Genomic DNA, 288,358 nt, shown 5'->3' with positions numbered 1-288,358 from the left:
TTTTTTGATAATGTGCAAGGATGTTAGCTTTATTCTTCTTCTGTACCTTCAGTCTAGAGCAGTAACTTCCATTTATGTCTCTTTTTTTTTCATTTGCATAAATGAAGTGAGCCACTTATTCCAAAGACGGCTTTTATATCATATGAGATTTTTAATGTTTGAAATCTTTCTTTTGTAAATCATATTTTCTATTTTTTCTTTCTTTAGAAAGTGTTTATTTGTTTCTTTCTTCTTCAGAAGAAGTAAACTTCTTTAACTTATTTTAGTGGACCAGCTTCCCTTGTACTCCACTTGTAAACTGCCTATTCCAGGAGCAAATGTCTCTGTTATATTTGTGTGTTCCAACTATTCAGTGTTAAACATAATCATATTCAAACAGTAATTTTTGTGATGATGATGAGAAGATGATGAGATGATGATGATGATTTACAACCAGTACTTTCCTCCAAGAGTTTAAGCTGGCTTTCAGAGGAATCACCCTTCATTTTTTTTCTCTGCATCTCCAATTCCAACAGGTAGCCTAGAATGGCTTGTCCAAAGTCATCTAGTGAATTTTTATGGGTAAGGATGAGCTTGAACCTTCTGATTGTAGTCCAAAGTCTTAATCAATACTACATGCACTGCCTCTTACTATTAAGCCTTCTTAAACTGTTTATAGAGAAATGCTGACATTCACTTATAAATACTTTATGCTTTAGAAGGCAACAAATAGGAGCTGCTTCAAAAAATTACAATTCTGGTTAAAGTTCCAGCCAGCTGTGTCCTTTTCTAGAACACCCACTCACAGTGTGCTACTTTCCCCAAAACAATATCTACATATGCTTAACCTTCTCTTTCCACATTGCAATATTGTTTTATTTGAAAAAAAAAAATCCCCCTTAGGTTCCTTTCCTCCAGAGGCTTTTTTTTTTCTGTTAGCAAACTAATCATATGTGGATGGCATTGTTTTTTTTTTTAACAATAATTAATAGGTAGGGATGGAATTCACTGTGAATATAGAATGAAGGCCAACTGAGGACAGACTGCAGCAAGTGGAAAAGAGCCTTCGGCATACATGTTTGGAGAATGATCCTCGCACAATCCTTCTTGAGAAAATAGCACCAATGGCACTGGAGAGGGAAGGAGTGCCATGAGACAAGAGAACCAATTGATGCTAACTGGTAAAGTAGTGAATGAACAGGCTCTCCCATTTTCCTTTCCTGCATTTCCACGTCCTTTCTTTTGCCATCTGTTTTCTATTCTTTACTCTGCTGAGCTTTCCTGCTCACTATCCAATAATCAAGCGGCAAGAAATACCCCAATCAAAGAACTACCAAACAAACAATTAAATAGCAAACAACAGTCTAATCAAGGAACCACCAAGAACATGTCCACCAATACTGACAGACAAGCCACTTGCCTATAAACAGAGAGAAAACCCCACTCCCTTCCAGCACTGACAATATTAGGATAGGATAGGATAGGATAGGATAGGATAGGATAGGATAGGATAGGATAGGATAGAATAGACTAGACTAGACTAGACTAGACTAGACTAGACTAGACTAGACTAGAATCGAATCGAATCGAATCGAATCGAATCGAATCGAATCGAATAGAATAGAATAGAATAGAATAGAATTTTTATTGGCCAAGTGTGATTGGACACACAAGGAATTTGTCTTGGTGCATATGCTCTTAGTGTACATAAAATAAAAGATATATTCATCAAAAATCATAAGGTACAACACTTAATGATAGTCATAGGTTACAAATAACAATCAGGAAACAATATCAATATAAATTGTAAGGATACCAGCAACAAGGTATTTCTTAGTTGGGTAACAAAACATCTGAAAGAAAACAACCAAGCTCAGAGAATGCCAAGGTCCCCAACCCTGAGCTTACAAATATTTTCTTCTATTTGTATTACTAAGAATGCTTAGTTCTAAGCTTCCTAAGGGATGGCATGTGAAGAATTATATGGCATGTGAGGCTGTCTAGGATGACCCTGTATCATTGAGCAGTATAGCAGAGTCAACTCAAACAACAGATCACGTGTCTGTGAAAGGCAGCTGGGCCAAACATTATGCTGATCTCACTGCAATGGGCTTGTGGGTGCTACATACTGAACTTAATCCAGGAGAGGGAGGAAAACCCAACCATAAGCTAACATTTCTTCTGATATCTAGTTAATAAGCTGCTCCCCTGATACATCTACATACTTGGACCTTAGTGACAGCAAAACCAAAACATCAGCTTGAATGTGCTGGATTAGTTAGGAAGAATGATTGAATCAGCTTCTCTGCAAACACACATTTTTGTACATCTTTCAAAGCCACACAAGATCCATCCGTTTATTTTATCTCCCCATTGAGTTTACTCTTCTTTTTCTATAACGAATTCCACTCCCCCTCCCCACTGCTAAACTGTGGTTCAATTATTGTGATTTTTTTTTTAACCTCCAAAATCAGAGCCTATATTTTTAAAATAAAAATACAAATCTGGGTTTGGTTAAACTTCCTCTGCCACTTCTGGCACTTGTCGTCAAAAAATAAAAGAATGGAATAGAGGGGTGGAAATGCTAATTAGCCCCTGTCAGAATTCCTGCTGCTGATGAAAGAATTCACAGTATGCAAATCAGGCTGAAGCTACCCTGAGTGTGTCAGGCCTTACTTCTACTGATAGAAATTGACAATCTCTGGGTTAAAAGGTAAAAGATGATCTCTCCCCTTTCTTTTCCACAATGCTGTTGTCTTTTTACTCGGACTAGCCTAAGGTGTATGAGTTAATAAAAGAAATTAGAAAATCCAGACAGATCTTTTTTATATTAATCAGACACACTTTGCTTGGCAGGCATTTCTTTTATTCAGGCTAAAATGAGGATTAGTGGTTTCAAAACAGATCTGGGTTTTACACAGGGCAAATGTCTGTTGAGATGCATGTTAAGGGAAGAAAGAAAGGTTGTTTATTCAAAACAATCTTACAGGCTTTGATAACTTTAAAACAAGAGATTGGGAAGATGAATGACTCATTCAGGAATTATTTGAATCAGTGGAATAGAATTTACAAAGAAGGAAAAAATCATGTAGTAACACTACTGCTGCTAACAGCAGCAGCAGAAACAACAACAGCAAGGTATATGATATTTACATGCTATATTAAGCCACAGAGATAAATAATTCCTCAGCTGGATAGCTGAGAAGCCAACAGAGAAAATGAAGGTGAAAATATTCATAGCATTTCTTCCATTCTATCTCAGGGTTCATTATAAGCGCTCATATAAGGGAGGTCAGTATTTCAGATGGAATGCGGATCATATACTGTCTTGTATTTGAATGTCTGTTAAGATCAAGTCTAGCTTAAAAATAAACATCTCTAAGAAGGAAGATCACCATCATTCTGAGCAGCTACCTCAGGTCATCTGGTCACTTTCTTCTCTTCTATGGCAATATATTTCTTTTTGAATGACAATAAGCTGTATGTTTCTGTATGTGCATCGGTAAATATAATTTAGAATAGCAATGGAAACTGACCTGAAGCTCCTTTTATAGAATTGTTTGGCTGTGCCTTTCCTTCAGTTAGGAGGGGGCACATTAATACTGTAATGTATGAAGTACTCCTCACTTGCAGAGCTGCCTTCAGTGAAGTTGACAGGATAACAACTGTGGCAACTTGATCAAAACCACATCCCTTTTGTATGTATGTGCACATGATGTTGGTATGTACAAAAGGGATGCAGCTTTAAACACAGTACCATAATTGCCCTCTCCCTGCTGATGTAATTACTTGCTGATGATGTAAAGAAGTAGTGTGGAAATTAGAGAAAAGAAATTTAGATGTTATCCAAACTTGAAAGGAGGAATTGCACTGCATTTGAGAGCTAGCACATATTTGTTGCATGCTGAAAACCCCAGCTTTAATCCCTGTTATCACCAGTTAAAACAATCAACTGTCAGGTAATATGGAAAATGCTTGTTTTCCTAGAAGTCAAGAGAACTGTGGCCATTCAAGAATGGGATGGTAGACAAGACAGCATGGAAAATTTGACCTGATATAAATCAGCTGCCTACGTGTCCATATCAAGGGCATTGTGCATTATGCTTCCTATTCTGTAATTCTGAATTGGCCATCAAAATGGGATAACAATAGCCCCTTGGAGACAATATTCACTCCCTAGCTTCTACTATCAGAAACATCTGGAATTGCTTGTTGCTGATGTGACTGTATTACAAATTACATGTTGAATATTTATTTGGGGAGCCTGACTTGTCTAAGTCCATTTGTAGCTGACCACCTACCTTCTTGCTCCCCCTACTGGATTCTTTTTCATGGGTTAAGACTAATCGGAAGAGTTAAAAATATGTATGGAAAATATGTTATAATAATTACTACAGACAAGCTATAAGAGGCACAAAGTGTTCATAAAAGATCAAGACAGATGAATTTTCTTAATAAGTGGCTAAAACATCATTGGAATTTCCGGAGCTATTTTGCTGCTCAAGGGTTTTCAATGCAACACTCTGATGATAGAAGAACCACTTCTATCAAATATTAAGCTACTGTAAATTTACTATAATTGAATAATTTGCCTCTTAGCTTTGGTTCACTGTAGCAAGATTCTCATCACTAAGTGATCGTTCTGCAGTCTATTTCAATATATATCATGTCAGACAAGCCTCATATATAGTACCATTTAAGATTTAGCAATTCCAAAGCCAGGAGACCTTGTAAAAGATCTGGATGATTGACCATAAAGTATGCACATATTTAGTCGTATTAAATTATGATTAGGGCTGTGTGCTTTAGATTTAAATACAAAATTGATAAATCTTTGCTACTTTAGAAAAGTACAGTCTTTTTCAACTCAAATCAAAGATGAGACAAGATGCAAAGTTAAGAGCAAATGACTTGTTGTTTATTTAGAATAGATGAATGCATCTACTTAAGTTTGGATAGAATCCGGAAAAAGCAGAGCTGTAAAATATTTATCCCTTGGATCTGAGCAAGGCAAACCAGCCAGTCATGAAATTAACAAATGAGAGGCAATACCTACCTTGATTTGATCAGGAATTTCTTTCTGGAATACTTCAAAAGAAACCTCATTGCAGCAGGTGAACAATCAGTGAACAATCAGAGCTACCTATTATGTGGTCTTACTATAAATTACATTTGATGTTCTTTGAAAGCATGAAATAATAATGTTTCCATTATTTTGGTGGCTTTGGGTCAATACATAAACCAGGGTCTTAGATTTACGTATTTTGTTAGATCACATGTAGGATTTGACCTAAGGAGTTTGCAGAGAAAATTGTCCCTAATACCAATAAAGTTATTTATGCAGATATATATCCAATCAGGCTACTTATCAGAATATATCCAGAACCATTCTTGCCTCTGGCCTTTTCTTAGATACTGTACTGTGTTCTGACCCGCTTTGAACTAAGCTTGGGTATAAAACTGTATAGAATTTTTTGGGAAGGGTTTGCACATCATTGAATCAAAGTTTGTCACTACACAGCTATTTCTTTTAACATAGGACATGAAAGAAATTTTCTTTTACATGATGGCTGACTTCTTAGAGTTCAAAAAAAAAGTTGGATTTTGTTTTGATTTGTAATGGCATCCATAACTTAGAACTTTGCTTTTGAAATAAGATTTGAACTTTTTAAAGTAGAAGTGAGATTTAATGAAGAGCCTGGACATCAAAAGAAAGAAAAAAAGTTTTGTGACAGAGGTCTTTTTGACTGGAAGGTGGAGAGTATAATGGAAGCCTGGATAAGGAAGCAATTGGGATGCTATTGAAAGGAGTTAGACAAATTATTAGATTTGGTTGACAGGAGGTTTGAAGTGACCAGAAAGATTGCAAACAGGGTCCAGGCAATAGGGATGGTGTGGACCAGGAGTGTCAAACTCAAGGCCGGGGCCCAAATCCGGCTTGTGGGATACTTAGATCTGGCCTGCAAGGCTGCCCTGGAAACAGCAAAGGACCAGCCCATGGTGCTTCTGCCAGTGAAAATGGAGCTCAGGTGGGCTGTGGCCCTCCCGAGGTCCCTTTCACTGGCAGAGGGTTGCAGGAAGCCATGGCAGTCGAAAATGGAACCCGTTTTTGCTGGCAGAACGCTCGGGCCACCACAGGTGCCCCTGACACAGGTGACGTCGAGCTGGCCATACCCACCTGACCATGTCCCCCCCCCAAGGTCAAACACAATCCTGATGCGACCCTCAATGAAATTGAGTTTGATACCCCTGGTGTAGAGAACCATTAGCCTATGAAAGTAAATAGCTGATTCCTAAAAAGGAAGAACAATAGAAGAGGCTAAAACAGTAAAGATCATGATGAGATTGCAGCTGAAACACAAGATGAAGGGACAATGGAAGACAGTGAGATGCAGATAGAATTTGGTTTGGTATGGAAATGTTAGGGGTGAAGGACGCAGAATGGAAGAAGAACATGAGTGATAATCATGACAGATGGAGTGGTATGAGGATAGGAAGAGATGAATGAAAGAAAGATTGGGAGCTTTATGAATGAAACTGAATGTGGAAACTAATACTATAGTATCTATAGTACTAGTAGGAGAGTTGGGATTAATAACAACAAATATCCAGTCTGGCTGTTGAGATATTCCTGGCAAAGAGATAACTAGCTATGAATGTCTGCTTGTGATGTTGCAATAGCAGGACAAATAACAATCAATCATGCATAGCATTTATTCTTCTTTATGGAGGTGGGGTTTTTTTAATCTCTCCTCTTGAAGTTTCATAGAGCTACTGGTGGATTACCACTAGCTGATGATGATAGGAGACTTCCACCTCCATATCTTGGATGAAGTTTCTAGGTTTGTGCAGAAATTCATGGCCACTTTGGCAACCAGATTTTTGCCCCAAGTGACACCCAGTCTAATGCACATAGTCAACAATACTTTATATCTGGTCTAAAGTTCTTATTAATTTGTTTGTTTGTTTGCTTGTTTCTAAAATTCTACACCACCCATCTCACCTGACTCTGGGAAGAGTATCAAGTACTTTGATGCTTGTGATTGATTATTAGCCTTTAGTTGGCAACTAGTCTTGGCACAGGACCAAGATGAAGCATCTGAATAAATTTCCTCCTCCTCCTCCTCCTCCTCCTCTTCCTCCTCCCCCTCCCCCTTCCCCTCATATGCAGTCCAAGCAGTTTAAATGAATATATAGGGTTTGTTTTTTTTGCAAACTTCAGCTCTTTATAAGCATTTCAATTACTAACGGTCAAAGCAAATTGGCAGTAGATAAGAGCCAATGGAATTCAAGGTGGGCTGGACTTAGTGAATAATGAATGAAACCATGATAATTAAACATAATTATGGATCTTATTCAAAGATGAAAAATTAACTAGTGTTGATGGATTTTGACAAACATTCTTAGGAGGCAGGGATTCTGTAATAGTTGATATTTTTGGCACAGAATTGAAAACAATTCTGGCTGTAGCATATCACCAAATAAAATGAGTAATTTTCATACTACTAAGTGCATACTATTTGGATAAGCAGTCATACTTCTGAAGAAAAAAGAAGTTGAAAACAGATATTCACACAAAAAAAGTGAAATAATGCAATAATACTTGTACATTTACAAAAATATTCTCCTTAACTTGATTCTTCATATCATATCAGATTTTGAGATTTTTTCTTCCTTGCTGGTCACCGTTGTCAGTTTTGGATGAATATTAAAATTTTACAATAAATCCGAGGGAATCAAGTTTTATTATTGTCATTTCAGCAGTATTCAAAACTTATTATCTTGAAGGATTTCTCTAAATTAGCAATATTTATAGGCTCAGAGAAGAAATGCAATTTCCACTCATCTATTTATATATTGATCATAATAATGAGTGCAATCAACAATTAGAGCTGTTGTGAAATATTACTGACATTACACACACCAACACACACCAACACACACACAAACATGCACATGCCCATTAAAAGGAATCACAATCATGGATGTGTTATGTGTGCAATATTCTGCTTTGACATTTTAATATTTTGCTTTGACACCCACTAGCATTTCTTTGGCCAACAATGTCAGATAGAAAGATGAAAATACATTTACATATGTGTTTGCAAAACCATCAGTCTTGAAGTGATGTATTTGAATCATTAAATGAAAAACTCATGAAATAGTCCCATATGTAAAATGGAAACGCATAAAATGTTTTTATTTAAACACAGAGATACCCAAAACTTTTAATAATAATAGCAATTTATTTATTTTTTTACTCTGTACATTTATTTAAGGGTATAAGGAAGTATTTATTTAAGGGTAGTAGAAATATATCAAGAGAGTGAAGAAGATTCTAGTCATTCTAGTCACACAGCTGGAATAGCGGATTGGGCTCAAACAGAATTGAAAGGCCTGGATAGGAAGATCAGAAAAAAATAGTAACAATGAATCATGCTTTTCATCCACACAGTGCTGTTGCAGACTTACCAAGGAGCATAAGTAGATGTAGAATGTTGCAACTATGCCAGAAAGTTGAAGAAGAAAAAAGGGTATTGGAAGAATATCTGAAGAAAGTTAAGAATATGCACTGCAATTAGTATACCATGAAGGCTTAGTGAGTATCAGACCAACAGAGAGAAATACATAGCCAGTACATAACATAATAGTAGGCAAAGCAGTTAACAAGACCTGGCAATGATTAAGAGCAGGAAAACTGAAGTAAAAGACAGAGGCACTGATTCTGGCTGCATAAGACCAAATGCTTGCAAAGAGAAGCAACAGATAGCAAATGCTGCCGCTGAAAAGAACTTGAAGAAACAGTGGCTCACCTATAGCAGTTACTGCTGCAAGAAGACCACACAAATTGACTACAGACAATAGTATAACAAGGTAGCATTGGAGTAGCTGCCAGAAACCCATCTGCTTACAAGAACCAGAATAGAATAGAATAGAATAGAATAGAATAGAATAGAATAGAATAGAATAGAATAGAATAGAATAGAATAGAATAGAATAGAATAGAATAGAATTCTTTATTGGCCAAGTGTGATTGGACACACAAGGAATTTGTCTTGGTGCAAATGCTCTCGGTGTACATAAAAGAAAAGATACATTCATCAAGAATCATAAGGTTTAATGATAGTCATAGGGAAACAGTCAATATAAATCTTAAGGATACCAGCAACAAGGTTACATTCATACAGTCATAAGTGGGAGGAGATGGGTGATAGGAACGATGAGAAGAAAATAGACAAAGTAATTGAAAATGAAGAAGCTAAAACACTCTGGGTCCTTAGAATTCAAGTAGACTACACTTGCCACATCATGTCACAGACTTAAAAATTGTTGATTGTGTCTGAATGTGGACTGGATAGTGGACATGGCAATACCTAAATGCAGCATGTAGGATACCAGATCTCCGTGCTTTTCACCGTGCCCTCAAAACTTTCCTATTTCATCAAGCTGGGCTGGCGTAACCCCCCCCCCCCTTAGATATTTTTAATTGTAAATGGATTTTAGTCGGGAGATTTTAAATTTTGGGCCAAAATTTGTTTAATTCTTTTAAAATTTTAAATTTTGTATTGGGATGTTTTTTATTCTAGGCTGTGCACCGTCCTGAGTCCAGCAGGAGAAGGGCGGTAGAAAAATTGAATAAAATAAATAAATAAATAAAATAGAAGAAAATCAAACAAATACACAGACCTGCAAATGGCAAAGAAAGCAAAGTTAGTACCAATAGTAACAGGCACCATATAGTAGGTGCAATCCCAAAACATCGGGAGCACCACTTGGACACCAGCCTCGTTGACAAATGCAGTGTCAGTCAATTGCAAAAAGCAGCTTGCATGCTGCAACAATACTTTTAACACCATCAAACATCTTCCTATCCCAGGTCTTGGGAAGGACTTGAGAGTTGGATGAAAATGCCAAATCCAAATCTGGCGGACCATGCAAGGAGTCATAACAATAATGAATGCAATAGTAGTTTTATTTTAAAAAATAAAGACAGTAATTACACACACACACACACACACACACACACACACACACACACACACACACACGATGTCTGGACCAATTTAAATAAGAACTCAGCACTGAAAAAATATCTAAATTGATGGCAGCTGATCTTTGAGGAAAATAACTAAGAAAGTTCTCTATTACCTGCTAATACTGTATTCAGATGTCGGAGAGACTTGGAGGATAAACTAGTTTTGAGAAAATCTTCTCTGAGGGCCATAAAAATTAGATTACTCTGAATGCTTGGAGGAGGAGGAATGTGGCTGATCCTAATGTTCCCGCTTCCTTTGACATTATCCACAATATCTGTTAGCATGCTTTGATTTGATGAAACATTAATTGAGTCACCCAACTTGGTGAATTGGAGCAGATTTACTTCATCACGGTGAACTTATCAAGTGAAAATGTTTTCAGTGACTTTTCTGTTGCTTCTGTTGCTGATGGTTATGGACAATATACAGTGCTGCAATTTCTCTGTCACATATGGAGAATGTGGAGGGTAGTTGAATGGTGTAATGGGCTCTGTGATGAGATGCTGTTAGTATTGCCTTTTCATGCAACTGTCAACTATCAGAGTTCATTAATTTCCTCAACTCTCCATTTCTTTACTGTGGTGAGCCACCAATCTTGATTTAGCTTCTCCTTGGTGCTTATAAACATTATAGGTCTGTGCAGGATCTGTAATCATGGGCAGGAGTTCAGTTCAACTGTCAGCGCTGTGAATATAAAGTGAAAATGGCAGGCATGATTTGGCACACATAACATACATATTAAAAATGGTGGGGCTTTATCTGCCATTGTGACATTATGAAGCGTCCTTGTGAACAGCCTTGCCATTCTACAGTTTAGACCAAATATTCCTTTTAAAATCTGCAGGAATGATGGCATGATCCCCTAATCAGGCCATGGCAGCAAATCACAAATCTCCTAACATGCCACAGTTTAGCTGGACTCATTGGCTAGATTTGGCTAAAAGTCACAGGCATGGCTATGCTCGATTAGAATCTTTACTATGTAATCCCCTTATGAAGCTGCGCCAATAATTGACTGTGCATTGCTGGTGAGAAGACATAAGTTACTTCTATAACTTGGGATCAGATTTAACAGATTAACAGAGTTGGAAGGGACCTTATAAGTCATCTAGTCCAACCCGCTGCCCAAGCAGGAAACCCTACACCATTTCTGACAAATAGCAGTCCAATCTCTTCTATAAAGTCTCAAGTGATGAAGCTCCCACAATTTCCGATGGCAAGCTATTCCACTGGTTGATTGTTCTCAGTGTCAAAAAATTTCTCCTTATTTCCAGGTTAAATTTCTCCTTGGTCAGTTTCCATCCATTATTCCTTGTCTGGCCTACAGGTTCTTTAGAAAATAGAACTCTCTGTGGCAGCCCCTCAAATATTGGAACACTGCTATCATGTCTCCCCTGGTCCTTCTCTTCACTAGACTAGCCATGCCCAGTTCCTGTAATCATTCTTTATATGTTTTAGTCTCCAGTCCCCTAATCATCCTGGTTGCTCTTCTCTGCACTTTTTCTAGAGTCTCAACATCTTTTTTAATAGTGTGGTGACCAAAACTGGATGCAGTACTCTAGATGTGGTCTTACTAAGGCTTTATAAAGTGATATTAGTACCTCCCTTGATCTTAACTGTTAATGCAGTTTAGGATTGCATTGGCTTTTTTGGCTGCCGCTGCACACTGCTGGGTCATATTTAGCTGGTTGTCCACTAAGGCTCTAAGATCCCTTTGACAATTACTGTTATTAAGCCTGGTTTAACCCAGTCTATATGTGTACTTCTGATTTTTCTTGCCTAAGCATAGGATTTTACTTTTCTCTACATTGAATTTCATTTTGTTAGATAGGGCCCAGTGTTCAAGTCTGTCAAGATCCATCTGGATCTTGAGCCTATCTTCTAGGGTGTTGGCTATTCCTGCCAGCTTAGTATCATCTGCAAATATGGTAAGTTCCCCTTCTAGGAGGGATCAAGTATCCACCTCCTGCTCCTGCTCCTGTTCCTCCCTTTATGAATTAATTGGTGTAACTGTTGATGGTTTTCTTTTTATATAAAGGTCATCTGCAACCTGGGAATCACTTATTCCCACCTCAGTCTTCACAGACTAATTCTTTCAATAAGAGTTAAATAGCTACCAAGATTCCTGTTCATTGATTTTTAAGAAGGGTAGTAGAGAGGCTACACGACTGAGTCTTCCACCCCCTCCCCTTCCTTCTCCTAACAGGTGCCTGAGACTATTTGGCTGCAGCACCTCCCCCAAACCCACCCACCCACTCCTGCAATTGATTGCACCATGGCTTCTGGCTGCCAGCATTGGCACATAGCTGACTGGTTGGCGGCTAACTGTCCCAGGTGGCAAAAAGCCCAGGACAAACCGTGTTTCAGTGAATGGGCCGTGCTGAAGCGTGTGGGACACAGGGGCCATGGCCCATTGGCCATGGTAAATGAAGGGAGTGAGCCAGCTGAGGAGAAAAGCTAGAGATTAATGCACGGAGGTGAGACCCTGGCGGAGAAGCAGGCACGACCAAGAGTAGGAGCCAAAAAGTCCCATTCCAACAAGTCTCTGTCTTAGCTTTTTCCCCCCTCTGATCTACCTAATTCTGAGAGGTTATATCTCCCAGTGCCAGCATACTTCTGTTGTCTCTGCACACAATGCCAGAAAACTATAACTCCGGCCCAATTGATTCAGCCTAGGGGAGACCAGGTTTTGCCAATTTTGCCAATGTTTTGCCTGGCTTCATCTAGCACCTATTAAAACCCTATTATTGAGATAATCTTTCCCAGAACTTGCCAATCAGTTATGTCAATTGTACTGACATCCCACAAGGCAGCTAGGCCACACCACTCCATGAGAGGAAGTCAGTGGACCTTCTTTATTAGCAGACACCTCAAATAAAGCCAGTGGAAGAAAGATGAGGAAAGCATTGCACAGCAGATTCCAACTTGTTTGGCAGACAGTATAAAAAGAAGTTGTGCTAAAGCAATGTAGAAAATACCATTGGAAATTAAAAATAATATATAAAATATCAAATGTTTTGCCTTGGTTTTTGTTCATTTGTTTGTTTTGTTTTAACAGATGTGAGCACTTTTTTGGAGAAATACTGTTAACTCCATTGATTTCTCTAATTTCCTAAGGAAAAAAGTATTTTCTATTTAATAAACCTTGTGAGGACCCAATTCTTTTGTGTCAAATACTATTTTCTTCCTGAGCTGGCTCATTATAATGACACACAACTGGACAAATGGGGAAAAACACCCATGGCACAATTTCTGCCAATGAATATTTCAGTAGGTGCCTCTTGGCTAAAAGTCTAGATGAAAGCCTTGCTCCAGGCAAATTAAGAATGGTAGAAAATACTTCTAAGTGCTGAAAGCTTATGAGAAAAGAAAAAGTAGCATGGACCCCTCAACATGATCTTTTCAACAAGAAAAACTAAGGGATCACAGTAGAAAGCAATTACATTGGTATCTCTTGTGTTTCTAGTCTGTGTTTTGCTGACGTTTACATCAGAGTATTTCAACTAGTAACTGCCCTCAGATGTATAAACAAAATAACTATTTTGCTGGTTATTTGTCATCATCAATCTTTAACTTTTTTCTCCTTGTTCTTCTACCCCCTAATCTAGTTGGGAACCTCCAGGTGAAGGTTCTATGCCAGGGGTGTCAAACTAGCATCCTCACATTGTCGCACATGACATATTGTGACTTTCCCCCCCTTTGCTAAAACGGGAGTGGGACTGGCCAGCATATGACATATCCAGCCCATGGGCCCCTGTTCTATGTCATAGAATTCAAAATAAGGGAGCATTTAAAAGTGAATTTTTACACATAGTTGGTCTTTCCATTCCTTAAGCCTCAAATATTCAGATATAAAAAGTAAAACAGCTAGATGAAGCAGAATGTTCAAGATAAATCCCTCTTCTTCCTCTCCCTCTCCCTCTTTTCTTTCTATAATGTGTAAATCAACCATCCACTCTAGTATTGAGGAATTTGTGGCAAACAGAAGTCAGATTAGAGCTATGACACATTTGTTTGCACTTCTCTTGCCCCACCCGTTGAAATTTGGTTATCCTCTCAGATTGTCACTACTTTGATCTTGTGATACACTTCCCAGTTTTAAAAAAAAATAAAGAATTCCTAAATTGAAGGAAGGTACTGTATATAGAACATGAAAATAGCTGAAGAATGCATAACAACAACAGTAACAGGTAATGTGGCCATAAGAGCCTTTGCTATATTAGTCTGGTATCTCAGTTAAACCCTTTCCTGGACTAAGACTCTCTCTTCACAATCAGTTATGGTTTAATCAGATCATGTTTAGACTATTATAATGCACTGTACATGGGGCTATCCTTGAAAAGCATTTAGAAGCTGCAGAAATGGTCTGTTAATCAGCTATGTAGAAAGGTCTGGTTTTGTCTTGGTATGCCTATATGACATTGGTTTTAAGTGGGCTTCTGAATGCAATCTGAGTTGCTGGTTGTAGCCTATGAAACCCTTCCTACATGGTTCCTCGTTAGATGATGGACTAACTTCCTCTCCTTGTTTTGCTCACCATGCAAGTTATGACAGAGTAGACATGTTCCAGGTCCCATCCTTGAAAGGGATTTGGAATGGTGGATTCCAGGACCCCAGGAATCAAGCCTTCTGTATTGTGGTACCTGCCCTCTGGTACCACATTCCTCCAGAGGTCCATAATGCACCAACCCTACTTGGAAGGAAATTAAAAAAAACAAAACTTGTCTGGCTTTTTTGTTTTAAAGATTTCTAATCCATTCCATATCAATGCCCCTATGATTTCACTGCAACTAGGGGAGTAGATACAGGAGTGAATGAATAATATATATGATTTTAAATAGCATAGAATAACAGAGTTGGAAGGGACCTTGGAGGTCTTCTAGTCCAACCCCCTGCTTAGGCAGGAAATCCTACACCACTTCAGACAAATGGTTATCCAACATCTTCTTAAAAGCTTCCAGTGTTGGAGCATTCACAACTTCTGGAGACAAGTTGTTCCACTGATCAATTGTTCTAACTTCAGGAAATTTCTCCTTAGTTCTAAGTTGCTTCTCTCCTTGATTAGTTTCCACCCATTGATTAATATTTTAATCTTGGAATATTATATTTAGGGATTTGGGATTACAGCTATATTACTTCATAATTAGGATTACAACCTAATATCCAGGAACCTGATATTATTTGAAGATTTTGCCTGCAGATTCTGAATAATATGGGCCCATAGTGGGCCACAAGAAGTACAAAATGTATCATCATTGGGTAAAAGAGAGTGGACAACAATGTCAAAATCATAGCTATATGATTTTTGACTCGACAAGCTGAAAATAATCATATTAGTTCTAAAGACTTTAGTATGGAGGCAGCATACATTTATATATCTACTATTAGGATCAAACCGCTGAAATGATAACCTTTTTATATCTTGCTTGCATGTTTCCTTCTTCATTGTGAGCTAGCTCTACTTTTGTTGTGATATGGCAAGTATGTTCTCTACTTATAGTGACCTATGAGATCTCCAAACCTGCTTTGGTGTAGCTGCCTGCCCAGGTTAACTGAAATAGAAACAGAATCTAAGAGCAACCACTCAAAGATTAGGGTTGTTAAGCAATGATGGAACATATGTTATAACTTAATGGGTTGCCAAGTGGTTCAGGGCTGAATTAAGTCCATTAAATCATAGACACTTTTGCTTCCTTTACATTCCTTTACAACCTAGTAAAAAAGCAAGACATCTAATTGCTACACTTAGCAGAGGCACCCTTACTGGCTGGATTCCCAGAATATACTAGACTAGACTAAAATGGGGATGAAAAGTTTCTGCTTCAGTGTGTTGTGGGAAATCCAGTTAATATCATAATAAGCAGGCCATAATAATAAGCCATAATAGACTTTTAATTGTTTGGGCATAACATGTTATGTTTTATTAACCTAAGCTTTATGTGAATGTATTTGGCATCAGAGAGTAAAGATTCCCTCAAGCTGAGCTCATCTCAAGCAAATCCATGTAGCTTTCTTAGCCACAATCCAGAAGGGGTTTGCCATTGCCTTCTTACAGGACATAAACGCTAGAACACAATATACTTTTAAATTTGTCCATTAATTATTCAATTTTATTTCATGCACCACTGTAAAAATCTGATTTCTTAACAATTAAATGTAGTTTCCTTTACAAGCCTGTCAGCTACTTTTATTTCCGTGATATGACTGATGGTTGTCCTTTGTCAGAAACCCTCATCCTCTTTAGGATGGTCCACATATTGCTTTTCTGCATTTATCTACGAGTAGTCTTCCCACGTATGCTAAATGAGTAACACTACGGACTTACTTTTTTCATTTATATGGTCTGGCTTTGCTTACAACTATTAAAATGATTGATTAATGTGCCTAAGGATCAAGAACTTTTTCAACTCCTGCTCACCACCATGCAATTTGCCACAATGATCTAAGCACCAAAAACAATTACCATTTGTACATGTGATACCATGTGACATAACTGAAGTAACATGAAATTTTATATAAAAAATGTTGGGAATGTATTGGCTGTTGGTTTGGGCTCTGAGCTTGGAAACTTGGTTGCAAACTTTTTGTCACCATTTGAGGAGACATTGTTAGTGAATTGTGCTCATCGGTCAAAATACAGGTCTCTAAATATCTTTTTATGAGATGCAAATTAGTCTTAATGTTGTTTGTTCGGGTATTTCTGAGTTATGGTCTGATTTTGGACTATTTGCTGTTGTTGCAGGGCTATAGTTTTTGGTTTTTAAGTACCATCTGTGTGATGCAGATTAGGACTAGAGTTGTTTATCTAGGTGCTTCTGGGTAATGGTCTACAGATCGAATCCTCAACTTCCACAGCAACCACCAAAATGCCATAATCAAAGCTGTATCAGAACACTGTTTGGGAAAGTGGAATCCCATTGTAACACCACAGAGGCCAGATCAGCAGAACAAAAACACCTATACAAAATCTTTGAGAGAAACCGATACCCATGAAACTTCATCCGGAAATGACTACATGCAAACAATAGAAACACTCAATGCAATACAACAATTATAACAGGAACAACAACGACCAGACAAATCATAATCCCCTACATACAGAATGTCTCAGACATGATAGCAAGACTACTGCAAGACAGCAAGACAACATGACCTCATAGTAGCCCACAAACCAACTTTAATTCTCAGATGGACCCTGTCAAAACTGAAAGGGCAGACAGAAACAAACCAAAGATCAGGCATCATATACCGAATCCTGCGCAGCAACTGCGACAAGAACAATGCTGGATGGACAGGAAGAAAGCCATCAACCAGACTGCACAAGCACTTCCTGGCTATCAAAAGACATGATCCACTATCCCTCATGTCAGTCCATGAAGATTCAGAAGGTCACAGATCTTATCTAACTGGGATCACAGTTGTAACCCGGGTGAAATCAAGGAGAGAAAGAGAATTCCTTGAAGCCTGGTTTTCCACCAATAAGTCAGTAAAGAGACACATTGACATCGACCCAGTCTACCAATAGTTGAGAATGAAAGAACCACATCAACCATGATCCCAAATGTAGCATTTAAAATGAACAAACAGGCACTCCACTATGCAGTAACAAAATTATAACCCATCGGCTCACAAGAAATAGGACCACAGCTCAGTAACAACATCCAGCAACTCAAACTATCAAAAAAGCCAAAACCCGACCATGACTCACTCCTCGAATGGTGACAAAATGTTTGCAACCAAATTTCCAAGCTTGGGGGTCAAACCAACAGCCTAACTACCAACCCGAGCTAGTAATATTCAAACATGTTGAGCATGTATGTTTATTGGGGAAGGCAGAAGTTTGAGGGTACTTATTGGTTGTGTTCCACTCCCTATGGGTCTCATATTGCTGATTCCTGCATCAATCCTAAATGAACTTCAGCCTGCTATTCATGGAAGCCTAAAGCCTTCCACAACACAACAAACCTGGTTGCTTTTACAAATAATTTAGCATGAAGTAAACAGACTGATTTTGAAAAGTAGATGCATGCAAAATGTTCTCATCCCAAAATGGTCATGTTTGAAGAGTTTTGCTTGGTGTTTGGAACAACAATCTACTTTGAACAAATCTTGGCTGTCTTAAGATGTACCGTTTTGAGTGTTCCAGGATCTTCCAAGTTGGATTTTTGCCATCCTATCCAATACACCTGCAGGTTTAATCTCTGGGGGTTTGGATGAGACTAAATGTTGGAATGTGGAGGGCGGGGTGCTTGGGCAAAGGTCCACTTAATTGAGCAAATAAACTCAGATGAAGAGTCATATGGAAATCTTTGGTGATGGATGAAAAGGGGCAGGATTGTTTTATTTGGCTAATCAATTGTTAAGGTTATTGAGGTTGTAAATTGCAGATATAAACACTACAAGTAAAAATAGTTCTTTTGTGCTCTGATGCTGAGTTTTACATCATTTGCTCTAAAACTGTTGCATTAACTGGCTTGGTAACTAAAATTGTAGCCATACTAATTGCTACCTGCCCCCCCAATTTACAGAATAATCTAAGAAAGGTACACACATTGAAAGAGAATATTAACAAAGAGCAATGGATGTTCATAATTATAATACAAAAGCCTTAAAATGATTCTCTTGGACAATTTTACAAAAATTAGATAGCAATTAGCAGCCACTATGAAGTGAAATTGCACCTACTGTGAAATGTGAAAAACAGAGGGCAACATGCTGGTTTCCCAGTGAATGTCAAAAAAAAGTGGATTTTAATAAACACAGAGCAGTGATCACTAGGATGCCACACTAGGAAAAACTAATAGGGAAAACAGCTCAGATTGGATGGGTTTTCTAAAATAAGGAACTAATGAAAGCATGGTTGCAAATATTTAACCCAGAGCTGTAGAACTAGCATCATGAGCAACTTCAGAATTGTAAGAATAATCATACTCAGAATAAAAGAATGAATATTTCAGGTGCTCAATGAAGAAGGAAAGTATTAAGAGATGACAAAGAAAAGACAGTGCAACCTAACTTCTCTTTTGTTTCAGTCTTCTTCAAAAAATATTCCAAACTAATGTTTCACTGTTTCCACCAGGTTATAAGCATGATCTGGAAATATCTCATTGCTATGAATGGACTTAAATATCTAGAATTAGATGAAGTGCATCCAACAGCACTGGTGAGCTTGCTGAATATACTGGTATGTATTGGTTTTGAGAAATCCTGCAGCAGTGCCAGTGACTAGAAGATAACAAATGCTACCTCTAGCTTAAAAAAAAAAAAAAAAGTGAAACACTCATAACTAGGAAGATTCTGAAGCAGATTATAAAGAGAATGATATGTAAGTACTCTGAAAATAATGTACTAATTACTAGAAGTCAGCATGGGCTTGACAAAGACAAATCTTGTCAGACTAATTTTATCTCCTTAAAAAAAAAAAACCCTGGATAACTGTCTCTATGAATTGTGGGAATGCAGTAAAGATAATCTACCCAAGTTTTAGCTAAACATTTGACAAAGTACCCACTGACATGCCAATTAGCAAGTTAGTTTAGTGTGGGTTTGATATCATGACACTTAATTGACATGACAAATACATAACTGATTGGAAAAAGAAAGTGTGCTCATCACTGATTACCCATCCGTTTGGAAAAAGGTGGTCCAAGTGGGATATTAAAAGCATCAGTCACAGGTTCTCTTCTCTTCAATGTTTTTATTAGTGACTTAGAAGATGAGATGGAAGGCAAGGTTTTCAGACTTGTAGCTAATTTCAAAATTGGGTGGTACTGTACATCTGGTAGTCTGATAAAAATAAAATTCAATGCCATCTTGATAAGTTGGGAAAACGTGCTTTAAGTAGAAATGAAATTCAGCACAGAATGCAAAGTTCTTCACTACAAAAACACAGGTCAAATCCACAGATTATAGTATGGGGAAGACATGAGCTGGTAATACTGTTTGTCAAAAAGATCTTGGAATAGTAATTGATCACAAGTTGAGTATGAGCCAGCAGTGTGGTGGCATAGCTCATGTTTAGTTTGCCTTCTGAGCTGTATCAATAGAAATACAGTTTCCAAATGATAGAATGTAAACATTTTGCTTTATTTTAAATTGATCAAATGATACCCAAGGCACTATACTTTGAGAAGGTTTAGACAAACTAAAATTGATTCAGAAAAAGAAAACAAAGATGATCCGAGGTCCAGTAACTAAGTACTGTTTGGAGGAACTGGATATGTTTGTTTTCCAAAATGATTCGAAGATTGGTGGACCCAAGAACATTCTTCAAATAATCAAAAAAAGGATGTCACATAAATTCTGAAGCAGATTATAAAAGTTGCTTTCTCTTATTCCACAGTGCAGGACTGAACGAATGATGAATGATGAATTTAAATTATAGGAAGCCTGATAAGAATAAGACCAGTTTTACAGTAGAACCAACAGCACAAAGAGGATGTAGTCATTGGATATGGTCAAGAAAAGGCTGAGCTCTCTGGAATTCTCAAGATCGATACCTGAAGTAAATAATGGATTTGACATGGCATAAATTATCTCTTCCAGCTCTAAGATTCTATTGCTTGTTTATTGTTCATTGTGTCAAAAAACGGCCAATTCGAAACATTTTACTGGAACTTTTAAATGCAATCAGGACATTTCCATTTTGTATACGAACCTGCTCTTTTAAGAACAATGTTACAAATGTTTAGATGTCAAGGAAAAACTTTTTTTTACTCATTTAAGGTCAGCATTTTGCTAAAGTACTGTATGTTTGCAAAAATATGCATATTATTAGTTTTGCTGTATTCTTTTTTTAATTATTTATTTATTTATAACACAACACAATATAACAAACACAAAGCACAAAACACATAACATATCTTCCCTTTTTACCACTGTTTCATAACAGTCATCTTCTAATATTTACATTTTCCCCCAATTCCCTATATACTATTCTTTTTCTTCTTGTCCCTTTTTCTCTTATTTACACTATAATTCCTAACAATCATAATATTAATTTTGTACATTTTATACCTTGTCCTATAAACATTTTACATTTATAATGTCTCCCCTGTCCTTATTGTTCACTATTCTAGTCTCCAGCCAGTTGTACCATTTGTTCCATATTACATAATATTCCGTATCTTCCTTTTCTTTAAGTTCTTTTGTTAATTTGTCCATCTTGGCACACTCTTAAGATTTTTTTTATCAATTCTTCCTCTGTTGGTATGTTTTTTCTTTTCCAATTTTGTGCGTATGATATTTGTGCGGCCGTTATAATAGGTAAAATCAAGTATTTTATTTCTTTGTATATTTTCTAGTGAATATTTGTAATAAAAATGTCTCTGGTTTCCCATCAATAGAGTGATCTGTTATTTTTCCAGCCATTTCTTGATTTTAGGCCAAAACTTTGTTGCGGCCTGATAAGTCCACTAAAGATGATAATATGGTCCCTAGATCTTGTTGCATTTCCAACAAATTGATGAGCTGTTCGGGAACATCTTAGCAAGTCTTGCCGATGGGAGGTGCCATCTGTAAAACATCTTCAACTGGTTCTCCTTGAATGGTTAATTTTGTATTCATTTGCCAAATTTTTTCCCATCTCTCCAGTTCTATATTACGTTTTGTTGTATTCTATTAATATTTTCCTTGATAAATTTTTTACTGATTTCTGGAGAACTTGGAGGAGAGGGAAATCAGATCACTAGACATACAACAAATGGCATTGGAGGTTTAGGGTTAGGAACCCTGTTATCTTTACTGTTTGTCAATCATAACATTAAAAAAAACAACTTTCCTCTAGTAACTAGTACTCTAGCTATTGCATGAAAAGCTGCAGCTGCTGAAATGTCTTTGGCACAAAGACATTTCTACTAAACGTGTAGGAACCATGCTCTGTTTGCATTTGGTCATCTTACTTAACACGCTACACAGTGAGGAGTTATTAGAAAAATCTTTGCAGAGTGTTAGTTATGTTACAGCTGGACAGATTTCCTTTATTAGATCATCTAATTATTCCCCAAACATTATTTAATTATCAGGTATGTGGATAAACTGACTTTTTAAATTTCTTTTTTTAATTGAAAATTAATTGAAAAAAAAAGCTTTTAAAGAAAGATAATTAAACAAATATGTGAAGAAACAAGGCCATGTGCAGTTTCATTTTATGTGTAAATTATATGTGGGCCCAAAGGAGATGCAGACGATACAGTTTACGTTCCCATTAGCATTTCAATGGAAAATAGGCTTTCTCCTGGATCAGTGCAAAATGCTGCCAGACTAAGCTGCCCTTACCAGGCTGTAATATAAAAAATGAGAGCAAAAAGTAGGAGAATGCCATAAAAACGAATCTGATTAGAATTCTAAATTATTTGAGGGCTATTGGAAGGACTGCCTTCCCCAAACACATCTTTCTGCACCATTAGGTCTGCAAAAGGGGCATGTCTGGTCTGCTAAGAAATGTCATCTGAGGAGATATAAAAGGAGAACATTTTCTGCCATAGCACCTGTCCTTCGGATTATCTTTCCCCCTGAGATTAGACCCCAAAAACATGGTTTTACTATTATGTTTGGAGATCTGGAATGGAGCCCCAGCCATGGTTACACTGTTGATAAGATGGATGCCACTCTCCTGCAGATTATGTTTTCAATACTACTATACCTTCTTTTCTTTTCTTTTCTTTTTTTGCTTTAATTTATATGCTGCCCTTCTCCGGAGACTCAGGGCGGCTTACAATGCGTTAAGCAAATAGCCTTCATACTTTTGTATATTTATAAAAAGTCAGCTTATAGCCCCCACAATCTGGGTCCTCATTTCACCTACCTTTGAAAGGATGGAAGGCTGAGTCAACCTTGAGCCTGGTGAGATTTGAACTTGCAGTAATTGCAAGCAGCAGTTGTTAATAACAGTGCTTTAGTCCACTGTACTACAGGCTCTTCTTATTTTTCTCTTTCTGAAAGAAAAACATATTTGGATGCTTTACATTTTTGCAATACAATCATAGAACTGGAAATAACTTTAGAGGTATCTAGTGCAAACTCTTATTCCTTTAAGGACCTACTGAAGCATTTTGGACTGGTCATTTGAAGACCTTCAATGAAAGGGATCATTTCTTTATGAGGCAACTTGGTTGATAGTTCTTATACACTATTTTTGTGGCAAAACCATGCATGCTAGTAAAATCTGTTACTACTGGTTCTGTGGGCGTGGCCTGGTGGTGGGGGTAATATGACTGGGTGGGCATGGCCAACTTTTTTAAAAAAAAAACTTTTCAAAGCATTTTTCTAATGCTTTGAAAAGCCTCTTTGCCGATCAGGGAACTCAGCTGGGATGTCAAAGAGGCATTTTAAAAAATACCTCTCTGCCGATCAGGCAACTCAGCTGGGAGTTGCCAGAGACTTTTCAAAGCATTTTTTTTACCACCTCTTCAGCCAAGATGTTGCAGAAAAAAATGCTTTGAAAAGCCTCTGATGATCCCAGCTGAGCCGTGTGATCATCAGAGGCTTTTTTTTTTTACTTTTAAAAGCATTTTTTCATCTGAAGAGGTTGTAGAAAAAATGCTTTTAAAAGTAAAAAAAAAAAGCCTCTGCGGCTCAGCTGGGCATGGTGGTGGTGGTGGGGGGGGCACAGGGATTTTTGCTACCGGTTCTCTGAACCACCAGCTGCCATTGCTACCGGATCGGGCGATCCGGTCCGAACTGGGAGCATTTCACCCCTGATGCTGCCTCTTGTTAATTGCTGCAATCGTATCCAAGTGCTCACAAATATGCTGTTTAATATTTGCTTTAGGACCTTGCCAAATATATTAATCAAGCTGACAGGTCTGTACTTTCCTGGTTCCTCCTTCCCTTTATTGAAGATACAAGCATCTGGTCTTCTACAACTTTGTCAATTCTCCAGGATTTTTCGAAGAGTTAGCAGTTCTACAATCTACAGTCACCTCTACTAGTACCTACACTCGTGTATAATTCATAGAAGAATAGGGATTGTTTCACTTCTGAGAAAAGACAGTTGAAACTATAAATTAAAACATTCTGTCTCCTTACTATCATCAAGTACTAGTTTACCATTTTTTTCTTCACAATATATTTACAACCTGTTTTTCTTCCTTTTTGTTTCTGACTTACTCTGATCTATTCTGACCTCTGAACATTTTTGTTGTTATTATTTTGAACATTGATTACAATCCTCAGCTTGCAATAGTGGTGAATATCTGTACCTTGGGTGTAGGATGAGGGTGAAGGTTCATTCTCTGAGCTTGGAGGTTGGTTTCTGAATGTTTTGTTACCAGGGTAGGTAACATCATCAGTGGATTTAGCCTCAGCTCATTCAAAGTTGGCCTAATCTTTATAATTTCTCAATTTTATTTTTCTTTGATAATATACCCATCCTTCTATTTTGTCTATGTTTGATTTTTATTAGTTTTAATTTGAGTATTTTAGAGTGCTCTGCATACGTCTACACTAATATCCTTATATATCTCCTATTTTCTAATCTGGTAGGCTTTGCTTGTATTCAGGTGTTCAATCTTTTGTTTAGCAGGATTTCTCATCCTTCTCAGATACTTTTCTCCTGCACCATTTTCAGTCCATTGGATCTGACATTCTTTCCTTCTGAATTCACAAACATCAGGAAAATCCAGTTTATGGTTCACTTTTTTTTTTTAATTTGATTTATATGCCGCCCTTCTCTGGAGACTCAGGGCGGCTTACAATGTGCTCAGCAATAGCCTTCATCCTTTTGTATATTTATACAAAGTCAGCTTATTGCCCCCACAACTGGGTCCTCAATTTACCTACCTTAGAAAGGATAGAAGGCTGAGTCAACCTTGAGCCTTGGCGAGATTCGAACCTGCAGTAATTGCAGGCAGCTGGTCTTAATAACCAGCTTAATAACAGGGTGCCTTAGACCACTGTACTACCAAGGCTCTTCTATCTTCATTCCTCAACCAATTATTCCTCATTGGTTGGAAAGTCAGTAGTAATTGATAGTAACAAGTTACTCATATAGAGTTGTGTGCTACATTTCTTAGATATTTTTTTTTAAACTACATGATGGTTTGGTGTTTGGGGATATAGAACTTTCCACAAGATATAATTTCTACAACTACACATGTTTTGCACATGAATCGGAAGAGATTTCAGAATGCAAAGGAATTCTTTGGAGCAATTGCTTTTTTTCCCCTCTGGTTATGGCCCAAATCCAAAAATGGATATTGCTGCTTTAAGGAGTCAACTCATTAAAAATTATGATTGATGACTGGCTCATTAAACCAGTCACTTTTTCAAGCTCATTTGAAAGCCAAAAATAATATGCAGCTGCTTGAGAAGGCTGTTGTGCTTGAGTTCCTACAGGTTCTGAGGTGCCTCTTTCAAGTAATTTTAAAAATCAACAGAGAAAGAAAATGGAATATAGAAAGAGAAGCCTATCAGGTGGTGCTGATAGTATTGGTGACATTCAAATGAAACTTCTAGTCTCACATCTTTCAGAAAATTACAGAAGACCCTACTTCTATCTCATAATCAGAAGAAACAAAATAGGTGAGAAAGTGTAGGAACCATCCATCTCTATCTGCCATCTATTTTTAATATTACTGATGCATTTGGATTATACATCTAGTATTTTATTTTCTATTTTATTATTGCTTACGACTTGAACACATTTGCAATGGACTATAAATATATCAAATGGATAAATGTTTAATGGTTACCTTAGATTGAAGGCAAGAAATTCATGAAGTTTTCATTTCAAAGTAGAAACATATAAAATCTGCTCATTTTATTGTTTCCCTCATATTGCACTGGATCACAGCAACTACAAAGTTACCCGTCTATCAGTACAGGCAAAATTTTGCAAAAACATTACTATTCACCTATTTTGTGAGGTATTAATGTTTATGTTCCAGTATTTAGATTATGCAGCTCTTACCACTCTCTTGCTTTTCATTTATGCTATTTTAAATACATACTCTCTCTCTCTCTCTCTCTCTCTCTCTCTCTCTCTCTCTCTCTCTCTCTCTCTCTCTCTCTCACACACACACACACACACACACACACACACACACACGACTTCCCAACACTGGCAACCTGGAGGTGACAATGCAGAATTGATTTAAATTTATTCACTGAGATTCCAATATCCTAAAAATGATAAAAATGAAACTAGAAAGTTCAGAAAATATATCATTGACATTCCTGGGTAGGCTGAAGATATTTGTTATTGCTCATGTTCTACACTTCTGAATGAAGATAGAGGCCTGTAACTATCTAAATGGAATATTATATTTTCGAGCCATTTCAAATCTCTAAATCTCTTCAAGAATCCAAATTATCTTAACATGATTATACTGTATATATATATATATATATTCTTACTTCTTCGTAGGATTTATATGTGTTTTTCCTTTAGCCAGGTTTTTCCTATGTAACCAAGGTTTTTCTGCAGCCCTAGCTCAGTAGAATCACATTCACTAGATTCTGGGCTTTTTTCCTTTTTTCCTGGCTGCCAGAAAGGAAAAAAGCCCAGAATCGAGTGGATGTGATTCTACTGAGCTGGGGCTGCAGAAAAACCTTGGTTGCGTAGGAAAAACCTGGCTAGAGGAAACACACACACACACACACACACACATACATATATATATATATATTTGATTTATATGCTGCCCTTCTCCGGAGACTCAGGGCGGCTTACAGTGTGTTAAGCAATAGCCTTCATACTTTTGTACATTTATACAAAGTCAGCTTATTGCCCCCACAATCTGGGTCCTCATTTTACCTACCTTAGAAAGGATGGAAGGCTGAGTCAACCTTGAGCCTGGTGAGATTTGAACTTGCAGTAATTGCAGGCAGCTGATGTTAATAACAGTTAATAACTGTGCTTTAGTCTGCTGTGCCACCAGGCTCTTATATGTTGCTTCATGGGGATACCTTAGTATGCCTAAACTTATAGTTTGTAGGATTTATGTAATCATATGAACTATGAACTATGAAGTGAGGTAATATATCATAATGTTCTTCAAAAAATATGGAGGGAAGTAACAATAACATTTGGCAGGATGATGATGATAACAGCCACACTAATACCAAAATGTTTCTTGTACTTATTACAAGCAGCATTAGACATCAGATCTGAAGGGAGAAGCTGTGGCTTGGCAAGTTGATTATACACTTGCAAAATATATTTTCAAATCCAAGAGAAAGACAACATACTTCCTCAGCAAGAATGTATTCCCTTGCATTGTTTACTGATTTTTTAAAGCATGTTTTTTGAAAAGATGTGTTTGAATGCAGTATGGCTAATCCCGCTTAACCTAGTGCCTCTTAGCTATTTTGAACTATAACTTTATGAATCTATGGCTAAAAATGATGGGAGACATAGCTCATAAGCTTTACCTATGCTAAAACTGACATTCCAGGGCCCAACAATGAATTAGAAAAAGGATTGGAGAATAGACATACCCAATTCCTGCAACTGTTCATCACCTAATCATCTTTGGTGCTCTTCTCTGTACTCCATACTCCTTACAGAGTACATAGTCTGTACTCCAATAGGCCATACTATTGATGCACTATATATATGCACTATACTTCATGATTTCCTATATCCCACAACTATGGTTGCATTTGACAGAATCACCTGACTCCCCTTAAAGTAGAAAAAAACTTCATGTTCTGCCTACTTTCATTTTTAAGGACTAATTTCTAAAAAAAATGAACCACTCCCACAGTGGTTTGGAGGAGGAATGAAATATTCTAAGGCTCCCAAGGATATTCTGATCCTGGAATGATAATTTTTGCAGAACACCTTTTTTTCCCTTAAACATATACCGGGCCTCTTGAATTAAATTATCTTCATTTTAATTTGTAATATTAATCTTAACAGATGTTATTGGATGGCTCACATCTGGCTTTTTTACTTTTATCTAGTTGCTGTGATGCTTTTGATGTCCTATTGCTAAAGTTAGATAGAAGATAGATAGATAGATAGATAGATAGATAGATAGATAGATAGATAGATAGATGATAGATGGATAGACGATAGATAGATGATAGAGTTGCTTTTGGTGAAATGTGGGGCTATATAATTTTGATAGCTAGATAGCAATAGCAATAGCAGTTAGACTTATATTCTGCTTCATAGTGCTTTACAGCATTCTCTACGCAGTTTACAATGTCAGGATATTGCCTCTCAACAATCTGGGTCCTCATTTTACAGACCTCAGAAGGATGGAAAGCTGAGGACAGAGTTCTGCATTCTAACTACTGTCCCACCATGGCTTTTTAGATAGAGACAGACAGACAGACAGACAGACAGACAGACAGACAGACAGACAGACAGGAAGAGTTAGCCATCTTGAGTATTGTGCTTAATGAGGGAAGGTATAAACTATTTCATCCCTATACTTCTTAGTGGCCCACCATCCTTGCTACTGCTCTTTCATCTAACCCTGCACATGCTCCGTGCAGAGTATTCTAATCCTGGTACATGAAATGCAAATATTCTAAATCCATATGCAAATAAATTGGATTTAGACTGTACAGCTTCTCAAACAGCGAGTGTTTTAGTAAAAAGACCTTCACTGCCTGTAATAAAGGTCATATGGTTACCCTAGATTGCCAGAAAAAGGACTTTTTAAAAATGCTTTTTGTTGCAAGAAGCATGATTTTGAATATGATCAATGTGTGAGAATGGGGTCAGAGGTTTGCATAAAGAAAAGAAAAAAAAAAGAAAAGAAAGGAAAAGAAAGGAATATTCAAACTACACATTTAGCATCCTGCATGATATATTGCGGTATCATAAAAAAAAGACCAATATTTCACAGAGATCTAAATCTCATAGTTTTCATGAATTAGTTCTGAATGACAAGAAAGTAACCTGATTTGAAGCTTGACCTATCAAATGTGCTTTTGATCCCTAGATCCAATTTAATTGGAGTTCATTGGCTCTGTAACTCTCTAATAGAATACATCTTAGTTTCATCTTATAGATTTTTTTTTAGAGGAAGGAACATTGTTTTTTAATTTCATGCCCTTTGAAAGAAGCATTAATTAAGGCAGCTTAGCCATTTGAGTGTTAGGACAGGCTAAATATTGATCTATGAAAATATGATTAGAACATCTTCTAAACGGAAGAAAGAAAGATGTGAAGAAATAGGTTAGGGGGTACAAAGCATCACCTGAACCTCAGCTTGTGAGATTGTCTAAGGACAAGATTTTGTAAAAGTATTTTGCTCTTTCCTAATTTGCATGAGTTTTCTTTTCACAGTTGAATTCTAAGTTACTAGAAGGGGAAGATGATATGTGTCCAGTTGCTTTTGGGATTACTTCTGGAAAAGCACTACAGGCTGCAAAGAGAAGGCCAAGTTTGTTTCTTTATTTACAAAAATTACTAGATTCTGGGCAGTTTCCAATAATAAAAATATGAAAAAGCAAAGATAAAGGTTTCTCCCGTCCAGTCATATCAAATTCCAGAGGTGCGGTGCTTATCTCCATTTCTTACCCGGGGGAGCCAGCATTGTCCAAAGACATTTTCTGTGTTGTATGGCCAGCATGATTATATGCCAAAGGTGCATGGATTGCTGTTTCCTTCCTACTGAAGTGATACCTATTTTATCTATTTGCATTTCCATGCTTTTGAATTGCTACATGAACAGGAGTTAGGGCAAGTAATGGGACCCCACTTTTTCCAGAGTAAGGGGCTGCTACTGAGAAAACCATCCTATAACCTAAACTTTTCAGAGGTAACTACTAATAACAGTTTCTCATAACTAAATGTGATGGTTGGGTAGATTCCATCTGAAGCAGATGGTCTTGAATGTATTGTAGCATGGACAATTTTTTTCCTATCTGGGCAATCATGTTTTGATAACCTGATTTTTGAGACCATTTTCCATGATCTATTTCACTATTGCATAAACATTGCTTTTAACAAGGCAGTAAAAAAGGAAATGGCATTGTTCAGTATTTTAGCAAAGTTATGGCATTGTCTAATAGAGATTTTTAAAAAAACTAAAGGGGGGGAAAAGGGAAAAAAATAATCCCCTCTTAATTTGTAATCTACTTTAATCACTAGTAGGTATGTAGTTAGCATTATCACTATTGTATTACTTTTTTGTTATTTTGTTAATTCTTTCAGACAAACATATACATACACATATAAACACCCAAACAGAGAGATATATAGATACTCATATACATGTGTCATGTGGAGGTGTCATCATTAGATTAGGATATGCTCATTTAACCCCTCATTATATGGGACTCTCATTAACAAATCCATTTAATTTCTGGAATCGTATGTTGAAAAAACTGCATATCACTCGGTTTTATAACAAATGCAGAAGATGACTGTATTTGGACATTAATGGAGTCCAAACAGGACCACTGAGGAGATTTTCTTAAGTAGCAAAAAAAAAACCATACTAAAATATGGAAAACTATGGATTTAGTCATGTCGGATTGTTCCAATTGCCCAATGTGCTTGGAGAAGAACTGAATTGAAATAAATTAATAAAATTATGAATAAATGAATTTCTCACCTGTCCTCATTTACATCTTAAGAAGGTAGAAAATAACCTGATATTCATTTGGTTGTGAACCAATTTCACCTGGCTAAGCAATTTCTCCTTCCATTGTTTCTTTAATTCTTCTTGCCCTCTTTCTTTCTTTTTTTTACTAAACAGCCATGAAAAGCACAACTTTGTGCCATTGCAGTTATTAACAACCCAGGATTCATCCTTATTAGTCCTAGAGGTAAAGGGTTAATGAGTTAAGTGCACCAATTCAATTAAGCCACCTCTTTCCTTTAGTGAACATAAATTTCAACCTGATCACTTCAACATCTCTTTTAAATACATTACCTTTGGCACTATTTAGTAATAGAATAAATTGGATCTCGAGGAAGGGGGAAAATTAATGCCTTCTCAGAGTTTAAGCACTTGTGTACTTCATTTGCCCCCCAGTAAAATAAATAAAAGGAGAGTTTAGGACAAGAAATATAATTGTGGAGGCACTTGGCTGGAGATCCTAACTCTTTCTGCAAGTAGCTACCTGGAATCACTGTTCTTATGCTAAACTAGATTCATCTCCTTTATAAAACATTAAGGACCGTGGTGTTGAGAAACATATTGCTTGTGACATCTCTTTGATGCTGAATTGGGAATTGGCAGTTTTTGTCTCAAGACCTAGCTATGTTGTAAGGCCTAGGGTTCCTTGGCAACTGGACACTTGCTCAGATGGCTCTGTTGTTTTATCCTCCCTTTTCTATGGTCTGCATTTCTCATTTTTTATAATATTTATTAATATGGATTTTTAAATTTTATATTTGTTTTTATTTTTCATTTTTAATCTGATTGTTATGTCTGTCCAGAGTTGCTTTTGGTGAAATGGGGTGGGGGGGGGCTATATAAATTTGATAGCTAGATAGCAATAGCAGTTAGCCTTATATACTGCTTCATAGTCTCCGCATCTGGCTTTTTTACTTTTATCTAGTTGCTTTGATGCTTTTGATGTCCTATTGCTAAAAGAGAGAGAGAGAGAGAGAGAGAGAGAGAGAGAGAGAGAGAGAGAGAGAGAGAGAGAGAGAGAAGATGATATAGTTGCTTTTGGTGAAATGGGGGGGGCTATATAAATTTGATAGCTAGATAGCAATAAGTCTAGCAGTTAGACTTATATTCTGCTTCTACCCTCTACGCAGTTTACAGTGTCAGGATATTGCCTCTCAACAATCTGGGTCCTCATTTTACAGACCTCAGAAGAATGGAAGGCTGAGGACAGAGTTAGCCTGAAGTTCTGAATTCTAACCACTGTGCCACCATGGCTTTTTAGAGATAGATAGATAGATAGATAGATAGATAGATAGATAGATAGATAGATAGATAGATAGATAGATAGATAGAGATAGCCAGGCAGGCAGGCAGACTGACTGATCGATGATAGATAGATACCATGCTTCCCTGAAAAGAAGACCCGTTTTATTTTATTTTGACCCCCGAAAAAATGGCTAGGGCTTCTTTTCAGGTGGGTCTAATTATTGACTCACCTCATTGCTGCGGCACTGACAGCCCCGCCCAGCAGGAGCCCGCTGCTGGCCCAGTTCTGCGGCCACTTGCCGCCGCTCACATGCATCACCCTCAGCCTCTGTGTCACCATCAGAGCCTTCCAGAAAGCCCTTTGCAGGCTCCATATTGATGCATGTGGCACCCCCCAGCTTCCATTTTGCCATCAGAGGCCTTCCGGAAAGCCCTCTGCAGCCAATAACATTGCTCCGGATTGATCCGGAGCTCTGTTATCAGTTGCAAAGGGCTTTCAGGAAGGCTCTGACAGTGAAATAGAGGCCAGGGCGAAGCACACATCAATCTGGAGCCCGTTTCTCAGCTGCAGAGGGCTTTCTGAAAGGCTCTGATGGTGAAACGGAGGCCAGGGGTTGATGTGTGCGAGCAGCGGCAAGCGGCCGCAGAAGAAGTGGTCTGCAGAAGAAACAGCCGCAGAAGAAGGTGAGGCAGGTGTCGGGGTGTGCTAGGCCTGGTAAGTAGGGCAGCTCCACCCCCCCCCCATCATCATCCTAGCTTAATTTTTATCTCACTCCATCCCCTGTACCCTGTGGTGGTGGTGGGTGTTAATTGGGGCTAATTTTGGGGGTAGGGCTTAATTTGAGCATGCGTTCAAAAACATGATAGGGCTTCTTTTCAGGGTGGGTCTTATTTTAGAGGAAATATGGTAGATGATAGATAGATGATAGATAGATAGACAGATATGGTAGAGTTACTATATTTTCTCCAATAGGGAGGAGGACGAGGAGGAGGAGAAGGAGGAGGAAGAGGAGGAGGACGACTTTAGTTGTGGATAATCATGGTCATTCTCTTCCTCATCAGCATGCCAGAGTGCACAGTTACTTTATATATTTTCTAAGATAGCAATTTCAAGCCTCTATCTACCAAGACTAGTATTTATAAGATAACAGTTTTGTGCCTGCATCTGTACAGAACCTTCACTTAAATAAATTCAGTCCCAAACTTTTATTTCTGCTGAGAATTCAGAGTATTGTCTTCTGAGTAGATTTCTGAAATGTGTTATAACTTGATAAATGAGAAAAGCCAATCAAAGCTGTGCCAATCATAAAACAGTACCTGTGTGTATTTTTGATTCAAGCATACTCATAAAGGATGATGAGAATGCAATGATTCATAAAGTGTTCATAATAATCCCTGATGCTGAGAGGAAAGGAGCAGCTTTGGAATATTACAGAATAGTGTGATGTCTACCAAGAACAGGAATATTAATAACTTGAGAAAATATTTCATGTATGGGAAATATTCAAGAAATCACACACACACACACACACACACACATATATATATATATATATATATTTATATTTATTTATATATATATATCCATCTCTGTGCACATACAAACATCACTTTAATAATCATAACTATTTTTATATTTCTAAATATTGCTAAATCTTTAGGCTTAATAAATGAATCATGCATGTACACAACTAAGGCCAAACTACATTTAGTTCCATTAAAAAAATAGGGGTTTTACGTTAATACACAGCATTATTTGTTTTTGTTTTTTTAAAAAATAGTCTTTATTCAATCTTTTTTAGTTTTAAAAATACATTTCCACTTTTACAGCTTTCAATTATCGTTAATTCAAATTTCATAATTCCAATTTGTGGCCTATTATTTTATACTTTATGTACACCTTTAAATATGTAATATATTTTACTACATTCTACATTTGTTCTTCATTAACATCAATTTAGTATATTCTTCATATATGTAGTATATATATATGTATTTACATATCCCTTTTACCCTTTAACAAGTTTTATCATATTCATGAATATATACAATTTTCAATTTAACATATTTTCTATATCATCTTTAGGCATTAATTTTACATCTCGTTTCTAGCCATTGATACCACATATTCCAACTTTTGTAATACTCTGTTTACTCTCTATCTTTTAACTCCATGGTTAATTTATCCATTTCTGCACAATCGGGCACCTTTTTTATTATCATCGCATTTGATGCCATGTTTTCCTGTTTCCAATTCTGGGCAACACAGCATTATTTGTTTAGTGCGTTCATATTCAAGGAAACCTCCAACAAAACTATTTATATTTTCAGAGTCTGGCATGTTAGAAAGACAGTCATCTGTGACCAGTGTCAGTAAGTGTGTTAATAGGGTGTTTGACGGCTCCTCTGGAAGATTTTCAGGGCAGCTGCATGATTGGTTCATGAAGCATTTCATCCAATATTATGAGTGACAAGGAATCTGGAAGCTGGACTAGAAAAATACTTCCAAACTATAAAGGCAGCATAGGTTTTGCCTTTTCCCAACACTAGGCTCTATTCAGGGTCATATATACTGGCATAGTTTTGTCACATGTGTTACTCTGCATTGCAGAACGATTTCAGATGGCACTCTTTATCTCTAAAACAATCTGACAACCTCTATAGCTGGCTTGGATGATTTTATAGCTTATCGAGGAGGAAGACATTAATAATGAGTCCAGGTGCCTCCATTTCTCAATCCTGCTCCATCTGTTATCTTATCAATCCTAGGAAGACTTGGGAATTGAACGAGACAAATAGCTACCATAATTGTACCACTTCAGTGTATGGATGAGGGTTGCAAGACAGAATATTTTTTTGTCTCCATGTTATAATAAATGCAGACCCACACACCTTAAAAAGCTTGATGTGCAGTAAAAGGGACCAGCCTACTTACTTCCTCCCCTTTTCTGTGAAAAAGAATATTTCCTATAGTTTCTGATGACTTCTAGATCCTGACAGTCCATTTCAATGCAACAAGCCAATCCCTCCAGAAGTTCTAGTCCTTGGGGCTGTTTTCTACATGATTGGGGCAGGGGTGGGTTCCACTTGCCTTTACTGGTTCGCAGCAGGATCGCACATGCACAGATCATCAATAATGACATTGTGCTGGGTGGGTGGAGCCTCTCACCTGTTTTACTACTGGTTCTATAGAACTGGACAGAACTGGGAGCAACCCACCATTGGTTTGGGGGCTCTGCAATATCCTTTCTGCATTGCAGGAAACACAGCTATACTTTGTAATCAAAATGTGGTCATTTGTCAGATGAATATTTTATTTTAAAAGGTCACTTAAGGGAGTTGACTGGAGGTTACCCAACAAGTTTCACAAATCATGTTTTAATCATCATTTTTTTAAAAAAAAGACTGTAGTCCTGTGCTCTAATCATTTGGGATGATTTATTTTGGTCTTCTTCCTATGGAAGTACTTTCTTTAATGAATACTCAACAGGCCATTTAAGTTCATTATGCCCTTGTCCATGCAAAGGAGTCTCAGGGACACATAATACAGGTTGAAAAAAGCACAAACCACTTAGCAAGGCCTCTTCAGCCCCCTGAGGGTCAGTAATGACTTCAAAGGGCATTACAGTTGCTCATTCTGTGGTCTACCTGGCCTGAGAAAGATTGTGATGGGATTAGCCTACCCTCAAATAAGGCTTGAAACCACCAGAGGAGATGAGGGAATATGCAATGTCCAGAGGCCTGGGAATAGACAGTGTCCAGAGGGGGCGGCTATGAAGGACTAGGCAAAAGACATGCTCATTTCATGCTTTAGCCAGTTAATGAGCATGAAACGGACCTAAGTGAGCAAACTGGATTTTATCTCCACAGGGTTTTCTCTGCTCAGGAGGACTATTAGAGGGCATATGGTGTTTGCAACCTACAGTATGTGATTCTGAGTCCAAGGGCAAGAGTGTCATGGGAACAATTTCTTAACCAACCTGGCAAATCTCGTAGTTCAGCTTTGGCAACTGCAGACTCAAATAGGAAGGTTGCTGCTTTGGGAAAACTTGCCTAAGCCTTTTGCCGAGCACCAAAACTGTCTCCCCAAATGCCATTCGTTTTTATCATAGGATGTCTAGTTCAATCACATTTCATTTGTTTGCTTTTGGCTTTGTGTGTTTCATGTGTTTACTTTCAGTTAGGCACACAAATTCTCATATGTGACTTGAATTTGGGTTTTTACCATTTTTTTTTAATTTTTTTTTTGTACTTTGCTACTTTGTACGCTGAATAGCTCCCATATTGTGCATTGGACTGTAATGGAAAGGAATTGTTAAACTTTTCCTTAGTACTGAAAGTAACTTATAACCAGAGAAGAACCATGGCTAATTGCTTTCAACATGATCATTCTGGCATATCCCCAGGCAGGTACTAGGGCCTCAGTATCTTGCCAGGTCCTACATATGGTAATACTTGGCGGGAGCTCCCACACTAAGTGGTAGGGTCCACAGCCTGTCACTTTAATTTTCCTGGACTGCCTGCAGCAATATTTAACATATTTAAAATGGCAGCTAGTAACTGTCTGCTGATGTCAGATAAATCCATGAACAGGAATCTAAAGTAGAGCTCCTTGTCAAACATACCTTGAAATCTAAAGTGAACTGTGTATAAAACAACAGCTAAGGGCACAAATGTCAAACTATTAAGAGGTAGGAAGGGAGGAAATTAGCTTCAGCCTCAACTTTCCCATCTGTAATATGGGAATAAAAAGATAGCTCCACTTAACAAGGACGTTGTACTGAGACAAAGTAGGGTAGTCTGTTAATATTCAAGGAAGCACAATGTAGATGTTAAGTGATATAAATTTGAATTAGGGCAAATGAAGTAAGAATAAAACAGTAGCTTTAAAAAAAAAGTTGAAATAATTCCTGCCTATCAGTTCATGCCACATATTTATGCTGCAAAGGCTTTGCAAATCACTCTGCAATGTGAAATAAAAGGCAGTATGAAAAGCCAATAACTTTTTAAGGGATAAAATGCTTGCTTTGACTTAGAGAACTCTCCCGCTTTCCAGGGGGAACAGTAACCTCAGCCACCTTCACTATCACTGTGGCATTTCAGAACATTTTTTAGGAAGAGAAATAGAATAAATACCAAAACTACTCAAGTTTTTTTTTTCTCCACTGCACATTAACTACATTACTCTTAATACAAATAAGCACAGCAAGGAAATAAGGTCTAAAACATAACCTTCTTTTGTATGTTAAAGGTCAATTCTCAGGGCACACATATTATCTATTTTATTTAAACGGATGTAATCTGCAGGTTCTGATGGTATTTATTTGCCTTCTCTTTCTCTCTCTTCTTTGTCACCTTCATTGTGGCTTCAGAAAAAAAAAAGAAAACCACCTGGAAAATAGGAAATGCCTGTTCACATGTGAACTTTTCTATGCTTTGCAAGAAGAATAAAAGTCCTGATGATCTTGAAGGTACCTTATTGTGCCCAGAATGCAGAAAATATGTCAAGATATCTCTACCATTATAAATTGAACCTGATTGTTTAGTGAAGTGTTTGGCTTCTCCCCAACCTCATTTCTTTCCCTCCTATTTATATATTTAAAATGCTTGCTTCTCTTGTAAAACATGAATGGAAAAGGACAAATTCATATGGCAACACAAAACAATTAAAATGACATTGCATTAAAATAGGAAAAGAGGAATTTAGTAGAGCTGCATAAAATGTTACTTGGGTTATATTTTAATGTGAACTTAATAGTACATATTTATTGAGCTAAATTTTCTGTTATAACATACAAAAACTATACATTATGGGAAATGAGGACAACTCAATGTTATATTGGAAAAAAACCCACATCAATGTGTATGTTAAGAAAAATATAATCTAAGACTCCTACACCTGGTGATTTTTTATTTAAACACAGGATAACATTAACATGTGGATTAATCAACAGTCCAAATTATATATATCAGCCATTTTAGATAGCTGTTAAATAGTACTAAATAAACTATCAACTTTCCGAAACACCCAAAAAGCATTCTCAGTGGACTAAAAGTGATTATCACACATGCCATCCTTGGCTTATTATAACTATTATATACTGTATACGGGGAGATAACAGTAGCAAGTTCTTCAGGTGCATTGAGTTCTTACTAAGAACCTAGGAAGTTGTAATGTATCAGTGTAGCATGTGTGTGGATCCAAGCATTGTGACTAGTTGACAGATTGAAATTTTATCAATGAGCACGTTTTCTAGGTACCATGCAAGATTTTTTGATATAGCACCCAGGGTGCCAATAACCACTGGGATCGCCACACCATGTTTACTCCAGAATCTTTCAATTTTGATTATCAGATCTTGATAGCTTGTGATCTTCTCCAGTTCTTTGACTTCTACTATCACCTGGTATTTGCAGATCAATTATCCACACCAACTTTTTTTCTACCACAGTTAAATCTGTGAGCCAAGACTTTTATCAGTTTGTATTTGAAAATCCAACAATATTTTAACCTGCTTGTGGTTTTTTTGCTACTGTTTACACTTTAATGACAAATGCTATAGTCTGAGGTGGCTCACTGACTAAGCGCTGAGCTTGTCGATCAGAAGGTCGACAGTTCAGTGGTTCGAATCCCTAGTGCCGCATGAGCTCCCGTTACTTGTCCCAGCGTCTGCCAACCTAGCAGTTTGAAAGCACATAAAAAATGCAAGTAGAAAAATAGGGACCACTTTGGTGGGAAGGTAACAGCACTCAGTGCTCTTTTAGAATCGAGTCATGCTGGTCACATGACCACGGAGACGTCTTCAGACAGCACTGGGTCTTCGACTTAGAAATGAAGATGAGCACTGTCCCCTAGAGCTGGAAATGACTAGCACATATGTGTAGGGGAACCTTTACCTTTTCCTTTATAGTCTCAAAAGTTTGAAAATGCCTTCTCTAGAAGAAATTCTGCAAAGTGAGTTTTTGCCCCATATCTTTAGAGTTGTGGAGCAGGCAGCTATGTAATTCCCACCTCATCTATATTCTTCCTTGCTCATTTCTGCATCTAGGGCACAATAATATCTTGCCTTATCCTATCCTTGTTCCTTCAGTTGTAACAAGGGACAGTTTTCCTCCTCTCACTCCTACTCCATGTACTGTTTGCTTTTTCTTCTACTTTGTTATCCTTTCTATGAAGAGAAATAATGTCCAGAAAAGAACAAAGAAGGGGAAAGAATAGCAGCTGGCTGCCATGTTGTGTTCTTCCAATGTCTAGCTGTCAGAACAACTGGCTGGGTTAAAGAAGAAAGATGAAGACATATGTATTGAGTGGGTGTTGTGATATTCTATGAAAATGCTCCTTGTATCTTGAAAAGCAAAGCCAAGTGGACACAAGGAAGGTGATTTAGGATTTGTATGCACTATCTAGAACAGGATAGCAACATTTTTAAGTGTAGAAGCATGATCTCAGCTTTTGTTCACTTCCCTTCCTTGGCAAATTCAATCTACAGATGCTTTTTCCTGGTGTGGCTTGAAAAATGTGTTTTCTACTTATGTTGCCTCAAGTACCCTTATCTCTTTCACTTACAGCACTTTACTTTCTTAAAGATTAAGCCCAACAGTTTATTGACTGCTTTACAGGGGAAAATATACCCCTTTAGATGAAACAACATTAACTGAGACCTCAAAGGGCTACTTCAGTATAGAACCCTTTGCAGAAAACCATTAACTCAACTCAACTCAACTCAACTCAACTCAATTCAACTCAACTGTACTCTACTCTACTCTACTCTACTCATAGCTTTTTCTTCCAGGAATAGACAACTGTACCTAACCACAATGACACCAAAGTAAAACAAATTAAAAAGTATGGTGAGGCTATAAGGCTATAAGACATGCTCATTCATTTATGTTACAGTGTACGTCCGAATGAAATTTGTTTTATTCTCGCAGAATTACATTTTGTCACTCCCTTTATTTGCTCCCTATCTTTCCAGGAAGCTTTAGGAAGAGAAATAATATACTAATGTAAGCAGTTCAGTTTTTTAAAAGTCTCTTTAGCCAATTCATTACCACCAATCTGATAATTTTTCTACTGATTTACTTTTTCATAGATCCTTAGGGGAAAACATTGCTATTCAAACAAAGGTTAGAATGAAATGTATTTTTGAAGTTCTGTGTGCCCCATGCTAAGCTTGAAGAACTTACTTTTTCCTGTTAAAGATAGCCTAAAGCTGACTTTTGAAAGTGTCTTTCAAATGTATTTGGTCATAAAACCTTACTGTATTTGATGAAGTCCTGATACTTTACTCATGGAGAACACATTTCATTAGTTTATTATACTACTGAAATGTGTATTTTTCTCTTCAACATCTATTTCTTCAAGGAAGGTTAGGCAAAATGTGGTCCATGAGCTACATCCAGAATGACTATCACATGATAAGTTGGCCTGGAGTTGCAGCTCTGAGTGTGAGAAAGAAGTTTAAAATGTTGAATGAAAGTGCCAATTGGGAAAAAAAAAACACCACATCATCTATTGTTATTGTTTCATTACTATGTGTGTTGTTGCCATGTATCCACTCCCCTCCTTTTAAGGCCAACTTCCAGCGTTTTATGGGCCTTGAGTAATAAGCCTTTAACAATGCCAATCTTTGTTGCCAATGGGGTTCAGAATCTGGAATGGCATCAGAGACTAATAGTATGCTGCTAATTTATTTTGCTATAGCATTGGGCTTTGTGAGTTATATTGAAGTCCACATCATCCTGACAAAAGAATCTGTAGCAGAACTCAAGCATATGGATGCCTTTGGGCCCCATAGCAGTGCCAGGGCCCTGGGGCATCTGCGCAAATTGCTTTGGTGAAGTTGCCAGCCTTGCCTTCTATGTTGCAATATATATTGCAGATTCCTTTAATTTATTTGGAATGAATAACAAGGAACGGGAGACAGGGTAATGTTTATTGATAAAGACTTCCTCTCCCAGAGGAAATGTCATGAATTTCTTCTCAGTTTCATAGGAAGAAAATGTTAGTTATTATATCTGGGAACAATGAAAGGGATATCTGTTTATAACAATTAGAATAAGTTTTTTTAAAAGTTAAAAGAAAATTCACTTTCACAATATGAAAGAAAGTCAAAAAGAAAATGACACTCCCCCCACTCCCCCCAAAAATGATCTCAGGCTAAAGAATTCATCAACTTCAGCTCTTAACTGATACTTGCTATTTCTTTAACAGTGTTAATCAATTGTTCCTCATCACATTGGAAAGACATATTAATTGGAATATCATATAATCCATCCTAGGAACTTGTACTCTTTAACATATTTATTCATGACTTGATCAAGACATGGAAGAAATTCTATTACATTTTCAGATAACGCAAAAGTGGGTTGTTAAAATTAAGTAATCAATTAAATTTAATGAAATAAATAAAAAAAATGAAATTTTCAAACAATTTTGTTTTGATAAGAAAACAACAGAATGGAATTTAAGAAAGGCAAATGCAGTTTAACAAATCCAGATTTCTTCACATAGGAAGCAAAAGTTAAATGCACAAGTTATGTGGGAGCAATTATTACATGAGTTGGCAATAATATTTTGGAAAAATATCTTGGAATACTAGCTGATTATAAACTGAATATGAATTAACTCAGGACATGGTAGTCAAAAAGACAAATGAAATTTCAGATTCAGGCAAAGTAGAATAGATTCAGAGAAGAGCAAACAAGATAATTAGGCTACTACCGGTAGAAACTACGTCACAGAGATTGAAGAAACTGCACATAATAGCCTTGTGACAGGAGGAGTAACATGGCCGGCATTCTACAAAGGTTGCCACCAAAAAGATCTGACTGTTCTTCATTGCTCCTGAGTAGGTGATAAATCAATGGATTTAAATTCCAGGAAAGCAGATTTCAATGGGGAGGAGGAGGAGACTTTTCCAACCATAAGAACTATCTGACAATGGAACCAATTACCAAGAGAGGTGATAGGATCCTCTCCCTGGGATGTGTTAAAACTGAGGCTAGACAGCCATCTGTTGGAGATGTTTTAATCTGGTTTTCTCTGTGATTAAGAAGTTGCTCTCTGAAACCTATATGTTATGAATCCATTTATATTTGCTACCAAAATACCTAATATTTTGAAAATCCACTTCAATTGTTTGAAATTACATTTTCAAACTGCCAGTTACTACATTCATACTATCTAGATTATATATATGTAGGTTTTTGGTTATTTGGGTGTTCTCCCACGTAAAATTGGAAGTGTCTTGGCGACGTTTCGACAAAGTCTCATTCATCATCTTCAGGCTGGTGTTTTCAGCTTCGTGCTTCTAGGAGCAATGTGTGATCGCAGTTGTTTCTTCCTTTTAACTGCCAGTGGGGGTGTGAACTGATTGGGTGGGAGCTTGGCTGTGCTCTGATTGGATGGGGGGTTGGCTGAGCACAACCCCCCCGAGCACAACCAAGCCTCCACCCAAACAGTACACACCCCCATCCAATCAGAGCACAGCCAACCCCCCATCCAATCAGAGCACAGCCAACCCCCCATCCAATCAGAGCACAGCCAAGCCCCCAACCAATCAGAACACACCTCCACCCAATCAGAACACAGCCAAGCTCCCACTCAATCAGTTCACACCCCTACTGGCAGTTAAAAGGAAGAAACAGCTGCGATCACACATTGCTCCTAGAAGCACGAAGCCAAAAACACCAGCCTGAAGATGACAAATGAGACTTCGTCGAAACGTCGTCAAGACACTTCCAATTTTACGCAGGAGAAAACCCGAATATTATATATATAATTTATATTTCACTGATAAAGAAATAAAGGGAGACTAGTATAGATCTATTTCAAGTTATTTAGCTCTCATCAGCTAGCCATATCCTTACATGGATTCGAACTTGGGCTGCCTGCATGTTAGGCAGTTGTATTAACCTCTGAGCCACAAGCTCTCCTCCCTTCATCAGCTTGAGCCAGGGGAGAGATTAAGTGTTTTTCTATCGAGACACCTGGTCTACTGCATACTGCATCCCTTTCGCCTTTCAGCTCCAATCCTGGAGCCCTCAAGCAGTCGCATTCACAACAAACCATTTTATACCAAATTTATATTTACTGACAAAGAAATAAGGAAATAAAGAGAGCAGTATGCTCCTTCCCACATTTGGGTAGACCAGGTTGCTTCGATAGAAAACCTATATGTGTGTGTGTGTGTGTGTGTGTGTGTGTGTGTATGGTAAAATCCAAATTGTTTTACTACCGGTTCTGTGGGTGTGGCTTGGTGGGTGTGGTGTGGCTTGGTGGGTATGGCTTGGTGGGCATGGCAGGGGAAGGATAGTGCAAAATCTCCATTCCCACCCCACTCTGGGGCCAGCCAGAGGTGGTATTTGCCGGTTACCTGAACTACTCAAAATTTCCGCTACTGGTTCTCCAGAACCTGCTGGATTTCACCCTTGATATTAATATAATATAATATAATATAATATAATATAATATAATATAATATAATATAATATAATATAATATAATATAATATAATATAATATAATATAATATAATATAATATAATGTGCTGTAATGTATTTGTAAAAAAGAGAAAAAACAAAAAACATCAGACTCACTTTTCCATTACCACGTGTATGCTATTTAAATTATTTTTATTCAGGTAAATGTAACAAAATATTGGGGTCAAGTTGATTTAAAAGGAAAAGAGAAAAAAAATCCAGCTCCGATTTCCTTAGATTACCAGGTTTCTAGATCTTGTAATGCTCTGACTCTTTCATTCTGTGCCCTAAACTGGGCAGTTTTCTATTTTATTTTATGTTTTATTTTAAGATTTTATAAATGGTATAATCTTTTTCCAAGAATGTGGCCTTACATATATGTGAACCATATTTCCCTAGCAATAATTAGACACTTACTGTGTCAAATGATGGTCAAGACATGAAATGTTACTCGCATATTTTTACCTGAGAGTGTTTCCTTCCAGGGAGAAATTAACCACATTAATATATTGTTTTCCTCTCAGTGAAATTAGCTCCTTCGTTCTGTGTACTTAATAATGAGAAACAGCCATGTACTAATTAGAAGCAGATTTTTATGGCTACCTGTTTCATTGAAGAAATGTCTGCTTGAAACAATGACTGCTTCCTGGACAAGAGTTTCACAAGAAGAAACTAGCTTTCAGAACTGCTGTGATAATTTTTAAGAGACTCTTATCAGCATTTTTTCTGGCTTTGGCTTCTTTTACTGCTTTTATGTTCTAAATGCCTGAAATATTTACCACAGTATTTCTGTATTGCAATTGTAGGCTCATAAGATATGAAGGATGAATTTAAGATAATATTTTTCAGGCCTGTTTTGACTGTGGTCCTACATTGTCGCTTTACTGTCCATAAATTTCTGCCTCTTGTTAAATCATCAAATAACCAAAGATTGATTTATACTACTATAGTATACAATAATATACTTTATTGATTAGTCAATTGACCAATGACCATATCAAAGTATGAGCATCAGCCACAGCAAGTTACAATAAAATAAGATAGGGCATAATATATCAATATGTGATAAAATAGACTATGGCAAGATAAAATAAACTAAAATATAGTAGATAAAATAAAGATAAAAGAGTATAAGGTAAAATGTAATGCAAAGATATATAATAGAACAAAGATTACAATTCAAAAACAGTATGTGATTAAATGAATTCATCATCTTTCCATAAGTCTCAATGTGTTCAATTAAACATGTTCCATACTGGACAGCCCTGATCATAAATTTAACAGTTCTAGTGACTCCATATATATTTGTGCTTATACAATGTAAGATATTTTTTTGTTAGAGTCCCAATATATGAATTTGTCAAGTAGTGTCTGTAAGTATTGAGCCTTTGCTGAGGCACATAGTTGGCAATTGAATTGGACATGTGCATTGTGTTCGATTTCTGTTGCTCCACAAACATACTTATTATCTCAAGATATGGAATCATCCAGATTTGATCGTAGAATATAGCTGCTCAAATCTATCACTGTGGTAATGAGTCAAAACCTGTTGTCAAATGTTTTTCTGTTTGGAAGGTCATTTTATTTTTGCCAGCCATTTCAACAATTTAAGCAATAACATCAAAAACTCTTATATTGCCTTGGCCTGACGACCAACTGAGGATAGGTTTTTTTTTTTTGAGAGGCCATGATGTCAGATGATTTGGAAAAGTTGATTGATCTGTGTGGTAGGTTAAAATGCGCCCATCAGGCACATTGATGGTAGACTGTCAAGTTCCATTGAGATTAGTAATTAAATACTTTGATTATTTTAGACTATACATGGAGTGGATGCCTGTTTCAGCTCTTACTGCTCTTGCAAGTATGCTCCTATCATTCCCTAGAACAGTTCTTAAAAAGTACACTTGATTCTGTTCAAATAAGGAGGTCTTTGACAGAACCCACAGATCAGGGGCGGGTTTCAAAACCCGTCACTACCGGTTCATTCATGGGTGCGCGCGCTCACGTGCACACACAATGCTTCTGCGCATGTGCAGAAGCATCTGGGTGGGTGGGCGGCGCTTCCCGCCACCACCACTACCAGTTTTCCTGATCCGGGGTGAACCAGTAGCAACCCACCACTGCCACAGATCTATGCCATATGTTCACATTGGTGCAATTTTTGCCTTGAGGAGCTTTAAGATGGGGAAGTAGAGTGATTGAGTGGTTATCTGAGAGAATTGTGGCTGTCCCAAAGCCATCCTTTCTTGATCAGAATTCCCTGCGCACAGTCACTCATGCCCTCATCACCTCTTGCCTGGACTACTGCAACGCTCTCTACATGGGGCTCCCCTTGAGGGGCACCCAGAGGCTCCAACTGGTCCAGAATGCGGCCGCGTGGGTAGTTACGGGAGCTGCATGGCGCTCCCATACAACACCTCTCCTGCGTGAGCTGCACTGGCTCCCAGTGGTCTTCCGGGTGTGCTTCAAGGTGTTGGTTATCACCTTTAAAGTGCTCCATGGCATAGGACCTAGATATCTTCAAGATCGCCTGCTGCTACCGACGGCCTCCCATCGACCTGTGCGCTCCCACAAAGAGGGCCTCTTCGGGGTGCCATCAGCCAAACAATGTAGGCTGGTGACCCCCAGGGGGAGGGCCTTCTCTGTGGGGGCACTCACCCTCTGGAACCAACTGCCCCCAGAGATAAGGAGAATCCAAGACCTCAGTGCCTTCCGCCATGCCCTTAAAACTTTCTTTTTTCAGCAAGCCGGGCTGGCTTAACACTTTTAAATGTTTTTAACTGGTTTGTCATTGTTTTTTAATTTCGGGGCCAAATTTATATATATCTTTTTAATAGTATTTTAATATTTGTAGTTTATGTTTTTATTTGGCTGTACACCGCCCTGAGTCCTCAGGAAGAAGGACGGTATATAAATTTGATATAAAATAAAATAAAAATAAAATCCAGTGAACTGCTCTGGCAGAGACTAGATGTGAACCAAGGACTCTTCTTATTTGGAATGCAAAGTTTGTCTTATTCCAACTCTCCTTAAGATATATTTATTTCTTAATTAACTCAGTGTCTTCTTTCAGCTCAGAAAAGACTACCAAATAATTCATAATTAAAACTTTACAAAAATCTATAAACTTTTAAGAACCCAATCTCTTTAATCTTATAATTAGCCTTAAAGCTTTATAATTCTTGAATTTGAAAACGCTAAACAATGGACCTGCTCACAGTAATGCCATCGATTGCATTGCTCCAGAAGCATAATGTTTTGTTGCTTGATCACACCACCTTTATTAGAAAAACAGATTATGTAAGATTACATGGCTACAATGCCTTCTGACTCCTAGGCCATTGTTTGAGGAAAGAATGAGTCCCCAAAGAATAGAAACTGACCCTCTGTATTTTAGGAAGAGCTGTAATAGTTCTAGAGATTATGAAAAAAAACTACACAGATAAAGGGAATTTTATTAGACTTGCTTCTCTTGGCAAAAGGGTATCAACTTTCAACTTCTCTGAGCTTTTTCTCCCCACAGAAAGAAAAGGTTTCCATAAAGTTTGAAACTTAGCATATCCCTAGGAAACAGAATAGCGATCAATAACAGCTATTGTCTGATATTTCCTCATTAGCATTCGTAATTTCTGGGCCTCCAGATGTTGGTTTAACATTATTTCACCAGTTTCACTGGATTAGGTGACCAGAGGTGGGTTTTCTTTCCAGATTATCTAAACTCATAATAGAAAATGGGTCCATGTTTAATTAATGCACTGAGATAGAAAAACATATGGATAAAAGAAAAGAAGCATCTAACATCCCAAATGGGCAGCATTTACTTGCTCTTTCAGAGTTAACTGGCAATATGTGGCTAGCTCTGTTCAGAATAAATGGGCAATGTAAAATATACATGATCAGTTAGTTTCTCTCGGCAGCAATTTCTTTGATGTTTGCCAGAGTGCCTATTTATAAAATTTGTGTTCGCAGGCAGGATTGCATGTGATCCTTTATTTTCCCCCAGCTTTTCAAGTATTGCATTTCCTTGTTGGATTTTCTTTAAAATTAGCGGGTGAGGATGTGGGGGGGGGGATGCAAGAAGAAAATTTCAGCCCGAAGCACCAAATACAAACCTCTTCTCTTTTTGTTGCAGGTTGATGATAAACCTACAGATGCTTTTTGTGCACAAGAACCTAATTCTAAGGGTGATATGAATTATTCTGTATATTAATTTCCATACAAACAATATCAAATGTTTACATTCTATATCTGATCCTATATCATGAGCTGCCCTGTGGGTCATTATTTGGTTGCTGACACACAAGAGATTGCAAGCAAGTGGATCTCATAGGAAATATTTTCTACACTTTATTGTTGACAGTGTCAGATCAGAACTGGAACAAGCAGAACTTTAAAGTTAGAAAACACAGCGCAAGAATTTATTTCTTTAAAAGATAGGGGTGTCTTCACCTTCTTTATAACACCTGCAACTGATGGATTCAATTTTTTATATACTTTGAAAGTCTTCCAGATGGCACTTTAGTGCCAAAACCAAATGGTAGGACATATTTCAAAATGCAGGAATGCCTGCAAAAGTGTACATAAAATTCCATAGATAGATGTGGTAATGATGGTGACTATTACTGATATTAGTAGTATGTACTAGGATATGTAGTCCTCGACTTACAACAACAGTTGAGCCCAACATTTCCATTGCTAAGCAAGACACACAAATTTTGCTCCATTCTATGACCTTTCTTGCCAGAGTTGTTAAGTGAATCACTGCAGTTGTTACGTTAGTAACACGGTTATTAAGTGAATCTGGAATTCCCCCTTGGCTTTACTTTCAGAAAGTTTCAAAAAGTGATCACATGACTCTGGGACACTGCAACTGTTCATAAAAACATACCAGTTGCCAAGCATCTGAATTTTGATCACATGACCATGGGGATGCTTGCAAATTACAGTCTATACCAGGGATGTCAAACTCATGGCCAGCGGGCCAGATGCATCATACGCTGGCCATACGCTGGGGGAAAAGTCATGATATGCCACGTGATGCCAACATGCCACTGCAAATTTGATACCCCTGGTCTATACCTATGCTACTTAAGTGTCTTGTCTTCATAAGTTATGATTTCTGAAAATGGTTGTTTGATATGGATGTTATGGAAGACTTTGCAAAGTAGTATCTGGTATTTTATGATCTCAAAATCAGTTGATGTTTGGGTTTCTGGGCACTGAACTAATGTTGGTATGGCCTTGTCATATGGTGCAACATTATTTTAGTATGTATATAACACACACATTTGCAAATACTATATTAAGGGACAACAAATATGTTCATGTATACATCATAGTACTCATGGAAAGATGTGGGCACTATCTTAACACATTCAGTTTTTTTTATTATAGACAGTAGAGCAGACTTTGTGAATTTTTTTCCCTTATTTTAAAAACTGGGATATATGGAAACAACAGCTCCCCAAAGGCTGCTGACTGAACTCCTGGTTGAGAAAATTTTCCCAAAATTATTGTTTTCCTCTACGGAAAACAAAATGTAATTTCTCCTTGAAAGATGCCTTGTTTCAAGGAATCTTCCTTTTCTCATTCCCTAGATTCTAGAAGTTGTATACCCAAGACTTCTGGAGGGCACCTCTTAAAAAAGCCTCTTCTAGATTGTTCTGAAGAAGAATTTCATGCAGAAATGGAACGTTCCATTATGTTCTTTCCTAGAAATATCCAGAATATAGAATGAAAAGATCAATGATTATCTTTTTTTAATTATAGAAATAATCTGTTTTTTTTTTAATCTGTACTACTACTTTTCTTAAACATGTTTTTTTCTAGATAGCTTTTCTTTCAAAACTATGTATTTTGAAAGTGATTTAATGATTTTTTTTTTTAAATGCTACAGTATAACTCTCAGGAAATGTAAACGTTTGTGAGTAAATTCAAACTAAAGTGTTAATTCAGGAAACACTGGTTACAACAGTCAGTAGAGATTCTCAATCATCCAGGTCATGGTTGTCCCTAAGGTGCTTTTTCAGGAGGCAACTGGACTTTCTTGGCTTTTTTTTCTTTGAAGATGTTTCGCTTCTCATCCAAGAAGCTTTTTCAGCTCTGACAGGATAGTAGGGAATGGAAGAATTTATATTCCTTGCAGACAGCTGGTAATCTGCATCCTTTTAGAGCAGTGTTTCTCAACCTTGGTAGCTTGAAGATGGGTGGACTTCAACTCCCAGAATCCCCCAGCCAGCAGCGCTGGCTGGGGGATTCTGGGAGTTGAAGTCCACCCATCTTCAAGCTACCAAGGTTGAGAAACACTGTTTTAGAGGGTCGTTGAAGTGCTTGGAGGTTTATCTCTGTCCTCAGGGTCACCTGAGTAGTGCTCCTGGTTCCTGTAGTCTACAATTTTTCTCTGGAAATCCATTCCTACTCCCACACCATTCAAAGGGTGTTCATCCCAATTACAACAATGCACATTGAGGTTCATAAACATTGTGCTGTTCAAGCATTGCTTCAGCTAACAAATGATGATGATGATGATGATGATGATGATGATGATGATGAATTATTGTTAATTTATTTGAGTTATATGGTTGTCAATCTTATCTAAGTGACTTTGGGTGGCTCACAAAAGATAAAACAATCCAGTAAAACAAGTTAAAAACCAATATATAGATATATAAAAACTGTTACAACAGAAAAGATAAAACCTTGTGATATAAAAATCACAGTCAGCATCAGAATTCATTCTACATCAGCTCCGTAGAGAGATTTTAAGAGCTCCCCAGCATTGCCGGACTCCCAGTACCACAGCAGAGCCACAAATTTATGATAACAACAGCAGCAACAATAACAATAACAGCAACACTGTTACATGAGTATCCTTCTATTCATGTCATGGAACTTCCCTGTGGTTTTCTTCCTCTCCATGTCTCTGTGGTAACTTTTCATATTCAGCTGATGGCTAAACATTTAACTAAATAATTATTGTTTCTTTTCACTATATTATTTTTTTCTCTTTGCTCGCTTTGGCTTTGGCTTCTCCTATGGGCCTTTTTCCACCACTCAGTTCATAACTGAAGAAGCATTTTGGATGTGAAGTGACATGTCTTCAAAGAAAAGCCAAGAAAGTCCAGTTGTCTTTTGAAGAAGCACTTTTGGGATAACCATGACCTGTATGACATGCACTCAATTCAAGTATTATTCTCTCATCCTTGAAACAGAAGGAAACTAAATTGATGCAAAATTCACTTTTTCCATAGCTAATCTTTACAGGGCCTTGACTGCCTCTGTTTCTAATCATTGCCAATCACCTGAATTCCCTCCAAGGTGACAAAATCTGGTAAATGAGACATACATACACAAATAGAACTTTCATAGGTTGGAAAAATGACAGCAGAAAGATATGCTTTATTTAAATCAATAATCATTTTTGGTTGTTTAGTGGTTAAATTAATAATAACTGTTTTCTTTGCTCCCATACATTTCTCACGGTCTTGGTGAATAGGAAAAATCTGGTCTGAATAAAACCATACCACACTCTCAAATTTTGTACATTGTCACTCCTTATATCCTTTCAATCAAATTGAAAATTGATGTTCTGTCAAATATCTTCTTAGGTACAGTTAAGGGAATGGTCTTCCAGTAGTTTCATAGTTGCTATTTGCATTTTGCTTTGTATAGGAGAAAAATAATAGTATTGTTCAAATTGTTATGCACATATGGAAGGTAAATCTATTCTAAAAACACATTTGATCAATACTTCAATGTTCCCTCAGTTATACATACCATCTATTCCACCTGCTTTATTTTGCAACAGCATGTATGGCCTTCCATCAATATTTTCTAACAATTATATCAGAATAACAGAATAACAGAGTTGGGAGGAATCCCAACTAGGTCTTCTAGTCCAACCCACTGATCAAGCAGGAGACTCTACAGCATTTCAGACAAATTGTTGCCCAATCTCTTCTTAAAAGCCTCCAGTGTTGGAGCACCCACAACTTCTGGAGGCAAGTCGTCCAACTGATTAATTGTTTTGTCAGAAAATTTCTCCTTAGTTCTAGGTTGGTTGTCTCCTTGATTCATTTCAATTCATTGCTTCTTGTCCTACCTTCAAGTGCTTTGGAAAATAGGTTACCCCTCTCTTCTTTGTATCAGCCCCTTAGATATTAGAGCCCTGCTATCATATCACTCAGTCCTTCTTTTCATTAAACTAGACATACCCAGTTCCTGTAAATGTTCTTCATAAAATGAAATCTTTAATTTTAATTCTATTTAAAACCATTACTATTCTCATAGAAATCTCTAAAATAGTCTTTCCAGCTTTTCTCACATGTTCATTCCAAATAATTTTATCAGTTCATCCCCAGCATTCCATTCATTATGCTGGAGGCATTGGTTCACCTACTTCCAAAAGATTTTTCGTTTTCTCTTTTAATCTTATTTGTTCTTTGCTCTCTTGACTCCATCCTCTGCAAATATCTTTTATCTCTAATTGATTATCTGCCATCAGATAATTTTCAATTCCTAATGATCACATAGAGTTTCTCCCATGTGATCTATCAGATCTTTCAGGATTTAAAAGGGTTCATTCATCACCACTGTAATTGAGTCTATCCACCTTGCTGCTAGTCATCCTATCTTTTTTCATTCCACCTTACACAGCATTACACCCTTCTCCAGAGAGCTAAGTCTTCTCATAATACATCCAAGTAGGATAATATGTGGTCATTTGTTTCTCCGAACTTATTTTTTGAATGATTTGCTTGTATTTTTGGCTATCCACCATAATCTCAGGAATCTTCTCCAACACCAAAGTTCAAATTTATCAATAATCTTCCCATGTTGTTTCCTCAAAGTCCAACTTTCACATCTATAGAAGTATCACAGATCATATCATTGCATTGTTTTGCAATGTTCATTGTTTTGATTTTTGTGGGTATAGACACATCATGGCATTTGAATATCTTTTCCATGACCTACCTATATGTTTTACCAAGTTTTTGTCTACAGCATATATCTTGACTGCTTGTTCTTTTACTGTTGAGGGTTGATCCTGTCCAATTTGATATCTTCATTGTCAATTCTAGTTTCATCTCTATATCCGTTACACAATATACTTATCTCATTTTTGCAACACTCATTATGTAACATAATTCTTATCATTCTGTTTTTAGCAGTTTATGCAACTTCTTTCCTTATGTTTGTTTTCCATTTATTCCAAAATAGAAGACTAATCTATGTCCTAATACTTTTTAATATAGGAGTGTTACTTTTTCTTTTATTGTCATTTTACTTTCTTGTTTCTTTCACCACTTTCTTTTCCTTCCATGTCCATTTTTCCTCCAGAACCACTTTTGACCTAATGTCTAACATTCAGAATCACTTATCTCCCTTGCATACTTCACAAATTATCTCACTTTTTATAAGAACATAAGACTAATCCAACCTCCTGCTCAAGGCAAAAGACTTTATACCACCCTGGTCAAATAGTTGTCCAACCTAGTTTTGAAAACCTCTAGTGATGGAGTATCCACAACTCCAGGAGGCAAGCTAGCGGTTATTCTACTGTTCTCACCATCAGAAAATTTATCCTTACCTCTATGTTGGAACTTTCTTTAACAAGCTTCCACCCATTGCTTCTTGTCCTGTCCTTTGGTGCTTTGGAGAATAAGTCAATCCCCTCTTCTCTGTGACAGCCTCTCACATGCTAGAAATCAGTTATCATGACACACCAATCCTTCTCTTTGACAGACTAGACATAGCCAGCTCCCCCAACTGTTCTTCATACGATTTATCCTTTTTGTTGCTCTTTGTTGCACTCTTTCTGAGGTCTCAGTGTTGTTGTTTTGTATTGTGGTGACCAGAACTCACTAGTGTTGCCTCACTAATGCACTATAAAGTGGCATTATTACTTTTTGTGATCTTGATCTTTTTCCTCTGTTGATATGCCCAGGATGCATTGGATTTTTTTGGCAGCTGCAGTACATTGCTGACTCATACTTAAGCGCGGTCCATGAGATTGCTCTCACAGTTACTACTGTTGAGCCATGTACCATCTATTCTGTACCTGTGCATTTGTTTTTTCCTACCTAAGTGTAAAACCTTATTTATCTCACCACTGAACTGCATCTTGTTGACTAGGACCCAATGCTCAAGTCTGTCAAGATCCTTCTGAATCTTGACTTTATCTTCCAAAGTGGTAGCAAGTCTCCCTCTCCCCAAGCTTGGTGTCATATGTAGATTTGATGAGTTCCCTTTAATCCCCTCATCTAAGTCATTTATAATAAAGAATTAAGTTATTGATGCTTTTATATTGATATTAAATTCTTTCCCATGTACATATATATAAGACTTATGCTTAAACATTATATTTAAAATAAAGAAATCTTTGTCTTAGTTGATATTTACCAATAGGTCAGCATTTTCATTTATTTCTAGGTCTCCAAATAGCTGAATCACTTTCCCCACATTTTCTATTTTGTTCTTGTCAATCAATTAATGTCATATTATGGCCAACCCATAATCATCTATATGGCACAGTTATCATCAGGAAAGCCCACAGACATTAACATCTGCTGCCCATTGTGTTTTTAAATAATCAAAGCTTCCAGATAATGCTTTTTAGTTAGATGTAATCTAAACTGTGGCACGTGCAGCAGTCTTAATCTACCTGTGGCACGTGCAGCAATTCCCATTAAGAATAAACAATAAGAATAATACTGGTCAGTTTTGATATCTTTGATGCTGCACATACAGAAGTTTCACCTCAAGCAGATTCATAAATTCTGTGTAAACATGGATCTCAATTCTAGAAACTATTTTGCAAACCATTATAATGTGGTCCACTTTTCACCTGTTAGGAGGTACAGTATATGCAATATATTGATATATACAAGATGCCTGAATATGATTGCTTACACCTAGGGGTTTTTAATTGATTGCTTACCTCAGTGTGTGTGAATTTTCCTTCTATCCCAATAAAATCCACCTTCAGTTAATTCCATGAATATTTATTCAGAAGTTAAGCCTTAGTGAGCCCAGTGGGGTTTATTCTCATTAGGAAAGCTGTAAATTTGCAAGGTTATTGTCATTGTTCTTATTGAGACTTATCAAATATATTTGGCAATCTTTGAAATTTCTAAGATATTCATTCTCAAATTTGCTTCAAAATTTGGGAGTATGAGGACGTTTTACGGTGGGGTTTTTTGACACTTTTTAAAAATTTCTTTGAAATATAACTGAGATCTTTTAATTTATTTAATTTCTTTATATTTTGCATTCCTAGACCATCCATCTCTTTCAAAGGGAAAACACCAAGGTATTCTTCTTTTCACAGTTCAGTTTGGACAAAGCTCATTGCACTTACAGTGAATTATCAGATAGAGAAAAAACACAAATTCAAATGTTACTTGTTTAGAAATTTCAGTAGCAGTGTTATAATTTACAACTAATATCTTGCCAAGGGAGGGAGGGAGGGAAAGAGGGAAGGAGGAAGGGAGGGAGGGTGGAGGAAGGGAGGGAGGGAGAGAGGGTATAAATACCAATTCTAAATGCAAAGAAAAATATTATTTCTTGCATTCTAAATGCAAAGAAAAATATTATTTCTTGCATTGGGTCAGATGGGAGAAAACAGGAAAGGGAATAAGAAGGATTAACAGCAATATCATGAATATCAGAATACTTAAACCTAGGATCTATCATTCTGCCAGAAATTGCATATAAGTCTTGGTGCTGATAATGCCCTCTCCTGGTGATGCTGTTGCAACTAAGTCTAAGTGTCAATTATTTCAAAGACGTACATACAGAGCATGTAGGATAAATGTACTAGAGTCACAGAGGCTGATCAGTACAAAATGTCATTGGCAATGCCTTTTCCCCCACCTTACTCTAGGTAAATTATTTTATAGAGGTAAGAGATACCACATGCTGTTTTCATTCATTCTTTTGTGTGTATGCGTGTGTGCATGTGCGCGCACACACACACTTGTGTGTTTTACCCCCTAAATAATGCTTTCCATGTCATCTGTATATTTATGATAGCTCAAAGACATGGGTGTGTGGATCTAATTAAAAATGTGAAAGGGTTTAGCAGCCTGCTGCTTTCCTGTGAGTCTCCTGTTGCCAACTCTTGGCAGCTCTGCTGTCAGTGAGCCAAATGTTTAGTCTTCAGCTGAACTACTGCCAGGGTGTTGCTCTGCATTCTGGGACAACAAAGCCTGGAGGTACTATATTAAAACTCTCTCTCAGAAGGAGAATGTACAGTGTGCAGGTCTTTACTCCCCCACAAGTAAAATCACAGAGAAAATCCACTTTTGCCTGTTGTACCGTAGGAACTTTCCAAGGAGGGGAAAAAAAAAAGAACCCCATAATTACTTGCTGAACTTTCACAAGCTGCAGTCCAGTGACTACACTCAGGGCATTAAGCTATTGTTCTTATGTGGGGGGGTGGGGTAGAGAAATATCATTTCTATCATTTGGAAACAGATCTTCTCTGTAAAATTTCAAACAGGATAATTGTTCATTGGTTTCAGAGAAGATAATTGTGGACTAAATTGCTTTGAAAGAAAACAAAAATGGAGATGTACAAATTTCCAGATAAATAAGGATTAGAGTTTTCAGAAACTCTACATGGCCGATGGAACGAATAACATCCAGAGAAAATTGGAGAAAGCAATACTTATTGCATGAATGCTATATATGAGGGTAGTACTAGTCCTAATAATTTATAATGGTATCCAAGTGGTCCAGTTGTGCAATCCAATTTTTTTTACTACCGGTTCTGTGGGTGTGGCTTGGTGGGCGTGGTGTGGCTTAGTGGGCATGGCAGATACTGTGAAGTCTCCATTCCCACCCCACTCCAGGGGAAGGATACTGCAAAATCCCCATTCCCACTCCATTCTGGGACCAACCAGAGGTTGTGTTTGCCGGTTCTCCGAACTATTCAAAATTTCCACTACCGGTTCTCCGAACTGCTCAAAATTTCCGTTACCGGTTCTCCAGAACCTGTCAGAACCTGCTGGATTTCACCCCTGAAATGGTCCCCTCCTGGTGGTGCAGTGGTTAGAATGCAGTTTGACTGGCAATTTGAAAGCTTTGCTTCTCATGAATTATTAGGGCATCTTTCGGAAACTTGATATTGACTCTGCCCACTCTGAATTCGAACCTGATGGACCTGAAGTTGACTCAGCCTTCTGAGATTGGTAAAATAAGGATCCAGATTGTTGGAGACAATATTGCTGATGTTGTAAACCATCCAGAGAGTGTTTGAAAGGACTATGGAGTAATATATAAGTCTAGCAGTAGCAATAGCACTTAGACGTATATTACACTTCACAGTGCTTTACAGCCCTCTCTAAGCAGTTTACAGCATATTGCCCCCCCCCCCCAATCTGAATGAAGGCTAAGTCAACCTCTATTGCTCCTGCTGAGAAAAAAAATATTCTTCAAAAGATTTCCATGACCTTAAATGTTTTTCATTGAATATACTCTTATATTTTGTGCACCACCTAAAATAAATATCTCTCTTGTTCAATGGCAAGTCTGCCTCAATAAGTCCTAAACTTCTCAGTAGTTTCCAGTTTTATATAAACATTGCCAGGAAAGGGAAGGAGATGTTTGCAATACAAGAGTGTAAAATATTCTGAGCACTGAACTAAACAACCATGCTGGATGAATGATATTGAGTTGCAGAATGTTCAATGTTCCAACTTGCAAGAAAAAAGTTGTTTATTTGTTTTGAATTCTTCCAAGTCAGGGAAACTTGAGGACAGTATTAGATTCCATCTGCCATTGGCTGTGGATAGTTAAGGGGAGGAGGAATAAGATTGGCAGAATGAGAGAGGCACTTTAATAGATACTTGCTCCCTGTCTAATAGGGAAATTTCCTGTTGTCTTTAAACTCTTTGATCTAAGAATATTTAAAATTATATGCAACACATGCTTTACAGTTAATGTTGCTTTGATATCGAGTTTACAGTTTATAAAATAGGGAAACTATCTTGATTGGTTTGTTGAGCTTAGCAGGCAGATTTTCAAATGCAAAAAGTATGCGTTAAGAAAAAAATATCAAGTCAGAGAAGTATGTTGTTGATGGTTTTTATCATTGTTTATGAGCTATGTTAAACACGTTGCTACTGCTTTTTTTGCTAGGCCCAGTTTTGCATCTGTGCAGGAGAAATTTCAGAGTGAAAACATAAATACTCTGAAGCCCTCAAGTTCAAGGTGGAGGATGCAGAGCTCAGTTTCCCAATCCTGAACTCTGACCTGCGAATTGCATGCAATACTATTGCAGGATAAAAGAACAAAGCTGAACAAAGAACATTTAGGAAAGCCTGTACCTTAGCAACTACCAGCTGCAATAAGGAAAGACCGTGTGCATGGGTTTTGAAATAACAGCAGTTGAATTCAAGGTATTTGGTTAGAAGCATTTGTTTCAAACTACTTTGCTTTCCTCAAGCTGGAATCCTAATGAGTCAACCTGATCTGCTGAACACTATGATTATCTCTACCCCATGTTGCTATCCTGAGCACTGGAACCTCGTATTCTAAGTTTTTTTTTTTTTAAGTCATTCAGTTGGCTGATTTTTCTGTAGTTTGGGTGGTAGATTGTACTCGGTAATTGTTATTGGTTACCTGGGATAAAAAGCAAGGGAAGAAGAGGCTTGTTATGAATCCACATTGAATCTTTGGTTGGGTTGGGTTGGGTTGGGTTCATTCTGTGAGAACATAAATATAAAGTGGAATGTTTCCAGTTGGTTGTTTTGTTGTAAGGCTAGAACAAAATGTGTAAATGTTGTGCTTTTATATGTATCCCTAGTTTGTAGTAAAAAGTAAAAAAAAAAAAAAAAGCATTTTCTGTCCATAACAACTGACCATAACAACACTGTTTTTTCTTTCTCCGTAGCAATAAATAAGAAGAAAATGGAGATGTGCATCATGAAACATGGAGCTAAACCTGTTCCTTGTGATTCTGACTACTGTTTGATAATACACTTACTGAATCCTCTCCCTCCCTCCTTAGCCCCCCCCCTCTCTCTCTCTCACACACACACACCTCTGCTTTCACAGAATTTGGAGAGAAGGAATTGCTTATGATGGAACTGCCACAAAAAATGGCCTGTTCCACATCCTACCTCATTCGATTCCCTTGGACCTTGGAGGTCTTTTAGTTCAAATCCCTGCTCAGGCAAGAGACCCTATATCACTTCAGACAAATGGTTGTCCAAATTCTTCTTAAAAACCTCCAGGGAAAAAGCGCCCACAACTTCTAAAGGCAAGCCATTCCACTGTCCGAGAATTTCTTCTAATTTCTAGATTGGTTCTCTCTTTGATTAGTTTTCATCATTACTTCTTGTTCTGCCTTCAGGTGCTTTGGAGCATAGGTTGACTCCCTCTTCTTGTGACCAGCTTCAAATCCATACTCAGCCATAGAAACTTGCTGGCTGACTTTGGGCCAGTTACTTTCAACAAGCACTTACCTTGGTGAGGTAGAGATGGGAGAAGAGAGATCTATGTATACCATCTTGTGTTTCTGAATGAAAATAACAATATGAAACTAAAAAAAAATGTTTCATTTTATCCATTCCAAGTATTTTTGTCTAGTTATTTGCCTACTTATCCACTTACCTGTAGATAGGAAAAATATTTTTTATGACCAAAACATCATTCTACTAGTCATATAAACTATACTTCCACTTAACACCAAAACAAAAATATGGCAATAATATTCTGATAATAGTGCAGAAGGACTTTAAATTCTATTTCACTATCCCTCTCAAGACAATAATCCAACTCAAAACTTTGTTCTGAGGAACAAAGGAACATTTCTTTGTGGGGTTAGTTTAAGCCATTTGCTTTTTAGTTCTTAGCAGAAATAAATTCATCATAATCTGCATGTTAGCAGGTCAGATTTAAGACTTGCAATAGTCTGGAAGACCTGGCCTGGAGATCAACAGAAGGTCTACTATTATGGATCTATGATTAATTTCAAAGATTCCAGTGTCAGTATCACATTGTGTAACACAGAGAAATAGTACCAAGGCAGCCAAGGTAGTATAATTTCTGTTCGGACCTAGTGTAGTTTGCCATTCATTATATTAAAATACAGGTACTTCAGGTATTTGAATCAGCTATTTCAGGACAGAGATCTTCCTGTTGCAAAAGCATCATAGTTGTCTTAAAGAAAATAGGGACCATGCCATCAGAGATCACTTCAGTTTATGGAAGGTACAGAACCTCAGCAAAAGTGGATATCGCAGCTGAACTTTGTCTTTAATCTTTCCTCTGGAGTCCTTTTTGTTTCCTTTGGCCTGCTGTGGTGGAAAGATAGGCCTCACAAGCCTTCTGGCATCTAGCCCAAACTTTATGGGCCACTGGAGAGATGCATGGCTTGGTGCAGAAGTGCCCTGCGGCAGGTGTTAAAATATTGTTCCTGGTTCCTTGGTGGTAATCACTGCAAAACAATCCTGTCTGCTCTCGTCGTATCAACAAGCAGCTTTTCCCTGACTGTTGCTAAGAGACAGGACAGTTGCTTACAAGTTGCTTGGTGCCTCTGACTTCCATAATTTATAATTTATTATCTCAGCATCAAAATTTCTGTCCTTTTTTTAAATTTAATTTTATTTTGCCACCGAGCTGATAATCGTTAAAAGGTTGTGTGTCTAACAGCCCCATGGCTGCTCTTATAATACGCTTGCTTTTGTAAGGTTCAGAGAGTTGGTGAGGTGGGGAGGGGAAAGAAAAATGCTATTATAAACTGCAGATGAATATCATTTTTGCCCATTAACTTTTTGCATTATATGACTGGCTAGGTCAATGGATTCCCTCAAGATTTCTTCCCTATTGAAAAACACGCTTCTGTCCAACGAAGAAGGAAATGAATTGAAATGATTTCAATTTAAACAAGAAACAAGTCGTCTCTCACAGCTCTACACTTCAGCACCTAATGGCTGAACTCATCAATCCTACTTTCATGAATTTCAGCACTACAGGCATTTAACTAATGCCAGAAATTACCCATGTGCATTAATCTATTTTTTGTGACTACACACAGCTTACTTTGCTAAAGTATCTTATACTTAACACCAGTTAAATGGGGGGTGGGAGACACAAGAGTGGAAATAAGAATAATTTGAAGAGTTACTAACTTGCAAAATAATTCTGACACAGTTCACTAGTTTAAAAGGAAACCTGGGGGTGAGGGTGGGGAGGTGATCAGTTTATTAAAAAAGTCCCTAGTGAAAATTAAGAATACTATCCTGGAATTGGGGTTTATTTGGCTGTTAAATGACATTTATTCCAATATGAAGCTGGCAAAGCTTATACTAACTGGCATAAACTTCAATAATTGCAAAGTATCACCATCAAAGCAGTTTTAAAACTTTCATATTGTATCTATTTCTTGTCATTGGCAACCATAGTATAACAACTGGTTTAATTATCAACCACTGGAAAATCGGTTACTAGTTTCATTAAGCCAAAAGGAACCAGCTTTAAGAATAACAGAACTTCCATGCTGGAACTGACAATTTTATAAAACTAGGTGTCGTTTATAAGTTGTAATATAACTTCTAGAGCAACATGGCTTGGACTAATAACAGATATACTCCAACACATTTGGAAAACCCTAAATTGCAGGATAATCTGATTAGAGCTATATGTAGAGCAACATATAGCTACTATTAGTGTCTACACTAATACATCTGAAAATTTACAGCTAGAGGATGAATGCAATAATTACTTTGTCTGTCTGTCTGTCTATCTATCTATCTATCTATCTATCTATCTATCTATCTATCTATCATCTATCAATCACATTTGTGAACTGCTTATCTCCTCAGGGAGGGGCTGAGTGGTGTACAATAAAATGTTAAAATATAAAAACAGCGTGTGTGTGTGTGTGTGTGTGTGTGTGTGTGTGTGTGTGTATAAATTAGAAAATTTAGAATTTAAAAGGAGGCTGGTTTTATTCAAAGTTAAAAAGGTGAAGGGGGGGCATCTCAGGGTTGTGTGTTCCTCCAAGCTCCCCATGCAATGCCAAAGAGCAGCATTTTAAATGCTTTGGGGAAGGCCAGGAGAATGGAGCCCGATCTCACCTCTAGGAGGAGAATATTCCACAGGGTGGGAGGAGTAGCAGAGAAGGCTCTTTTCCTAGAACCCGCCAGTCAGAATTTTTTAACATTTGCAACATCATCCAATGGTGGGTTTCTATTGGTTTGCCCCGCTTCTGGCGAACCAGTAGAAACCTGGTTTGTGGAGGCAGCAGGAGGCTCCACCCACCCACCCGGACATCGTCATGGATGCTCTGTGCATGCGCAGAAGGTTCTGTGCATGTGCAGAAGTGCCATGCATGAACGAAGTGAGCATGCACACACGCTCACAGTTCCAAACTAGTAGCAAAGGTAAGTGGAACCCACTACTGATATTATCCCTACCTGATTGGGTTCCTGGGATGGGCTGATATAATGGGACAAATTATCCCTAGTCACGGGACCAAATAAATGTTAATGGCTTCTGTCTTGTTCCAAGGTCCTTTTCCAATGCCATGTCCATTTCCAAGTTATACCATTCCATTCAGTTACTACCATCTTTCCCATAGGAAATCAGTAGGGGAGGGAGGGAGAACAAGAAATTCCTTATTGGTTCTTTCAAGAGTCTGATAGTAGCCTTTAAATCCAGATGTTTCCTCAAGAAGCAATCACCCAGCCTCCACCCAGTTAAAAATGTAAGACAATGCTAGGAATTTAAGAAAACACAACCACATTGATATTGTGGTTGCTTCAAAGACACATCAAAATTTCTTCACTGAGCATGAGGCCAGATTAATATTCAAGGTCCTTTCATCTCCTATAATTTTATAATACTGAATATTATTAAAAGCTAATGTTGTTTCTTTCTTTGCTCTTTTTTTCTAAACAATTATAGCTATTTGAGTTTCTGATTCTTGCGGTTCAAAACCAAAGAAATATTTATTTTGTCCCCTGTGCTTTAGGCAAATCCATTCCATCGAGTAAACTTAAGTTCTAGTATTCTAAAAGAGCATTTAAAAAAAAAAGTTACTTAAATGGTCAGACAGCTGTACAGCTTGGAGTGGCTACATTATTTGCACTGAGCACAAATAGTTGGTTAAAACAATCTCATAAAAATATTCCATGCTGCTTTACTCAATGCCAGGAGCGTAAATTAACCATTCCTAATATGAAGTATGGGAAGGCAGAAACTGGTCCAAATGGGGAGCAATTTCATCTCTATGCTAAAACAAAACAAAGCAAAATAATTGCTCCAGATATTGCCACAGGAATAGAATCAGATGTGTTTGCTTTGGGATAAAGAGAAACTAAATATATAATCAGGCATTTCTCCAGCCTGTTTAGAGGTGCAAGCAGAGAAAAGAAGCAGGGAAAGATATCTGAAGCTGTAGTTCAGAATGATTGGCAATGACAAGGGGAACCAGGCTTTGAAAAGAAGTTAAGCATACAACATACATCCTAAGAGTAAACTGGATTCATTTTCCAAGTGTAAATTCTTGTATTGCCAAAATATACATAATCTGCATACAAAAAAGAAAGTAATAGCAATCTGGATCCCTCAAGAAAGTATCATATTTTTAGAGGTCATAATCCCCTGAATTATAATGAGGGTTAGGTGCAATGAGGATTAAGCATGAGGAGTAGGTACAAAATTCTGAGTTCCTGTGGGAAAGATGGTAGCAGCTAAATGGCAATGTGTAACCTGGAAAAGGACATAAACAAGAGCATTCTACATTGCAACATATCTCTCTGATTGAAAAATATTAAGACCTCATCTGGACATAGATGATCAGTGAGACTTAGTGAGAGATAGTGTGAGAGATAGTGTACTGCACTTGTCTATGATTATAATATAGATTGACTTGATAAAATAGCATATATAGTATTTTTCCCTTCTTCAATTTTATCCTCTCCGCAACCTGTGCAATACATGGGATGAGAAACACTGACTTGTCTCAAAATCACCAGTGGACTTGCATAGCTCAGATTAGATATGCACCTGGGTCTTCCTAGTCCTAGTAACCACCCCAACAACTCTGAGATATGTGCTTTATCTAAAATGTCTAAATACAAATAGCACAGATTGCTAGGAAGTTGGACATTGAATTAATTAATTAATTAATAGGTATCATATCAATGTATTGGTCAGCCAACCTCCAACAATTATACGTAATCTACAATGAAAAGGATTCCTTAAGACAGACAAAAAGGAGTCCCCGAGCAGCACAAAAACAGATAACACATCCCATCTCAACTCCCAATCCAACAGGGGTTCAACTTTTATCCTGTTCCAAAGCCTGGGAAAAAAGTCAGATTTTTAATATCTTCCTAAATATCATCAGGGTGGGACCCATCTGAGGAATATCTTGATATTCTCAGGAGAGGGGTATCATTTCAAAGGGTGGTGCCTCAGCAAAAAAAGGTTACTTTAATATTTGAAAGACACTGGATTACTATGCTTGTCATTGCAATACTTTGTCTTAAGCTGGGTGACACATTCATTGTCTCTGATTTAGTGCTGCCTTCTTTAGGAAAGATTTAGTATTTGCTTGGGATATTAGCTGGAGACAGTATCTGAGACCTTCTGTCTGAGAAACAGGTGCTTGACCATTGAACAATAGTGCTGTTCTTCAAACAACAATGGATATATTATAGTAAAATAAAGGCCACTGGGATGTAGTAGTTCTCAAGAAAAAAAGTAATTGTTACTAACCCAATATTGCCTTCTCTTGAAGGTTTTCTTATCCTTGTTTCATATTCCAGTTCTTCTACCTAATGTTTTTTTTCCCTAAGATTGAGTCTCGAACTTGCTACATTCCAATAATGTAGTTCATTGCATGATGTCTTCCTTTGAACCACATCTTTTGGTGATGTTTCATCTTATTTCACTGTGACACAAGAAAAACTTTCTAAGGTCTTGGAAATGAAGGCATTATTTTGTAGAAAGTAAGGGTTAGCAGGAAGTTTATTTCCATCTCCTTATTTATTTTCAATTGCAGATTTGTCAATTGTTCTGCTGTCCTTTTTGTTTTCTTATTTTTATTACTGACAAAACTAAAAGACATATTTTTATATTTTTAGTTTCTTTCCACAAAAGTTCCTTCAGTGCTTTAGCCTGGCCAATTCTCTAATTTATTATGAAGAAATCTGTATATTTCCCACTCACCTGAACTGGCAACATAACCGCAATGCAGTTCAATGTCAATATCACTTTGGAGAAAAACCAGCCTAATTTCAAACATATGTTGTGATAATTGATCAGTAAGGCATCTTAGCTGGCACACCACGTAGTGATAGTTAGTCAACACCTATAGCCCCATTTTCAATTTAATAATAATAATTATTTTCAGTTACTTAGAGCATATGTAGGTTACTTATAAAGAAATATTGACAGACATTAAATAAAATACTGCAGTATGGATTACAAATAATTGTGTATCATTTTCTACAATTAGTATAGAAATTATTCAAAATTTATAAGGATTTTCCTTTGGATTATGAATTCAATAAATTTATTGAATATCAGTACCAAAATAAACAAAATAGGTTTTTGAGCATTGAACAGTGATTGTATAGTAAAATTCATATATGGTCACATAGGTGAGATAAACTGTATAGAAATATGATTAATAAATAAAAATAAAATATATTCACATGTTGATAAATTGGGACCATTTGTGGAAGAATTCATTTGATTAAGAGTATAAGGTAGCACATACTGTAGCTCACTATATAGTCTTGACTTAATCCACCATGTAAAGTTGTGAGTACGGTATTATGAGTGTATATTAGAAAAGTAAAAGAAATGAGTGAAAAAGAGACAATAATTCCTTGATGCAAGCAGGAATTGCAAGGTATATTGTTAATTTCAAGATACACATATCTTGAAATTAACACGTTTTTACTACTGTATAATTATGTCCAGCTATACCGTACTATAATTCTTCATGCTTGGATTCCTTGTTTAGGAAAACTTCACACCTGAGTAAGTAGGCATCATTTTTATTGTATTAGCAAAGATTGTGTCCCTTTAAAAAAAAACAAAAAAACCTGTAGATGACCTTTTTTAAACAAGATATCTAGGGGAAAGACTCTCCCACCTCCGCTCAACAGAATGGTCCCAATCTAGATGTACAGGAAAAAAAACCAGAAAGACAATGCTTAAATTGTCCAGAATTTGAACAGTACAGTTAGATACAGAGCAAAGAGAGAAAGAAGCAAGGACATGGGATAACACAAAGAAGGTGGTAATATAAAACTCAAAGTTAAATGCAGGCTGCATTTATTTGGATTCTGCCTTCTCTTTTGATCAGGATTAAGAATTGATGATTTAATCCAATAATTTTATATGGAACTAGTGATTTTACTGCAACAGTTTAAAAGCTGCTGTTTTATTTTCCTTTAAGCTTAACTAAACAATTATTCTGGTTCTTTTTCACTAGCCTTTTAGAATTCCAAATCTTGCATGTGAGCACACTCTGGCTGAGCCAGAAGGGAAAAAGAATCTGAGGTGAGCTCCCATTACTAATTTAGCTAAAATCCACCTGTGAAAACATACAAAAGTATCCAGGGGGCTGTCTTCAGTTGCACACTCAGGTGTGTCCACAGTCTAATCGGCTGCTTTGTCTCTGGGCCTTTGCCAAAAATCTAATGAGTTCTTCTACCATGAAAAATCAATGTCTGCTGAACAAGCTAAATCTGGGGCTAGGGGAAAAAAATTTAGTTAAAGCTGGTGCAACATTATCTGTATACCATTGCACAATTCAAATGTGACTTCAAAAATACATTTCCCATAACTCATGAGTGCATTCCCTATAATCAAATAGCTAACATTTGCAAAGGGACCAGGAAGATTCAACAAACATAAGGAGCAACTCATGCTTGTTTTGAACCTCAGCATAGGCAAGGAAAGGCAATAATGTTTCTTTGGACCGTGACACTGAGGCATCCCTACCCACCAACTTGTAAATAAAGGATGAACAATTGTTTCATATGTTCCAACATGCTCTTCTATCTTTAACTGTAAACATTAGTTGCCAGACTATAATTATAATCAATCTTGCTCCTCTTTTTTTTTTCTCAGTTAGCTGGGATTAAGTTGCCAGATCAAAATGCTGCAGATCAACTAAATTTATCCTTGCTTTATGTCCCTAAAGTAAATGAAGTTAATGCTGGACCGAAGTAGACAACAGTCGACAGTGAATCAGGCTGAGACAAACATATTCTGCTCAAACTCCCCTTCCCCCACTCTTCACAATTGCTCAGCAATGCTGCAGTCTATCTTTTGACAACATTTATAAGACTGCTTTCTCTGAAGGAGCAGTAAATTTGTCATTCAGAATGCCCAGCTTTGCAATTTGACCGATCTGTGTCACTTGATACCTTGATACTCATGTCAAGAGAAGATGCCACCAGCTTTGGCTGTGGCAGATACTATATAGAAACTTGTTGGGTCAAGGTGTGCTTGCCTTTGTCTCATCTCACTGAGAATATTGTAACATTATAAAGCCCTCTATACAAAGGAATACACTTGAAGACCTGATGGAATCTATAGTTCCTCAAAAATATGTCAGTTGATGTTCTGAGAAGTGTTAAGACATCAAAACTGCTCTAGTTGCATTGGTGCCACTTGGCTGTCAGTTACCACAAAGTCTTAAAGCACTGGGCGTCAAGGGAGGGAGGGAGGGAGGGAAAGAGGGAGGGAAGGAAGGAAGGAAAGAAGGAAGGAAGGAAGGAAGGAAGGAAGGAAGGAAGGAAGGAAGGAAGGAAGGAAGGAAGGAAGGAAGGAAGGAAGGATTAAATCCAAAATGTTTGGTTAAGACCACATTACCTGAACATTTGTCTGCTTCTGTATAGGCTGTAGGAATGTTTTCATTCGAGTTTCCCTTCCTATGAAGCTGGAATAGGATTTATACCAGGGATGAAATCCAACAGGTTCTGACAGGTTCTGGAGAACTGGTAGCGGAAATTTTGAGTAGTTCAGAGAACTGGCAAATACCACCTCTGGCTGGCCCCAGAGTGGGGTAGGAATGGAGATTTTGCACTATCCTTCCCCTGGAGTTGGGGGAGAATGGAGATTTTGCAGTATCCTTCCCTTGCCATGCCCACCAAGCTATACCACGCCACCAAGCCACACCCACAGAACCAGTAGTAAAAAAAAATTGGATTTCACCACTGATTTATACCACACTGGGCTTTCTCAGACACTGTTGTGTGTAACTGCCTTAGGCTCATCTGGACTAGTTTTCATTTATAAAGTGAAGATTTGGCACTATTTTCGGCCTTTGCTGCTTTAGTCAGTTCATGTTGTTGGTTTTCTAATTGATACTGACTCTTCTAAATCAGTTCTTTTTCATCTGGGTTTTCAAATCATTTTGTCATTTTATTACCATATTTCAGAAATCTCCTTTCTACCTATTATTGTGAGACACTTTGTGGTAAGTATTCTCTATTTGTGATAGAACTTTTTTTTTTTTTTACTTATTGAAAATTGGGATAAGAAGACCGCAAATTCAAAGCAGGAAAGTGACAGTTGGCAAAATTATATCCCAGTTGGGAAATTAGGGAGATAATGTGCCAGTCTTTGTCTCACACTAGCCTGAAGGGAGATGGCATTGAATAAAGCAGGGATTGAAAGATGTTAAAATGGCCATGGTGGGATGAAATCTCTATTCATCGCTTTCAGGCCTGACAGACATTTTATGGGTGTGTCTGGCTGAAGAGGTCCAAGAAGGCCGAAATAGTGCTATCCCAGTCTCCCATAAGTCTCAGAAGAAACAACATAAAATGTCTGTCAGGCCTGAAAGCGATGAATAGAGATTTCATCCCACCATGGCCATTTTAACATCTTTCAACATAGAAAAAACCCTGATTGCAAAAATATCGCACATTTATACCTATGAATTAAAAGAAATAAATATTTGACCTCTACAGGGAGGAGTCATAAAATATGGGTGTGTCTGGCTGAAGAGGTCCAAGAAGGCCGAAATAGTGCTATCCCAGTCTCCCATAAGTCTCAGAAGAAACAACTTAAAATGTCTGTCAGGCCTGAAAGCGATGAATAGAGATTTCATCCCACCATGGCCATTTTAACATCTTTCAACATAGGAAAAAACCCTGATTGCAAAAATATCGCATATATATATATATATATATATATATATATATATATATATATATATTAGTAATAATTGAGCTGAAAAAGCAAATAGAAGTTATAAATAAATTATAAACAAAACTGTGTAAATTAGGGAAACAAATCAAAATACATGTAGGTTTCTAAAATTATCTTTGGAATGGGTAGGTGATTTTAAAAATACTCCTATGCTAAAAGAAATTGACAAATCAGAATAATGCAAGCATCTGCAGAAATAATATGTATTAGATATATAGAAATAGTGCTTTCTTCTCAGTCATTCTATTTTAGCTTCACCCCAATATCAGTTTAAAAAAATAATCATCAGATATTTCCTTATTAGTGATTTTTAAATACATTCAAGAAATGTGCCAAAACAATAGTAATGAGGATTGCCTTCAAGAATGACTATTTGATGTTATGATGCTATGAAGACAAAGAAAGCCAGATACTATGTGGGGAAATCATGACAGAATGGCTAATGATTTTAGTTTCATTGGGTAAAACAGACTTACATGGATATGAAGTTCAGAGAATATCTCAAGATGGTCTCAACTCCATCACATTTATTTATTCATCATATTTATGGTGAACAACAGAGTGCCTCTAGATGAGATGGGCGCCACACAAATCAAATCACAGTGCTGTGTTTTGCATTGGAAGATGAATATTTGGTCACTTTGAGAATCCTTTATGAGAGTATTTTATTGAGAGCTAATATAATACAGTGCTTATATAGTGGGGAGAGTCACAGTGGATTATTGAAATGCGCTTTACATGGGACTGCCTGGAAGACCATTTGGCAGCTACAACTGGTACAGAAGACATGCACAGTATTGACTGTTCCTAGGTTTGCCCACATGAAACCTTTTTCATGTGAGCTGCACTGGCTCCCAGTTTCCTTCTGGATGTAATTCATGGTGCTGATTATCACTTTTAAAATCCTGTATGATAGTGGTCTCCAACCTTTCTGGCTCCATGGACTAGCAGTAGCAGCAGCGGTGGTAACGGAGGTGATGGTTTTATGTGTGCAACCTACCTCCCACACATGCACAAATGAAGCCTTGTGCACTCATCCCCCTCTTGCACATTCCAGTTCCTAATAGGCTGTGGACCAGTATCAGTCCATGGTCCAGGGTTTGCTCTTTTTTATATCTTAAAATTGAAAGAAATACAAAAAAATAACAATGTCTTTCCTCAAGAAGATTTTGAACAAGAGTACATGGGAACCAAGAACCTTATAATAGAAGAATAGAAGAAGAATAGAAAAGACTGCTAGTCTCTTTTAATTATCATGCTGGTCCCCTGATCCATTCTCCCATTAGAAGACACAGTTACAAACGCTTACCATTTAATTTATTATCTCCCAAATCAGTGCAGAAGTTCTTTAGGGACAGTTCAAAATACTGTTTTTTTTTTTTTATGTTGCTTCCTGACAGAGAATCATGTTCTTTGTTGGCTGCTGAAGAGCCAAGCGTGTTTTGGCAATATGTACAGTAGGCCTGGATGGAAGCCATGTAAGCAACTCTTCTAGATTTGCAAGGGCCCAAAGGATTAGAGATCAATGGATTTAGTTATCTGGTCAATTCCCTCTGCTTCTCTGGGCTGTTAATGGGCTTTTACAATTGTTAAAGACACCTGAAGTTCTCTCTCTTTAATTCTAATTTGAATAAAGGAAGGCTTACATTTGCATTATACACTCTCAGGAAGAATTCCAGTCTTTCCTAAAAACTTTTCACATTGTGATCCTAGTGTTAAAAATCAGTGCAGATGGAAGAATTGTGAGTTGTTTTCTGACTGCTGACCCACTCCTTGGCTACTGAAAGCAGAATATTTTATAAGCTACCCCACCACTATTTTTCCATCTCAAATTAAAATCTGAGACATAGAATAATTGCTGACATTCAGTTCTTGGCTGCCAAAGCAGTTAGTCCACCCTGGAGCCAAAGGGAGAAAAATTAAGGAGGGCCCAATTTCTCTGGTGTTTTCAAATCTTTTACTATTCTTTACATAATTTTATGGTGGTAGTTGACTACAATGTATTACATAGAAATAAAGAAGAAAAATAGTGCAACAGGAAAAAATATGAGAATAAAGGAAATCTGGCAGAGATCAATAGGCTTTTTAGTTCAAAAGCATCACTAGTTTCAGTGAAGAACTTCCATGGTAATTTTATTTGAGACCTTGGACCAATTCAGAAAAATTCGGTTGAAATGCTTGGAAAAGTAACAACAGTATTAAAGAAGATAAGCAAAGAGGCATGGCTGATAAAACTATTGAATTTCCTCTGGAGTAGAAAACTTCATTGCAAATGGGGGGGGGAATGCCTTGTTCATGTTAAGTGGGAAAGGTTTCAAAAGCTTACTTTGTACAAAAAGAAGTGAACAATAAGAAAAACAGTAATCCTCTCCTTCCCAAACCAACAGCATTATATAGCATTGAATGAGGAACTTTCCTTAAATACACTTATTCTACTGTAAGTACAGCATTATGGCTTCCTGAAAATTCCTTGTTCAATGAAGAAAAAACTAAAAGCAGCTTCTGTTACTATTTTTTATTACCTAGCCCCGATTCCTCTAAAAACTGTAATGTTTACCATGTTTTTGGTTAGGGGATAGTGCTATGAAAATGGAAGGACATTCCACTCACAGCATTTTTACAAAATAAAAAGTCTCTCTGGAGATGGATGTAATATTTAAGCTTTGGTTCCATTTTTTTTAAAAGTTGTTCTAACACACCTGTACTAGTATCTGCAGCAGTTCAAATACAATTTTGATTAGTATTCAGGCTCTCTTCTCTAGACTAGCTTTAGCTGTCACAAAATAGACACTGCCAGTCCTCACAGTAGATACTTCTTTATACTAACATAAAACCATGACACTGCCTCTAACATTTCTTGATTTTTTTCTGGGCCTCTGAAGAAATCTAACAACTCACCTTAATCATTGGTTATACAGAAAAGAGTCCCAAGTGAGTCAGCAGGGAATCTTGACCTGTACCCAAGTGCAAAACTGAGAATATAAAAAGGCCAAACTACTGTATGTGTACAGAACAGCATCATAATTCAGAAGTCACCCCCCCAAAAAAATCACAGGCGATTAAGAGAAGCTGATTAAATCACAGGTAATTAAGAAAAGAACTTAAACTTCTATTTTTTGCAATCCTTGAGCAGCTTCAGATAGTGAAGAGGGATCTGTCCAAGGAAGTGATGAGAAAAATAAAAACTGAAATGAAATTGTTATGACTGGCGATGGATATGTAATCATTTAACTGATTTTAGGTTTGTATTTAATAGTTCTCCCTCTCAGGTTTAAGAAAGTGGTAACTGAGAGAAGATTAGCGTTTCCAGGCAGCAAACAGCCTGGTCAGCTTCAGTACATTACCGCAGCCTGATTTAGCAAGAGCAGCTGATTGGTGGTTGGATCGGTCTCCCGGAATACCACTGATCAGCTGTTCCAGGCTGTGGGGATTGCCACCATCTATTGCTGCCTCTGCGCCTCCCATTTTTGGCCTTTGCATGTCCCATTTTTGGCCTTCACATGCCCTGTTTTTGGCCTCCGGGTGTCCCATTTTCAGCCCATTCCAGGTGGCAGGGATTGCCGCTGCCTATCGCTGATTGCCAGTGGTGGCAATCCCCACCACCTGGAAAGGGCCGAAAATGGGGTGCACAGAGGCCAAAAAGAGGACGTGCGGAAGCCAAAAATGGGACACATGGAGGCCAAAAAATGGGGCACACGGAGACCAAAAATGGCCAAAGGGTAGGGGGTCAGCATATGGGCAGGGCTTTGGCAACATTCACTCTATATGACTCACAGACATTTCCACCCACTTTTTTTGGGGGGGAGGGAAGTGGATCTTTAATTATTTAATGACTAATAGTTCTGCAAGTGGGGCAAAAAAAAATTAGGAATCCAGATGTCCCAATTTACTTCCATATTTTTAACCTGTTATAATTTTGATGAAAAGTGAAAGATAAATTCAAGTGATATTTTTACCTTTTTAATGCATCTTAGAAAATAAATGTAAAGACGGGCATATTATTGGTTTCCTGTTACTTTTCTCAAAAAAAGAAGGAAAGAAATCAAGAAATCCCCATGTGCTTAGTCTTATCTATCATGGGTTGATTGAAAACATCTGCAGTACCCTTTGTTTGTTTTATTCCTACCCCATGTAAGCATAAACTCTCCATTCCATATGGCAAGCATGATTAAATGGTTGGTTTTAGTATTTACTGACTTCACACACACACACAGAACACACACCTCATTCTGCATGTCATTGAATATTTAATCCAGTTGCTGCTAAGGAAAGAGATGAAAACAAGGAATTCTCAGGAATTTGTGATCAGGTATGGCTCAGCATAGAAATATGAGGCTATATCAGTTCTCTTACAAGCAATACAATTTATATAAATATATATATATTTTAAACACAATTTCTTTATTAAAGATTAAGTTGATCTGGGCCAGCCTTGCCATATATGAATCCCACAAAATTTGGCTTGCCTCATAATAGTTATGGTCTCACCTCAAGATTTTACAGACAGAATAGAATACAGAATGACAGAATTGGAAGGGACCTTGGAGGGCTTCCCCTCCCTCCATGGGAGGGAGTCCCATGCCATGCTCAAGCAGGAGACCCAATACCAGGAGTGTCAAACTCACAGCCCACAGGCTGGATGCATCACACCTGGCCACACCCACACCCGGTTTAGCAAAGGGAAAAAAGGTCACGATACATCATGTGATGCCGCCATGACAACACGAGTTTGACATCCTTGCCTATGCCATTACAGACAAATGCTTGTACAATCTCTTCTTAAAAACCTTCACTGATGGAGCATCCACAACATCTAAAGGCAAACCATTAATTATTCTGTCAGGAAATTTCACTTAGTTCCAGTTTGTATCTTATCAAGATGCCCTAAGGGATAAGATGCCCTAAGATGTTTTGAAGACTAGGTTGACCCCTTTTCTCTGAGACATCTCCTCAAATATTGGAAGACTGCTATCATACCACCTCCAGTCCTTCTCTTTATTAGACTAGACATACCCAGTTCCTGCAACCATTCATCATGTTTTAGCCTCCAGCTCCCTAATCATCTTTGTTGCTCTTCTCTGTACTCTTTCTAGAGTTTCAACATCTTTTTATATTGTGGTGACCAGAACAGGATGCAGTATTCTAAGTGTGGTTTTACCAAAATATTATAAAGCTTTACTAATGCTTCACATGACCTTGATACTACCCTTCCCTAGGGTAGGACTGCATTGGGTTTATTGGCATCTGATCTTGAAATCATTTCCTAAGCAAAAGGGGTTGAAACATTTTTCAATCCAGAACTGAAAGTGAATGCAGTCTAGAACAATGAGATAACATGCAGAAGCAGGTAAGATAGATGCCTCCTTAACTCAGTGAAGTTTAAGAAAGAGTATAGCATAATTGGACTCATGGGATTCTGTTATTACAGCTAATCTCAATAAAAGTACTTTCAGCCTTCCTGTGATGTTGATTTTCTGGTCTACCTAGTGGGATGGACAATCATGAACATGGCTATCAGTGATGAAACCTTAGGTAGGGCTATCAAGCTGAGCTTCAGAACAAAAGATATAGTTGGTTGCCATATATGATCATCCAGATTTTTGCAAGTAGTATCCCTGACAAAGGTGAGTTTTGCAATCTATATGACAAAGTCTATGCCTCTCAAAATACAGCAATGTCTATGTATTTGGTGACTCTGTTGCCAGGCGCTCTGCTCCTATTGTTAGATGTCTGAAAGAAGTCTATCTACAGAATAAAGATCCAATTCCATTTTAGACCTAGTAGACAGATGGTTTGGAGTATTGTCTATAATAGGAATGATCCCCAAAATATTGTGTGTGTGTGTGGGTGGGTGGGGGAAGGGTCCAAGTATCCTGCACCATAGTTTAGCATTATCTGAAAGGGAAAATATAATCCGTAATGAATTGCATGGCTAAGAATAGATCAAATGTGATACAGCTGCAGCTGATTAAATGTGAAAAGCTTCTTGTTTGATGCACTAATAAATTACAGCAACTTTTCTGGGCATGTTTTTCTTTCCTGACTCTCTGTAATATGCAGAGTATTTAATTCTGAATATTTGTCAACAGCTCACTCAAACAGCAAATATAGAAAAGCTCTGTCCATACCTGTTTCTAGTATGGCTCTGTTTCATTGCTTCTATTATTCAAAGGCACAAGTTAATGCAGGCATATGTGGCTCTTTCCCTTCATTTGAAAGCATGTTTTCCTCCACTATTCTTTCTCATAGCACTCCCCAAAGGATTGTCCACAGTGACTGATTTACACACTATATAGACTTGGGAAGCATAGAGATGCATCATGCATAATACTGCTTTGGCACAGAATAGGGATGTGCACAAATTAATTCCCATGATATTTATGGGAGACTTCACTTACACATAGAAAAGATAGATCAGTGTTTCTCAATGTAAGCAACTTTAAGGTGGGTGAACTTCAATTCCCAGTATTCCCCAGCCAGCCATTGTTGGCTGGGGAATTCTGGGAGTTGAAGTCCACCCACCTTAAAGTTGTTAATGTTGAGTAACACTCAGATAGATAGCCAGACAACCAGACAAATAGACAGATATTGACATTAATCTCAGTCTCTGCTGGCATAATGACTGGCTTTAAAAAATGTGTGAGGAGTTTAAAAATTCAGGCCACAATTCCTATGCCAAGTCCTCAATTTAATCCTTTGCTTTAAAGGTGCCAGGCGAACCTCTGGCTGCGCATGACTCAGTCAGACCTCCCACAGCCAAGCCATTCTAGAAAATTCTGCCCTTGGATTCTTGGTTTAGCTTCACTTTCTCTCCTGGTTCTTATTAACTCTGTGGCTTTTCTGGCTTTCCAGGCAGTCCTCTGACTGAAAATCACTGCTGTCCAAGGTGGCCTGATTTGCCTAGGCTGGATTTGTACAAAACAGTGGGGAGGGGATTCTTTCTTAGTCATTTTAGTTGTGGGGGTAGCATGAAAGATAGCTTTGCTTCACTTTTCACAAAATGTGCAATTATGTCACTGAAATAATATACAAGTATTCATTCTTCTCCCCTGCAAGATGCTAGAAGAAAAGAGGCTAAATGATTGAATGCCACATGACTTTCCCTACACACATCTAAAGAAATCAAGGAATTCCACTAAGGCAACACACATTACTTGAGGGAGTAAGATGCTTGTCATGTTTTGTTTTATGAGAATTAAACTGATACTTAAAACTAAGCTCCCAACCCACAATTTCTATCCTCCACCAGTTGTCTCAATGATAGAAAACAATGAAGGAAGAGTTTGCTGCAAGAGGGGAGAGCCTTAGAGAGAAGTTTCTGCTGAGTTTGGTTTTTTAAAAAAAAATAATAATTCATTTGAAGATGTGTCCACTGCCAATTTCCCATGTGTGGGTGGCACATTTTAGTACCTGCTGCTCATTGTCATCACCAACTTCAATCAAGTTGCATCGACAAATTAACCCTGAGGAAGATTACCTCAGAAATTAAGATGTCCTTTTCTTTCTCCAAAAACCACACCCGTCGCTCACTCCCTGACTGATTTCACAACAGTTTGGGCAGCCACTTCAATAAAAGGAAGGTAAATGTATTTATCTAGGACAGCAGTGCAGACTGCCAAATGCCGACATACGTGGGAGCCAGCTTATCTGTCAGGAGGGCAGTTCTTAAAGCACCTACAAGGCTTTTTACTTTTCTGCTAATAGAAAAAAATGTAGTTTCATCATGCTGTGAGATACTGCATGTTCAGTTCATAAAGGTGTGAATCCATTGTCCCAAGATTCAGACTGATGGTGAAATAATGAATTTGGAGTCATTTGACCAAGGCCCAGCAGTCTTATTAAGCACAGTGAAGCAGTCACCTCAGCTGGCTCTTACTGAAAGGCAGAGGGAACAATGGTGAAATGAGGAAATAGAGGCATGTGTACTTTATTGGTGTTCCCAGATCAGAGGTGGGTTTCAGCAGGTTCTGACCAGTTCTGGAGAACCGGTAGTGGAAATTTTGAGTAGTTCAGAGAACTGGTAGTAAAAATTCTGACTGGCCCACCCCCATCTATTCTCTGCCGCCCAAGTCCCAGCTGATCGGGAGGAAATGGGGATTTTGCAGTAACCTTCCCCTGGATTGGGGAGGGAATGGAGATTTTACAGTATCCTGTCCCTGCCATGCCCACCAAGCCAGAACCAGTAGTAAAAAATTTTGAAACCCACCACTGTCCCAGATATAATGGATATTGAGGAAAAACATCATGTGATCTTTCTTCTTGGGCAGGAAAAGTCTATTTGGTCAATCCTTGAGGCAGCACCTATGGGGATTATTCTGCTATGTATCACAATAGCCTTTTTAAAAATTATATTCCTAGCAATATTAAATCACACACATGCTGACAAACAAACGTATTGAGAGAGAAGGGAAAATAGATTTATAAAAGTAAAGTTCTTTCCATCATTATTTAATCAAAGCCATATTCCAGGATATGACAAAAGTATCTATTTACCTGTGACATTTTCTTCTGAATAACTTTTCTCCTTTATGTGAATTTACTCAGTAATTTCTGTCATGTTTCAATATATTACCAACCATCCCATTAGTTTGATTGGGAGGGAGGGGAAGAGGGGTGTTAGTGAACAAACTATCTACCATTAGAAAATGCCCATATTACTAATAGTAATTGTTACTTTTGGCAGAATGATTTTTGAATGCATTGAATACAATTAATTATTCTCATTGTGTGGCAATTTGTTTTTTCATATAATGGAGAAAAGATAGCCCTTATTCATTTCAGAAGCTATCTTCTGCCACCACTTCAGAGTTTCCACCTGATTTAAAAGAGTTGGGGAAATGCTTGTCACACCTAAATAACTGTATAAATAGCATTTTAATATACAAGCGGAAAATGGTATTTTTCTGAAAATTGCATAAAACTTAAGTGTACAATAGTCCTCTACTGCATTTCAGGATAAGGCTAGCTAACGTTTTCGGTCCCGAGGGCCATAGGTAGCACAGGACAATGGATTGGGTATGCACGCCAGTGATAGAATTTGAATTCTCTGTTTTCTTCTTTCTCTCTCACACAATTACAAATGCACAAAAATGGTACCAATAGAAAAGAATATTTGTAGATCAGAGTTGAGCTGTGGAGTCCTTGGTGCTCTCTGTACTAGATTTTCCCAAAGGTGTTTTTCAGGAGGCAACTGAACTTTCTTGTTTTTTCTTTTGAAGATGTTTTGCTTCTCATCCAAGAAGCTTCTTCAGCTCTGACATGATAGTGGGGAGTGGAAGTATTCTGTCCTGTCCATTATCTGATCCACTATCATGTCAGAGCTGAAGAAGCTTTCTGGATGAGAAGCAAAACATCTTCAAAAGAAAAAAACAAGGAAGTCCAGTTGCCTCCTGAAAAAAAGCATCTTTGGGATAACCAAGACCTGGATGACCGAGAATCTCTACAGACTCTGTGCTTGATTGTTTTCTTGCAGACATTTCATTACCTAACCAGGTAACATGATCACTGTTAGAATTCCTTCTAGCAGTGATGATGTTACTTAGTTGGGTAATGAAACAAATGCAAAAAAAATAAAGATAAAAATCAAGCTCAGAGAGCATCAAGGATACATAGCACAAAATAATACAACCAAACACATCTCTCCCCTTTTCCTACTTCTTTGCTTTGAAATTCCACTATATGTTTCTTTCCCTCCAACTGGGAAATGTGACCATGTTGAACATGAATGTTGGACAAATCCTGCAGGCAGAATATGGACTATACCCTATTACCCTTAGGTTTTCTATAAGGAACCCCCTGACTGATAGGTTATTGGTTATCTTCAGTGGCAGTTTGATGAAATTTATGTCATCCATAATTTGAACATTATTTAGAAATGAGAGGGAAAATACTGCTGCACTTTCTAATGGTTCTCTCCGTTGATACCTCTGAGGTAAACTCAACCATACAATCCTTTAATGTGCCCATGATGGCTATAAGGCAATAGTTGGTGGGTAAAGAATGTGAAAGAGGCTTCTAAATTCCTTTTAGTAGAGACGCACTAGAGTCTCTACTAAACTAGATTAGAGATATGAGAAGATAATAGAAGCAAAAATCAGAATAATGCAAGCAGGAAAATTGTAGAAAACAGCTGCAAGCAGGAAAAATATAGTAGAAAACAGTGATAAAACTCAAATCCATGATCTTATTAGCTAAGCTTATAGAAGAGATTGAAACATGATTCTAGTGTATTTCATCAGAAGTTATCTGAATGATCAGTAGAGAACATAGTTCTGAATGAGCAGAAAAATCAAGTTGGTGTAGTAATGATTTTTTTTCCCCACCTGATGCTCAAATCTTACAAAGTCTTACAGAGGGACTTTTAGATTTTCAGAGTTTGGAATTAACTTTTTAGAGGAAACTTGTGATGATAAAATGTACAGGATTGTCAGTACAAAATTGTCAACATATAAACAATTTTGCAGGATGTTGTAACAGGAGACCTACTGAAGAACAACATGTTTCTTTTAAACTCTTCCTAATTTGAGCACAATCAGTAATCATTTTATAAGATTCTTAGACATGCTTAAGCTTCTGATATATCTATCTGATAGAATCACTTAACATTTTGCAATCAAAAATATGAATGTCTCATGTACATGTGGTTTGTCCCATTTTCAGATTTGTATTCCCGACTGCCTACCAATCAAAAAGTCTGTTTTGTTTTTCTCTCACAATCCAATGTTTTTGCTGATGAGCCCTTAATTTGCTTTACGCCAGTGTCTAGCCATTTATGAAGCAAATTTGTATTCATAATCAGAGAAAAAAAAATAAAATCATTTGGTTTTTATATTTCAGGAAAAATTGTGAAACATCTCATTGTATTTGTACAAGATTTTGCTTGCTTATGAACATTCAGATAATTTTTATCTTGTAACAAATGTGTCATTAAGACATAAATATCTTGAAACAGAGAAAAGAATCGATACTACTGTGTGATGCTGTGATTTTATCAGAAAGATCCCCCTCCAAAAATGAGTCTTGCATAAGAACAGATAGTAACATTTTTACCTCAAAGCCATATTTAAAGAACAGAGATGAACTACTCACTCACATTATCGTGGGGAGCAACGAACAAATGTCATATGATTTAAAACGTAGCAAAAAAAAAAAAGAGCCTTTGTTTATGCTAAATACCTTCAGGGGAATGCCAAATAATTAGGAAAGGGTGCCACAGAGACTGGTCTCTGTAATGTAGATAAAGAGAGCATAATGAAAAGTTTGAGATGACTAATTCTGAAGTATCAAGAACATTCACACATGGAAACTCAGAGCTGCTTGTCAAAGTTTCGCAAGCAGAGTAAGTGTAACAAAAATTAATGGGTCAGATTACTGCAGACCAATAACCATGTAGATGACTTTCTCTGCCTGTCTCATTCTCTCTTACCTTTGTTTTCCTTTTTTTAAATCCAGTTTCAAATCTGTGACTTAGAAGTCATTTAAGTAATAATACTCTAAAACCTAAATCCACACAGTCATTTTTCACCCTGATAGTATTAACAATGACTTGATGGTTCCCCTAGAGTGAGATTCCCACTTTATTTAAAAAATGGACTAAGTTCTTCGCATAACTTAGATTTAGGAAAGAATGCAATACTGTATGCAGAACTTTGCTAATCTAATAGACTTTTCCCCCTGCCTTCTCTTTCCCTGGAACTTCTCAGCATAAAGGCACAAGTGGAAGAAGTCCCATTTTTAATTCCAGTTACAGTCATGAGCTCTCTCTCTCTCTCTCTCTCTCTCTCTCTCTCTCTCTCTCTCTCTCTCTCTCTTTCTCCCTCCCTCCCTCCCTCCCCTCCCTCTCCCCCCTCTCTCCTTCCCCTCCCCCCTCCCCCTCTCTTTGTCTTTCTTTGTCATATCTACCTACTCCAACAGACTTTGGGTGGTTTACAAAATCTAATATATTCTAAGTAAAAACATAGGCAAAAGAGCCTTGGGGGCACAGCAGACTAAAGTGCTGTTAAGTAACATCAGCTGCCTGCAATTACTGCAAGTTCAAATCTCACCAGGGTCAAGGTTGACTCAGCCTTCCATCCTTTCGAGGTAGATAAAATGAGGACCCGGTTTGTGGGGGAAATTTGTATAAAAAAGAACACCGCTTGCAGGGGGGTGAAAGCCCTACTAAGCAGGTATATACAAAAGTATGAAGGATATTGCTTAACGTATTGTAAACCGCCCTGAGTCTTCAGAAAAGGGTGGCATATAAATAAATAAATAAATAAATAAATAAATAAATAAATAAATAAATAAATAAATATCAATCAGCAAAATAGCTTGGATTTAAAAAAACTATTAAAACATGATGCAGCAGCCTCTGCAACACATACTGCTTCTCCCATATACTGTATTTCCTAGGTGGAATCAAGCCTGTTATAGTCCCCTATTCTGCAATATGTAGATAATAATTTGGTAAACTGGTGTGCTTTTTTAAAAGAAAAACAACATTGCCCTGAATATGGAGAAATGATACATAATTTCTTGGGCTGCTGTAAGATAATTTCCAAAGTTTTGTTTTATTACTGTATTATTAAGGGATAAGTTAGCATGGCTGACACTGGCCATAGTTAGGGTTGAAGGGTAAAGAGAAAAATCGAAAATAGCAGAGATAAGGAGCAGGTCCATGTTTGAAACAGCAAACTTCATCTTGTCTCTTTGCTTTTAGCAAGATGGGCAGCATATAAGTTTAATAAATAAATACACAATTTAAGGGAGGGGAAGGGGGCAAGCACATCTATTTCTTTTAACTCATCATCATCATCATCATCATCATCATCATTAGTTGGTATGATTAATTTTTTTAAAGTTTTGTGCACACATGTAAATGTGATATATGTGGGCAACATTATTTTGTCTCTTTATTAATGTCTATAAATTGCATTATAAAATCAGACATCTGGGGCTCCTTAAGAATGTAAAATCAATGCCTTGCTTCGAAACATAATCACAGGAAACTACTTTGCTTTTTGATGCCTATAGTTTTGATTGTTCCATTTTCATGTTGAAAACTATCAGATGTTCCAGTTGTTTTATCAGATAATTTACATAATACATGTACTTTAGAAGTTATTACCTGCAGCCGCAAATCGACTGCTAAGATTCTTCCAGACAGTGCATGAGCAAATGGGGAGAGGGAGCAAGTGTGCTGAACCACTGCAATAGGGGGACTCAGAGAGATGTATTGCTTTCATTCCTTTCCTTTTGATTACAAGGATATACATTTTAACCCATTCCAACAAAATCACCTAAAATGTATTTGAACTGATAGCTCTATCATCACTACTTTTATTCTTCTTTTTTTAAAAAAACTGAGGACCAAGATTGAAGGATCGAGATTTAAAATTCTTTCTTGTGCCAAGAAAGATTGAATTTTCTAGATTAAGATTTATGAGTATCAGTAACATATAGTAAGGGTCATCTGATATGGTGACTTCTATATTGTTCCTGTGAGGGAACACTGAAGTAGCTTAGAGGCAAAGAGATTGAAGATAGAACACATGCCTCCATATTGCACACACAATTACGGTTGTTGTTTTTTTTTATTATGAGATGTTAGTATTAGCATTTCGTTAGGGACAATATCCTCATCCAGTATCATGCAGTCTATTACAAGGTTGTTGTTTTTAATCATGCCCTTTCCACAGAACAATGTAAAGCCAGCCACATTTTTTTCAAATGGCTCTCTTCACACTACAAACATGCATAACTTGTAGTTTTGTACTTTTTTTTTGTTACACTAACAGAAATCGCACAGAGACAATAAGCAGTTGATTGTTAAACATGAAAATGAGTACTGAGAGAAAATCAATTTCATTTCCTCATTGGGAATATGAACCAACTAATTATTTTATTTGATTTTATTCAATTTATACAGATGCCCGCTCAATGAACAACTTTGGGCATATACCAAGTTAAAAACATAAAAAAAAACATCAACTATACAAAAGATATCTCTTATGTGACCTAGGGATACCCCTGTCACCTAGGGGTGATATCATAGCAGAGCTACAATATCTAAGGGACTGCTACAAAGAAGAGGGGGTCAACCTATTCTCCAAAGCACCTAAAGGCAGGACAAGAAGCAATGGATGGAAACTAATCAAGGAGAGAACCAACCTAGAATTAATGAGACATTTCCTGACAGTGAGAACAATTAATTAGTGGAATGACTTACCTCCAGAAGTTGTGGATGCTGGACATTTTTAAAAAGAGATTGGACAACCATTTGTCTGAAACAGTACAGGGTTTACTGCTTGAGCAAGAGGTTGAACTAAACCTCCAAGGTCTTTTCCAATTTTGTTATTTTGTTATATTGTTAAAGAAGATACTTTCAGAGATCACAAAGTCAGCTTTAATTAGGGGTATCAGCATTTTGCTTTTGTTTATTGTCACAGGTAGCAATTATCAAAGACAACAAAGGAAGCAACACTCTTCCCTTCTCTTTCGGGCAAACTGGTTTGGTTTGGACCAGTTCGGGCAAACCAGTAGTGACAGCCAGCGGATGGGCCTGTCCCCACCCTGGTGCTATGCCATACTATTTAGCCATATTTTCTAATGCATGTGCTTCCATGCAAGCCACACTCACATTTTCAGTGTGCGGCAAACCAGTGGTAAAATCAGTGGTGGATTGCTACCGGTTCTCACCGGTTCCTGCGAACCGGTAGTGGAAATTTTGAGCAGTTCAGAGAACCAGTAAATACCACCTTTGCCTGGCCCCGCCCCCAATCTATTTGATGCCTCCCAACTCCCAACTGATCGGCTAGAAGGAAAAAATCAAGACTCCTTCTCAGCCAGGGGGGAAAAAATAGATGCCATCACTTTAAATTGACAAGTCAAGAAGTAAGTGCTGGAAGGAGGTCTTTGCTTGCAGAAGCGAAGTGACATTCAGTGGTTCGTTTCTGGGTCAGCTGAACAACAAACTGGATAAGAGGAGGGATTCTTATATGGTTCTATGTTTTTGAAGTTTTGGGGTTAGTGCAACATGGGCTTTGTGTTTCTAAAAAGGTTTGGGTGATTTCCATTGTAAAATATTCTGTCTTGAATGAGTTTTCTGCCTGCTTGTAAATGGAGCCAAACTTTCGGCTGCCACTTTCTATTATCTCTAAGCACCAGTAGCTATTTTCTTCTTACAAAGTTTCCTTTATGCAGCTGGCAGGAATGTGGAATGAGTATCATGCAGGTTCCTTGTTAGCAGCTTGATTTTTCCTTGCTTTCCTTATGAGTAATATTTCATTTGGGGAAATGAAGAGGGGGGAGTTTGATTCCTTCCCAGAGCAGGTTAGTGGGGTGGGGAGGGAATGGTGATTTTGCAGTAACCTTCCCCTGGCGTGGGGAGGGAATGGGGATTTTGCAGTATCCTTCCCCTGTCACACCCACCATGCCACACCCACCAAGTCACACCCTCAGAACCAATAGTAAAAAAATTTGAAACCCACCACTGCATAAGTCCATCTTAATATGTTATTCCTGGTATGTGATGTTTTGTATACATACAGTGAAAGAAGCATTCTTGTAATCTTTGACTTTTAGGCTTGCTGTCAAACATCAGCCATAATACTAATGACTGTTTTGAACAATATGCTGGTTGTATGACATGAATGGCTATTTTATATGTGAAATTATGACTGAAAAATTTCTGCACCTATATTGGTTCACACTGTCAGGAAGTTTCTCCTTAGTTTTCGGTTGCTTCTCTCTTTGTTCAGTTTTTATCCATTGCTTCTTGTTTTGCCTTCTGGTGCTTTGGAAAATACATTGCCGCCCAATTTCTTTCTGGCAGCCCCTTAAAAGCCTGTTGCCTATCACACACTTGGGCAAAGCATGTGAGCCATTTCCTCCTTTCAATGGTCCATGAAAGTGCATCTATAGTATGTAGATAATAAAGTTGAAAAAAGGTGAACAACATTTTTACAGAATTATAGATATGAACTATAGATATGTTGAGGCTGGGTGTCACAAGGAATGGCTGGGAGGGGAGGGGCCAGGCGAGGCACCCCTTGACATGAGTGACATTGAGTTGGCCATGCCCACTGTCACATGACCATCAAGCCATGCCCACAAAATAAGACACGCCCACAGAACTGGTAGTAAAAAATTTTTAGAACCCACCGCTGGGTAAAATTATGTGAAACCCACCAATGCACAGATAGTAGGTACAATTAATGTGACATTTATATTGTCTAACAGTTTATTCATTCTCTAAAGCTTCTCAGAAAAACAAAAACAAACAACAGCAACATTTTATGTCTACCAAAACCAAAGAATGGCTTAAAAGTGATGGTGTTAGACCAGTGGTGGGTTGCTCCCGGTCCTGTAAAATAGTAAAATCGGTGGGAGGCTCTGCCCACCCGGCACGATGTCATCACTGATGATCTGCACATGCACAGAAGCTTCTGCGCAGGCGCAGAAGAGCATGTGCGCAATCCCACTGTGAACCGATAGTAAAAGTAAGAACCCACCCCTGTGTCAGACCCTTCCCACTTCACAACTCCACACTGAGGTTAGTACCTTAACAAGATTATGGTTATATTGCCTGGATAATCCATCCAAGCATTCAAGAAAACCTTGCATTCCATGTTAGCTAGGCATAGGAGGTCAGTCAGAGCTAGCCTGAATTATTCCAGGAAATGACCTATCCACAATAATAATGTTGCTCTCATTATGTTGGTGGTAACAATGATGATGAATGGAAGTTATTTTCAGGTACACAATGATCTAATTTATATTTCAGTTATTTTAATGAATATACTAATGCATAGTAAACCCAATTCCACCTGAATGAACTGTAGCGGATGACCAATGAAACAGGCATTATCTGTAGAACTATAAAGCATGCTTATACTAATTCAGTGGTGGGATTCAAATAATTTAACAACCGGTTCTCTGCCCTAATGATTTCTTCCAACAACCAGTTTGCCAAACTGCTCAGAAAGTTAACAACTGTTTCTCCCTGACTGAATCCCACCACCGTACTAATTGCAGGATTGGTGGCTTCTCCCATTTTAGAATTTGCCTTTAAGAAGCTTTGTTACTTCCTATTATGCTTTTGGTATTTCTTGGATTTCCTCAGATGTTTTGCCTGAAAAGAACCCCCTCCCCCAAATATTTTGGTATTTAGCATTAGATAAAATTGTCAAGGAATGCTTTAAAGGATGGAATTCAGAAGTAAATATGCAATTCGTTCAGTGTGGAACAATGTCCTAAAATAGAGAACCAACTAGCCAACTAGTAATCTAATTGGCAGCTTAGTCCTCTGTCCTGTTTTCTATAGTTGGTAATGGTGAATAACAGAATAGCAACTACCATGAGTCTTCAACATTATGTATGATTTTACATTTGGTCTTGCCAAAGTGTCTTGCCAAGGTGTCTTTCCACTCTCTTAATGTAATATGAAATTTGAAGCACATGTTGGGCTCCTTCTTAGTTGAAACATCTGCACAAACATTAAGGGAAGCACACAAAATAGTTGCTATTACCACAACATTCTTAACAAAATATGAAGGAAGAAGTGCATTGAATTCAGTCCAAAATGAAATGCATTTACTGGAAGCTTGAGGGAAGCCCAAAATACTTTGACAGAAGGGTGAAACACTTCATATGTGTTTGACTTCACTAATACCTGTAGTAACAACAATTTAAGTAATTAAAGAAGCATATTGGTTTGCTGATAGAATGGATTGAAGTATTGCTGCATTTGGACCTCCATATCAGCCAGTAGCTGAAACAAGAAGAAAAAAAACCCCATAAACTAAAAAATGATTGACAAAATTCCTTGGTGCAGAAGAGATTTATAATCAGCTTCAAAAGAACATTCAAATGTTCCCTTTTTACAGAAATGATTGTGGAACCTCCCATGATTTTAGAAGTTCCTCATGCATCACAATGCAGACTGAAGACTGGATCAGGATGTAGGATTATGACACTTAGCTATTACAATAGACACTAAAATCTGTAAAATAAACACAGATACCACATAACACGTGGTTCTGTTTTAAAGCTTGCTGCTACTTTGCATGTGGAACTATTGTGGTTCGCCACGCAAATACGTCCTTTATGAAATGTTAATGCAGCCAATTTATATGACAGACCATAATGATTGTGAAGGAGAATTAATACTGGGGATACAACAAAATCTATTCCCTCTGCAAGATTTTTTTAAAGATCATAATGAAAGTTGTGGTTAGTTTTGTTAAAATGCTGTATTTCTCAGTTCTTGATGTGATCATATTGCAAGTGGCTGTATTAGAATCATATGCAAAGCTCCAAACAAGAACATATTGGAAAGAAAAGATGAAGGAATATCCATATGCTTGTATATACAGTATATGAATATTTAAACACAAATTTTACCTTGCACATGAAAAATATACCTAAAAATAGTACCACTAATATTTTACTTTGATTGAAAATATACCTGCGTGCACAGGCTGATCCATTGTTAGGGTGTACAGTGAGGCATTTGTTAATAAATAAAGACATTTATTCATCTCCATTTTAAGAAAATGTATAAATATGCAGTCATTTTCTTGGCCAAAGTTACTGCATGCTTGACAGTTATGGTCACCTCATACCAGACCTCACCTAGACCTGGGGCAAAGGCAAATCCAGTTTGATTGATTGGGACATTGTGTATTCATCATTAGTCCAGGCTCTGGCAGACAAGACCTGGCAGGTATCTTCTTGTATGCAGACGGCTTTCCTGGTGTGGTCTTAGCTTTTCTGGCAGCTTAGCCGTGAAATTTTATACATTTCTGCGGCAGGGATTAAGGCTATCAAGTCTCCAAGATTTCTCATCTCTCTGTCAGCATATGGCAATTCAACCCTGCTTAATGCCCCCCCTCCTTCCACCCCCAGAAAGAAAGAAAAAGGAATGCAAAGGAGCCCTTATTGTCAGGCTTCTTATATCACAGGGTGGGCCCGGAGTCTATCAACTAGAGTTGTCTTTAAGACCAGAAGCAGCTGGAATAAACTGAGTATAATACAGATTTCTGCAGAACCCCAAACCAACACTGGGACCCTAGCTTCTCTTTAGAGATAGAATAGCATTTCTTCTAGAAAGGCAAAAAAGCCACTGACAAAGAATCACTTTCACTGAGGTAAAACTTAAGATGTATTAGGAAATAAGAACTTTTAGGCTTCAGTTCACATCAATGGTGCTGTGGAGGAGGAAACTTTATTGTCATAGGGACATAAGCCCAAATTTCTAATAACAGTATGTTTCTCTGTACCAACATCACAAAGAAGGATAGCTCTTCATGATAAGGGAGGTATAAAGACTACATAAATTATGGTAATTAAAACGGAACCAATGATGTATCTTCTTCCTCTGAAGTACACCTAATGCCCAAGATGATCTTTATTATCAGAGAGCTTTTGCCAAGGAAGAAAAATATGAGTCATAATAGGATGTAAGGATACAAAGGACTGTTACATGTGGGTTGCTTGGCTTTACTTAGGGATGGCTGAAGAGGGATATGTGTCCTTTTTTTTTTTTTTTTTTTTTTTTACAGAGGACAGTCTTCTAGTGAGTCAGACATAGAATTACTTTCTTTATGTATCCTTTCAACTTCAGTTGAAATGAGAACACTGCATTCTTCCGTTTCAGGACTTCGTTTATTCATTCCTTTGTTACTGTGGAAACTTACTTTAATTATAGTGCATTAGGCATTACATTAATGATAGTGCACTAGGCAACAATTGGGAATGATATACAGTATAAACATGAGTAGTCCTGAAGTCCTTGAACCATTCAGTCAAAGGTGGGGAGCTTGTGATCCACAGGACACATGCGAACCCCCAAACTGCTATTTTTGCAGTCCCTGGAATCTTTTGAAAAAGATACTATTAGGAAAAATTTGTGTGATGTTCTGTCTTTTTTTTTTTTTTTTAAAAAATCAAAACACAATACTAGTATGAGCCATTAGAAAGGCTTAACAATTGAGAGTTTTCAATATTCCAGCACTAGCCTTTTGCACGACTTTCATATTGTCATTGTCATGACAATGTCCTTCTGAAAAATTGTCTTTGCTTTATACCATGCAAGCAGTTTTGAAGATGTAGCATAAGGAGTAATTTACTGTGGACATGGAAAACTACAATAATCATTTATAGTACTTACTTATCTAACTAGTTAAGTCTAGAGAAGACAGAATTTTTGAAGTCTGCTCCCCAAAGGCTAGATTTTTTTTACAAGTAAAAATGAAAAGTTAAAAACTGTGGTCAGTGTGTTGCAGATGGGAAGGGTTTTGTTTTAATGTTTTAAATGTCCACTGTCTGGAAAATCTAGAGAATGATATGTGCTTCTGCCTATAAAACTAAACCTCAAAGGCGAGAAGTTCAAGCATAGAGAAAGATGCAACTATATCACTCCAGATCTGTGCAAATCATCACCAGGATATGATTAAGTAATTTGCTAATACAGTTCTGTTTGGACTATGCCACTTCAGACTGTTGGAAGATATTTGTATTTGTATTTCAATGTCTCAGTCTTTCATGTTTTATCTCTATAGGGAATAATTTAAAAAGGTAAAGGTTATCTCTGTCCAGTTGTGTTTGACTCTATAGGACCTGCTCATCTTCATTCCTTAGCTGAGGGAGCCAGCATTGTCCAAAGATACTTGTGTAGCCATGACTATACTCCAAGGTGCACAGAATACTGTTACCTTCCCACCAAAGTGGTAGCTATTTATCTACTCACATTTGCATGCTTTCAAACTAATAGGGCAAGTAACAGGAACTCACCCCATTGCCCACCACTTGGGTCTCAAACCTTTTCAGCATCTTTAACCACTGACCCAATGTCCTTCTGAAAAATTGTCTTTGCTTTATACCATGCAAGCAGTTTTGAAGATGTAGCATAAGGAGTAATTTACTGTGGACATGGAAAACTACAATAATCATTTATAGTACTTACTTATCTAACTAGTTAAGTCTAGAGAAGACAGAATTTTTGAAGTCTGCTCCCCAAAGGCTAGATTTTTTTTACAAGTAAAAATGAAAAGTTAAAAACTGTGGTCAGTGTGTTGCAGATGGGAAGGGTTTTGTTTTAATGTTTTAAATGTCCACTGTCTGGAAAATCTAGAGAATGATATGTGCTTCTGCCTATAAAACTAAACCTCAAAGGCGAGAAGTTCAAGCATAGAGAAAGATGCAACTATATCACTCCAGATCTGTGCAAATCATCACCAGGATATGATTAAGTAATTTGCTAATACAGTTCTGTTTGGACTATGCCACTTCAGACTGTTGGAAGATATTTGTATTTGTATTTCAATGTCTCAGTCTTTCATGTTTTATCTCTATAGGGAATAATTTAAAAAGGTAAAGGTTATCTCTGTCCAGTTGTGTTTGACTCTATAGGACCTGCTCATCTTCATTCCTTAGCTGAGGGAGCCAGCATTGTCCAAAGATACTTGTGTAGCCATGACTATACTCCAAGGTGCACAGAATACTGTTACCTTCCCACCAAAGTGGTAGCTATTTATCTACTCACATTTGCATGCTTTCAAACTAATAGGGCAAGTAACAGGAACTCACCCCATTGCCCACCACTTGGGTCTCAAACCTTTTCAGCATCTTTAACCACTGACCCATTCCCTCTCTAGGGCAGGGCTGGGCAAATGTGGCCCTTTTACAACCTGTGGACTTCAACTCCCAGGATTCCTGAACAACCAAGCTGTCTCAGGAATTCTGGGATTTGAAGCCCACAGGTTGTAAAAGGGTCACATTTGCCCAGCCCTGCTCTAGGGAATAATTCGTTAGGACCTATTCATAAGAATTTTTTACATTGTCTTTTGAGTAAGGGAGCAAGCAGCTAATACCTGCATTTTGCAAGTCACATTATCCAAAAGAAATACTCCCATAATATGAATCCATCTAGTTTTTTTGGGTTTTGTTTGTCTGTTCTTGTGGTGGATATTAATCTCCATTATTCCTTCTGTAATAATCCATACACAGTGTTGGGAGATTAATAAAATAATTTATGTTATGCTTTGATTTAGAAGAGGCTGTCCCATATTAGGGACTTTCTTGGAAGCTTCCCTTTACCTTGGTAGTCTATCTTTGTGGTAGCTATTGCACAACACCAGCTTATTATTCACGCCTCATAAGAGTCACTTGACATTTTGAAAGTACTTTTTTCCTTTCTCAGAAAAAGACAATTCAACCTGTTGTGAATAAAAAGACTTCACACTGATTCCAGATGCACAGGAATCTCGTACTGGAAGTAACAAGGCACATATTTTTGGAGATGGAGAGGGCTATTCTTGTAGTAGTAAGAAAGTAACAAGTGATTTTTCAGATGCAACATATTCTAAATATTAATCTGCAAAATGCTTAGTCTTTCTGTAGCTTATAACTAGTTGAGGTTTTTTTAATCAAATAGGTTTACTGCTGTTTTAGTTTACTTTAAATGGCTTATTCATCCATTTGAATATTGTCAAGCTTTGACTAGAATGTAGGATATATTTTTACCAGTACTGTCCAAAGGCTGGTGCTTGCATAATTTTTGGACTATGGTGTCCCATAAGGTTCCAATGTGTCCGCTGTGCTGTTCAATAAAGTATTTCTCACAAGAAATTTTAACGAAAAGTATCATCAATATATGGAGCTGCACAAATCAAGTTCCTGATCCTTTAATACTTGCAAGACCATTTATATACATAGAGTTCATGTCATACTCTTTGGTCTTTGATGGGAAACTTTTACAGGTTCTACTCTAGATACATTTAGCATAGATAGCAAACTATGCCTTTTCCATGGTGAGGTTTTCATTATGCAATAAATTACTGTATCAGTTGAGATTCCTCCCTTTGTAGTAGTTTAGAAATGGCTTTAAAGGCGTTACCTTTCTAAATTCCCTACTTACCACATCAGTATGCTACTGGACTTGTAACTTTGTGTAGGTTTGTAAATGAAATGAATATATATATATATATATATATATATATATATATATATATATATATATATATATATATATATATATTGCTTGCCACCTGCCTCCAGTTTCTCTTCGGCAATTTCCCTTTTGTTGAATTTTAGATTATAAGTATTTTTATTCAGTGGCATATCATACACGCTGATGATAATGAATGAATGAATGAATGAACAAAAATAATTATAGTACCATCTACAAGAGCTTATATACAGATTCTTGTCTTAGCCTAACAACAGCTGGTGCTCAATTTCTTTGATGAAGTATTAGCAAGATGTTCACATGTCCATCAGCTCTATCTGAATCAGAACTTTTTTTATATAAAGATGTTAATAAATGATATTCTGCTAATTTTATAAATTTGCAATGCAACAAGTGGATCAAGAAAAGAAAGGACTTCATTGCTGGACTGGAGGATATTACAAATATGCACTTATTGTCTCTCCCCCCCCTCTCTCCCTCTCTCTCCCTCTCTCTCCCTCCCTCTCTCTCTCTCTCTCTCCCTCTCTCTCTCCATGTAATTTTCCATTTATATTACCTTGATATTTGCTAAGCATCATTTTAATTATAGATAAAACAGTATTAGAAGATTATAAAATAATTTTATGTGGGTTTTTTTAAAAACCGACTAAATATAAAAGATTGACACATCTTCCCACTGATTAGAGGTTATAGGTATTTTTTCAAAATATGTGTTTGTGTGTATATATACAAACCTATTTGGGAAAAATATTTATAATATACACAGAGAGGCACAAATGCACAAAGTCACCCCTCCCTCCACCTTCTGTAACACCAACAGGCTATGACACTTTCATAATAAGGAAAAAAAACATACTTCATGCCAGTTTGGAAAATACATTAACTACCTTCTAGCCTCCAATGAGAGGTTAAAACATAGCACGTGTCATATGTGTTTTCCAAATCAGGCATGAAGTATTTTTGGTTCTTCTTATTATAGAACAAATCATCCTAACCTTTATCTTCTTTTTTAACGTCTTATTTAGCAATTTTACACCTTCAGCCTACCTTCATTTCTACAAATCATTTACATTGCTGTCCATAGATACCGTATGAGTTGCTGACCATGATGAAATCAAAATGATAAAATGTGCATCATGATGTCATGACATACATTTCACCTTTTTGTACTTGGATCATGACACTGCATGCAATTAAGTGAGGGGCAGAGTCTGTACAACAACATCAAAATCTTATTATTTACACCTCTCCTGCAGATGTCTATGTTGCTACCTTGCAACTTCATTATTGTCTGTTTATGAGTTTCCTTATTTAGCAAATATTAACTTATTTCTTGAAGATATTCTGCTCAATATTCAATATTATATATAGGTTGGACGCGGTTCGTCCAACCTTTTTGATCGAAAGGTCGGCAGTTCAGCGGTTCGAATCCCTAGTGCTGCATAACGTGGTGAGGTCCTGTTACTTGTCCCAGTTTCTGTCAACCTAGCAGTTTGAAAGCATGTAAAAATGTAAGTAGAAAAATAGGAACCACCTTTGGTGGGAAGGTAACAGTGTTCCGTGAGCCTTTGGCATTTAGTCATGCCAGCCACATGACCACAGAGAGGTCTTTGGATAGCACTGGCTCTTTGGCTTTGAAATGGAGATGAGTACCGCCACCTAGAGTCAGGAATGACTAGCACATATGTGCGAGGAGAACCTTTACCTTTACCTAAAGTTACTTCATATTTTAAAAACACATTGTTTATGTAAATGCCTATGTTATATTGAGGTATATGTCAACTGTCTAGAAATGTAAGGATGGAAAATACATGCTTTTATGTTTGTTTGTTTGTTTGTTTGTTTGTTTTTTTAAATACTACACCAAGGTTGGAGAGATGCATGTTCTCTATCACTATAGAACTTTTTTTTTTTATTTGCACTGGTGACTAAATTTCATGAGAGCATGATTCAATTTGAGTCTATGAAACTTATATTTATTCAAGTTCTTCCAAATTGCTCCTATTTTTTTTTTCTTTTGCCAAAGAAAGCTAATACTAAAACCTACTCCTGGTAGGTTTTATTAGTATTATAAAATGTGTCTCATGCAATATTATATTTTTTTTTATTTTTATTTATTTTTATATGCCTCCCTTCTCCAGAGACTCAGGGCGGCTGACAATGCGTTAAGCAATAGCCTTCATACTTTTGTATATTTTATACAAAGTCAGCTTATTGCCCCCACAAACCGGGTCCTCATTTTACCCACCTTAGAAAGGATGGAAGGCTGAGTCAACCTTGAGCCTGGTGAGAATTGAACTCTCAGTAATTGCAGGCAGCTGGATGTTAAATGCTGCCTTAGTAGGAGGCATTAGCATGATGATAGGTACAACTATTTTGTTTAATAAATATGATGAATTTGCTTTTGTAGAGTTATTTAATTGCAGACACAGCAACTCATGCTACTTTCTTTTTCTAATTCTGTATCTATGTTAGAAATACCATATCAATACACATGTAGGAATTGTCATATATAGAGAAACAAAGGGGGAGGGAGAGTATCTCTCATCATTATTATCAACATCATCACCATCATGCTGATCTGTATGCAGACCACTCTTCAAGAAAAGGATTAGACATCTTTAAACAGAGGTAATGTCTCTCTGTTATTGGAGTTTTTGAAGCCATATTTTGAGTTTAGTTGACAAAGTCTAGAAATCTGATGCTAATATACTCAAAATATCGCCAACATTTCAAACTGACGATCAACCAAAATTCATATAATGCACAGAAGCTAAAATCAGATGACCTTGGCAAATAATACACTACAGAATGCACTAGAGTTAAGAGGGTGAAAACAGAGAAGAGACAAATGGCTTCTTGATCTACACAGAAAAACTCATAAAGAAAAAAAACAAAAATAATGGAAATTGTGAATCTAATATTTATGTTCTTCCAAATGTCTTTTGATTACTTTTGCTTTTGCAAAAGATATATTAAATAACATAAAAATATGCAGATACCCTCTTGGGCCTTAAAAACACATTCACTTTATGTCTTTTTTTAAAAAAAAAAAAATCTATACATTCTTTCCAACCAAGAATTTCAAAGATTGTCCTTGAAAGTTAATTTGGACAATTTCTGGTGATCTCATTCAAGAATCTTTCCAACAGATACTTTTAGTTGCACAGGTAAAGTTACATCCACATTTGCTCAGATAATCAAGCAGTTCAAGAAAGAGATAAACAGTGTTATACATTTGATTAATAACTTTTATGCCAGTTTGCTTGTGGGCTACATCATGTGCTATAAATTATCTAGAAAGAACTATAATGAAATTGATACCCAAACCACTAAAAGTATATATAAAGGGCTTCAGTTGAATTTAGAAGTATGAGAAGTGCCATAAGAGGCCAGCATTGCATACTCTATTAATTAATAGGAACTAGTAAATCTGTTTCAGGTTTTGTACTACTTATATTTGTTTAAGTTCAATTATTCTGTTCTAGTCCCATACACAACTTTTTTAAAAGTCTGCCTGAAACTGTACTCAGTTTTAGTACCATATTTCCCTTAAAATGACTTTTTTTTTTTGCAAATATTTTTCCTTAACATATGTCCTATGTTCAGTTCTGCTCAAAATAAGCATTTTTAATACGGAGTACTAAAACACAAAATACTGTATGTGAAGAACTGAAAGATAATTCCTTTGAAGTATTATATCATTTTAGGAAGTCTGCATTAAAAATTATCTTTCCTCCCTCCTCCATTTCCCCTGCATTTTCTCCAATGGCTAAAAATAGCTTATACTTGACAGAGGGAATGGGGGGTTTATGTTCAGGGGTGGGTTCCACTTTACTACCGGTTCGCAGCGGGAGCGCGCGTGCTTCTGTGCCTGCCAGAAGCTTCTGCACATACACAGATCACCCATGATGATGTTGTGGTGGGTGGGCGGAGCTTCCCGCCAGTTTTACTACCAGTTCTATAGAACCAGACAGAAGCGGGAGCAACCCACCACTGGTTATGTTCCAACAGAATTAAGGATAATCAACAGAACTTAAGGCAGGGGAAGGATTAGATCATAGCAGGTAGAATTTAAAATGAGTAGAAAAAGTTCCAGGTACAAACCCTAGAATTTTTACTTCAAAGGACTAAAGTGTATATGTGTGAGTTTCTGTTGTTGTTATTGTTTTTAATTTAAGGAACAGAAATCAAATACACTGGCACAGAATTGAGATCATGTTGGCTTCTGGGAAAAAATATTTTATGTAAAAATAGAGATTCCTAGCATTTGAATAGGTTTTTTAGGCTATCAAGTTTACCTTCTTCCTTAGGAGGTTTGATGGTGCAGTGGTTATAATGCAGTATTGCAGACTAACTCTGCCCAGAGTCTGCAGTTTGAGCCTGATGGGCTCCAAGTCTACTCACCCTTCTATCCTTCCAAGGTCAGTAAAATGAGGACCCAGATTGTTGGGGGCAATATGCTGACATTGTAAACTAGCCTGAAAGTGCTTTAAAGTGCTATGGGGTAGTATATAAGTCTAAGTGCTATTGCTATTAGTGCAGAAATCCAAATTAAAGCATCCCAGATGGGTAGCTCATTAAGTTTCACCTGAATGTATACAACAAAGTGGATCCCAACTTCTTTGCATTATTACTTGGAATGGTAGAAAACAGGATGGTAGGTGTGGGAGGAGGTATTTCTCTGTAACATTCTTTCACAATTTGAAGAGAGTTATCAAATACACTTTGGGATTCTGTTTCAAATCTAATCATATCTACTGTAGGACCTTCGGTCTCTCATCCTTTCTCTCTTAAAACTTTGTTCCACTCTCCTAATCATCATTTTTGTCCTTCTCTGAATTTATTCCATTTTGCCTGTAATCCTTTTAAACTATGGTGAAAAAGGACTCTGTATTTGAAATTTTCTCCCTGATTATGTATTTCGAAGTATTTCTTATAAAAAGATTTATATAAACACATACATACATACTTACATATATACATACATACTATTTGTTCATTCAACAACCACATCAAAATTTTTGGACAAGTGGGAATTAGGAAGGATAATTACATTCTGATCTTCACATTAGCCTTGGAAATATAAATCACATTGATTTGTTTTGAATGGAGGTTCCTCTTTAAAATACCCCCTCCTCAAATCACACTATTGACTAATTTTCATGGAACATTTTCAAAGATGCTTCCCTTTGATATAAATAATATGCACTATAATTTATCTTAAACATTCCTAACTTTTCCTTTCCACAAATCATGCCCAAAGCATCTACCAACTGTAATAAATGAACAAAAATAAATCAATAAAACAAGGTGCTCTAAATACCAGTAAAAGTTATCAAAGAAATCCAACCAACAAACAAGTAGGATTAAAGCATAACAGGGGAGATGATAAAATATTAATCCGACAATATTAATAGTCACAAGAGCAGTATGTCAGAGAGAGTAGAAGCTAATCATCTTCTAGGGCAAATGCCCACCAACAAAGCAAAACTACAGACAATGATACAAAGTCATTAGTGAGAAAATGGAGAAAGGTGGAAGATACCAAATCAATAGAAACAGACCCCCCCCAAGCAGATCAACAAACAGAAAAGACAATTCAGCCATCAATATTATTTGTTATTTCAACTTTCAAAAGCAAAATACAACCATGTAGTTAGAATCTAAATTCTTTTGTTTTCCTTTTAAATTTCTTAGCTATATTCCCCAGGCAGGCAACATGAGGTATGTCTGAGGGGACCGTATGCTGGTGTTCAGATTTAAAAAGCTCAACATTCCTATTAGGTGTACACCAGCCCTTGGGATTGCTTAGAATAGCTTTCCGGCTCCCACCATTCTTCTTGTATAAAATGCAAGGGGTCCTGTGCTTACCACTTGCCAGTTAAACATGGCTGCTTCTGTGAGAGGTGCAGCTGACAAAAGGAATGAAGTCTTGATAAAGGAAGAGTGAAGAGTGCATATGTCTCACTGTTAAACATGATTAATATAAAGCCTACAATTTTAATTTATGATGATGGTTGTATATAATGTATAGCTTTCTATAGACAAACCTAAGCATTACCTCTTTATCGGTATAAAACAGGGTTCTTGGCAATTTATTATAAGGAAGTAGTTTACTAATATACTGGCATTTTTATTGTTAAGGTCAGTACAATGATAGAACTTGTTTCTGCTTTTCTTATTGCTTATGGAGGGAAAAATCAGATGCTCATCACTTTACACTTAGCTTTTGATATTAGCAGGGTACTTGTTTTAGAGTCCATTTCCCATTGGAGCTAAAACATCAGGTTAATAAATGATAGGAGAAGGAATCTGGCTTCATGCAGATTTTCCTATGTATTTCCATTTGTAAAGCTAATCAAACACATTTACCAAAAGAGAAAGCGAGAACGAATCAGCTATGCTGCTATGGTATTGCTTGCCTGATAGACAGCATGCAACTCTAATTAGCACTGCTGTCTCTTCAAATATTATACAGCACAAAGTTATTGAGAGTAATTTCTTGAACGTTTGCACTGCTAGATTTCATCGTAGTTTGATGTAAAATAGTATTTTGATACAATTGGGATATATGGAAGTAAAGCAACAATACTATCTTATTGTAACAGAACAGATTATTTGTGTTTCTGTTTATTGTTTGGTCTAGTCTAATATATTTTTTTCAATAATTTTATTATGGATTCTATTACATAAGTAAAATTTATACAACTGCAAAATAAACAGATACATTTTAAAAAACTAAAAAAAGAAAAGATTAAAAGAAAAGAAAAAGAAAAATAGAAAAAGAAAAAGGAAACCTCCTTCATCCCCAGCACATATACTCAACATTAAAAACTAATCACTATCTCCTAAAATAAAACCAAACATGTTTTATCTTTCCCCAGGTTCTATAAACCATTTCTAAAATCTCATCCATACCTATTAATAAAAAAAAATCCAGTAGGAGTTATTAGAAATGATAAGTATTACAAATTATATCTGTTATACCAAATCTGAATCCATTTTTTCCTTTTTTCAAATTCCCCCTTCCTCCTTTTGAAATAATCAACTCAAAAAAAAAAACAATGAAAATATTACCAGAAATATCTGTTTGTCATCTAGCCCTAGTCAAAAAGCCATTAATTCCCCCCTCCCCCACCTCCCAATAGCAGCCCATTATTTTAACCTTGGTCAAATAAATTAATTTTGTATTTTTTTCTTTCTGATAATTTTCTTTAAAATCCTCAAAAGAGTTCTAGCATTTGCCTTCTCGTACTCTCTTCTCTCAAAGTTCTTTTCTTCATCTCTCTCAATTCCCCCTTTATACTGCTTATGTAGAAATTCCGGCAAACCTTTCTTGTAATTCAACAGAATAAACCAAATCACTCATGTGGTTTATAATATGTATTTCTTGTTCAATTTTTGAGTCAACATCTTTCATTTGTAAATCCGTTATTTTTTTTCTCTTTCTTGTAAACTATGATTTTTAATTTCACCTGTAAATGAGTTTCAGTTTTATTCAATGGGGCTTGATTTTCTGGAGTTATACCAGCTGAAGTTAATAAAGAGTTAAATAGTTCAGAAACCTCCTGTCATCATACATCAAACGTTTCTTTTAAACTAGCCATCGAGTGACCTCTAATATTTAATTTTCAAAGTGTTTTTTATCAGTACAGAGTGTAAAGAGAAGTTTTTCTCTTGAGAGAGAATCCTTTCAATCAACAACAGAATCTTAAATCAAGTCCATCTGAGCCCCTAATTTGTGTAAAACTTTCAAAGCCAACAATAATCATCCTCTTACTGTATATTCCAAAAGATACAATCCTTTGAACTGATAGTTAAACTGTATTAATTAAAAAGGATTAAAGGACGCACACTCAATGATTTCAATAAAACTTGCCTGTCCAAAGGTTCTTGATCTTTAAAGAAAGCCAAAGAATGAAAAAAAAAATCTAAAGCAATTAATGGCTATGCCAGAGGAATTTAAGTCCATATAGGTAACATTAGTGGATATAAGCATTATGGAATCCCACAACTCCCAGTCAACGGCAAGCATATTAAGAAACACACTTCCTGCCATCTGTATGCAAAAAAAGCAGCTGTATGGCGCACATGTGGGTAATCTGAAGATCTCCAGAGAGATTGCAGCCTGACCCTTTTTTTTACCACAAAGTGTTCTTCTGTTTTAAATGAATGTTTACCATTAAACTCACCAGAAAATCTTAGTCTAGTTAAGAATCCAGCTGAACAGCATCTCTGAGCTGACCACCTTGCAATGTTAAGCAGAGATGGATCTAATTAATATTTGAATGGGGGAACCACTCGGAAACATCACTAATGTAGGTTAAAAGATCCTATCTTTTTTTTTAACCTTACTCTAAACAGCTCTTACATAATTTTTTCCCTATTTTGTATAGATTTCAAAGTTTTCAGCTCCATATTTGCTGTTTGTATTACCGGATCACTAAATTGGAAAGGATTATTCAGGCCATCAAGTCTACCCTCTTGCTCTGTGCAGGAATCTCAAAACATCCACAACATATGACTTTAAGAAATCTAGGGAAGGGAATCTACCATTGGTGCTACTAAAAACCATTCTCACTCTTGGAGATTTTTCCTAACAGTAAACCAGAATCTCTGTAACTTAAATCCATTATTTCATGTCATATTTTCTGAGATAGTAGATAAGTTTTCACCTTCTTCTGCATGACATATTTTCAGGTTCTATCATAAGCACCCACCAACCTCCCACCCCATCCTTCTATGTTGTTTTAGCATGACAGCAAAGTATTTGTGAAATGGATATATATATATATATATATATATATATATATATATATATATATATATATATATATATATAATTTGTTTTCTGAGGTTTTCATGGGTGTTTGTATGTAGGTCTTTGGTTATTCGAGTTTTCTCCCGCATAAAATTGGAAGTGTCTTGGCAACGTTTCGACAAAGTCTCATTCATCATCTTCAGGCTGGTGTTTTCGGCTTCGTGCTTCTAGGAGCAATGTGTGTGATCGCAGCTGTTTCTTCCTTTTAACTGCCAGTGGGGGTGTGAACTGATTGGGTGGGAGCTTGGCTGTGTTCTGATTGGGTAGAGGTGTGTTCTGATTGGTTGGGGGGTTGGCTGTGCTCTGACTGGCTGGGTGTGTGTTCTGTTTAGGTGGGGGCTTGGTTGTGCTCGGGTCAGTCTGAGTAGCAGGGGGATTTGAGCTGGTGAGCTGTGTTGCTGTTGTTTGGCTTCGTGTTCGTGGCCGTGCCACCTCTTCATGGTGGGTGTCAGTCTGCTTCATGTATGGATTGGAGGGGTTTAAAGTGGCTAATGATGCAGCTGTGGTCTGATGATGATGCATGACCACGGACCAGAAGCCAGACCACAGCTGCATCATTAGCCACTTTAAACCCCTCCAATCCATACATGAAGCAGACTGACACCCACCATGAAGAGGTGGCATGACCATGAACATGAAGCCAAACAACAGCAACACAGCTCACCAGCTCAAATCCCCCTGCTACTCAGACTAACCCGAGCACAACCAAGCCCCCATCTAAACAGAACACACACCCAGCCAATCAGAGCACAGCCAACCCCCCATCCAATCAGAACACACCTCCACTCAATCAGAACGCAGCTTCCACCCAATCAGTTCACACCCCCACTGGCAGTTAAAAGGAAGAAACAGCTGAGATTACACACATTGCTCCTAGAAGCACGAAGCCGAAAACACTAGCCTGAAGATGATGAATGAGACTTCGTCGAAACATTGCAAAGACACCTCCAATTTTACGCGGGAGAAAACCCGAATAACCAAAGACCTACATAATTTATTTTATTTGTTCAACTTGTATGCCACCTTTCTCCGAAGACTCAAAGTGGCTTACGATATATTCAAGTCTTGACGTATTCGGGTCTTTTCCCATCAAGACTTGCATACCTCTACCCGTGAAAATCTATGAAAACATATATATATATATAGCCTGAAATAGGCTGAAACATATATATATAGCCTGAAATAGATCTATCTTAGTCTCCTTAGTCTCCCAATGGGCAGCAGGGAGCTTGCTGGCTGCTGGAAAGAAAGCCTAGAAACTAGTGGATTGGGATTTCTAGTGGATTGGGATTTCACTGAACTAGTGGATTGGGATTTCACTGAACTAGGGCTGCAGAAAAATCTTGGTTTACGTAGGAAGAACCTGGCTAAAGAGAAATCCACATAAAAACCTATGAAAAGAAAAGAAAACAAATACTGTACCTTTACAGGGAGGATACATGGGATGAAGGTGTGGCTAACTGATGAGGGCTTATAAGCCTGAAATAGATCTATCTTAGTCTCCTTAGTCTCCCAATGGGCAGCAGGGAGCTTGCTGGCTGCTGGAGAAAAAAAGCCTAGAAACTAGTGGATTGGAATTTCACTGAACTAGGGCTGCAGAAAAATCTTGGTTTATGTAGGAAGAACCTGGCTAAAGAGAAATACATACATACATACATACATACATGTATACATACATACATACATATGATCAACTTAATTATAACAGGTATAGCAACCAGCCTTAAAATAGACAATGAAGACCTTGATAGGTATTGTCTACTTTTTAGGATTAACTAACAACAATACAGGGACCAGTAATAAAGAAATAGGCCAAAGATTATCATTTGATAGGGTAGCAAATAAGGTCTTGGTAAAGATATTTAGATGCCGGAATGTGTCTATACTTAAAAGCATCAGAATTCTGCAGGCAGTAGTTTTCCTTACAATAGTTTAATGGATATAAAAGTTGGACTTTGAAAAAGCAGGATAGAAAGAGTATTGACCCTTTTGAATGTTGGTGTTGGAGAAGGCTTTTGAGAATACCATGGATAGCTAAGAAAATAATAACAATAACATACAATACTGACTTGATACCATATAATCAATCAATCAATCAATCAATCAATCATGACATCTCTCCTTCAACCTTCTCTTCATCAGAGTAAATATTGCCAGTTCATTCAGTTTCCTTTCATAAACCTGTATTTCCAGTTTCTTGATAACTTTCATTGCCTTTTCTCAATTCTAGTTTGCCTGAATTCTTGTTTAAATGGAGCACCAGCCACAGGACTCAGTTTACCAGGCCCAATGCAGAATAAAATGGATTGATTGCTTCTATGATTTAAAAACTGTACTTCAGTTGATGGAGCTTAAAGTATATTTTTCAAGCAGTTTTTTTTTTCCACAGATACATTGGAATGATGATTCACTTTCAGTTTGTAATCAGTTACTATTCCAAAGTTGTTTTTCAACAAGAGGAAGAAATACAAAAGAGAGAAAAGTAATGAAAAACCCTTTTATATTTCTAAGGAATTGTGTGCTCAGCTACACAGGGTAAAAAGGCCACCTGCTCAATTGCTGCTAATTGCAGGTGGTATGTCCTGAGAGTTGCTCTTTGTGCACCGTAGCTTCTGAGTAAGTAGAGAATATTGGAAAAATATAAGGAAACAAATTTCCAGGGAGTAATTTCACCAATCAGGCAATGAAAGAAAACCTAGCAGGGTAGATTAAGGAAGAGTTCCAAATTGTCCCCGGGAAGAGCAAAAAGTATCCTGAAGGTGTGGGTATTTGACTTCATTGAGACCCTTTAAAAGGAAGAATGCTTGAGGTACGGAGGAAACAAGTTAAACTTGAGCTTTTAGTAGAGAAAAGCAAGTGTGTCTTAGAAAGAATAACACAAACCTGTTGAGATGTCCCTCATGGGTAAAAGTCAGCAGTTGAAGGATGTATTTAGTTGAAAAGTTAACAAGGTAGGGAAAGTATGAAGAGCATAGCTTCTTGAATTCTTTCCAAGCTTTTAACCATCATTGTCCATAGAAAGGCATCTATATTTCTTTTGTATAGTAAAGTAATATTCATATGTGTGAGGTGGGAGGGCACTTTTTCCCAATATACTAATCAGATGTATGCATCTGTGCAGTGTGTGTGTGTGTGTGTGTGTGTGTGTGTGTGTGTGTGTCAGAGAGGGGGATCTAACCAGAAGAAGTGCACACATATTATCGGAGTCTGTATTTATCTGCTTTCCCCTTTTGTTGTGTCTATGTTTTTTTTTATGTGCAAATGTCTACCCGGAAGTTTACAGCAAGCTGCATGTCAACAGGATGGAGAAGGCAGGAACTTAAAAAATGGAGTAGTCAGCAACACCCTAGGTCTTTCACTGATTCTCCTTTCCATAGAGATCTATTGGAATATTTTTTTAAAAAAAATGCCCATTTTTAAATTTTATCTATTTTTTACCAGTTTCTCCTACCATACAAGTTTTATCCCATTGTGTTTAGCTTTCTGACAGTTTATCAGGCTGGAAGTGTACTAAGCCCCTTTATGTAGTTTCTTTACAACATTCTGATGGGTTGGAAAGTATTAGAAGGGACATATAAAGAAGGTAAAAAGAGTCAATTTGCCAAGAGAGAATACAGACAGATAGCCTGAAACTACAGAGAGGATGTCAAGCCGAGGTTGGCAAGGGATGCTAAGAACAACAATAAAAGCTTTGAATACCTTCAAAAAAGGAGAAAATCAGTATACCAACTGTTTAATGAAGAAGGCAACATTCAATCAGAACTGCTCAACTCCTGTTTTCGATTTGTCTTTTCTAGGAAGAACATATGTTCCAATGGTCAGTTCCAAGAAGACAAATAAGAAAACAGCACTGGATCTGAGGACTGATAAAATCATGGTCATAAAATACTTGTTTACTCTGAATAAGTCTAAACCTCCAGGTATCAGAAGTATTGGATCCCAGGAAATTGTTTCCATGAACCTGTAATAATCTTTCCTCTGGAATTCAGTGGTCCACTGAAATTCAAGACTTGATGGAGTTGATAAGATACCTTTGCAGAGATAAGCAATCTTGTTATGGTAAATAGCAGTTTCCAAAAGGCTATAGATGTATGAATATTGGTATGGCCCAGTCCATTCTCAGACTCCTTGATAACTTCCAGTTTCACAGATACAGAAAGAACTTGCTCATCATCTGTCCAGTCCTTTGGGTCTTTCTTTGAAATATGCTGAGATCATGGAATGTAAAGGTTGCAGGAAATATTAGTGCTCATCTAAGCCAAGGTTATGTTCAGTAGAGAATTTCACAACTATAGCAAACCCATCAACTGAACAACCACAATGTATTTAAGTATCTTCAGCAAAAGAGAGGTCATTATCGCTGAAGCAGTCTGTTCAATTGTTAAACAGCATTAACTGATAGATACTTTTTCCTGATATCCAGGCAAAATCTATTCTGTAATTTAAACCCATTATTTCTTGTCCTGTCTTCTGGAAGTCTAAAAATTCTGCCTGTTTTTTATATATAAGAAATTTAAAGTTGAGAAACTTAAAGTTATCATTTCTTCTTGCAGTTTTCTTTTCTGCCATTGAATATTCCTTGAGAAATTTTGCCTCCAAACCAGTGGTGGGTTTCTACTGGTTCGCCCCAGTTTGGGCGAACCGGTAATGGCGGTGGCAGGAGGCTCCACCCACCCACCCAGACATCATTACAGACGCTCTGTGCATGCACAGAAGCGCCATGTGCAAGCTCCCGATTCCAAATTGGTAGCGAAGGTAAGTGGAACCCACTACTGCTCATTACCGTCTGGATTGATGTACTTCCTAAAACATGGTACCAATCCCAAGTTTAGTGTAGGAATCTAAATTAAAAAAACAAACTGAACCAATGGCTGTCTAGAACATAGAATAATAGGGTTGAAAGGGACGTTGGAGGTCTTTTAGTCCAACCCCCTGCTCAAGCAGGAATCCTTATATTATTCTGGACAAATGGCTGTCCAGTCTCTTCTTGAAAACTTCCAGTGATGGAATACCCACAATTTCCAGTTTCTATTTTATAGAAAATAAATAGAAAGCAGAAAAAACACATAGTGGTGGGGAATCCATAACCTTTTGGGGTAATTGGTTTTCTGTTGAAGATGTCTTAGTGTTAAAAAGGCTTTCCTTGCACAAGTTGGAATCTTCCTTTGACTTAAATTTATTATTCCAATTTATTCCACATTCTTCACTCTGGAAAGAGAAAAATCCTGTGTGACATCCCTTCAAGTACCTGGAGAGTGTTTCATATTAGTATTACTTGCTACATGACTGAAAAGCAATATTTGTCTTACTACAGAAAGATTTGCTTAAGGATATGGGGACTAAACTGTTAAAAGTGTAAACCAATTCATGGAAGAATTGTTTAACAAATTTTAATCACTATAACTAATTGAAACTTCCATATTCCTAAGTGGCAAACACAGCAAGGGAGAATTGTTGTTTTTATGCCTTATTTGCAGGTTATCTATAGAGGCACTTGATTGCCAATCAAATATTCAACCTGACCAAATGGTCCAGAAGAACATTTACACTTGTAATTATTTTTCAGGGGAAAACTTTGTAGGGAAGGAAAAAAATTGATTTACCAGGAAGCGTTTTATACTTAAAAACATATTTGACTAATATGCCCTTTAACTAAATGCAGACTTCTCTTTAACATTCAACTGTGCTGAGCATCTAGTATGTGGGGGGAGTGAAAGTTGGAAACTTGTAGTTAAGCTTGTAAAAAAATTATTACAATTAAAAAAAATGTATCATTAATTGATTGATACCACTTAGCCCATATTTTGTAATACTCTACTGGCATAACTCTACTAATAAAGGAACACACTTAGAAGAAGGATAGGATAAAAATGTAAATATGTATATAAATACCTTCCTATGGGCAGATAAATTTGTAGAGGGAAACTTAAAATGAAAGAAATAATCCAAATATATAGTATATAGATTAATACAGGGGGAATTCTTAAGGGAGGAAAAGAAGGGGGAGGGGGAAATAGAAAAAGAAAACTATTAGTTTAAGACTAAGGGAAATAAGTACAATTGTATTAATTGAAGGACCAATACAAAACAAATGCTTCAAAAGATTAACTTATTTGTGTGTTGTATGTTGTGTAAATGTTTTTATATGTTTTTATATATGTTTTAATAAAGTTTATAAATTTTAATAAAAAAAATGTATCAAAGGCAAGCAATTTTTCTTTGATATAAATGCTAAAATTTCCATCTACTTAGAGTCCCTATGGAAATTGATTTCCTTCCTTCCTTCCTTCCTTCCTTCCTTCCTTCCTTCCTTCCTTCCTTCCTTCCTCCCTCCCTCCCTCCCTCCCTTCTTCCCTCCCTCCCTCCCTCCCTCCCTCCCCCCCCTCTGGAATGCCAATTGTGCAGCTATCCAGCCTTAATTGTTAACAGCCTGCATCTCCTGTCAGGGTACAGGTGGCATCCATGCAGGGACAGCAGCTGTAGAAGTCTCCCCACTTTGCCAGATTTGCTTGCTGAGGGAGAGGGGCCCTCACTCTCTATGTTTTATCCGTGGCCTTCCTCTCCTGAGGTCACCAGCAAAACAGACAACAAAGGCTAATTGTGGTGTGCATCTGAAGCTGGCCAGCAGTTTAAATAACACTTAACAGATATGAAGTCTGGGAACTTTGTGGTGTTATGATTCTCCCTCCTTCCCCATCTCCTTTTTAGCCCTGCCATTTCAGTGGGTTGTTTCATCAGGGGAAGCAATTATATAAGCTGATAGCAGCTTTTTCGCTCAGCCTCTGGCAGGAAGCCAACATCATGCTGCAGAGGTGCAGGGTGTGCAGCAAGTGGTTGCACTGAGTGGCGCTCCGTAATGATATGATGTGGCTGTGTGATTAAGAACTGGCTTCCTGCCGAACCATTTCTGCCTGGGAAACAACAGCCGCTGTACTTCGGCTCCTTGCTGCTCAACAGCAGCACGTCATGGAAGGTGCTGTTTCCTGGATCTTGTGATCGCAAAAGGTGAAGACTTTGTTAGAGGGTGAAGTCCTTACCCATATCACACTTAGTTTTCTGAACAATATTAGGCCAAATCCCATCAAGGCCAGGCATCTGAAAGGTTTTGCCTTGAGAAAGCAAGTGAGCAGGGCAGCTTGGCTATAAGCCATCTGGTACCAATTATAGCTTGCAGTCATGCAACAATTTATTCTATAGCTTCACTAAAAATGATAGCCATTCATTCCCCTGCATAAGATTGTGTTCATCAGGCATAATAAACTTGTAAACCTTTCACCCACATTTTCCAGCTTCTGTAGATATACCATCTACCATCTTGGCCTCCTTTTCCTAAGAGATCCAGAGTAGCATAGCTTATGCAGTCTCTCATTCGTAAAGCAACTATCACTAGAAGACCTGCTCAGTCTCAGTAGAAGAAAGGCTCCTCTCCTTTCTCAGTGCCTGTGTTATGTATTTGAGAAGCCTTTGGCAGTATAGCAGAATAACCTCAGTTTTATGACAGTGAGTCTCATATTACATTGGTGGCCTCCTTGACATTTCCTGGAGGCAGCAGACAGAAATAACAGTGGTTTGAACAGCACCAGGAAACTGGATCTGAATCACCATTTTAATTTCCCAGAAAACCCAGAATGATGCCATATCTGGGACACTGTAGCAAATTCAAAGGCGACTCAGCCATCTGCTGTGGGGCAAGCATGAGTAGAACCATGGGCTGCTGTCCACTGGATCTTCCCATGTGATGATATTATCGTGTTGTGTCTTTCAGCCCAGATGTCCCCCTAAGGGCAATCCATATTTAAAGAACAGGGAGGGCAGGGTAGGTCTTAGTGAAAACCACAACAGACGTTCTTTATTCATAATCCAAAGGCTGCAGCATTGTCACAGCTCCCCAGACAGTGGCGGACACACTAGGGAAATGGAAACTGGCACAAATAGGGAGGGGGAGAAAGGAGGCAATTTTGCAAACAAATAGACAAATGGTTATGTTGTTTCTTGTTAAACCTTCATCAGTGTGTGTGTGTGTGTGTGTTTGTGTGTGTATCAATAATATTCTCCTCGTAAGTAAGCCTCTCAGTCTCTTCTAAGTCTCCATTCAAAATTCACTGTAACGTTGAAGCTTTTCCTGGCATCTTGACAGTTTGGGAATATAAAGGGCTAACATGGCCAACCTTACTTCCAGACAGGAAGTTTTGGGATTCCAAAGCACTGTCTCTGAACTATCTGCCCTACATCCTCTCCCCTCTCCTCACAGTGTTCAATTGTTGCTCTTTCAGAAAAGTTCATATGCTGAGTTAATAAGATGCTACGGGAGTCATCTGATAATCTTTTTCTTTCAGCTTACAGGATGCTTCAATAACATGCAAAAATTCTACTATTCTTTCAAATTATTCTTTTTCATGAAATGGGAACAGGAAATGCAGGTGTAGGGAGATATAAGATGATTGGATGGTTTCCCATATGAACTGAGCTTCCAGGTGTTATCAAACCCATGTGCAGGGTAGTGAAATGGGACAAGTTATTTAACTGGCTAGCACATAACAGTTATCTTTCTCTTTTTAAAATTTGTTTCTGGTGCCAACTCCTTCGGTTTTGTTTTACACGTTTTTACTGATACTATTGTGTTCCAACCAGGAAAAAAAAACTCCACAGATGATTATATACTTGAAAATAAATAAATTAGATCAAAAGACATATGCAAAGACTAATCTAAAGATTAATTAGAAACAGTCCTCTCCTTTGTATTCTCTGAATGTATGGAGTTCATCTTCCAGAATTAACATCTATACTGTCAGGACAATTTGAGGGATTGATGAATGTCAAGGTTGGAGAAGGCTATACTAGAGTATACAACCCTGGTTTATAAGCAAACAAACCAAGCACATAACAGAATATATTTTACAGAAAGAAGTCTTCTCTAAAACTCAGGTTGAAGTCTACAGGCAGAGTATGGACATTCTCCAGTGAGTTGGAGAAATCAGGGAGAAAAAGCCCTGAGGATACTGAGGCAGGATTGCTTTATCAGTAAACAATACAGTGCCTTCATAGAGAGAAGTCAGCTCATTTATGGCTCTTTCTATCCCTCAATAATGCAAGATTGGGAGTTTAATATCTCTTCATTCCCCGTGCTATAACTATTCCACAAGCACGTTAGCAGTTTCCCCTTGCAGGGACTCTGTAGACTTTTGGAATTTCAGTCAATGGAAGAGTTTACTGTTTAAGTCCCATGTGATGAGACAGAGGCAATATAATAACCACTGGATCTGGGCAGAACCACCTTATTTCAATTATTTCATTTGTTGTCACGTAGAGGAGCTTTTCCTGTTCTACACATCAGTCATTCTTTGATAATGAAACAAAATATATCCCTTTGTGTGGGATTTTGAGTTATTCATTTCCAATACATACATTTTTTAAAAAGAAAATTGATGCAACCTTAAGCTCTAGTCAAAAAAGAAGATTTTTAAAATAACCTAAATAGAGTATAAGGGGGGCTACCTCTTGGTCACATAACCCTAATGGAGGAATTTCTTTGCCCGAAGCTACCTGTCCACTAATCTCATGTCTGTCTCCTTGCTGGAGTGATAACTACAGGTATGTTACAACAAATTGGTATTAAGAGTATTTCACCTCATACATCAACATCCAGCACCACCTGCTGGTGAGAGCTTGTAGCCAGGCTGGATGAATTCTGCAGATCTATTCAAGTTCAGAAAAGGACAGAAATGTTTTACAGAATTTGACTTCTTCATGAAAAGATCTAAGTGCTACGGGTAGAATGTGTATCTTTCATACCAAGAAGCCTATGTTCAACTCCCACTTTCTCCAGTTGGAAAGAAAAACATTGATGAATTGAAAATGGGAAGAAGGCTTTCAGAGGACACAACAATGAATTTACCTGGCCTAACCCAGTGATCCCAACATTTCTCAAAATCTCAACATTCATTTTAAACAACAAAGTTATGGCTTAAAAATATGAGTGAACAATGTGTGGTACATCAAAGATTGCCAAACTTCAGCTTCACAAAGCCACAGAAAAATGGCTGGCAATGACATCATCTGCCAATGACGTCAATGGCTGGCAATGACTAATGCCTTCTCAAAACTCTGAAACCTAAGACAGATAGTCAAACAAGGTTTTAGTAATTAGGGTGAAATGTCATTCCTTTGCGTATGCTTTTGTCTTTGCTAGTGACTAACCGAATTAAAATAAATTAACAAAACTAGCAAAATGGTGCTAATATGCTTCATTTGCTTGATACCTAAAACAGACATCTCACTTTTTAAAAAAAGACAACTTGACAAATAATAGTCACTGTGATACATAAAGCAGTTTTAAAAAATCACTGACCTGGGTAACTAGATCAAAATTCTTAAATTATGTCAATTGTGCATTCAGATAATACAAGAATGAGATACTTTTACCATGGAAGAAATGCTTGAATGCAAGATTTGAAAGTAATGCAAAAGGTTGGAAGGTACAGAGGGAACAGTGTTCATCTTGCCTCTAGTTCCATGATGGCGAACCTATGGCACGCATGCCACAGGTGGCACGCAGTGCCCTCTCTGTGGGCATGCGAGCCATCACCCCAGTTCAGCTCCGATACGCATGTGCGTGCACCTCCTGCCGCCAACTGGTTGTCGGGTCTCTGCCGCATATGCGCACGGGGCAGGGGTGTGTGCACACAAGCATGTGGGGCATGTGGGGGGGCACACACATGCAGGGTCGCGTGCATGCATTTTGTGATTTGGGCGTGCATGCTTTGGGCACTTGGTCTGGAAAAGATTAGCCATCACTGCTCTAGTCCATAGTTCATAAAGTAACAGGCTTAAACTGCAAGAAAACATGTTCTTAAATAATAGACAAAGGGAAAATGAATAGAACAGAATAACAGAGTTGGAAGGAACCTCGGAGGTCTTCTAGTCCAACCCCTTGCTCAGGCAGGAAACCATTTCAGACAAACGGTTGTACAATCTCTTCTTAAAAACTTTCAGTGTTGGAGCATTCACAACTTCTAGAGGCAAGATGTTCCAATGATTAATTGTTCTGTCAGGAAATTTCTCCTTAGTTTTAGGTTGCTTCTTTCCTTGATTATTTTCCATCTTCAATACCAGAGTGTAAAATTCTTTCAGTGTTTAGCATGTTTTTACATTTAAAACTCAACACACCAGTAAGTTTAAGCAACCTTTCTCTAATCACTGTTGCCCTGTGATGTCAGTGAAGGACTGGCTGTCCACAAGGACAGTGAGATCATTTGCAAAAGGAAGCTTTGTTTATAGAGCTGTGTACAAGAAGTCTGTATGAGCTGCAACCCTGATAGTGCTAGGGGTTGTGTTGAAGCCTTTGCAAGTGCAGCTCGGAATGAAAAGGTTCAAAAAGGATGCAGATAATTGTACTGGACATGTGGACAATCAGTTCACTGCTTCACTGCTATTCACTACAGATTTGTACAGGCCTGAACAAAAGTAGTATGTTATCTAGATCCACAACTTTGGTCATTTTAACAATGACTAATGAAATGTAAATACAAATTAACTAGGGTATAATTAAATTTACTAACAACCCATCCCTGATAAAGCAAAGGAAAAGCAAATGAAGAAAGATCTGAAATCCTCTTTATAGTGACTCATGAGGAAATGATAGAGATATGAGCTACCGTTTGTGCCTATTCATTCGTGACACAATGAACTATAACAGGTAATGCAGAGAAGACTCTGTCATTAGACAATGAAGCAGCTGCTTGAAGCTTCTGGCAGTGGACTGGGACATGTGGTGAACTGGGGCTGCCCTCTTTATTTGCTGTCTGGAGCAGTGTGTTTTATTGCATCTAAGACAGATGGCTTGTCCAGAACACTTCGTTGCCCTAGCTGGCCAAAGAGTGAAGGGAAGCTGCTGGGGAAAAGGTATGTAAGAAAGAAAATAGAAAGTGGCAGCAAAAGTGCAGTCTCTGTCCATTTGTTTTGTTTTTGTTTTTAAGGATAATTCCCTGACATGGGACACCGAGTATATTAATCTGTGAAATCAATTATGAGTGAGTCTTTTAAACTTGAATTGTTCTTACCCATCTGTATGACTGTTTAATTGACTTGAGTTCTTCTTTGAACACTCAGCTCCAAATCTCCTCCTGCAGGTCTATATAGGTATCAGCATATGACAGCACTTCACTGTCTTGTACATTCAGTTGCCCTTCAACAGACGCTACATTTATATTTCCAAAGTGGCTTGATAAAAGAATATATCATTGGTGTAAGAAAAACAGGGTATCTCATAGATGAAAGAAAGATATGGCATCCAGAATTAACAGCTTCAGATCCAAGGATGGGGGCTCCTGGGCCCCTCTGAGAGAATTTTTTTGTGTGTAGGATAGAGTTGAGCCCTGTAGAGGCCTGGGTCCAGCCTGAGCTTAGCCATTGAGACATTATGTTTCTGAATCAGATGTTCCATTTAGCTAGCCATGACTAAGAGCCATTGCTGATCAATTCTCTTCCATAAATAAGCCTAATTACAGGAGAAAAAGAAGTAACTCCCTGCCCTGTGGCAGCCTCCTCCACACATTGGCCCTGACCTGTTCGATCCACCTAATCTGAGAGAATGCTGGCACCCTAACAAAGGTGGCAGCCACACAGAATGTTTCACCTGGTGATTGAAGTCAACTGGCAGGCCGGAATTTCCCTAAGGCTCAGTGTGTTAGCCCTGAAGTGCCAAGTATGCAGAAGCCTTGGAAGGCAGGAGGGGATAAGGGAATCCTTGGCATTAGTTTGATTTCCTCCCACTCCCAACAGCTCAGGGGCAAAGGCCTTGGGAAAGAAGGGAAAAAGCTCCTTGGTGCAGGTGTTTCTTAAATGGGGAGGAAAGGAACACCCTCTTTGCTGGCTGCAGCAAAGAAAGGCCTTCTGCTTCTCCTTCGCCTCTTTCACACAAAAATAGGGGCCCTCCTGTGTCTTTGGCATTATACCTATGAAAGAGAGGTGTTAATCACAATCAGATAAATGAAGCAAGAGAGGAGGAGGAGAAGCTCCAGCCTACCCTTGTGCCTCAGTAATTACTGTTGAATGGCTTCTGGTCTGTTCACCTCTGTGCCAAGTCAGTAATGTATCCCCATTTGGTCGATTCGAGATCTCCAGCAACACCTGTGGGAAAGGCTTTAATTAATCCTCAGTTACTGTTGTAATTGCACTATCCTAAGGGAAAGACCTAGTAGCCAGGAATATGCTTTTAAACATATACTGTAAACAACATTTGTCCTCAGGAGGGTTCAGTAAATACTATGGCTTTGACCCTTTCAGTGCTGGATGCTTAAGAGAGTGTGTTTTGTTAAACTGCTAGGAGCCATGGAGTGGATAATTCTTCTCATACCCTGTTGGCAGTTGAAACATTTCTTGGCAATCTGTGTATAGATGGATGAGAAGGATATTTTAACTTGTCCATTTAGCCTTAATTTTAATTATGCTTACTCTTTTTTAAAAAAAACCTCCAGATTTCAATAGAACTTGTTCACAAGTAAGTAAGCAGGCCCAGGTTGGCACTTAATCAGTCTTTTGCTCTTGGACAACTTGATTTCATTTTCAAACAGTCACACATAAAACAATAAAAAACTTACCAGTGTGTATGTGTGTGTTCTGTCTCCCACATTTGTGTTTATTTTTGGACTTACTTACAAAGCATCACTTTGCTTTTATGATTGGTTTGGTGAGTACTGAAGATCACCAGATACATTGAGGTGTCTCTGCAGGACAACCTTGATTTATGGCTGGAAAGGAGGAGGAATGAAAAACAGAGGAACAGGAATGATGTGGTGGGAAATCGAATGTTAATATTTTTTGTGGTGGCTGCAGATTGTGCAAATCTAAAAATAAATCATACCCCAAGTAACTTGCAATAAAAGATACACTTTTTTTTTCTTTGGGGTATTTATTTCCTTAAATATTATTGGGATTCCAATATACTTGGCTTATTGAAAATCACCTTTGGAAGAAAATATTACCATTAACCATATCTACGTGTAGGATCAATCTGGAAAATTATTCGGTGATTCAGCGATAACTTGGAAAGAATCCCTAGTAAACACACAAACCTAAAAAGTATGACAAAAGCTCATTTTAATCAATGGAAAGATAGATATTATAGACTTCCAGTTTTCAAGCTATTTAATTCTATTCTTCCTTATGGAGCAACAGAAAATCAGTGTTGCTCCATCATATATGCCATACTCCTTATTCTGCCAGTAAATTGATATTAAAATATATTAGCTTGCTAGTGACCCATTCTCTGAAGTCTCGAAGTTACATGATTCTTCAGAATGGCAACTCATTGAATATTAAACATTCTATCCTATTCAGAAAAGCCTTTGGATTTTGTCTGTCTCTTCTGGTTATTTATTCTTTCTCTTTCCACAAAAGTATTGTTGCTTAGCGGGAAAGCTGTACTCTACAATATTCCAAAACTTTCCCCAGAAGAATTTGTCAGCTCAAAGCTCCCTGACGATCAGAATTTAACAGTAATTCTAAGCCGTTATATGGGGGTACATATGGCAAACTACAAGGACCTGTATTCTTGCAGATCCAATAATAAAATAATTCTCCCATTTCTGCTAAAGAATATATTTTGGGGAAGATGATTAGGAGATTTCCAAGTTTTATTATGATACAGGGATATTTGGATTTTTAAAAATTCCTCATTTTGCTGATGAATGGGGATTGGTGTGATAGAAAATGCAGCAAGCTGCAAAGGGATCACAATAAGCAAAAACAATGAAAGAAAAGAATTATTTTACCCAACTGAGTTAACCAGCAAAAGCAGTTGCGGGAAGGAGTAGTGATTGTATTCAAATATCCAGTCACTAAAGAAGGCAATTTTAACGATGTTTCTTATGAATAAATACATTGGGCAAGATATTATAGCCATGTAGAGACATGATCCAAATTAACCCCCCCTTTTTTTTTTCAAAGAGCTCTTTCAGAAAAGGGGACATCCACCTTTTCCACCTATTGAAATTAAATATTTCCTTTTCTTAGTAGAAGATGGCAACCCACAGTTTTTAGGAACTTTTTAAACTTGACACATGTAGTAATCCAGGGTTTATCTTAGACTGCATCTGCTCCTATTCAATATGTTATGCAAACTAAAAATGAATGGTGAGCCTTGAGTTGGTTCTCAGAAAGGTTTGTGAGTGCACAGTCTTGCTACTCTTTGGAGCAGGCCTTGATCAGAGATTTTGAGGAATGAGAGAGAAGCACCTGGGTAATTAAGAAATCATCCCTAGGGAGAAGAGAGAAGTGTGAGATGCAGTTTTTCTCAACCTGAACATCCTCCAAAATATGTGAATTTCAATTCACAGGATTCCCAAGTACAGGTAGTGCTCAACTTACAACAGTTTGTTTAGTGACCATTCAAAGTTACAATGGCACTGGAAAAAGTGACTTATGACTGTTTTTCACACACTTATGATTTTTGCAGCATCCCCAGGGTCATGTGATCAAAATTCAACTGGCAACTGATTCATATTTATGATGTTTTCAGTGTCACAGGGTCATATGGACAGCTTTTGTGTCCTTCTGACAAGCAAAGTCAATGGGGAAGCCAGGTTCTCTTAACAGTGGTACTAACTTAACAACTGCAATGGTTCCCTTAACAACTGTGGTAAGAAAGCTGATAAAATGGGGCAAAACCCACTTAACAAATGTTTCACTTAGCAACATACATTTTTGGTTCAATTGTGCTTGTAAGTCAGAGGACTACCTGTAGTATGATCGTAGCTGAGAATAATGGGTGTTGAAGTACATATATGTGGTAGGGTTCAATGCAAGGAAACCTGCAGGGGAATAGCAATTTTTGCTCTGTATATATTTAAAAAATTGAATCCTTCTCAATCTACTACTTCATGGTTATAAGCAAAGAATTATCTAAATCCAGGGCCTGCCAGATCTGTGGATTTCAACACCCAAATTTTTCAGCAATGACTAGCTGGTGGAGAGATTGGGAGTTGCAATCCACATACCTGGGGGACACTCAGATTATGAAAACTTGATTTAGGCTAAAGTACTACTTTCTATTCAAGTGTTCAGTGCTGAGGAATAATTGTTATTCACTTAACTACAGCTCCATTTTATATTTTCTTGACTAATTCTGTTCAATTGCAATTAATTTGTAAAAAGACAGAGTAAGTACAGTATTTCTAACAGTAAGGGCCTGAAAATATTAGACTGTTATTTATTTATTTATTTTTTTAGAAAACATGTGAAGCATTAAAAAGGGAGATAATAATTGATACCCTCTTCAGTTGTTGTTGCTCTGTCTGTAGTGAATTATCTGGAACATCCTAAGTGCAAGTAAAATGGGGATCCTTCAAGTCTGAGTCACTTTATTTCAACAGAATGTTAACCATATTTCAATTTGCACTTGAATTAATGGGTAACTACAAAGCTTTGGAAGTCTTAAAGAGCATGTTTCGCCTATTATAACACATTTTATTAATCAGTGTCTTTCATTAAGAGAGACCCTTCAGCTAAACAGTCATATGTCTATCAGAGGAGGCCAGGGAAAGGATCTTTGCACACATAGTAATTGCAAAGAAAGGTGGCTCACCAAGCGCATTTAGAGATTCTCCAGAACAGTTCAGAAAATAAGCTTTTGGTTGGGATACTAAAATTAAGGTTAGGGGATTTAAAAAAAAAAACAGAAATAAGAGACTAACTAAAGAAGCAAACAGAAGAAAAGAACGGTCATAAAATTATGAGGGAAAAATACAGGTATTCCTCATAAATAGAATCCAGTTGCCAAGTATCCAAATTTTGATCACATGATCATGGGGATATTGCAATGGTTATAAGTGTAACAAACAATCAAAAGTCATTTTTCATTGTTGTTGTAACTTCAAACGGTCACTAAATAAATAGTTGTAAGTGGAGGACTACTTGTATTGAGATCTGTGTTTGCTGTCCAATGCGTTTTTTTAAGCAATCTTTTCATTAGAAGCTATTTTGATGCTCTCTTTTAAAAATATCAAATTAACTTTTATTTCACTCTCAATGTAGCATCAATTTCATTTGCTCCCTTTTTACATAAATCTCAATTCAACATTCCAGTGTTTGTCTTTAAACTGCTAAATGAATTAGCTCTGTTCATAGTCATTCATGCCTTAGTTATCTCCCTGATAGACTATTTAAACATGCTTTACAGTACCTGAGGCTGTCCTTGAAGTCCAGAATGTGTACGTATAATCACATTTATATGACGTCCCATCTCACAAAAAAGTGATTCTGAGTGGCTTGCAAAAATAATTAAAAACAATAAATATATAAAAAGGACCATTATTAACATGTAAAAAACCATAAGGCATAAGAGAGAGTGAATATTAACTATAGTGATGGAGCCAACATAAGGTTTCACTGGTCACCTGGAACCCCGAGTCTTACTGACATAGCCAGATCTCGAGGGACTTCTAGAAGATTAACAAGAATGGAGCTAACTTCACTTTTGGGGGTGAATGTTTCATAAGGTGGGGGCCACAAAAGAGAAGAACAGCCTGGTGATACCCACAAGATGTATATCTCTAGCAGATGGGAACTGCAGCATGCCTTCTCTACCACATCTGATGGGATGGGCAGATATAATTAGGGAGAGATGGTCCCTTGGATAACCTGGCCCTATGTCATGAAGGGCTTTAAAGGTTAAAGCCAGCACCTTGAATTGGACGAGAAGCAAATTGGCAACTAATGCAGTTCACAGAGCAGTTTTGCTGTTCCAAAAACACACATAACTGTCTGAGCTGCTGCATTCTACACCAGCTGAAACTTCCAGACACTCTTCAAGGTCAGCCCCATGCAAGTGCATTGCAGTATCTAATTGGAAGTTGATTAGGACATGAGTAATTGTGAGCAGAGCCTCCCAGTCTAAGAAAAGGCACAACTGGAGCACAACATGAAGCTGTGCAAAGATCCCTCTAGCCATGTTTACCACTTGCTCTTTGAGCAAGAGCCACGAGTCCAGGAGTACCCCTATATGGGATATCAGGTCTTTCCAAGGCAGTACAACTCACCCAACTCATGTTTGATGGCATAGTCCAGATTCAAAAAGTGGTTTGGAATGCATGTGAGCACATTTGTTGCTTCAGTAGGCACCTCCTTAAATCACCCATACTGTTTTCCATGTTAACTGAATAGTACTTTAAAGAATTAGCTATGGTAAATGGAAGTTGCCTCCATGTAGTCTTTTTTAATCTAGATCACTGAACCTTACTTGGCACAAGAGATGCAAAGAGCCCATATCTATATACAATTTAGCTTAAAGCCTTCAGTTTTGATATGCCTTCCAGTAATCCATTCCTTTTTGATAGGTTACTTGCCTTAAACAGTATTCACTTTTTTGTTTGTTTGTTTATCTGTCTTAATTTATAATTGTGACTTTGGTTTTGACTGGCTGTTGCTTTATTGCAATTTTATATAAATAATAACCCTCATCTTTTTGGTTCTTCTGGAAAAAATGAAATGTGGGAGAGAAAACATTTAATAAATCATATAATTAAATTTAAATAGGAAATGTGTACTTAATGCTGCATTACTGTCAACAGATCTTTAAATGTGTTCATTTGTGACTGGATTATCAGCCAGTATTCATGAAAATCAGTTGTTACCATGGATTTGAAGGTCTCCAAGACAGAGATGTAAAATAAACTTCATTCAGAGTTGATTTGAATGTTCCAGCAACATTATTATTAATATTTTCATTCAGATATTATAGTGTGCAGAATATCAAATTAAATTACATTATTAGTCTACTTATCCTATCCAGATAGTTCATCAGAAACATTATTAAACAGTTTAATTGTATCTTCAGTGCAGTATCTTCAACCAAAGCATTTGACTGTGTCCATATCAAATATATACCTTTTGTCAACTATCTGCAATTAGCTGAACTCAAATGGACTGCGTTTGACAAAACAAAAGTTCAACATGTGCTCTATGACAACATTTCCCACTGAATTCCCAATTTAGCTTTTCGCCAACGCTGCCAGCTAAAGCTTGCCTGGTTTTGGCAGACTTGCTAGCAAAATTTGTGTGGTAAAGACAGAAAATTGAAACCCAAGTCCAGCCCTGCCAATCCACCACACACGCAAAAGAGCTTAGCTTCCAGCATCTGATCACTATTTTGAAGGGGCAGCTAAGAGGCAACATACAAAAGAGATTTGTCTGCCAAACTGCAGTCCAGATTTTGGAATGGAAATGGAAGTATTACTTCAATGTAGTTTTACATTTATTTGGATTGGCTTTGGCTGTATATAAAGAATGTCAAAGGTACAATTTTCAGTGATACTCTTGAAAAATCAGAATACCCTTAAAAACTATTCAGAAACTGCAGCAACTCCAAATATAGTGACCACATGCTTGAGTTTCCTAAAAATAAATAGTCCAAAAACTGATTGATCTGGCTGCTCAGATCAAATTTTGCCCTTACTGAAAACTCTTTTTTTAACTTTACTATTTTTCAATGCATAATCCAAGGTGGAGGTTTGGCAGAAAACAAACAAACATTGCCTAAGTCAATTTTACATTTCTCCCTTTATGTGAAAGGAAGAAACTATATGAATTTCCCTTAGAACAGTATTCTACAGAATACTGCTGGCAGAGATTAATTTAGCCTTCATGTAAAAAGCATGACTTAAAGAAAAGACATTTCCTAAGAGAATATTCAGGGTACAAACCTTCTGAGGATTTAAGACTATCACATTCTCAACTAGCTTTGATGGCTAGTGACTTCTAGAGTGAACTACATTTATGTAGATTGCATGTCAGGAACATGCAACCTAAATACAGAATGCCAGATAAATTATTGTAGTAACTTTTGAAAATAATATTAAAATCATTTCACTATAATGATGCTCAAACCTCTGTTACAAAGAATAGAATCATAGTTGTTATGGTTAAAAATACTGTAGACAGTCTATTTAAGATTTGGCCTAAATGTAAAGAAGTAAAGCCAGGAACTAAATGATTAGGATGTTGGGACAATAAATATGCAAAATGGAGGAAAAAAATTAAGGAAAATCCAGAAATAAGAGAATGAGATAGGATATTTATGTATCTTCAGGCTGTGCAAGCATGACCACTGGAAAATTCTGACAGTTGAAGTCCACACACATTAAACCCTCCAAGATTGGAAACTAGTAAGCTGGTTTCATAAGGGATATGGTGGCTCAGTGGCTAAGATGCTGAGCTTGTTGACCAAAAGGTCCCGTTACTTGTCCCAGCTTCTCCCAACCTAGCAGTTCGAAGGCACGTAAAAAATGCAAGTAGAAAAATAGGAACCAACTTTGGTGGGAAGGTAACAGTGTTCCATGCACCTTCAGCGTTTAGTCATGCCGGCCACATGACCATGGAGACATCTTCGGACAGCGCTAGCTCTTCAGCTTTGAAACAGAGATGAGCACTGCCCCCTAGAGTTGGGAACGACTAGCACATATGTGCGAGGGGAACCTTTACCTTTTTAAGCTAGTTTCTCTCTGCTTGGAAAGAGAACAAAAGGAAAGCCATATATTATTTCTGAAGGTTAGTCATTCTATCCTATTCCTGAATTTTTGAATGTTGTTTTAGAAGCATGGAGCACTGCCCTTCCACTGGCTAGTTTGGGGAAGTAGGCCTAATATTTATCTATTACAAAATAAGAAGGCTACAAATAGATATTTGGAATGCTTAACATCTTAGTTTGTGTTTGGGGCTCTGTCTTTCAATAATGATGTAATGAGGAATTGGGTTCTAGTAAGGTAGGAAGATAGTGATGAGGGGAATCATTATTAAAACAAAGAAAACAAATAAATCTTAGATACAACAAATCTTAGATACTGGTCATTCTTGCCAGTGAAATAAAGAGAATTCTGTGTGCAATATGATATAAATTTCTGGGTGAACATGCAGCCTCATGTAAACAGTAGACATAATTCTCAGTTTTTAATATTTGCTAATAGCACTTAGCACTTAGACTTCACAGTGCTTTACAGCCCCCTCTCTAAGCAGTTTACAGAGTCAGGATATTGCCCCCAAAATCTGGGTCCTCATTTTACCAACCTAGTAAAGTGAAAGACTGAGTCAACCTTGAGCCAGTGACAATCGAACTGCTGGCAGTCAGCAGAATTAGCCTGCAATACTGCATTCTAATCACTGCACCACCACGACTCTCTAATGTTGCTATTGTGTTTCTTAGTAGTGTTTTTCCCACCAGAGCTTGGTACTGACCATTTATGCTTTACTTCAAAAAAAAAGTTCTGCATAATCTTGTTTGAGAAAAATACATCAAGATTCTATCTATATTTATGAGCTGAGGCACAAGAATCACCTGTGATCAATTATACGATCAAGGTGCTTTCCAAAATGTTTTTTTTTTTCAAACTTTACATGTGTTTGGTATCGAAAGTTTTTAAAAAGCTTCAGTGTAGCAGAGAAAAGAAAGAGTTATGAAACTGACATTCTGAGTTCAGGTAATGATGTTACAATATGTCATAATTAATAGGTTCATAATGTTGGTTTCTCCAATTTGGAACAGTTTATTGTGTTTCAAGTCTAAAGTTATTCTCTATTTCAGAGTACAAAAAAAGAACTCAACTTTGTATAATTTGCATTCATAAGGCTATTTATAGAGTAACATTTTAAAATGTTAATTGCTTATATCTCAGCAATTCATACTTCTTTTACAACCTTTGCTCACTTAATCTCAATGCCTCTCACAGGCCTCAAAAATGATATATATGTGCAAAGGGTAGTGTCTGCTATCTACAACATGGTCTGCTATGGGTTCAGAGGGGACTGTGGTATAAACATCACCAAATTGGAACAGTGCAGAGACATATTATTTTTTCTAAACACAGGTAAAGGCAGGATAGCAAACAATAGGGCATGAACAAATGTTTCTCAAAGAATCTTAAACTTCAACAAGTTATGAGAACAAGAGATATTGATCTTCACACTCCTGTGATAATGGCTGCCTAATGAAGTTATAATTTTCAATGTTAATTATTAAAGACTTCTCTAAAGAGGAGGAATATTCTTTGCTGAACCTCTTAATGTCGAAGAGAACAAAGCAATCATACTTATATATTTTTAGAATTTGACAACACACTAATTGTTGTTTGTTAGATTAATATCTCTCTTTTCTCCAGGGGCTTTTAATGGAATCTCCTCTCCTCACCACTCATGTGAGGTAGATGAGGCTGACAGAAAATGACTGGCTCAAAGTGAACTTCCATGTTTGAGAGTGGATCTGAACCTGGTCCTAGTCCAATATCTCAGCTGAGTATGATGCTGATAATTTTTTGTCAATATGAGTATGATGATGTTGATACCTTTTATCATATTATGCAAGTTTCTTAGATGGTGGTAAAGAACAAAGAAAAATTTCACTTTTCTATTCCTGGCTATGCTTTTGTTCTTCTTGGATTTCTTACTTGCTCCTACTTAGATATCTACTTATTTAAACCCAAAATTGGCAGCTGAATTAAAGAGACAAACTGGGATAAAATGCAAAATAATATACTTCTGTTTCCAATGTGTGTGTTGCACATATCCTGAAATTTTACATGGAGGATAAAAACTGTGATAGCTTGGCCTCAGTCCTAAAACTTATTGGGTGGCCTTGGGAAGAAGTCACTCTTTCACATCCCCTTGTGACATAGTAGGTCTGAAGATAACTGAAATAGGATTATAAAGCTTTTTGCCTCTGAGAGGGCCAATAAAAATGATAAATAATCATGCTCATTATTCTTTCAGAATCCTTAAGTTCTCATCTGACCTCTGGCTATTAATTGATTGAAGGATAATTCACATTACTTTCCTAGATCTACCAAAAAGTATGTCTTGGATCATCAGTCAGTGAAAACCATACATTTTGTGATAATTGACACAAAGAGAACATAATTCAGTAACCATGTGAGGACCAAACTAAATGTGATGATAAGGTGTTCTTTCATGCCCTTTTGAAAGTAGGGGAATGCATTTCAAAAAGAAAAGAAAAGAGAGAGTGTGTGTAAAGATACCTATAGAGAGAAAACCAGAAATATGAATTATTTATTAAAGATAATTCAAGTTTAATTAATTTAAGGGATGAATACTTTCTGTATTTCTGTAGTCCATCTGGTGGCCTGTGCTGTCCCATGTGGATCTTGACCCTTAAACTGAACATGGAATGCAAATCCTTGAAATATAACTGGCAACTGTAACCCATTACAGTTCATGATTTCAGAGGCATATCCTTACCTAGCAGAGAAATGAGTTTAAAACACTGATTGGAAAAAAAAGTATTGAAACAGAAGCAACTTTGGAAGCTTCTCCTTTGACGTGGAAAGCTGGCAGAGAGCATTGGAAATGTTCCTCCCTCCCTCCCTCCCTCCCTCCCTCCTTCCCTCCCTCATTCCATTCTCAGCAAGCAGGTAAGTAGCTGCGGCCAGGCAAGGGAGGGAGTGTATAAGTGGTCAGCACAATGGAAGCTCAAAGAGACTGGCAGAGTGTGTGCAGATGGGGCAAATTTACCTGAACTTTCAACCTTTCCTGAAAGATTCCCCCCACTGACTTTTTTCCTGTATGTTTCCATGGCAGCACAGCAGTGAAGCTGAACAAGAGAAGCACAACAATGTTGCAGCTTCGACAACTTTTCCCAGTTTTATTCCCATGGGGGTCATGTGGCCCAGCACTCTGTAAGTTACCCATTTGACTTACCTTGGTTCAAGAACTGTCGCCCTATACCTTCCATTTTTGTCAATTCCTGTAAACTACCTGTAATTTTCTATAGGTGGGAAGAGGGAGTTTCCCTTGAGTTTCCTGCTATCATCTTAATGAAAAGTGTATATCTGACATTTAGTTCTACCACTGAAAGGCATGGCATATTAAATGCAGACATTTCACCAATAGTTAACAGTTGTTAATTTCATCCAAGAGTAATTAAAACCTTAAGCTTGAATCCAAAATGGCACTGTGGTACTCTAGCTAAACTGTTTACAAAAAAAAAAAAACCAAGAAAAATCCACTACCTCGCAAAGACTTTTGCTCTTTGGGTGACATACTGCTTACCAAAATAATACATAGATCACTACATTTCTCAAAGGAATTATGACCTCTTCCTACCATAGATGATAACTTCCATTTGATTCTGTCTCCCCTTCCCTATGCCTCATATTCACACAATTTAAACTTTGACAGATCCCAGCCTTCTTTAAAAGTTCAGATATTGCTTTGATTTTATTTCCTGGCAATCTGTTGCACAGAGAAACATACACACAGAGAGACAGACAGACAGACAGACAGACAGACAGACAGACAGACAGACAGACAGACAGACAGACACACACACACACACACACACACACACACACACACACACAGATACACACACAAAATAAAAATCTAATAACAACAAATTATTAACCAGGTGTTTCATAGATGCAGCTAATAAAATTGCCAATTGCCAGTTGTATATTAGAATAACAATTGTATATTTCAATGTCCCATCCAGAGGGAAGAGGCAATAATCCAATCAAATCATCTAGGAAAAGCAGGATGTTACAATATGTGTGTGTATGTATATGTGTATGTGTACGTGTATACATGTACATCAGAGGTGGGTTTCAGCAGGTTCTGACCAGTTCTTGAGAACTGGTAGCGGAAATTTTGAGTAGTTCAGAGAACCGGTAGTAAAAATTCTGACTAGCCCCACCCCCATCTATTCTCTGCCTCCCAATTCCCAGCTGATTGGGAGGAAATGGGGATTTTATAGTATCTTCCCCTGCCACACCCTTCAAGCCATGCCACACCCACCAAGCCTCACCTACAGAACCGGTAGTAAAAAATTTTGAAACCCACCACTGGTGTACATGTATGTATGTTTGTATATATATATATATATATATATATATATATATATATATATATATATATATATATATATATATATATATATATATTTCCCCATTAAAAAAAGAAAATAAATTGGATTAGTGACCTACAAGAATTATTTACATACTGTCAAGCAAGACACAGTATGTATCGAAATACCATCACAATTATTTTTATTTTTTAATGTTACTTCTTACAAGTCACAATAACTTTATCTGTTGTGAATGCATTTGTATGGCAATATGTAATACAATCTTTTGAAAAGTGCATCTCTGATGTGCATTGTTGCTCTGTACCCACATGGCATCCCAGTTGGGGCATATGGTTGGGCTATATGCATTCATAAGGCAGCAATCAGACTAATTAGGCTGTGCCTTTAATAAATATGTATTTGAAAAATATTTTCTGGTATTTGCGTATACATTTGGTTCAGCAGAGGAGCAAGTATATGACAAAAATTCATGAATCCGTCCATGCATTTGGGCAATTTTCTTGGAAAAATTAGGTGTTAATTTTTAGAAACAATTATCATACTGACCTTGATGATTAAGTATGATAATTAAAAGACGTTGTGAGTAATATGTTTTATATCATAAACATTCCTTTCTGATCTAGTCACTGAAAAAAAATACCATTTTAGTACAGCAAGGAGTATTTTTTCAATATGATTAGCAAGCCATCTGTTGACATTTTAGTGCAATCTTTTGAAAGTCCCCAGCTTACTGCTTCTGCTTTAGCAACGAAAGAACCTAAAATAGTAATGCCTTTTGCAGCTCCATCAGAAGAAGGTGATTTGGAAAGGGCACATGTTTGAGAACAATTAAGAAGATATTTAGAGGGTTTGCAAAATTTTCCTAATGAAACCAGAAGGTAAGAAAAATTCACCAAGGCTTGTGTCTCTATTTGATCCCTTGGGCTAGTTAAAGAAGATCTTTAAAAGTAAATGAAGCTTTGTTGCTAGCTTTGAATGGGATTGCCACTCAAATTTTGACCAGCATGAAATGCAAAATGCATTTGGGGAATTCTTGCTAAATGATGTAACTTAGGAAGTCAGAAGAAACATATAAGTAGATAATATCTTATGCTAAATCAAACTCTTCTACTCTTAATATTAACTATTCTAAATGTCAATAGTTCTCTGTCAATTTTCCATGTGCATCCATCATGATTTAGGCTTCTCATTTACAAACAGTTCCCATTCATGGAGAGAGTCAAAGCATCGGCATTCCAGATTTGAACTTGGATGTCTGTGCTTGGACTCTTACTGTATTACATCAAATTTGGGAAGGTGAATTGACTCCAAGAGGTGAATTTCTTTTTTGCAAGAATGATAGTAGCATCTACTTTGAAACAACCAGTAATTAGGCTATCCCTGAAGAAAACCTAAGTTAGATCCAGAAGTAGCCACTAAATATAGGTTGATTGCCCCATTCCTTGGCAAATTAACAATAATTTGCAGTCACTTTTAAGATAATGTTCATTGTCCATTTCAATCAATTTAGGCTTGCATACCAGTGCTATACTATAGCAATTCTTCCAATTGAATAACTACATAAGGCTGAAAGATTATTGTGCATGGATATTATTCAGTGTGAATCCACAAACTCTATTTTATTCCCTATGTTGATTAGCATTTATATGAAACCAATGGTGTCAATCATTTAGTAATTTGGACAGAGATCTCACCAACGTGTGGGTGTCATACACCACCAGTCCTTTTCTTCTTAAAGCAGTTGGTGTTCTAACTAGTCCTGAGTACAATAATAATTCACATAAGGGCCAAGACATTTATATTCAATCTAGATAAAAACAATAAATTCTGCTAATAGGGTTATCAGGCAGTTGATCAATATTCAACCAGTTTTGGTGAAGAGTACATTCTTTTTCAAGAATATCAATTACATTAGTAATTTGCCATAAGGCACACATGGCTTATGCCAAATCATAATAAGAAGATGAACAGAGATAGATTTCCTATATTTATTCATATTTTGTTCATTTCCTAGTTTGAGAAAATAAATGAATACATTTACTACAACTTATTTTTTTTAACTGAAGCACAAGGATCTTATGATAGCATCTCATCACTATGTAGCTGAGCTACTGAAAAACACTCTTTTTAAGCCTACACAGAAACTTCAAACTGGTCCCAAATAAAGTGGCTTAGGTGCTGAGCACATAATATCTGTATTCTGGCTGCTGCATTAGCTCCCTCTTTGCTTCTGAGTTCAGTGTTAACTTTTAAAACCTAAATAGCCTTGGTACCAAGTATGTCAGATCACCTTGAGCTGGATTTGACCTGGTCAACATGGGATAACCTGCTAAAGAATACCTAACTCCAGAGAGTTAGGGAGATGAAAGCTCACAAATAAATTTCCTTGATGATTGTATATACACAAATTTGCACCTCATAGATTTGATCTGCCTGAACACTGTTAGTGGACAGAATATGTGTAATTTTTTTTTCAGTGACGCCTTCTCATAATGCACATTTATTTATTTATTTATTTATTCATTCATTCATTCATTCATTCATTTATTTATTTGCTTGCTTGCTTGCTTGCTTGCTTGTTTGTTTGTTTGTTTGTTTGTTTGTCAACAAGTACAAGGAAACAAGTAACAGTATAGACATAGACATGGACACATGGGAAAAAATTGGCACAAATAAAAGGAAATAAATAAGCAAAACAGCCATAAACCCATAATATGAGTACATATAAATGGGAACAGTAGGACAGGAACGGTAGGCACGCTGATGTGCTTATGCACGCCCCCTTAGGGACCTCTTAAAAAACATGAAAGGTCCACGGTAGACAGTTTAAGGTAAAAGGTATGCGGATAGAGAGACTAACAACAGGATCGAGTAGAGTGTTCCAGACATTTACTACTCTTTTGCAGAAGTCATATTTCCTACAATCAAGATTAGAGCGAATTACATTGAGTTTGAATCTGTTGATAGCCCTTGTGTTATTGTGGTTGAAATTAAAGTACTCATTTACAGGTAGGATGTTTTGGTAAATAATCTTATGAACTAATCTTAGGTCAGAACATAGATGGTGTAGTTTGAGGCCTAAAATTTCAAGCCTGGTGGTATAGGGAATTTTATTTCAAGCAGAAGATTTGAGTATTCTTCTAGTAAAATATCTCTGGACCCTCTCTAATGTATTGATGTCTGAAATACAGTGAGGGTTCCAGGCAGGTGAGCAGTATTCAAATATAAGTCTGGCAAAAATTTTGTATTCCCTAGTTTGAAATATAGCATTACCAGACAGAAAACTTCATAAAATAAGATTGACAAGTCTTAATGCCTTTTTTGCAATGATGTTACAGTGAGCTCTGGGGCTTAGATCTTTTGAAATGAGTACTCCTAGGTCCTTGACAGAGTGTGGGTCAACTTTTAGATCATTTCCGGCCATCAAATATTTGATATTCTTATTTCTATTGCCAATGTGCAGGACTGAGCATTTGTTAGCAGAGATTTGGAGTTGCCAACTGTTTGACCATTCAGATACATAGTCTAGGTCATTTTGAAGAGTAATAGAGTTGTCTGTGGTGTTGAATAGTTTAACATCATTGGCAAAGAGGACAGAGCTGCTTATAATTTGATCACAAAGGTCGCTGATATAAAGCAGAAAGAGTGTTGGACCTAGAACTCTGCCTTGGGGAACACCGCTGTTAACAGGTGCAGGTGAAATCTTGTTTCAGAGTCTGTAATCAAAATGAAAAATATGTAAGGCTCTAATTACAATTTATAATTCTGATTACAAATTTGGAAATATATTCGGTAATTTAAGATCGAAATAAGGGAAGGTGACAATAGCAAGGAAAAAGGTATAGTGATAGGAATACTTAGAACTAAGGAGAAATTTCCTGACAGTTAGAACAATTAATCAGTGGAACAACTTGCCTCCAGAAGTTGTGAATGCTCCAACACTGGAAGTTTTTAAGAAGAGGTTTGACAACCATTTGTCTGAAGTGGTGTAGGGTTTCCTGCCTAAGCAGAGGGTTGGACTAGAAGACCTCCAAGGTCCCTTCCAACTCTGTTATTCTATTCTATACAATATTGGAGGACCTAAAGTATTTCTTAAATATCTTTTCTGAAATGCTTAACCTAAATACATTTTAAAGTTTTCTCTAAAGCTGGTTTTTTTCCCCCCTTCCATTCAATCATGTCCAGTTCTTGGAGTCTGCTTGTCACTGCTGTTTTGTTGGCAAAGTTTTTCAGAAGTGGTTTGCCTTTGCCTCCTTCCTAGGGCTGAGGGAAGGTGATTGATTCAAAGTAATCCAGCCAGTTTTGTGCCTGAGGCAGGACTAGAACTCACATTCTCCCAGTCCCTAACCTGCTGCCTTAACCACTGCACCAAACTGGCTCTCACAAAGCTATGAATATCTAGGAATGAATCCAGCATCCTAAAAGTTGGCCAAAATGAAATTTAAAGTGAGTTAATTTGGGTGAGCAGTCAAGTACGTGCTTAAATGGACAGCAATTTTCTGATTATTTGATATATTACAGTACAGCATTGTTTTTATCATGTCATGTAAAAAGGCATTTCAGGAGTTAACATGCCTACTGTTATCAAGAATACACAGATCCCATATAAATCCCAGTTGCTTCTGCTCTTGGCTGCTCCCTCTTTCATGTAAAAGTGGGGTTCCAGCACCCTAATTTACCTGAAGACCCTATTTATTTTCAATACCATCAGATTGCATTCATGCATGTGAGTGCATGTTTTGGGGAAAGGGGGTGGGGTGGGCGATGAAGCTCTTGCTACAAATATTTGGTGGAAGCAGCATGTTTAAAAATGCATTTACTGATTTCCTCATAAATTGCCCCAAGCGTTTTGATGTCTGATATTGTCCAAGAGACTCCTAAAGGCTTATTATGGCTTGAGGGCTAATTTCATCTCCTCAAGCCAGCCCATTAGCATTCAACCGTCGCACCTGGTGGAGAAAATTGTCCCTCGACTTTTCCATCATGGTCCTGCAGACATCTGCTGATTCAGAATGTTCACTTTTACTCACCTAAGTGGGCAAGCATATGATTGGTAATTTGAAAGCTAAATGCTGCCTATCTCGTCTAAATATTAGTTAACTTTCCTTTTCTCCCCCTCTCTGTTTCTTCATTCTTTCTAAACAGCTTCGGTGGGAGAAGCTGCTGCTCCTTTGATGCCATAGCTTGCTTGATTGAAGTGGGCTAGACAATTGCATCCTTTCAAAGTTTTCTTATATTTACAAACTAGAATGGAAGAAGGCCACATCAAAGAAAAGTTCTTCTCTTGCTTACGCAAAAGGTGGCAGAAAGCAAGCATTAAAGACACCCACTCCCGCCCATGCACCCCTACAGCAAAGCTGTACTCTCTTACCTTTCCAGCATTGCTAGGATCTGAATTTATTTATCTGACCAAGTTAACAAGCATCTTAGATTATCTTAGAAATAGGTATAGAAATTTAATAAATAAATAAATAATAAATAATAAATAAATAAAATCTTTGACTAATTCATGTTTATTTATTCCTGATCACTCCTGTAACTGAAGGCTCCTGCATGAAATAGGATTGAAACAAATCTTCAGCTAAGATTTGGGTCAGAGGAGGTGAAAAGACTTTGAAAAAGATGACTTAGTCCAACTATTACAGCTTTAACTCTTTGTGAGTTTCACTTTGACGGCTCAAAAACATGAACTTGTTCTGCCCCAGCTACAGACCCCAAAGAACGCAGCACACACAAAATCTATACAAAGCTTATTTTACTTAAATAACTCAGTCTTTTTCAACCAGAGGCTTTAATAAACTTTCAAACAGCCTACAAGAATTCTAAGATAAGGTAATCACAGTCTTACTAGGGTTGGCAGAAAGCCCAGAAGCAATTTTGCAGAGAATCCAGACGCGAAGGAGAGTGAACTAAAGTTGTTCCCTACAGCTTGCTACAATCGGCATTCCTCCTTAAATAAGCTAAGGGAGTGGCCAATTAGTCCCAAGCCTTACTCTCGAGGAGATCTCCTCCTGAGGAGCCACTCCTGCCTTTTGGCAGCTCTGTGCGCCCGTGTATTGAGAAGAGACTCCTCCTCTTCATCCTCTTCACTTAAAGGAGCTTCTGTAGGTTCTGAAGGCCCTGGCTGAATCCCTGCCTCTGGCACCACATCTTCTCCAGCCTCCTCACTGTCCGACTCAAGCGCCAGCTGCACAGGCTGCTGGCGCAGCACCACACCAGCCTCCTTGTTGTCCGAATCAGCTACAATCTGCATAGGCCACTGACAGGCCACAACACAACCTGGACTTACATATGAATACAGAAATTCTTTAAAAAGCAGCTGTAAATGTATTATTGAACATCAGATATCATATCCCAGTGATATGATATCTGATAATTGATAATCTGATATGATAACTGAGTTCCAATCACACTGAGGCAATTTTAATAGGAGCTGAATTTGAAGGTTTCTAGAGATGTGGGATAAGCAATCCAAAGAAATACGTAATTTCAAAGTTTATTCTGATATTTTCAGGGAATGGAGTCACACACTCATATATTGGAACAAAAATATTTGGTGTTTTTCTAAAGATGTTTATGATACTGAACGATACCTTCATTTTTAGCAACATTTGGTGAAGGCTTCAAAAGTGTTTGCTTTGAAATAAGCATTGGATCTCACTCTGAACTGACCTTGTTACATAGTCAAAACTGTTTACTGACAAACATTATGACATCATTCTTTGTACTATACAAAACCCAACTATTTGTATTTGCTAATGCAAAAAAAAAAAGTATATAAAGATTGTTTTGAGAAAACAATGGATTAGAATTGCATCTGCTATGAAAAACAATACCAGTCAATTTTGGGATTTCTGCCCCTTGAAATTAAAATTTCTAACATGGAGATATAGAAATGCTTTGAAAATAATAAGCCCAGGCAAATTATCTCTGAACTTCAAACCAATTTGAATTTGTCTCAATATCAAGAGTTCCTAGTTTTCCATCCCAATATTTTCTGAATTCCATGCTATAGATATGGAAGAAAAAAAATATGGCAAGAAAAATGGGGTAATGGAATTATTAGAGACACTTTCCAATCTCTCTGGAAAAAATGGAGGATTGTGGACATGCCCATAACATTTAATGTACAACAAATATTGTGAGGAAAGAAATTAAGAATAAATTTCTACCATTCCCTGGTGACCAGTTTGCCTTACTTCCTCAGAAGTAAGTGGAAGGGAGGAAGACCCAACAAACATTCTGAGAAAAGAAATTAAGAATAAATTATCAGATTTGTCTACCATTCTCTGGTAACCAGTCTGTCTTACTTCCTCACAGTGGAAGGGAGGCAGGGGGGGAGGCAGGCAGGTGGGGGAAATCCAAAAAACATTTTGAGAAAAGAAATTAAGAATAAATTATCTGATCTGTCTACCATTTCCTGGTAACCAGTCTGCCTTACTTCCTCACAGCGGAAGGAAGGCAGGAAGGAAGAAAGGGAGGGACGGAGGGAGGGAGGAAGGGAGGGAGATCGGGAGGGAGACCCTTTGGGGCCTTTCAGGGCATTACTGGATGGGGGGAGTATTTATTTGCTTTCTCTCTTAGTATATTCTACATTAAGAAAGTGATTGATGTATATATATATTCTGAGTCAAAAAATGAAAAAGAATTATCTATTGTTTAGCTTTGATTTGAAAATCTAAATGTGAATATTTGATATATTTGTTAGAAAATGCCCATGAATATACAAAAATGTGGGCTTTTTAGTTCGATAACTTTAGTAATTTTATCTTGCACAAATCAATAAATTGATTACATTGGTTAAGGATTATCTGTCTGTCTATCTATCTATCTATCTATCTATCTATCTATCTATCTATCTATCTATCATAGCAATGATCATACTCTGCCTGTGCACTGAGGCATGAGTATTAAGAGAATTTTAGAAGAACAAATCTCATTGAACTCTTTTTATGTGGTCTTTCAGCATAGGTCAAAAGTAATGCACTGTAACTAGGAAACCACTTTAAATGCTTTTCATATTCATCGTGGAGGAAAAGTGTCTTCTGATTAAAAGAGCCATTTCAAATCTTGAAGGAGTGACTTGCACTGCTTTCTCTAAAAGAATTTGCAATTAGATAAGGAGTGAGCCCAGACAGAAGAGACAAAGAATTTCTCTGTGCCCACTGTTTCTGTCTACCTTAATCTTTGGGAATATTGTACTGGACTGTATGCCGCTTACACTGAAATAATCCAGATTCTGAATCCAGAAAATCCGTAACCTACAGAGACAGCATTGTGTTTAACTATCTAAGGCCTAGTTCTATTGATATTGATTCACAAATAAAATGAAATATATAGCTATGAACTGTGGTGGCACAGTGGTTAGAATGCAGTATTGCAGGCTAATTCTGCTGACTGCCAGCAGTTCAGCAGTTCGAATCTCACCAGCTCAAGGTTGACTCAGTCTTCCATCTTTTCAAAGTTGGTAGAATGAGGATCCATATTGTTGGGGCAATATGTTGATTCTGCAAACTGCTTAGAGAGGGCTGTAAAGCACTGTGAGATGGTATATGAGTCTAAGTGCTATTGCCAGGTGACCAAATCCCTAAATTTTCTGTATCTCAGTTTTATAGACCTTCTCTCTTCCTTTTTATTTTTTCTCTCTCTACCCCCCCTCCCTAATGTTAAGTTGGCTAGAAGTCTGACTTTAATAGAATTGAGTGAGAAAACAGAAATAGCACTAGATCTGAAGAAACACATTTTGAAATTTCGAATAGGGCCATTGCATCTGTTTTTCTGAAGAACCAGAACCATTTGGCTTCTCCTTTCCCTGAAGTATTACTATTGAAAGTAGTCTTTATAAAGGCTTAAAATCCACTTTGGGAAGCAAATTGAGCCCCCGGTTGATGGCATCACTGAGTACCTTATATTACTGGGATCTGGAATGTTGAAAAAACCCCAGTGATGCACTGATGATTGGCAGTGCTACCCACCAATCAGCTTTTTTCCTGTATCAATCTGAAGCTATCTCCAATAATTCTCTATCCATTGCTATTGAATCTTAAGAACCAGTGCCTAGGTCCCATTGTTTTCATTATTCTTCCTCATTAGAGATGGGGAGAACTTCATTCAGTTTACATTTTTAAGCAAACAGCTTATTTTGTGTTCTCTGAATAAATGCTAGGATGACAGCACGTAAATCTTTTGGACTACATATTTCTATGAATTTTGTAATGTCGTTCTCAGTTCCAATAATGCATGTAAAATACATATCTTGAGGAAATTGCATACAAAATGGTTATTTTAGGAAAAATTGTGTTAAAATGGTTTCATAGGGGAAATGAATATGAAAATAAATGAGTATTTGAATTCACAGATTGATACAGAAATAGGGCTTTTATTATTTTAAAAAATGTAAAACTGCCAGGGACTAGAAATAGACAGAATTATCCTTCTACGGATTGGGTATATGTCTTTCATACATTAAGATTGCACATAAGAACTGTTTTATTTTTACTAATGCTAGATAAGCTTTTTAGCTGAAGAGTAAGAAAAAAAAATATGAACAATAGGTACTGGTATTGCCTCTGCATTCTTCATCTTGCAAAGCCACAGCTAGGCAAGCAGGAATCCCTGATAACAGCTTTCATGAGGGAAAATTGCTCTCATAAGACAATTAGAAGAGGTGCATCGGAGTTTTGCTGCAGAACCATCAAGTCCAAAGTGGTGGTAAATGTAGATGAGATTACCAGTGTAAAGTCAGAGTAGGAATATTTAGGGCAGCATCTTTAGCCAGCTAAAAACAGCAAGCTTCTAACCCAGCTTTAATTTAAGGCACAGTAAGAATGATTATGCCTCTAAGCTCTCTTCAAAGTTTCAAAGGGGTCACATTTTCAGGCTGCTGCAATCTCTCTCTGTTATCTCTTCCTAGTTCTGGGTATCTCTGAGCTCTATTTTTCCAAACACACTGCTTAGACAAAGGAAGAATGAAGTGTTAGCATGCATCAGAGGCAGCTGGGGATGAAATGACATTGTCATGAGCACCCCCTCCCCATGACATATATCCAATTTCTGATGTATTGAGATATTTCAAATACTAGGGATAAAGATTATGAATTCTAATATAGAGTAATGTACCAGAATTATTGTGTATTCCTGTTTATTTCAGCATAAAATATGGCACTAACAGGACAAGTTTCTTGTTTCACAAGTGACATAAATAACTAATGTCAGTATTGAAAATTTCCTGCAAAAAGAGGTTAATGGCTTAGAAACCACAAATAATTCCTCTACAGCTTACAATCACTGTGGAAATTCAGAAACTTCAATAGCATCTGGGCCAGATAGATGAAATAGATCACACTTGGGTTGACTAAACTTCCAAGAACCTTCTGAGGGCAATCAAACTCACTTTTAATTTTGGAAAATTACATTCCATGAGTTAAAGGATCAATATTATATCTCCAATCCAATATTTTCCATATTGAAAATATGAAAGTGTTGCCTGTAGGAAGCCAGTACTACCAGGATTTTAATTCTGAAGTTCCTTATTCTAGCAACAGGCCAAATAAGGATAAATGGAGGACGTGTGGAAGATTAAATTTAAGTATGTTCCCAGTAGGTAATTCTAATTTTTGCAATGAAAATATTGTCTCGTGCCCTTGCTGAGATCTGTACTTAATATTCTATAAACCTGTTTACATTGACTTTCTCAACTTTTCCCTCTTGCCTAGTGCAATGTGATAAAATTTTCTTTTTGAAGAATAAAACATGTCATCTTCATATTTAGCACAGATCAAAAGACTTTTAGTATCTAGAGATAGGATGTTAGAGTTCTTGAACAACTTAACTTTAGCCAATTGTTGCTTTATTTCTTTTAGCTCACTTTTGTTTGTTTGCTTTTTTTATTCCTTCAAGTCAGTATTGACTCCTAATGACTACCCTGCAGGGGATTTTCTTTGGCAAAGATTTTAGAAAAGACTTGTCCTTGTTTGCTTCCTAGAGTTGAGAGACAGCAAATGATCCAAGGTCCTCAGGTAGGACTAGAACTCATAGTCCCCCAGTTTCTAACATCACACCAGAGGTGGGTTTCAGCAGGTTCTGACCAGTTCTGGAGAACCAGTAGCGGAAATTTGAGTAGTTTGGAGAACCAGTAGTAAAAATTCTGACTGGCCCCGCCCCCATCTATTTTCTGCCTCCCAAGTCCCAGCTGATTAGGGAGGGAATGGAGTTTTTACAGTAACCTTCCCCTGGAGTGGGGACAGAATAAAGATTTACAGTATCCTTCCCCTGGAGTGGGGTGGGAATGGAGATTTTACAGTATCCTTTCCCACCAAGCAACGCCCAGCATGGCATGCCATGCCCACCAAGCCACACCCACAGAACCGGTAGTAAAAAAATTTGAAACCCACCACTGTTGATCACACCACACTGTGTTGTTTAAGCTTATATGTGTAGAGAATCTTCATCATCATCATCTAAAGAAATTTATAATAATTTGATCTCAAATAAATGTTATGTTAATACTTTTCCATCATAACTGAAAACTTAGTACAGGTAGTCCTCAACTTATGACCGCAATTGAGCCCAAAATTTCTGTTGCTAAGGGAGACATTTGTTACATGACTTTTGTCCCATTTTATGACCTTTCTTGCCATAGTTGTTAAATGAATCATTGCAGTTGTTAAATTAGTAACATGGTTGTTAAGTGAATCTGGCTTCCCTATTGACTTTGCTTGTCAGAAAGTCGCAAAAGCTGATCGCATGATCCCAGGACACTGCAACCGTCATAAATATGCTTAGCATCTGAATTTTGATCAGATGGCCCTGAGGATGTGCAATGGTCATAAATATAAAAAACGGTCATAAGTCACTTTTTTCAGTGCCATTGTAACTTTGAATGGTCACTAAACGAACTGTTGTAAGTCGAGGACTATCTGTATATTATTTTCCTCCTATTTTGAACATATCTAAAGAAGCACTTTTTCAGCCTTTGTTCTTTTTGTGCCTTAGTTTTCTGACACCCACCCTCACTACTCATTGGAACAATTGTTCTTTTATTATCTCCTAAGATATTTTGGACCTCTTATCCTTCTTGAGCTTCTTCTTTTGTTATCTTCTACTGCCATAGAAACCGTTTAGTATTCTGGGTTTGTTAAAATCAAGGGTTTTTTTTTCTTCAAAATATGCATACCATGCAGCTTGAGGTTTGTTTTTCTTAAATCAAAAACTTCAGAATTACCTAGTTTCCCACAATGTTTTGACTATATACATTATCTCTCTTTTTTCTCCCATTAAATCTCCCATTTACTTTTTGAGTGCTTAAGACTTTTTTTTTTTTTGAGGTCCTTACTTTAAGACTTTTGTCTCACTCATACCAGATTTAATTTAAAACCATTGTGATTGCTTTTGCCCAAGCATATTTTTACCAGTCCTTCTGGATTGCAGCTCATCCCAGGCCAGCAGTCAATTATTCAGTTCATGTTTCCCAAAGTGTATCTTTCCCACTGACAATAACTTAGTGGTTATTATTAGCTATTAATTTGGGGTCTTCCTTCCTTCCTGCCTGCCTGCCTGCCTGCCTGCCTTATTATAATATCCTAATTATAGTTATTCTCTATATCAGGGCTGTCAAACTTGTGTCATCACAGTGTTGTCGCATGACGTATCACAACTTTTCCCTCCTTCACTAAACTGGGCATGGGCATGGGCGTGGCCAGCATGCAACGCATCTGGCTCACGGGCTGCAAGTTTGACAGCCCTGCTCTATATATTATCTGTCCCTGTATAATTTGCAAGAAGGGACAATTGTCACTGGAGTTAAATACAAGACATTAATCTGTTCCTCATTGCTTCTCAAACTTCATCAAACAGTGTATCTGGTAGGCAGATATTTGTTTCAGTTACTCATAATACTGAGTACTAATTACCACGGTTTTTCTCTTTGTCTTTCTGCAAGAATCTAGTCTTGTAGATTTTATCTCCTCTAGTCTTTAGGTACCATACTTCTTTTCTACAAAGCACAGAGCCTGTTTCTTTCTTTTTTTTGGGGGGGGGGGGGTGTTTGTACATGAGCTCTGAAAGTTGTTTCTTTCTTTCAGTAATGTTAAATATTTTCTGTGTAACTTCTATTTTTCATTCTATATTAAACATCCTTTTTTGTTTGTTTTATGAATAATTGCTTCCTCTGTCACCATCTATTGCAACAGCAATTTTTAACGTGGGTCAGAACAGAAAAGAACAGAATAACAGAGTTGGAAGGGACCTTGTAGGTCAGTTAGTCCAACCCATCCCCCAATCAGGAGACCCTACATCATTACTAAAGATGGCAGTTCAGTCTCTTCTTGAAAGCTTCTAGTGATGAAGTTCCCACAATTTCTGAAGGCAACTTCTGTTCCATTGGTTGATTGTTCTCACTGTCAGAAAATATATCATTATTTCTAAATTAGAGATTGCCCATGCAAGAGAGGTGGCATATGAGAGAGAGAGAGAGAGAAGGAGAAGGAGAGAGAGAGAGAGAGAGAGAGAGAGAGAGAGAGAGAGAGAGGGAGGGAGGGAGAGAGAGAAGGAGAGAGAGGGGGGGGATAGATAGCTAGATAGCTAGATAGCTGGATAAATGATAGATAGATAGATAGATAGATAGATAGATAGATAGATAGATAATAGATGGATGGATGGATGGATGGATGGATGGATGGATGGATGATAGATAAATAGATAGATAGATAGATAGATAGATAGATAGATAGATAGATAGACAGATAGACAAATACAAAAATAAACAAAAACAACAAACAAACAAACAAAAATAAATAAATAATCTGGCTTTTTCATCATCTGATTGCTTTTGAACAGGAGTACAAGGATAGCGTTAACATTTCATGTTACAAATCCTATCCATTCACTTTCATTTTTGTTTCTTAAACTATTCATTCGTTCGTTCGTTCGTTCATTCATTCATTCATTCATATCTGTTCTTTATTATTTTTATAAATAACTCAAGGTGGCGAACATATCCAATACACCTTCTTTTTCTTGTTTTCCCCACAACAACCCTGTAAAGTGTGTTGGGCTGAGAAAGAGTGACTGGACCAAAATCATCCATCTGGCTTTCAGGACCTAAACTCATGGTTTCATGCTTTCTAGCCTGGTGCCTTAACCACTGGACCAAATTGGCTCTTCATATTTTTCTTCATAAACGTCTTTATACTCCTTCTATAGGCTCTCATATTATCAAAGTATAATTTATCAGAGATTCTCCTTTATTCACTCACTCATTGTCCCTACTCTGTTAGCCACCTACCTTTGTCAGCCTTGTGAAGTAGTCCAGACAGGAAGGATGCCCAGATGAACTAATTCTACTTTATTGTAAGATTTCATTGCAGAATCTTGCAAGTCTGAAAATGTATTTTCTCTCCCCCTCCACACACATAAACACATCATCTTGGCCTGTCTACATTCTGCTATAGACTTTTTTGCCTTTTATCTGTCCATTCCCTTAGCTGTGTTTCTTTGCCCTTTCTCCCAAGGTCATTTACACACCATTACATCACAGCCTAATATTTCCTACACAATTTCTGCTGACTCATCAGGAAGCAATCTTTTACTTATGACGCACAACCATTAGCTCTCAAGATACATCTCTGAAAATACAAACTATTTGGCAGATGATAGTTCAGTTTCACATTATATAGTGCCATGTGGCCATCATAAAATAACTATGATAGAGAAAGTGATGTTTAGATAGTATGTGTCCATTCATACACACACATATATATACACATTGCCTCATCAGATGGCAGCACCTGGCTACCACTGTCTGGGCAAGTAAACCAAGTAGAATCAGGCCTAATTAGGATGGAAAACACCCAGGGAATATTAGGGCTGTTGGCTAATTTAGGAAGTAATAAACATAATCTTGAAGGCAATGTCAAACCATTTCCACATTGGTGCTAAGAAAACAGCATGAATCCAGCTTGATTCAAATATAGTTTTAAATTCTTCCTTTCTTCATCTCTCACTTGGGTTTGCTGGTTAGAGGGCTGTCATAAAAAGTTAATGAAAGTGTAGTAACAAATATTACAACTCTGTCCCAACACAATAGTACCAAAAGGCTTTGTTTGAGGAATTTAATATTGAATTGACCTGATTCACATCTTTATTATTATTATGTTCTTATCCATTGGCTTTTACACTTTGCAAACATTTTGCACTACTGGTTTAATAAAATAAGATTATTTTATTATTTATTAAGAAACGTATTATTTTCAGTCAGTATAGGAACACAGTTGGATTACTTTTTCTCTTTCTGAATGGTATGCAGGGTTGGTCTTTGAAACCATAATTTAAAAGTCTTATGAAAAGCGAAAAGTTTTCTAAGAAGGAACCTGAAACTGCATAACATATCCACATTTCGCATAGATAAACACTGTGCAAGGCTTTGTCAGTTTTTTTCCCCCTGAAGCATTTAATAGCCATCTTTCTCTCTTATCTGCTTTATTGTTATTCTTAAATATATATTTTTCCTTCCCTTGCCAAATTTTTACCACCAATATTGTCAACTTCTTAAGATATCTGTTTTACTTATGCCACTTCTTAGAACATCACATCTGCATTAAAAATGTGAAAGCGTTTTATTTATTTTATTTTACTTTATTTTATTCAAGGAAATTTGCTCAGGTATCATTAGTTATCTGTCTGCAATTGTTAATTTGTCATATTTCTTTCATTCCCATCGATTTTAAAGTTCTTGTATAGAGCCAGCAGCATTAACAATTTGACCCAGAAAATTCTTCTTCCTAATCCTGTTCAGTTTACTTGTTGAAGTGGCCTTTGTAAGTTTGATTAAAAAAGGCGAGGTGTAGACACTGAGTCTTTATTGTCAACCATGACTTTTGAATCTTTAGAGAAGAGCAGAGGAGGCTTCAAAAAGCCCACCATGTTGAAAACATTTGTTGAAATCTGTGAGGTCAATAGATGATAACCTTGTGCCTGAAACTCAGAGCTGGGATCTTGAAGAAGCAATTATTCATCTCATTTTCTGAACTGAAAGCAATTGGGTCTGGGAGTGTAACCACAAAGAAAATAAAAACAAAAGAACAAAAGAGAATATACTACCTCCCGTTATTGCTTTGCAATTTTTAAAAAGGAGTTGCTTTGCTTTTTTGCATCTTTATATTCACCTTTCTTCAACTTTGTTAGGGTCTTGTGTTTAAAAAAAAAAGAAAAGAAAAGAAAAGAAAAGAAGAGAAGAGAAGAGAAGAGAAGAGAAGAGAAGAGAAGAAAAGAAAAGAAAAGAAAAGAAAAGAAAAGAAAAGAAAAGAAAAGAAAAGAAAAATGGCCAGGAGAGGGAAGATGACAGTGCAGGTTATTGTCGTTTGATGCAGTTGGAGTTGGCGTTTTAAAATATTCATTTCAGATCAGAAGTGATGTATTTGCTGGAGACGTGAGTGGTTTATAACTGCCAGCACTGACTTTAAATTTAATGACACAAAGAATGTCACGTACATGTGACACAGCCATCACTCCCTTCATTGTAATGCAACTTTGTGACACAGGCGACACAATTTGTATGCGAGCTCCCATGCAAATAATGTCATTTGAATCCTTTTAACAGAAGATAATGACACAAATTTCTAGGAGTACAGGGAACAGGCCATGAAATAAGGACTTTCAAATGACAAATGGCAAGTTTCATTCTTTATTTACATTTCTCTAATTTTCTTTCTTCCTTCTATTGCTGGAGGCCAAGGCAACCCAAAGGAATGGTCAGGTGGGAAAATGGGATTATAAACACCTTCATGTCCCCACAAAACAGGATAGCGAGAGACTGGGCTGCACACTAAGTTTGTACTGATTTTATTATTTCACATACATATAAAAATAACTCATTTTTTTAGCTGCTAACAACAATCGCTATCATTTAATGCAATATATGAAGCAAACATACACTGAAATAGAACCCTGGTTTGTCAAAATTAATATAATTTACATTTGCTAAATGTACATTTTTTTAGACAGATGTTATTTTTTTGCATGCGTTCCTTCTTACATTCTTTTAATTAAAGATTTAATTTGGATCTCTCTTGTCTTCCTCTCCCCTTGACTACCAACCTATCTATCTCACAGAGTCAATCTTTCTCTTCTGTAATTACATAAGTATACACAGTATCATCTATATGTCTATCTGTCTGTCTCTATCTATGTCTCTATCTTTCTGTCTGTCTATCTATCTATCATCTATCTATCTAGACAGATACAGAGATATAGGAAGATCACAGATAGATAGATAGATAGATAGATAGATAGATAGATAGATAGATAGATAGATAGACAGAGATAGAGATCTCTCTATTTATCTATCATCTCTCTCTCTCTCTCTCTATCTTTGTCTCTATTTCTATATCTGTATCTATTTCTGTGTCTGTCTGTCTGTCTATCATCTATCTATCTATCTATCTATCTATCTATCTATCTATCTATCTATCTATCTATCATCTATCTATCTCTTTAAATGTATTCATGATAACTAGATTCTACCTATCATACAGTTTACCTGTCAACCTATCTACTTCTGTCAGCCCTTCAATGTAGACCAGATTAGAAAACGAAAGTTATTAATGTTACTATTTTTACTTTTAACAGAATCTTGCAAGTCTCAATATGCTTCTCCTCTCCCTTTTCATCTGAGAACTAGGGAGGGTCAAGTCACAGATGCTTTCTCAAATTACATTGCTACTTTGGGCTCAAGGTTCTTTTATCTAACTGTTACCTAGGCTGCAACTTTTGACTCTTAGTTATTCTCACAGCCCATTAAAACCATCAGAAGATTACAATAAGCCAGTCTTCCTCATACTTGGTATCCTTCAGGCATTTTGAGATTTGAACTAGGCTGTCTGGGAAGTACACTCCTAAAGCAAGGCAGTGGAAGTGACATTCAAAAGGTCACAATAAATTGGTTGGGGGCAGCTAAGGTTGTCTCCCAGCACCTCTGCTTTTCATTTTTTCTTTTCTTTTCCAAAAGAAAACAATTGTGTCTCCCAGAGACCAATGGAGCTGGTTGTTCCTTGCTTGTATAGGGTTTTTTTTAATGTTTTTCTTTTTAAAAAAATAAGGAGCCTGGTGGGGCAGTGGACTAAACTACTGTTAAAGTAGTATTTAGCTGCCAGCTGCCTGCAAATACTGCACGTTCAATTCTCACCAGGCTCAAGGTTGACTCAGCCTTCCATCCTTCTGAGGTAGGTAAAATGAGGACCTGGTTTGTGGGGACAATAAGCTGACTTTGTATAAAATAGAACACCACTTAGGGGGGGCCAAAAGCCGTACTAAGCAGGTATATACAAAAGTATGAAGGCTATTGCTTAAAAGCATTGTAAGCCGCCCTGAGTCTCCGGAAAAGGGCGGCATATAAAACAAACTAATAAATAAATAATAAATAGTAAAACTTTTAGCTGTATCGATGACTAGAAAAAGCATCTGTTTGTATTTTGAGATGGCCCCATTTTGTTTTCAAGCTGATATTTGTATTAGTACATATTATGATGATTTTGAGATTTTTTTTTCTTCTGATTGTTATTATTGTTTTTCTTAATAAATATATACATATAAATCTGGTTCCTTTTGTGGAAACTAAGTAACTAGATCCACTCAAATGGATCACAAGAAATGAAATTTTCTGGAATTCATTATTTCCCAGCATTTCTTTTTTTAAAAAAAAACCTTCATTATCAGATATTTGAAAAAGAGGCATCTGAAAGAATATTATATATCTGAAACAATTTCAAAGAGGTTTTTGCATTAAAGTACATTGAAACATTATTTGCTTTAAAAGTATTTTAGAAAAATGTACATAAAAATCTACAAATATTTGATTAGGAAGTTGCATATCAGAGCTCCACATTTTGCAAAAAGATATGATAAAAAGAATACATACAAACACACATATGGAAAAAGATCAAGAAATGCAAATATCTATTGCAACTATCAATAGTTGAAAAGTTGTGGTTACATGTTGTGGTTATGCTGATACATATGTTCATCCCTACTTGAGACATACCCTCACTTCCTTTAGTTTGTCTTCTGGAGTAGCTGTCATATTCCCAAACAGCCAAAAGCAGTTTCTAAAAGCAAAAGTTTTCTTGCTATTAAAATATCATGTTTAGGGAAGATACTCAGATCTTTGAGATAGACTCTGCTCAGTTAGTCCTTGTTTATTGACTCAAGAGTGTCTCTTTATTTCCAAGTGAACTGAAATGCATCATTAAATGAATGGAAAAATAACACATAATAGCTCCACTTCTTTTTCTCTGTGTAATTTTAGTAGCTTTAAGTAGAATGGCTTGCACAGAATGCAGTGCACTGAAAACACATTTTCCATCTTCATTTATGCCGGACCATCCTTCTTTTTCCTAGGAAGGATTGCAGGCTATCCAGTACTCTATAATCAAAAATGGGATTTGTCATGTATTGAATAAAACGATTCCCCTATTAAGTAAACAGCACTTCTATCACTTGCCTTTTCTGTATACTATTGTGCAGCAAACATAAACTCCACAGTTAAAATATACTTTGAGTTCTGTCACAGCTTGGTAATTCAAATACATAGTTTAGCATTAATTAAAAAAAAAAAAAAAAGCAAAACTAGGCCACTCAAATTTCCCTTTTAGAAAATAGGGTCTGATTTTGGAGATTCATGTTCCACCTTACGCTGGATATGTTTTCAGCTGTTTGCTACTTTCACCTTGAGGAAACGTTAAGCTGCTAATTTAGCTAAATGAATCAAATGCATACACATGGATCTTTTGGTGTTGTGAAAGTTATTTTCAATGCATAATATGGAAACAAGTATATAGGTCACGATACCTTATCAACTGCTAGTTCATTCTTTGTTAACAGCTACATTTTCACATGAATGCCATGTGAAGGTCTGGGTGGCTCAGAAAGGGCCTGGTGGCTCAGCAGACTGATAGCATTGTGATTAACACCAGCTGTCTGCAATTACTGTAAGTTCGAACCTCACCAGGCTCAAGGTTGACTCAGCCTTCCATCCTTTCAAAGGTAGGTAAAATGAGGACCCGGATTGTGGGGGCAATAAGCTGACTTTGTATAAATATACAAAAGTATGAAGGCTATTACTTAACGCATTGTAAGCCGCCCTGAGTCTCCGGAGAAGGGCAGCATATAAATTAAAGAAAAAAAGGTGTCATTTTATAAATACACACAAATACACACAATTCAGTTTCTTCTAGACTGATGCAGCTGCATTGACAGCTTTCAGTGCGATAATATTGAAGCCTCATTTGGTATACAGCTATTCCTGCCAATGAGCTTTGGAAGATGTTGGAGATGCCATTCTCCACCTATAGAGTTGTTGCATTTTTTTAATCTAGTGCAGGAGTGTCAAACTCAAGGCCCGGTGGCTGGATCTGGCCCGTGGGGTGCTTAAATCTGGCCTGTGGGACCACCCTGCAAACAGCGCAGGACCAGCCCATGGTGCCTCTGCCAGCAAAAAAAGAGTTTGGAAGGGCAGTGGGCAGAAGGTTGCAGGAGGCCATTGCAGTTGAAAATGGAGCTTGAGAGCCCATTTTCACTGGCAAAGTGCTCGGGCCACCACAGGCGCCAACACCAGGGATGGTGAACTGGCCACACTCACTCTGGCCATGCCCCCCTGCCCCCCCGATGTCAAACACACCCTGTTGTGTCCCTCAATGAAATTGAGTTTGACATCCCTGATCTAGTGGAGAGAGAGGAGAAGAGGGGGAGAGGGAGAGACAGAGGGAGGGAGGGAGAGAGGGAGGGAGAGTGCAAAGATTGTCTCTTTGTTCCCTTCTTTGTATCTACTCTGCTTTCCCTGACTGAAAGACATAGGATATCCTCTGGTCTATATCCTACAGGAAAAACAGACTGCTGTACTTCCTTATTCTCTTTTTTTTCATTTCACAATGTTGAGAAATACATATTTGGAATATTTGACTTCTTTGATACACTTTATGTGCAGTTTTGAATCTTAAACAGCTGTTTTTATATACTTTTAATAGGCTAAGTTTTACTTACATTCATACATTGTTCTAATGAATTAATGGAGGATACCAGTCAGAATTCCATCAGAACTTTCTCTGCTTTGTGTAGGTGTTTGAAAAATTTGAATGAGATATGATTCACTGCTAAAAGATGCAAGAAGGAGACAACTTGATTATAGTTAGGCTTGGATCTTAATATAGAAACTTCAAGAAATATACAGTATAAAAGTTTTCTAGTTTCAGTAGGTTCCTATGTCACATAGGATTGGAAATCCTTTCCTGAACATCAATATGTTCAGGAAAGCTGTCTGACCATACATCAAAATCTTTCAGGATCACAGAAGCCACCGGGGGGGGGGACAATTCGGAAATTTTCTTCACATGAGTTTCCTTAATAACCCACCTCATTAAGGTATAGCAAAACATAAGAGAAATCTGTTCGTTATCAACTTCTGGGCTACTAACAAAAATTGAACATAGAATACAAAATCAAACTGGACTTTATGTTGTGGCCCGCCAGCGGCCTGCGTGGATCGTGGCTGATCCCGACAATGAGGAGGCTGGTGTGGGGTCACGCCAGCAGCCTGTGCAGCCGGTGCTCGCATTGGACAGCGAGGAGGCTGAAGAGGATATGGTGCCAGAGGCAGAGACTCAGCCAGGGCCTTCAGAACTTCCAGAAGATCCTTCAAGTGGAGAGAGCGAAGTGGAGGAGCCTCTCCTCAATGCTCGAGCACGCAGGGCTGCCAAAAGGCAGGAGTGGCTACTCAGGAGGAAAAGGTCTCCTTGAGAGTAAGGTTTGAGGATAATTGGCCACTCCCTTAGCCTATTTAAATTGCACGCAGTTAGTAATTTCTTGCTGGAAACAACGTGTAATTATTACAGAGCATTTTGGAGAGTGAGTGTCTTATCGTATCTTGTTTTCTGGGCTGGTTGCCAACCTTTGCTGGACTTTGTTTATTCTTGGTACGTTATAACTTTGATAAGGACCGTTGGTGTGTGTCACAATCCTTGGGAATCCAGAGCTGGGACAGAACTCTTTATATGCAGAGTTTATGTCAGAGTCAGTAAACTTGTATTGTAGAATTATCATGAATATCAAAAGGCAGACTTTTAACAAGTCAAGAAAAATCTAACTCAGAAGGCAGAATCAGAGACCTCAGTTAAATTTACTTGATGGAATTAAAGGCTAATAAAATCATAGCACTTGGAGTTTATTCAGGCTCCAACTTTTTAGAGCATTTCTAAACATTCCTCCCTGAATGTAGGTATCTACACAGTAAATCTTATGTTTCTCTCTCTTATGAGAAATTGGGTGGCATAGTGGCTTAGGGGTTAAGATGCTAGGCTTGTCAGCTGGAAAGCCAGCCACTCAGATTTGAAACCCAAGTGCCATGTGACAATGTGAGCTCCCATCCTCATCCCAGCTCCTGCTAACCTAACAGTTCAAGAGCATGAAAATGCAAGTAGATAAATAAATACCGCTTTGGTGGGAAAGTAACAGTAGTCCATGACATCATGCTGGCCACATAACCATGGAAATGTCTTTGGACAGCACTGGCTCAATGGCCTTGAAACAGAGATGAGCACTGCCCCCTATAGTCGGCAATGAATAGCAGAACAAAATCTGCAGGGATGCCTTTACCTTTACTCATGAGAAGTTGCTTTATTGTGAACTCTATCCTTGGATTGAACTCTCCAACTCCTGAATTCTCTGGGACTTTGAATAGGGCAGACAAATCTGGTCAACAGTATGACAGCAAAAACATGAAGGAACCTTTGCTACAAATTAGCACTCATTTGGATTTTAGCAGCCTAGATTTAGTAGCATTAATTTTATGGACACCATGGCTTTTCCTCCCCTCATTTAATCCAGTGGTGAAATGTAAAATTTGTTACTACTGGTTCGGTGGGCGTGGCTTGGGGGAGTAATGGGACTGGGTGGGCATGGCCAACTTTTTTTTTTTACTTTTAAAAGCATTTTTTCTACAATCTCTTCGGCCAAAGAGGTTGTAAAAAAATGCTTTTAAAAGCCTCTGATGATCCCAGCTGAGTTGCCTGATCGGCAGAGGCTTTTTTTTACTTTTAAAAACATTTTTTCTACAACCTCTTCGGCCAAAGAGTTTTTAGAAAAAATGCTTTTAAAAGCCTCTGATGATCCCAGCTGAGCTGCGCGATCATCAGAGGCTTTTTTTTACTTTTAAAAGCATTTTTTCGGCCGAAAAGGTTATAGAAAAAATGCTTTTAAAAATAATTTTTAAAAAGCCTCTGATGATTGTGCAGCTCAGCTGGGCAGGGGGCAGGGATTTTTGCTACCAGTTCTCTGAACTGCCTGCCACCAGCGCTACCAGATCGGGCGATCTGGTCCGAACCAGGAGCATTTCACCCCTGATTTAATCCATTATAGAAACTCATTATGTGGTGGCAAAAAGAATATTTCATATTTCTTTGGTGCTAGCTGATAAGCCTCCAAATCTTCACAACCCAAATATGGTTGTCTGCTCTTGAAGAAATTTAGTTCATTTCCTAGTTGTCTTATTTAGCCATGAAAACTGGCTGGGTGACTTTGGGCCGGTCATACTTTTTCAGCCCAACCCATTTCAGAGGGTTATTGTGGGAAAAATAGGAGGAAGGTATCTGGGATATGTTTGCTGCCTTGAGTTATTTGTAAAAATAATAAAAGTGGGATACAAATAACTAAATGAAATAAATAATGTTAATCACATGCCACATGTGGTTCATAATATTTTGAATGGTGCTCCAGAGTTCTCCAAGCTTTCCTAAGGTGTAATTTTTAAAATGAGGGATTAGTGGGCAGAGTATTTCAAATACACCACTGAAAAATAATCACGTCTAGATTCATAATTCATAATGAATGGGAATGAAATAAAATTTAGTTTTTTATCCTCATCCCACCATTGTACTCTGGACTATGATCCATAACATGGATCCCTCAGGCTAATATATATGATAATGAGGACATCAGGTGATCCTTGCTGTAAAGACCATTTCTCAGAGAGAAGAACAAAATGGAGAAGGATCTCCTCCTATACCTGCCACTGGTTTTAGTGGAGTGGGGAGCACACTTTTTCAAAGATCAGTTTATTATATATTTTCACATCTGCTAATGAAATAATGCAGAGAAATAATTTACAATTGTCAGAATATTTTAAATCACAATTCGATTTGTTTAATAATTTCTGAAGATCCATCGAACAAGAGTCTGTTCCATAGCAATTGTCTTCCCTGCCTTTGCATAGAGCTTTCTCACCAAAATGTGATTAAAAGTGCCCTTTTGGAAGTCCCCATGCTACAGATATACTATATATGTTACCTGTCAATTTTTTCCAGACGTTGGGGTCAGACGGTGACCAGACACGCAAATAACAGTCAAATTATGCAAGAAGTTGTCAAAAGAGTCCTAGCACAGGCAGGGCCAACCTTTGAACTCTCTCCATGTCAAAGGGCTGGTTCAAGTTACTTTATAGTAATCTATCACCATGGAAACCCTTTTGAGTGAACCAATTCGTAGATTTTCCTTCTAAAGCTTGTCTTCTAGTTATGAAATGAATTGTGAATGTATAGTTGAAAGTGTAATTTGATGAGATCTTTGTTTACAGAGGAAAGGAAAGGAAAGGAAAGGAAAGGAAAGGAAAGGAAAGGAAAGGAAAGGAAAGGAAAGGAAAGGAAAGGAAAGGAAAGGGTGATCTATTTGCACCCCAAAACAGCAGCTGCTGACCTTCTCTTTGAGTGCAGCATATTCAGTAAAAGACATGAAAAGTGCTTTGCATAGAGTTCCATATCAATAAGCAATTTCTATGCAATAAGAACATACACCCAATTCTTCATACAGGATTTGTATTCATACAGTCATAATTCTACTCTAAACTATTTGAATCATGTTTTATTTTATTAGACTGCTTGCCTGAATTTATGCCACATTCTAAACTATATAACCATATTCTTGGGTTTGCCCAACAAATTAGAGAATTCCTAGCAGATAGGATTAAGCCAAGCCGAATCTCTCTCTCTCTCTCTCTCTCTCTCTCTCTCTCTCTCTCTCTCTCTCTCTCTCTCTCTCTCTCTCCCCTCCCTCCCTCTCCCTCTCCCTCTCCCTCTCTTTGCACCTTCAGTCCTGTTTAATATGGTAGACCCCTGCTTTTATAAATTTGGTGCTTAGTGCCTGTTTTGCTGCTATGATCAATGCCTTAGTGCTGTATTTTAGTCCAGTCTTTTCCAGTAATTGGTGGAATTTCTTCAACTATCTGTCAATGGTATATGCCATGTAAGGTCTTGTCTTGCCATAGTACTTCCTCTGCTGCCTCAGGCATTGTCTCAGCAACTCATCTTTGACTTATTCTTGCATATTTTGACTTTATCCACGGCAGTGGCTTTTACACTCACCAGACTCCATCAGCCTTCTTTCTGGCTGGTATATAATCTCTGGGTGTTGAATTTGGGGGGGGGGAGGAATCTTTGTGCACCATAAGGAATTTATAGGTCTTCAAATCAGCAGCCTCTATGTCCTCCTTTGGCCAGCTCATTATATCAGCAGGGTATCTGATGAGTGGCAGGGCATACATGGATCTTGTTCTTCCTATTGAGCTGACTATTCAAGACATTATCTTTTGGTGGTACTTAGATGTTGCTGTCTTCCTTCCCTCCTCATGTGTGTGGGATACTAAGGTACCTATAGCTAATCTGAATGTCTGCTATGTGGTCCAGTGGTAGTTCCATCCCATTAACTACCTTTACTCTCTTTATTACCATCCAGCCATGCTTCTTCCGTCTGAATGACATTCCAATGTCCTCACTGTAGATTCATGAAAGGTGCATCAGTGAGCACAATGCTACCCAGTAGTGGGTTTCAATTTCGGTTGCTACCGGTTTGCTCGCAGGCATGCAGGCGCTAACGCAGGCACGTGCGACGCTTCTGCGCATGCGCAGAGACGTCTGGGTGGGTGGGCAGAGCCTGCTGCCACCACTGATACTGGTTCGCCCAATCCGGGGCGAACCGGGTAGCAACCCACCACTGATGTTACCCATATAGAAGAGATAGCTAATGGCAGTCCCACTCTTGAACCTGTATCTGTATTGAGTCTTTGTGATTATCTGATGAGGGGGTTCAAGTTTATGCAGAACAGCAGCAGGGATAGTGTGTTAACCTTGATATATGCCACACTTGATGACCCTTTAGCTGTTAGCTGTCTGTGTTATCTTCCACAGTTCCATTGAGTTCATGAGAAACATCTTTAGTGTCCTGTTGACATTGCACAGTACCTGGCATTCACAGATCAATGCATATGTGGTATTGAGTTGTAGGTTTTCCTGTAAACAATCCAGGTGGTGCTCAGATTGATCTGTCTAGACTTTGTCTTGGGCAGCTGCTCTATCTATGAGCAACTGGAGTTTTGAGCATCTGATGTTGTTTCCAATGCTCTTCTGAGCTGTGATAATGTACTGGCCCATAGGGACCAATAGATTGGTGGTTATAATGCCTGATAGAACTTTTCATGTGTAGTCAAGTAGGTTATTGGCTGTTAGTTGGGCTGAGCTATTCCTTTGTGAGGGTCTTTCATGATTAGCACTGTCCTTCCTTGTGTTAGCCAGTCTGGATGGGACACTACTATTAGTAGCTGGTTGACGTGTCATCAGGTGTTCATGAATCACTTTTAGTCTTCTCTCCATCCATCATTCCCTCTTACATTTCACATATCCCGTCTCATAACATCTACCATAGTAGTATGGTTCTGTCAATTCCAAGTTCTGTTCCCTTGATACACAGAGACACACACATACAAGTTCAGTTTGGCTTGCAATATAACCTGGGATAGTGAATATATGCATTATAAACTGTTTCTTCTTCAAGTTTAAATATTATGACCCCAGAAGGAAAGCTTCTTTTCTGATGGTCCAGAAACTTTGTCTTCCCCTAAAATACCTCAGGTAAAAAAAAAAAAGTGTTTTGGCTTAGTATGGAGAAACTATAGCTACCAGAATAGGTCAACTGCAGAATGAAATGAAAGAAATTCAATTATCCCTAACCACAAAGCCAGTTCTGATTATGGCTGTATTTTATGTTGATACATTGAGTAAATCAATGCTATTGTTTTGTTCTGTAAATGCCTTAAAATCAAGAAAGAAAATAATTTTACCATTTGTAGATTTACTGTTTTCGTTTAGTTTAAAAAGAGATCAAATCAAAAGGAAAAAAATAGTCTGTATACTTCAGATCCAAGTCATACATGTTTAAAATGTCCAAGAGAAAGCAGTTGCCAATCCCCAACAATTATTACATTTATAGTAATCTTAGGCCCAATTTAGCTTTTATCTTAATTTCTTCCCCTTACCCACCAGGTTGCTTTGTTGAAATAAGAGTGGGAAGGAAGGAAGGAAGGAAGGAAGGAAGGAAGGAAGGAAGGAAGGAAGGAAGGAAGGAAGGAAGGAAGGAGGGAGGGAGGGAGGGAGGGAGGGAGGGAGGGAGGGAGGGAGGGAGGGAGGGAGGAAGGAAGGAAGGAAGGAAGGAAGGAAGGAAGGAAGGATACAAATGAGCTTTTTAGGAGAGTGCAACAATTCTGGGGGAGAGGTTCTCCTTATTTTATTTTTTTAAAGAGAAATTTTCATTTTTTCCCTCATTCTATTTAAGATAATAAAGTTTTCTAATGTTAATAAAAATTATGCTGCTATAAAAAAAAGAATCAATTCAAATTCTCTTCCATCTAATCCTAGCAAAATAAAGCAGTATGGTCTGATCTGTTTGACCTTTTGCAACATGTTGCTATTATTTTATTCGTTGTGAACAAAAACAAGTATGAGCCCAAATTCAGGATTACAAATATGATTGAGTAAATACACAGGAATTCAAAGCTGGATGTTAGACATTCTAAAGACCTGGGGACAGATCTGTCAGTTTTGCATTATTCCAGATTGACTATTTTATATTTCAAATTCTTGTCATTCTACTCAAGAAGAAATTTGCACTTATCAAAAAAAGAAAACTGAGCAAAATATTCACTCATCTCTAGACCCTTTAATCACATTCACGGTACTAATTTGACAGATTTTTCCATTAGCAGGCTAAAATCTTAAACAGAGTTAGCATGAACAATAATATTAAGCCAGAACAACTTTCTCTACACCAGTGTTTCTCAATTTTGGCAACTGTAGGATTTGTGGACTTCCAAACTACTGTATTGTTTAACATTATATATTGTTCACTATATTGTTCTCTTCAGGTAAGTGAAAGGCTATAGAAAAATATCAAAGTTTTGCTTACATAAATGCCACTTCCTTCTATTCATCATCCATATCCAGCCCAACATTTTATTGGTATTTGAGAAGAGTGGGTTGTTTATACATGTGAACAATTGGAAGCGAGCGAGTCGTACTATTCTACTGACTTCTCAGCTCTTTTTTTTTTTTTTTGAGCAAATATGTGCTAATCTTTTACTTCCAAATTTCCTTTTCCAGAAACATTCTAAAGTTTCTTTTGCATTTGCCAAGGTTTTGCTCCTTTCGTCTTAGTGGGACTGCTGTGCTAACATCAGTGTGAAATAATCAGAAAAGAAGCGCTTGTTTATGCACAGTGGTTGATTCCCATTTTGGCAAGTGACACCTATTGGAACAGGCCTTGTTTAAAGTATTCTGAAGAGTATAGTCAAGCTCTAAAAACTTTGGGTGTTATCGTTTGCTACTTTCCATCAAATCAGAGATGTAGCTATGCAAGACGACCAAAGTATTAAGAAGATGTCAGATTCTTTTTTGAAATAGATGCAAGATAGGGGAGAGAAATCTTGAGAAAGAGATCTTTCAAAGTGGACTGAGTTTGGGAAGTACTAATATCCAGATGATACTAAATTGAAACATGATGTAAATGTTAAATGGGGTTTGAAATGCAGCAGGATAAATTATCTGCTACTTCCAAAATCCTGATAGCTTACACCAGAGTCCCCTGTATGTAGCAACAAAATGCTTATTGCCGTATTCCTTTACACTTGCCAAACACCCTGTCCTACCATATTAAAAGGATTGTTTTGATTTAAATAAGGTAGGAAAACATGTAGAATATGGCCTGTGGAATTCTTTCCAACCTCTTTACCAGCAGTGGCCAAATGTATTAGAGACAACTGCATTTTATTCTATATAACAAAGAATCTTGCTTTCTGTTTACTTTCCTGTTGTATTTTTCTGGGTCTGCGTATGGGTATGTGTACACTGGAAAGCATGGTTTCTCCGTCTTCCTTCTTCCTCATATGACCAGAAAGAGAGGTCTTAGAGTGAAACTGCCAACATATCTGAGATATCTCATAAAGAGAAGTGTTTCTATTGTTTCCAAAGCCACTGGTCTGATCCAACTCGTTTTCTAACAAACATAGAACAAATCTGGTCCAATTCTTCTCTGTTTTAGGAGAACTTCAGTGCTGATGAACAGATGGACAGACAAGCAGGCAAGTAGGCAGAGTATAGGTCTCTTTACGTAAAAGGGTAAGGAAATAATGCAGAGAACAACTCCTTTACAGTGGCAATAGGACATATTTGAATTTTCTTTTCTGTAATGAAATAACATGTTTACTATGTATGATTTCTTTCCAAGGATTATGTATACAAATTATATACATGATTCCTCCTGGTTATATGGATACATGTGGCCTACATGTGAGGGTCAAAGGATGGGGACATATGGCTGAATACATTTCTGATTTCCCCCCATTTGCATTTCTGTCTATACGTGTGCACTGGGAAACACAGGATTGAATCTATATGGTCCAGTCTATCCTATGTGACAAAAGAGATAAGGGAGGGATCTTAGAGTGAGGAGTCGGCAAAATTCCAAGCCATTGCTCAACTACTTCAGAACCAGAATTCATTTTTGGACTTTGTCTGGGATGTTTTTTCCATAGCCCCCAGCTGGATCCATGATCACCTTCAATATTTCTTTTGTTGACTTCTCATATTGCACCAAATTTGATCCAATTCTGTTGAGAGCTTTTCTGCTGATGGACAGACAGGTGGATACAAAAGAGATGGAATACCGAACTGCTTTATATGCCTTCTTTACAAATCACATTGGGAAAGAAAGACTAAAAAGAGAGAAAGTTAGCATGTTGCAAAACAAACATTAATCTAGACATAACCTGTAATTTCTAGTAATGTTTCTGGACCCCACATAGACCTCAGTCTTTCCTAGAAAATAAAGCAATTGGTAGCTGCAGCCTAGATTTTTTTTTCCCTTCTGCTAAATGGCTGGTTTTGATATATTTACGATATTTAAAAAGGAAGATAGAACAAACTAATATAAAGTAAGAAAAAGAAAATTAAAAAAAGAAATCAAAGAGAAAGCTAAAAGTTCAAGAAAAAAATAGAAAAGAAAAATAGAAAAGAAAGAAAAGAGATTCAAAGAAGTGACTTCCAATGTTTATAGCAGGTGTAACTACAGTTACAAATTTACTTTTTACTCTGTGGTTACAATTTAAATCTTTTCCTTGATCTTTAATCTATCCTGTCTAATCATCAAACTATAAATCATAAGTTCATTTTTATCTCTTATGCAAAATGTCCATAGGAGGTTTCCAGTCAGCCATGTGTGCAGATATTGTCTGTTCTCTGATCAAAGGAATCTATTTAGCAATCTCAGCAAGTTCCAACATCTTCACCAACCATTCCTGTATTATGGGTAATGCCAAATCTTTCCATACTTCTGCATACAATATGCAGTTATCCTATAACAAAAATAAAGCTGGCTTTTTTCCAACGGTCTGTTCATTAGTCCCAAAATAAAAACCTCTGGTCTCAGTTGTATAAGGTAAAGGTAAAGGTTCTCCTCACACATATGTGCTAGTCATACCTTACTCTAGGGGGTGGTGATCATCTCTGTTTCAAAGCTGAAGAGCCAGCGCTGTCCGAAGACGTCTCCATGGTCATGTGGCTGGTATGACTAAACACCAAAGGTGCATGGAATGCTGTTACCTTCCCACCAAAGGTAGTCCCTATTTATCTACTTGCATTTTTTACCTGCTTTCGAACTGCTAGGTTGGCAGAAGCTGGGACAAGTAACAGGAGCTCACCTCATTATGTGGCACTAGGGATTCGAACCGCTGAACTGTCGACCTTTCAATCAACAAGCTCAGTATCTTAGCCACTGAGCCACCGTGTTATTAATATTAATATTATATTAACCACATTGTATATTAATCTTTAAAATCCTCTGAATCACTGTGTGCATTTGAATCCAAACTTTTCTAGCTTTTTACATGTTCACTAAACATGATAAAATGTGCTTTCGTATTTCCAACCTAAATTTGAAGTGCTTTTATACATTTTAGATTATTTTTCTGGCAACATATACCAATGGTGCATCAATTTATAAAAAAAATATTTTTAAGATTATAACTTTCAAACCTTTCAGACACATATTATTTTCCCATTGTTCCATCTGTACATTATAACCAATATTTTAGCCCTTTTTATCATACATTTGTTCACTTGCCCTTTTTTTCAAATTTCAATAAAAACTTTTATATAAAGTTTTATATAAAACTTTAACCTTAAACTGTCTACTGTTGACCTCACCCCATTCCTAAGAGGTCTGTAATGAGCGTGCATAAGTGCACCAGTGTGCCTATCGTCCCTGTCCTAATATTCCTTTTTACTCTTACTCTTTTCATGTATTCAAATTATGTTTATACTTTTACCTGTTATCTTATATATGCTTGACAAATAAACTTATGATTATGATGATTATATACATTTTAGAAGTTACAGTAAATTATGGCAACAATTCTGTGAGTATCTATAACCTACTATCAAAATTTTGTATGACTGTTCTGTCCCCCAAAGGCCAAGGCCTCCACTTTTTATTGTTCTGTGTAAGGTAGGGATCACTTCATCCTGGAAACCCAGGATGGTTGGGATAAGGGAACTTATCTTAATAGCATCTGTTTAATTACTATAGAAAATGGGATTAAAAAGAAGGTGGATTTGGGATCCAATGCAGGATATCTTTTCTCACCTTAGTGTGTTTATGTCCTATTTTTTTTTTTAAAGTGTGTCTATGGGGAGTTGGTAGGTACACATAGCATACTTTTTGGCTAGGGAGAAGTGTCAAATGAAGCTTTCTCTCAAACACCTGCAAGCATTATCTTTTGAAAAGCTGGTTGTCTTGAAACCATATCCATGCTGATTAAAATCAGGCAGAAAGCCCAATTCCCGAAGTACTAATTTAACAGCTTGAAAAATGGAAACAGGCTGAACTGAAGGTGTATGAGCGGAGGGGTGAACAGCATTTCAAAATGAAGCTAAATGAAGCACTAAAGTCAAAAAAATATGTCCAACTCGTTTTTGTTTTTGTTTTTTTGTGAGGATCATTATTGATCTACATTATGGAAAAGAGAAGTATTGTAAATTTCAGCCCACTTTTGTATGAGAGCTATGATAAGGAAATCAATATTAATGAAGGCCTTGTAAAAGATATTCAGAAGCCATGATGTATCGATACTTATAATCTTGGAGGCAATGGTTTTCCCTGAGACACGAATGGATAAGAAAGTTGGGTTTTGAAAAACCAGGAAAGAATCCTGGATAACTTCTATTGATGTTTTTGAACTTTAGTGTTGGAGAAGACTCCTGTGAATAATATGGATAGTCAAGAAACCAAACAAATGGATTAGAGGAAAAAAAAAACAGTTCAAAGTTCCCAAACCAGGCTCAAGTGATTATATTTTGGATACTTCATGTGAAGACCAACAATCTTGGGAAATCCATAATGCTGGGAAGGGTGGAAGGAAAGAAGAAAATGACTATGAGCAAGATGGACAAACATGGATTCAGAGGCAGTGGGAGCATCATTGGAAGACCTGAAGGGCCAGCTTGAGTATAGATCATCCTGGATAACTTCTATCTATATAATTGCTAACAGCCAAAACCTATTTGATGGCGCATAATCAATCAACGATAAGGGGAAGTTCAATTCAATGTTTTGAATTTTACTTATCTTTTCACATGGTCGCCTAAGGCTAAATGTTTTCTTTTTATTTGTGTTATAGGATCTGCTTGCATCATAATAAATATGACATATCTAAAGTCATGATTCTGAAGGAAATATTCAACATCCAACCACAGTTTATTCCTTGAGCAAAAAAAAAAAATGGTTTTAGCAAATGCTGGTGAAGGTTTTAAACCATTGTCAGTTTAGACTATAAGCATGACTTGACCCAGGGTACTTTTGTTTCTTATTCTTATAGTCTAGCCTTCCTTCTCCTTGTTCCACAGACACAACATTACTCTGCACAGTGTGATTTCTTTTTAGTTTATAGTTTAGTTTAACTTTTGATGGTTTATGTTGTCTTTGAAAACAATTCTGAAAGTACAGTGTTCTAAGCATTCCACAAACTCTCCGCATATTCATACTGAATCTCCAGTTGCCTCCCTATCAGGCATTTGCCAGTCTGTCACAAATAATTGGAAATCAGGAATGTTGCCTCTGTTCTTAGAATCTAAGTGCCTTCAGACCTATTTTTCCCATCTTACTTCCTTCTACAACTCTGGCTGTTAATGTTTTAAGTGACTTTGTAAGCAACTAGTTTTCATAAACCAGATCAGACCAACTAGGTAAAATCCCAAAGATTTTTTTAACTACAGAGGAAACAATTTCCCCAAGACAAGTGGTACCACAAAAAAGTCCATGTATGTGTACTATTACCAGATAGCAATTTTTAATTTTCAGGATGGGCAGCTAGATTTTCCATGAAGGTCACAGCTGTTCAGAAGTATGATATAAATGAAACCATTCTTTATGCTCATATCTTCCTGAGTTGTTTGAGGCTTTATTAATGAAAAACCAACAAACCAACAAACCAACAAACCAACAAACCAACAAACCAACAAACCAACAAACCAACAAACCAACAAACCAACAAACAAGGAAAGGGATGAAAACACATAGAGTAGGGATTCATTATCAATGTGGCATCTTTGTAAAAACTGTATTTTTTAATAATAATAATAATAATAATAATAATAATAATAATAATAATAATAACAACAACAACAACAACAACAACAATAACAACAGCAACTTTATTGTCATTGTATGTATATACACAGTATACTCATACAACGAAATTCACTTAACACCCAAAGACCAGATCCAACACACATAACAATCCCCAAACACCCCCACCCCACCCACCACAATCCCCCACCCCTAAACCAGTCAAACATCCACACAACAGGCCAAGTAATGCTGTCCAACAGCTCACTGATGGTGGCCCTTTAGTTCATTGTTGGCACAGCAACTCCCACAGTACCTGGATGAAACTGTCTACCTAGATCCATTCCAGTCCGGCTTCAGGCCTGGTTACAGCACTGAAACGGCGTTGGTCGCATTGGTTGATGATCTCTGGAGAGCTCGGGATAGGGGTTGCTGCTCTATCTTGGTCCTATTAGATCTCTCAGCGGCTTTTGACACCATCGACCATGGTATCTTGCTGTGCCGACTGGAGGGGCTGGGAGTGGGAGGCACTGTTCTACAGTGGTTCTCCTCCTATCTCTCCGACCAGTCACAGTCTGTGTTGGCAGGAGGGCAGAGGTCAACTTCAAGACACCTTATTTGTGGGGTGCCGCAAGGGTCGTTCTTTCACCTCTTCTGTTCAACATTTATGTGAAGCCTCTGGGTGAGCTCATCCGTGGTTTTGGGACGCAGTGCCATCTTTACGCTGATGATACTTAGCTGTACATCTCCACCCCAGGCCACCCCAATGGTGCCCTTGCAGTGATGTCCCGGTGCCTCGAGGCCATGCGGATCTGGATGGGGAGAAACAGGCTCCGACTCAATCCTTCCAAGACTGAGTGGCTGTGGCTGCTGGCGTCCCGATATAGCCAGCTGATACCATCGTTGACTATTAGGGGCGAGTCATTGGCCCCCACGGAGAAGGCTCGCAACTTGGGTGTCCTCCTGGAATGCGGCTGTCTTTAGAAGAGCATATGACGGACGTGGCCAGGGGAGCTTTCTATCAGGTTCGCCTGATTCACCAGTTGCGTCCCTTTCTGGATCAGGACTCCTTATGCATAGTCACTCATGCCCTCGTCACTTCCCGACTGGACTACTGTAATACTTTCTACATGGGGCTCCCCTTGAGATGCACCCGGAGGCTCCAACTGGTCCAGAATGTGGCCGCGCAGGAGATTATGGGAGCGACATGGCGCTCACATGTAACACCTCTCCTATGCAAGCTGTACTGGCTCCTGGTGGTCTTCTGAGTGCACTTCAAAGTGTTGGTTGTTACCTTTAAAGTGCTCCATGGCTTAGGACCTGGGTACCTACGAGACCACCTTCTGCAACCGATAATCTCCCACCAACCAGTACACTCCCACAGAGTGGGCCTCTTCAGGGTGCCATCAGTAAAGCAATGTCGACTGGTGGTTCCCAGGGTGAGAGCCTTCTCTGTGGGGGCACCTGCCCTTTGGAACAGGATACCCCCAGGGATATGAATGATCCCAAATCTCCATACTTTCCATCGTGCCCTGAAAACCTTTCTGTTTCACCAAGCCGGGCTGGCATAAATTTTCAAATTGTCTAAATTCTATGCTGAGGATCTTAACTGATGAGCCAAATTGGTTTAATTATTTTAAATTGTTTTTATTTCACATTATATGTATGTTATTCTGACTGTTCACTGCCCTGAGTCCTTTGGGAGAAGGGCGGTATAAAAATTAAATAAATAAATAAATAAATAAATAAATAAATTATTAATAATAATAATAATAATAATAATAATAATAATAATAATAATAATAATAATAATAATAATAATAATAGTAATAATTGTTGAGTGCAGTTATAGCTCTGGGATAAAAACTATTCAGAAAATGTATAGTCCGAGTTTTAATTGTTCTGTATCTTCTGCCAGAAGGCAACAGTCCAAAAAGATTGTAAGCAGGATGGAAAGAGTCTCTGAGAATGTTATGCAACTTCTTCAAACAGCGAGATTTGAAGATGTCGTCCAGGGCTGGTAGCTGGAGCCCGATGATATTCTGGGCAGTTTTAATAATTCTCTGTAGAGCTTCTTTGTCAGCTACAGAGCTGCTCCCGTACTATGCAAGAATGCCATATGTCAGGACACTCTCAAAGATGCTGCGATAGTAGAACAGAAGTAGATGCTGAGATAGATTTATCACAGCCTCTTCTGTGCCTTCTTCACATGTCAAGAACATACCAGGATCTTCAATTTTAAAACAATTACAAGAGGGGCTAAACCAGATATTTATTGGATTGAGCTCTGCTTACAAAGAAAAATATGAATATGCAGAAAGCATATTCCAAAACACATATTTTTTTAAAAAAAATCTCTATTGTAAAACATAATTATAAGCACAATATGAGGGAGGGAGGGACGGAAGGAGGGAGGGAGGGAGAGAGAGAGAGAGAGAGGGAGAGGGAGAGGGAGAGGGAGAGAGAGAGAGAGAGAGATTTAAACATTGCATGACCTCTGCAACCAGACATGCTAAGGCTGGACAATATTGAAGCCAGAAACAGAAAGGTTTAGGATAAAAGGCTTTGTGATAGCAATCTGTGTCTCTCATGCCCTCAGCACAATGGCTTAAATATCTCCTCCTTGGACAAACAGATCAATATGCCCTTTTTAACATCTTCAATGAGAGCTCATTAATGCTCTCCTGGTGTCCTCTTTACTGCCCTAATGACCTGGAGGGAGCAGAAGAAGTGTGATAATTATCACAGGCACAACACTTCAGATCATTCGTCAGCACAATGTGAATTGTTTCTGTATAATTATTGCAAGCAAGAGTGCAAACTAATTGAAAAATATGTTATAATGTATTTGGGCACATGAGAAGCAATAGGTTAAATGCTAAATTACCATGATAGGGGGGTTTATCTGTCCTCCTCCACTTCACATAATTCACAGCATTTTTTTGGGGGGGTGGGTGGGCTAGTCTTTAGGTTTGGATAACCTCTCCTCCTTTTTCTTCTTCCCCTTCTTTTCATCAAACTGTCATTTGATAATACAATCAAGAGATGTTCAGTCTCCATTGATGTTAGCTTTTCCCAGTTTGATGATTGTTCAGGGATTGTAACACCCGTAATTCTCAGAATGTTTGGGTAGTTGTCATGGAGTTTAAAGATTCAAGGAATACCAATTTTCCCCATAAACTCAATACTTCTTGGGGATATGAATTTGTATAAGACTGTCTAGTGACCAGCATGTTTAGCTAAGTCATTCTTGGAGATTCTCTATTAACCTGTTACCTGCAACATAAGGCTTCATCAACAGAAAAGATGTATAGAAACCCAAAGTTCCGACAGTTCTAGAAATAATATTTCCATCCATCAAATACAAACCTACTTACCTTAAGCAGGATATAGGCAGTTAAAACCCAGGGTGCTGGGGAAGAAAAAATGGGAAATTCCATTGCTTCATTTCCTACTAAACGAGAGGGCATTTAATCATAAATCTTTCTCAGTTAGGTTATATTTACCGTATAGAGCTGTAGCAGTTATATTTATTTGTGCATTTACTAACATAGACTTATAGGGCATTAGTAAGTTTCATTGTGTCTGGGGGCAGAGGGTCAACAATATCAAAATAGCAAGCATTATTGAACAATTGAAGCCCTGTCCATTTTTAACACACAATCTATATATTATATGGATGTGAAAAGAAGGAAGCTTTTGTTTGCTTAGTTGTGCCCATCATTTTCACAGCATTAATCCCGCTAATCCTCTGGAGATGTCCCTGGTACAGTTATGTTTTGAATATAACACATGGAACTGCTATTTGCCAAAGTTTTCCCTATGACCTGTAACATCACTTAGCTGTTTTCATAAGGATAACATTTGTGGTGTTATCCACAAATGTTATTCCATATTGATATTCCATATTGGAATATCATTCCATATTGTTAACTACCATTAAAAATAGGAGAGGAATTTGTACAAATAGAGGCTCAATAACTAATCACATTTCACAAGTTCGTTAATATTGTTTATGAGTCAAAAATCTTAAAGTAATACAAAACTTAAAGAAAGTATATACACAAAAACGAATATATTGGACAGAAGAGTAAACAAAAATCTAAAATTTTAAGTTTTCTTATGAATAAGAAAAACTGAAAAATTAAAAGTGACTGATTCTGGCAGGAGAGTACGGAGACGATACATACAATCATGATAATCCAGGCTCTGTAATCCACCCTAGAAGTAATATCTGCTAAAACCTTCTGGAATGAACAAAAATGGCTTTACATTTGGAGTTGCAGTTATGCCCTAGAGTCTGGTAGAACTAAATTTGGATATTTAGCTCCCATTGAATCCATGGCTGTATGAATATTGCAATCTAGTTAGCATTCAATACACACACATTTTTAAAAGTATAAAAGAGGAAATGGAGGATGGAACTTTTTCTTCAGTTAACCCAAACCTAAAGAGAGAAAGGGTCTTTCATATTTCCTTTTTATAAGCATTCTGCATACTCATTTCAATGTGATGTTTTTCACAATAAAGGCTGCTAGCCATGTGTGAAGTTCCATGGGGTTAGTCTACTATCCTATCACTTCTAAGCCCTGGACTGCCCTGAGCATTTGAAAGTGTGGTGGGTGGATTGGGAGAACCTGTTTTTAAAAAATGGAACCAACTCATAGAAATTGATTTTTTTCTGCCTCCTAAACAAGCTGCCAAATTTTCTACATATTTTTTATTAATACTTTATGAATGATGTTATCCTGACATGGAGTATGTAGTGTTTGGAACATCCCAATCAAATAGCTTTCTCCACCAGTAATTCATCACTGAGAAGTGCAAAGCAAAAGGGAGCAAAAGTGACACTTTCCTTTAAGGAACAAAAAGAGGCAGTACTCTATTTTAGTCAGTTTTTTAGTTCTCATTTTTAGTGCAAGAATTTAATTATATGTATTTCCCCCATTTCTTATATTCTGACATATTAATTAAGGATGCTCTAATTCAATTCCTGTGGCACTATTGGCCTATTCTGTAAAAACATTTTACTGTTTTTGTACAAATATAAAAATGAGTAGATAGATAAAGGCAACCCTTACATGTTGCTGCTCCTCCCTGTCACGGAAACAGAAGACTAATTATTTTATAAATAAAGTGATAGTTTCCCTCATCAGCACGGCGGCTTATTAAATATCTTATTATGTTCAATACCTCTAATATTGTATTTAAATATAGGCTGATTTATGTGTATTGAACTATTAAAGACCAGAGACTTCCTTGCAAAGTATCTTCCAAATATCTTGGAGAATCTTCTGGAGGATGAAACAAGCTGTTAATTTGAGAAACAAAAATTTCTAGTAAGAAATATGATACAGCTCTCTGCGTATCTCCCAACTCTGCCCTGAAAGTGTTCTCTGTCCCCCAGGAAAAATGTTAATGCCACATGAATGTCTTAAAGAAAGGAAGAAGTGCCCCTTTTGTGACCAGGTTGAGGAAGAAATCCTATTTGTTGCCTTTTAGGGGTACAAAAGAACAGTTGCATGTGGACATCTGAACATGTGAATTGATGGTGTTAGAGTTGGACTTAAAGTAAAAGTCAATCTGACAGTAGTATTACCATCATCTGTCATGGCATCAGACCACCTGCCACATACAGGGGGGTGGGAAAGCTGTAATTATCATTCCAATTTTTTCGAAGTGTTTCTATGACTGAGATTTATAATTCAATTCAATTCATGTACCCACCCACTTGAGAAGATTCTGAGTAACTTACAAAAACCATAAAAAGAGAAAACAAAATTCACGAAAAAGGCACCATGAATTAAAACAACCAAAACAGCAAAGTGTACAAAAAAAGAAAAAAGAAAGAAAACAAAAAGCAGGGCTTCAGCCCCAAAATAATATCCACATTAATCTCAGAGTTGGGAACAGAGCAAAGGTTTAAGGCCTTTCTGTAACTCCAGGAGAGGGGGCACTGTTGGTATCTCTGAGGGGAAGCTATTCCAGAGGATGTGGGGGTCATGACAGAGAATGTTTTCTCTATCCTGCAAATGGCAGCCTTTAATTGGAGGGACCTCATATAGTAGGTCTGGATGTACAGGGCAGGCAAAACCAACTGTATATAGCAGGTTCTTCATAAACCAGACCCTTTATAGGTAGTGACCAGCACTTTGAATTACATGCAGAAGCCTACTGGCAACAATCAGTGCAGCTTGCATAGCAGCAATGACACAAGAGCATACTGTGAAAAACCTATTACTGCTTGCGCTATTTCATTTTGTGTCAACTATAGCTTCTGGATAGTCTTCAAAGGCAGCCCTATGGGGAGTGCACTGCAATAGTCTAGTTATGAGTTGGCTGTGATGTGAGTAACCATCTGAAGGGCCAGTTGGAGAAAGGCCACAAGTGGCACAAAAGATGAACCTGTGCAAAGGCCTGCACAGCCATAGCTGCCATCTCCACTTTGAAAAGCAGCTGTGAGTCCTGAAGAACTATAAGAAAAATTAGCCTATTTTGCTCCTTCTACCTTGATTTAAAATACTATTGAAATTTAAAAATCACATATATGAGTTTTTAAATTTTATTTTCAATTTTCAATTAGTAATTATTAGTTCACATATTTCCTACCATTATGGAGCATTCAACATTGTTCACTAGATGTTATGTATATTCATGGAGAAAAAAAAAACTTTGTAAAGATTCTTCTTTTTCCTCTCCTAGTTGAACTCATACATAATTGGACAGATTGATTCAATTTGAAAAGAACTAAAGAAGCTTCTTGAATTAGAAGGGAAATGTCTTCAAGGAAAAACAAAGTCCAGAAGCCTTTTGAAAAAGCACCTTTGGGAAACTCAGAGTCATTTGATTTCTGATGGACAGCTATTTATTTATTTATTACATTTTTATGCCGCCCATCTTTAAGGAGACTCTGAGCTATCATAAATTTGAAAAATAAATAAATGACAACATAGTAATACAAAAACACTTAGGTGATTGGTATTTTAATCTTCGAATCTATCTTGTAATGAAAAGGTAAATTCATTTCAAAGAATGAAGAATTTCAGTAATTGTGTCATTGCAGCAGAAAAAAAACCCCAACAACATATTGCAATGTCTACTTTTCCCAGACAAAACTGGGCGGAGGTGTTTCTGTAGATTCTGGGTCACTTTTAATTAAAGCATTTTTTTAAAAAAAAAAGGTCTGGCAAGTTAGTTTCCCTACAAAGCTGGATTGAATTCTTATTGCCCTGTTTTGTTATTTGTTATGGTTTTGTAAACTGGGAACAAAAAATGTGTGCTTTATACCATGGAGGGTCTTATCAAGGCATGAAGCAACATTTTTCGCTTTGCTCAGGTACTTTATACAATGTGAAGCACCTTTTCTGATGGTTCTCTTAACTGAAAATCAGCTTCCACACATTGTATCTAGAAAAAGCCCATTTCCTTCAGCAAAACAAGAGAGATGCGTTAGTGTTTAGCAGCTGAAGGACATGTTACTCTGTGAAGTTGTTTTCAAGGGGCGCTTTGAACAAATTTTTATCAGAACAAAGTCCCCTTTCCAAGACTGCCTACTTGTGCTATCCCTACTCTAACAACTGTAGGACAATAGCCCGTATATACATAAAGTACATTGCCAAAGAGATTATACATGTTATCGGTCCAGGAAGGAGAATAAATGATAGTTTGAGAAGTAAGGAAGAAATGGTATAAACCATTTCCAGCAACATAGATTAAATAATGTGTTTTTTTGCCAAAACCTTTTAAATCTCAGCCACAAAGCAACTAACGCAAAGCACATGTAATTGACACCATTATATATATTCTTTCCTCATCTGTCTCTGTGTTCACTATCTCACATGTATTAACATCTAAACTGTAAGCCCTTTGGAGTAAGGAATTACCTACTTACTTTTAGAGAAGAGTGAGATTCATGGATGGCAGTAGATGTTATCCAGAACAGTCTACTTACTTTTCATAAGGCCAATCTTCCTTCAAGTATTTTTGAAGATTTTTGTCTCTTCAATCAGAATGATATTCAGATAAAACATGGTATACTCCAACAGCTTTGTGGATATGTGTGCATGTGTCGATGTATTAGATTAGATTAACAGAGTTGGAAGGGATCTTGTAGGTCGTTCAGTCCAACCCCCCCACCCAAGCAGGAGACTCTATACCATTTCTGACAAATGGCAATCCAATCTCTTCTTGAAAGTCTCAAGTGATGAAGCTCCCACAAGTTCCAAAGGCAAGCTGTTCCATTGGTTGATTGTTCTCACTGTCAGAACATTTCTCCTTATTCCTAGGTTGAATCTCTCCTTGGTCAGTTTCCATCCATTATTCCTTGTTTGGCCTTCAGGTGCCTTGGAAAATAGCTTGACCCCTTCCTCTCTGTGGCAGCCCCTCAAATATTGGAATGCTATCATGTGTCCCCTGGTCCTTCTCTTCACTAGACTAGCCATGTCCAGTTCCTGTAACCAATCTTCATATGTTTTAGTCTCCAGTCGCCTAATCATCATGGTTGCTCTTCTCTGCACTTTTTCTAGAGACTCAATATCTTTTTTATAGTGTGGTGACCAAAACTGGATGCAGTATTGTAGGTATGGTCTTACTAAGGCTTTATAGAGTGGTATTAGTACATCACTTGATCTTGATTGCATCCCTCTGTTAATGCAGTTTACGATTGCATTGGCTTTTTTGGCTGACGCTGCACACTGCTGGCTCATATTTAGCTGGTTGTCCACTAAGACTCCAAGATCCCTCTCACAGTTATTGCTATTAAGCCTGGTTTCACCCAGTCTATATGTGTACTTTTGGTTTGTCTTGCCTAAGTGTAAGACTTTATATTTCTCTACATTGAATTTCATGTAATGTGCATCATGTGGTATGTGTGTGTGAGAGAGAGAGAGAGAGGGAGGGAGAGAGGGAGTGAAACAAATCTGGCACCTCCATGCCATTCCTGCTTCTACTGCTGAATTCTAATTGGAGTATTGTGGCAGAAAGCAATGCAAACAAGTCCCATTCACATAGCTTTTACCTTTTTGTGCTAGAAAGCTTTGAACCAGCTATTCTCACAAGTAATTTCCATAATCTTCAGCCCCTCCCTTTTTTCTATCAATTCCTTAGCCAGACATTATTTATTTATTTATTTATTTTTAAAGCCTAAATTAAGCATAAGCTGGCAATAGTATGTGTCAGCCTAGTTTTTGAGAATAAATGAGATGTGATGATGCCAAAAGTATTGGTAAAAGGGGGATTAAAGAAGCAAGAACAGCTTTCCACCCCACTGGTTTTGTGTTACTATTAAGAAGGATGGATTAATATCAGATTTCTGCTATCTGCTTCCTTACTGATATTGCTTAATTATCCAGATAAGTGATCAGAATCCAAGCACGCACAGCCGCATAAATTTGAAGGACATTATTGCTTTATATATATAATGTGTTTATTAGTTTAAGCATCATAAAACAATACTAAAGTGCTCATTAAAGTTAAATTTAAAGCACTTTCCAGCTGCTCAGTTTGAGTTTGTTACTCTCTGGAAAGAAAACGGGTATTCTTATTCACTGGAGGCACTAGAAAAGGACTTCCTGTTTATATGAGACTCTCCCCAAAAGGCTTTTCTCTCAGCTTCTTTCTTCACTTATTCATCTTCTTCCACCTCCATTTTTTAGGCCTCCATTTCATACACCTATCCTCCATTTAAGAATATCGTTATCTTGTCTTCCCTGAATTGCATCAGAGGCAAGAACAGCTGATGCACCAGTACAAGCTATGCAAGGAAGGACTAGGTATTTCCACTCTGCTTCTTAAAATCTCAAAACTACTGTGAGGTAGTATTCTCTGATTACAGGCTTATCCTACTTGTGCATGTGCAACTAAAATTCTCATACCTTTTGCGCGACAGAAGCTGAATCTGTTTGAAATCGTATTTGCTGTTAATTTTTATATAACACACACACAAATATGTTCTTTATAAGTTTGCATGTGGGTGTACGTTATTTAGGCTAATAATAAATAATAGTAACAACACAGAAATTCTGACAGAAAGAGAAAACATCTTGATGAAAATACTGCTATTGCTCAGGGAACCTTCCCGCTTATAGCTTCATGCCAGCTAAAGGCCACTTGTATAACGTATGGCTCTACTATTGAGAGTAAACCCCTCCCCTCCATTTCACTCCAACCTCCTACACTATTTACAAAGATTTAAATGGGAGTTTTACTCAGGAACAACTGCTCTTATATTGGGGATCCATGAAAAGCAGACATTCTGCCTTCATACTCAAGTGCCTTTGGCAGGAATATAATAAAAATACATTCCTGCTTCTATAACAGTACCAAAAAAGAAAGAAAAACTGAAGGAAGTCACAGAAGGGGTCAAAGTGCACTTATTGGAAGCTCAATAATGTTCACATAATATATTGAAAAAGGAAACAGCACTATATTTCACATTACCTTCAAAGGGTAAATAAATGAGAGGCTGTGGAGAAAATTATTTGTTTGGGAGGTAGTTGTATCTTCTTGTTGCTCCTAAAGTTACCACTATATACATATATCTGTAAAAGCCTTACATCTGAAAAATGTATGCAGTTTTTCTTGTTCTTATATCATCTATCTATCCATCCATCCATCCATCCATCCATCCATCCATCCATCTCATCTCTATCTGTTATCTATCAGCTATCTATCATTTATCTATCATTTATCTATCATTTATCTATCTATCATTTATCTATCATTTATCTATATCGATCTATCACTTGTCTCCAACTCAAGCTCTGAGTTTCCTTATATTGCTCTGATCTTTTTTCCACTTGCAGAGAATCTAATCACTATTTTAAGTTCTTTTATTACTTCCCTTGTTTCTTCCTTTATTAGCTGTACTCACAATTTAGCAGAGGGGTATCTATTATCATCTACCTATGCTTTTCCTACTACTGAATCTATTTTATCTAGCATCAGGGTTGTTAAATCTTTGAAGAATTGTGGCCAAGGATGGGTTTTGGTGATATCACTGGAAGGAGCACAAACCATTCTTTACTTAAATCCCCTCCCCAGGTTTGTAGGTACCTACTTTGTTTAATATGTTAGAGTGTGTCATCATGATTCCCCTTATCTGCCATGCAAACTGATACATATCAATCCGATCTGTACATTTTTATTTGTGCCTGCTGAATGTACTGCTGTTATATCAATATAAAGAGATACATTTATTTGTTAAGATTAAATATTTCCCAACCACAATAATTACAGCACTCTGCAAGTTCAACTTTTTTTTTTTAATTCTTCAAGCAAACAATACCACCTGGGGCTGAGATCAGGCCAGTATCCATGACCTAACTAAGGTCAGCCAATGCCTTTCTTCCACCAAAAGCACGCTTCAGAAACCTTGAGGTTGCAGCTGTATCTAATTAATTTAATTTTTTCCACTTTAGTGTCAGTGTAGCATAACAAAGGCTGTGGGGTCATGTGTGCTACAAAACTTCTTTTACAGCTGATGACCATATTTTAGAAGGAATAATAAATGTGAGCCATTTTCTAAAAAGTTAAATATAGATTTAAACATATGACATTTAAAATTATATAGAAGTGAAGGCATAAATAAAGAGGGGAAGATTGCCAAATGTAGCTGAAGCCCTAAGTATGATGTCTAGTTCACAGGGATAGGTTTGGGCATCCGGTTGGCTTTTCTTTTGAGATGTGTTCCAACACTTGAGTAACATGGAGGCAGCTCATGTTCCCATTAGCAATGCTGCACATATTAACATAATATTATAAACCACCCTCAATAATCAACAGTATTCATTCTTAAGTAATGCAGATGAATAACTTATGATGTGCAGACATTTCAGATAAATTCACACAATGCCTTAACATTTCAAATAGGTTTCTGAAGTAGCTATTCCTCTTATAGAAAAAAATACAAATTGATAACGTGTAATAATGACAAAGGATGTTCATGAAAGCACAAGAAATGCATTTCCTATAATAGAAATGCAGTACAATATTGACAGGTTGATCAATCTTTGGGTGGTTACACATTATCTGTTCCTCAGATAGCCGGATGTGAGTCCCTCTTTGTGAAGTGGGGCCGTGGGGTGCAGATGGGTTTGCTGACTGCGTACCTGGCTCCCTGCCACGTGGCAGCGACCCTACCCGAGCTACTCGACGTCATCGCCGGGGTGGCGGTGGATACCCCCAGACTTATTGTCATGGGGGATTTCAACCTTCCATCCGCGGGTGAGACGTCAGAGGTGGCTCGGGAGTTCATGGCTTCCATGACGGCCATGGACCTGACCCAGTTAGTTCAAGGCCCCACTCACATAGGAGGACACACTCTGGACTTGATTTTTATCTCTGGTCAGTGGCTGAATGATCTTGGTAGAGGGGACTTAGACATTAAACCCTTGTCATGGACAGATCATTCGCTCCTTCACTTGGACTTTCCTACCGCTTGCCCCCGCCGCGGGGAGACGGAACTGACTAAATGGTTCCGTCCCAGGCGCCTGATGGATCCAGAAAGGTTCCTGACGGAGCTTGGGCCATTCCCTGAGACCCTGACACACGACTCGACTGAAGAGCTGGTGGCCGCCTGGGAGAGTGCAGCCGCCGGAGCTTTGGATCGTGTCGTGCCTTTGCGGCCTCTGACCCGATGCCGATCTCAATTGGCTCCTTGGTTCTCTGAGGAGCTGAGAGAGATGAAGCGTCGGAAAAGACGCCTAGAGAGCATTTGGAGGACTAGTCAATCCGATTCCGACCGGACACAGGTGAGGTCTTATATCAAGACCTACCTAGTGGCGATAAAAGCGGCGAAATCTAACCATTTTTCCACTCTTATCGCATCTGCAGAGAACCGCCCAGCCGCCCTGTTTAGGGTGACCCACTCCCTTCTTCGGGGGGGAGTGCGGGAGGATCCCTTGCAGGGTCGAGCTGAGGATTTTGTGCAATTCCTGCACGATAAAGTCGCTCGGATTCGGGAAGGCTTGGACTCCGACTGGGCGAGTCCGGGGGAGGAGACGAGGGTAGGTCTTGAGAATATTATCTGGGAGGAGTTTGATCCTGTGGCTCCCGAGGATGTGGACAGGGTTCTGGGTAGGATTAGTGCCGCCACATGTTTATTGGACCCGTGTCCCTCCTGGTTGGTACTGGCCTCCCGGGAGGTTACACGAGGCTGGCTCCAGGGGATTATAACTGCTTCTCTGAGTGAGGGTGCCTTTCCCGCCGCCTTGAAAGAGGCGGTGGTGAGGCCCCTCCTCAAGAAGCCTTCCCTGGACCCGGCTGAATTAGCCAACTACCGTCCGGTCTCCAACCTTCGTTTTGTGGCGAAGGTTGTTGAGAGTGTGGTGGCACGACAGCTGCCCAGGCACCTGGATGAAGCTATCTATCTAGACCCGTACCAGTCGGGCTTCAGGCAGGGGCACAGCACAGAAACGGCATTGGTCGCGTTGGTGGATGATCTCTGGAGGGCTCGGGACAGGGGTTGCTCCTCTGTCCTAGTCCTATTAGATCTCTCAGCGGCTTTTGATACCATCGACCATGGTATCATGCTGCAGCGGTTGAGAGGGTTAGGAGTAGGGGGCACCGTTTTGCGGTGGTTCTCTTCCTTCCTCTCCGGCCGCTCGCAGTTTGTGTTGGCAGGGGGGCAGAGGTCGACCTCGAGGCATCTCGCATGGGGAGTGCCACAAGGGTCGGTCCTCTCGCCTCTTCTGTTCAACATTTATGTGAAGCCGCTGGGTGAGATCATCCGTGGTTTTGGGGTGAAGTGTCACCTGTACACTGATGATACTCAGCTGTACATCTCCACCCCAGACCACCCCAACGATGCCCTTGATGTGATGTCTCGCTGCCTGGAGGCCGTACGGGCCTGGATGGGGAGGAACAGGCTCAGACTCAACCCATCCAAGACCGAGTGGCTGTGGTTGCCGGCGTCCCGATATAGTCAGCAGGTGCCATCGCTGACTATTGGGGGTGAATCCCTGCCCCCCACAGAGAGGGCTCGCAATCTGGGTGTCCTCCTGGACGCACGGCTGTCTTTAGAAGAGCATATGACGGCCGTGGCCAGGGGGGCCTTTTATCAGGTTCGCCTGATCCGCCAGTTGCAGCCCTTTTTGGACCGGGATGCCTTGCGCACGGTCACTCATGCCCTTGTCACCTCCCGGCTGGACTATTGTAATGCTCTCTACATGGGGCTCCCCTTGAAGAGCACTCGGAGGCTCCAACTGGTCCAGAATGCGGCCGCGCGGGTGGTTATGGGCGCAACCCGCTGTGCCCGCGTGACACCCCTCCTGCGCGAGCTGCACTGGCTTCCGGTGGTCTTCCGGGTGCGATTCAAGGTGTTGGTTACCACCTTTAAAGCGCTCCATGGCACAGGACCCGGGTACCTTCAAGACCGTCTTCTGCCACCAATAGCCTCCCACCGACCAGTCCGTTCCCACAGAGAGGGTCTCCTCAGGGTGCCATCAGCCAAGTTATGTCGGCTGGCGACACCCAGGGGGAGGGCCTTCTCTGTGGGAGCCCCAGCCCTGTGGAATGAACTGCCCCCGGAAATACGCAAGATCTCTGACCTCCGGGTGTTCCGCTGCGCTTTGAAGACCTTGTTGTTCCGCCAGGCAGGGCTGTCAATATAATAATTTTAAATTGGGGTATTTTAAATTTTAGAGTTTTTAAAGCAGCCAAATCTATTTAATTATTTTAATTTTTAATTGTTGTGTGTTGTTGTGTCTTGTGTTTTAAACTGGCTGTACACCGCCCTGAGTCCTTCGGGAGAAGGGCGGTATAGAAATAAAATTATTATTATTATTATTATTATTTGTTGTGAAATATAATTTTAAACAACCAAAAAAGCCATAAAAGAAATAACAGTTTAAGGGGGTAATTTGAATTTGTAATTGTTTCACATAGTAACCTTGCAATGATGAAATTTACAGATATGGTAAAACCTCTCTAAATTTCATTTGTGAAAGTGAACTGTGGTGTTGTCCTTCTTAAATACTCTTGTTCCCTCAGACTTGACACTCTTCAATGTGACTTGCTAATCTCCATCGTTTTGTTCCATTACAGTAGAAACCCCACTTCTCATTGGCTGAAGTGCCTATCACATCACTCCCTCCAACAACTGACCACTTCCCAGAACAACTATTTCTGAGCTTCTGGGCTGCTGGGCTTTTGGCATTTTAATTTCTTTAATATAATTTCACAGTTGATTCAACAATAGCTCATTATGCCAATGAACTGTCCTTAACCCTAAAGGTACACACTGTATTCAAACTTTACATCTCCCCGTAGGCATCCTTTCTGTTTCTACCCACACTGTGTGAAACATGTTTCCCTTGCTTTCTCATTTTCTTGCCTATAATACTGCAGAACTTCTCTTCCTTTTCCTTAACTCACTTACAAAGTAAGTTAACTTTGTAACTAATTTAACTTGCAAAGTAATTTCTATGCTATTTTGCTATTTTACTGTACTATCAGTACTTCTTTGCTATAGTTTCCATGGACCTATAGAGAAATTTAGGAAAGAAAACTACAGCTACAGAGTTATGATGCTATAATAAAAGGAAAATATAAAAAGGTTTCCTTTAGTGTTAAAGGAGACAACGAGGGATAGGAGAGTGAAGTATCCAGGAAAGCAAAAGAAAAACACGCAGAGGGAACAATGCTTTAAAGGAAAATGCAGCATGGATAGACTGGTCCATTCATGATCCAGCCAACAAGGTTTGCTTTCTTTACTTGAATGGAAAGAGCAAGAAGAAGGGAACTAGCCAATCATGTATTATAGTCTTGGCTGAGTATTGTCCCAGCTTCATGTTTACCTATTGCAACCTGGACTGGAACTATGAAAATTAACTTACAAAACAGGTAGGACAGCACAGGAGGCACAAAGCTTAGACTGCAGCGTGGCATTATCCTGAATATACTTTTCTCTAAGAAATCGTTAAATGATGGTCTGTCCACTCTAAGGAGATGGGGTGGCTAGGACACTGGTTAGGACACTGACTGTTAGACTGTAAAGATCTACAGCTCAGCAGTTTGAAACCCAAGTGCCACAAAACGGAGTGAGCTCCCCTCACTTGTCCCCTCACTTGTCATCCTAGCAGTTCAAAAGCTTGCAAATGCAAGCAGATGAATATGTACCATATAATCATATGGGAAGTAACAACATTTTGTGTTTTGCTATATGCTACGTGCATGACAGTCACATGACTCCAGAAATGTCTTTGGACAATGCCAGCAATCTGGTTTAAGAAATGGAGATGAGCACCATTCCTAAAGTTGATCATGACTAGCAGAATAAAATCCATGAGGACACCTTTTACCATTATAAATACAAGCATTGAGGTCCAGTAGTTTCCTTTCATTGTCATTTTAAGTAAAACTTTATAGATATGGCTGAAAAAATATTGATTTTTTAATGAAAATTTAGAAGTAGAGGATAAACTTCATTGTTCAAATATCTCTTTATTATCCCCCTTTTAAATGCCATCCATGTGATATTCTAAAATTAGTAATATACTTTCCTGCACCTCTCTCAAACCAAGAAACTACCATTCACAAGGTAATCCATGACTAAGCAATGATTTTTGTGGATGGGGAGGCATAATTTTTCAACCACCAGCAAAACCCTCGCCCCGGACCCATCTGACTGAACCAGGGGTTGCTGATGGTCGAGCTCCCCTGTAGTACCCCCTAAGGCCCCGAAAAGTCCTCCATCTCACCGCAGCACTTCACCACGTGACCGCCATCTTGCACATGCTTATATGCTTGTTTATAAATAAATAAATAAACAAACTTTATTGTCATTGTATGTGTATACACAGTATACACATACAACAAAATTTACTTGACATCCAAAGACCAGGTCCCACGCACATAATCCCCAAACACACTCCCACCCATCACAATTCAGGTTTATTCAGGTTTATTTATTTTTCTTTTTTTCCTAAAATAAAATAAGTAGGAATTTTATTGGTAGAGATCAACTAATTTTAGAGTCTTGGAAACTCCAGAAGTTGTAAGAAAAGATAGATTACCCCATCTCATTTGGTATATATGTGAAAAAAAAAAGTAATACAAAAATTAAAAGCAAAATGAAAACGGATTGATACTGTTGGGAGCAGGAAAGTATATATCTTTTTGTCCCTTCTCATATATATATGAATTGTAGATTATCTCCATGGCCTCCTCCAACTTTAAAATTATATTGTCAGGGATCCAAGTAACACCCCCAACGAAAGAAAACTCCGAGGTTTATATTTCCTCAAAGTTACTTTTTATTAGAGATGTCATATTGGCACATCTGGGAAAACCCAAATCTGAAAGTTTCCAGGGTTTCCCCACCCAAGTGAAAGTTCAAACAAGTGGTAGGTTTCTACCAATTCACCCCAGTTCAGGTGAACTGGTAGCAGTGGCAGTGGGAGGCTCTGCCCACCCGTCCGGACATCATCACGGATGCTCTGCGCATGCACAGGTGGTTCTGTGCATGCACAGAAGCTCTGCGCGTAAGCTCACAGTTCCGAACCGGTAGCGAAGGTAAGTGAAACCCACTACTGGTTCAAACCCTGCCCAGCACCCTCATGTCCATCACATGGTCCAATCATCCACTGTCCAAACTGAAGACACCTCCCAGTCATCCAACTCCAGGTGCCAGGGCAATGCGTCCTTGACTCTCTGAGAAAGGAATGTTATTTTGACTACATATCATCTACACTCTATGCAATCCCCCCTCCCATTTTCCCACAGAAGAAGATGTGGCAAGCCTGAAGGCCCAAATGTAAAAGATGGCTTCCAGGTCTGACATATATATTGTAAATGTCACTCAATATCCTTTGTTTGTTTTATCTTTATTATATTTAGATCCTGCTTTTTTATTTATATTACCTTGACTTATATCAATTAAAAACAAGAATGGCAAAATATAGAAATAAATCATGATGATGTTATCCAATTTAGTCAAAGCCATTTCTTGGAGATTCTATGAGTCAGGTCTGTCCACATCTTCCCATCTTGCACTCTTCTTTGAGTTTTTTTATGCTCTGGCAAGTGTCAGCTTTGATGGTGTGCAGCCACCGTATTCTTTGACAGCCCGGTTTCCTTTTCAGAAATAAATCAGGGAAAAAATAAATTAACTGACTTTAAAATATGCTAAATTTCAACCAACAACAGCCTGGTAAAAGAGAGTGAGGGCCAATCTGTCTCATTTTGGAATGTATTCAATAGTTGGGAGGGCCACACAAGTAAAGATCCTGTCCTGTGTAAAACTGTAACAGGTGAGTTCCTGCCTGTGGGATACGTTTGAAAGAACTTCTCCTGCAGAGCTAAATAACTGAATAGGTTTATCACAGGAAAGGCAATCCCTCACATCAGGGGTGAAATGCTCCTGGTTCAGACTGGATCGCCCGATCCGGTAGTGATGGTGGTGGGTGGTTCATAGAACCAGTAGCAAAAATCCCTGCCCCTCCTCCATGCCCAGCTGAGCCGCACAATCATCAGAGGCTTTTTTATTATTATTATTTTTAAAGCATTTTTTCTACAACCTCTTCAGCTGAAAAAATGCTTTTAAAAGTAAAAAAAAAGCCTCTGATGATTGTGTGGCTCAGCTGGGATCATCAGAGGCTTTTAAAAGTATTTTTTCTACAACCTCTTCGGCTGAAGAGGTTGTAGAAAAAAATGTTTTTAAAAGAAAAAAAGCCTCTGTTCATCAGGCAAGTCAGCTGGGATCATCAGAGGCTTTTAAAAGTAGTTTTTTTACAACCTCTTCAGCCGAAGAGGTTGTAGAAAAAGTGGTTTTAAAAGTTAAAAAAAAAAAGTTAGCTACGCCCACTCAGTCATTACCCCCCAAGCCACGCCCACAGAACCGGTAGTAACAAATTTTACATTTCACCACTGCCTCACATAATAATAATTTTATTTATTTATTTTTATTTTAATTTGATTTATATGCCGCCCTTCTCCGAAGACTCAGGGCGGCTTACAATGTGCTCAGCAATAGCCTTCATCCTTTTGTATATTTATACAAAGTCAGCTTATTGCCCCCACAAACTGGGTCCTCATTTCACCTACCTTAGAAAGGATGGAAGGCTGAGTCAACCTTGAGCCTTGGCACGATTCGAACCCTGCAGTAATTGCAGGCAGCTGGTCTTAAGCAGCTTAATAACAGGGTGCCTTAAACCCTTGTACTACCAAGGCTCTTATTAAAGAGTAATTTATTAAATTTATATGCTATCTTACTCCCAGACATAGTTAAACCTAAAGCCATTTAAAGGGAAACACCAACCTCTTTAATCATGCACGGCAGGCCATTGGCAGCAAGTACAGGACCTTCAGTATAGATATGATTTCTGTATCTTATTAGCTGTCAAGATCCTGCCTTTTGTACTAACTGTGATTTCCAAAGGCAACCCCAAATGAAATGCATTGCACTGCTCAGCATGTGATAAAATCAGGACATGGATAATCAACTCTAAGTCTACCCGACTCAAGATAAGTCAAAGTTGGTACACTATTCATGATTGTACACATGAACAGTGAACATCACAGTCATTACTATGGGACAGGGATTTGCCATCCCGGGGCTGGCCTTGAGGCAACTCAGGAGTTCATGGCTGCCATGATGGCCGTAGACCTATCCCAGATCATTCATAATCCAAATCAAAATAGTTGGATTATGGTTTATATCACACATTATATCATACACTAGACATGATTTTCTTGTCAGAGCATTGGCAGTGTGATCTGAGGGAGAAACTATCTTTGTCTTCTTTGTATGGTCAGATTATACCCTGGTGACTTTGAGATTCTCTTATGATATCCCCCTCCACAGGGAGATTCAATTGACTCTTTTTTTTCCTCACTCTGATCAACTGCCATATGGACTATATAATACACTCTACATGGGGCTACCCTTGAAGAGTATATGGAAGCTGAAGCAGGAAGGACCATAATTACTAAAAAAAAAAAGTGTCACCAAAATCCAAGTTGACCAGGTGGTTCAGGAAGAAATAATGAATAGTGGTTTCTAAAACTGCCAAGAGATCCAGGAGAAAAACCCAGGTCAGCTCTGCCCATCTAATTTTTGGCATAGTTTACACTTCAAAACAACTAATTGTTTAAAACCTTCCTTTGGTCTTGTGTCTCTCTCTTCTCTTTGGTGAAAAAATATTTGGTCACATTTCAAAATATCTTCCATTTTTTTGTACCCTGCTACTCTTTCCTTATGTCTCCAAACTCTTAATGGAATCTTGATCTATTTTTTTTCTCCTTCTTGAGGGACAAATTATTAACACAAATCCTTCACTTTGAACAAAGCCATCTTTTGATTGGTGTGAGCTCCATTAACTTTCTACATTCTGCTTTCCCACCTTCTCCTGCAGCATCTTCCAGCAGTGTTAACACATCTCAATTTATGAGCCTCATGTAGCAAGGGTCAACGTATTAATATGTTAATAATGCAATGCTTTGCCAATTATGCTGGGAGGGGGGTTATGTAGAGCCTCAATTAATTATGTTATAATATTTTGATGGCAGACTGATTGCTAGCTTTGCATAGCTGTAATGCTAAATGTTTAGAAGATGATAGACTGGGACGCCTTAATGGCCTCATGATTAGATTTGAGGAAAAGGCTGATATGAACAGAGATACTAATTTATGGACTTTGCTGCAATACATTATCTTTGGGATCAGCAGATAGCAGGTTTTAAGACTGTCCCTATTTTAAGAAATGCCTGTTTTCAGAAAGGGCTAGTTATGATTTAAAAAAAAAAACCCTGTCTTTTATATCAGCAGCAGCTGTGATGAGGTAGGCCTCTGGATTGGGAATTGAATCTGATTCTGGATCAGACCAGTTAACCTTGTGACTTTAGTAGACAAATAACCAGGCAGTTTATCTATACATTCTAATGAGACTATTTCAGAGTTCAAGATTTGTCACTATTAGCAGTATTATTGTATCTGTAATTATGGAGGTTATTAATACACTTCTGGTAGCCCAGAGAATAAGCTCTGTGCTCAGTGTGGAGGACAGCATCTCTCGCAATCATATCTGAGGCCTAGCTTCTAGAACAGTAGCATTTCAGTTGGGCTTTTATGAATGTGTGATACAAACTATATAAATATTTATAAGCTACTTAAACTAAAGATTTTCTTGCTCCCATTTTAGAAGAACACCCTCAAATGTAAGATCAGACATTCATTCCTTAGGGAATATCATTTTAAAAAACACCCTAATAAAAGGGAAACAGAACTGTTGAGTTCAAATAAGACATTTGATTTATAAGGTTTATAATTTGATTTACAACATTTATAATTCAGCAAATGAAGATAAGTAAGTGATGGAAGCCATGCTGTGTATATTGTTTTAAAAGCTGCAGAAATAATATATTTTTAAATTTTCATTGTGCTTACTTCTACTTGCGGGGAGAAATTAGTCAATTGTCACCAGCAAACCTGGCTAAAAATGTGGGGGGGGAGGGGAGGGAGAAATATTTCAGATAGATGTCATTATTCTAAGATATTGACATGACTGGGTGTTTCAAAAACTGAGATATCTCTTGCTTGAAGCTAACCATATTATTTTAATTTCAGTGGAATTTTATGGATTGATTATGTCTCATCAAATTGGTATTAACTTTTCTATTGCAGTTTTTTTTCTCACCTGTACAGGAAACCCCATTGGGTTGCAATCATTGTCTGAAACAGGACAATACCTACATTCATTCCTAATTATTTCAGTTTTGATTGATTGATTATATGACATCAAGTCAGTATTGACTCTTAACAACAGACTGATTGATCTTCCTTATGATGATCTGTCCCCTATCTCGTCCTTCAAGTCTTTCATTGATGCATCCATAGCCACTATAATTAAATCCATTAATTTAGCTGCTGTCCATCTTCTTCTCTTTTCTTCCACTTTTTTCAAAAGTTTATACCTCAAGAGAACTGAGTCTTCATGTAATATTTTTGACAGAAGAGATATTCCAGAATCTATATTTGGGTGAGTTTATTAAACAATGTGCTATATCCTTAGTATTTTTTAAATTAATTAGGGTGTTCTTAAACTGCTACTGATTATAATTGGTATTTGAATATACACAACACTGTGTATATGTTAAAATGCCCTACCTTTGTTTTCATTAAGATAGTAATACACCTAGTAAAGACCTTACTTGGAGAGTGCTGTATAATTTCTAAGATGTTTTTACATGTCAGTTTTAAGAATATCTCTTGCGGAACAAATTAAAATAATATAAACAAGTAGAAAAAACACTTTCATCTTTTTCCAATTGTATCTGTAGAATAATCAAATTATACTTCAGACAAATGACACTCTCTGGAGAAAACTCTAATACTGAAAAAGGTGGAAGGAAACAACCACAAGCAAGATAGATGGACTCAGTTACAGTAGTGAGATCCATTGGAAAGACCTGAAGGATCAAATTAGGAAGAGACTGTCACAGGGATACTCTATCTATGTGGTTGCTATAATTAGTCCTGACTTGATGACATATAATCAATCAATAAAACAGAAATAATTAGGAATGAATATAGGTGATATTCTATTCCAGACAGTGACTGTAACCCAGTGGGGGTTTCTTTTCAAATTGTGGAGGAAAGTTCTAGCAGAAGTTTAAATCCAGGATTGGATTCTAAATGAAATTACACTAACATGCATTCATGTCTGACATTTGCTATTCTTGCATTTATTTCATAAAATACAGAACAGGCCAAAAACCATATAAGAGTATCTCATCTTTCATTATAGCATGATTTTTGCAATGATCATCACGCTGTTTGGCTTTTCCTACTTCAGTTAAACCCAAGCAGAAAGACACCATGATAAAACTTTTGTTTGAGAGCTTTTTCAGTTAGTATCCTACTACCACAATAGGGAAAGAATCCAACTTTTGGCAAAAGCTTAGGCCATGTCAGGTGCATTCATTTCACCTTGAAGCTGGTTGTTGCAGCTGTGGGAACAAGAAAACAAATGAAAAAAGAAACATAGTGGCTTCTAAAAAGATAACTCTTTCTGGCTCCTTCTCTCTCTCACTCTCTTCTCCTAAGGACATGTATTAGTATTTAAAAACCAGACAACCTGGGAAATGTACAAATATATTCCCAAGTTTCCCAAACACAGGTGGTTCTATTATTAGCAGCACTCAAAACAGGAGTAAGGTGGAGGAAGAGAGTCCCTCCCTTTCCCTCTGCTCCTGTCAACCGTTGTAATTAGGAAAATGATGAGTAGCAAAGAGAAGGAGAAGGGTTTTCTTTTTAATTCAAATTACAACTTAAACCAGAGACAATTTATTGATGAAGTAGAAGCTGATCACAGTCATATTAAATTAATATTATGATCTATATAATTCCAGGATCTATTAGACCAGAGTTTATTTTATTTATTTATTTTTATTTATGAATCAAATGTATATAGCTGCTCATGCCCTCCAAAGGGGACTTTGTTAAGCCATCAGTTGCAATAGTTGTGGAAAATATTTTTGCAGAAAACATCTTTAAAAGCCTCATTTATGTCAATCTGGATTTCTGGAAAACAGCATAATATTACAAGATTCCATCTAGTTTACAATAGATAGGAACAATACATTAAGTTATAAATTAAGAACAGATTCTGTGCAAATCTGTGAGTCTGGTTAAGAAAAGGATCTGTGGAATTTTACACTTGAAGTTGGATTTTTTTGTTGATTAATTGAAAGCAGAACAGGAAGGCTCTCTAATGCCTTCTGGTCTTCCATTACAATAATACTAATTTTCTTCCCCCTGCAACACAAGGAGATAGAGGTCAGGTTTAGATGTAAGTTTATACAGAACTTTTTTATCCTTTCGTTGCAGAAATTGGCTGTGAAATACCACAGATACTTGGGGGATTCCTGTCATTTTTGCCATTTGTTGGGCCAAGACATAAAAACACCACTGTGCCTTCATTCATGATCTCAGAATGCATTTGAACTACAGTAAGAGAGGTGAAAGACTTGGTAACATGGGCAGCTTCTGTTCCCCCAAACAGCTGGAATTGCATCCAAATCTTTTGTTCAAAATGCAGTTCATCCACACTCTATTCTGTAAGCAAGAGAAATAGGCTTGCAGGAAGGGCTTTTCTTCTTCTTTTCAGATAATGGCAAAGTATCCCTAATTCAAAACAACTCAACTAATTGGTCCAAAAAGGATGTTAACAGCTCCGTCTAGCAGACTGTATTTAAAACAATTGTTAGCAATCAATAAATCCTGCCTGATTGTTTTATTTCATTAAAGATGTATTTGTTAACTAAGCAGCTGGCACCCAAACAGCTGCTTTAAATAGAGAGGCATTTCCATTTTCTATTTTATCATTTCCTTTGTTAGTTTCTTTGCAAATTTCCCAAGACAATGACTATCAAAATAACAGAGAAATCCAGACTGGTTCAATAGTACAATTAGAGACACGACAAATAAATGAGAATATCAACATTGTACTGGACATTGGATAATAATAGAATAGGGAGCAAACTATACATTTACTTGCACTGACAATTTTGGGTGATGAAACTAGTTGGGTGATGAAACTACCAAACTCAAGGAGCACCAAGGACTCCTAAGTCCAACCTAGAGCAATGTATATTCTCTTCTATTGAATGTATTCTATTGAAATTAATAGAATACTACTATGAATAAAAATATGGGAGGAATGATGGTTCAGATTTCCAACATTCTTCTTAATTGATTTGGAGCAACCACATGCCCTATGGTGGGTGTTTCTAAAGTCACTAATATGCAACCATGTGCAGGTGGCAGCAAGATAATCTTTGATTGAGAGTAAATAGATAGATGATAGATAGATAGATAGATAGATAGATAGATAGATAGATAGATAGATAGATAGATAGGATAGAGATGATATAGAGATGATATCTTATCATTATAATAATATATATAATAGATATAAAAATGTATATGCATTGTCTACCAATCTCCTGGATACACGAGATCTTTGTTATTCTAAGCCTAGAATGTGGCTCTTTTTTTTTTTTTTAAATTGCCTTCAAAAAAGTTGCCTTCAAAAATGTGGCAAAATTTGCCTTCTCGGCTAGCATAATATTATCCGCACAATTGAACGTTACAGTAATTTTACTCTCCACCATGCTTCCCTGCAGCAAGTCAATCCTGTGGGACAAATTATCACATCATCCTATGATGTCATGAAATAAAATTGTGGTAAACATTCCAAAGAAAAATGGAAAATGAGACATTTAGATTTTAAAACTTTTTTAATAACAACCATCTGTTTCAAATAATGTGCATGTCTGGCTTCTGATGTATGTGTAACCAGGAGTATATTTGTAACTAGATTTGGATCAAAATCAAAAGCCCTGATGTAAGCCTTTATGGATTACATCTCCATTGTGATGCTAATGATCACAGTATTTGGTGGGACCCTAGTTGACTTAGTTGTAAATTATAAATTCTCTCTCATTAGAAATTTTCAAACAGAGGTTGGATAGTTATCTGTTAGAGATATTATAGGGCAGTGATGGCTAACCTTTTTGCCATCATGTGCCAAAACTGGGGGGGGGGAAGCGCGAGGGAGTCGTGCGTGCACATGCCCACACCCATAATTCAATGCGCCCTGCCTCCCATGCATGCACGTGTGACACAAACACACCTGCACTCCCCCCACTTTTAGCATACAATGGCCTGGTGGACCCAGAAGGCTCATTTTTTACTCTCCCCGGGCTCCAGAGCCTTTCTAGGAGCCTGGTGAGGGCGAAAATGGCCTTCCCCACCCCCCTGGAGGCCCTCGTTTCCCAACTTCCAGTCCCACTGGAGCTGAACTAGGGCAATGCTCACGGGCCCACCAATATGACTCCACGTGCCACCTGTGGCATGTGTGCCATAGGTTCGCCATCAGGGTTATAGGGGATAATGCACTCAGGAGGTGATTAGACTTCTTAAGTAACCTTCAATTCTATAATTCAATTATTAGTACCAGAATTATGTGAACAGTGCATATGCAACTATACAGTAAAATACTAGGTTGATCAAAGACATAAGATGTTAATTCTGTATATTATTCAAATATTTTCTGTTAGAATCTAAGGATCATAAACAAAACAAACCTTTCAAAATCCATGCTAATATCATGATTCATCCATTTTATTACAGGAATTGCTTTCTAGAACTGTATATTAAACATGTATATATGGAACCTAAACAATACAAATATCCTTTCAGCTTTTGGCTATCTGCCAAGTGGTCAATCATCATCCAGAAAGACATCCTCCCATGCTTCTTGTCTGTGGAGATTCTCAATCATGGTTGTCCCAAAGGTGTTTTTTCAAAAGACAACTGGACTCCAGAAAATCCAGAAAGTCCACTTGCCTCTTGAAAAAGCACCTTTGGGACTTCCATGCTTCTTTCTTAGTCAGTTTCTCTCTCACTCTTTCTCTCTTTTATCCCCTTTTATCTTTTGTTCTCACACATCATACCAGAGTCGGGGCTGTCAGCAAGTGCCCTTCATAGCTATGTCTTGGGCAGGTAAATACTACTTGGAGCAGAAGGTGTCAAAGATAGACAAATTCCAAGCCATGCATGATTTGAAAGGTGATCTCCAGCACCTTGAATTATACTCATAAACAAACCATAAACAAACCATCAAACAATGGAGCTCTGCAGTATTGGTGTTATATGACAATATTGGCTTGTCCAAGTTAATTTGTGGGTATATTTTATACTAGTTGCAGTTTCTGGGTGATCTTCAAAGGTATCTAAATGTACAGTTTATTACAGTAGTCCACTCATGTGATGACAAAGACATGAGTGATTGTAGCCTGTACCTTTAGTTTCAAGAAGACTTACAACCAGTACACCAGTCAAAGCTGGACAGAAGTCTTCTTGGCCACAGCTTCCACTTGCAGTTTTGACAAGAACTGGGAATCCAGAAGCACCCCCCCCCGGCCTGCACATCAGGCCTTTCTGATGAAGCACAATTCCATCTAAAGTTAAAGATGTTATTGTCCACTTCAGTTAGCTTCTGAATCTTCAGCCACTCTATCTAGCTTTGGTTGAGTTAGAATCTATTTCTCCCCTTCTAGACTCCAGAGATTAGGGACAAGAGTTTTCATCCTCCAATCATCTGAGCTAGAGATATATTGGGTACCATCAGAATATTAATTATGCCAAACCCCAAACTGTCAAATGACCTTCACAAAAGCTTTATGTAGATATTAAGAAGTGTACAGTTTGCTTAGAAGAATGATGCTCACTTCGTCAAACAGGTGTTGGATACCCTAACACTAACCCTAACCCTAACCCTAACCCTAACCCTAACCCTAACCTCTCCGACCATTTGCAGTTTGTGTCGGCAGGGGGGCAGAGGTCGACCTCGAGGTGCCTCGCATGGGGGGTGCTGCAAGGGTCAGTCCTCTCGCCCCTTCTGTTCAACATTTATGTGAAGCCGCTGGGTGAGATCATCCGTGGTTTTGGGGTGAGAGTCCATCAGTACGCTGATGACACTCAGTTGTACATCTCTACCCCAGACCACCCCAATGATGCCCTTGATGTGATGTCCCACTGCCTGGAGGCCGTGCGGGTCTGGATGGGGAGAAATAGGCTCAGACTCAACCCTTCCAAGACCGAGTGGCTATGGCTTCCGGCGTCCCAATATAGTCATCTGGTGCCATCACTGACTATTGGGGGTGAATCTTTACCCCCCACAGAGAGGGCTCGCAATCTGGGTGTCCTCCTGGATGCACGGCTGTCTTCAGAAGAACATATGATGGCCGTGGCCGGGGGGGGGTTTATCAGGTTCACCTGATCTGCCAGTTGCGGCCCTTTTTGGACCGGGACGTCTTACGCACGATCACTCACGCCATTGTCACCTCCCGGCTGGACTACTATAATGCTCTCTACATGGGGCTCCCCTTGAAGAGCACTCGGAAGCTCCAACTGGTCCAGTATGTGGCCGTGTGGGTGGTTATGGGCACGGCCCATTGCGCCCATGAGACACCTTTCCTGCGCGAGCTGCACTGGCTCCCAGTGGTCTTCCGGGTGTGATTCAAGGTGTTGGTTACCACCTTTAAAGCGCTCCATGGCTTAGGACCTGGATACCTTCGAGACTGACTTCTGCCACCAGTAGCCTCCCACCGGCCAATTTGCTCCCACAGAGAGGGACTCCTCAGGGTGCCATTGGCCAAGTTATGTCAGCTGGTGGCACCCAGTGGAAGGGCCTTCTCTGTGGGAGCTCCTGCCCTGTGGAATGAACTGCCCCCGGAAATATGCAAGATCTCTGACCTCTGTGTGTTTCACTGTGCCCTTAAGACCCTGCTGTTCCGCCAGGCAGGGCTATCTGTGTAAATGATTTTAAATTGGGTGTTTTAAATTTTGGGTTTTAAATTCGGGCTGAAATTGATTAATACTTTTAACTATTTTAAAACTTTTGTTTGTATCTTGTGTTTTTAATTGGCTATACACCACCCTGAGTCCTTCGGGAGAAGGGCGGTATATAAATTAAATAATAAATAAATAAATAAATAAATAACCCTAACCCTTATGTGTATTCCCAAACTGATCAAAGGATTGGATTAGATGACTTATAGGTTCTTTACAACTTTTTAACATAACCATTGCTTTAAAGAAAAGATACAATACATATTTCTAAAGCACTCTTTCCCCCTTTCTTCTGCTGATAAATTGTTCCATGTTTCAATCAACATTTAGTAGTATTGACACTCATGTCAGATTTCAGCTTTCATGATACAAGAGTTCATAAAGTCTGCTTGTTTTATATAGCTTAGCACTATCAGGTCTGATTAGTACTTAGAGGAATGGTCCTCAGGAAATTTCTGGGCAGCAGACTAGATTACAGTTTTTTTTAAAAAAAACTTTTACTGGTAGAAGGTAATAGGAAACCACTTCTGTACTGATGCCAGAGTAAACTATAAAGACATGAAGAGTCAAGCTTGACTTGAGGAAAACTTTACCTTTATAATTTGCAATCATGGGTTCATGTACCCACTAGATCAACAGAAAACAAATTTGTTCCAGTCCTTCATTTTGTTGAGGGAGAGTATCCACACATTCCTAATATGGCAATTTGCTGCTGAGTCTCAACAACATATTTGAACTCAATTAAGAGGTTTGTGCTTGCATGAGTTGGCTGAGGAATATCAAGGCAGGGAAAGGAGTTTAGACAAAATTAGATACATTTCCTAAGGGTTGTTAAGAAATATTCTATACTGAAATGAGCATGTTGTTGACTTTACTTCTGGCTAATGTCATTACACCAATACAGGGTTCACTGGACTAAATCTTAAACATTCTTTGCTTATAAAGTATCTTCAGTCTCTAATTTAAATGACTAGGTCACCAAACATTCACTTATCCTACACTACAATTATGTACAGAGCTACATGTGCATACCACCCTTTGATTTCACCAAATCAGATTTTTTTTTACAAATCACCTTGTGCAAGGAAGCAATAAACTAGGCCTCCTAATCTTAATTTCTTGGTTAGAGCACTGGATGAGATTTCTTCAGAGAAACCCTTGCTTATTTGTTAATCCCAAACAACTATATGATTACTCAAGGACTGAAAAGGGATGTAGAACAATATTGGTAACAACATCGCCAGAAAGGCAATAAGGGTTGTAAACCTAATCTTGCACAGCTTCTTCTCCATAATATTACATTACTAACCAGAGCATACAAAACATTTGCTAGACCAATTCTCGAATACAGCTCATCTGTCTGGAACTCACACTGCATATCGGACATTAATACAATTGAGCGCGTCCAGAAATATTTCACAAGAAGAGTCCTCCACTCCTCTCTCGTAACAAAATACCCTATGCCGCCAGACTTGAAATTCTGGGTTTAGAAAATTTAGAACTACGCCACCTTCGGTATGACCTGAGCATAGCTCATAAAATAATCTGCTACAATGTCCTACCTGTCAATGTCTACTTCAGCTTCAACCACAACAACACACAAGCATACAATAGATACAAACTTAAAGTGAACCACTCCAAACTCGATTGCAGAAAATATGACTTCAGTAACAGAGTTGTTAATGCCTGAAATGCACTACCAGACTCAGTGGTCTCATCCCCAAACCCCCAAAACTTTAACCTAAAACTGTCTACTGTTGACCTCACCCCATTCCTAAGAGGTCTGTAAAGGGTATGCATAAGAGCACCAGCGTGCCTACCATCCCTGTCCTAATGTTCCCTTTAATTGTATTCATTTTATGTATTCAGTGCATGCTTATACTTATATATATTATCTAATATGTACTCAACAAAATTAAAAAAAACCCAAAGAAAAACCAAAAGCCAATGACAATTAGTAATAGCTCACTTTCAGCCTACACAAGGGCAATAAGAACAGCAAACTATTAGTTCATCTTTGCAGCTATTGAAACCATAAATTTCTAGTTTTTCTGAGTAATCTGGACCCTTTTAGAGAAATATCGGTAGTACAAAATGCCTGTGAGCATATTTGATGAATGTATGAATTCCTTGGAGAATAAAGTTGTTTGTATCTCTTTAGGTTGGATTCAGTTAAGCAACCTGCAGATTTGGATAGCTAGGTGAGTCATGAGCAGCTGGATTCAGAAAAAAATAATCAGTGCTTCTGGGGTGCAGGGCACAATTCTACCTACTTTAAAGGAGGAAGAGGTACTCATTTCCCAAAGAGATATCTCCTTAGGCCAAACTACCTCTGACAGCTTTTACCTATTCTAAGGCCCTTGTTGGGGTTGAGAGGGTGATGATAAAATCAACTACAGAAGATTCTAGATGAAACGAATCATCTGGATCTTTTTCAGTCAGAATTCATGCAGGTTATGGCATAGAAAAAAGCACTGGTCTTTCTAGTTGATTTCCTTCATTGGGACTTAGATGTGAGAAACATATCCCTTTTTGTTCTATTAAAAATCTTGACACCATTCAATACTTCCATGTTATTTTTCTGGGCCAGTTGCAGGAGTTAAAGATTGGAGGCGATGTTTTGTGGTTTTTCTGCCTCAGTGGTCAGGGGCAGGGTAAAGTCCTTAGGATATCAATGTGCTGTCCCCATGTTATTTACAACATTTATATAAAAGGAAATGTAATTCAGTAGATTTTTTGTGAAGATGATGTGGGGCCTAGTACAAAATATGAGAACTAGACTCTTGATAAAACAATCCCATCAGGATTTGAAGAATACTATTCTTAAGCCACTGCATTGGTTTCCAGGTCCAGATCAAACGAATTGTAATTATCTTCCTTACTCCTTAAAATGCAGCACTAGAATGTATAAGGCAACCTTTTGTCATAATTGAGTCTGCATTTTATACTGGTCATCAAAAAAAGGATTCCCCTTCACTGTGAAGAACATTAGCATTGCCAAGCAACAGGTCCCCTCCCAGGTATTGCCCCCCCCCCCCCAAATTCTGGTATTTTCTAAATAAACTGAAGCAGTTCTATTCAGTATGCATTTTACCCTCAAAAGGTTTAATCAGAAACCAGAGGATCCTCCCTGTACTTTCCATGCTTTTCCCACCATTTCAAAATAAATTGCACTTGTGTGACTCCACATCTTATCTGTGTTTGGCCATTGAGCCGGTTTACTTCTGGTTCATCTGTAGTCACCCCGTTTTCCTTTGATGGCAATTTAACATTTATAAATCTGAAGCCCTACTGAGTTTGAAAGCAAGCCACTCCCTATTGCCAGAAATCTGCTATTCCCCCTAGCTTCTCAGGTTAAACCTGACATTCAGCACCTGGGTTTCACACATTTTTAAGAAAATTCTGAAGAGAGGTTCTGTTTTGATGTGTTCCAAAGGTATTAAACTATGGAGAGGTGAAAAGCTCCTCCTTAATATATTTGTGCTCATCTTTTGGTTAATTGGCAGAAGCAAACATGTTGTACTCAGCATCTTAAACCTAGTGGCAGTGAAAATGATTGCTGGCTGACTTCAAATTACTTTTAAAGTATTGGAGAAGGAAATGGTAGTGACTTTTGGCCAACTTGATCCAAGTAGTTATTTTCAGGTTTTGAATAAAGGCAAGTGAAATCTGATGATGTGATTGCTTAAAGCACGGGTGTCAAATTTGCCACCTCACATTGATGTCATGTGACATATTGCAATGTTTTTTTGCCTTCGGACCTGGGGTAGACATGGTCCAATATTTGGATTTGATTTTGTCTTCCAGTTTGCTGTAAAGTAACAGAATTACAAGAGACCACTCAACACAGCAAACTAAAGTCTATTGGAAGTAGTTTAACCTGTTATCCCCTCTTCTAAAATTCTGAACCGTGAGAAATAGTGAAAGTTAGAATCTCTAACAAAAGCTCTCAGCATCACTGCTCTGAAGTTCCCAGAGCATTCACAAAATGCTGTGTACATGCACATAGTAATATATCAATGCACACAGACATCAACCCTACATTTTTCCTTCACTATTTTCATTATTTGGAGAAAAAATGTTTTTCCCCTTTACTTTTTGAATCAGCTGATTCTATTTAAGACATATGTTTCAAACATTGCTTATATCTAAGCTTGACTGATTTTAGCTGCTACTATATTATGTAGGTTTAGAGAACAATCTAAAGATCTGTTGGTGGGCAAAGACCTAGAAGAGGAAGGATGTACAAGGTCTTGTTCTTACACAGTTTTATTATCATTTCCTATCATCTCCCTGATGTTTAACCTCAGCAGTAGGCCAAACATGAAGCTATCATTTAGAAAAACTCAAAATGTCATCTCTTAAAAGACATTCTTACCTGAGAGTCAGCCATTTCCCTGTGTCAGTGTGGATTGTGGGGGTGGGAGGAGAGGTGTTTTAACAAGTATGTCACAATTGCTGATGGAATGGTCTATCTTATTAATATAGTTATGTATAGAATAAATAATGAATCGAACTAATATGGTGGTGTAATTTGGGTACAGGCCATGGAGGCACAGATTCCATGAAAGCTCATCAGGGAAGGCACTGTCCTTATTCCCCATCCTACCCCACAGAATTGTTGTTGTGGAAAAAATGTAGAGGTACTACCTCCTTAAATTCTTGGAGAACAGCAGGATATAAATCTAACATGCAAACAATCAACTGCTTGGTTCATGACAAGATATCATGGCTTTTTTTTTCTCACACAGAACTATATTTAGCATGATAGTTTAGTCTATGTTAGCAATTAACATGCTAACCTTAAAAAGAGATAAAGGGTCTTTTGAGTCAGGCTCAATGCCTCTGTGATGTCATGAGGTTTCCTTGGCTTTTCTAATTTTTTCCTCCCTTCACCTTGATATGGGGAAAAATATGCAAAGTAATAATTTCATGAAATAAAGTAGGCACAAATTTGTGCCTGATGTCTTGAATGATTTCCCACTCAAGGTTAACAGTATAGCTGAAAAATATCCCTCTGTCCCTTCCACTCTCTCTTTCTCTGTTTTGCTTTCTCTTTCACTCTCTCCCTCTCTTTTTCTCTCTTGCTTTTTGTTTGTTTGTTTGCTTGCTTAATTTCATGTCAGTGTACGGGAATATTGCAAAATGAAAGCATGGGAACTCTTAAAAGAATGTGTGAGTGTGTAAGATAGAACAAGAGCAAAACAGAGCCACCTTTAGTCAGTTATATGCAAGAAAAGAAAGGGGGGAAGAAGTTGGGGTAGAGCAAATTCATTCAAGGAATTTGTTTCAGTATCAAGGAAGTATCATAGGCCATTTAGAATGTCACCAGGTTTCTTAACAATGGTGATGGATGGTAATGGCTAGAGCAGTGGTTCCCAATGTGGGGCCCAGGCCCCACAGGGGGGCAATTTGATTTTTAATGGGGGTAATTGAAACCTTGTTTAAACCAAGTTAATGGCCTTTTAGGTTGCTCCGAGTGAGTAGGAGTTCACTTTTTGAATAGTAAGAATTATATGTGTGTGGTGGGGGGGATCAGGATTTTAGAGATGCTTAGGTGGGGCATGGCCAAAAAAAGGTTGGGAACCACTGTGCTAGAGGGATAACATAACATGACCTGTGTTACATGCCTTTTGTCTTTTTCACATTCTTGAGTGAATCTGAGTACTTTTAAAAATGAAGTATAGGCATAAACCAATAATTTTTGACTGAAAGCTTTATTCTTCCCTTTCTCAGATGATTTGGCAATGGTCTTTTGTCTCAAATATAACTTCTGTTTGTTTGGTTTTTTTTCATTTGGTACAATTTTCAGGCAGGCTGGCCAATACTGGCACACAGTGATCACCAAATGATGATCCTTCCTTCCTTCCTTCCTTCCTTCCTTCCTTCCTTCCTTCCTTCCTTCCTTCCTTCCTTCCTTCCTTCCTGACAAATTGCAATTTTAGGAAATAAAATCCAACTCTATGGTATCATGCAGAACACTGGATTCGCTCAACTCAACTCCGCCCCCCCCCAATTCTTAGAGCTATTTTGAAACCTGGACTACAATGTGATGAAATTAGTTTTCATCAATATACACTATCCACTATTAAACCATTGATGATGGAAAAACTAGATCTGGGAGGCACTAGTTTGAAGAAAGCTGGTATAAACAACATGGAACAAAACAGCTCCACAGTCTGACTTCTTATAGAAGTGCCTATGCTCCTGTCTCAGGTGTGGAGGTGATGTGTGAAGTAGTCTTAGAATCAGGATGCTGACTAATCCTAAAGCCTGTAGTGTATAGAAGCTTTCATTTTTTCTTTGCTCCTCAGACTGAATCTCTATGCAGTGGCAATATCTTAAGTCATGCTGAGGTTCAGTGATTTACATTCTGCGTTCGCGTATCAATTTTCCAGCTGAGGACTTTTTCAACAGTCTGGACATAAAGGCCTCAAAATGAGCACATTTGTAGATGACCATCAGTGTATAATTAGCCCATTAAGATTGTCAAGATGTTACTTTTGGTTAGTTAAAAGTAGGATCAAAATAATTCTTGATTGCATAAATATGTCTTTTCTTCTCACAGAGAAAGCAAATTTATTATTTAGCCTGTGATTAATGACAGAGCCTCTTAGCCGTTGTCTTGTGATGTTGATATCATCAATGTACCCAGTGGGAGACCCTGAGACTTACAGAGTTCAGCTACTCCTTGAGCTAACTTTACTTTTCAATCTCTTTTGTAAGGTCTATTTTCATAGGAAGTCTCAGAATACCATTGAGCAGAAGTCCCCAGTCTCATGCTGAGCAAAAGATTAGGTCAATAATTTTGGAGACTCTTGCAGTTGAATGACATGTGATAGGCAGACTCCTGGGTCTTCCTGAGGTTTTGGTTGGAAGATGCTGATGTCCCCTACAGTGAATGAGCTCACATCCGCCACAGGAGTTTGTCATCATATCTGGATCAATTACATTGATGGCTCAGGATCCACTTAATTGTCACATGATGCATATTGTAAAGTGTCTTCCTATAACTAATGAATATCTGAAATGTTTGTTGTGTGCCATGCATTTCCCCATCACTTGGAAAGTTTCAAAGCAATAGCCATAAACTCTATCAGAGGACACCTGGAGATTCTTTGGGAACTACTGGTGCAATGTTGGTAGCTTCAGATATTACAGTCTCATTGGAGATACACAGCCACATAAGGCATAGCTTAGTAGTTCTTTGAAAAGCATAATATTCAGATTGGCTCTCAATGGTTTTGTTTGATTTCACAGTTACAATCCTCAGTCAATTATGCTCATTCATCTTCTCTGTGAAAGTTAAAATAAGCAGACTTTATATCCCTACTTAGCCCTACCTCTGGCAATAGCAATAGCACAGTTCGTCCGAACTGGTAGCTTTTTAAACTGTTGGATCAACCAAACTGGTAACTAGTACTTACATACTAAGTACACTTAGTACTTACATACCACTTCATAGTGCTTTACAGCCTTCTCTAAGAGGTTTACAGAGTCAGCATATTGCCCCCAACAATATGGGTTCTCATTTTACCGACCTCGGAAGGATGGAAGGCTAAGTCAACCTTGAGCCAGTCAGGATCGAACTCCTAGCTAGTGGGCAGAGTTAGCCTGCACTACTGCATTCTAACCACTGTGCCACCATGGCTCTATCACACGAAAACAATGTCTGTGTGCTAAAGGCAGTCCAGAAGGGCCATTTGAGCTTTTGGAATTGCATGAACACTTATTATGAGATTAGCAATAATAAATGGCCATCTTCTTTTCTGTTTAAAGACAGGACTTAAAAAGTAAACAGAACGGAGGCATCCGGCTTTTGATTTTCAACACAGATGTCAGGCACAGACTTTTAAAGCATTTGTTCTAATCGGAATATCCAACTAGAGTATGCTGAAACTGCAGGATAAAAAAATACAGCCAATTAACTACTGTTACTAGAAATGTCTTTTTGCATTGACCAGTATGTTGGGGAAACTCCACATACTGGTCAATGCATAAAGATATTTCTAGTGACAGTAGTTCAGTGGCTGTACTTTTTTATCCTGTAGTTTCAGCATACTCTAGTTGGACATTTGGAAACCCCACATACTGGCAACAAATGTTTGGCTTGTTGCAGAAAATGTCCAACCTACATAATGGGATGGACCAAAACAAGTTCTGTCAACTATTTTAATTCTTAAGTTATGCTAAATGGGATAAGGGGGATTTTGAAAATACTTAACATTGGATATTTGAAAAACTCATTTCAAAGTCTGTAAAAGCAAACATAAAACATCCACAACAGTTTTGAAAAACTCTCTTCTTCTCTCTTATGGAGAATGAGAAAGAGCTCACTGAGGTTACTGATTCTTGAAGTCCATACCTCCTTTCAGAAGATAACAGCTTGGCTGCTAAATCCCGATATAAAACGATGGTTGGGGTGGCTGACAGTCCATGTTTTGCTTATTCTATCTGACATAGCAATAGCAATAGCACTTAGACTTATATACCCCTTCATAGTGCTTTCCAGCCTTCTCTAAGTGGTTTACAGAGTCAGCATATTGCCCCCAGCAATCTAGGTCCTCATTTTACCCATCTCGGAAAGCTGGAAGGCTGAGTCAACCTTGATTCTGGTGAGATTCTATCTGCCAAACATCTGGCAGCTGGTGATCAGCAGAAGTAGCCTGCAGTACTGTATTCTAACCATTGCATCACTGCGCCGCTCTATTTTCATAATGGGGGGAAAAGGAGAAGTTCAGGAAAGGTGCAAAGATCAAGTGAAGGTTTGTGTGTATGGCAGCAGGGGGAGGCAGTAGTAATTAAAATAACTAGGGAACCAGTTCTTCATTTGTTGTTCTACTTTTAAAAAATATGTAAGGGCTTTTGCTCAAAACTGGAAACAAGACAACACTCCTTCCGATGCAATGATAATAAGAAAGGTACTTGAATATGCAGAGATGGACAGGTTAACTATGGAATTAAAGGACAGAGAAAAAATGGAATACTATAAAATTTGGAGTATATGGTATAATTGGTTAGAAGATAGACGTAAAGCCCTTATATAAGGAATACATAAGACTTATATCCAAATGAGAAAATATTGTATATATCTGTAAATATTTAAAAGTAGATAATTAAATGATTATGTAATACACAGAATAGTAACTTATATAATGAGAAACTATGTTAATATGAATGATATCGATACTGAAATGCTGTAATGAGTGGAAATGTGTTTTTTTAAAAGTTGGAATATATCTAATAAAAATTTATTTTAAAAAAATATTTAAGAGCAGCCACTTGGCTGAGAATCCCATTAGCACCAGTTTGGAAGAAAAACTTTAATTTTTAATTTCCAGAAATATGTTGAGCAATTGTATTAAACTGGTAATTAAAAAGTTACATCAAAAGCAAGTTAAATTAAATAGATTATATAAAATTAGAGAGGCTGTAGAAGTGGCCAGATTAAACCCAAAGGGAATCAGATCTGCATATTTTTATTCGTCATTTCTCTTCTACACATTTGAATTACTTAATGCAATGAAATCAATAAGCCATTAATTCTTCCATGGAAACTAGCTGTATTTGTTAAGCTTTTACCCTTCCACCAGATACTGGCTCCAATCCAGGTTAGTATACTGCAACTGGACATGTACAGAGATAAATAATGATCCTTCTTTCTAGGCTAGAGAGAAGTTCCCTGAAGATGGGCTCCAGCATGAGTCCCAAAGCTTGGAAGACAAAACCTCTGGTCCCAGTTGCTGACCCAGACTGGATCCTACATACAGTGCAGTGGTGGGTTTCTACCGGTTCACCCCCGTTCGGGCGAATTGGTAGTGGAGGCACTGCCCACCTGCCCAGATGTCATCACAGACACTCTGCACATGTGCAGAAAGTTCTGTGCATGCGCAGAAGTGCCATGTGCAAGCAAGCTCCCAATTCCAAACCGGTAGCAAAGGTAAGTGGAATCCATTACTGATACAGTGCATTATTATTATTAAATTATTAATTATTAAATTAATAATTATTAAATTATTATTATTTGCCACCCATCTCCCTCACAAGGCAACTGCTGTTTTTAAGTGCCGTTTATTAACTCTACAGTCAAGAGAGCTCATTTTTTTTATGTTTGAAAAGAGTTTGAAGTCCACAATTCTATGCCAAACATCAAATCTGCTTTTCCTGAAAATGTACAGAAATATTGACAACACCTATTCTTGGGTATCATGTATTATTTGTTGAAAATGAGTAATTAGGCTTCCTAAAATTGGATGGTGAAAAATCCAACAAAACAAAAACAAGAAATTAACTGCAAGAAACCAGCTTCTTTATGGATAGTGACAAGTTTAGTAGGAGAACTAACTTACAGGCTTGGGATAATGTTTCTCATAGTTTTTAAATTGAATATTTGATTGTATTGGAATGATTAGCTGGTTTTCTTTTACTGGTCACTTTACTGCTTCTTCATATAAAAATCCTTATATACCTGGAAGTTAATTTATGAAAAATTCAGGCATAAGTTTATGGACATATACAAAGAATGAAATTTGATAGTGCTCTGAAAATATGAAACCTGCGGTCTCCATAGTAGAAGCATTGTTCATGGAAAAATGCTTTATTTTTTGTCTTCCCTGGTGGCATATGGTGTATGCACAAATCTTTATAAACGGCTCCACTGAACAGTGTCCTTTTCATCCTCCTAATTTATATTAAACTTTATGTTGTATAATATCTTAAATTTATTACTGATAGCAAGGATGGCAATTATAATTAAACATTGCACAGGAGTTAAGGGTTGGGGAGTTAATCTGACAATATTATGCATCTGATATTGCAGAGGGAGAGAAAGGAAAAATATCACAACAGGCAAGCTCTTTTGAAAGTTTCTTGTTCTAAGCCAGGCCACAAAATTATGCAGCATAGCTGAGAGTACAATGTAGAACAGGGTTTTAAAATACGTTTCTGACAGTGGCAGTTGCTGTCTTTTTAGAATGCTAAAAAGTTCATCATTAGAAGAAGCTGACAGAACTGGAGACTTGGCTGTTGTTGGCACTAGGGAGGCTGATTCTTCATCAGATGGGTGGATGGGATAGATAGATGACAGGTTGGTGGGCTTCTAAATCAGAAGGATAATGAGAATTTCAAGCAGGGGAAGACGTGAGTTGGTTTTTCCAATTCTCCCAAGGATTAGGGGGAACATATCAAAACTTCTTATTTAATGTGGTCAAAACCAAATCAAAATTAACTTTGAAACATTGAGAAATACCAAGGAACTCTAACAAACTAAAAAGATGCTGGAGTTTTACCCGACAGCATATATCACCAAACATCTATCTAGGAAGGGAAACACTTAAAAACTTTTGTGAAGATGAGAAGCTTTCTGTAGGCAATGTGATAGTTGCTTTGGCTCATTGCTATGAGTTGTTCCCACCCCAATCCTGATTCACTTTGCTCCCAAATATTTGCAGCTTGGCATCAATGCTAAGATGACACCATAAAGATCTAGGGAAGAGAAAGTTGGATTTCAAAGAAGCAAGAGAGGAAGATATTGATGCTTTTGAAATTTGGTGTTGGGAAAACATTATTGAGAATGCCATGGACAGCCAAGAAAACAAATCAATGGATCATAAATAAATAAAATAAATCACATCATGCAAAGACGTAATAGACTAGGCTGTAATGCTGGGAAAGGTAAAAAAAAAGAGAAGACGGGAACCATTGCCAACCATTGTGGCAATGAATGCACAATTAGAAAGACCAGGTTAGGGACAGCAGTGAGGAATTGCCCTTAGTGGCAAACAAACAATTTGACTACATTATTGCTCTAGGGGCAATAATGTATTGGGAGTTGGAGGGCAAAGCAGAAAAGGCATACAGAGGCATGACTTCTAAAATTCTTTCTCAATCCTAATAATAGTTCTATTCTGAATAAAAGACAAGGAGAGAGGGAGGAAAAAATGGAGTAGTCAACAGTTTTCAAAGCTACAGTCCAGTTACTGCACTGATATTCATGCTGTATGTGTGTGTGTGTTTTGTTTGTTTGTTTGTTTGTTTGTTTGTTTGTTTGTTTGTTTGTTTGTTTGTACACTGGCTCCTTTTTAGTGTAATCTTCCTTCTGCCACAACAGTAAATTAGGTTCAGTTCTAATTTTTAGAGGGTTGTCTTATTTATGGACAAGCAAATGGATAGACAGGAATTCTTAACCCCTTATACAATTTCTTTACATTCCAAACAATGTAAAAGAATTGAAGAGTTGAAAAGAACTGAAATGCCAAATTCACAATGCAGGAAGCTTGCCTGCCCCAATACTTACCATATCCCTTTCAATCCAGGGCTGTGAAGAAGCCCCAAGATACCTAATAAAGATGCACCTTGCCATTTGGTATTCTCATCTGTCAATTTAAGATTAGTTTACATAGAAACAAATATGAGCTATTATTAATTTAAAGAGTCTGCAATAGTTTAAATGTAGGATGGAAACATCAAAAGCAATGTCTACAGCTATTGTTTCTCTGCAGACCACATGATTTTTGAAGACAAAATAACTACTTAAACCCTATTTACAAGTACAAACATGTCCTGCACCCTATTAAAACAATTTGATGCTTTCTTGCTGAGCCTGTGTTCAAACAGAGTGAAACAACAGCACCATTGAGGCTTTGATTATCTTCCATTCATCTTAATAGGATGAGAAATTCACATCCGGGAGCCTAATGCAATTCTCCCTGAACTCAACAACAGCTTACCCTGTGATTGCTTTGGGAACTGTGCCACAGTTTTAGTCTGCAGATTCTGGTTCCATTAAGCAATAGATTATTTATTTACTTATTTATTTATTCAACTTGTATACTGCTGAATCCAGCAGGATTCCCAGTGGTTAGTAATGCTATACAATGAAAACTTCCATGGCAATTAGATGATAAAACATCCAGATTAGGAATTAAATAAATCTACATAAAATATCCATGGTAAGATAAAAATAACCATGCTGAACTGATCAGTTCAAATTAAAGAATGGCCAGCTGTAACAAAACTATATCCCAAACAACACATTCAGTGCAGATGACATCTGATTAATCAGTAAATGTGTAGAAGAGCTCAGTTTTGAATATCTTCTTAATCAAAATAAAAGAGGGCAGGCAAGTCTGATTTCCACTGGAAGGCTATGTCAAGGAGTATTCATTTGGGAGCTACGTGACATATACATTTAACAAATTCTTATTTTAGAGTTGGTTGAACAGTCAGCCACATATTTAGACTAGATTTGGTATTTTTAACCACCTGTCAGGTCATTCCTGAGAACCTGGGATAGTCAGAGGTTATTTAAATATATTAAAGGTATCGATACAGGATACAAGCTATTCCAAGTAAAACCTTTGTCTTTTGCAATGCCAATAGTGTTCAAGCTCCAGATTTTTTGGAATTGCACCCAAGGTGCCTATTATTATTGATACTATCTTTGCTTTCTTTTGCCACAGCCGTTCTACTTCTGTTTTGCAGGTCTTTATATTTTATTGTTGTTCTTTAGTCCTTTCTCTTCTCTTCTGTTATCTCCAGGTATTGCAATGTCTACCATCCAGATAATAATCTTCACACATCAGGCTTTAACTGAAAACAGGGGACATCACACAGCTTCCCCTGGTTAACCCTATAAGTCAGATTGATTGTGGCAGGTTAATACAATCTTGCAAATGTCCAGATGCCAAAGTAAACAGGGATAGATAGGTCAATACTAACATTTTTAATTGCTCCCAGAAATCTATCAAGCCAGTGCAGGGCCTGAAATACAGGTGAAATATGCCTTCACATAAAGGTCCAATTAACAAAAAGTATTAACTGAGGTTTCCAAATGGTCTTCAAAGTTCACATAGAACATGGGTGTGAAACTTGTGTGATGTATCACAATGTTTTTTTCCCTTCACGGAGCTGGGGTGGGCATGGCCTCCACATGATGCATCCAGCCCGAGGGCCGCCAGTTTGACACCCCTGACATAGAACATGCTGTAGTAATCCAGATGAGTGATGTTGACAGCAGGAGTTATTGGGGCAAAATCCTTTTGCTTTTAGTAGGAATGCAGTTGGCACACCAGACAAAGCTGAGCAAAGGTTCCTCTTGGTCCCAGCATCCACCTTCTCAACTAGAAATAACCATACATTCAGGAGGTGCTTCAGGTTGCAGTCCTACTCCTTCAGGGATAGCACTTTCTGTCAAGGAACAATATTGGTCCAAACAAAGAGCCTTGGTGTACAAACAGTGACTACTTTTCACCTCAAAGCAGGGGTGAAATGCTCCCGGATTGGACCGGATCGCCCAGTCCGGTAATGCTCCTGGCTGGTGGTTTAGCAATCCTGTAGCGATAGCAAAGCAAAGCTCTGCCCACCTGCCCGGGTGTCATTACTTCCTAGTTTTAACCAGGAAGTAGTGTGTTTTTTACCTTCTGCACATGCGCAGAAGGTCTGCATGCACACATGACGCCCGTGGGGCATGTGCACTTCTGAACCAGTAAGGAAGGTAAGTAGATTTCACCCCTGCCTCAAAGGCAGTGGTGGGATTCAAATAATTTAGCAACCAGTTCTCTGCCCTAATTATTTCTTTCCAACAACCAGTTCCCCAAACTGCTCAGAAAGTTAACAACCAGTTCTCCCGAAGCGGTGCAAACTGGCTGAATCCCAACACTGCTCAAAGGTACCTGAGGTGATTTCTGATCTCATGAAATATACAATGGTACTTTCTCCACACCATACCTTTACCAAAAGATAAAGAACATATTAAAAATTGGATGCTAAGGAATTTATCAATCATGAACTAAAGAATTGGATTTTCTGATAATACTATACTAGAGGTCACTATAGCTCTTTCAAGAAAGCTGGCATCATGCTCCATAAAGAAGTTTTAAAAAGAAAAGAAGATGACCTTGAGAATATATCCAAATAACACTACTTGGCAAAGGGAGGTGAAGTTTTTTTTTTTTTTTAAGTCCGGAGCACTAAAGCAGCAATCTGTTAATAAAACCAATCTCAATAAAAGTAGTTTAAGCCTTCCTGTGTAGTTGATTTCCTGGTTGGATCTGCCTAGTGGGCCTCTTAGAAGGGCAGTGACAAGAAGGATTCAGGAAGGGCACAGGTCAAGCCTGCTGATGATAAGAGGACATTCTACAGAGCACTTTATCCATTAGAGCTCTCAGAACAAAACATGTCTCAAATGACACAGCCAGACTCACTACATTGTGTTATGCACATAAAGAATATGAGTGGCTTTATTGACAAAATGCAACTGACGGCTGCAATTAGGGAGAAAAATTTTATGTTTTATATTTATATAAGGTAAAGGTTTCCCTCACACATTTGTGCTAGTCATTTCCGGGTCTAGGGGGCGGTGCTCATCTCCGTTTCAAAGCCGAAGAGCCAGTGCAGTCCGAAGACGTCTCCGTGGTCATGTGGCCGGCATGACTAAATGCCAAAGGTGCACGGAACACTGTTACCTTCCCACCAAAGGTGGTCCCTATTTTACTACTTGCAGTTTTATATGCTTTCAAACTGTTAGATTGACAGAAGACAAGTAACAGGAGCTCACCCCATTACGCAGCACCAGAGATTCAAACGACTGAACTGTCGACCTTTCGATCGACAAGCTCAGCATCTTAGCCACTGAGCCTTTATATTATTCCTAAAAGGGAATTGGCCTCAATAAATAAGGCCACAGAGCAACAGCTCAAATTCAGTAAGGAGAATTAAGTCATTTCCCTTATTTCTACAGTGTAGGCCTAATCAAAGATTCACACTCAAGCATGGTATGGGAAGCCTGTTATTGCCAGTGGACAAGCAGGCACTAAAACAGTAAAGCCCACCACTTGCTCATCACAACCCATCTGGATTAATCACAACCATTAATCTGGATTAATAAGGTAACTGGGGTGGACAACCTTTTCCTTAGGCCCTTTTCTTCACTGCACTGTAAACACAACCCCCCCCCCTTGAAAAAACTATGTTTTCACTTAAATGTTTAAAAAAGACGTTGGGGTATACAGTATCTTCTTTTGCAATTTTCCCATATAGCAACTTTCTCACATAGTGAATAAGCCTTCTAGGGTAGTATAGCTATGATCCTGAGGAAGGAAATGCATTATCTTGTCTTTCACTTCAAAAAAGAAGAGACGAATGGAACTTTGGTAGCTGAACCAAAGTAACCTGAGTCGTTTTATCATTGAACCTCTAGCTGTATAGGCAGTATATGGTTACTGACTCAAATGAAAAAAAAGTTACTGATACAAGCCTGATAAGGAACACAGGATGGAAGAGTATCAAACAGTTTCATCATTTCAGGTTACAGGAAGATGACTGCACTAAAGGTACGTTGGGGATTAGCTACCTTAGTTAACAGAATAACACAGTTCTAGTCCAACCCACTGCTCAAGCAGAAAACCCTATACTATTTCAGACATAACTAACATAACTAAACCTATATCATTTCAGATAGAATAGCATAACTAATTGCTTGATTTGCTTGTTATATTTTATTGAGCATTACATTGTTTTTAAAAGTATACAGGTAGTCCTCAGCTTATGACCCTAATTGAGCCCAACATTTCTGTTGCTAATTGAGACATTTGTTAAGTGAATTTTCCCCCATTTTACAATCTTTCTTGCCACAGTTGTTAAGTGAATCACCACAGTTGTTAAATTAGTAACACGGTTGTTAAGTGAATCTGGATTCCCCCTTGACTTTGCTTGTCAGAAGGCCGCTAAGGGGATCATGTGACCACCACCCCAGGACATAGCAATGGTCGTAAATGTGAGTCAGTTGCCAAGCATCTGAATTTTGATCACAGGACCACAAAGATTGCTGCAATGGTCATATGTGTGAAAAATGGTCATAAGTCAGTTTTTTCAGTGCCGTTGTAACTTCAAACAGTCACTTAGTGAATTGTTGTAAGTCGAGGACTACCTGTATTTATGTTTCTTTGATTAATGCATTGTAGGCCATAACGAATCCTTCAGATTCCGCAGCAAATCAATCAATAAACAACCCTAAGATAGATGAGTGTAATTGTTATCTATAAAATGCTAACCATGGAGCTCTGGGACTCCTAATACATTTTCTACTGACCTTTTCATCACCATAACCAGCTGGCAGAAAATATGCTATGAAATAAACAAAATTGTCCTAAAGCACTCCTTATGAACTTCTTGCATGCAACTGTTTACCTACAGTATTGTAGCACTTAGGGTACTAAACTAGATCAGTTTGGACTGAACCAACACAACTCTAACTGTGGTCTTAAGTCCCAAAATGTTGAAGGCTCATTAACAGAAGATGCCCATTAAGAAGAAACAAGTGGTTCCACAATTATAAAACACAGTCTCCTACTTCATTTACTCTTTTAACAACATAAAATTATGGAAGCTTAAACATTTCTCTAGCATGATCAAAATTTTGGGAACTCTCTTTTTTAGCCAAAATTTAAAATCTGAGACCACCTTTGTTTAAATCATAATTTACAAAAACTCAAATTAACCCTTGACGTGCTGCTCCTTGAAATAAGTGTCATGTGTATCATGCTCCAGTCTAGCGGTTATCTAATTAAATAACCTGAAGGACTCCATATATCAGAAGCCTATTGAGCAGAATGATCCTCATAACTAACAGGGAATTGCCTTCATGACTCACTTGAGATTTTGCCTTCTTATAACTTACGATCCATTTTTTCCCCTAATGGAAATTATTTATATTAATGATATACAATGGCACTGCTTACTGCCTGACATGTTCTTTTTCTTGCTGAAAAGTAAATGAAGGACAGTTGAACTATTTATGAATACAAGCAAATATACAGTATAACAGAAGCATGCACACATTTAATGAAAATAATTTTGCCATTCCCATTTTTATGGACTGAATTTTATGTGTGTTGATAAATGTACTCTCAATTACAGGGTCACTTGTAGAACCCTAAATATTTTTTTTTAAAAAATGAGTTATTGCACTTTATCATTATATTTTACTGTAGGAATTAAACAATGAAGTATTTTCTTCTAAAAAAGGAACATCAAATAATATGTTTGAATATCATTGTACTCCCCGAATAAGCTATTAACGAGTTTCATTTTGAAGGTATAAAAAACTTTTCAAACTTTTTCACATTTTGTTTGTAAGAATGCCATCCTAAAATGGCATAATCCCTTGATGTTTTACTGGTTGATTATTATTTGTAATTCTTAAAATCTCATACTTATTGGTTAGTCATGTTTTTTATCCATTGTATAAATCTGATGGTGGAGAATCAGATAAGATAAATAAATCAGCAAAATACTATAAATTGTTGCAAGCAGTTGGCAGTGAGAATGTATAAAGTTACTAAACTACCTTCTCCATGTGAGACCATTTGCTCTTCTAACTCAGAATAGGTCATACAGATTAGCAAGGCTGTCAACAGTTTCAAACCAAGATTAATTAAAAATACCAGACTAATTAAAAACACCACATCCTGTGGAATGAAATTAGAACCTTTTTCAAATGCACAAATTTCAAGATAGCATGTGCAGGCATTTGACTGAAGCTCCATCCATTTCTTACATACAAGAAACATGTGTTAAAAAGGGGTGAGTCTTGTTTTTTTCTTTAAATCCCTCTGTCAAGTCTCTTGACATGAGCAATTCTTTGTACTACTCCTTCCCCATTAAACAATTTGACTAGGGAATCATGGTTGAGTCAACATTCTCTTTTTATGTGAATTATTTCAGACAACTCATGGTTGTCATGGTGCCACATACTGATCTTCATTTCTTTGTAAAATAAAGTTAGTATTTGAGATAATTAGCACTTTCTTTCTCCAGAGGTGGATTTTTCCCTATAGTTGCTTTTTGTTGTTGTTGTTGTTGTTGTTGTTGTTGTTGTTGTTGTTATGCTTTCAATCTTTCAGGTTTATTTTGATTCTTCTCTATATTTTGTTTAACACTTTTATGGTAATTTGTAAACCATTTGAAACTTTTTTAAAAAAAACCCAGCAATATAGTAATATTAATTAATAAACAATTGATATGACTGATTAAGGCTGCAAAAACATTTACCTCTGAGTAAATTTCCTTGAATTTGTGGAACTTAAATCTGATTAAATGTATTCCTAAATGCATTGCAAATGAATCATTAAATCTTTTCTTGGAGTCAGTATGAGGTGGAAAAAAAGAAATCTATAATTAAAAAGCCATTATATTCGTTTTAACTATAGTTGGTTAAATCAAGACTAGCTACAGTTGGAACACATTGTTCTCTGTCTTTTTCTACAGTTGTGCTTCCTCTTCTGTAGAATTTGTCTATAAAGAAAAAAAGATACCTCCCAAAATAGAGGGAGGGGAGGGGACAGCATTAGTAGTTCCCAAAGTTGTCAATTATCTTGCTTGTAAATGTGCATTGGAGAAAGAGCAGGGTCTCTTCATCCACAGCCAAGATCCCATATGTCATTCATTATCATATTGATTAAAGATGAGTTTCTTCCTTTGTCTCTACTCAAGCAGCTACTAACCACAGGCATTTTGTAGGGTGACTTTATATCTTCTTTATTTCATGTGCATTGAATTAATTATTATGATTTGGGAATTCTGAGCCTGTAACATTTTTGTAACAAGAAGCTAGGGAGAAAAATAACCTAACATTTTGAATTGTCTCCTATGCATAGAATGCCTTGTTTGATTACAGCAAGTTCTAAACAGCCTAATCCAAAATTCTCTGCAAGTCAGGAGTAAGATAAGAAAATAATGACTTTTCTCAGTTTATTCCTTCCCTAGTCTTTAGTTACTGAAGTTTTACCTAATTAAAAGGCTCTGCTTTGCTTGCACCGAGATGCTGGTTTGCTTGCACCCTGCCCTGCATCCAGTAGAAATGGAGGATTCATTCAGTAGGAATGGAGGATTCAATACAGTTAGTCAGACATATTTTGAAATAGAATTGAGCCAAGATTTAACTTTCCTCAGAACACTTCTGCATAGCCACCATTTTTAATCCCAAATTCTTAAAAATAACTAGAAGGATATCAATGGCAAGGTATGACAGTCACCTTGATTTCAGTAGAGGGGAGGGGAAAAGAGGGCTGTGGAGACAGTTAGCAGGATAAGGCAGAATTTCCAACCAACAGGAACTAATACTCCCAAATTTCCAGCATGCACACTGCAGAACTATTTTTGCAACTGTTTAGTTCATTGACTCAGCTGCAAAACTGTTTTAGAACTCTAGTGATGCCATGGGAATCCATAGTCATGGCCTCCATTCTACTTTGGCACTAATGCTGATTATGAAGAGGCCATGAGAATATATCTGAGAAGTTTCCTTTTTTTTTAAGGCCCCTGGAGAAAGGAAAGCTCACTTTACAGAATTATTTTACAATATTATGTGTAGAGTGTCTATATGTTTTTGTATGAACTGTCATTTGTCTTATCCTTTTACTCTCCAAATAATGTTTTGGATAAATAGCCTAGAACAGACACTGGAACAATGAAATAAGGAATCAAATTATCACTATATAGGAGCAACAGCATATTAAAAGTACAGGAAAAAATCAGGAAGAAATTATATTTCCTTCTGGAAAAAGTCTGTGAAATTATTCCCACACCTCCCCCTTTTTTTGGACCATCAGTAAGGTAGAGATTCTGATAATTCAAAATTTCCCTTTCATTCACAGATCAGTTATCTAATGACTCCTTCCACAATACAAATGTTGTATTCAGAGTATAAAGTTCCTTAACTGCCTCAGGCAGCTTTTGTAGAGCTTCTAAGGAGACCTATCGAATAAGCCACAGCCTGCTACAAGTGCTTTGATGTGTACCAATATATCATGCACACACAAGATCTCCATTAATTTGAAAGGTATTTCCATGTGAATTAGCCTCTTTCATTTGAAAAGGGTACAGAAGGCTTCACAGAATTAAGACCTGTGCAGCTGATGAAACCTGTAGCTTTGAACAAATTAATGGATAAGAATACTACCTTAAAGCAATCTGTGCACTAAAGCAAATACACATACTGTCACAAACCAGTTTGAAGCACTCCTCCACAATCAATTCTGCTCTTTTTTTTAATCAACCTAGTTTTACCTTTGGTTCTTTTTAAAGTGGGGCCACTTGCTATTAAGATTCCTCATTTTCTGATCCCAATAAAAATGGGGTATCTTGAATGACTTATAAGTTTCCAAATAAAAAGTTTAGATCTGTAGAAAAGAAAAAAAAAGTGGATGCCATGCTTTGCAATAATTTAGACTGCCATTATAGAAATCAGATCCATACTTTTAGGCCCAGTACTCTTCATCAATGATTTGGACAAAGGGATAGATGGGGAACTCATCAAATTTGCAGACGACACCAAGATGGCAGGAATAGCCAACACTCCAGAAGATAGACTCAAGATACAGAAGGATCTTGACAGACTTGAACATTGGGCACTATCTAACAAAATGAAATTCAACAATGAAAAAAGCAAGGTTCTATATTTAGGGGAAAAAAAACAAAATGTACAGGTACAGTATATGTGGTACCTTGCTCAATAGTAGTAACTGTGAGAGGGATCTTGGAGTTCTAGTGGACAGCCATTTAAATATGAGCCAGCAGTGTACTGCAGCTGCCAAAAAAGCCAACACAGTTTTAGGCTGCATAAACAGAGGGATAGAATCAAGATCACATCAGAGGTGAAATGCTACTGGTTCACCCCGGTTCGGGTGAACCGGTAGTGATAAAAACTACCGGTAGTAAAAAAAAAATGCTTTAAAAAGGTAAAAAAGGGTTCCAACAATCAAGCAGCAGAGCAGATTGTCAATTCAGATTATTGATCAGCTGTGCTGCATGATCATTGGAACCTTTTTTTTACTTTTTTAAAGCATTTTTTTACTACCGGTTCCGGCAAATAGGTAGTAAAAAAAAAATGCTTTAAAAAAGTAAAAAAAAAAGGTTCTGATGATCACATGGCACAGCTGTGATCGTCAGAACCTTTTTTTTTTACTTTTTTAAAGCATTTTTACTACCTATTCACCCAAACCAGTAGCAAAAAAAAGTTTAAAAAAAAGTTGGCCATGCCCACCCAGTCACATGATCCCCCTACCAAGCCACGCCCACCAAGCCATGCCCACAGAGCAAGTAGCAACAAATTTTACATTTCACCACTGGATCACGTGAAGTGTTAATAACATTTTATAATGCCTTGGTAAGGCCACACTTGGAATATTGCAGCAAGTTTTGGTCACCATGATATAAAAAACATGTGGAGACTCTAGAAAGAGTGCAGAAGAGAGCAACAAAGATGATTAAGGGACTGGAGGCTAAAACATATAAAGAACGGTTTCAGGAACTGGGTATGTCTAGTTTAATGAAAAGAAGGGGAGACATGATAGCAGTGTTCCAATATCTCAGGGGTTGCCACAAAGAAGAGGGAGCCAAGCTATTCTCCAAAGCATCTGAGGGTAGGACAAGAAGCAATGGGCGGAAACTAATCAAGGAGAGAAGCAACCTAGAACTAAGGAGAAATTTCCTGACAGTTAGAACAATTAATCAGTGGAACAACTGTCTCCAGAAGTTGTGAATGCTCCAACACTGGAAGTTTTACAGAAAACAGTGGATAACCATTTGTCTGAAGTGGTGTAGGGTTTCCTGCCTAAGCAGTGGGTTGGACTAGAAGACCTCCAAGTTTCTCTGTTATTCTAAATTCTAAATAGAGAATGCTATGCTATTGGAACTCACCTCAAGAAGCATATTGTCAAAGAGAAATGGCAGTTAATGATTAATGGTTGTTATATCAGTATTCACTGGAAAACTATCAAGGGGAATTTAAAACTAAATCAAGTGAACAATTAATAGCAGAAGGCGATAGTTGTCAATAGTTCTCCCATTTACCATTATCTGAAAGATTTCAAATGGATAAAAAGTCTTATGGTGTGAATTTAAAATAGAATTGAAATACAATTTCTAGACTTAGACAGAATAACTTTATTGTCACTTTAATTGTACACTAATCGGCGCACATTAAAATGAAATTTCATTGCATACAGCTCTCCAAGGGTCACCACCTCCAATGTACACTACATAAACATGACAAATAAATAATATGCATATACCCCCATAACCCCATATGTTATGATATGACACAGAGAAACAACACAGTTTAGTTTGAATGTATACATGCACATGGCTAGAAAAACAATTGATGATGAACATATAATTGCTAAAATATATAAACTTTTTGTTGAAATTTGAAACAGAAGAACAATTAAAGAATGTGCAATAAAGTGGGCTAAGAATTTTGGATATAATATACTGATGGATGAATTGGGAAATATGTACTTAAATGGTTGAAATTAGCATTTGGTTATGACTTCAAAAATAAAATGATGTATTGTTGATTTATGATACTGTACAAATTATATAGAATGCATAAAGGAATTTTAAACGTTTGCTCAAAATGTGACCAACATGAACATTTTATCATGTTTCGTGGACATATAAAAAAAGCTAAAACATTTTAAAACATCAAATGCATATTTTGATAAAGAGATTTTAAATATCCATATTCAATTTAAACCAGAATTTTTCCTCTGTAAATATATAAAGATTCAACATTTCCCACTATGGAGGAATAGTTGTGAATTTGACAGATTTTGGTGAAATAGATACATTACCTACATTTATTGGGGACTGGAATCCTCTTGTGGACTTTTTATGTAAAATGGAAAAGAATAAAGTGATTTGTGGTTTTGATGATTAGGCGGGATAGTTTATAGAAAGAAGAGTCATATGATGCAACTTTAGAGAGAGAGAGAGAGGATAAAATGTATTTGTATTCTTAATTGCTGTGAACAATATTAAAACCCTTTTCTTTTTCTTTTTCTTTGATCTTTTTCTTTCTTCTTCGTTGTGTTTGCTTGTGTTCCTTTTTATCCATGTTTAAAAGTTTTAATACAATTATATACATATAAAAGATAATGCTTCACTATGAAGCCAATCAGAATTTCTGTGAAAAATGATAAAATCGTAATAATTTGGTAACTATGGGCAGATGTTTCAGATATGACATGGTAGAGTCTAGAAAGAAAGACCTTAAACAGCTGGAATATTTCACTCATACCTAATTAAAATAAGAATTAGAGTGCTTTTGACCTGAACTAAGAACTGTGTGATCCTTTTGAAAGCAATTTTAATTGTAAATGGGTCTTTGAGGTCATTATCACCAATACATTTCTTATTTCTTTCCTAATGCAATGTTTTAGTTGTGATGTATAGAAAAGTATACCATCACAGTGGAAGGATTCTGTTTTGTTTTGTTTTTAAAGAAAGAAATCCTGTTGCTGCATTCATCTCTAGCACAGCTCAGATGTATTCCAGTGCTTAGTAAAATATAAGTTACCACATCCTCACTGTTGATGTTGATTCTCTTTGTCTCCCCTGTCTATGTGTTTCATGTTCAATACATAACAGCCAAACATGTTTTACAATTTTCTAGGTGTGTTAACACCAAGATTCTGTCCTACACTTCTCTGGTAGAGAGAAAAGTGACTTGAATACAGTGATAGAATGCAAAGGTATATAATTCAGAAACAGTGCCAGCCCCATGTTTTATTTCAGTTTACTCCATAGACAAATCATTCCCCACCGCACATAAACCAGAAAGGAGTGTGCTCAGGACCGGATGAAACCATATTGATTCCTGAAGCAAGACAAGATGGTATCCATTCCTCACACAAAAGACAACTGGATTTCCAACTGAATTCTACAATACAAGTGGCTTGGAGGGAGCACTCTTCTCTAGACCTATGGGCAATAATCATTTAAAACAAACAAGATGCCATATAGTATAACCCTATTTGAATAGTAGGGAACAGTCAGAGCAATTGTAGCAAAGCTATTTTTAAGATGTTCGAACCATCTTACATTTTTTACTCTTCCATGCAGCGGTGAAATTCAGCCGGTTCTATCTAGCTCGGGCGAACTGGGAGTGCCAGTGGCAGGAGGCTCTGCCCACCCACCCGGATGTCATCACGGCTCATTTTTCACCCACTGTGCATGCACAGAAGGCTCTGCACATGTGTGGAGGAGACACGTGTGAGTGCTCACATTTGCGAACCAGTAGCAAAGGTAAGTGAATTTCACCCCTGCTTCCATGGTAAGATTTTTTTCTACTGGAGTATTCCATATTTTTAAATTTAATTTAAATTAATTAACCCCAAAGAAAAAATTGAGTTAGAAAATCAAGGAGTATATGAAATCCCATGCACCACCTGCTCCACCACATACATCGGACAAACCAACAGAAGAATAAGTGCATGCATTGAAGAACACAAGAACTCAGTCAGAAAAGAGGAACCAACTTCCTCCCTGGTCCAACACCTTAAAGCCACAGGACATGATATTGACTTTAAAAAGACCAGAACTATCGCCAAAACTGAACACTTTAACAACAGAATAATCAGAAAAGCCATTGAGATAGAAAAACGCCCACACAGCATGAATAAACAAGATGATACCTCCCGCCTACCAGCCATTTGGAAACCTGCCCTCATTGACAAATAAGTCCCTAACACAAAGAATGACACCAGACCCACACTACGAAAACCACACAGGATGTCACCACCACACATCCACGCAAAAAGCAAACCCACACCGATGAGGCACAATCACAAACCAGAAGCCAGACCACAGCTGCATCATTAGCTACTTTAAACCCCTCCAATCCATACATGAAGCAAACTGACACCCACCATGAAGATGTGGCATGACCATGAATGCGAAGCCAAACAACAGCAATGCAGCTCACCAGTTCAAATCCCCCCGCAACTCAGACTAACATGAGCACAACCAAGCCCCCACCTAAACAGAACACACCGTCAGCCAATCAGAGCACAGCCAACCCCCCATCCAATCAGAGCACAGCCAAACCCCCAACCAATCAGAACACACCTTTACCCAATCAAAACACAGCCAAGCTCCCACCCAATCAGTTCACAGCCCCACTGGCAGTTAAAAGAAAGAAACAGCTGCGATCACACATTGCTCCTAGAAGTACGAAGCCGAAAACACCAGCCTGAAGATGATGAATGAAACTTCGTCGAAACGTCGCCAAGACACTTCCAATTTTATGCGGGAGAAAACCCGAATAACCAAAGATATATATATATATGTCTTCTTAAGTTTTTTTGCATATATATATATGCGCAAAATATACGCATATATATATATATGTCCTATTCTGTGCAAAAAAAAGGGATTACAGAGAATAGGAAGACTATTATGAATACACTTTTCTTATTGAGTCATTTTCTTATTCTTCAGGATGAGAGAGAACTTTCATTCTTTTCAGTGTGGTCAATAGCAAAAGGGAAATATGGATTAACAATCAAAGAGAAAACTAAATAAATTACTGCTGGTTTTGGTCTTACAGAAAAAATTCTGTAATCAATGATGCTAGCATACATTTACCCAGCTGTCCTTCTAATTCCTGTGCCAAATCCTTTGTATACAATAAAAGCATGACTTTTCACTGTTCTTTGTGTCTACTTAAGGTAATTAAGTCTCTTCATTTCCACCTCAACTTTATTTCAGCGTTAACTATGTTCTGTAATTTACAGCAAGAAGAAAAGAATATTTTCAGTCCACAAATCTGTTTCAGCATAAACACAGTTGCCCACCCATGTTTTGAGGGGCTGAGTATTCAGTTTCTCTTAAATGACCTTGCAGTGATCTGTGAAAGTAAGTAAGGCAAAGTAACCTTTTCACTTCAGCAAAGACTTGAACCTACTGGAGGTCATCTCAATCTGTTCCCTTCTCCATGTATTAGATTAAAAAGGATTGCTTCTAGAGAATTGCTGATTTCTGCAAATGCCTATTTTGAGCTAATGCCAGGCTGAGAAATTATCCTGCTTCCCCCCCCCCATCAATTCAATTTGAGGAAGGAAATGTGCCTTAGAAATTTCCTTCAGAGAAAAACTTGGGTGAAATGTAGTGGCATTTTTGTACTTATTTAGTTATGGATAGAAAAGGGATGTGTTACTATTGTGTAATTTATTAAAGAATCATCCATCTAGTAGCCTGTAATGCTTTCCTACATTTCAGTTAAATTCCAATGAAATACATTATAAGTGTCTGTCACAGTGGTGAAATCCAATTTTTTTTACTACCGGTTCTGTGGGTGTGGCTTGGTGGACGTGGTGCGGCTTGGTGGGCGTGGCAGGGGAAGGATCCTGCAAAATCTCCATTTCCTCCCCACTCCTGAGGAAAGGATCCTGCAAAATCTCTATTCCCACCCCACTCTAGGGCCAGGCAGAGGTGGTATTTGCCGGTTCTCCAAACTGTTCAAAATTTCCGCTACTGGTTCTCCATAACCTGTCAGAACCTGCTGGATTTCACCTCTGGTCTGTCACCATTAAGGAAGAGTCCTGCCTTGGAGAAACTTTTGGATAATGCCTCCTTCTGCTGGAAAAATTCAAAGACATTGTTTTCCCACTTTTTCTACCTTCAAATTTGATGAATTCCCCAAAGCAACTTGGACTTTGAGAATTTATGGGGATGTAAAGGACCCCAAGAGTCTTTTAATCAAGCCCTCTGCAGTGTGTAGGAAAACTATATTTAAAATAATGGATTAGATTCACTGTCTTCCCTTTTCTATTATGACTGTATTTTGTTTCTTTTGGTGTTAAGCTAGTAATTTCCTAAACACTTTGCTTTGCCCCTGCATTCTGTCCATTACTTGCCATTTCATTACTCACCAATGTTCTTTTGATTACTGTTCCTTTGCATTCTAGTTTGAAATACTCCTTGACCAAATTACTCAGCTATTGTCCATAGATGTACTTTTCCCACTTAGTGAGTTAATCCTATCTCTGCAATCCTATTTCCTTCCTCACTGGAATTTATACCATTGTTAAAACCCCAGGTTTTGTGGCTTGTAAGTTGCAACCCAGAACTCAGATCCAAACTGTATGCTGTCATTAACTAGTCAGAACCTGAAATTTTGGGTGATTTGTAAATGAAATAAGCAATACAGTGTGGTGTGATGAATACATGTGTATATCTAAAGGACAAATATGTGGGCACAGTTCTGTTAATGGCTCCATCAGCTTGCTGCCCAAAACTTTATCAGATAAATTGGTAGCCTTAGACATTAATTTATATATTTATATAGAAGAGAAGAGCCTTGCTTATACTTTTCACAAAAATATCTTAATGTTCTTACTAGTTAAGCATGAGATCACAGGTACATAGAAACTTAATTTGTAAATAGTGCAAAATGGTTAAAAAATCAGGTTTACATTCAAGGACAAATAACTTTCAATGAGCATCATTGATATAGTGCTTCAGGTGCTGCCTTAGAAAACAGGAGTATGAGCTCTAGTCCTATCCTTGGCATGAAAGCCAGTTGGGCAGGGGTGAGTTCTACTTACCTTTACTACTGCTTCGCAACAAGAACGCGTGCGTGTGCGCGCCCTTTGCTCATGTGTGCGCCTTGCTTCTGCGCATGTGCAGATTGCCAATGATGACATCCGGGGCTGTGGGTGGGGCCTCCCGCCGGTTTTACTACTGGTTCTTGCGAACTGGTCCAAACCAGGGGCAACCCACCACTGCAGTTGGGTGAATTTTGCCAGTCATACTCTCTCAGCCCAATTCATCTCACAGGGTTGTGGTTGTGGGGAAAACAGGAGGCAGGAACATTGGATATGTTCACTGCCTTGAGTTATATATAAAACAGTAGAATTAAAACTCTAATAACAACAATAATTTGATTTCAATTGTCACCATCTGCAGAACTGACCTCTTTTTTGTGAAAGAGTCAAGTAATTGGGTTAGAAAGGCCTGGGAATTGTCAGTTACTAAGAGAATGCAACCTGATTCAAACCAAGGACACAATCTGATTCATCAATTACCTCAGAATTGTTTATTCAAACTGCTCAATCACTCTGAAGATTGATATGAAGTGGTGATTCAACCTTTGATTTGAAGCCTTGAGTGGAAGTTTTCCGCAACGCGGCTAGTTATTTAATTAGTGCTGTGTTTTGGCTCATAAGGAATGAATTTCTCTCTATAGTATGGTTTGAGAGAAGGAGGTGCCATTTGCAGTTCCGCCCAGCCCAGGCTGGCCTGAGCATTAGAAACTCAAGAAATAGAGCACTAAATGATTATTGCAGTCAAACAGCTGGGAATCTGCCCAACATGACCCTGTAAAATATTCTGTCCTTTTCTGGCTCTTTCAAACACTCTTATTTCTGTTTTTAACTAAGCAGTCAGTTATTATCACATCAGTAGCTGGTTATTATAACCCCACCACAGTGGAGTGCTATGCTATTCCTGTTAACCTTTCATTATAAATCAATCTCTTTAGTTCTTTTACCATGACTTGAAAGTCTCTACAATCTCTTAATATTATTCTGGTAATAAAATGCCTAGAAATTAACCCAATAATCTCAGGCTTCTTTCCTCAATTTGACAAGAAACAAATAGCTACTTTAATACATTCTGCTTTATTAGTTTCCATTCACCACTATTTTTATTTCCTTATTTCAGCAGATTACCTTGCAACCTCATTTAGATGAGAGACCTGGGGAGCACCCAAGCTCTCCATATAATGAGAAGGCAACAAAAGTCTCATGATGCAATTCACAACCTAGTTAAGCCCAAGCATTTAAAACATTGATCTTGATGGAACAAAATTCTCCTCGAAGCCAAATATTTCTGCTTGTCTAACTTAAGGATCAAAGCAGTAATGAAAAGCTTTATCTGCCAGTGTAGAGCAGCACAGAGCTGCTTCATGAAGGACAGCATTGATGCTGACATTGTGACATGGATGTCAAAACTGGCACAAGCAGCAGTATTTCGGAACAACTGGATAGAGAAGAAGGATGTCTGCAGGCCGAATCCTGAATAGGTAATCATTTGGGCTGCTGGACCCATTTGGAATGGAATGGCTAGCATGGAAGGATGTGAAACTTCCCACTAAAACCATATTGGTTCTATGCAGAACTGAGAAGCCTAATGAAATCATGCTAAAGGTTTTGTTTGGAAATGTAACAGCTTTCCGTATATGTATTTAATTATTTTAATTTTAAAAAATCTTAAAGTCATCTGAGGCAAGGAATTTAAAAGGTGCCAAGAAATGCACTGGTACCTCAATCTCCAAAGTCAACACATAATTTTCAAGATTAGGCTTTCTATGCATCTAGTAACTTGTACAAATGAGTCTTTTGTTATTTCATAGTTGACTGTAAAGTTGAATACTGAGCCCAAGGTAATATCTGGTTTCCACTTGCTACTTGGGTTATTCTATGTTAATATGAACACATATACAGTAAGTGAACACACACACACACACACACACACACACACACACACTACAGAATGTCTGCTCCAAATGTTCGAATTTTTATGGGGATCAGAACAGAGGTGTCCTTCAGATTCTGTATTTCTCCTACTAGGGAAAGGGAAACTAGAAATATGCAGAGAGGTTGTGAATCAGTGGTGGGTTGCCCCCGGTTCACACCAGTTCAATAGAACTGGTAGTAAAACTGGCGGGAGGCTCCGCCCACAGACCCTGATGTCATCAAAATGACAATGTGCTTGCGCAGAAGAGCGTGTGTGTGCACAAATGAAGTGAGCGCGCGTGGCCTCACTGCGAACCAGTAGTAAAGGTAAGTAGAATCCACTTCTAATGTGAACGAAGCGATAAGAAAATCCTCCTTGCAAAAAACATACATCATGTGAAAAGTGCATAATATGTAGCTGCAAACACGGGTGAAAAAATTGTAAAGGATTGTGGAGAACTTAGAATGAATTTGAGAGAGAAAAAAATCAGCCTTGCAAAGAGCTCACAACTATTTAAACATTTCCTTTCTTTTTCCCAATGAATATTTTCTCCAAAAGCCTTTTTGCCCACATTAGTTTAATTCCAAATGGCTTGGAGAAAAGATTAGTGTAAATGATAGTTGGTAGAAGGGTTAATAAGCATCCATTCCTAACCTAGATATTTGCCTGTCAGCATTATTCCAATATACCACACATTGTCTGTTACTTTTCTTACTCCCCTTTCAGTATGTATGCTAGTTGTCAAGCAGTAAAGAAACAGCCACAACAAAACAAGGTCAATAGCTGCCTTGTGGTCCTATTTAGGGTGATCCATTCCCTGCTGGGGGTTGCTGAGTGACAAATGCATCTACAGGTCTTCAGTAAGGAATGTTGGTGGATAAAGTTCCTTGCATTTGCTCCAGGGGTAAAATTCAAAATTTTTCTCTACCAGTTCTGTGGGTGTGGCTTGGTGGGCATGGCAGGAGAAGGATATTGCAAAATCTCCATTCCCACCCCATTCTGGGGACAGCCAGAGGGGGTATTTGCTGGTTCCCCGAACTACTCAAAATTTCCACTACTGGTTCTCCAGTAGCGGAAATCTGCTTAGAATCTGTTAGAATCTGCTGGATTTAACCCCTGATTTGCTCTAAGTTGACTTTCTACATTTGCAATTACTACTTGAAAACCCACCCACCCTATTCTCTTCTGGGATGCCCTTCAGATGGCCTCTCATTCCTTAGCAACCTCAGTTTTGGACTATTGCAATGTGCTCTGCATGGGTCTACCCCAAAGACCATCTGGAAATTACAGCTCATCCAGAATGCAGCAACATAGGCAGTAACAGGTGTTATTTCCTAACCTGCATTGGCTTCTGTTGACTTCTGGTGGCAATTTTTTGGACTGCCTATCTCCAATTGTTTTTGTCCATCCTGCATGATTGGGAACAGTGGGTCCCTTCACTTAAATGCTGCCATTTTGAAGGACAGAGGAAATGTGCTTTCTCTGCCACAGGCCCTAGTCTTTAGAATTACATACATACATACATACATACATACATACATACATACATACATACATACATACACACACACACACACACACACACACACACACACACAGCTCCCACTCTTCAAATTTCTTTAAGTCTCTGGAGATCTGGCTATCATCTTAGGCCTGAAGATAGGGTGTTTGTGGAATCACTGTCTTTTGTTGTTTGGAGGGTGAGGGATGTTATTTATGTGGTTTTGTCATGTTTAACTTTGTTTAATTATAAGCCTTCCAGAGTCTTTTTGGAGGTAGGTGGCCTCAAAATCAATCTATCCATCAAATAAATGACATCGAAATACTCCTTTTTCCAAGATCCAGACTAGGGAAATATACTTCAATAAAGTATAAAAGCTGTTCAAGTTGAAGTAGTTTTTCCACTCAAACTCAAATGAACTTTCTTGCTTTGCTGCACATTTCTCTATGTAGCAAACCTTGTTTTGTGAATTAAATCAATGGTTGATGACCATTCAATATAGTTGTGTTGCTTGAACTTATTGATTTTGGATGCCATCACTGTGCAAAGACTGTTTCTAATACTGGTATAATCTGCAACATGTCCTTCTTCTGACTTACTCCAGGAACGTCAACCTCATTTCATTTTTTGAACATTTAAGTAACACTTAAGGTTTACATTTTTAAAGAAATGAAACTGCAATATCACATTCACTATAAGGCATAGGATTTTTTTTTCTTTTTTTAACCACCAAACTAACAATCTTACATATACCTTCGCAGAAATAAGTCCCATAAAATTAAAGTTCCCTCTGAGATAAGAGAAAAAATTAAGGAAAAAATGAAACATGACAAAACCACATAAGGTTTCAGCCTTAGAAACTAAAGAGCAGCTTCCATTCTATCCAAGGAAGCCTATTAGTGTGTATCAAAATAGCATGAAGGTGGCCATAATTGCACAACTGGAACCCCACGTCTTAGTGTGTTATACATGTGTTTCATGTTAAAAGGGAGGCAGGACTTCACATGGTCATGTCTGCTATCATGATTTTTTGACTTTTCATTCACGAAGTCACATATTCCTTTCCATAGCTCATGTATAAATGTGAATATTTCATCTTCTTATGGAGAATTAATATTTTTTTCAGAAAAAAAATCATAAAATACAAATTGTGCAGTTAATCCAAAATAATACAAAGTGGGCTGGTTTCACAATCCTTAGTTGATAGATTTTTAATTACAGATGACTTTGGGCTCCAGCTGTGACCACTAAATTGCTTTTCTGAAATTTGAGCACAAGTGTAGATATTTATTTTCAGCAAATGAATCCTCAAATAGGACATAGTTCATCAAGACTGGATTAAAGTAAAAACTGTATCTCATTCAAAAAAACCAAACAAATTTCCTCAGTCCCTAGAAATATTTTTTTAAAAAAACCTCCACAGATCTGAATAACTGTGTGTTGTGTGTGTACTTCAGAAAGAGAGAGAAAGAGAGAAAATAATAATAAAGCTTTCTTGGATCTGCATGGATAGTAATTAATGCTATAGCACTATTATATATTCTCTGTTAATTATGTTTGTTTAGAAATGAGAATGTGTAGTGATCAGGAATATTTCCATTGCCATTCATAAACTTAGAGAAAAAGGCTTATGAGAAATGAACACTAAGACTCTTGTTATTCCTCACAATCTGCAAACATCCTCAGGTCCTTTCCTGAGTAACTGAGGAGCCCAACCAGCCAAGTTTTGTTTTTCTCCCATTGTCAGGACTTGGGATAAACATATAACCATGTGTGCCAAGTGCTGATCGCTTTTTCTCCTTTTTCCCTTTTCCTCCCATCCTCTCACAGTTATGGAAGGGGAAAAAAAACAGCTTTTCTGATGATGTTCTTGAAGGCTCTGGAAACCTGACTGTTCTCTCAATACTTGGGACAGGCCAGGGGTGAAATCCAGCAGGTTTTGACAGGTTCTGGAGAACCAGTAGCAGAAATTTTGAGCAGTTTGGAGAACCGGTAGCAGAAATTTTGAATAGTTCCGAGAACCAGCAAATACCATCTCTGGCTGGCCCCAGAGTGGGGTGGGAGTGGAGATTTTGCAGTAGACTTCCCCTGCCACATCCACCAAGCCATGTCCACCAAGCCACACCATGCCCATCAAGCCACGCCCACAGAACTGGTAGTAAAAAAAATTGTATTTCACCACTGGGACAGGCCCTTGTCAAATGTTATTTTTTTCCTATGTATAGTTATTGTTTGGATTTGTACTATTTGGTTTAATTATAATATTGTTATAATTGCTCTCCACCTACAAAAAAAAAAAAAAGATGAAAAAAAAAAAAAGCCAGGAAGAAATTAGATTTCATGATCTCATTTCTCATTCTAACAGAACAGACCACACCTGTTTGTTAAGTCTCATGAGCAAAATCATTCCACCATCCAATCAGAAATTTTCCAAATAAACTGGGTATTGGAGGTAATTTTTATTCAGTTTTACTGAAGCTTATGCAGTAAGCACATCATAATTAGAAAGCTGTAGCTGGGCAAAATTTGGCCAAATGAAGGTGATGATTATGACAAGGAATTTGGAACAGTTGAAAGCTAATATAAACACTTCTGCATTATGAATTACCTTTCATCAGGAGCACTTGTAGAAAAAAAATGTGATACTAGGATTATATTATTTAGGAGTGCATTGGACATGCATTTTGTTTGTATGATACCTCCTTTAGCCAAGAGAAAACAGAATAGTTAATAATGGACATAACTTCCATCAATTACAGTGTTAACTTTTGAAATGTTTTTCTCAATTTTTTTTAATTCAAAAAAAATTAAAATTGTGAATAAAATATTTTGAAAAAATCTTGGATGACAACCAAAGAAAGGAAGGAAATTGGTATATTTGCAGTTGTGATGGAATCATTGTTTTAAACCTGCTATAAATGTGTTTTGATAGTTATTATGCAATAAAAAGAGAATTAATTAAATATTTTAAACAATTTTATATGGCTTAGGTTGAAATCCTACACATTCTGGGCCTCCAATATAGTACCCAGGAGTGACACAAATCCATACTTTTCTTGGGCCAATTAAATTTGCTGCCCTACCTGATTTTTATTTTTTAAGTTTGTTAGTCAGTTTGTATGTGCATTATTCAGTTGTAAATATATATGTAACATTCTGCATTATCCTTCCTTAATTATAAATGTCTGTCTGATATCTGACAGAAATACCAGATGACTAAAATAAAATAGAAACTTTGCCAGGCATGCTGGGAACACAGACTACCAAAATTTGTATGTTACACAATCATAGAAGATATCAGAACAAAAGCACTTATAACAATTACATGTACCTCTTAAGTTTCAATCTTCCTAGTATACATTAGGAATATTCCTTAGGAATTAGGAATATTCCTTAATGATCCTTTAGTCTGCTCTTTTACCCAACCAATCATATACAACTGCTATAATAATCAGCTTTCTTACATTTCTGAGTCTTATATACCTGTCAGTGGTAAAAACAAAAACAAATGAACAAAAAAATATAGCATAACCCATTATATAAAATATATCCAGAATCTTTACCTAATGCCTACATTTTTTTTTAATTCAGATTTTTACTTCATGTTTATCTCCTAATACAGCACTGCTAATAAGCCTGACCCTTTTTTCCCCCCAAATGCATGGAGCATTTGGGGGAAAAGAAAAGAAAAGAACAGAGGAAGCTATTCCAAGAGAGGAAACTATGCTGGAATCCCAGTTAAGACCTAAGATGCATATGCTAATATATAAGTAATACATTGTTTAATTCTGATTTTTTTCAGAAAAATGGATTCCTCTTCTTTTGAGATATATACATATATATATTCTCCCAAAGCTTAATGTTGCAATTTCTTTGTCACCAGCTTCTTGCCGATTACGCAGTGTTAACTAAAAAAATCATGCTATCAAGCCACCTTGATGCATGATGTTCGCTCACTGACATGAATATGATGACTGTATAGTGTGGTTGGTTCCTCTGTTGGAACTGTGCTCCTGTGGGGATATTAGCATTTGGAATTGCATAGTAAAGTCATTCTTCAGCTCTCAAGGGCATGTGTCTGAACTTGCATGGAAGATCTCATCCTTGCATTTTTTCCCCCCTCTGTGATAAATGAGCGTGGTGTAATGAAAATCACAATATTTTTTATTGCCAGCCGTTATCCCCGAAAAAAAAAAAAAATCTACTGCAGGCTCTTTTTCTGGGAGATGAAAATGTACTCTACACTTCATTTCAATATGGCCAGAATGTTATGGAGGTCAAAGCTTTCTTTTCAAAGTGGAGATTTAAAAAACAAATAAACAATATGTTTAATTAAAAGTCAATGCTTTGTGATACTTCAGTGGTGCTTGAATGTTCAAGGTTTTGGTACTGTTCTCTATTCCCCATTTGGATTTGAAAAGAAGAGACTTAATATGAAAATACAGAAAGCTGTCAGACATGATTTTTTAAATATGTTCTTTGTGTATAATTGACATAAGAGATTCTACAAAAGAGTATTTGGTGTTTTAAGGCATAGGAAGTGCTTTATATCAGAATATCCATCCTTCCTGCCTGCCTGCCTTTCTCTCTCTCTCTCTCACTCTGTTTCTTTCTTTCTTTCTTTCTTTCTTTCTTTCTTTCTTTCTTTCTTTCTTTCTTTCTTTCTTTCTTTCTTTCTTTCTTTCCTCTCTCTCCCTCTTTCCTCTCCCTCTCCCTCTTTTCCTAGTGCAGTTCACAGGTATTAATAGTAATAAATAATACAAAACAATATATTAATACATGAAAACTAATATTGGCACTGATGACTCCACAGGCAACCCCACAGACTTCCAGAAGAGACAGATTTTTTTTTCCCCAGTTTACGGAAAGACATGTCAGTGAGGAATGCTTGCTTAACATCAGGTCTCTTCTGTCACAGCCTCCTGGAGTGGGAGATTTTTGGTTGAAATTTCTGATACAGTACTTTGCATTGCTCTCAGAAGCACACTAGACAGCTTCTGTGACAATACATCAATTTTGAGACTGATCAGGAAGTGCACATGCTACTGTATTTTTGACCAATGGAAGTGTTCACTGTTCTCCATAACATTATGTTATGATCTTAAATAGGATTTTTGTGATATGATATACTGTTGGCACATGATACCAGAAGAATTATCTATCTTATGTAGGTAAAGGTATTTCAAATGTACAATAACATGTAAGAACATTGACATAGACTGTATTTAGAATGAAATATATTCGGTCTACTTTAGTGTGAATACAGTTAAACGTTTCCTGAATCATTCACTCTAGAAACAAGACAGAATGGCAGCAGTGCAGTTCTTCCCCACTGAAATAATGGGCCCCAAACAGGATGTTTACTACCAAGAACTGCCTCATGATCATACTGTTTAACTTATGGGAGACTTGGTTTGTTTTGATGACAATCAATTTTGACCCCAAAACCAAACAGTGATATTCCTGAATCCTTGAGACTCATAAGCAAATAGCCATCAAATAATTTTAATTTGTTTTTTAATTATGGGATATTTTAAATTTGTCTCAGCCAAATTATTTAATTCATTTTTATTCTATTTTAAATTTTTGTATTTATGTGTTTTATTCTGTGGCTGTTCACTGCCCTGAGTCCTTTGGGAGTAGGGCGGTATAGAAATCTAATAAAGTAAGTAAGTAAGTAAGTAAGTAAGTAAGTAAGTAAGTAAGTAAGTAAGTAAGTAAGTAAGTAAATAAATAAATAAATAAATAAATAAATAAGAGAAAGACTAAATTATTACTCAAAATAGAGTTCTTTGATGATGCTTATGTTAACATACCTCTTTCACATACCAGTGCCCCTTGTTAAAATACCTGAAAGCCATTTCCTCACCTGCCTACAGAATAGAACCGAAATTGCAGTGTGGTAGGAAATCCTTCCCTAGAACATGTCCATTCTGATCTGGTCAATAACTTGAAACTTTGCAGCATTGGTTACATTGATTAATTCTGCTAAGCCATATGTTTCATTTTGTTTTCACCATGATTTGGTGAATACATTTAGTTGCTTGGTTTATACAGAACACTAAGCAGTAAAGTCTGGTTTACAACCCACAATGACTGGCTGCATGATGAACCAGCCAAGCAACATTATAAGGTAATAAAGTAAATGAACCCAGACATTGTCTAAATAATATAGGGAGGTACTTGTCTATGGCTGAAGTGGCAGTATTTTCAAAAGAATTGTATAAAAACACTATAAGCTTAAATTAAGCATCACTTTCTGAAATGATTATAATATGATTTATCCTGCAGCATGACTCCAGCCTCACAATGTTTTTGTTTGTTTGTTTGTTTAAAATTTGTATTATACTCTTCATTAGCAAAAATATTGAAGTGGGTTGGAATGTCAAGCTTTTCAAGTGTTCAAATAGGCTGTCAGACCATTGTTCTGTCTTTGCTTCTACCAAGATGCATCAAATTGATGGGTATAATCCTGGAACTGGAATATTAGATAATCAAATGGGTTATGGTAAATGAGAGTCTATAGGTCATACAGCCAGATGTTATCTCAAAGCTCACTGCAGAGTCATCTTGAATTTGTTACAGAGTAAGCAAATGAAAGCAGAGAAAGCCTTGTCCATAAAGTCCTTATCCTGAGAGTCAAACCTAATAGGTTCTGTTGTCTTATATATTATTTTTCTGCCCAAAGGAATTATGTCTAGTTGGATGAATAATGGTTGACTTACTATTACACAAACCCATTAAAAGTGCCTTTTTGGAAGGACCAAAATTGTCCACTACTTCATCAAACATGTTACAAACAGGATTAAGTTTACAAGCTATGTGGTCATTAACTGAAGAAACTTAGAAGAAAAAATGTTATTCAAAATGTGCAAGTATCCTGGATTTGGGGAAAATTATTCCCAGAAAGCTTTGGCTTTCAAAGGATCTTCATGCTATCTTAGAACTTTCTCCTGACTTGCAGCTAACTAGAAAGTTGGAAAAAACAGCTGCTGTATTTGTTTGTATCTATTCTCTATTACAGAAATGTTTTAGGGAAACAGTTTTTGGAAAACAGCCAAACAGTTTTTGTCTCCCTTGGCTAAGAAATGGAGAAAAGCACAGCCCCCCACCCCCCCGAGTCAGACACGACTGGATAGGGGAAACTTTTACCTTTTTATTCTCTATTATATCTTCTTTGGCTATATCAAACTGTTGAAGTATCTGTCACTCACAATCCCAATCAAGCACAATGTTTCTCCATTGTTCTTAGTTGTCTGTCCCTGATGATTGATTAGTTATCACGTACATTTGTATGCCACTTCATCAGAATCTCTATGTGACTTACTTTAATAAAAGCAAGAAAATAATGGTTAAAACAATTTATTTATTTATTTATTTATTTTATTTTATTTTATTTTATTTTATTTTATTTTATTTTATTTTATTTTATTTTATTTTATTTTATTTTATTTTATTTTATTTTATTTTATTTTATTTTATTTTATTTCTATACAGCCCTTCTCCTGCGGGACTCAGGATGGTGTACAGCCAAGATAAAACATAGCATATAAAATTTAAAAAGCAGTTTAAAAAACAATTAAATAATTTTGGCCCAAGTTTAAAACAACCCAATTAAAACCGAATTCAATTAAAAACTGAGAGGATGGGATCAAGTCAGCCCAGCTAGATGGAATAAGTGTGTTTTCAGGGCCCGATGAAAAGTCCGGAGGTCTGATATCGTGCGTATCTCAGGGGGTAGGTCATTCCAGAGGGCAGATCCTGGCACAGAGAAGGCTCTCCCCCTGGGGGTCGCCAGCCGGCACTGTCTGGCCGACGGCACCCTAAGGAGGCCCTCTCTGTGCGAGCGAACCGGTCGGTGGGAGGCTATTGGTGGCAGAAGGCGGTCTCGCAAATACCCCGGTCCTAAGCCATGGAGCGCTTTAAAGGTGGTCACCAACACCTTGAAGCACACCTGGAAGACCACAGGAAGCCAGTGCAGCTCGCGCAGGAGAGGTGTTATATGTGAGCACCCCGTCGCTCCCATAATCCTCTGCGTGGCCGCATTCTGGACCAACTGCAGCCTCCAGGTATACCCCAAGGGGAGCCCCATGTAGAGAGCATTGCAGTAGTCCAGGGGGGAAGTGACGAGTGCTTGAGTGACCGTGTGTAGGGAGTCCCAATCCAGAAAGGGACGCAACTGGCATATCAGGCGAACCTGATAAAAAGCCCCCCTGGCCACGGCCGTCATATGCTCTTCTAAAGACAGCCGTGCATTCAGGAGGATGCCTAAGTTGCGAGCCCTCTCCATGGGGGCCAGTGATTCACCCCCAATAGCCAGCGATGGCGCCAGCTGGCTATATCGGGATGCCGGAAGCCACAACCACTTGGTCTTGGAAGGGTTGAGTCAGAGCCTGTTTCCCCCCATCCAGGCCCGCACGGCCTCCAGGCACTGGGACAACACTTCAAGGGCATCGTTAGGGTGGCCTGGGGTGGAGATGTACAGCTGAGTGTCTTCAGTGTACTGATGGAACTCCACCCCAAAGCCACGGATGATCTCACCCAGCGGCTTTACATAAATGTTGAACAGAAGGGGCGAGAGGACCGACCCTTGTGGCACTCCACAAACAAAGTGCCTCGGGGTCGACTGCTGCCCCCCTGTCAACACAGATTGCAACCGGTCAGAGAGATAGAAGGAGAACCACCGTAATACAGTGCCCTCCACCCCTAACTCTTCCAACTGGTGCAGCATGATACCATGGTCGATGGTATCAAAAGCCGCTGAGAGGTCTAATAGGACCAGGACAGAGGAGCAACCCCTGTCCCGAGCCCAGGTTAGATTAAGCAATATGAATCAGATAACTGTTGGAGAGGTTGTGGGGAAAAAGGAACGTATTTACATATGTGGTGGGATTGTAAATTTGTGCAAAAATTGTGGAAGATGGTGTTTAAGGAGATAGAAGAAATTGTAGGAGTAAAGGTAGAAGAGGCACCAAAGGTAGCATTACTCTCACTATTGGAAAATATAAAATGTAAAAAAGAGACTAAAGAATTGATAATAAATTTGTTGACCACAGCAAGGCTAATGGTTTCTAGGAACTGGAAGATACAAGGTGTTTATAATTTGGAAGAATGGTATAAGGAAGTTTGGGATATTGCCATAAATGATAAATTGACTTGCAATATTAAAGTAAGGAGAGGCATAATGAAGGTAAACGATTTCAATGGAATCTGGAAACAGTTCCTAATATATGTGTTTTCTGGAGGAAGAGGGATACCACCACCCGAAGAAGCTTTAAGATTCTTGAAGCAGGAATGATCCCGAGGGGTGGGGGAGCACTTGTTGATTGTTTGTATTCTGTATATTGTTATATATTATATATTATGATTCATGTATGTTATGTATGTTAATTTCTTTTTTTTATATGTTAATAATAAAAAAAATATGGGAAAAAAAAGAGAGATAGGAGGAGAACCACCGCAGAACGGTGCCCCCCACCCCCACCCCTATAATCTATAAATAATAAAAAGCCTACCTCCTTCATCAAGAATGTTAAAAAGCAGGTATCACCAAGACAATAAAGAAATAATTTAGCTTGGAAGTGAGGAACTGTACCTTCCAAGTTGAAATATATCATATATGTATGTAGGATGAGCCCAGTGCCAGTATGGAGTCAGTTTACACATTTAAAAATTGTGAGCAGAAGGTAAATAACAATAGTGATTCTTTCCCATTCAAAAATGGTGATAAATTCAGCAGCGTTGCATACTTTTATTACAGAGAATGGTAAATTCAATATTGTACATGTGTTTTGAATATGCAGGAAAAAAATAGACTCAAATCTCTAAATCTGGTGGCTCTTATATGGTTTATTTATTTTAAAGGACTTTAAAGCAATGCTCCTGAACATGCAATATTTCTCTCTTTCCAATTTTTTATGTGATAATTTTGGTTTATTACCCAGGCAGCAGAACAAATGCGATTTGTATGAGTGATTGCCTCTTGCATTTGTATGTATATTTAATCAGCAGAAACATCAGAACTGTGTGCATAAGTCTGGGTGTGAATGTATGTTCCAAAACTATATGGATCCTCCTATATGCATTCACCATAACTCAAAACTATTCTGAGGTGCTTTATAAATCCAGAAATTTTATGGGATGGTTTCTTTAAAAAAATATTGGAAACAATTCTCCAAAGCTGTGGCATAGCCTTCTGATGACAACAATTTTTTTTTCTAGAACTAATTAAGTCAAGCTCAAATGAATCAGATGAAGTACAATGTGATAGACAAGCGATAGGATCAGATGCTCAGAATGATAAAATCCCTAGGTACTTACAGGATCTTCTCTATGACCTCTCTATTCATCCAGTATATGTACCCTATAATTTTTTTTAGTAGTCTCCCAATTTTGTGAGGTGAAAGGCACAGGAAAGGACAGAAAATGTTTTTTCACCAGTAAAAGTACTGTAGAACAGCTTCTTGAGCTCAGGTTAGGACCCACATTACTGCTTTCTGGCAGCTGATAAAAATGAAATGATTGTGGAGGCCATAAAAAGATTGAAAAATGGTTGTTTATATTTTTATATTGTATTTTTATTTCCATCGCTTTACATTTTTGCTTGTGTTTTCTGATGTCCACGTAAGTTATCATAGAGTAATATATAATTACAAGAAAGAAACATAGAAATAACTTTATTTTTGCTCAGTTATCAAAAAGCCCAACACTCTTTCATTCTAATTAGCCTCACCCAACACTAGCTGAGTCTTAAGAATATAAGAATATACAGAGATTATGACTGGTTTTGTAATGGCTGATTCTAATATCAGTTTGTCTTCCTTTGACTTTCATGTAACTAATTCTCACACTGGCATAACAAACCAATAATAATGGGAAGATATGAGATCTTTTTTATGGAATGAAAATAAAAAAGAATCATGAGGTAAGTAGAATTTGAAGGTTACAATCCAATTCTGTATCTACATACATGCTTGGAAGTCTCTGTTCTTTACTTGCTTTACTGTAACATTAATACACACAGGCTGATGGCATTACTGGTTTTGCCATAGACGTTAATACTTGGTAGTTTTTTTTTTTGTTTTTTTTTAATGTACTTTCAGTATGAATGCTTTGGACAGGTCTAATTATAGCATCTGCCTAACTTTCTGTCCTTCTGTTTCAAAAATGTCTATCAAGTCAATGGCTCTTTGCCATTGTTTAGATTTAAAATGAAAACCATGGCTGTAGATTCAGGCATAATGTGCAACCATAAGAGCCCTCTAATTTAATAAATAGTAATAATAAGGCAACCCACCTGGTTATTGCAATATAAAATCAGCCTAAAATTTACTTTGATTTACTACTAATCCACTGAGAGTTTCAAGCATTTGTCAGAAAATTTAATGCAAGCTTTGAAATTCAGAGGCGGCTCTTCTTTGCCTTACAAATTCTCTGTGCCTCGTGGGATTCTCAGAAACTATTAACATCTTTTATTTAACGTAATAAGCACTAAAGATAGGGATATAGCCATGAGATAATAGCCTTTGTGAAATCACTAGGAGTGCTGGGGTGAATCGATGGGTACTCAACATAATGACAAGATCATCGGCTAATGCCTACTTTTATTGAGATTTAATATTCTAATCACTTTTCCAAGAAATCATCTTTACGCTGAAAAGCATGGGCAGCCTCAGAGTACAAATGTTAAAACAATATTATTTTACTCCTGTAGCATTGTAGATAATTAATTTTAGTAGCAAGTAATGTAAGGTCTGTTTTAGGCTAAATTTAAATTGACAAGTGTTTTTAAAGGATTTTTTTTTCTATGGAGCTATGAGTCAAGTGAACTCAGAATCCTTAAAGCTATGTAATTATAATAAAAGAAATATGGTAGAGTGCTTAAGGCACCAATAGAATATAATTCAAATATGAATCTAGAAAAAGAATGATATTGATGCACACATACACACGTTGTCTTCTACTGTTGCATGTGAATATATGTGTGTGTGTGTGTGTGTGTGTGTGTGTGTGTGTGTGTGTGTGTGTACAGTTAATATCTCGGGTTTCTTCCCGTGTAATTGTAAACATATCCTTAAAAGGGCAGTAGCGACGTTTCGACGAAATCACATTCGTCATCTTCTGGTTGAAGTTCTCGGTTTGGTGCTTATGGGCAAACTGTATGATCTTAACTGTTAAGATGTTAAGATCACACAGTTTGCCCATAAGCACCAAACCGAGAGCTTCAGCCAAAAGATGACGAATGGGATTTCGTCAAAACCTCGCTACTACCCCTTTAAGGATATGTTTACAATTACACGGGAAGAAACCCGAGATATTAACTGTACACACATATATACCCATGAAAACTTACATATATATATATATATATATATATATATATATATATATATATATATATATATATATATGCATATCTATGTGTGTGTGTGTGATACATACATATATATACATATCACATGCAACTGTAGAAGAGAATGTTATGGGGATAAAAGAATTATAATCATCTAGATTCTCAATAAAATTTATTGTAAGAAAGAAATTGGGCTCTGCAGCATTTCAGATTTGATCTCCAAAATGTGCTTTGCAGTGTGTGGGAAATTGAATCAAAAGCACTCCAAAGCCCTAGTAAGAAATGTAATTTTATGTCACTTCACTACTCAGGAGATAATCTCTGATTTAGCCCTAACCTCTGCTATCAACCTTTGAAAGTGTAAGGGGATATCTTACAACAAAAGTCACAACAAACATAGCTTCATTCCCTTTACTCCATATATTTATGGATACTAATTCATAGAAACATGAAATTCAGCGGTAGCTGGCATTAGTCCAACAGTTTTTTATTTCAAATTATCTATATTTTTTATTTTAGACAAAAATGTAACAGTAACTGCACAAAGTAGAGTCAATTATTTTAGTGTCCAAATGGTTGGGTGCAGGCTTCAGCATTAGAAAGATAAAATTTGAAAGATTGGTTCTACCTTTTCAAGCCAGGGAACTCTCAAATACTCCTTTTTGTCAAGTCAATAGCCCAGTCCTGGTACTGAACCAGAAAAGTTCAGTACCAGTACAATTACCATTTCTTGTGAAGAGGTTGCTTCAAAGGCCAGGCTCAAATATATCTTTGGCCTGTATGAGTAGTATCTTTCAACTAGAAGGAATCATATCATTCTTGGGTGTCTTTTTTGTGTACATAAAGAACTGGCTGAATCTTTCTTTCTTGAAACTGCTCATTAAATTACTAATTCGGATCATTTAAACTTAATAATAATTTAAAGATTCATTTGGTCCTCTGGTGCTGACTAGGCCAGGGCTGGGTATACTTTATGAGGTTATGTGCTGCCTTTAATGTTCTCAGAGTCATATTATACATGACTCTGTAGTAGCTTAGACTATAAAATCTATCTATCTATCTATCTATCTATCTATCTATCTATCTATCTATCTATCATCTTCATTTAACTGAATGGGCAATTGAATGGGCAACTTCATTTAACTGAATGGTGAACTGAATGTAGGTACCAGAGTATTTTAATGGCCAGATGCCCTTCCTGTTGCCAATGTGGAGTTTTGTTCAGCAGATATATTCTCAGCGTGCCGAGAGACAGAAATATATGCCTCTACCTAGGATCAAATTCACAGCCTCCTGCTTGTGAGGTGAGAGCTCCACCTCTAGATCATGGCACCACTCCTCTCTCCCTCTCTCTCTCCCCCTTCCTCTCTTTCTCCCCCTCCTTCTCTTTCTCCCCCTCCTTCTCTCTCTCATCTCTCATTTATTTATTTATTGTTAATCATCTATCCAATTGATCTATTTTTATATGGCCACCCATTTCACAGGAATATGATAAAACAATCATAAATATTTAAAATCAGTATTGAAGATTAAATATTATTAAAATATACAAACTTCAGGCAAAAAGAGACAGTACATTCACCTCAGAAGTGAAATTGTCTAACCTGGAAGAACCCACCAAATGTAAGTTTATTGTTAGAAGCTTTGGAAGCTGCAAAATATTTTATAATCTGTGTACATTCTTATGGTTTCTGGTCATTCAACTCCTGTCTAGATTCATTTAATCCTGAAATGCTCATTGTTTGTTTAATAAGTCTAGCAATGAGATCAAAGCAATTCTACCTTCATCTTATTACCCACTGGGGAAGAAGGAATAGGAAGAGAGAGAGAGAGAGAGAGAGAGAGAAAGAGAAAAACATATGCCAGAGAGAATAAATGAATTTACAGATAGGTCCTTGACTTACAACAGTGTTTACTAAGTGTTCAAAGTTACATCAGCACTGAAAAAATTGACTTTTGACTGTTTTTCACACTTAGGAATGTTGCAAAACAGGCTAAAATAACTTGTGATAATCAGCCTGAAAAATGAAGATTGTTGGGAGACGTATCAGTGTTCAAGTAGATTAATGAGGAGAGTAAATAATTTCCATTGTCATAGAAACTAAGATCCAAATAATGGGTACAGTTGCAACTTTCTTGAATTTGCTTAAATATGAGGGAAAAAAACTTTCTGAGAGTAATATCTGTACAATAGTGCAATACTGACCGTTGTGGCATCCCTATGGTCATATGACTAAAATTCAGACACTTGGCAACAGACTCATATTTATGACACTTGGAGTGTCTTAGGATCACGTAATCATCTTTTACGACCTTCTGACAGACAAAGTCAATGGAGAAGTCAGATTCACTTAAGAACAGTTGTTACTAATTTAACAACTGCAATGATTCATTTAACAAGGAATGTCATAAAATGGACAAAACTCCTTAACAAATATCTCACTTAACAATCCAATTTTTGGGCTCAATGGTGTTCATAAATTAAGGATTACCTGTCGGTGGTGGGTTTCTATCGGTTCAGTCCAATTCGGGCGAGCTGGTAGTGACGATGGTGAGCTGAGAGCGAACCGGTTCTCTCTGATGGTTAGGTTGGCCCTCCCGCCTGCCCCTGTATTATACATACCTTATATTTGGTTCTTTTTTAGACCAGCTGAAAGGCATGGCAGAGCGGATTGCTGCATCTCAGCTGTTCCATAATACACTGTGCTTGCATGGAGCACAAGTTTGGCATGCGTGCGAGCAAAGCGAGGTGCATGCGTGATCAAACCGGTGGTAACAACAGTTGAAACCCAGCACTGTTACCTGTATGTGGCTTTTGGGCAAGGAATTTGTAGCCAGTTAAATGGAGTTCCCTTTTGATGGTTTTTATTACAGTTCAGGTCATCATTTTATATTCTGTATCTATGTATTTTGTATGTTATATGGTTATTTTTTGGATTCTTTTTTGCTATTTTGCTCTGTCCAGGATTATGGAACATAAACAACTTCTGAAGGCAAGTTGTTCCACTGTGGATTGTTCTTACTGTCAGGAAGTTTCTCCTTAATTCTAGGTTGCTTCTCTCTTTGTTCAGTTTTCATCCATTGCTTCTTGTCTTGCCTTCCCGTGCTTTAGAAAATAGGTTGACCCCCTCTTCTCTGTGGCAGCCCCTCAAATATTGGCACAGTGCTATCATGTCATCCCTAGTTCTTCTTTTCACTAGACTAGACATTCCCAATTCCCACAAACGGTCTACATATGTTTTAGCCTTCGGGCCCCACTCCCAATCATCTTTGTTGCTCTTTTCTGCATGATTTCCAGAGTCTCAACTTTTTTATATGGTGATGACCAAAAATGGATGCAGTATTCCAAGTGTGATCTTACCATGGCATTATAAAATGGAAGCATCACTTCTAGTGATCTTGATTCTATCCTTCTGTTAATACAGCTTAAGATAGTGTTGGCTTTTTTGGTAGCTGCAGCACATTACTGACTCATATTTAAGTGATTGTCCAATAGGACTCCAAGATCGTTCTCGCAGTTATTGCTGTTGAGCCAAGTTTCATCTAGTTTGTACCTGTACATTTCGGGTTTTTTTGCCTATGTGTAAACCTTATTTTTTTCTACATTGAATTTCATTTTGTTAGATAGGGCCCAGTGTTCAAGTCTAACAAGATCTATCTGCATTTTGAGCCTATCTTCTGGAGTGTTGGCTCTTCCGGCTAGTTTGGTGTCATCTGCAAATTCTATTCCCTTATCTAAATCATTTATGATTTAGTGGAATTCACTATTCAATTTCAGCTCTGAATTTGTTACATTCGGTGGAGTGCAGTTGCTTCCTACATTTCCACTAGGACATCAGTGATTGCCAGAACTAGAGAAGATCTACTATTAAAGATGCATTCCATTTAAATTTCCTGTTCAACAGTGAACAGAATAGATGAATTTTGTTCATTCTAAGCATTTGAAGGACAGTCATGTTAATTGTTTGTTTTATTGCTAATCTCCCAGAAGATTATTTTATGTAAGTGAAACATTTGCTTATGGCATGAGGTTAGGCTTTTGGCTTAGTGAGTAAGTAAGAGTACTTGAATTGATGATGATTATGCATTTTTTGTTTTTATTCTGGATTATAGATTATAATTTGAAACCATAACATAAATATGTTCAGTGGCATTTTAGGAACAGTACTCAGAATAAGTGTATTTGTTTGTTATTTTGCTATTCTTCAAATGAAGATTCTCTAGATGGCTTACAACATATTAAAATTATATTTTAAGTAGCTAAGACAATAATTAAAAAAATAAATCATATCAGCTTTTTTGTGTTAGTCTACTATGTAGTCTCCCTAATTTACTTTTAGTCTAGTGGCTTCTGGATGAAATGGACTGTAACTCAACCTACAGAACCCGATGGAAGACAGAAAATATTACTCTACTAAAGCAAGAACATGATCTATATTAATTCATTTTTTTATTTTAATTTTTTTTTACTGTAACTGGGAATGTAAGCCATTTAGAGTTAGCTCACAACTTAAGCCTAAGTAAAATAAAAACAAAACAAAACAAAAATGAAATAGCAAAAATGAAGCAGCAATCATGCACAGCTCTGAAAGACATATAACCAGAAAGTCCCACTAATGATAGTGCATTCTGTACAGCCCATATGTAACCAAGAGAAACATTGATTTAGTTTATTGTACTATGTTGAATGAACTAAGTCCAACTGGTAGTTCTACCTGAGGTCTACCTGAGATCTGGAGGCAATTGGCCCTTCGTAATGTGCAATTCCCCTTGAATGGATAAAGTCATCTCCCAATGGAAATAGAATCCATCCTGTTAAGGTAGAATCTAAATGGATATTTCCCAAAGTCTCTGAGGCTGTCCAGTTGCCAGCTACTGATGGGCAAATTTATGATCAGTTGTTATGGTGCTTGATCTTTTATCTTGATTGGAAATAATATCTCTTCAAATAAAAGAAATAACCCTTCAAACTGTCAAAGAAAACTGGCTTCTTGTGCAAAAAAAGATCAATAGAATAAAATGACTGTAATAAAACTTTATTTCTCAATAATCACTGGAGCATGGACAGTATACATTTTAAACAAGTTATTTGAGTAACGCGGGCGTTTATTAATAGAACATACTACCTGTATATACTTCCTGCTCAATTGTTTCCAACTAGTGTGGTAGTTTCCAATCGGTGTGGGGATACCTCTACGCATTTCAGATTAACTAGAATTTATTTCTTTCACAGTCCAGTGTAAATAACTTGCTCTATTCAATAATCTATTTTATTTAATGGATTACTTGAATATAATTACTAGGAAACCAAGGCCTAAAATTTCCCCACAGAGACCTGCAAAATAAGATGATTGGTTCTCTTATGTTCATCTTGGGCTCCAAGTCTGTTGGATAAATCTGAGTCCTTGATGAGTGGCTATTAGAGGGAGGGAGGGAGGGACAGAGGGAGGGAGGGAAGGAAGGAAGGAAGGAAGGAAGGAAGGAAGGAAGGAAGGAAGGAAGGAAACTATATGAAATAGATAGCTATATGATCTTGAAAAAGTGAGTGAATAGAGCTTTTATAGATTAAACAATACAATAGTGCCAGTAAAGTGAAATATATGTTGGTAACTATCTATGTGTATGCATATATATAAACTTTTCAAGAAATTAGATATGTCTTTCATATAGCAAAATCATTCCAGCGTCATCCTGTTTCTGGAAACATTTTGATGGGCCAGATGTTACTGTAATGATTCTGTAATGCAACAGTTACTGTCCCCTGAAGGAGAAAAAGAGGAGCTGGCAAATGCCATTAAGAGAGACAGAAACATCTACAGAAGGCCAGAATGCATTGGTCTCTTTGGCTGACACTACGCTTGAGCAGGAATGTGTAACGTTGATTGTCCCAAGGGTCAGATGAGGCTTTGAGCCATAATTGAGCTTGATCTTGAGCTTTGAAAACACCATAATCCAAAAGTAAATGTCGGATAAAGTCCTCTGGAGGACGGTCATTGGGTTACTGAGTGAAAACTGCTCATTCCCCAGGCACATTCATATCATTTATTTATTAAATTTATTTATTCAATACATTTATTTGCTGTCCATCTCAACCACAAAATGATTTCCAACATCTTACAGTGTTAAAAAGAATAAAATGATACAATAATATGTATACATATCACGAGTAAAACACTATAAAAATACAAATTATCAGATATAAATAAAGATGTGGGAAGGGAGTAGGCTGAGCAGGGAAGGTGACATGGATCTGTTGTTAATTTATCATCCATCCCCATTGGAGCCTCAGGCCAAGTGGCAGAGCCAGGTCTTCAAGTTCTTGTGGAAGGTCAGGAAGATGGGAGCCAACCTCCCTCCTGGGGTCAAGACGTTCTGAAGGGCAGGAGCAGTGACAGAGAAGGCTCTGCTCCTGGACTCCCTACACTCTAGCACATTAAACCCATTTTGATCATGAATCCCAACCTCTTCAAAAAACAAAACCCCAAATCCTAAAAATGAAAACAACAACAACAACCTAGATCTAAACATTCTAAATGCCACAAATCAAATAGTGGTGACCTACATGTGCCCCCCCCCCCCGGTGTTTTTTTCCCCATATTGACAGAAAATCAGACTCCAACGGGTGTCTGTGTGTGTGAAATAGAAAGGGAGAGAAATGATTCTCCTGGCCAATGGGTCTGCAGCTAATTTTATATAGGACATCCGAGTGCTAGGGAGTTGGAAAATACTAATAAAGATACGTATCATCATTTTGCCTGATGAATAGGTGTGCTTTGTTACAAGTAACAACACTTTAAAAACTTAGTTGCACCACTTTTCAGGTTGTTTCTAGGTATAATTTGGGGTTAACATAAATTGCTGTAAAATTTTCCAAGATTTGGGGTTCGTATAATTATAAAATATCATTTTCTGCTATATGCACCCATTTCTAATTCATATGGGAGGTTCTGCCCCAATATGAATGGCTATGGGACTGGAAAGGATCTCTGATGGTGTATTCAAATTATACATCTTATTGTTTTGTTATCCTCCTTCCTTAATCTTCCATTGACTTGCTAATAATGTAGAAAAGTTTACTTAGATTTAAAGCCAAAGATTATATATATGATAGATAGATAGATAGATAGATAGATAGATAGATAGATAGATAGATAGATAGATAAATAGATAGATGATAGGTGATAGATGGATGGATGGATGGATGGATGGATGGATGGATGGATGAACGGACAGATAGACAGACAGAGATGTGTGTGTGTGTGTGTGTGTGTGTGTGTGTGTGTGTGTGTATGAGAGAGAGAGAGAGAGAGAGAGAGAGAGAGAGAGAGAGAGAGAGAGAGAGAGAGAGAGAGAGAGAGAGAGAGAGAGATGATAGATTTTATTCTGGCACACATTTTGTCTGGTGAACTGTTCAATTTTTAACATAGCGTCCAATGTTATAGAATATTTTTTATAAATTATTCTTGTATCTTTCTTTTCTCATATACTACTATATAGTGGTACTATATACTACTTATACTATAAAGAATTCTGGTGGTGCAGTGATTAGAATGCAGCCTTGCAGGTAAACTCTGACCACAGCCTGGAGTTTGACCCTGATGGGGCTCAAAGTTGATTCAGCTTTCCATCCTTCCAAAGTAAGTAAAGTGAGGATGCAGATTGATGGGGGCAATAAGCTGACATTGTAAACTGCCCAGAGAGTGCTGTAAAGCACTAAGTGATGGTATATAAGTCTAATTGCTATTGCTGTAATCCTGCTGTGTTATGATTTTTTAATATATTCCTAAATATTCTGAGTGGCTACAATAAAAGAATGTGAGATACATTTGCTGAAATATATTTGTGTAATTTCATCTTCCTCCTAACCATAATGGGGAAAGTGAATCACCCCTTTGGATGCCAAAATAGAAATTGGCAGAGAGAGGGGAGGAAAATGAAAATGCCAAGTATGCATCACTTCCTGACGTCTTAACAAAGTTGTGACCTCAAAGACAAATATACTTTAGCTAATCTTGCTTTAAAATGCAGGACAAAAACATTTATCAGCAATCTAAGGCTGCAAAAAATTATTTTGGGCTGGGATTTTGTGTGACCTTGAATGGTAGCACATTGCCAATTTCTCTGGATTTAGCATGTAAGCGACATGTCTGATTAGTACCTAGATGGGAGACAATTGTAGAATTCCAGGTTTGTAGATCAGATTGAAAGGTGTGCTTAAGTGCACCAGCGTGCTTACTGTCCCTGTCCTAATACTCCTTGTTACTCTTATTCTTTTCATGTATTCAAATTATGTTTATACTTTTACCTGTATTCTTATATATGCTAGACAAATAAATAAATAAATAAAAAATCTCAGAAGAAGGCAATTTCTTGCTGCCACCACCCTGGGCATGACAAGTATGTAGTCACAAGAAATATAGTTTGGCTTAGAGATATCTTCTTTATGATTATCCAGATATATCACCAAATCTATAATATGAACATATATATTATTGAAACAGTTGTACATAAGCAGCTGGTTGACATTTTAAAAAAGAAATCTATATTTTACTTTATCGAAATTTAGAGATACTTTCTGATATAGTGTGATCTTTATGATGAAATAAAATAATAACAAGACAAAATCTAATATGGTGACATCCATTCCTAGTGAAACAGAAAACTCTTTAAAAAAAAAAAAGCCAGGAAGATTCAGGTCAAGGCAAATAAATATTAGGCATGGTGGACTAAATCCAGGCAGAAGCCTTTTTGTGAAAAGGAAGGGCAGATAAAATCAGGACCATAGATTAGTTTTAGTTTAAGTTGTTCTCTGTTAGATTAATAGAAGGATGCTATCTCAGCCACTAACTAAACCAATTCAAATGAGCTATGATATTGTCAAATCTCTACTTCTTATAGGACCTTGCTCTAAGGTCCTCTCTATCATCTATCATCTATCATCTATCATCTATCATCTATCATCTCTCTATCTCTATCTATCTATCTACCTATCTATCTATCTATCTATCTATCTATCTATCTATCTATCTATCATCCAGTTGTGGGATTCAAAATATTTTACTACTGGTTCTGTGGGTGTGGCCTGGTGGGCATGGCTTGATGGGCGTGGAAGGGGAAGAATACTGTAAAATCTCCATTCCCACCCCACTCCTGGGGGAAGGCTACTGCAAAATCCCCATTTCCTCCCCACCCCACTAACCTGCTTTCCAGCTCTGTTCTCCTGTGCAGGGCAACAAAAGAAAACCCAGCAGATCAGCTGGGACTTGGGAGGCAGAGAATAGATGGGGGCAGGGCCAGTCAGAGGTGGTATTTGCCGGCTCTCCGAACTACTCAAAATTTCTGCTACTGGTTCTCCAGAATTTGTCAGAACCTGCTGAATACCACCTCTGCTATCACCTCTACCTCTACCTCTCTCTCTATTATCTATCATCTATTGTTATCTCAATCTCTATCACTATCATCACCACCTATGTATGTATTATCTATCTATCATCTATCAATCATCTATCATCTATCATCTATATCTATCTATCTATCTATCTATCTATCTATCTATCTATCTATCTCTTTAACTATCCATCCATCCATCCATCTCCCAGTAATACTTTTCAAATCTTTAAACATGTGCACTTCAGAGAACATCAGATCCTTATTATGACTGCTTCTTATGAGCTTTACACTGCTCTTTCTCATAACAGGTTTTACTAATCTGCACAAGAGGATGTGACATTCAGTTGTTTGTTTGGTTTTTGGCTTTGAAAGTAAGATCTATTCTTATCTGGGAGAAAATTTCATTGAACTTAATGGGACTTATTCTGGGCAGGCAGTTCAATAGGATTCGAGCTGAGTTAAAGATTAGAGAAATGCAGAACTACTTTTTGAAATGCAGCCATGTATTTTTAATGGCCAGAGAAGATAAACAAATCTGTGGAGTAGAAGAGTTATGAATTTTTGTATTGCAATGGAATCTGTCACACACATACTCAAACTACATTTTGCTCCTCATTAGCTCTATTGATTATTTAAGGAATGACGAGTTGCACCAGTGGCAGTTAAAAATGTTTTTAATGTCTTATTTTAATTACTCTATAACAAGAAATAACATCATTCTGTTCTTGGTGGAGAAAAATATGGTGCCCTCCATTACCCAGTGATAATCTAGGGATGAGGCAATATCTTGTCACAGCTCATTCATACAGAAGCAATGAAAAGCTTGATGTTTCAGTTATCAACCAATTTCAGCTTCATTGCTAATTCTGATAGAGCAGTCTAAATAAAATTCCACTATTGTCACTATCATCACTCATCAGAATCCATTGTCTCTACAGTACAAATATTCTTATTTTTTTAAAAAACATATTTTTAGAATTTGTCATCCTTGTAATATCTATAAAAACTCTTACCTATTTCTGGAGTGTATGAAAAGCATTGCAAAAATAGGATGACATTTTTGATTTAGGTCATTTGCAAACTCCAATTCCTCACTTGAAAAAAAAAATGTAGTGATTATCTAATGATTGAATATAGATTAACAGACACATAGAATGACTCCTTTTGCCATCAGATTTTTTATCTATTTGGTATTGCTATATGTTTGATGAATTACTCTGCGTGTGTCTGTTTTGATAGGTATTTTTCTTATGATATTGGAAACATATCATAAACAGATATTGGAAATAAAGATATTTTGTGTGATAAAATTCCCCTCAGGGAGATTTTACAAAGTCCAGTGGCAAGTCAGAAAAGGCAATGTGGGTGGAGGGGAGAGGAGACAGAGAGTGAAAAAAAAAAGTTGGAAAACGGAATGCATGGGTTTTTTTGTTTTTGTTTTTTGCAACTCAGCAAAAGGAAGGGTGGGGAGAGAGAGGATGGAGGGAAATTTGCAAGATGGCAGGCAGAGCATTGGAATTGAAGCTCTGCTCCTTCTGTACACATACATACAAAAAGAATGGGACATTCATTCAAGTGCTGTGCCCACCATCATGCGGATATTGATCCTTCCCCATGGATGCTCCCAGTTTGAAACCAAAAAATGCTTTGCTATTTTGCCAAAAAATGCTTTGCTATTTTTCTCTGAAGGGCAGAGAAGTTCTGTGCTGAAACAGAGTAGGGTGATGGTATAAGAATGACAAGAAGTAGCTGGTTTCTACTGCATCTTATGCCAATGTTCAGCATGAATGGTGGCGTGCATAACAAAGGAGACTCCCTGCAGAGTATCTCTCCTTCCTTACTGATTTTCAGAGACTATATGTACAGCCTGCTCTGTATGCTTAGAAAGGGTCTCCTCTTCCAATTATCTAAATTGCTGACTCTGTATCTCCTTAGCATTCTTCTGGCTGTAGCATGTGTAGCCTACATGGTACCTGCACAATTTCTTCCTGCACCTTTTGAATGTGTATGTATGAGTAAGTGGGTCATGCAAATCTTCTTGGTAACCCTAATGGATGACAAGGAGGAAGATCAGGAGTTGAAAGAATATTGAGTGTACTGAGTGGCACAAAATCAAAGAATGTAAGAGCTGCAATAGATCTTGGAGATCACTTACTGAAGCTCTTTACCCCATGTAGTATTTCACAATTATAGCTATCCCAATTGATCAGTATTGTATACAGCCTCTCTTCAAATAACTTCAGCAAGGGGAAGTCCACCATCTCATGAATCAGTCTGTTCCATTGTTGAACAATTCCTAACATTAGGAAATGTTTTCTGAGGTTCAACCAAAGTCTACTTCCTTGTAATTTAAGTTCATTATCTTCTGGAATAACACTGCTTCATTTTCTATATCTCTTTGAGATGCCTTTCTATAGTTTTCTCTTCTCCAAGTTAATCAAACCCAGGGCCTCTAATTATTTCCTCCAGGCCCCTGATGTTGATTGCTCTCCCATGCAGACACCAATCTGTATAGCTGTTTCTGTACGCAGGCATGCTTTCACATCCTCAGCAAAGCACAAGGACTTTCTAACTGGAAAGTTAAAATGGAAAGATGTTACCAAGAAAATATTCAAATTTCTTATGAGTGGGTTCATTTTGTTTATTTGAATCAACATTTAAACCAAAGGATCTGGTGGTTTTATATTTTGAATACTTGTGTCTATTATACTGTAAATTCAGTCCGTGAAAACTCATTTAATCCCTTGCAAAACTGGAAACAATGTTGGGGTTAAACATTTTGTGTGTACACACAAATGGAAAACTACCTAAACAATTTTCCCAAAAATGCTGAAGGCTATAAGCAAGACACCACTACTAGGAGGAGAAATTGATGTGCTTCCAATAGAAGAGAATATATGTAACTCAGGGTTGAACTGTGGAAACCTTGGTGGTCTCTGAACTCAGAGAGCACCAAGGACTCCGCAGTCTGATCTGCTTCAGTACAGTCTATGTCTGAATAAATAATTATCTGGTATGCAGTCAACTCTATATTCAATCTTGATTTCATTTCCTTATGATGAATGGAAGCAGACGGGTAAATATGATATAGTGAAAGAGGAGAGAACATTATATAAAATTACAAATACATTAAGTTCTGATGTCAGTGAATGGGGCATCTATATCAGATCAAATAGCACAGTGAATTGTGAAGGATTTTTAAATTTTCAAGTTGATACAGGTAGTACTGGCTTAATAATCACTCATTCAGTGAGTTTTCAAAGTTGTGACAACACTGAATCTGTGGTATTGACCCCTAGAGTTCCAATTGTCACAGCTTCCTTGTGGTCCCTTGGTCAACATTTGCAACCTTCTTCATTAGCTTCCAACAAGCAAAGCCAATGGGGAAATTGGCAAGTGACTGCAAATGGCAACATGACATCTTACTTCATGATTTACAATGAAATGTGGGACTGTGAGAATTGCCATGACAGTCACATGACATTGTGCTTTCAGACTGTTTGCTTAACTGGCAATTCCAGTCCCAATTGCTGTTGAGGGCTACCCATATATCAGGAATCAGGAACTGGATGTTGGTGAGTTTTTCAACCCTAAATCCATGATATAATACTCTGATCAACTCTATGCTGTTTATCTTTCCATGAGAGGAATAAAAGGGGAAGGGGAGGCATGCATAGAAAAAGAGGCATTTTTTTTTCAAGTAATCTAGACTCAAATCCCTAATAGCCACATTATAGTTTTCCTGACACCAAACTAGCAGCCAATAAAGTACCTTCTGAGTTCTTCCAGAAATACATCTGGCTGCTATGTTATATTCTAATTAAATTTTGCAGATCAGCTATAAAGGCAATGTTACATTATAACAGTCAGACCTAGAAGTTACTAGGGGACACACCTCTATTTTTAGGTTATTTTCCTTCCAAGAATGAATGCAGCTGGCATATCATCAAAAACTGGAAGAACTGTTCCTGGCCATTCTTACAATTTCCAGCTAAGCAAAGTTGCAATTTTAAATGAATACAATTAGTACTCTCCTCACTCAGATGTCAAATAGGGAAGCAAGATTTAAGTGGGCCATTTCTATCCACTATTGATTTAAACTTCAATTCCAGAGGAGGTATTTAGGCTTACATGACTTAGATCCAAATTACCTAGAAGGGCATCTTATTCCAGCCCACAGTCTGACCCATACTCTTTCTCAAATTCCACAATGGACATTTTCAGTGTCAGCAATAAATTATGCTTTCTTCAGGGTTTTGACTTCCTTTTGGAAAAAGATTTTTGAATGTAGGTAGATTGGTAGCTATGTATGTATGCATTTATTTACTTGATTGCAAGAAGGTAAAACACTCTCTTCATGTGCATAATAAAAATCTGATAAAATACCCATGGTGAATGAATACAGAAATTCATTCTGTTATTTTGAGATGGCCAGCTACATAGATTTGGTTAACACAATAAATAGAATAAATAGAATAAATACTGTAACACAATAAATAGAAATACATGCATTGTTGTTGTTGTTGTTTTTAAAAAATACCCAATAATTAAACACTTCATCTCCCAAAGTCTCTCAAAAAAACCTTCTGTTTTTAATATTTTGTGGAAAAAAAGATAACAGGGCAGTCCAAATTTCTTGGGAGATGCTGTTCCATAGTGTAAGTAGATCCACAAAAGTATCTCTCCAAGCCTCCATTCCCCTTTATTTTATGAAAATAAGGGAGGGGAGGACATGATCAGGTTCCCAAGGATGTCCATATTGAGTGAGTCAAAATATGACAAAGAAAATATTCCTGGGAGTGAACTCAGGCAATCATTAGAGCTTTAAAGGTCAAAAGCAACATTTTAAAAATGCATTTGGAAGCTAATAGGGAGCCAGTGCCAGGCTCAAAGAACAGGTTTCACATCACAACTAGGCTGATGCATTCTGGGGCCTCTGAATGGTATTTGAAGACAGCCCCCTACAGAGTGCATTTTGTAGTCCAGATGAATGGTGATGGGGACTTGAGTTATCATCACATCTTCTGGTTCCAGGTAGGTCTTCTGCTGATGTACAAGCACAAGCAGATCTCCCATTACGATTTGGGAAAGGACTTAACAGGTGTCTCTTTATCCAGGCTTTTAAGACTTCTTAGAGGTTTATGTTTTATATGTTTGCATAATTCACATAATTTTTAACGTTTATTTACCACAAAATCCCAAAGCATAATCCACCCCCAAGCCCCCATTTCTAAACAGAAGAACCAAGTAGCCATGCTCTATTCTTTGTAAAATATGATTTCCACATGTCAATAGCAACAGCTTCCTTTCAGGTAAAGTCACAAATCAAATCAGATTGTCTTCATTTTTGCGCTCAATGAGTTGTAATACATTGTTTCCATGCTATGATTCCCAGCTTCAAGGCAAACCTCATTCCACTTTGGGTAAAGTTCAGAATGAGGATCCAGGCAAGAACTTGCAATTCTACCTAAGAGTCTTTTGAACCTGTAAATCCTGAAACAGATGATCAGATTCTTAGGAGTCTTAGGAGCAGGCTATAGTTATCTGACGGCTGCAGCTCCTTTGGGCAGCTGGGTGAGGTATGCGTAGCCGGATTTGGAATGCAATTAATGCTTCTTTGAAATAGGGTGATGATCCACCATCCTTGAAGGAGTTGGCAGTGGGCTCATTCCTCTTGAAGAAGACAACTTTCAATTTACCTGTTTTGGATAACTTCTGTGTTATTTCCAGTCTTCCTTTTTGGTATCAGACAAGGAGAAGTCTAAATGAAGCTCTTTCAGCCAGCATTCAACATTACTGCCTGTCAGAGGCATCCATAACTAGCCACAATGATGCCAACGTGGTGAATTCTATGACATGGCAATGCAAGTTCTATTCCTTTGTCCTTGTGTTGAATCTTCAAGAGCAAGTACATATCGAGAGAAATTTACATCACAAAATCATGATGTAAAGTTTTAAGTTTACTCTCTTTGCCCATCTCCCCCTCCGGACATCTATGCTCCCCTCCATCCTTCATTAGTCACATATATGGGTATAGGTCACAGCTGATAAGTGAGACATACAGACTTTCACACACTCATTCTTCCTTTATTACTCTCAAAATCATATATAGACACTCACAATCCCATTGAGGAAAGAGAAGATTTCCTGCTGCTCTTGGGAGGAGTGTTTTTTGTTCATTGCCATGGGTGGCAAAGAAACTGTGGTGATTCCTTACTACTCAGCTGGGCTGCAGAGACAATGTTATGTCTAGCTTGATGACCCAGTTCAAGCTGAAGAATGAATGACTGAGGACAATGTGCCATGTATATTACACAGCAGGCTATTGTTCACATGTATCGTAGTAGCTATCTAATAGGCATGCATACATGCAGGCACTGTGGGGTTGCTGCACCTAGATTCATCTTCAAATACTGCTGCTTCTTTATTTTTTACATATGCATGTGTCAGCTTTTAACCAGTGTATGTGCATCACTGTGTCTCTGAATAATGAACGATCAATAAGAAATCAAATCCACCTTTTTTTTCTACAGGTGGCAAAGCCACCTGCGCTTCAGCTCTGCTTTTGGATTCTCCCCCCCCTTCCCCCCTCCCACAAAAGTGCCAATCTGTCATTTGGAGCTGTGCTCAAATTCACTTTGCATAATATGAATGGAGCTGTGCAAGTAAGTATGAATGCCTCATGCTGTATTAGTGTTCTACTCCGGGCCACTATAGACTCAAATCTCATTAACTACGGCTGTTGGAAATCACTTAGACCAGGGGTGTCAAACTCGATTTAATTGAGGACCGCATCAGGTTGTGTTTGACCTTAGGGGGAAGGCAGGGGGCATGGCCAAGGTGGGTGTGGTCAGCTCAACTTCATTTGTATTGGCGCCTGTGGTGGCCCGAAAGCTCTGCCAGCGAAAACAGGCTCCCGAGCTCCATTTTTGGTTGTGATGGCTTCCTGCAACCCTCTGCCAGTGAAAACGGAGCTCGGGAGGGCTTCATGCAGCCCTCCTGAGCTCTGTGTTTACAGGCAGAGGGTTGCAGGAGCCCGCACAGCTGAAAATGGAGCTCAGGAGCCTGCTTTCATGGGCAAAGGCACCACGGGCCGGTCCTTCACTGTTTCCAGGGCGGCCCCATGGGCCAGATCTAAGCACTCCATGGGCCAGATCCAGCCTGTGGGCCTTGATTTTGACACCCCTGACTTAGACATTGAATGGCATTGGGCCTGCATTACCATCACTTACAGTAGTTCAGAGGCTCATTGTCTGAGTTGCATCAATGTACAGTTACACTACTTTTCTTCACTTATCTGAAAAAAAAATTCATTAGTAAAAATGAGAAATGACCTGACAGTGGATTATCTACTTCTCACTCCTACCCATAGGGGAGATGGTAAAAACCTGCTTGCTTTATGAGGCAATAATTATCAACCTGTGGGTGGGAGAAAATGATCTGTCTTTGCAATTTAGACAGAATTCACCACAAATCATATACATCTGTGCTAGCTGATTTGTCACAAAGAGATTTACTAAAGGGTTCCATTGCATTGAAATGTCCCCTGTATCGGCCTTACCATAAAGGTACAGGTACTTGGTAGAGAGATACTACTTCTCCTCATCCCAATTCCTGTATCCAAAATATTTTTGATTCCTCTCCCATCTACACCATGAAAAGTCAATGTGCATTACACTCAGCTGGCTGCTTTGGCATCACAACAAAGAATTTACATTGCTTAAAAATACACAAAAACCAGGCCAAAAAAAGATAGCAATTTGCATACAATAATCTATATGCACAAATGCATATTTAGAATGTGTTATTATGACTTACATAGCAACACAGTACTTAGAAACACCTTGGCTAGGTGATCTGCATCTCTTTGCAGTATGTTATTCAGATGCTAACAGTTGATGAGTAGCTTCAGTGCTCCTGCTGCTTTGCTCTTGTGATGGTTCTTAACTTTGAACTGGACATGGATGGGAGATTCTTCAAATAAAACTCAGGTGAGCCATAGGTGAACCAATTTAGGAGGTGCTCAAGTTTTATTCTGATGAAGTCCTTTTGTAGTTACAACAGTTGCTTCCAGATAATAATGTGAAAACTCTTGGGCTTTCTTGCAAGTTCATCAAGAGTTCTTTACAAAGAAAGCTGCTGACAGTGGAGCAGCTTTATAAAAAGACTTCTTGCCAACACCTACCTCTATGTTTGCAGAAGTATGTTTTCAGATTGTATGTAATAAGAAGTGGGGCTCAACAGATTCAAGTTTGCTGTTTGAGCAGATTCAAAATATTTCTCAAAATATCCAGTCCTGAACCAGAATTCCTTGACAAATCAAGAGAAGTTCCTCAACAGACATAATAATCTAAAACAGAATGGTATAAATCCAGAATATATAAAGCTAAAAATAGAATACAGTACTTCTCGCTTTCCAAATATGCTATCGTCAGTTTTCTAATCCTATAAAAGTAAATATATGAAATTCAGCATTGAATTTAGGCTTGAGATTCTGTTCTTAACTATTTCAGTGTCATTGTTGATGGAAAAATCATATTAAGCAAATAATCATGCAACAATGATTCAAGTCAGTACTGGACTATTAAGAGGATTTGAAAGTGTGAAATGAAAAACTTGACACAATGAAACATATAATATGAGCTGTATGGCTGCATTGTCTGCATAAATATGTTATATTCAATATAACAGTTGCTCTGGTGGTGGCTCTGATTGATCAGTCTTGTATGATTATTGGCTTTGTCCTTCTTGAGGCTGAGATTCTACAGAATCATCTGGAACAGATTCTGTGGCTTCACATTGAGAATCTGAGTCCATGACAGTAAGAACCAGTAGAGGTCCTTACCAGCATTAGCCTCTCCCCCCCTCACCCCCCAATGCTACACCTGCTTATCTCAGATATCAGAGTGGCAAGAACTAAGAGAACCATGCCAGCTTGGATGTCACCTGGTTTAACAAGGTTTGTGCCAGAGGTTGGGGAACAATTATGGTGGTGGGCTATTGAAATGACCAATTCATGGGCAACATAAGAGAACTGGGCTCTAATGGAATGCTACAACAATAGACCTAATCAGAGGAGATATATGAAACATATGAGGAAACTATGGATGGACAGAAGACCTATATCTGCACTAACTGAGAAATAGCTAATTATCCAACACTTCAACATAGTGAAGAGGAAGCTTGTTGCTGCCACTTGGCACTACTACATCTATTAGCACTGCTGTCTTCTGGTTCTTGTCTACTACTGCTACAATGTCTGGTTGATTGGCCAACACTTGCCTGTCTGTATGAATCTGGAAGTCCCACAGGATATTAGCCCTGTTATTAGCCACTACCTCTATGGAATCTCCCATCTGGACTTGGGAGGGTCTAGCCCATACATTGTGCAGATATTCCTATATACAATGCCAGATACATGTACTGTTCAGGGTATGCTGTTGCTGCCTGCCTCTTATACCCTGTCACTATCCATTGGAGTATCATGAAGGCCTCTCTGCACAATCTGCACCATGGGCCTTTCTAGTATGTCTGCTTCTGTGAATCTTGTTTTTAGTGCCTATTTGTGTGCAGCTAAGATCAATACCTTAGTTCTGTCTTTTAGTCCAGCCATGTCCAGCCACTGGTAGGATTTCTCAATCATTTCTGCCACCATAACTCTATGTTGATGGTACATCCTGTGCAGGGTCTTGTCTTGCGTTGGCATTTCTGCTTGATCTTCCTATGCTGCCTCAGGCATTCTTTCAGCAACTCATCATTGGCTACAAACCACACACATAGGGAGGAAGAGAGGGAGGGAGGGAGGGAGGGAGGGAGGGAGGGAGGGAGGGAGAAAGAGAGATATTTCAATTGGTGGTGTTTTCTGTTAAAAGACAAACAAACAATAAAGAGTTTGAATATGTTTATGTGTTACAGTCAAATGAAGAATTACTGCATAGAAATATCTGAAAGTAAGCCCTGATAACCTAACTGCCATAAAACCAAGAAATGAGATAGTAGAATCTGCCATGATATGCAGTATATTTCATTCCCTTTTGTTTTATCTTTAGTCATGATATTTAATTATTTGCTTTAAAGTGGAATTATAATTACATGATTAATCCATGCCTACAACTAAAAAAAAATCACTTTATGTATCAGCAGTTTCCAAGGAAATTATCACCTTTTAATTGTATAAACATCTGCAAAGACTCATCATAATTCTAAATCTGCAAAAATGGAATAGTTCAACTTGAGGAAGGAGAGGTCATTGAGATTGTATTGCAAAATTATGGAAACTACTAATGTGAATTTCCTGACATCAACTGAAAACTGTGACAGTTCCCAAAGAAAAATTAAATTAAATTAAAAGGTGAGACTTTGTTAACACCAAATTTGCACTTTCAACTTGTCGTGGTGATGGGCTGCAAAACTATATGCAATGCAGGATAAATGTGGCATTACAGACCTGAAGGAAACAGTTTTCTTTGTAGGGAAAAAGAATTAGGATTTGTGGTATATTCTTCCCTCTCACCCTCCTCCTTATACATACCGACAGAATACAGAGAGGTGGTCATGATTGAAATTTGCATTTAAATGGAAATGGTTAAAGGTAAAGGCAAAATGTTTAGAAAAATGAGGGTATCCATTTTTCTAGAAAGGATGCATACTGTTATTGTATACCATTAGGATGTCAAAAAGCCTAAAAATGTTTAGAAATATTAGATGCTGCTACACAACACAGAACATAGAATGCCATTTGGAAATGACTAGACAGTATGAATGAATTTGACCAAATGCTACTTCATATACAATTGTCTTTAATGCTTTCTTCTGCCATTACATAATGGGAATTCTGTTCACTAAAGAGGAGAAAATCTATCAGGCAGTTTTCTGCTAGTTTTCAAATGTAATAAAATTTCATATTCATTCATCGCTGAATTTCATAGATTGTTGATGGCCTTTTTCCGTAGGACATCACCAGACTCTAAAATGCATGTCTGGTACAGTCCTGGCAAATGTACTGTGAATTTTAACAGTGCTGGAGAGAACACTGATTTGTTGCCATAATAACATGGATGAACTATCTTTTTTGTTCTTTGAAAGGGTCACACATCCAATGTCATTTTTTAATAGAATAGTTTGGGCCTCTATGTAATGGGAGATTTTCATAATATGCTCTACTAGTATATTCTAGATAATTTCCCAGAAAAAAGACAATAACCTAGTGAAAGCCCCTTCACATCTTCCCGTCTATATACTCATAAAGCCATGGATGGGATGAACTTGCTTTCCTTCCTATAACATAGCTTTTCAAGGTAAGCTTCTTGGAATTGGAATTAGAATGTTCTTTATTGGCTAAGTGTGATTGAACACACAAGAAACTCAGTGGTGGGATCCTACCGGTTTAACAAATGGTTCGCTGAGTGTGTGCGCGCCAGACACATGATGCACACATGTGTGCACTTTGCAGAATATTGAACTTCCGCATTGCTGAGAGAAAGGAAAACAGCTGAGGAGCGGCAATCCACTCTGCCTCCCCAATCAGCTGGGCTTCAGAATCAGAAATATAGGTAAGTATAACACAGGGGCAGGTGGGCGGGCGGATGGGCCCACTTCAAGGGAAGAGAGAACCGGTTCACTCATTGCTGAAAGTCAGAGCAAACGGTTCTCCCAAACTGGTAGAATCCTATCACTGAAGGAACTTTTTTCCGGTGCCTAAGCTCTCAGTGTACATACAAACAACAAAGTGATAAGTCATAGATCATAAAGTGTAAAATACAAACAAGAAGTGGTAAATCATAAGATACCAATAGAAGATAGTAGGAAAGATGAGAAGATGAGAAAGATGAGATGAGAAGGGTAATAGCAATACAGCCCTACTACATGGATTCTTTAGGCATAAGACAGTGCTATGGGAATAAGGTGTTTAACAGAGTGGTAGCAGGAGAGGGAAATGTCTTTGTATCTAGTTGTTTTGGCATGCAATGGCCTATAGTGGTGTTCTGTGGGGAGAAGCTGAAACAGTTTATGTCCCAGATGTGAGGGGTATGTATATATTTTCTCAACTCTCTTTCTGGCTCATGCAGTATACAGGTCCTCGATGGAAGGCAGGCTGGATGCAGTTATTTTTTCTGCAGTCCTAACTATCCATTGAAGCCTGTACCTGCACTGTTTGGTTGCTGTACCAAACCAAATAGTTATAGAGGTACAAATGGCAGACTCAATAATTCCTCTATAGAACTGTATAAGCAAATCCTTGGACAACCTGAGCTTTCTGAGTTGCTGCAGGAAAAACAATATTTCTTGTGCCTTTTTAATGATGGTTCTAATGTTAGGTGTCCATTTCAAGTCCTAGGAGATTATAGAATCCACAAATATGAAGGCCTCTACTGTTGATACTGTATTGTCTAATATTGTAAGAAGTGGTAGAATAGGAGATCTTCCCCTAAAATCTACTCTCATCTCTACAGTTTTAAGTGTTTTCAGCTTCAGATTGTTTCAGCTGCACCACAGGGCCAGTTGTTCAACCTCCTGTTTATAAGCAGATTCATCGTCATCTTGAATGAGACCAATGACTATTGTCTCAACTGCAAACTTCAGTACTTTAACAGAAGGATCCTTTGAGATGCAGTCATTGGTACAGAGAGAAAAGAGTAATGGAGAAAGCACACAGCCCAGTGGAGTCTCCTGTGCTAATTGAATGAGTATTTGATGTGATTTTACTTAGCTTCACCTGCTGCTTCCTACCTGTTAGAAAGCTTATAATACATCTACAAGGCACAACTAGCTGAGTCAGTTTAGAGAGAAGGATGTCTCTTCTGGATTATTGTATGTTCGGTAGAAGATTTCAACCAAGATACTATGAATATGAGTCTGTTTGAATAGTTGAGGCCAGATCTATCTTGATATCTAGAATAATCAGTGATCATAATCCAATATAAGAACCAGTACATAAACAGCTCAATAATAACTTTCCTTGTGATCTGTCAGTGATACCAAGGAAATGAGAAGAGCAATTGATTGGTAGGAATGGCAACCTTGGTAAAGAATGCCACTATACGTTCATTAATTGGAACAGAATTTCTGATTCTAATATTTATTAGTCTTATTGTCTTATTTATTTATTTATTTATTTATTTATTTATTTATTTATTTATTTATTTATTTATTTATTTATTTATTAAACTTCTATACCGCCCTTCTCCAAATAGGACTCAGGGCGGTGCACAGCCAAAGTAAAAAACAGAGCATACAAAATTTAAAAACAGTATTAAAATAATTAAATATTTTGGCCGTAAATTAAAACAACCCAATTTAAAATCAATTTAAAATTTAACTCAAGCCAGCCCAGCTAGTTGAAATAAATAGGTTTTCAGGGCCCGACGAAAAATCCGGAGGTCTGTTATTGTACGTAACTCTGGGGGAAGGTTGTTCCAGAGGGTGGGTGCCATCACAGAGAAGGCTCTCCCCCTGGGGGTTGCCAGCCGACATTGTCTGGCGGATGGCACCCTGAGGAGGCCCACTCTGTGTGAGCGTACTGGCCGGTGGGAGGCTATTGGTGGCAGAAGGCGGTCTCGTAAGTACCCTGGCCCTAAGCCATGGAGCGCTTTAAAGGTGGTCACCAACACCTTGAAGCGCACCAGGAAGACCACCGGGAGCCAGTGCAGCTCGCGCAGGAGAGGTGTCACATGGGAGAGCCTCGTCGCCCCCATAATCCCCCGTGTGGCCACGTTCTGGACCAGCTGGAGCCTCCGGGTGCACGCCAGGGGGAGCCCCATGTAGAGAGCGTTGCAGTAGTCCAGGCGGGAAGTGACAAGTGCCTGAGTGACTGTGCGTAGAGAGTCCCGATCTAGAAAGGGGCGCAACTGGCGTATCAGGCAAACCTGATAAAAAGCCCCCCTGGCCACGGCCATCAAATGATCTTCTAAAGACAGCCGTGCGTCCAGGAGGATGCCCAAGTTACGAGCCCTCTCCGTGGGGGCGAGTGATTCGCCCCCAATAGCCAGCGATGGCGTCAGCTGGCTATATCGGGATGCTGGAAGCCACAGCCACTCGGTCTTGGAGGGGTTGAGTCGGAGCCTGTTTCTCCCCATCCAGGCCCGCACGGCCTCCAGGCACTGGGACATCACTTCAAGGGCATCGTTGGGGTGGCCTGGGGTGGAGATGTACAGCTGGGTGTCATCAGCGTACTGATGGAACTCCACCCCGAAGCCATGGATGATCTCACCCAGCGGCTTTACATAAATGTTGAACAGAAGGGGCGAGAGGACCGACCCTTGTGGCACCCCACAAGCAAGGTGCCTCGGGGTCGACCGCTGCCCCCCCGTCAACACAGATTGCGACCGGTCAGAGAGGTAGGAGGAGAACCACCGCAGAACGGTGCCCCCCACCCCCAACCCTGCCAACCGGTGCAACATGATACCATGGTCGATGGTATCAAAAGCCGCTGAGAGGTCTAACAGGACCAGGATAGAGGAGCAACCCCTTTAATTTATATTGAACAAACTGGCTGATTTGATAGTAGTGGTGATGATGAAGATAATGCAGTCAAAATACTGAAATATCTAGTAAAATCTAGTAAAATCAACAGCTGGTTGAAAGGGCTTGGCTGAAGAGAAAGTTCTTGGCTTCCTTCCTAAAGATGGAGAGGATGGGGGTTTAGCACAGCTGGAGGAATACATTCCCTATCTTGGGAGCAATATATGATTTTTTTTTTTTTTGGCCTGTAGGCTTTGTGAATGAGATGTGAGCCATTGGGGTTTTCAGCTACAAATCTTATATTAAACACTGCCTTGATAGTTTGCCAGAAGAAAAGAACTGGACTTTTCTCTGAAGTATTTCATCTTCAATGCTGTAGATAAGCAGAGAGCAGCACTCAGTTTCCAGAGTGCACTTATTGAATGTGTAAAAGCCCCTTCTCTGCCAAATCAGATTAAGCTAAGCTTTTTAAAGGGGTGGGGGTGTAACTTGGCTTATTTCTGAGGAAACACTAAATTGGATATCAATAGAAACTTACAAGGCTCCATGATTCCCATCTGTGAATGATAGCTCTGGAACCAAATAATATCTATTTGGCAGAGTTTTAACAGAGAAGTTAACTATCATCTGAAGTCAGAAGCTGTTCCCTTGTTTCTTTTCACACCCCTCAACATATCCTCTGAAAAATGAGACCTTTTTATTTTATGTTATCTACACCTTTTATGAAAGCTACCATTGCTTTACAGCCGATTGAGATTACATTAAAAATGACAACACACATGACAAATGACTAATTCCCATAGTATCTGCCCAACCAATTTATTCTGGCAGGATTGGCATACGCCAGGTTCCTTTAGTTAAATAATGCCGTATCTCAGGACTCCAGAAGTTCACTTTCTTTGCAGCAGCACCTCCCCTCTGAAATGGGGTTCCCCATGAGACCCAAATAGTCCCCACCCTGCTGGTGTTTCAAAGGGCCTTGAAAACTTTACTCTTCATCCATGCCTTTGATGAGGATGAATAAAGCAAGGCTGATTTCCTTTGGTCCCATGCAGTTTTGTCATCGTGTCATCATTACCTTTCTTTTTGTCCTTTGATGTTTTTCTTCTATTTAAACTATGTATAAACTGCCCAGAGTTGCAGGGTATTGGGTGTTGGGCAGCATATACATCAGATATATGATAATGATGACGATGATGATAACTAACACAAGTATGAAAGTTATGATTTCTGCACCAGGGCATTCATTTTGTCCTTTGCTCTCCACAAATGTTTGTGTTCTCCCCCTATGATTCCCTAAAGGTAAAGGTTCCCCTCGCACATATGTGTTAGTGGTTCCTGACTCTAGGGGGTGGTGCTCATCTCTGTTTCAAAGCCGAAGAGCCAACACTGTCAGAAAACGTCTCCATGGTCATGTGGCCGGCATGCCTAAATGCCAAAGGCACACAGAACGCTGTTACCTTCCCACCAAAGGTGGTCCCTATTGTTCTACTTGCATTTTTTATGTGCTTTCAAATTGCTAGGTTGGCAGAAGCTGGCAACCTAGTAACGGGAGCTCACCCTGTTACGTGGCACTAGGGATTTGAACCGCTGAACTGTCGACCTTTCGATCGACAAACTAGAATTATATATATATATATATATATATATATATATATATATATATATATATATATATATATATATAATTATACTAAAATTGGAGCACTATGGTGGATGCAGAATGACAGTCACGCTGTCACTGTAATTGTTATTGTTGCCAAATGAAGTAGAGGTCAAACAAATAAATTATTCCATTACATAGCAAAGAATAAAGTCATGATATTGCTATTCTATAAAGCTAAGTCCAACATTTTGGTTACTATAGAATTCTCCTCCATAAGAAGACATGTGGTGAAATGATCCCCATTTTCTCTGCCTATAAATGGTTGGAAAATTGCCAGATGTCCTTTGTCCTTTTCTTCCTGTCCAGACCAGATTTTGCATACTGAAATGTACATAGCCTGGGGACACTTTGCAGTAAAGTTTATATTTGAATAAGATGGATACAAAATGTGTGCCCAGAACAAGTTTGGTAAGAAAATGCAGGTGAATGTTATTCTATTTACTTCCTAAAATAAATTGCAGAATGGTATAGGCCTATGGCTAAGTTCATGCAAATTTAAAACAGAACAGAAGATCCAGACCTTCAGTTTATTGAAACTACAATATCTCCTTGGAATAGATATGTAATATGACCATATTAAATGTAAGGGAGAGCCTCTCATAAATTTTACAACTGTACTTTCTCCTTCATCCTTTCTACTGGGGATAACATGAGTTTTGTTCATTCTTCAGCTTCCTTCTGCTTATACTTCATTTACTTGCTTTTTGTTTAACTACGCATGTGCATAATTTTTATGTCTTTTTGTGTGATTAAGAATATTTAATTGAAAAGATTGGAAAACTGATAATGCATGAGTCCAAGCTAGCTGAATCAAAGTCTGTCTCTACTAAAGAGGAAAGTAAGTGAGTCACCTCTGATGAGAGGCTTTTAGGGGTTGGAAAAATCTTAGATTTCAGAAACAGAAGTCAGTGACCTGCGCTGGATGACCTGTACATACTATGCAAACATTTTGAACTTTTGTTTTCCTTTCATCTGAGAGCACCTATGCAGACTGCAAACAGTTAAAAACCCTTGTTAGTTTGCTAGGCGTTTATGCAAGTTTGAATAGGAGTTGGCAGGGAATAGAAGGGGGCAGATGAACCTTCCATTTCACTCCCACCCCGTTCCCCCATTTCCTCATTTAGAATTGCTCTGCCCATCACTGCGCTTTTTATTATACACATTTAATGTTTTATTGTATTTAAACTGTTTTGTGCATCACTTATTGGATGGAAAAACAACCATAAAATCTGACAAAAAGAAAGAAAGAATGAATGAGTGACTGAATGAATGAATGGATAAGCATATAAGGAGATCAAGAAGCGAAGAAAGTTAAACAACAACAACAAATGATTCCTTCTCTTCCTGCTGTTTCACTGATAGCTATTAATGTGTTTTAAAGTCTTCCAGATTGGCCTTGAGAAATCAGTTATCCTGCTCCTTGTCTCAGCAGAAAAACCCACAGGGGCTATTCACAGCAATCTAAGTTAATAAGCTGTAAACTATTTTTTTTTCCAAAAGGAAAGAAAAACCAACTCTCTCCTGCCCCAAATCTTTAATAAATAAATTCCATCGCTTTTAGAGGAGCGAAGGAATGGTGGCTAACAAAGCTATCATGTCGTTATTGAGGAAAAGGCATATCCCTTAGGGAAGCAGGGCAGGGATATCTGGGAAAGTGTGTGTGTTTGTATGTAATGTATGCATGTATTACACATTAAAAGAGTGGCGGGATTAAATTGCATGGCTGTGGGCATGAGCTTGACTTTTTTGACACCCATCCCCAGAATGTTTTTGTGCAGGGTAAATGTCATGATTCAGCTTGCAGTGATTCAGAGACGCTCTTCTTCCTCCTCTTGGCCACTCTGGCCCACTTGATCATCCACCCTTTATTCCAGAAAGTAATGGTGAGCCTTGTTGGTGTTATAGGAATTCTTGTATGTTATTTTTACAGAAATAAGTCTTTTTATCTGAAGGCTTTCAGAGGTAAGGATGCCCAGTTTTAATCCAAAGATAAAAAGGGAGACCGGAGACATACTTGAAAGTGTAAAGAAGTGGCTTGCATCAGGGGTGGGTTCTAAAATTTTTTACTACCGGTTCTGTGGGTGTGGCTTATTTTGTGGGCGTGGCTTGGTGGGGGGGTAATGTGGGTGGGCATGGCCAACTTTTTATTTTTTTACTTTTAAAAGCATTTTTTCTACAACCTTAAGAGGTTGCAGAAAACAATGCTTTGAAAAGCCTCTGCTGATCAGGCAACTCAGCTGGGATCGTCAGAGGCTTTTCAAAGCATTTTTTTTACCACCTCTTCGGCCGAAGAGGTTGCAGAAAACAATGCTTTGAAAAGCCTCTGAAGTTCCCAGCTGAGCCGCGGGATCATCAGAGGCTTTTTTTTTTTTTACTTTTAAAAGCATTTTTTCAGCCGAAGAGGTTGTAGAAAAAAAGCTTTTAAAAGTTGTTATATATATATATATATAATTGATTCCTTATTTACAACTATACATTTCTATTGATTAGATGATTATAGACATTGATACAAATAGAAAAATGGAAAATACCCCACCGTTATAGTAACTTCTAAGAGTCAGTCATTGGACTGAATCGATGTTTGTTAGTTTTGTATGTCATTTTATGTATTTATGTTGGTTTTTGTTTTTTCTTTTTATTATTAATAAAAATTTAAAAAAAAAAGGTTAAAAAAAAAAGCCTCTGATGAGGTGGGCGGGGTAAGCGAGCGGTGATCGGGCTGGGGACCGGTTTGGGGGCATGGCCAGCCAATGTTATTACTGATTCTCGGAACTACTACAAATTTTTACTATCGGTTCTTGCGAACCAGTGTGAACCGGGAGCAACCCACCACTGGCTTGCATGTATCAAAAAACAGGCAGGGCTACCATCACCTCATCGCACCCTCCATATGGGTCCCAGTGAGCATCAGTGCAGATGCCCCTGTGCAATATCTTGTTTTCTAGATCAGTGGTCACCTGCCTGTGGCCTGTGGATCACTGGTGGTCCATGAGAAAATTTTGGTGGTCCGCAGAAAAATTATTTGCATTTTTATATTGCACTAAATACTATTTATCTTCTTAAAAAATTCATATTGGTGGTCTGCAGGATTTAAAATTATGAATTTAGTGGTTCCTGAGGTCAGAAAGGTTGGCAACCCCTGTTCTAGATAGTCTCACAATAACAGTTTTGTGGGATCGGTTTTGCTGAAAGAAACTAACTGGTTCAAAGTCTCCATTAACTAACCCCTGGTTTGAATCTGCATCTCCCCAGCCTCTGTGTAAAATCATTTTCGACAAAATAAATTCCTAATGAAAATGCCACCTGCTTGGCATTTAAGCTGATAGGAAAAGATCTTATTTATTGAGGTGGGATGTCTCCATGCACCCTGGCATAAAGATGCTGTGGCAATATCTTTTTTTCCTCATAATCTTATCTAGTTATTATCTCCAGCCTGTGAGTCAGACGACGTGAAGTCATTCTTTAGCTGTATTGGAACTAAGGTATTATTTTCCTCCGTATTCTGGCTTAATCCAGGACAAAACTCTAAATTCTTATAGGCTTCATCACCCATTACTTTGGAGGATAGCCAGGTAGTGATGTGAAACAGTTTCAAGAGGGGCAGGATAGAGATTTGCAATGGGGCATCAAATTTCATGCAAGTCCAGTTGTTGAGATTAGCATGTTCATTCAGTAGCAGAAAAAGCCCCCCCAGAAGAAACAAGGCAAGAGCTGGTTTTGAGATCTGAATATATATATATCCGGAGACTCAGGGCGGCTTACAATGCGTTAAGCAATAGCCTTCATACTTTTGTATATTTATACAAAGTCAGCTTATTGCCCCCACAAACTGGGTCCTCATTTAACCTACTTTAGAAAGGATGGAAAGCTGAGTCAACCTTGAGCCTTGGAGAGATTCGAACCAGCAGTAAATTGCAGGCAGCTGTGTTAATAACAGGGTGTTTAGACCACTGTACTATCAAGGCTCTTGAGAAACACCCTTTTGGCAAATCTATTTGCAAACAAATTCTCAAGAAGTATCTCCCACACACCAAAAGGACTAAACCCTAGTTTTATCCTAGATCTTCTCCTTGCTCCTTGCTCCTCCAAAATTAATAGGGCTATCAGTGCATGTAACATAGATGTCTGTGCGAGTAAGATTATCATCCCTGCTGTCAACCAAAACCAAGCATTTAATAGTGAGTGCATACCATGTGCATTAATCAAACAGGTGGCAAGAAAGCAGGGGCAGTCAGGCACAACACAGGTTATGTAGACAGCAAACATAGGGTCAATCAAAATGGACTTAAATGTCTATACACCAATGCACAGAGTGTGAGGAATAAACAGGGTGAATTAGAAATTCAAGTAAATGAGGGCAGATATGATATTGTTGCCATTACGGAAACTTGGTGGGATGAAACCCACAAATGGAACATACAGCTAGAGGGATATAAATTATTTAAAAGAAAGAGACCAAATAAAAGAGGAAGTGGAGTTGCACTATATATAAGAAATAACTACATCTCTACAGAAATAGAGCACAACAATGATGAAAATTATCTTGAATGCATTTGGGTCAATATTAAAGGGGGGGGAATGACATTGCCATAGGTCTATACTATAGGTCACCCAACCAAACAGAGGAAGTAGATGAACTCTTTGCTAGTCAGCTAACTAAGGTATGTAGGAAGCACATCACAATAGTAATGGGGGATTTTAACTATCCTGACATCAACTGGGAGACAAACTCTGCACCAAGTGGAAGATCCAACAGGTTCCTAACAAACCTATCAGACAACTTTGTTTCCCAAAAAGTAGAGAAGAGAACAAGGGGATCAGCCATATTGGACTTCTCACTAACAGAGATGAAATGATAGAAGGTGTTGAAGCTACAGGAACCTTGGGGGCAAGTGATCATGCAATTTTGGAATTCAACATTATGCAAACACAAGTAGTAGAACAAAGTCAAACTAGAGTCTTGGACTTTAAGAGAGCTAATTTCAATAAACTTAGAGAGAGCTTGAGAAGGATTCCATGGATGAGAATCCTCAAGGGGAAAACAACTCAAGAAGCTTGGGAAATTTGAAAAATGTGATTTAAAAGCCCAGTCTAGCACAATACCAATGAAGAAGAAAAATAATAGATCTCAAAAGAAACCAGCATGGCTGCATAAAGAACTCTCTCACAAACTGAAAGACAAAAAGGACAAGTATAAAAAGTGGAAAGAGGGGCAAATAACTAAGGCAGAATATCAGCAAATAGCTCGAGCCTGTAAAGATGAAGTGAGGAAAGCTAAGGCTCACAATGAACAAAGGCTTGCAACTAAAGTAAAAAATAACACACACACAAAAAAAGCTTATTCCAACATATTAAAAACAAGAAACAAGTCAAGGAAACAATTGGCCCATTGCTGGGAGAAAGTGGCAAGAAGGTGACAAGCAACAGAGAGAAAGCAGAACTACTTAACTCATTTTTTGCATCTGTCTTTACACAAAAGGAAAAAACAGTCCAACCTATCAAAAACAGCACCACAAAAAACAGATTAGGAACACAAGTTAAAATAGGGAAGAAAATGGTAAGTGAACACTTGTCTACCCTAGACGAGTTCAAATCACCAGGACCAGATGGATTATACCCCAAGGTTCTGAAGGAACTGGCAGAAGAGATCTCAGAACCACTGAACTATATCTTTCAAAGATCCTGGAGCACAGGGGAACTGCCAGAGGATTGGAAAAGAGCTGATGTAGTTCCCATCTTCAAAAGAGGAAAAAAAAATAGATCCAGGAAACTACAGACCTATCAGCCTGACCTCAATACCAGGGAAGATTCTGGAAAAGATAATCAAACAACAAATCACTGAACACCTAGCAGCAAAACAAGTAATAACCAAAAGCCACCATGGGTTTGTCAAAAACAGATCATACCAGACTAATCTTATTGCATTCTTTGACAAAGTGACAAAATTAGTGGACCAGAGGAATGCTGTTGATATAATTTATTTGGACTTTAGGAAAGCATTTGATAAAGTAGACCATAACCTACTACTAGATAAAGTAGAAAAATGTGGGTTAGACAGCATCACCACAAGATGGATTCGTAATTGGCTGACCAACCGCACTCAATGTGTAGTCCTCAATGGAACTGCATCTACATGGAGGGAAGTATGCAGTGGAGTACCCTAAGGCTCTATTTTAGGCCCAACATCTTCAACATCTTCATCAATGACGTGGATGAGGGGATAGATGGGGAACTCATCAAATTTGCAGATGACACCAAGCTGGCAGGAATAGCCAACACTCCAGAAGACAGGCTCAAGATACAGAAGGATCTTGACAGACCTGAACATTGGGCGCTATCTAACAAAATGAAATTCAACAGTAAACAAAGCAAGGCTCTACATTTAGGGAAGAAAAACAAAATGCACAGGTACAGTATATATGGTACCTTGCTCAATAGTAGTAACTGTGAGAGGGATCTTGGAGTCCTAGTGGACAACCATTTAGATATGAGACAGCAATGTGCAGCAGCTGCCAAAAAAGCCAACACAGTTCTGGGCTGCATAAACAGAGGGATAGAATCAAGATCACATGAAGTGTTAATACCATTTTATAATGCCTTGGTAAGGCCACACTTGGAATATTGCATTCCATTTTGATCGCCACGATGTAAAAAAGATGTTGAGACTCTAGAAAGAGTGCAGAGAAGAGCAACAAAGATGATTAGGGGACTGTAAACTAAAACATATGAAGAACAGTTGCAGGAACTGGGTATGTCTAGATTGATGAAGAGAAGGACTAGGGGAGACATGATAGCAGTGTTCCAATATCTCAGGGGTTGCCACAAAGAAGAGGGAGTCAAACTATTCTTCAAAGCACCTGAGGGTAGAACAAGAAGCAATGGGTGGAAACTAATCAAGGAGAGAAGCAATTTAGAACTAAGGAGAAATTTCCTGACAGTGAGAACAATTAATAAGTGGAACAACTTGCCTGCAGAAGTTGTGAATGCCCCAACACTGGAAATTTTTAAGAAGATGTTGGATAACCATTTGTCTGAAGTGGTGTAGAGTTTCTTGCCTGGGCAGGGGGTTGGACTAGAAGACCTCCAAGGTCCCTTCCAACTCTGTTATTCTATTCTATTCTATTCTATTCTATTCTATTCTATTCTATTCTATTCTATTCTATTCTATTCTATTCTATTCTCAGGAAAACAAGTAACATATAACGGTGTCGATCTGCCTTGAAATGTAATGCACTCTCTTAAATTTATTCACTCATGCAGATTCATGTTCCTGGAACATTCAGCTTAATGTTTACCTGTGCTAGCACTTTTTCTTGACCTTTCTTTGAATATTATCACAGCAAAGTGGCCATGTCAAGATACTTGCACATTGTTCAGTACATGATGGGAAAGGATCTTAAAAACAGCAAAGCTGTAATAGTCAATGCCACAAATAACTATAGGAAGTGCTTGTACTTCTTATCATTGTTAGATTGTTATTCCATTATGCTAGTGTTTCTCTTAAAAGCTCATGGCAATATTTTATGGAGGATAAAACTGTCAGTAGTTACTAGTCATGATTGTTATATTTATGGCCAAAATCAAAAGGCAATTTATCGTTCAGCAGTAGGAGCAGGAGAAGATGGGTAGGAGAACACTATTACAACAGCTCCATCCATTGATCTGTGCAGGATTGATGAAGGAGGGTATAACTTTACATGTATGGGTTCCTGTGCATAGTTACTAATTAGATTAATGTAAATTCCTGACAATACTGATAATCTTATGCATAAAATACTATGATCTGTGTGCATGTACTTAGAGGGATGTATTTGATTGGGGTTACATACAGATGCATGTTATTCATGTATTCACCCATACAGTTTTCACCAATTGATGACAGGGAGAGGAAAAAGTTCACCCATTAATTTCCACAGCCATTTTTCCAGATCCATGGTTTTCAGCCATTGTGCCATCAGGGTTGGCAGCAGAAGAGGAAAAAGGAGTTTTATCATTCACTTCCAAACAATCTTAAGGAGTATCATGGAAAAACCTCAGAGAAGAGTCATCCATCAGGATTGGCGTGCTCTTTGGGGAGGAAAGCAGAATGTAAATTCAACCAAATGTCATGGGGAACATACTATTTTGCATGACTTTAATCTCCCTCATGATGCCCAATGAAGATTGTAATAATGGATGCCCAAAAAGTATTTAACTCTCTCCTTGTTTTATTTAAAACATATTGCTGTGAGTGACATTTGGACCACCCAACTAAGCAAGTGTTGATTTGGAGATGTTTACAAAATGGGTAAACACTATACATTATTCATTTTATTCACATAAGAGCTGTGGTGGCCGAGTGGTTAGAATGCAGTACTGCAGGCAATTTCTGCTGACTGCCTGCAGTTTGGCAGTTCGAGTCTCACTGGCCCAAGGTTGACTCAGCCTTCCATCCTTCTGAGGTGGGTAAAATGAGAACCCAGATTGTTGGGGGCAATAGGCTGACTCTGTAAACCGCTTGGAAAGCACTGTGAAGCGGTATATAAGTCTAAGTGCTATTGCTATTTTATTTTATTTTTTATTTCATGTTTTCATTTTGTACATGGCACCATCACATATAAATCCTGAGAAATATTACAAGGCAGAAAAGAATTCACAATGCTATCCCCCCACCTCATCCCACAGTGAAATACCCAGTGAAAAGCCTCATGGCTACTAAGCCAATTCTAAAGTGAGACCCTGTGAATTTACATATCACCTATCATGACTGTGTATCTCTCAATTGGAGCAGAATGATCCCATGTTTTTATTACACAACAACCACTAATGGTTCTTCTTCTAGGATCACACTTGCAAGGCAGTCAGTGGCTAAAAATGACCTTCATATTTCTCTTCAACCATGAAGAGTACAGCTTAGGTTGGGAGTGGGTTTCTCCCTCCCTCCCTCTCTCTTCTTCCCATCTCAGCCAATTCATCTTGCAGAATTATGAAGGTAATCTCACATCTTGAGGGAATGAAAAATTCAAACAGAATTTTTTTAATTCATCAAATTAAGAAAGAAAAGTACCTGGATAAAATCAATGGGATGCAAAGTCTACATTGGTGCTACTATTTAAAAACAAGTCCGGTAGCAGGAATAGAAAAGGATGACAACGTGAAAAGAGAAACAACGTTCCCTACCATTCTTTTATAGAAAGGTTTTGTTTTAAAACAGTGCCATAATAGTCATGACTTCTCAAGATCTGACATCTTGAAACGCATTTAGATTGATGCAGCCAGAGCCTGGAGTTCTCTTGCTGAGTAAACAGTCAAGTGTTCTTAATAGGAACTGCAGTTTCTCGACATCTGTTGGGGAAAAGGGAATGGCGAAACAACAATTTAGATTGAGATTGGTTTTGTTAAATGCATTTAAATTCCAAGATTAGTGGCGTTTCTTCTTTTTCAATTAGCATTTACTTGCAGAAAGGTTACAGATGAAGGGGCTGAGCAAGAGATCTTATGGGGAGGGTGAGTTCCCAGGGCAGTTCAGAAGGCACTAAAACTACACAAGGAGTACTGGCAGAGGACTTCAGCAAATTTAGTAACTTGTGTGTCTGAGCTGCACTGCTGAAAATGTGTGCAATGTGAAAAGTTCACTTCCTTTCTTTCTTTAAAAAAGAAAATAAACTGTTACCAAAAAGAAATCTCTTTTCCTTGCCAAACAAGATAGCAAACTGCTTGTAAAAGCAGCAAAATCTTTTTTTGCTGGGACAAGAATCAATTTCTCCTATTCCAGATTCATATTGCTGCTCCATGCTGCTACTCATTACTTTTTACTCCTCCTTTTCTGGATTAAAATAGGAATATGTCTGGAATTAATTTTGAAATCAGAGCATGCATTAATTCTGATACTTGAGAGTTTCTTGGGTTCATTTGCATATTTTTCTATCAAGGATGTAAAACTGAGATCCAAGGGCTACATGTGGTTCTCCAACATCCATTTGGTGGGCTTCCAAGACCTCTTTCTGTGTCAATGGTTCCAACATCTAGATCCACTTTTGCACGGGGGGAAATTACAAAATTACGAAATATTTTAAGCCCTGAAGATGCTTAAACATCTTCTTTAAGCTCCTGAAAGTCACATCTTTCACATAGTACTTTCAATGAATGCATCAAATGGCAGCATATAACGGCTATGGAGGACAAGCCATAAAAGAACTAAAAGAACTGAAAGATTTGGCAAACTGCATTTACACAATGCACCATCTTCATCTTCATCATCATCATGGACACCATCATCATGGCACCTCTATAACTGTCTGGTTTGGTTCTGCAACCCAACAACACAGACCCAGACTTCAGAGGATAATTAGAACTTCAGAAAAAACAATTGCTACCAACCTGCCTTCCACTGAGGACCTGTATACTGCACGAGTCAAAAAGAGGGCTGTGAAAATATTTACAGACCCCTCACATCCTGGACATAAACTGTTTCAACTCCTACCCTCAAAACAATGCTATAGAGCACTGCACACCAGAACAACTAGACACAAGAACAGTTTTTTCCCAAACACCATCACTCTACTAAACAAATAATTCCCTCAACACTGTCAAACTATTCACTAAATCTACATTACTATTACTATTAATCTTCTCATTGTTCCTATCAACCATCTCCTCTCACTTATGACTGTATGACTGTAACTTGTTGCTGTATCCTTATGATTATATTGATTGTTTCCTAGTATGATTCGATTGCTTATTTGTACCCCATGACTATCATTAAGTGTTGTACCTTATGATTCTTGACAAATGTGTCTTTTCTTTTTATGTACACTGAGAGCATATGCACCAAAGACAAATTCCTTATGTGTCCAATCACACTTGGCCAATAAAGAATTCCTTCCTTCCTTCCTTCCTACCTTCCTTCCTTCCTTCCTTCCTTCTTTCTTTCTTTCTTTCTTTCTTTCTTTCTTTCTTTCTTTCTTTCTTTCTTTCTTTCTTTCTCATCATCATCATCTAGCAAAATAAAGTAAAAAAATAGCAACCAAAGAAATCCTCATGCATCATTTCCATCTTACAAGAACAATGAACTTGGACCTGTTTGTTGATTTATAGGGTTTAAAATCAGCCACAACCCCAGGGTTTTTGCATGGTGTACATTAATGATCCCCAACCTTTCTGGTACCATGGATCGGGAACAATGGCGATGAATGTGTGGCAAGAAAGAGAGGATGGTTTCACACATGCACAAATGGAGCTTCAAGCACTCCCCTGCTGCTTGCAGGGCTTGGTTCCCAACAGGCCAGAAATCAGTACTGGGCAATGGACCATGGGTTCGGGACCCCTGGTGTACATCACTTTTTTTTTTTTTACAATGCATTTGAGTCTGTCTTAACTCCTGCCATATACCAGGGCAAGTCCATGAATGCTTAAGACCTCCAGATAGCCATTCTGTCAATTTAGGCCTAAATAATTCATACAAACCTCCCTAAATCATTGTTACTTTACTATGCTGCTTCTTCCTCCTTTGAGGTGCTAAAGCATGTCTCATAGTTTATCCAGATTTAAACAGGTGGTCTTTGGATGAGTTAGTGTTCAATAGGATGTGTACTTCTTTTCTTTACTGAAATGTAAGCTAAAGGTAAAGGTAAAGGATCCCCTCGCACATATGTGCTAGTTGTTCCCGACTCTAGAGGGTGGAGCTCATCCCCATTTCAAAGCCGAAGAGCCAGCGCTGATTGAAGACATCTCCATGGTCATTTGGCCAGCCTGACTAAATGCCAAAGGTGCACAGAATACTGTTACTTTCCCATCAAAGGTGGTCCTTATTTTTCTAATTGCACTTTTTACGTGCTTTCAAACTGCTAGGTTGGCAGAAGCTGGACAAGTAATGGGAGCTCACCCTGTTATGCAGCACTAGGGATTTGAACCGCTGAACTGCCGACCTTTTGAGCCACCGCATCCCTTTTTTGAAATGTAAGCTGCTCCTATGTTATTTCAGAGCTGCTTATTAAATACCTTGGGCTACAGTTCTTCCCTTGCCCTTGGAAGTGATGTAAATTGTATTGATAGACAGCATTAAGGTTTCACCTTCCTATAAAATAGGAAGGTGCAAAGTAAATTCTAAATTCTGCTAAATTTTGTAGCAGGAACCTCTTCTGATTGTTCTTTGACTTTGTTTGTTTGTGTGAATATATACATTATAGAATCTAAAAGGGCATATACAAATTGAGGGAGGGTTTAATTATTTTGGGAATGGCCCTGGGGCTTCCATTGAAGGATAGTATATTAAACTGAATTACAGTGCGGGTAGTGATGGGAGCAACATGGCGCTCCCATGTAACACCGCTCTTGCACGAGTTGCACTGGCTCCCGGTGGTCTTCCGGGTGCGCTTCAAGGTGTTGGTCATCACCTTTAAAGCGCTCCATGGCATAGGGCCTAGCTATCTGCGAGACCACCTGCTGCTACCGACGACCTCCCATCGACCCGTGTGCTCCCACAGAGAGGGCCTCCTCAGGGTGCCATCAGCCAAACAATGTAGGCTGGTGACCCCCAGGGGGAGGGCCTTCTCTGTGGGGGCACCTACCCTCTGGAATCAGTTGCCCCCAGAGATAAGGAGAATCCATGACCTCAATGCCTTCCGTCGTGCCCTTAAAACCCATTTTTTCCAGCAAGCCGGGCTGGCTTGAGAATAAATTTTAAAATTGTTTTAATCGGTTTGTGATTTCTTAACTTCTGGGCCAAATTTATATTTTTTTTTAACTGTTTTTTAATATTTGTATTTTATGTTCTTATTTTGGCTGTACACTGCCCTGAGTCCTCAGGGAGAAGGGCGGTATATAAATTGGAAATAAAATAAAATAAATAAATAAAAATTTTCAGATGGCTATTAGAAAGATAGGGAGTTATTTTGTCTTCTCTTCTCTCTGCTTCATTCTCTTACCAATCTAAGCCTGGCATCTGAGGCAAAGAACATAACTAAAGAATGCCTTGTTTTCACTTTGCTGTCCTCCGGTTTTTGTACCGGAGTGTCAGGAAGTGCTGAATTCTGTTAAATACCTATATGGACACTTAAAACAAGCTGAGATGGATTGTACTATTTATTGATCTCATTTATATTGTCTAGTAGTTTTCACACTGTTATTGTTAATCTGATGAAGTACAGACAAAGTGGAATGGAATGTTTAGGAACTGTGTACCTTATCACACACGAACCTGTTAAAAGGCCAATTTTAATTGGGAAGTGACTTGAATGAACCAGCCAAACTATCTGGTTTGAATGGCTATACAATTTCCAAAACCCAATTAGATGGCATAACAGGAACGAAAGTCTATCACTTTCAGATCCCTATGCATTCACTTTATTGGTTGTCCTTTAAAAACATGTATTTATTTTGCTTTCACACAGTTGCTACATTTTCTTTAACAGGCAGATAAGGAAATGTTTGTCACTATTTTCATAGGAGTCTTCAGATATTCCTGTGAGCATCTAGAGAAAGGACAAATTAAATTAAACCTGCTGCCCTTTTATTATTTCTTTCAACTGTGAACAGTTTGAACAACTGCTGGAAACAGGAAATATTGAATGAGAGTTCCACCTCTCAAAACAGGGAGTATTTAATTTTCAGAAAATAATTCATTCCAGGTACTTTAACTTATTGTTTATTAACCACTATATTTTTCCTTCCAAAAGAACTTAATCTGGAAGTTTGTTCAATATTCTGCACACATACATGGAACTAACTGGTCTTTGACTAAACCGGTGACTCTTAACACGATCCTGTTGCGAACCGGTAGTGAAGGTAAGTAGAACCCACCCTGGTCAGGCTGTTGATGGAACCGACATAACCTTGCTGATTTATGGAAGTGAATTTTACTGGCCTCAATATTTATATATAAATCTTTTGATTTTTTTAAAATTCTTGTTCACTGCTCAGAATTTCTTTGAAAAATAGCACTCACTCTATGCTATCCAGTGATAAATTGTATATTTTCCAATTTTTTTTAGCTCATCAGAGAACCTGAAATAGCATCACTCTAAAGTAGGGCTGGCTGTGGAATTCTGGGAGTTGAAGTTCATACATTTTCATGTTGCCAAGGTTGAGAAACTACTGAAGAACCTGGTAGAAAATTGAAATGCCAATCATGGTTCCTATAATATAATTTTGAAGAGGCACCATACTGGGGATTCCTCAGGACCAAAAATCTTGTTCTAGAAATCATAAATAATTTACTCTAGTATAGGTTGGGTTAATATATCTTTTACTATAAACCTCGGCATTTTCTCCTTCATATACAGTAAGTCTCTTTCTCTGGTGCCTTCAAGTTATTTTTTCCCTCCTACCTCCACCAGAGGATGTCCCTCCAATACAGATGCAACAGCTTCATACTGGATTAAAAATATTCAAAATTTCCAAATGTATTCTAGCTAAATCAAAATATTATCATTTCAGCCCTTATCTTATTCATGTCTGCTGAACATCTCTTTTGTAAGATGCTGCTGTTGAACACTGTTAAAATTGTGATGATTTTAACATTTTTGTTTTTCCTTCTAATTAACATGATCAGTTTATATTAATATTTGAACATAAGGTGTTAATTTGGTTAACTATATAGTAGTCAGTGTTTAAAATCTCAATAGTATAGTATAACCACTAGGTTGCTAAATCCAAATTTGAATGAGAGGTGTTAATTTTTTGTTGGCAGCATAAAGTGCTGTATTATTCACTTAGTGTAAGAATGAATAATGTGTGAGCTTTTAGAAAATGAACTGCAACCCTCATTGGGCTTAGCCAATTTGACCAATGGAAAAGAACTATGAGAATTGCAGTCCAAGAACATAGCAAAAGATAGAAGTTTATGATACTGATCACCGACCTTTCTTTCATCACGGAATTCAGAGCAGCCACTGACAAATCAAATTGCTGCTTAGTTTCAGCCAGTTAAGTTTTAGACCATTCCTAGAATGAACAACAACCATAACAAAAGGATAGCTGAAATGTTTTCAATAATTACAACAATTCTTTTAGTACAATGAGATAATAATTGAGAAGAAAGATAGCGGTGGCAAGAGATCTTGTTAAGATGAGAGATTCAAAGTCATTAGGAATTGCTTCAACTTTTGTTAATTTTGATGAAGGATTTTTACACTTCCGATTGATATGAGAAAGATTTTATTGTATTGGGTGACATGAAGCTTAGCAGTTTTGAGAAAATAGTTGGGAGAGTCAATAGCATGTTTATAATCATGGCCAATGGTTTGCCCTTTACAATTCTCTGAATTGCAAATCTCGGGTAAATTTGGAGAGGCTAACACATCAGCACATTTCCACTTTCAGACGAAGAGCAGCAGGTACATTTTGACACACACGCAAATCAAACGTGTGCCTTTCATATCAGATGGGCAAAACTTGATCATATGCTTTGCTAATCTAGTATGCCGAGTCTCCCGTTAAGCACTTATGTTTTTTGGAATTTAAACAATCACACACACACAAATGCCATGGCCATGCTTTGCTCTGGAAAATGTGTAAATGTGAAAATTATGTCAGGACAGATTGCAACTGCAAGTTGAAGAAACCCAAAATATGCTTATTGAAAAGCATGTGGGGGTGGGGCTTCTGAAAGGTTGTGAATGGATTAATAATGCTTTCCAGGGATGATGCTAAACTTATGAGTCATCAATTATAGCATTTGTATTTCTCTTCAGAAAGTCCTTTATAATTGAGTTATCTCAGACAATTGCATCAGTATTAAGGATCCCACAGTATACATGAGAAAGCAAGCCTTAGGGTACTTTCATGAAACTACCACACTTGTTCTTCTTATCTTTCCTACAGATTTACATTCCACAGAGTATACTGTAGGCACTCTGATCTCTCAGGTTGCTGGAGAGCAATTTAGTCACAATGATTGATCTTTGGATGGATGGATGGATGGATGGATGGATGGATGGATGGATGGATGGATGGCTTATGTGTCATCAACTCTTAGTGACCACATAAATAATTTTTTCTCCATGATGATCTGTACCTAATCTGGTCTTTCAAAACCTCTACTGGTGCATTCATTGCTGCTGTAACTGACTCTATCTACCTTGTTACTGGTCAACTTCTTATCTTTCCTTCCACCTTTTCTAGCATCAAAATCTTCTCCAGGGAGCTAGCGTTTTACCTATGTGGGAATTAAAGAGCAACTGGCTACTAGAGAGTCATCCTTCCCTCTCCAGAAGTTTAGAAGGATGAGGGAATGGCAATAAGACACAATGGCATCTTGGCTGCAAGAAGGAATTGGAAGCTCTCTGGAAATATGAGCTGGGATCTGGGGTGAAATGCTCCTGGATCGGACCGGATCGCCCGGTTCGATAGCGATCTTGGCTGGTAGTTCGACAATCTGGTAGCGATAGCGGAGCGAAGTTCCGCTCACCCGCCTGGGTGTCATTACTTCCTGGTTTTAACCAGGAAGTAATCTGGTTTTACCTTCTGCGCATGTGTGGTGCATGCGCTTCTGAACCGGTAAGGAAGGTAAGTAGATTTCACCCCTGGCTGGGATGATCTAGAAGTTCCCATTTATGGGAAATTTCACATCTCACTGCTTTAGAGGAAACACCAACGAACTGCCTTTAAAGCATTTCCTCTGAAACAGGAACTATGCTAAGAACTAATTGTAATATAATTGTAGCAGCAGACATGTGCATTAAACCAGTTGAAAAGTACTGCATATTTTTCCCCTTTCCTTCCTTCATGTCAAGCTTTTTAAATAGTTGCCATAACAAAGAAAAAGCTAAACTAACTTTCTAACAGTAAAAAGTAAATGTTCTAAGTCAATTAATTAGATTCTCAAATAAAATAGAGTTTGATTCTGCTGCCCTGAGACTAAAGGCATTTACTTGGGGATAAGCACTTTTTCTGTTGTTCAGGGAAAGAATTTTAAAACTCCAGATAATAAAAGAGCATCCGTGCCCACAAGCATTCCTGACCAGTTGCCCTCTGGTTCTATTATATTTCTAAAATGAAGAGTGAACATCACAGCAGTGTTGGCTGAAGTCCAAGAGTTAATACAGCCTTTTTTGCCACAACTCACTCATATCACCTGCTGCTCTTTAAAAAGTCAATTAGGGATTCCCTTAGTCATGAAAACCTTGTCTTTGGCCCCAGATCCATTTCTAGCTGTAACACTATTAACTTGCCATTCTCCTTTATGTAGGAAGGATCAATAGAAGACATGTGTGTGAGAGGCGGGGGGGGGGGGGGGGAGAAGGGAGAGAGAGATATTCATTTTTCAGGATCTGAGGGCAAATCCTATCTCATGTGTAAAATAAATTGGAAAGATCTATGGACTAAAAATACTATCCTTATTGGTCAGAGGTTTCCATCAGAGACAAATGAGTGAGGCTATTGGTAGACAGCCCCCTCACAAAATAGATGGGGTGCTTTGTTACAAGTACTATTTACATTAAGATAAATCTTAAATAATCCAAAACTTACAGTATATAATACTTTCAACTGTGGGTATCATTTTTATTTTCTAGATGAAGCTGATACCTACTCCCCTTGAATTTGGTGGACTATTCCAATTACTGGAACTGATTGGGTGATCCTTTATGTCTCAAAGGATTTTTTAAAAATCTGTGACTGATATTGTCCTTTCACTTGATATTAATTTAAACTATACATTAAGAGTTTGAACACAAATTTGTGGATGTGTGAAATTAATTTCAATGAATATAAATCATTAGGAATATAGTATATACATCAACTAGATTTCCTCTAGCTATTTGTTTAAGTGGTTTTTACTTAAAGAGCTGAGTAATTATATATCTATTTTTTATTGTAATAAATGTTTTACTATTGAACTCTATATTGATGACTTCAATGGATGTTGTTGAAGGAGCTGTATAATAGGATGAATCTAAGCATAATGAGCATGTAGCATGTATTTTGGGTGCCCTTTCTTTAAGCAGAGGGGTTTTTTTTTCTACCTTTGCTATGACTCTCTTATGATGATGTTGCAACAAAGGAAGGTTGGGAATTGATTTACACAGTCCTGTTACCCTGTTTCCTCAGGCAAATTAACCCAGAGAATGAAAAACATCTAACTGGTCATCTAGCTGTGAGCAAGCAGCAAATCTATAGATTAAAACCTATCCTCATCTCCTTTACAAGTTTTAATTACATCTGACATTAAAAGAGTTTTAGAGAAACTCTTGGAACTCTCCCACCAAAGGTGGTCCCTATTTTTCTACTTGCATTTTTTACTTGCTTTCGAACTACTAGGTTGGCAGAAGCTGGGACAAGTAACGGGAGCTCACCCCATTATGCGGCACTAGGGACTCGAACCGCTGAACCAAAAAAATGACATAGTTCTGGTAGTGATTGGAGATCCCTGGTTCTGCAAATGTTTTTCAATAATTAGATAAAAATGAAGATGTTTTGGACTCAATCTCTGAAGATAAATCAAATCCAATTCTTTGAACATAAACCCTTGCAGACCACATGTTAATGTTATGTTATGTTATGTTAATTTTATTTATATACCGCCCTTCTCCTGAAGGACTCGGAGCGGTGTACAGCCAATTTAAAAACATAAATATACAGACATCATCATTAAAAGTAATTAAAATCAATTAAACAGTTTCGGCCAAAATTTAAAACCCCAAGTTAAAACTCCAATTTAAAAACCACTTAAATAAACAGCCCCGCCTGTCGGAACAGTAGGGTCTTGAGGGCACAGCGAAAAACCTGAAGGTCAGAGATTGTACATATTTCTGGGGGCAGTTCGTTCCAAAGGGCAGGAGCTCCCACTGAGAAGGCTCTCCTCCTGGGTGTCGCCAGCCGGCATAATTTGGCCGACGGCACCCTGAGGAGTCCCTCCCTGTGGGAGCGAACTGGTCGGTGGGAGGTTATTGGTGGCAGAAGACGGTCTTGTAAATACCCTGGTCCTATGCCATGGAGCGCTTTAAAGGTGGTAACCAACACCTTGAATTGCACCAGGAAGATCACTGGGAGCCAGTGCAGCTCGCGCAGGAGGGGTGTTACATGGGCACAAAGAGTTGCACCCATAACCACCCGTGTGGCCGCATTCTGGACCACATGGAGCCTCCGAGTGCTCTTCAAGGGGAGCCCCATGTAGAGAGCATTACAGTAGTCCAGCCGAGAGGTCACAAGGGCATGAGTGACTGTGCGTAGGGCGTCCCGGTGTAGAAAGGGACGCAACTGGCAGATCAGGTGAACCTGATAAAAAGCCCTCCTGGCCACGGCTGTCATGTGCTCTTCTAAAGACAGCCGTGCATCCAGGAGGACACCCAGATTGTGAGCCCTCTCTATGGGGGGCAAAGATTCACCCCTAATAGTCAGCGATGGCACCAGCTGACTATACCGGGATGCCAGAAGCCACAGCCACTCGGTCTTGGAAGGGTTGAGTCTGAGCCTGTTTCTCCCCATCCAGACCCGCATGGCCTCCAGGCAGTGGGACATCACATCAAGGGCATCATTGGGGTGGTCTGGGGTGGAGATGTACAACTGAGTGTCATCAGTATACTGGTGGACTTTCACCCCAAAACCATGGATGATCTCACCCAGCGGCTTCACATAAATGTTGAACAGAAGGGGAGAGAGGACCGATCCCTGTAGCACCCACCAAGCAAGGCGCCTCAAGGTCAACCTCTGCCCCCCTGCCAACACAAACTGTGAACGGTCGGAGAGGAAGGAGGAGAACCACCGTAACATGGTGCCTCCTATTCCTAACCCCCTCAACCGCTGCAGCATGATACCATGGTCGATGGTATCAAAAGCCGCTGAGAGATCTAATAAGACCAGGACAGAGGAGCAACCCCTGTCCCGATCCCTCCAGAGATCATCAACCAACGTGACGAATGCCGTTTCCATGCTGTACCCCTGCCTGAAGCCCGACTGGTACGGGTCTAGATAGACAGCTTCCTCCAGGTACTGGGGTAGCTGTCGGGCCACCACACTCTCAAGAACCTTCACTACAAAATGAAGGTGGGAGACTGGACGATAGTTTGCTAATACAGCCGGGTCCAGGGATGGCTTCTTGAGGAGGGGCCTCACCACCGCCTCTTTCAAGGTGGCAGGAAAAGCACCCTCACTCAAAGAAGCATTTATAATCCCCTGGAGCCAGCCTAGCCAGCCTCATGTAACCTCCCAGGAGGCCAGTACCAACCAGGAGGGACATGGGTCCAATAAGCATGTGGCAGCACTAAGCCTTCCCAGAATACTGTCCACGTCCTCAGGAGTCACAGGATCAAACTCTTCCCAGATAACATTCTCAGGACCAATCCCCGTCTCCCTCCCCGGACTCACCCTGTCGGAGTCCAAGCCTTCCCGAATCTGAGCCACTTTATCATGCAGGAATTGCACAAAATCCTCAGCTCGACCCTGCATGTAATAGAATTTCTCCTCACCACTGTCATCTTGGAGACTACAGTAGTTGACAAATAATTCATCCTATTTTCCTTTTAGTTTCCAGACACTAGATGGCAGTAAAGAGCACCATGAAAAAAACAAAGGAGCCAGTTTTACTGACTGCCCAAATAATCTCTTTTCACTAAGCTTTTATGATCCTGTCAAGCAGAGTAGATTCCAGTATCTGTTTAAATCAGTCAATATAGGGCATGTTGCTGCTCCATTAGTAATAAGGCTTGTGGTTCCACAGAGGACTTCAACAAACAATTTTTCACTTGCTTTTTTTTTTTTTTTTTTTGAGAAAAAAGATGACATTTTCGTTGGTGGTGATTATTTTGGATCTCTGAAAAAAAACTTATCAGAAAATAATCACAAAGATTTATAAGACTATTTAAAAAAAAAAGGAGATTGCTTCAGGCACATTGCAGGCCATTTCTCACCACAAATAATTCCTGATATATTTTCACCTAGAAATTTATGTATTTTACCAATCCTTATCTTTTATTGATAATATGGAAAAAAAAGAGAGCCACTGTAGAATAACAGTGTACCTCAACTGGAAAGATCTAAATCAAAGCTTTCACTTGATCGCTGTCATCCAATCAGCTGGATCTTTATCCAAACACTATCAGTTCCCAGGGTTGCCGTTTTTAGAGAACTCTAAGTACTTTTATAGAGAGAAGACTAATCATCCTCTTTAGTAGCAGCAGCAGTGACAACAACAACTGCAGTAACAGAAAGGAACTCATCTTGTGATGTAATGGTCCAGTCACCCAATCAACAACCAACAAAGAAGAGGTGGAGAAACCCTATATTCAAATGCTGTAATGCTATGGTGTGTATTACATTTTAGGTGTTACTGAGAAGGAATATGGGAATTATATATATAGTTGATCATTCTTCAACAGCTACTTGATTATTACTCTCTTCTCTAGAATGGTTCTATAAAGTGCATTTTATTTTCTTAATGGAAATTTATTTTAAAAATTCCTTGATGATCCAGATCCCATAGTATATGTTTATTGTGTGAGTAAGAAATAAATCCTAAATATGTTTCCCTCTATCTTTAATCACATTTCATCCTTCACAAAAAAAGAGAAGGACACACAAAACTTGCCAGTAAAATATGTGTCTGCTAGCTTGAAGATTCAATATCATTCTTCCTTCCAAATCTGTATCTAAACTGAATATACAAGCATAGTCACCATACAGCTATCATACATCTTGAACTGTCTTCCCTGAAATGATTAATATACAGTGGCTGTATTAGGAGGCTTTTTATGATTTTTTATTGGGGCATTAAGCTCTGATTTTGATATTTCTGCATTTTTCCCACCCTCTCATAAAAAATAAAAAATGTTCATATTTCTAAGCATTTTCATATTCTACCATACTCAAATGCTACTTCAGGTATCACTTAAAACAATCTCTTCTTCTATATATTTGTCATCTGATCAGCACACAAACTCAACACTGCAAGTTTCTTTCTACAGTTCATTTCTTCTATATTTTTACTTACATTGATATTTCACAGAGAAGTATCAGTATTCTGATATCAAATGCATTTGCTTGGAAATAAATATCATTTACTTCCAGTTCTAGTGGATGACAGCATAAAACCGTCAAGCTGTTAAGAAGTTTGAAGCTAGGAACAGAATATTATTTAATTTCTTTTGTCTAATTTGCCGTTCTCAGAACTAATTGATTCTAGCAAAATACAGACTTTTTTTTAATCTGAAAGAGAAAATCCAAACATTTCCATCTTCCAAAATAAGTTCATCATCATTATCATCATTGGAGACTTGATTGTTCTAGCCTTATAAAGAATGATGAAGGCTAGGTTTTGTTGACAAATCTGAGCTGAATTTGATCCCTCAGTTGTTGAGTTTTGCCACCTCCATGTCCTCAGCTGATCAAGATTCCCTATGATGTGACTTGTAGCTGGGTCCAAGCAGTGGCAATTATTTATTTATTTTTTAGGTGGGAGAGTATTGTTCCATGTGACATGAAGGAAATAGTTGTCCACATTTTCTTCAAAAAGTCATCATGGGGCCCTTTTTGTGGAAGGTTGTTGAGAAGGAGGTAAACCTACATATTCAAAGGAGGCTGGAGAATTCAAAGGACTCTGGAGAAAGAAGATTTTTCTGGACCTGTTAGGGTTGGATGTCATGCCTGGATATTATGCCAAGATGGTATAGTTGTACTTGTGGAAAATCTCTGGCAGGCTCCTCAACAAAAAGATGTTTATTCCAGGATTCTGTCTCCATCAAAACATAATTAGGAATTATATTAGTCTGCATTTACCTTTGTGGATCTTTAGATGAGCTCATTTCCTCTAGACAATATTCAATATTTAAGATATTCTCTTTGACAGTCTTTTGGAAGTGTTTGCAACTACCTTCTTGTTTTGTTCAAAATGGGCTGAAGGTAAAAAAAAAACAATTTACAAATACAGTACTTGCCTTTTAATAAATAGTATTTATTTTAAAAATATAGCCGTCTTTTCATACCTTCAATTCAGCCGTGTATATAATGTATCACTGAGACGGCTAATATGACCGAAAGCAAAAACAAAATTCAAGATGGGCTGAAGATAAAAAAATAATAATAAAGGTCTAATTTACAAATATAGTACTTGCCTTTTAATAAATAGCATTTATTTAAAAAAATATAGCTGTCTTTTCATAACTTCAATTCAGCCGTGGTGGCGCAGTAGTTAAAATGCAGTATTGCAAGCTAATTCAGCTCACTGGCAGGATCCTCACCAGCTCAAGGTTGACTCAGCCTTCCATCCTTCTGAGGTCAGAAAAATGAGGACCCAGATTGTTGGAGGCAATATGATGACTCTATAAACTGCTTAGAGAGTGCTGTAAAGCACTATGAAGTGGTATATAAGTTTAAGTGCTATTGCTAATGTTATTGTTTTTCCTAGGGCTGAGAGAAAGAGTAACTGGCAGAAGGTGACTTCAGGCCATTAGAACTAAAACTCATAGTCTCCTGTCTTAACCACTACACCAAACTGGTTTTCAAAAAGATAGTAGTAGTCTTCAGATTAAATATTACTCAATAGTGTTATGTGGTTTATAAAATGAAATTTTAGACAGCAGCAGCAGATATGTAATTAACATATAGCAGGAAACAATCATTCCATTCTGTTCTACTTTGGTCAGACCCTACTTTGAGTCTGGAGTGGATTTCTCAGCACCACACTTAAGCAGTGTTCAGAGAAACAGGAATAGGTTCAGAAAAGGGAAATATAGATTAATTTATCCTACAACCTAAGATCTATGAAGAGAGACTAAAGAACCTGTGTATTTAGCTATAGGAAAAAGGAAAAAGAGTACTGAGAAGCGGTATGACAACCCTCTTCAAATACCTGAAAGGATATCACATGGAAAGTCAAGATCTGTCCTATCATTCTAGAGCATAGGTATCAAACTCGATCACGTCATGGGCCGGATAGTGATGTATCACAACGTTTTTTGCCTTTGTGGACCCGGGCTGGGTGTAGCCTGCTCATGACGTATCTAGCCCATGGGCCGTCAGTTTGACAGACCCGTGAGTGCGGAACTCAAAATAATATATTTATGTTATAGGATAGAATATTCCGAGGATTATATAAAATTACCAAACTCCTAAGAGCAGTTCAGCTTTGGAACCAATCACTCAGAGAGATAGTTCCCCTTCATTGTACTGACTGATGTGCAATACTTGTAAACAAAATTTCCATATATTTCTAACTTGGGTTCTTTAATCAATTCTTTCCCCCCGTAAAAACATACTTTAAATGTTTAAATTTGCCTTGCTGCATAATATGTGATATATATGAAAACCATTGAATTTACTCAAACGTCTACATGTGCTGTTAATTTGGCCATTGCTGCATATTTGTCAAGTTTAAATTTTCAGTCTGATATCATTAGTAATAGATCTCTTTTCCAATGTTGGATGAATCTTCAGTTGTGGTTTCTCTCATTTTCTTGTTTTTCCACTTATATTTAGCTTATATTCAGCTTGTTTCTGTATCCATAACAGTTTTGCTATAGTTTCCATGGAACTAAGAGACTAATCAATGTGGATATCTGGAAAGGAATGTTTGACCCTGAAGAAGGTTGACCTTCATTCCAGCTATATTTATAGTGATTTATAAATATTTTTAGGTATTGGTTTAGTATATATTAAATGCAAACTAACTACTGTGCTTAAAATGTGAAATAGTCTTGATACATTGTTATAATTCACTGTGCATTCTTTACACGAGATGGGGGAAAAGACAAACTGACCACCTTGAAAAAAAATAATAACCACAATCTGATACCACTAGGGTTTTGGTGCAACTAACTTGATCAGCATAGATTATTTTGTATTATTTGGTGCAACTAACTTGATCAGCATAGATAATTATGGTATTGCTCTTACAATTCAGCTTAATCAGCTAAGAATAGCATGACATTCATGAAATGGACTATATAATTTCATTTATCTTTGTCATGTATTAATAGGGATAACAATGAGTTGCAAATTACTTGAACTATAAAGGCACAATTAAAAAGTGATAAATATCAAGAGATTTTCAAATCAAAGCCACAAGTACAATCCTTGTCATCAACTTTAACTCACGAGTTAATTCTTTCCTTGATATACAAATGTAACTCCCATTAAAATTAATGGGAACTATCCTTGCCTGTTAAAAGAAGACAGAGATCCCCTTACTGTGTATATTCTTCAAATAATAAGAAATAGCTCGTAATGGAAATTATTTGCACATTAATTTTCAATTTATCTTGTAAATGTGCCATTTTGGTGATTTCCAGGGCAATTATTTGGAATGCTCTAGATTCTAGTGGAGCTTTATATATTTCTAAAGAGAATTTTATTTTATTCACTGTATTAATAGTATCATAATTTAGCAATAGTAACTAGCAACCATAGGGACGTGGTGGCTCAGTGGCTAAGACGCTGAGCTTGTCCATCAAAAGGTCAGCAGTTCAGTGATTCTAATCCCTAGTGCTGGGTAATAGGGTGAGCTCCCGATACTTGTCCTAGCTTCTGCCAACTTAGCAGTTCGAAAGCACGTAAAAACTGCAAGTAGAAAAATGGGGACCATCTTTGGTGGGAAGGTAACAGCGTTCCGTGTGCCTTTGGCGTTTAGTCAGGCCGGCCACATGACCATGGAGACGTCTTTGGACAGTGCTGGCTCTTTGGCTTTGAAACGGAGATGAGCCCTGCCCCCTAGAGTTAGGAACGACTAGCACAAAAGGATGAGGGGAACCTTTACCTTTACCTAACTAGCAACCATATAGCTTTCTATATGCAAAATGCAACAAAATATTAGTAGTTTCTTTCAACAGAAATTTAGTGAAGAACATGTATGAATCCAATAGAAAGCCATTCAGTTATTGCAACAAATTAAATCCATTCCTTCTTTTTTCTATCCATTCTTTATCATTCATTCACTGCCTCTGCCCCAGAGATGACTGATTCTTTTTTATTCTCTTTTATTCCATTGCTTTTCTTTTCTCCCTCTTTCTTTCACTTTCTGCCTTTTCCTCCTCAAGACATACAGAGAGGCAACAATTTTTCAGGTATTATATTTCTTTAATTGTTTCTAATTTAGGGCTTGAGCTGGATCAAAGTAAGAGTAAGAGGAGGTTATCCCAAAGGTACTTTTTCAAGAGGCATCTGAGTGGCCTTTGTCTTTTAAATGCAGATGGACTGCTGAATTTTGTCTTGATGGGTTTGTGCCATGCATTTATGAAGTGGTTGTTTTATTTCCCCAATGTACAGATCTGCACATGGCTCATTGCATTGTACTGCATATAACACATTGCTCAGGGGTAGGGGCGGGTTTCAAAACCCGTCGCTACTGGTTTGCTCGTGGGTGCGCGCATGCTCAAAGGCGTGATGCTTCTATGCAGAAGCGTCTGGGTGGGTGGGCGGAGCCTGCCACCGCTGCTACCCATTCGCCTGATCCGGTGTGAACCCACCACTGATCTGGATGTTTTATCCTTGGGTGGACAAGATTCTGCCTTATTGTGTTCTTGGGTTTGAAGTGCGCACATATGTTGTGTTGGCTGAAGATCCTCCTGAGCTTTTCCAATATTCAAATGAATGCAAATAACCAGCTCTCTGCAAGGAGTATTAATCCTTCCATTCTCCACCACCCAGTCAGAACTGAAAAAGTTTCTTGGCTGAGAAGCAAAACATCTTCAAAGAAAAACAATAAAGTCCAGTTGCCTCTTGAAAAAAAACCTATTGCCTGGATGACTGAGAATCTCCATAGACATAAGAAGAGGTTAGTTTTCTTCTGTCATGGTCAAACTAAGCTCCAGTATTACAAAAATACTATATGCCCTTTTGGGACTGCAAGCTACAACCCAGTGATAAAATCCAATTTCTTTTACTACCGGTTCTGTGGGCGTGTCTTGATAGGCGGGGTGTGTCTTGGTGGGGTCTTGGTGGGCATGGCAATGGAAGGATACTGCAAAATCTCCATTCCCTCCCCACTCCAGGGGAAGGATACTGCAAAATCTCCATTCCCTCCCCACTCCAGGGGAAGGATACTGCAAAATCTCCATTCCCACCCCACTCCAGGGGAAGGATACTGCAAAATCTCCATTCCCAACCCACTGGGGCCAGCCAGAGGTGGTATTTGCCGGTTCTCCAAATTACTCAAAATTTCCGCTACCGGTTCTCCAGAACCTGTCAGAACCTGCTGGATTTCACCCCTGCTACAACCCTGATATTAAAAAATGGCTATACCACTTGGATATTGTCCTGTATATATAAAAAAAGCCTACGTCCTTGAATATTTCAATGCTTCAAAACACAGAATAGGAAATGACTGCTGAGTGAGAAAAAGTTGTCATGTAAGGAATCTCCTTATCTATTTCCTGCATTTCCATTATGAACCCCTTGATGAATTTCTATTGTACCCTGACACCTCAGAATGTGTCTGAAAGGGGCTAGTTTATTTCTTTGCTTCAAGTATTGGGATTCCTTGAAATCAGGCAGACATGACTTTCAATAAAGAAAAAAATAATCAGATTTCATCAGTTTCTAGCAGTTTCATAATATGCAGCACCAAAACATGTAATATCTGTGTTTATATTACAGTTGCAACCTTATTATAATGACCTATTTACAGGAAGGCAATCCATTGTACAATTGATTTTTTTTAAAAAAAAAAAAACCATGATGGAGATATACAGTAGATGTACATATTTTTTTTTATTTTTTAAATTTTGTATTAAAGATAAACAAACAAAAACATACATATATACAATACACCACATAGACAAACTATACATTAAAATCAAGTCTTACAACTTGAGCCTAAAAGAAAGTTACTTCAGTATTTTATATTTCTCTCTATATATATATCTACATCCTTCATTATATAAAGATATTTTATGATTATTTCTTAATTTTTGTTTCCTTAGTTGGTATTCCCTTCCTGTCCTTTTGATTTTTTCTTATTCGTTTTCCTTTTCTCTAGCCATTCGTACCATCATTGCCAAACTAGATAGTACTCTGTGTCTTCCTTTTAGATGTACATATTTTTAGATCTTATGTCAACATATTGCCTTTACCTAGTATATACTGCATTTCTTGGCAAGAATAATACAGAGGATGTGAAAATGGAATCTAGGTCAATGATATGCACACTGTCTTTTAAAACAAAGCCTTTATGCAGAAATAGCATGATTTCCTGTTATGACTGTAGACTTCACATTGATTATCATACTGTCATTCTACTCAAAGTGCTCTGACTTACATACATCTATATGCATAACGTGTTTGTATGGAGAGATGTATACGCGTGTATTAATTTGCATAGGTACACACAGAGAGACAGACTTGCATGAATAGTTTTCTTATCTTCAGGTTCACAGATGGTCATTATTATAAGGGTTTATATAACCAGAAATCTCTTTTCTGCTACCCCAGACAACAACATTGTTCCTGGACTAAGAGACAGAAGTGGAGATAGAGGAGTCCTAGTAGGATATGGATGGAGTTTGTGATTTTACACAGCCTAATGATCAGGAGATACAATCAGATTATCAGTGTGAGGGCGGAGAAGTGAATTGGATAGATATATATCTAAAAGCTGATATATATCTAAAATCTAGCCTATTGGAAGTCTACTATTAGGAAAAAAAATAGAAGTATTTGGATTATATAGGGGACTAACATTGTGGCTTGAAAGATAGCACTGAATGGAGACCACTAATACTTATTTTTTTCTGTCACTATACAAGATAGGGAAAGCATACAAAGCATGGGTTCTGGAAGTCTTTCCTACCTTTTTAACAACTACTAATTTCTTTATTTGCATGTATAGGAGGGTCCTGGAAAATACAGGGCTGGTGGCACATGATCAGGAGGAAGGGAACTTTAGACTGAGATAGCTACCAACATTCTGTGCTACTGTCCAATAGCCTCTCTCTTGGAGATGATGATGATGATGATGATGATGATGATGATGATGATGATGAATATTATTATTTGGAATGTTGCCTCCTGCAGACTCTAGTTCTAGTCCCACTTCTGGCACATAGAACTAGTTGGAAGACCTTGGGCCAGGCTCTCTCAACCCAAGGCAAAAAGCAATGACAAACCACTCCTGAAAATGTTGCCAAGGAAACTGCAGGGATTGGGGGAGGGGGCAAAGAGAGAGAGAGGGGGGGGAGAGAGAAAATGTGGGAGGGAGGGAAGGAGGCAGGAAAAAAGGAAGGAAGGAAGGAAGTTTATAACAAGCAATAACAGGAAAATATGTGCAAAGATATTCTGTTTAGAATTAATATATTATACATTCCTCACTGCTGTACTAGCTACTTGTCTCTTTTTCAGCGTATGTCCAAGCATCCTACTTGTCTGATTATTTTTTTAAAAAAATAATGAAAGAAAAAGTGACTTCAGTTAATAATATGAGTTGGCAGGGAACTTGCTGAATAAGGGGATAGATACGGATAATAACATTATAATTTGTAAATGATTTATAATGACACATAATAAAAAAACAGGTGATGAATAACAAGTAGATCTTGGTGGTTAGATACTTATATAATGTTTGGATGAGAAGACAATAATTGCACTGGTAAGTTAGAGCCATAGTCTTTAAAAAAGACTGCATAAACTATTCAAATAATGAATTTGCCTTTGTGAGGAAATAGAACAGAACGGAATGGAACAGAACAGAACAGAACAGAAACAGAGTTGGAAGGGACCTTGGAGGTCTTCTAGTCCAACCCCCTGCTTAGGCAGGAAACCCTACACCACCTCAGACAAATGGCTATCCAATCTTTTCTTAAAAACTTCCAGTGTTGGAACATTCACAATTTCTGGAGGCAAGTTGTTCCACTGATTAATTGTTCTAACTATCAGGAAATTTCTCCTTAGTTCTAGGTTGCTTCTCTCCTTGATTAGTTTCTGCCCATTGGAGAATTGGTGCTTTGGAGAATAGCTTAACTCCCTCTTCTTTGTGGCAGCCCCTGAGATATCAGAACTCTGCTATCATGTCACCCCTAGTCTTTCTTTTCATCAGACTAAACATACCCAGTTCCAGCAACCGTTCTTTATATGTTTTAGCGTCCAGTCCCCTAATCATCTTTGTTGCTCTTCTCTGCACTCTTTCTAGAGTCTCAAAATCTTTTTTACATCGTGGGCAACCAAGAACTAGAGGATGCAATATTGATTAAAAATATTATTAATAAGGCATATCTATTCTTAAATGAACCTCATAAAGTACTATTGAAAATCAATATCTGGCTATATTTGAAAAGACATGTAGAACTTCATTTCAGTTTCTGATCATAGGAGTACTAACTTGAGAGTAAGCATCAATAATTGTAAGATATTTGCATGTTACTATGCACAGAGCTCAGCTTTAAAAAGTCTTTCAGATTAATTATTTGCTTGGGGGGGGGTTGTTTGTTTTACTGATTTAGTGCTTATGTAATTTTATTTTTAAAATATCATGTAAACTGCCCAGAGAACATTAATTAATTAATTAATTAAGGTTATAAATAAATAACTGGGTAGTTACAAAAGAAGAAAATAAAGTTATATGTAAGTATATGTTTGCATGTATGTCTATGTACATGTATGCAAACATCTATGTATGTAACACAAACTCATAAATTTAGAATGTATTTTGCCTTTAACAATAAACTTTATTTTTATTTGTATAAATATATGCAACTTTAATCTGTAATTATATATTTTTATCAGATGATAAAACTAGTAAGATTCTCAATTTTAAAAAATTCTATCTACATTTTAAATAAACCAATTAAATAGTTTCCTCTTCATGGAGAAACCGGAAGTGTCACTGCCAGACTGGTTGGAAAAATAGCGGACTCCGATGAGCTGCGAGAAACTCCAGTCAGACAAACCGTTGTCGGGGGGAGGGGGTCTTCAGACTGGAACTTTCCTGTAGGGACGGTGAAGAAGGAGAGGTGTCCCAGACAACCAAGAGGAACAGGCAAGTTCCTTTTATTTATTTATTTTATTGAATTTGTATACCGCCCTACTCCCGAAGGACTCAGGGCGGTGAACAGCCATAGAATAAAACATATAAATACAAAAATTAAAATAGAATAAAATGAATTAAATAATTTGGCTGAATTTAAAACCCCAATAATTTAAAACCAAATTTAAAATTTCCATTTAAAAAGGGGAAAAACTTAGGTCAGGCCAGCTTGATGAAATAAGAAAGTCTTGAGCGCGCGACAGAAGGTACACAGATCCAGGATCCTCCGTATCTCCGGGGGGAGCTCGTTCCTTGAAAGGTCGGAGGCAGCTCTTCAGACTGGTGGTAGGGATGGCAGCCATTGTAA

Source organism: Pituophis catenifer, unplaced genomic scaffold (genome assembly GCF_029215685.1).
Source record: "Pituophis catenifer annectens isolate HBS135680 unplaced genomic scaffold, rPitCat1.0.hap2 SCAF_1, whole genome shotgun sequence".
Lineage (NCBI taxonomy): Eukaryota > Metazoa > Chordata > Lepidosauria > Squamata > Colubridae > Pituophis > Pituophis catenifer.
The sequence above is the reverse complement of the archived record's forward strand: the minus strand, read 5'-3'. Positions refer to the sequence as shown.